Genomic DNA, 278,517 nt, shown 5'->3' on the forward strand with positions numbered 1-278,517 from the left:
AGTGACAGGGAAGGAATGGGACTGGGGAGATATCCCCAAGGATGTGATGCTGCAGCTGGAGAAGGAGCCTGAAGGGGTCCCAGGATCCAGGCTGGAACCCTCTCCAGGAAACCTCGTGGTTTATTGCTCCAGAGGGACGTGAGGGGATGTAGTGGCAGTGGCTCGGTCCCCTTTCCTGGGGTGGTTCCTGACTGCCTGTTCCCCAGTGCCCCAGTGAGGGACAGGGACCAACACCCTGCCTGGTGTCACAGGCTTGTCACACCTTCCTTGGTGACACCACACTGCCCCTGGTGACACCCCACTGTGCTGATTCTTTGCCCTGAGAGCAGGACACTTGTCACTCCCTGGGAATGCTGGGCTGAGGGACCCACTGTGGCCATCACACCTGGGAAACCCCAGTCCCCTGCTGCCACAGGAGAGCAGGACCCCAGGAGACCCTCAGCCCTGCAGTAGGAACCCCCAAACCCATGGGACCCCCCCCAGCCCCTCACCCAGCAGGGTGCAGGGATGCCTGGTGGTGCCAGGGACACCACAACCACTGGGACACTTGCTGGTGGCCCTTGGGGCAAGAGCCAGCAGCTGGCCACAACACCAAGTGGCCACTCAGTCACCCCTGTGATCAGCAACTCATCCCAGACCACGCCACCAGCTGGGACACCCCCTGGCACCCCCAGACACCCCCACAGAGGTGGCTCTGGCACTGCAGTGGCCCCATGCTGTCACTCGAGAGTCCCTTCCAGAGGTGTGCAGCACCCTGTGCCCAAATCCAGCCCTGGTCCAGCCTGACCCAGTGCCTGTGGGAGGGACTCATCCCATCACCAGCACCTGGCTGTCCCCTCCAGCCATCCCTTCCCAGGAGGGACAAGGCCACCCAGACCACGTCACAGGCCACCAAGAGCTGCCACTGCATGCACTGTCTCCTCCCAGGTCCTGCTCTGTGCCCTCCCGGGGATGTCTCTGGTAGGGTCCTGCCCATGTCTGACCCCAGTTTGGAATGGTGGCATGTGGGGAGCCAGGTGTCCCCACCAAGGGGGTGGCCAAAGGCACCAGTGGCTCTGGAAGGGCACAACTGAGAGATCCAGACATGAAGTGTCAGCTGTGGGTTTGTCACCTGCCTCGTGGGGAAGTTTGGGACTCCAGGGGAAAGGAGGAAGGGCAGGTTCTCCCAGAATCCTGGCAGGGTGGGCACTGGTGCTGCTGGGACCCTCCTGGGGGACATCTTGTGACAGGGGTAATGGGCAGAGGCTCCTCATGAGGCTTGAGATGTGCAAGGAGAAGAGGTGCTGGGGACCAGCCAGGACACCCAGCTGCACAGGGATGTGTGGAGATGGAAAAGGATTCCTGGGATCCCACCAGGGCACCTGGCTGCACAGGGATGTGTGGAGCTGGAGGAGGGTCATAGGGGTCTGGCTGGGGTGTCCAGCTCCATGGGGACATGAGGTCTGGTCCCCATCCCTGGCCACAGCAAGACTCGCCCCCACATGAGGATTTTCCAGTGGTGAGCAGGCAATGGCTTTGGGATCCTCTGGAGCCCTTTCCACCTCACCAAGAGGCTGGACTAGAGACATCCTGGGGTCATTCCTGTCCTCCACCCCTGTGATCTCCCATCCTGCATCTGGCACGTGGCTCTGCAGGGTGTTTGTCATGCTTGATCCTGTCCCCAGAGCCGCCTCTGTCCCCTGGGTACAGGATCCCTCCCCTGGCTCAGGAACGAGGGCTTTGTGTGGCTCTGGAGCAGCCTCAGCCCTCCCCCCATAACTGGGTGTCACTGTCACACCTCCCCTCTGCAGCCTGGACTGGGACAGGGGCCACGTTCACACATGTCAGCAGGAACTGGTGACTCCATGAGGAGCATCAGACACCCAAAGCCCTGGTGGAGCTCCAAGCCCAGTGGTGGGGTGTCAGGACCTGTCTGCCTCAATTTCCCCCGTAGCTGGAGTGAGCTGTGGGATATGGGGATGGGAAGAAGGGCTGTCACTGCAGCTCCTGTCCCCCCTCCAGTGTCCTCTGCTCCCTAACAGGTGGGGCTGGCCAAATCTAGGCAAGAAAATCCCATGGGAAGCAGTTCCCACCTCATTTGCCAGCAGTTTTTGTAAGGTCTGTATAAACATGGCATTTATGAACACAGCCCTGGCAATGCAGTTCTGCCATCCTGCCCCTCTCTGCCAGCTGGGGGCATGTGGGGCCCACCCCTGACCCAGCTGCTGGTCCTGTGGGGACACAGGCACCTGGGAGGGGACAGCTGGGGGTACCTGGAAGCCTCAGCTGCTTCTGATGGGGAAAATGGCTTCTCACTCCCACTGCTGTTCCCCCCAGCTCCAGCACAGCCCCTTCGCAGTGGGGCTCCAGAGGGGAGGGAAGTGATGGGTGCTCCTGGATTCCCCAGTGCCACCAGGTCCCCAGGCAGGAGCAGGGGACGGGCAGCATCGACTGATGTGTCCTTTGGGAGGGATCTGGGAGTTGGTGACACGTGATGAGCTGTGGGAAGGTTCAGTCCAAGGAGGGAGCGGGGCCTTTTGAGGGCAGGGCTTGGGTGGGACCACATGGGCTCGTGGGTTTGGGTGGCTGAGATACCTTCCCCACTGCTGTGACACCATCCTTTAGAGCACGTCCCATGTCCAAACCCCTCCAAGGGGCTGGCACTACCCAGACTTGGGGCATGTGGGCCCTTAGAACCCCCAGGCCCCCCTACTCTGAGCAGGAGCTCCCTGCAAGACAGCCCAAAGATGGGGAGACCCTGATATGTGGGTCTGGGGAGCTGGAAGACCCTGGCATGTGGGGTTTGGGTTTGGGGGACCCCAGACCATGGGTTTGGGGGCTATTGGCTGCCATAGACTATATTAATATATATAATATATGCCCTATATTGGCTCCTCAAGCACAGGGAACAGCCCAGGCACGGGCAGCCCTTCTGGGCTCACACCATGGAGAAGAGGCCAAAAGGCAGGAGTTACATCCCAGGCTTTCAGGGTCCACCCTGAGCACAGACCCCCCCTCATCCCTGTGGTGGAGCAGATCTTGGGGAGCACCATAGGGTGCCTGATGTGGTTCATCCTTTCCACAGTGGAAAAATGAGTTTATTCCCAGCTTGGAGTCTGTTTGGCTGCTTCGGAGAGGGGAGAGCAGAACTTCTGCCTGTGCTCGGTGGCTGTGGGGACGGACCCTTAGGGCTTTGTCCCCCGGGATGTGTCACTGCAGTGAGGTGCTCTGCTCCCTGCACACGGTATTACTCAGCCCAGCCACCGCACTGGGAAGGCCCCCAGATGGGACAAGAGAGAGCTAAAAATAGAGATTCTCACGGCAGATGCAGGGAAGCATCCCAACATGTGGCCTCTGGACCTGCCGGCAGACCAGGATGGGACTGACCCCCGCCCCATCCCGTGCTTGGCTGTGGTCTCCATGACCCCAGATCTTCCCCCCTGACCCTGCTCCGAGCCCCCCAGGGCAGCCCCAGCCCCAGGCAGTGCTGGGCGATGCCGGGGCGGGCGGGGGGAGCCGGCAGCGAGGAGGTTAAACTCCCCACGCCCGCCGGATGCAGCATCCTGGGCTGGGCTCTTTCCATCTTGTTTTGGTTTGGAGGAATAAAAGCTTTGGCAGCAGCAAAGCCGCTTCCCAAAATAACTCGGCCTCCCATGGTAATTATAGAGCTCCGGGCCCCGGTAGCGAGCGGAGACTTCTCAGCCGGGCCGGGACCCAGCATTGCTGCTGCTGCCGGCCCGAGGGACCCCGGGGTGCCTCGGGGACCTTGGGGACCTCTCCAGCTGTGCCACCCTGCCTGGGCATCACCATCGCTCCCCTTGGCGTCGTCTCCCAGGCAGGAACATGCAGCGCCTGTGTCCCCTCCCGCTCTGTAGCTGATCCTTTCAGCTTTTAATGCTCCCGGTAAAGCCCAGGTTGCCGCTCCCCGGCCTCGATGGGCACTGGGCTACCGGAGCAAAGCGGGTGGTTGCTCCGGGCTGTGCCAGCTGGCCAGGTCGAGGGCACCGAGCTCGTCCCACAGTGCCGGGATGGGAGCGCCCGGCTCACCCCGGCAGTGCCCTCCCACCCCCGCGGGGCTCAGCTCTGCTCCTTGAAGGGCAGGGAGAGCCCAGGCTGAGCTCCTGGAGCCCCCGAGCCCCTAATCCCCGGTAATCCTGGAGGAAAGCGCTGGCTGTGGGGATTAGGGATGTAAACAGCCATCCTCACCTGCCTGCCCCTGCCTGCCCCTGCTTGGACCCCCGAATACAGGGTCGAGGTGGCCACCGGTGCTCTCTGAGGCTGTGTTGAGCCTGTGGTGGTTATTTATGGGAATAAAGGGAATGTAGAGCCAATCTGGACACGGCCTGGGTCTATAACGTCCGAGGGAAAGAGATTCCAGGCAGTGATAAGGTTGGGGACAAGGCTGAGATAGTCCCTGTGGAGTCACAAAGCTTCAATCAGAGCCTGACTGGGGCCGGATCTATCTTTTCCTCCTGGGGAATTACCACTGGCTTTTTTCATTGGCAGGGAAACTGAGGCAAGTGAGGAGAAGCTCATGAGAGGGATGTGCTGGGAATGCATGTGACCTCGCCAGCCCCCTGGCTTGGAGTGAATTTGAGGTGGGACAAGGACAGTGCTGAGGAGCAGCTGGGCCGGGAGACTGAAATTTGGGGGAGGGCTGAGCTCTGCCAGCTGCTCGCCACGGGGAGCAGCCGCCGCGGCCAAGGCTCCCCCGGCCCCTTTCATGCCGGAACACGAGCGCTCGCTCCGGGCAACCCCGCCCGCGGTGCCAGCATCCTCCCTGCCCTCAGGGACACGGGGACACAGCCGCGTGCCACTGCCACTCACATGGGCTCGGGGCCGGGGGCATCCCGGGGAGATGCTGCCATCCTTGAGGTGGGATGGGGGTGGGGATGGGGAGAGGGGCACGGCCAGCCTGGGTGCCTGGGTCCCTTTGCCAGCCCACCAGGCAGGGGCAGGATGGCTCAGCAGCCCCGGGAAGGGCTTCGGGAGGGGGAGGCAGGCTGGGATTTTGCAGCGGGAACTCTGGGAGACTGGGACTTGGTGACCCCGGCTCAGTGCAGTCACCAGTCCCTGGTCCCCAGCAGGTGATGTGGGACGTGTGGTGCTGGGGTGTTTTCCCAGTACCTAACACCCCCTAAGTGGTGCCCAGTGTTCCCAAGAGCCAGTGGCTGGTGTGGAGCCTCCTGCGCAGTACCTGCAGTGCAATGCCTGGTGCTGGTGACACTGCCAGGAGGTCACTCACTGTCACGGGGACCATTCCCTCTCACCTGCGCCACTAACTGGTGCTGGGGCCTCGTACCCACTGCCTGCACTGGGCCCTGCCAATGCCCGGCACCCAGTACTGGCGCCCTGTCCCTGGTACTGGTGCCCTGTCCCTGCTGCAGTGTTTTGTTCCTGGCGCTGGTGCCCCAGGGCTGCTGCTGGAGCCCTGTGCCTGGTGCTGCTGCCCTGTGCCACTACCTGGTGCCACAGTGCAGTTCCCGGTGCCCAGTGAGTGCTGCCAGAGCCGTGCACGGTGCCCGGCCCCAGTGCCAAAGCGAGTGCCCGGTGCCGGTGCCAGGTATTGATGCCCGAGCCGAATGCCAGGGCTGGATGCTGATGCCCAGTGCCCGGTGTCGGTACCCAGTGCGTGGTGCCGGTGCCCGGTGTGCGGTGTCTGGTCCCGGTGCCCGGTGCACATTGCTCGGTGCCGGTGCCGACGCCGAGCGCTGCTGCTGCCTGTACCCGTGAGCAGTGCGCGGCGCCGGGCGCTGCTGCCGGTGCCGGTGCCGGGGCCGGTGCCGGTGCCGGTGCCCGGTGCCGGTGCCGGTGATGCCGAGCGGCCGCCCCGCCCGCCCCCCCGCCCGCCCCGCCCCGGGGCCGCCCCCGCCCCCGCCGCTGCTATTTCTGCTAATCCGCCGGGGCCCGGCCGTGCCCATCGGCAGCCGCCGCTCCCGGACGGCGCCCGGCGCCGCAGCCATGGTAAGGCCGGGCGGACGTGGAGCGGCCCGGGCCGGGCTGCCCCGCACCGCCCCGCTCCCGCAGCCCGCTGCCCTCCGTGAAGGTGACGGTGAGCGGGGGCGGAGCGGACCGGGGCCGCCGGTGCCGCAGCGGAGCGCGGGGGGGACGCGGGCGGCGGGGCAGCACCTGCCCGGTGCGGAGAGCGGCAGCCCCGGGGGAGGCGGGGTCCCTTACCGGGGCAGCGCTCGGGAGCGTCACCTGCGTGTCACCCCGTCCTGCGCTCCCCCCACGCGTGTCCGTGCGCGGACAGCGGGAGCCGCTCTGGTGCGGTTCCGCGCCGAGCATCGGTTCCCAGCTCTTGGCAGGTCCCCGGGCTGCGGCGCTGCTGGCACTGCCGGCCTGGCCGGGCCCTCGGCCGGGACCGTCACACGCAGGGAGCCGGCCCGGTACTCACCGGCAAGGTCCGGAGCCGCCGCTGCCATTCCCACCCGCGGGAGCTTGTTCTGCATCTCCCGTCCTGCCTCGCTCCTCCGCGGTGGTGGCAGGTTCCCAGGAGCCGCCCGGCCGGGCCACGTCTCCGCGGGGACCTGGGGCTGTGTCCGGGCTCGGGATGAGGACGGAGGGCTGCGTGGCACCGGCTGGTGGCCGCTGGGCAGGCGGCCTCGGTGGGGAGCGCTGCGGCCGCGCTGCCCCGGCAGCCGCCGTGGGAACCAGCCCGGCACATTCCTCCGGAGCTGGATGCAGGGAAAGCAGGGAGGAGGGCGGCTGGCGGAGCGTGTCGCAGCCGAGCGCCTTCCCGACAGGCTCCAGACTGTGGCTGTGGGATGCACACAGCAGCCTCCGGAACATCGCGGGGGACAGCGGTCACAGCTGGGGACTTCCTCACCCACGCACGTGGGGAGAGTTGGGGCTGGAGGTGCTCCAGAAGGACCCACAGAGGCAGAGCCGCTGCCCCTGCCACCAGTGCCACATCCCTCTGTCCCCAGGGCAGTTCCCAGCTGGCCCGGAGGAGCAGCATCAGCACTGGTCCCCCCTCCCGGGCCTCTGCTCCCGGCTCGGAGTGGGTCAGACCTTGCCCGGCCCCACGCGCTGAGGTGTCACCTGGTTTTCAGCCTGGACAGGCCTCGCTGTCATGCCCTGGCTCACAGGGAGCCATGGTCCCATCCTGGGGTCCCCACTCAGGTGCTCACAGGCCCTTAAAGCTGGAGGATTCCCTGCGGGAGAGGGACTGCAGCTGCTGCACCCAGGGCTGTGGCTCCCATCCCCAGTGCTCGCCTGCCCGGTGCTGACCCCCTGCCCAGAGCCTGCCCCCATCCTTGGGGTGCCCAGCACCCTGCTCCTCTCGGAGCTGCCGGGAGACTCAATTTCCCGTCTGGAATGCTGCTGATGGGTGGGATGGCAGAGCTGGGGGTCCCCTGATTCTGCAGCGGGAGCATCCCGTGTATCCAGAGGCGGGGCCGAGCAGGCAGAGCCCAGATCCCGTCTCCCTGGTCCTGGCAGCGCTGAGCTTTTGCTGGGGGCTTGTCCTGCGCAGGGCTCGTGTTTTTGGGAGAGCTTTTGTGCCTGGAATAGTCAGTCGTGGTGACACCGTGGCTGTGCCGCGGGTGGCATTCTGGGTGTCACCTTTAGAGGGCTTGGGAAGGCCTCTGTCGGCCTGGCGGTAGGGACAGCACCTCGCCGGGATGTTCCCTTCCTTTCCCTGCAGACGCGGAGGCGGAAAACACCTCCCGTGGGAATGTGGTACCTGTGGAACGATGCTCAGGGGCAGCCGGTGGCTTTGTGAGGTCAGGCTGCCCCCGTGTCCCCCCTCGGGCTGTCACCGCGCGGGGACGGTGTGATGCGGGGTGACAGGGGGGACGAGGCTGCGTGTGCGGGTATCGCTGGGGCTGCGGGGCCGCTGTGAGGCCGGCTCACACTCAGCCGCGTGTGTAATCTTCTTACGGGGGCACCGGCACTGCCCCGGGCTCTCGCTGCCGTAAATCCCCGCTCCTGCCGGGAGTGCGGGCTGGGAAAGTGGCCGAGAGAGCCTGGATCGCGCCTGAGCTGCTCTGATGCATCTCGACACGCATCAAGGTGAATCACCATCCCTGCTGACCCCGAAGTGACAGCTGGGGAATCCTGACTGCCACCCACGGCTCCTCCTGGGGCACTGTTAACCCTTCCCCTCCCAGGGATGAGCCGGCAAAGTCGAGGCAGGAATGTCGGAGCTTTTGCCTGAGATCCCCGTGGTGGGCAGCGTAGCTGCTTCTCCCAGGCCAGGGCTGGTCCTTCCTAGCCAGGCCCAGTTCGAGCAAGAGCTTGAAGCCACTTGGGGGAGCTTTAAGTGTCAGGTGCAAAAGTGTGGGAAAACTGGGTTTCTGACCTCAAAGAGGCTGTGGAGCCCTGCTGGGGGATGCTCCAGATGGGCAGTGGGAGTGGACGTGGTGTGCACTGGGATGGAGAGGAATTTTATCCTGGGACAGAGGGAGTTTTGTCCCAGGATGGAGCGGGTTAGGGTTAGGGTTAGGGTTTTGTCCTGGGACAGAGGCATTCCCGACGATTGAGCATCCTCCTGGGCTGTAGCCAATCTGTGTGTTCAGCCCAGGGTGCTGGTGGTCCTGCAGCCCACCCAGGACCTCCCTTGGCTGATGACAGCTGGTCCTTGAAACCTTCACGGCCGGGCAGGAGCTGGCTGTGGCTCTGCCAGGGGTCCCTCTCCCCCGCCGTGCCCCTCGCAGGGGCCGTGCCTGGCTCCTGGGTGCCCGGCGGGACCTGCCCAGGGTGGAGTTATGCTAATGCTGCTCCCCAGCCCTCGCCGCGGCCGGTGCCACTCGGCATCTTCTGCTGGCCACGGGCGACGCTGGCTGTGCCATGGCCACCTGCCCCGAGCTGCAGCCTGGGCAAGAGGTACGGGGGCAGCGCCGGTCCCCGGCGGGGCGAGAGAGGGGGTGGGGGGCACGGAGCACCCCGGTTCTGCGGGAAGGTGCCGCAGCTGATCCTCCGTCCCTGGGACAGCCCTGCCAGGGGCCGCGCTTGCTGCAGGACCCCCAGGGATGCAGCGCGAACCTCGGTGCCGCGGCACTGCCGAAGTCATCGGCTTCGCCGGGGGTGGGAGATGAGGGCGAGCCCCAAAGGGCTGCAGCCCCGAGGGATGGAGCGGCAGGCTGGAGGCGCTCGCCGCCGCTGGTGGCATCACCTCCCATCCCCGAGTGTCCCCGGCCGGGCTGCGCTGGGGCTGGCGCTGAGACCCCCAGGTCAAGGGCGGGGAGGAAGAGGATGCTGCGGTCACACAGACCCACCGAGCACTCGGGACCCGCTGGGGCAGCGGGGAGCACGGGGGTCCCACCTGTGCCCCCCAGCCTGGCGCCGTGGTCCCCGCGCTGTGGCCGCGGGGCAGCGGGAGCGGGGCCGGGCGTGCGGGCGCCGAGGCCGGGCAGCGCCGTGACCTTGTTTCCAGCCCGCTGATTCCGAGCATCTCCCCTCGCCGCCGGCACCGCCAGCGAGCGGGGACACGGCGCAGGGGAGGACACTTGTCCCCATGGAGGGACCTCGCCTCGACGCCCCGCTCTGGGGGGGCACTCCCCCAGCTGGGAGCCCGCAGGGTCACGGCTCCCCCGGCCGCTGCGTGCCTCTTGTTTGGGGCTGGGGTCGCCTGGCAGCTGCCTTGGGGCCTTGGGGACGTTGGTGCCTGCTGGCAGCAGGGCTTGGTCCCACGGGAGCCGCTGCCGGACGCGCCCTTGGGAACGCATCTCCTCCCGCCAGCGCTTGTAAACAGGATGTGGAGCCATCGTCCCTCGTCCCAGCCCCGCCGCCCCACGGGCAGCTCTGCCCGTCCCCCCAGCCCCCCGGGAAGAGCCAGGGGTAGGGGATGGCGGGGTCCTGGTCATGTCCCCTGCCCTGGTTTTCTCCCGGGACTGCGGGGACGGGGGCCCCTGTGGTGACACCCCGCAGTGGGCGGGGGGCATGGGCACCAGGGGACCCCTGCCCCCCATCTGCCTTCCCCCGGCTGCAGCCCCGCTCAGGCCACCCTCCAACCGCTCTTCATCTCTTCTTGGTGTCTCTGCCTCCTTCCGGCCCCCTCCCGGCCCTCCTGGCAGGCCATGGGGCGCGGGGCGGTCCTGGCTGCCCCAGAAGACCCCGAGGAGCGGCGGGGTGCCCAGGGGGAAGGTGCCTACCCCTGTCCCCAGGAGTGCCAGGAGCTGGCTGCCATCCCCACGGCACAAGTCGTAAGAGCCCGAGGTGCACGGGACCACGGCTGTCCCCGCTGCCATCCCCATGGCTGTACCCACGGCTGTCCCCAGGGTGGTGGCTGCTCCCGTGGGGTGGCCGTGTCCCGTCTCTCCTCCCATCCCCGCCACCTTTAGGGTGCATGTGTCCGGCTGCTGCGGCTTGGGGGGTCGTGAGGCTGAGCTGGGTGGTGCCACGTCGGGCTGGCACTGCCACCACCAGTGTCACCTCCTCCCTTGGTCCCCAGATAAAACGTTTCCTGAAGGAGGACTCGGACGAGGCTGAGCTGAGCCAGTTCCTGCGGGATTGCCCACCAGCTGACAGCTCCAGGAAGGTGGAGGCCCCGGAGAGCCGGCGGGAGCCTGGCCAGCCCCTGGGCAGCGTGGCCAGGGTCCCCCCAGACGAAGCCAGTGACGAGAGGGACTCCAGGATTTTCTCCCGCTCCCGGCCCTCGGATTTCCAGCAGCACATTGCCGCCCCCCCGCCCCCCAGCCCCAACCGCCCGCGGAGCCCCTGGGGACAGCTGGACCCCTACGACTCCTCCGAGGTGCAGGATGTGTCCCTGGGGAGGGGGGACACACACGTGGCGTGAGGGGCTGCGGGACGGAGGGTGTTGCCATCTTGTGAACACAAATGGGCAGGCATGGCCGCATCCCCTGGAACTGCAACCCTGGAAATCCCTTGGCGGGTAGGGGGAAGCGAAGCGGGGGCTTTTCAGCATAGGAAGTGGGCTGGTGGTGTCCCTGTCCCATGTCCCCTGTGCCCTCTGCAGGATGACAAGGAGTACGTGGGCTTTGCCACGCTGCCCAACCAGGTGCATCGCAAGTCTGTGAAGAAGGGCTTTGACTTCACCCTCATGGTGGCAGGTACGGGGCTCCAGCCGGCCTGGGGGTGCTGGCCCCCCTTTGCATCCCAAACACCCTGCACTGGGGAGGGGGATCCTGGCTGCTCCCTCATCTTTGTCCTGCTTTCTCAGGGGAATCGGGGCTGGGCAAGTCCACCCTGGTCAACAGCCTCTTCCTGACGGACATGTACAGGGACCGCAAGCTGCTCAACGCTGAAGGTCAGGGGGACAGTCACGCTCCACAGGGGTGTCCTGGGTGACCAGGGCGGTGGCAGAGCCCTGGGATGCTCCTGGGGGCTGCAGCCCCTCTCCCTGGCCAGGCAGGCTCCCCTGAAATGACATGTGCTGTTTTGCCAGCTGCCCACTGGCACTAGGGATCGCTCTGAGGCAGTGGGGAGCCCCCTGCACAGGATGGGGACCTCCCACAGGGACTTTATTTCCACAGGGAAAACAAGCCCTGGCTTGCTGGGGATTGGCTGGAGCTGCAGCATTTCTGGGAGGCTGGGGACAGTCAGGGCGTGGGGCAGAGTGCCAGTTCAGCTGCAGCCAATTTTTGAATTAAAATGGCCCAAACTTGCCCAAATCCCCAGGAGTTCGAGGGGTTTGTTTGATTTGTTTCCGTTGCTTGGAGTGAAAGCCAAAACACACAATGCAGCATCCTTGGGGATGCAGGGACATGGAGGGTCCTGGGGTGAAGGGGCACGTGCAGCCTGGAGCTGTGGGGTCACCTGAAATGCTCCTGCAGCAAGGCCCAGCCCCAGCAGACCCCTGTGCTGCCTGAGCTGGGGTCCTGGGCTGGCAGTGGCACCACCACCAAGGCATGAGTGCCCATCCATGGGCATGTGGAGACTATGGAGCATCCTCTCCCGGGCTGGAGCATGCCGTGTGTCAGGGCTGATCCAGCCAGGTCACACAGGGTGGGGGATGACACTTGGTGTCTCCCCTGGTGACATGTGTCCCTCCCTGCAGAGCGCATCACGCAGACGGTGGAGATCACCAAGCACGTGGTGGACATCGAGGAGAAGGGGGTCAAGCTGCGCTTGACCATCGTGGACACACCAGGCTTCGGGGACGCCGTCAACAACACCGAGTGGTGAGTGCTACAGGGTGGGGACCGTCCCAGGGTGGGTGGGATGCTGAGTGCCACAGGGTGGGGGGTCTCCCCAGGGTGGACACCTCGTGGTGGGTGGGATGCCCATGGTTCGCTGGGCTTAGGTGCTGAGCCATGGAGATACTGAGCCGGGGGTCCACAGAGAGCAGGGGGATCTCACAGAGGACTCGGTGTCACCTCGCTGTCCCTGCAGCTGGAAGCCAGTGGCCGACTACATTGACCAGCAGTTCGAGCAGTATTTCCGTGACGAAAGTGGCCTCAACCGGAAAAACATCCAGGACAACCGAGTGCACTGCTGCATCTACTTCATCTCGCCCTTCGGCCACGGGTACGGGCGGCCCTGCCGTGCAGCCAGGGCACCGGGGCTCGGTGGGACAGGGCTCACCAGGCTCCCCCCGCAGGCTCCGGCCCCTGGACGTGGAGTTCATGAGAGCTCTGCACCAGCGCGTGAACATCGTGCCCGTGCTGGCCAAGGCTGACACCCTGACCCCTGCTGAGGTGGAGCGCATGAAGAACAAGGTGAGGGGAGGTGGGCCAGCTGGGAGCTGTCCCAGCAGGTCCCTGGGCATGGAGTTGCCCTGGGGTCTCCATCCATTTCCTGTCTGGAATTTGCTCTGGAGCATTTCCTAAGCTCGAAGCACTGTAGAGGACCATGTTGCCCCCATGGCCACCAAGGACACATCTGCCCAGGGGTCAGCTGGGGGTTGGAAGGACTGGGGGGTGCCCGTGACATCTGGTCTGGTGGGACCAGGCTTTTGGGTGCCATTGGCCCTGTGTGGCATCGCCCACACCCTTCCTGAGGCTGGAGCCCTGCCCTCAGGGGGCTGTTTGCCTCCAGATCCGGGAGGAGATCGACCACTACGGCATCCGCATCTACCAATTCCCTGAGTGCGACTCGGACGAGGATGAGGAGTTCAAGTTGCAAGACCAGGCACTGAAGGTGGGTCTGGCTCCTCCAGCTCTGTCACTGGAGGGGCAGAGCCCTGTGGCCAGGAGGACACGTCACCCTGGGGTACCTGCAGGACTCTTTGGGGCCACACAAGCTCCCCAGCATGGAGGGGCTGGCACATATCTCACTAGCCAGACATGTCACCAAGATCCCACAGGTGAATTTACAGCTTGGTGGAGTGGGGGTTGGGTGGGGAAAACCCATGCCATGACCTCTGCTGTCCCACTGGGGCTCTCCACAGCCGGGCCTTTGGAATAACTTGGCTGACACGGCTGAGGAGGACACGTGGAGGACTGCGGGTCCTGGCAGATGGGGGTCATGGCAGGGCCCGCTGATCCCCCCCGCTCTTGCAGGAGAGCATCCCCTTCGCCGTCATCGGCAGCAACACGGTGGTGGAGGCCAAGGGCCGGCGCGTCCGCGGGCGCCTCTACCCCTGGGGCATCGTGGAAGGTAACGCTGGGCTGTCCCCGGCGCCCTCCGGCCTTTGGGGACGGGGACACCCCGGGGCTGGGACGGGCTGTGGCCCCCTGACCCCGCGTCCCCCGCAGTGGAGAACCCGTCCCACTGCGACTTCGTGAAGCTGCGGACGATGCTGGTGAGGACGCACATGCAGGACCTGAAGGACGTGACGCGGGAGACGCACTACGAGAACTACCGCACGCAGTGCATCCAGAGCATGACCCGCATGGTGGTCAAGGAGCGGAACCGCAAGTACGGGCCGGGCTGGGCCGGGGGGTTCCTGTCCCCGGGGTGTCACGGGTCAGGGCTGAGCCCGGTGTGGTGCAGGGCTCCTCCTGTGTCCTTGGGCTGGGAGCGCCTGCAGGGATGCTCCTGCAGCCCCCGAGGCTGGGTCTGTCTTACCTGAGACACCCCAGCAGTGAGGGGCAGCATGTGGCCCCGGGGTGCCTGGGGCAATGCTCTGGTAGCAACGGGGACCCTGCACCTCCCCAGAGCTGGGGCTGGTTTGAGGGGCATGTGCCAGCAGTGTCTCCAGGGCTGGGGCTGGGGCCAGGGGTGTGCTCTGGCAGCAAGGGGGACTGTGTGTCCCCTCTGGGCTGGGTGTGTCTTGGGGGATGCTTCAACACCTTCCCAGTTCCCATCCCTATTCTCATCCACATTTCCAGTTTTCCATTCCCAGTTTCACATTCCTTGTCCCCATTCCCAGTTTCCCATTCCCATTTCCCATTCCCATTTCCCATTTCCCATTCCCAGTTTCCCATTCCCAGTTTCCCATTCCCATTCTTTTTCCTAGTTCCCATCCCCATTCTCATCCCCATTCCCAATTCCCATTCCCAGTTCCTAGTTCCCATCCCCTTTCTGTTTTGATCCTGCATCCCCCTGGGGCTGGCTGTGGGGGGATGCTCGAACAGGGAGGGGGCCCTTGCATCCTCGCAGGCTCCGGCACCAGAGCAAGAGCACAACAAAAGCCAGTGCTGGGGCTCTGCTCGTGGGTCAGCCGAATTCACAGCACCCACATCCGCTTTAGCCACCTCGAGGTGCTGAGGGAGCCCCCACAGGCAGGGTCCCCGGTGGGACCCTCCAGCCAGGGGTCAGAGCAGTGTGGGAGCGAGTGGAGGCTCTGTGGGTCTGAAGCTGTGCTGTGGGGGCTGGCAGTGGCTGCAGGCACCTCTAAGTGTCTCTCCCTGTGTGCCCCGGGGCAGGAGCCATCCCTCGGTGCTGAGGCTGTGCTGCGGGGACTGCTCCACTGACTGAGCCGGGAGCGGTGCGCTGGCCCTCGCCCTGCTCCCCCTGCCACCCCCTGGCCCCTCTATAAAAGTGCTTGTGGTACCCAACGCTGTCTTGGTCCTTCTGTGCCTGTGCAAGGCCCAGGCAGCTGCCCTCGGGGCGAGCTGGCCCTGTGGCCACCCACTCGTGTCCCACACAAGCTGCCCTCGGAGTGCCAAAGGACGTTATGTGCCAGTGGTGTCACCCCGGCTCACTCAGGTTTGGGAATGTGTCACTGTTTGGTGGCACTGAGGGCTGCCCAAGGGACAGGTGCCCCCGTCGTGCTGCCCTCCCAGGGATGCGATTTTGGGGTGCCGAGAGCCGCTCACCCCATTGCTGGTGCCTGGCTCCAGCGTCGTGGTGCTGGCAGGAGCTGCACGCGCTCCCCACGACTCCCACGGCCAAAGCCGAGACAAGGGCAGCGCCTTCCAGAGCGGCTCCCGGGGCGGCCAAACCCCGTCCCTGGTCCCTGGCGCTGGCCCAGCCCCCGGCACAGCACAGCGGGACCCGAGGGCAGGGATGGATTGTCCTGCCCGTGCCCCACCCGTGTCCATCACCCCTTTGCCCGGAGGGGCCGTGCAGGCGGTGGCACGTGGCGGTGGCATGTGGCAGCACGCGTGACCCTGCCAGCCGCTGTTGGTGTCCCGGCCTTGTCACCCGCTGGAGTGGCTCGTGGCATCCACAGGGGACGGGTGGGAGAGCCGATCCCTGCCAGTGCCAGGGGCATGGCAGGAGCCATCGACTGGCCTGGGTCCTGCGTGGCGGCGTGGCCTCGGGGGGATGCTCGCGGCTCTCTCCAGCTGGAATGGGCCTGAATTGGGGCAGAGGCTTGGGAAAAGGGTGTGGGGCATCCCTGGGGCTGGCAGGGCGGTGGAGTGCCTAGAGAGCCCATCCTGAGGCCAAGGGACAGAGGGGAGATGCCGAGGTTTTGATGTTTTAAAGCAGCAGGGAAAACACTCTCCCAGGAGAGCCCAGCTGCTGTGGGATTCTCCCCAGAATGGGGTGTGGAGGAAGTCCCTGGGTCCCCCCCTTGGTTGATGCATGGCCTTTTTGGGGTCTGGGGCCGCTCACATCTCCCTTGCCTGGAAAAAGCCACTCTGATGATGGCCATGGGGCCCAGGGGCTGTGTGGGAGAGCTGGGGACCTGCAGGGGTTGGGGCATCCTCAGAGGAATGTCCCTGGGGGGCTGGGGCAGCACCCTCACCTCCTCTCTCTGCCCACAGCAAGCTGACCCGGGAGAGTGGCACAGACTTCCCCATCCCCGTGATCCCGCCGGTGCCGGACGTGGAGACGGAGAAGCTCATCCGGGAGAAGGATGAGGAGGTGAGTGTGGGGCAGGCTGAGCACCCAAACCTCCGTCCCCATTCCCTCCAGCCCACAGCCATCAGGAGCCACCCTTCCTGCAGCAAGCCGGCGGCTGCTGCTCCAGCCAGCAGCGTCTGGAGGTGCATCCGAGGGTTCCTCCCTGGCTGCTGGCGATCCCAGTTTGTCTGGGATGCTCAACACGAGCCTCATCTGCACGGGAGCGTGGCTGGGGCTTGGCACCATCCACGATCCTGGCTCTGCTCCCTTCCAGCTGCGGCGGATGCAGGAGATGCTCCAGAAGATCCAGAAGCAGATGAAGGACTCGCACTAGCCCATTCCTCCTCCTCCTCCTCCTCCTCCTCCTCCTGGCCCCGATCAGAAATGTTTACATCACGCTCCACCGCCCGGCCCTGCTGCCAGACTCGGTACCAACACCCACCCACAACCTTAAGCTGCGGCATCGCCTTATCCAACCTCCCAGCGCCCGAGGGGACAGCGTGGGGACACGAGGGGACAGCTCACCGTCACTCACTGGGCACAGCTTGGTCCCCCAAGCTTTGGTATCCCGTTTCTCCACAGCTCTGGCCAGCCTGGTCCCCACAGCATGATCCTTGTCCCCGTGTCACCCTGGGCTCCCTGCTTACAGCCTTTATGCTCACCTGGCTTAAGGGAAGAGGAAAGGGGGACACTGGTGCCAGCCCCCCAAAGGCCCCAGCTGCTGTGGGGAACCGGGCTGTTCCCCTGGCCTTGGCTGGCATGGAGGGACAGCAACTCCTGGGGACCACGGGGGACAGAGGGGATGGAGGGACAGCCACCATCCTGCTCCGTGCCAGCACCAGTGCAGGGGGACTGAAGCTTGTCAGTGTCCAGCCCTGTGTCCTCACCTTGTCCCCACTGATGACAGCAGGGCACAAGGAGCACTGGGGAATCAACGTCCCCAGGGAAAATCCCTTGAACCCCAAATCAGAGGCTGGGCACCCCCAGCCTGCCGTGATGTTGGCCCTGTAAAGCAATAATGAGTGTCCTGTGCCCATGGCACCTCTCACCCCATGGCAACAGCACCGACCCTGGCTGGAATTTCAGCCCCTGCTGCCACTTGTTTGTCTGTGGTGTCCTGTGTGCCCAGGATGTCCTTGTCCCTGCTGCTTCTTGGCACAGCAGCCCTGTGCATTCTCCAAGGATTTCCCTGTCTGTGCTGCTTCCCAGCGAAGCGCTGCTGCGTGTCCCCATGTCCCCCATGGTGTCCCCATGTTCCCCACCATGTCCTGGTTGGTATTGCTGCCCTACTCAGACTTTCCCCATCTGTGTTGCTTTCCCACAGAACTATGTTGCATTCCTGTGTCCCCTGGGATGTTCCCAGCCATGTCACCACCCTGCAGGGCTCTGTGTAGTGTCCCTGTGTCCCCAAGGATGTCCCCAGCTTCCTGCAAAGCCCCACTGTGTGTCCCCAGGGTGAGCTCTGCTGTGTCTCGCAGCATCCCTGGGGAGATGGATCCAAGCCCCTCCTGGGTGTGGGAAAGCCCACAGGGGATGGTGAGGATGCAGGCAGGACTGGGAGTGGTGGGATCAGTGGGATCAGTGGGAGCTCTCTGGCGTGGGGATGTCCCCATCAGTGCCCCTGAGCCGGGGTCCCCCAGGTGGGGCGTGCCTGGTGGGTCTGTGCCCGGCCGGGGGTCAGGGATTGGGGCTGCAGGGTGCCAGGGCAGCACCCGGCCTGTGTCCCCCGTGTCCCCGTGCCAGCAGGGGTCCCGTGGGCAGGGCCCCTCCAGGCAGGGCCCTGCAGGGAATCTTTAGCGCTTTCCTTTTTTTAATCTCGCTATTTTCTTACAGAAGCCCCTCCCTTGGCATGATGGTCCTAGAGGCGTTTATTAATGGATCAGAGAGTATAGGTTTATAAATTCTTATAGAGTAGTGGAAATATTTTTATCCCTCCACAACCGTTCTCAATAAATACAGCTGACCTGGCTTGTCTGCAACCCCTTGTGGCATCCCCTGGCCCTGGGCATCCCCTGGCCCTGGGCACCCACTTTCTGAGGCTGGTGGTGGCCCACCCTGTGGGCTTTTGATCCCAATTCCTGTTCCTTTGGAAAAGGCTCAGAATGGACACTGAGGGGTTTGTGCTGCACTCACAGGGACACCCAGCTTAGGGTGTGGCGGGAGAGCCCCTTGGGATCCAGCTCTGGGATAAGGGCCACAAGGAGGGCTGTCCCCCTCTCATGTGCCTTGGGGTGCTGGGTGCTGCTGGTGTGGGGCTGGGATGGGAGCAGGGGATGGAATTGCCCTTCACATGCTGTCCCTGGGTGTCCCCCCACCGGTGGGGAGCCCTGCCAGGAGACACCTCCAGTACCTGTGCCCAGTCACCCCCATTTGGGTCCCCCAGGACCTGCTGGGTGGAGGAGCAGGAGGGGTGGGCAGAGCAGCACAGAGATGGATGGGCTGCATCTCCAGCTGCCTCCCAGAGGGCATCATCCACCTGCATCCCATTATCCCACCCTGCTCCCCGGTATCCCAAACCCTGCCCCTCCCTCTCCTCCCCACAGAGCCCTCAGGCTGATCCAGCCCAGCTGAGTGCAGGGGCAGGGACCTGGGGCAGAGCCACTCCCAGGGACAACAGAGGCTGGGGAGGGATGGATGATGAATGGATGATGGATGATGGATGTATAGATGGATGATGGATGGATGATGGATGGATGATGGATGGATGGATGAGAACTGGGGGTTCTGCTGGGTGACAAATGGGACATTGTGGGAAGATTATGTCATCTGCAACAGGACATGACCTGGCCGTGGGTGCTGGCAGCCCAGGAAGCCAAGTGTGTCCTGGACTTATCCCATGAGGGTGGGCAGCAGGGGAGGGAGGGGATGCTCCCCTCTGCTCTGCTCTCCTGAGACCTCTCTGGAGCTGCCTCCAGCTCATCCCAGCACAGATATGGAGCTGGTAGAGCAGGCCCAGAGGAGGCTACCAAAATGGTCTGAAGTGGTCCATGGTCTCTGCTGTGGAGGAAAGCTGCCTTGTGGGACCTGCCAGCCCCACCCACTGCTCTGCTGCCAACCACTTCTCCCCTTGCTGAGGGTCAGAGCACAGATCCCACCTCCTTGGGGTCCTTCCCTCCTTTACCAGCACTGCCTCAGCCCCACCTTGCTTGGCCCAGGGTGCTGAGCCCCACTGTGGCTGAGGTGCCAATTCCTGCTGTTCACCAGGCAAACCCCCCCATCCTCCCCTATTAACCCTCTTATCAACATGGGAATGGAAAATGTTTGTGCTTCCTCGGCTAGAAGCAGCTCTCTCCCCAGAGACTGGGATACACAAACCTCCCAAATCCCACCATTGCAGCTCCAATAAGGATCCCCTGGCTGCCTCTTCCTCCCCAGAACAGCCAGCAGAGCCTCTGCCTTTGGTCCTAGACTGGCTGATTTACCCAGTTCCTCTTCCCAGAGGATAAAACCCAGCACTGATGCTCCAGTGCCATCCCCAGCTGTGCCCACCCTTCCCTGCACTCCATTCCATGTGATTTTCATCACACCTTTAAAAATAAAAAGCCCCAAACCCACTCAAACCCAGCCTTCCCAAGGCAGAGACTGATATTTCCACATGGCAAATGCTTCCATGCAATTCCCCAGTGTCCTATTTTTGGTTTCTCACCAGTCCTGGCACTGGTTGCAGCATCCGTGCTGGAGCTCCAGCCGAGCTTGGAGGAAGGGAATAAAGGTTTCTTAGGGCAGAAAAGGAAACCTCCCATCTCCTTCCATGGGCTGTGCCTGACACCTAATGCGACCTCAGGTGACATCAGTCCTGTTGTTTCCTTTCCCCCTTCCTTTCCATTTCCATTTTCCCCTTCCCTATTTATTTATTTATTCCTTATAGAATTAATTATATTTTCCCCTATGGGAGAGCCCCATCAGCCCCACCTCCTCCCATCTTTTCAAATCCAGAAACCAAGGCACTGCCTCCAGCTCTTTCCCCCCATCTCTAGTACCTCTTCTCCACTTGTCACATCCATTCCTGGTACCATCTCTCCTGGATCCAGGGGAGCCAGGAGCAGTCATTCCCATTGCTCCCATTCCTGTTTCTCCTGGATCCAGGGGAGCCAGGAGCAGTCATTCCAATTATTCCCATTCCTGTTTTTCCTGGATCCAGGGGAGCCAGGAGCAGTCATTCCCATTATTGCTCCCATTCCTGTCATTCCGATTGTGCCCAGCTCCATCTGTGTGCCTGGGAGCTGCTGGCTGGAGGTGACAGCCCTTCCCCTCTTCTGGCAGCTGTGATGAGGGTTTGAGATGCTGTGTCTGAACACATCCAGAGGATGCTCCTGATGGAGCAGGTAGCCCTTGGATCTCCTGTTCAGGGCAGGAGGAGCTCAGAGAAGTGAAACCCCACTGCTGCTGCTCTGCCCCTCCTGTAAAGGCAGCTAAACCATCCCTGAATTACCTTCCAGCCAGAAAATAGGACACAGGGTGGAGCCTCCAGCCAGCTCCAGCTCTTCCATACCTTTTCCCACTTCCCTGTTCCCCACAGCCAGTGTGGAAAGACCAGACCAAGAGCTTGACAGGTTTCTCATGCTGGGAGAGCTGGGGGTGCTCACCTGCAGAGGAGAAGGCTCCAGGGAGAGCTCAGAGCCACTTCCAGAGCCTAAAGGGGCTCCAGGAGAGCTGGAGAGGGACTGGGAACAAGGGATGGAGGGACAGGATGCAGGGAATGGCTTCCCCTGCCAGAGAGCAGGGATGGATGGGATATTGGGAAAAAACTTTTCCCTGTAACGGTGGTGAGGCTGTGGTGGGCACATGAGAACACGACATGAACAGATGGATATGCAATTGCAGCCTCGTCTTTACTTGCAGAAGAAGCCACCTGTGGCTGTGGATTCTGGGAAGCTCCAGGAGATGCCTTTACTGACACGTGATGTTATTTCTGGAGCTTCCCTGAAAAACCCCAAGAGTTGCTGTATTTTGTGAAGATAATGCCCATTTCCACGAGACCCAGCAGGAACAATGCTGAGAGGCTTGGGAGCAGCAGCCGTTCCTCCCCTTGGTGCTGATGGCATTGAAGATGCCAACATGAAGCGCAGGGGCCGAGCAGAACAGGCAGGGAAAGGCTCCCTCCGTGTGGAAGGGGACAAGGTGCCCCTGTCCTGGCTCTGCCCAGGAGCACAGGCAGAGCCCCTCGGTTCTGGCTGTTTTTGGAGAAACAGCACCATCTATTTGCAGCACCAGAGGAGAGGGGACACGGTGGGTGCCCCTCAGCAGGATTAGGGATCCCACCCTGGAGCAGCAGCCTCTAGGACATTCCTGACCCCCAGAGCCTCCTGCAGCCCTGGGGACACCTGGGGCTTGCTCCAGGCCCAGGGCAGGAGTTGCAGGACACATGTGCAGGAGCAGGGAGGGGAGAGTCTCCAGGCTGGGGGCTCAGCTCAGCTTTGGGTCTCTTCTTCCCAGGCAGACTCTGCCCTTCCTCTCCATGCACGGAAACGAGGACTCCCACCCTCGGGGCCCCACAGGACTCAGGGACCACATTTCTCCACATTTCTTCATCACTGGCTCAAAGAGGCTCCAGCCCCTGAGGCATCAGAGGTCTTGGGAAGGTGTTGGCCCCACAGCACCAAGGAGGAGATTGCCAGGCCAGCCCCAGCTTTGCTCCAGGGGCTGAAGCTGTCCCTAACCCAGCCCATCCCCACTTCCACACCCACCTCAGAACCCCTCAGAATGGACCCCAACGTGTTGTGAGTGACAGAAGTGACCTAGGATCACCTGTTCCAGCCTCACCATGGAACTGGGAGCAATGAAGAAGATCTGATTTATTAAACCTGCTGGGAAAAGGGTACAAGGGGTGGCCTGGGGCCTTCAGAGCTCACGTGGAGAAACGGCTACTTCTTCTTGCGACGTCTGGTGTTCATTCGGATCAGCTGCAGCCCCTGCTTCTTGATGTCCTCCCGGCTGGGGATGTATTCATGGTCTTCCTCATCAAAATCCAAGGTGTCTGGAGGGGAGAGTGGGGAGGAGGGGCTGAGGAGGGTCTGGAGGCCACCTCTGCTGTGCCCATGTCCCTGGGTAACCTGGCACATTTTGTTGGGCTCATGGGATTCCAGGAGAGTCCTTGTGGGCCTTTCCACCCCAGCATCCCAGGGTGACCTGTGGGACCTGGCGGTGCCACCACTGTGGCCCATCTCCAACGCTGCTGGGGCTTCCCATAAGGGTCTGGAGCTGCCGTGTGGTGGGCACAGCTCCTGCTTTGCTAAAGAAAGGTGGTGAGCTGCCAAAAGCTCTTTGCCTCTTCCAGGAACACCCACAGGCATAACCAAGCACTGATTATTCTTCAGAACCAGGTGATTTGGAGATTAGAGTGTCCTCTCTTGCCCCACAACATCTCTCCTTGTTCCGGCAGTGGCTTGGTGCTCATCATGCCACCAGCTGCCTTCGTTCTCCTCCACCCCTGCCTAAACCACCACTCACATCTGAAGCTGTGGAAACAGCCAAGGTTGGCCTCAAGATCTGGGGGCAATTTGTGGGTTGCAGGGCCAGTGGGAAACAGACAAGGACTCCCAAAAATCCCAGGGGGCAGGGGCTGGGACAGTCAGTGGGATATGTCCCACTGTGCTCTCCTACCATCTTCCATAGCCCCTTCATCCTCAAAGGAAATCTTCAGGTTCCGTGCTTCACCTGCAGTTTTTTCCTCCAGAAGGTTCCTGACCTTGGCAAAAGTCTGTGGAAGACAGCCTGGGTCAAGTGCTGGGGGACAGGTGGGTGTTCCAACCCAAGGGTGCCACACTTGAGGTACCCCACGGGTGCCCGGTGCCAGCCATCCGGGGCTTATCGGAATCTGAGGTATTGATGATTCTGAGATTGTAAAAAGTCTCTGTCTCTCAGCCCTGCTGCCAAAGAAGTCATAATTTGTCTATGCTGGTTTCCAGGTTGTTTATTCTGTTTATCTCTCACATGTTCTGCTGCCCTGCCCAGCTCTGTCCTGCAGGGCAGCGTGTGGGGCTCTGCCCTCAGTGGGATGTGACAAACATTAAATACCAGAAACTCCCTGGGCTGGATTGACAAGAACGTGCCAATATCTGTCACCTACGTTGGACAGTGTGTCCCCAGCCTGAACCAACAGAAAAATGCCAACAGCACAGTGAAACATGGAGGGCATGAAGAAGGAGGAAAAGGACAAGGCACACCCAATTTCCTCCATCTTGTCCCCTTTGGACCCCTCATCAAGAACCCTAAAATTTTACTTTTGCACCCATGCCACACTTAATTATTACTTATCTCAAACACTCAGAGCTTGCAATTCATCCTGTAAGATTGAAAACTCTTTTCCATGGACAGAGATCACAGCCAGTGTCTCTGGGGGCTCTGTCCAGGGGGTTCCTGACTCCTGCCAGGATCCCAGAGCTTCCAGGGCAGCCAGAGGGAAGCTCTGGATTCCCACAGGGCTGAGCTGCTCCATGGCCTTACTGAGGAAGGATGATGTGGGTGGCCATCTGTGAAGGCCCTGTGTGTGTCCCCAGGGCCACCAAGGGCCAGAGCCCCCGTACCTCGCTGCGTTCATCAGTGCTGTCCTCGGGCCGAGCGGCAAACTTCTCCTTCAGGAACTGCAGCTTCTGCTCACAGTACTGCAGCTTCTCCTCCAGCCCCACCACCGCACCTGAATCCTCCTGGGGGAGACAGAGCCACCTTGCTGGGGACAGCCAGGCCCTGGTGGCAGTGGTGGCTGTGCCAGCTGTCCCCGTGCTGCCCTATCTGCATGGCCCTGCTCCCCGGAGCCCGTGGTACCTTGCCAGGGATGGGGATGCCCTGCAGGTGGAGGAACATGTTGTCAATGATGTTCTCAAACTCAACCAGGCGCCTCTGGCTCTTCAACATCTGGGCTCGCATCTGATCCCGCCGGTCCTCTTCCCGCTTCAGCTTCTCCCTCAGCTCCTTCTCCCGCAGCCTGGAGCCAGCCACACTCACATCACACAGCTGCAGAGAGGTGCAGGGGCACCCCAGACTGCTCCTAAAACTGTTCAGGTTGCCCCACCCCCAAGTGCAGGCCAGCTCTATGCTGCTGGCAGCAATTCCCATGCCCAGCAAGGAGACAGGAGCTCCTGGACCCCAGTGGGAGCTTTGGGTGCTCTGCCAGCAGCAGAACTGGGAGCTCAGGAACCCTCCCAGTGCGGGAGGAGTGTGTGGCTGCAGTGGGGTGGAGGTCAGGGTGCCTGCTGGGACACGTCCCCCCCAGAGGTGGTGGCCTGGTTGGCACAGCTGTGCAAGGCCAGCAGCACCTGTTGGTGCTGTCAGGCTGGTTAAACTTCAGTTCAGCGAGCTTCGACTCCATCTCTTTCAGTGTCTCCTCCAGCACTTCCCCCTCCTCATTGCACTCATCAATGTACTGCTGCAGGTTCTCCAGGGATTTCCTCTGCGCCTGGATGCTGCTGGGGATGTCCTAGGCAGGGGAGACACAAGGACTCAGCCCAAGATGCTCCTGCTGGGACCTCAGGGGGCTTATAGCACCATGGAGCTCTGTAGTTTCTGCTCATGGGGAAGAAATGCAGCTCCATGCCTGCCTGCAAAGAGGGGCTTTGTGGGGCTCCAGGAGAGAAGAGCACATAACTCCGCAGGAAATGGGGGGAGCAGAGAGCTCACAGCTCCCCAGTGTGCCAGCAGCCCCAGGTTTGAGCAGGGATGGGTTTTCCATTACCCAGAGGCAGGAGCACTGCAGGGCAGCCTTTGCCTTCTCCATCTTGTCGGTCACAAAGGCCTCGCGCTGCATCTTGGCCATGGCGCCCTCCAGGTCAGCACCTGGGGAGGCAGGGAAGGAGCAGGGCAGGATGCCCGTGGCCATGCCCACATCCCCCCGCCCTGCCCCAGCCAGGCACTCACCCACCACTGTTTCTGAGGAGCTCAGCTCCTGCTCTGCAGAGAGCATGGACACAGCTTGCTGCAAGGACAGTCACTGTCAGCCCTGGGGGTTCAGCACTGCAGGCTGCCCCACATCCCAGCTCACCTGGCCCACATCCCAGCTCACCTGGCCCACATCCCAGCTCACCTGGCCCCAGCCCTGCCTGCCCCCCAGCCCTGCCTGCCCCCCAGGCCCAGCTCACCTGCCCCCAGCCCTTCCTGCCCCCAGCCCCAGCTCACCTACCCCCAGCTCACCTGGCCCCAGCCCTGCCTGCCCCACATCCCAGCTCACCTGGCCCACATCCCAGCTCACCTGCCCCCAGCCCTTCCTGCCCCCCAGCCCTGCCTGCCCCCCAGGCCCAGCTCACCTGCCCCCAGCCCTTCCTGCCCCCAGCCCCAGCTCACCTGCCTCTGCTGTCTTTTGCTCTCCTCCTCGTGCCGGAGGCTCTCGATGTGCTTCCTTTGCTCTGCCAGGGACTGGTCCCTGAGCTGCTTCTCCACACAGACCTGGGGTCCTGCCTCAGCCATGAGTTTCTGGAGTACAACAGAGAAGGGAAGAGTTGCTGCCAAAGTCAGTTGGATCTTTCTACAGGTTGGTTATTAGGTTCAGGTATTGGTTTAGATTGAGATGTGGGAAGAAATTCATCCCTGTGAGGGTGATGACACCCTGGGACAGAGTGCCCAGAGCAGCTGTGGCTGCCCCTGGATCCCTGGAAGTTCCAAGGTCAGATTGGACAGGGTTGGAACAACCTGGGAGAGTGGAAGGTGTCCCTGCCCATGGCAGGGGGCTGGAATGACATGAGATTTAAGGTCCCTGCCAACCCAAACCATTCTGTCAATCTGTGATTTGAGTGACTGGATGAGCTCCTGGGATGCCCAATGTCAAAAGTGACCCCAGTGTGTGGAAATAGGCTGTGAAAGAAACTTAGCAAGGTGGGCTGGTTCTGGGACATACTGCCTTTGCCATGGCTGGTACTTCAGTCTGACCCCAGCCCCAGGAGAGAAGAGGGAGACCTGGCAGAACCTATGGTGGCCTCTGGGTGCTGTGGGCAACCACAGCTCCATCTCTTTTGCCCCTTGCTCTCAGGCCCAGGTACATGGTGCTGTCTGTGGGCACTGGAGGGTGGGAAAGGGCCCCAGTTATCTCACCTTGATGACATTGTTGGCTTGGAGGCTAGTCTGGCCTGTGAGCTCCTCGTGGTACGTCACAGTCATCCCAGACAGGAGGTCTAGGCATCGAGGCAGGTACACCAGCTCCTGGCACACAGGGAGCCACAGCACATCACCCACTAGGGTCCCCTGTGCTGTGACAGGCCGTGGAGGGGACCAGCCGGGTGTCCCCTGGGACACAGCCCCTTGGGCCCCCTGTGCCTTTGCAGGGAGAGCAGGTGAAACATCAGCACAGTGAGGAGCAGCTCACCCTCTTCAGGACCTCCTGCAGCCTCAGGTACCGTTTGGTCATAATCTCTCCACTGTGAATTTTCATCAGCATCTTCTCGATCTCATTGCCCAGCTGGCGAATGGTCTGGGGCAGACACAGGGGGAGGACACAAAGTGACTATGTGTGCCAAGCCCAGTGCCCAGCTGGGGGTGCAGGGCCTGGATTAAAGCCCCTCATGAGTATTGGCACACCAGGAAGGGCTCCTGGGTACCTGCAACTGTGGCTCTTGCCACTTAGGATCCGTCTCAGCACCCTGCAGATCCTGCAGGTGCCTCTGGCGCTCGTCCCTGGCTTGGCTCCACTGCTTCAGCTGGTGCAGCAGCATGTCACACACCTTCACCTGGTCATGGACTTGGGCCTCGATCTTCTTTATGGCCACCTGGATGGGCATGAGACCATTTTCCAGGCTGGATGCTGCAGGAGAACGGGGTGCTTCCCAGAAAACTCCCCCCAAACTAGAGCTGGGGACACCGAGACACTGCTCCAGGATGTTGTCACTGCTTTGACAGGATAGGGTCTGGGTGAGTTTTGCTCTGGGGGCTGGCTGGGATAAGGCAGAGGTGGGCAACTGCTGGTGGCAGGGCTGGGCTGGGCTTAGGGACTCTGCATACCATGGAGCAGGGCTGGGGATCAATAAAATCGATCAGGGCCCAGATGGGGATGTTGTCAGAGAGCAGCAGCACCACTGTCACTGCACGAGGCCTCTGGGCAAAGGCAGCTCTGCAGGCACAGCGCCTCGATCTCCACGGGTTTGTAACCAGGGCACAACCTTGGGACAGGCAGGGAAGGGCAGGGGCAGCAGCTCTCTGCCAGGGATGCAACTGCACCCTGTATGAACACAGGCAGTGCCAGGGACACGTGGGGTGGGACAGCCAGGAGGGCTGCTGGGACAAAGGGGCTGCATGGATAGGCCCCATTGGACCAGACATGAACACCCCGTGTCTCCACAGCAGCCCCGTAGGGCTGTCCTGGTGCTGGCACCATGTCCCTCTGCCATGCAGTGTTCTCAGTGTCCCCAGAGCCCCAGCCCCTATGAGAAACCCCAGCCCTGCCATTACCTCCAGGTTCTCAGTGGCTGGAACGAGCTCATGGCCCTCTCCAAAAGCATCCTTAATGGGGAATTTGTTGTACTGTGGGCAGGGGAGAAACAAAGGGATGGCCATTGTCAGCCTGGGAATGACATTTTTTGCTGGCCTGTGCTGCCAGCTCCTGGAGGGGCTGGGGATGCAGGCCCAGCACCAGGCAGGGGTGCAGCAGGAAGGACCTGCTGGTACCTTCAGGACAAAGTCCAGGATATTGGAGTCCTCCTGCAAGGCCGTCCGCAGGCTGGGGAGCAGCTCCCTGTTCTGCCGGAGCTTTTCCTCGCAGGACTGAGCGAAAATCTTCCTGCCTTGCTCTGGGGGGACATCAGGCAGCCAATGGTAGTGTGTGGGACAAGGGGGCTGCGACCCCTGTCCCCGAGCAGCCCGAGGCAGCACCTTGCAGGTCCACGAGGACACGCATCTCCTGGCTGCGCTGGCTCAGGCTGGCCTTGGGGCCCCGCGTGCCGCCGGGGGCCTCCATCCCTCAGCCCACCATTCACAGTCCCCGTGGGACAGACGCCGAGGCCCGGCTGCCCCAGGAGGTATCTCAGCGCTGGGAGCGCAGGGTTCCACCGTTGAACTGTCACCGTGGCTCTGCCAACTGCCACCGGCCACGGCCCAGCCCCCGCCTCACCACTTCTGCAGCGAACAGGTTAATTAACAACTGATTAATGAGCTCCTGGAGTGTCGGAACTCAAAATGTCCCTCAGACATTTTTGGAGGTTCTGGGTCCAGGTCAGAAGCATTTGAGACCCTGGCAGGCAGCTGGAAACAGCTGTGATTTTGGGTTTGAGCCATGGAATGATTTACTAACCTTGCAGGAAGAACAAGAAGTCACAAAAGTTTATATATTATGGCAGAAGTCACAAAGTAGAGGGAAGAATTTTTGAGTGCTGTACAGGGGGATTTTAGGTCTTGTACATGGGGGTCAGAAGTTTTAAGATGGACTTGGGATTTGGGCCTGCCCTGTCCTCCCTCTTTCTCCTTCCTTACCTCCATGTTCTTGGTGATGTTGACACTCACAGATTGGTTTAGAGTAGAAAGGCACCATTTAATATAGGTAATAGGCATTGGGGAAAAGCTGCAAACATGTAACACGTAATGTACCATATAAAAGATAGAAAAGCACCATTTAATATAGGTAATAGGCATTGGGGAAAGGCTGCAAACATGTAACACGTAATGTACCATATAAAAGAGAGCAGCAGCCCTGGGCAGGGAGAGAAGAAGCAGTCGGGGTCAGAGAGGATGTCAGGGTGTGTGTGTGCCTCTGCCTGAGCTGTGAGCAAACCACAGCAGCCCGAGGAGAAAATCTTTTAGATAACTTGCAATAAACTGCCTTGAGACCCAACAACAGAGACTGCTGAGCCTTTCTTTGGAAGCTCGGGTTGGAGGAGAGACTTTTCCACCACACGGAGCCACCCCCGACCCAGGGTGAGCTCTGGCACTGGAGGAGGGGGCAGAGCATTCCAGCTTTGTCTTCCATTGTTGTGGCAGCTGTCAGGGACCATTCTGAGCCCCACAGGAACAGGACAATTTCAGGGCAAACATATGTGCCTGTGTACCCAAACACACCAGCAGTGCTCTCCCAGAGGCTGCCAGCTTATTTAAATGCCCACCTATTTAAAAATTTCAGTTAATTAGCCAGGAAATGGTTGTGCAGGGAGTTATGCTCTTGTTGGAATGGGCAAAGACAAATCCTGAGCTTTATTCTGATGCTCACCATACGTTCTTGCTGAACTACAAACATAACAAGAAATGCCAGCATGTATCTTTATTTGTCCATAAATAAACTCAAGCTCCCTCAACCAGAGAAATTCCTTAATGTTTGGATTTACAGAAAAAGACTTTATAAAGAAATTGCCTTCCTAGCACCAAGCTCATGAATCTGCTTAGATTCAGGTTCTGGAACTCCAGATCTGCTGCCATCCTGTTATGCTCAAGGTGTTAGACACAGCAAACCAAGAAATTAAAGAATTGTGAAACAGGTATTACTGACACAATATCCTCTGAAGCTCTTGCTCGGTATCTCATTTGCACATTTATGAATTGCATGTTAGTGCTAATTGCCAGTGACAAGCTAAATATCAACATGATCATCTTCAGGGAGTGTGCTTGGAGAGAGGGGCCCATGAAGACAGCAGCCCAGGGTGGGACACAGGGAGCTGCCTGTGCACACAGAGCTGTCCACACTGAGCCCTGTCCACGGCATATCCAGTCACTACACCCCTGCATTGCCTAGGCAGCATTTAAAACCCTGGGAGCAAACAAAAGCATTTTAAAATGGATGAAGTAGTTGAGGAATCTGTTTCACCTGCACTCAGCAAAATTCAAGCTCTAGAGAGGCAGGACCTCCCAAAATACTGCTGAAGGAATTGATCCTGGCCTTGCATGAGTGTGCACAAATTGGCTGCTGCAGAAATCCACTCCCAAGGGGCAGCTGTGGACTGAGGCTACAGCCCTGCAGCCACCTCACATGCCAAACCTCCCCCCCTCCAGCTGATTCCCACTCTCCCAGATGGAATTCACAATGAGTTAAGGTGCAGAGGAAAGGCCAGCAGCACAAACCCAGCTCTGTTTAACTCTCCCACAAGGGGGGAGGCTCTGGAAGGCAACACCAACCAAAGAACACCACGCCCACCTGGGAGAGATCTCTCTGGCTGGCCCACAGCTCCCCACCTGCTGCCTGCTACTGCATGGAAACATGAATGTCATATTAAAGGCTCCTCAAATTCCTGCTGATTTAGCTTTTAATCACTGAACCATATCTGCTTTGCCTGGTGGTTTGTATTTTTAGTATCTCCTTCCCCCGTTGTTGTCCTCTCTTCCCCTTTTCAACTTCAAATCATTTGTTTAACACAGCTGCAGCAAGATTTAACAGAATTAGCAAGAACTATATCCCATGCCTCAGGAGCTGCCTGGTAATTCCATGCATGGATTAGAGAGTAGCAAAAAAAAAAAAAGACAGAGGATAAAGGACAGCTGCCAGAATTGTTCTGTTGCACTAAAAAGCAAAGGGGCACACACAAACAATTCCTGCTGGGAATTACTGTCCAACAAAAGCCTGTCTGGCTCCATGGCCAGAGGCCACCACTGCCTGTTTGAGATTAATTTTATCATGTGAAAGCAGCAGCTCCCAAGCACAGGCTACTCCCTCAGCCTACAAAAGCATTGCCACAGCTGGGGAAATCTCCTCTACTATTAACAAAAATAATTATCTTATTTCTTTCTGTATCTATAATATATAAATAGATGATCATTTGTTTTTATTAATGTAGCTAAATATATTCTATAAATAAATTATTTGGAGAACATCATCTCTCTACGTCAGCAAGTGCTACTACAGCCAGTGAAGGAATTCTTTATGAGTGGTCCTTTGAAATACTTTAATGACCAAGTAGCCAATTATGGAAGCCTAAGTCCGTTTTCACACTGCCAAGAGACTGATTTTTAGACATAATCCACACTGCACCTGTTTAGAAGCGAAAATGCAGCTCTCTTTTTTTCTTTTTTTGTTCAGGTCCCTCTCCTCACATACAAAGCCACTTCTCAGCGCAATCTTCCACTCAACACTGACAACTTGAAGGTACAAACAATTGGCACCAAATCACTCAAACACTCTTCAACAGCAATCCTGAAACTAAAGCAAAGCCAGAGTAACCTCCTACCACACCCTCACTCAGTCCTCATTAGTGCAACTCTGACACAAAATCTTCTTTCAGGCAAAGACATCTGTAAACCAAGAAAGTGTAAAATGATAAAAAAAAAAAACCCACCCACACTGCATGGAAAAATCCCAAAGGATTAGTGTCAGAAAATATTTGGCAGCAAGAGATTGGAAAAACCATGAAGGCCTAACAGAAGAGTGGCTACACCAGTCACTGCGGGGAGGTTGTTGAAGCAGATCTGCTGCAGAAGATTTTGTTATTCAAGCTTTTCATCTCCTTCCTCCACATCCTTCAGACTGAGCACTTCCAGGGATCCTTTCCCTTTTGTCTCACTGCGGATCAGCTCGTCGATCTCCCTGAAGCAGCCTGGGTCAATAAGGCACACCTGGAATGTTCCACATTTCATCAGTCAGCCAAGAATGTTTGGATTTCATCAGCCCCTTCCCAACACCTAACATTCATTAAAACAATCCTAGCTAGTTACTGAGGAGGACACTGAAGAGTTGACAAGCTCTCTCTGGCAGCAATCTTTCCACAGAACTCTACATTTCCAGTTCCCCATGCTGGACATGGCTTTTGCCAGTTGGGATTGCTGCGTTCTAATCTACTTGGATGAAGATTTTAATACAAATTGTGCTTTACCACACACCAACTTAAAAAAAAAAATAATTAGCCACCCTTAAAATCTAGACAGAAGGCACCAAATAAGTAACAGTAACATTCCACATGTGACAGAGATTTATCAGTGTTGCAGGATCATCTCTGCTAAGAGGAATTGCACCGTGCAGTCAGCTTGGAGCAGCAACCTCTGGATACCAAAGGCTGCTTCCATGCCTATACCACTAGGATTCTGTGAAATTAAAACTTCCCAACTGCAGCTCTGATTCAGGATCTCTGTTAAGCCTTCAGTTTATGTAAACAACTTCCACTAAACAACTTCTATGAATTCATCTCCTAGTAAAATACACATGTGTAGTTCAAATCAAACCTGAACCCCAGGGACTGTTTTTACTTACCATTTCCAGGTGTTCCTGGAAGTCTTCACTCTCAGTAACTTTAATCAGTGGCTTGAGCTTCTCTTTCAGCTTCTTGCCTTCCTTTGCTGGCAGGATAAACCTCAGCCTCATGTGAGCACGTTCAATCTGCATGGTCTCCTTCAGCTGCCTGATCACTTCCAGGGCCTGTTGGACAAGAAAAAGAGCACTTGCACATCTGCTTAAAACCCAGATCCAAATCTCAAACCTTTTCCCCCGCTTCAGAGCTATCTCTCAGTGCTGGGCACAGCTGCTCTGCTGCAGGGAGGTTGCTGTCATGCTCTTTTGACAGATGAACAAGAAAAGGCAGACTTCCTGTTGTTTGTGATCACTTTGAACACTTAAAAGCTATCTGAAAAAAAATTAAATTGCTATACTGCACAACACCACAAACCCACATGTCTCAGACGCAAACCTGATATGCCACCTCAATTAGCATAAATCATAAACCTTTTATTTTGGTTCTAAGTGTACCACTGTTGGTTTTTTCCCTTTCTTTCTCCCTTTGCTGAATTCTTAGCAAACCAATTGCCTGAGTTTCAGAAGCTGCTTCTCTCCAGCACTCAGTTGCCAGATAGCTGAGTAATTGCCAGAGCTCACACCTAGGTTGGAGGTGGTTCCACATGGTGGAAAAGTCTCTCCTCCAACCCGAGCTTCCAAAGAAAGGCTCAATATTCTTCTGTTGTTCGGTCTCAAGGTAGTTTATTGCAAGTTTTTTATAAGATTTTCTCCTGGAGCTGCCGTGGTTTGCTCACAGCTCAGGCAGAGGCACACACACACCCTGACATCCTCTCTGACTCCGACTGCTTCTTCTCTCCCTGCCCAGGGCTGCTGCTCTCTTTTATATGGTACATTACGTGTTACATGTTTGCAGCTTTTCCCCAATTCCTATTACCTATATTAAATGGTGCTTTTCTATCTTTTATATGGTACATTACGTGTTACATGTTTGCAGCTTTTCCCCAATTCCTATTACCTATATTAAATGGTGCTTTTCTATCTTTTATATGGTACATTACGTGTTACATGTTTGCAGCTTTTCCCAATTCCTATTACCTATATTAAATGGTGCCTTTCTACTCCAAACCAATCTGTGAGTGTCAACGTCACCAAGAACATGGAGGTAAGGAAGGAGAAAGAGGGAGGACAGGGCAGGCCCAGATCCCTCCATCTTAAAACTTCTGACCCCCATGTACAAAACAGAAACCCCCCTGTACAGGACTTAAACCCCCCCTGTACAGCACTCAAAAATTCTTCCCTTTACTTTGTGACTACTTCTACTATAATATCTAAACTTCTGTGACTTGTTCTTCCTGCAAGGTTGGTAAATCATTCCATGGCTCAAACCCAAAATCACAGCTGTTCCCAGCTGCCTGCCAGGGTCTCAAATGCTTCTGACCTGGATCCGGAACATCAGAAATGTCTGAGGGACGTTTTGAGTTCTGACAAGTAATTTCTGTGCAGGCCTCAGATCCTGGTACTCTGCTGATCCCTCTTTGGCTGAGACCTGAGGAATTCCCCTGGATGGCAGCACCTTGCATACTGCAGGAAACTCACCTGCTGCTTTGTGCTCTTGTTGGGTTTGACAGAGTAGTGGATGTCCTTCATGGCCCTCTCGATAAGGATCACCGTGTAGGGCCGCTTGGTCTCGGGGTTCACACACTTGTCAGCCACGATGGTGGCGATGTCTCGGAACATCTGCTCCAGCTGCGTGTGCCGCTCCTTGTCCGACACCTGCAGCTCCCCTTTGGATAAAATCTGTTTTAGCCACAGAAATGGGTTAATGAACAGCGTGGATATGAAGAGTGACAAGTTAAATTTGACAGCTTTGAGTAATTTTGTTAAATTTGACAGCTGCTTGAAAGGTTGAGTGAGATTTGAAGTGCAGCAAACAATAACCAAATTAATAATGTGAACCATTACAACAGACAGCACTGGAAAGGCTTCAGACAAAAAAACTCACCACAGAAATCCTAAACTGCAGTGAGAGAAGCACAGATTTCACAGAATATATTGAGTTGGAAGAGAGCCCCCAGGGATCATCCAGTCCTTGCCCTGCACAGACACCCCAACAATCCCACCCTGGGCATCCCTGGCAGTGGTGTCCAAAGGCTCCTGGAGCTCTGGCAGCCTCAGGGCCATGCCCATTCCCTGGGCAGCGCCCAGCACTCTCTGGGGGAAGAACCTTTCCCTAAAATCCAACCTACACCTGCCCCGGCACAGCCATTCCCTGGGCCCTGGCCCTGTCACACAGAGCAGAGATCAGAGCTGTCGACCCTGATGAGGTCTGACCTCAGTCTCTCAGGCTGAACAGACCAAGTGCCCTCAACTGCTCTTTGCGTGATCCCTCCAGGCCCTTCACCCTCTTTGCAGCTTTCTTTGGACTCTGACAGCTTCAGATCTTTCTTATATTGTGGCACCCAAAACTGCCTCAGCCCAGAGCAGAGCAGGACAATCCCCTCCCTGGCCCAGCTGTTGATACTGGGCCTGGTGACCCCAGGAGAAGGATGTCCTTCCTGGCTTCCAGGTCAATGCTCAAGAGAGTTACTGAAATCTTTTCAACCAGAACAAGTCCACAGTTCATATCCCACCAGTAAGGACTAAGGAATTAGATCTGTTACTAAACACTTAAGGGAGCTCTCCCAAGTAAGCAACTTGTCCCCTTCTTTTCCCTGCATTCTTAATAACTTATCTTATGTGAGGAACTCTTCAGTGCTGGCTGTGTCCAGACACATTGATGCATGCAAGGTGTGTGTTAGACAGAATTCCTTCCAGCCACACGCACATGCCAAATTTAAAACCGCAAAATAGAGCTACAACTCCTTTTTATCAATTTCTTAACAAACAACCCTTTCACCTATAGCAGTATTCTACAAACACCCTTCAGTACCAACCACCTAACTGAGTGACTAAATCTCACATTTTTTATAAAGCAAAGTGTGTGAAACCTACCATCTTACAGATTTCTGTCTGGTCATCTGTCCCAAATGCTTTAACCAGATCTTCCTTCTTTGCCACCTGGCCTTTGGAGACATTGACAAACACTGTGTGTGTCTGCAGGACCTCGTCGAGATCTTTCTCCCTAGAGATTAAGACAAATGTAGAAAACTCAGAATAATCCTAGAATGGTGCCAGTTCCACTCCTGCCATGGGTAGAGATACCTTCCACTGTCCCAGGCTGCTCCAAACCGCATCCATCCTGGCCTTGGGCACTGCCAAGGATCCAGGGGCAGCCACAGCATCCCTGGGCACCTGTGCCAGGGCCTGCCTACCCTCGCAGTGAACAATTCCTTCCCAATGCCCCATCTATCCATCCCTCTGTCAGTTTGAAAGCACTGCCCCTTGCCGTGGCACTGCACACCTTGCTCAAAGCCCCTCTCCAGCACAGCAGCAATGCCAGGAGCCCAGCTGCGTTCAGCTCGGAGAAGGAGCTCCTGACTCAGCACAGGCTGACCCAGCACAGCCGGAACCTTCCAGCACGGAGATGTCGCTGCCCAGGCGCGGGCACGGTGCTCCCGGGCTCAGACCCACAGCCGGGCCCGCACGGTCACTGCCGACGCCCCACGGGCTCCACTGCCCGATGTGGGCCGTGGGGAAGACAAGCACGATCGGTACCATTGATAAGCAAGCTCCTTTTGTTCAAAAATCCTGTCAGTTCATATAGGGTTTGCTACAAGTAAAGTCAGCAGCAGCTCTCGTTGGTCAGTTTACAAAGGTCTTTGTAATGTTTAGCCTACGTGCATTTACAACTACAGCCAGGTTTCTTAAGCCAAGTTTCTCATCTCTAGTCACGTCGTCATGGTACATCCCATCTTCTCTGGGCACATCTTGTCACACAGCCTATTCTTGTACAAGCATATCTCCAAGGATATGCTCATCCTTATTATCTCATTCCGACCTTGTTCTATTTCCCAGGCCTAGACAGACCTTGTACAGTTTCCCAGGCCTAGACACAGAGCCGGTTTCCCAAGCTCTGTTCCCAGGCCAGACACAGCCTGATTCTGATTCTGGCGTCTTAGAGCTATCAATGAATAACTGTTCCATTGATCCACGACCCCTCTCCTGCAACCATTCTCCAGCAGCTGCCGAGTCCCCGCACAGGGTGCCCGCTACGACGCCCTCACGCCGGCTCCGCACACGGGCCGGGCCCCAGCCGCCTCCCCGCGGGCTCCCCGGGCACTCACGCTCCGCTGCGCCAGCCCATGACCTTGTTGCGGTAACAGGCGATCTCGAAGCGCTTGCCGGCGCGCCGTGCCCGCACCACGGCCACGTTGGTGAGGCGGATCTGGTTGGTGGGGGTGAAGATGGACATGGCGGCCGCCGCTCCGCCCCCGGCCCGGCAGTGAACGGCGGCACGGGCGGAAGGGGCGGGAGCGGCGACGGCGGCTGAGGGAGCGGGCGGGGAGCGGCTCGGAGCCGGCCGGGGCCGGGGCGGCGGCTGTGTGCGTGAGGGAGAGAGGGCTGTGATGGGCGGGACGGAATAGCCGCGGCTGGGGGCGATAGCTGTGTCCGGGGGTGATAGCCGTGAGGGGGGAGTCTAGTAACCGTGTTTGTGGGGTAATAGCCGCGTGTGTGGGCTACTAACCGAGTTTGTGGGGTAATAATGTGTGTATGGGTTGATAACCGTGTTTGTGGGGTAATAACCGCGTGTGTGGGCTACTAACCGAGTTTGTGGGGTAATAATGTGTGTATGGGTTGATAACCGTGTTTGTGGGGTAATAACCGCGTGTGTGGGCTACTAACCGAGTTTGTGGGGTAATAATGTGTGTATGGGTTGATAACCGTGTTTGTGGGGTAATAACCGCGTGTGTGGGCTACTAACCGAGTTTGTGGGATGATGATGTGTCTATGGGCTAATAACCGAGTTTGTGGGGTAATAACCGCGTGTGTGGGCTACTAACCGAGTTTGTGGGATAATAATGTGTGTATGGGTTGATAACCGTGTTTGTGGGGTAATAACCGCGTGTGTGGGCTACTAACCGAGTTTGTGGGATAATAATGTGTGTATGGGTTGATAACCGTGTTTGTGGGGTAATAACCGCGTGTGTGGGCTACTAACCGAGTTTGTGGGATGATGATGTGTCTATGGGCTAATAACCGAGTTTGCGGGATGATAAAGTGTGCATGGCTAATAACGGTGAGGGGATGTAATAACCGCGTCTGTGAGCGGATATAGCTGTGAGAGGGTGAGGGTAATGACCGTGGGGGGATTTATTAACCATAAGTGGTAGCTCTGAGGTGGGGGTGTTTAATGATTGTGAGGGTGGTGGGGTGATAACCGTGAGGGGTATTTGGGGGAGAGAGGGGCATTAACCGTGTAAGGAGGAATAACCACGAGGGTGAAGGGCTGGGGTGTGTGTTTGTGGGGTGATAACCATAAGGGGGTTGTGTAGTTGTGTAGGGGATAATAGTGAGCACGTGTGTGTGTGCCTGTTCTGGAGCTAAAATTCTCTTGAATATGTGTAGCATGTGTTGCATTTGAGGAAGTTATATAGAGGTTAAGGGAATCCCTATAGCTGGTTTGGGTAAGACTGGGAACACTGAGCAAGTGCTCTTGATCCTTCACTTTTGTGAGTCTTAGTGTTGCTGCTTAAGGCCCTCTTCTTATCTTTATGGTCTGGTAACCTGAGTACCAGCCAGTATGAGTTTCCAGCCTCTTGGAATACTTGGATTTTGTGCTCTCAACTGATATCTGCAAAAACAAGATCCAAGCTGCAGATCACAGTAGAAGGGTGTCAGCTGTGTTCCTCAGTCAATAAGTATCACAATCCAACCTTGTTGGAGTGCCTGAATATTCCATATGAAACAGATATTCGCAGATATCATGCAGGTGCTTTCCTGGCTGTACCCTGGCTTACTGTGCCCTGAATGTTCTGAACCAACCTAAAACATCTCAGTGGTTCCAAATCAAGCTTCACTTGCATAATAGAATTCTGTGAAAGTGTTTCCAATTGAATCCATTATTCAGTCTGCTCTTGAAGCTCTGTTTGTAATCAGAGTGACATCAAATGTGTGTAAGCAAGGGTTGTGTTCAGCAGAAAGTTCTTCTGTGTGGGTGATTTCCCCCTTGCACTGGAGCTTTCTCATTCCAGAGAACTGCATTTGTTTGGATTGTGTAAAACTAAAGCCAGTATGACCCACTGGATGTTTCATAAGATCTTTTTCCTTTCAGGCACTTGGACAGCACAAGTATTTTCTGCTTTTCCTTGTAACAGTGCTGCCCTATAAGGAAAAACCCAGAGTTTCCCTCTGACAGTATGGAGTCCTAGCTTGGAGCTCATCTGACACACCTGAGGAGGTGAATGCTTCTTGATTCAATTTTAGTGCCTTGTCTTTAGCCAGAAGCTGTTTTCTGCAAAGCCTGGGCAATAGCTGATGGTGTGAGGCTGTGGGTACTTTGTGATTATTTTGTGTATGCTCATTCCATATTCACTCTGTAGGAATCTGTGATATTTTAGATTTAGATGTCTCAATGGATATGTGGAGCTACTTCTATACTTGCCTGGTGTCCGTATGGCTGCACAGATTTTACGTCTATTCTGCTGTTGCTTTTGGGATCAGCCTTTGGATTGTCATTCAGTTCACCACCACCAGAACCAAAAGGAAGGTAATGGAGCCTGTCAGCACTTCTCTCTGAAAATACCCCAAAAACCTAGGTGGAAGTGAGTAGTGACTGGTTAAAGGCACCTGCTGTGGGCCTGCTGAGGGTGTTGCAAATCCCAAATGCAGTTTGGTTATCTGGTTATGATCCTCGGCCTGGCTTATTTGTGTCTGTGGGTCACTAATACTCTTGTTGCTCTGATGTTGGGGCAGAGCTCAGCGGGACACTCCTCACACTGTTCCTGGGGGAATGTGTTCCCCTGGATTGCTCTGTTGCTCTAGGTAAACCCCTCTGCTTGTGCCCAGTGTTTGCACCTTCATGTTTTCATGATGCTAATGACAGGGTTGGGCTGTTTTGGGGATGGGAGGGAATTAGGCCATTCAGGAGTTGAAAACCTCCTCCTGCAGGTGGGTAAAGATCTGCTGCAGGACTTGGGAGGTTCAGCTGTATCAATACCCGGACAAGTGGGTATTTGTAGCGTGCCTTAGGTCAGGAAAGCAGGTCCTGGTCTGTTTGGGTGTCAGAGGAACCAAAATGCTTTGTCTGTTACTGAGAGTGGTCCCGTGATTTGAATGTTAAATGCTCTTGGTTTGACAGCCCTTGAAGAAGGGATTGCATGTGACACAGCTCTTGTTTCATAGGGTGAGAAATCCCATAGGAATCCATCTTCCCCTGAGGGAACATCAGACAAACTGGGAAATGGATGTGCCCCCCATCAGGCACAGGAGGTCCATGTTGCTGGAGTGAAGATCTTCTATGGCTCTCAGACTGGCACAGCAAAGGTATCTGTACTTTTATTGCGCATCTGTGAAATTGCTTTGAAATATTGTTGGGATCTGAGAAAGTTGCTTGCCTTAAAACACTACCTTGGGTACAGATCTGGGAGTTCATCAGCACATTGATTAGCTTGTTACAATCATTGCCCAATGTGCAAGATAAATGAAAAATTAAATAAAAGTAACAATTTTCCTCCTTCCTTTAAGCAAGGTGTGCAGGAGAGGTTGATTATAAAGCTAAAAGTTCACTCTTGCACTATAATTTTAATTTTATAGCAAGGCTTTGTAGAGAGAAATTCTGGGTTTGATGCTTTCTTGTGAAGAAATGTAATTTGTATGTGTAGCTGTGAAGTGATTAGTCATTATAATGTTGTAACTCTCAGCCAGTGTACTCCATTTTTGTTTTAATGTGAGGAATTGCAGTACCAGTTGTCCAGGCCACCTGTGTCATTATTCTTCCTGTGCTGGGAGAAGTCTTGTGGCTGAGCACAGCAGGGCTTGTGTGGCTTGAAGTAATTGATAACTTCCAATATTTCTTTATTCAGAGATTTGCCAAAGTTCTGGCTGAAGCTGTTACTTCCCTTAATTTGCATGTGGAAGTCATTAACATGGGAGACTATGATCCAGAAGATGGTTTAGCAGAGGAGGTGGGTATGGCATAAACACCAGTAACAAGTACAAGTTTTTCCTGGGGTTGTCAAAGCTATTTCCTTCTTGTATTCGTCTCCTATTGTTCTGGAAATCCCCCAAGCTTTGTGTTGAATTGCCTCTCTACTTATGCAAATGTAGCCCATCAGTCCTCAGCAGAAAATACCTACATTTTGAGAATTTTGAACCACTAGTTGGACATTTTGTTGTGACAGTGACTCTGTATGAGCTAGTTCTGTAACTCAGGGATGAGCTGGGTGAGAGAGGTTACTCCAGGTGCCCTGTACACCTGGACAGGTTTCAGAACCAGAGCAGGAAGGTGGCAATGCCTCTGCAGCCTTTAGAGGCTTTTAAGATAGAAACTCCTTGTGAGGTGTATTTATGTGGAGTAATCCTTAATGGGTTTTTCTTCCGTCAGTATTGATAGTTGCTACTTTAGAGTTCTAATTAATCCTAACAAAAAGTTTTGGTGGGAACTACATGCTGGGAATTCCTTCAGGTATCAGTATGAATTGCCAGCATTTGATACTGCCCCTAACACACCTGTAAATGTGAAATTGAGAAGTTTGCAGTATTTATCCATGGCGTACTTCCCTGATGAAGGAGTTGGGTCAGGAAGCTGCTGATGAGGCTGGACGTCCAGTTTTGCTCTGTCACTGTGTCCCTGTTCAGCTTGACCTCTCTCTGTTAATTTAAGGTACTGTGCAAATTGTTCAGCACCCTTGGGATTGTCACCTGCACCATCCCACCCCAGCAGGAGACAGCCTTATCTTTTGATTTCTCCCAGGTGTCTGGGTGTTGTGACTCTTTGCTTTCAAACAAGGTTCTGGAAAATGCAGTAATTTTTTTTTTTTTTCTCCTGTCCTGTTTGTATGACCAGACAAGCAGCAGGAACATCTGTGTGTTCCTGGTGGCCACCTACACAGAGGGGCAGCCCCCGGAGAGCGCAGCCTGGTTCTGCAAGTGGCTGGAAGAGGCAGCCAATGATTTCCGTGTTGGGAAAAGCTTCCTGCAGGGCCTGAGATAGGCCGAGTTCCCCAGCCCGAACACGGCGTATGTGGATCACTACAACACAGTGAGTGTCCCTCCAGCTCCCTGCTTGCCTTCTGCTCCTCAAGAGCCTCAGCTGCATGAAGTGCATCAAACCCAAATGAGGCTGGTGGTCTGTGTGGGAATTGCAGCTGTTGTGCTGACTGGGTGAGGCACTGGGTTTAGGGCTTGGGCAGAATATCAGAGCCATTGAGATTGGAAAAAGCCTCTAAGATCACTGAACCCACCTTGTCCCCAGCCCAGAGTGCTGAATGCCATATCCAGCCCTTCCCTTGGCACTTCCAGGGATGGGGACTCCAAACCTCTTGGGGCAGCCCCTTCCAATGCCTGAGCACCCTTTCCATGGTGAAATTCCTGCTGGTGTCCACCCTGAGCCTCCCCTGGCCGAGCCTGAGGCTGTTCCCTCTCCTCCTGTCCCTGTTCCCTGGAGCAGAGCCCGACCCCCCCGGCTGTCCCCTCCTGTCAGGAGCTGTGCAGAGCCACAAGGTCCCCCTGAGCCTCCTTTTCTCCAGGCTGAGCCCCTTCCCAGCTGCCTCAGCCTCTCCTGGGTCTCAGCTCCTTCCCAACTCTGTTCCCATCCCTGGACACACTTCAGCCCCTCAAGGTTTTTCTTGGGGTGAGGGGCCCAAAAGTACCCCCAGCACTGGAGGTGCTTCAGCAGTGCTGCTGCAGAGGGACAGTCACTGCTCTCCCTGGTCCTGCTCCCACACCATTGCTGGTACAAGCCAGTGCCATTTGCCTTCTTGGCCACCTGGGCAATTCAGCTTTGAAGCAGTTGGATTTCAGATGGGAAATGAGTCCCACAGGCACTGGGAGGTGTGGTAACACATTTGGTAAATCCTTACGGAGATCGTTTCCCAACTTCAAAAGCTTTCTGCAGTCACCTGAGGGCACAGCACTGTAAGCTGCTGCCTTCTAAACGTGGCTCTTTTTTATGATGTGGGTTTTAGCTTTTTATTCTCTGATGTGAACTGTGGCAGTACCTCTGCCTGATCATTGGTCTTACCTCACACAGAAAAATGGCATCACTTGTCACAGGTTATGTTCAGAGCTGGGGCAGTGTGTCACACATGTGGCCATTCTGACCAACAAGCACCACACAGAGCAGTCTGTTCCCAGAGCCCATCCCTTCACCCCATGGATGGCAGAGGGATTTTCCAGTGGAGTCTGAGGGGGTGTGGTGCTGGTTAGGCTGCCCTGTGTCTGTGCTGAGCCAGCACCTGCGAGGGACTCCCCAGGTCCTTACCCTGCAGTGCCATGCAGCTCACTGGCTCTTCCCAGGGCTGATCCTTGCTTTTCTGGTTGGCTGCTTGTACTTGGTCCTGGTTTAATTTCCTTTCCAACCCTTCCTCCTGCCCTAGGTTGGAAGGAGGATGGACAGGTGGCTGTGGATGCTGAGTGCCAGCAGGATCATGACTCGGGCTGAGGGGGACAGCAATGTGGCCCAGAGCAAGCATGGTAGCATTGAGGCTGACTTTGAGGCCTGGAAAGCCAAATTCCTGACTCGGCTCCAGGCACTCTGCAGAGGGGAAAAGAAGCCCTGCAGTGGGAAGTGCAAGAAGGGGAAGTGCAAATCTTCAGGGAAGCAGAGCAAGGAAAGCTCAGACCATGAACATGGGACGTCGGAGCAGGAGAACACTGAGGTACAGCCAAAATCCTTGAGGCCTTATTTTATTTGGAGCACTGTTTGACTTCTCCACTTCTTCCTGCAGTCCAGAGGGCTGCTGTGGGAGCCTGAGACTTGTTCTGGAGCAGGGGGAGAAGAGAGCTGAGATCCCATGGCAAAAACAAGTAGAATGAGCCATCCGAAAGAAGGACCAAAGGATTAGTGATGGACCCAGGCTCAATGGCATTTGTGTGATGAGGGAGTCTTGCTCCTGGCTGGGTGTAGGAACGCAGGACATCCCTCTGGCTACCCTGGCTGGCTTGAGACCCTGGCACAAAGTCAAAAACACCTGTGGCTTTGATTTCAGCCCAGCTTTGTATGAGGAATTACAAGCCACAAGGGTTTGAGTAGTGTGGTAGTTGAATTAACCCAGGGTGAAAAAGTAGAATTTTAGGGTTTTAAAATAAGGGGTTCAAGGGGACGAGAGAGAGAGATTTGGGCGTGTCCTGACCTTCTTCTCCTCCTTGCCCTCCATGTCTTGCTGTGATGGTGACACTTTTATGTGGGTTTAAGGTAGAGACACACTGTCCAACATAAATGATAGATATTGGCACGTTATTGTAAACATAGTACACATAGTTTTTAGCATAAAATGGTAACATCACCCCAAGGGTGTGGGAGTCTGTCACAGACTGACCTGCTGGACAGACTGCAGCTCCTTGAGAAAGCATGTTAGAGATAGGAGAAAATAAACAACCTTGAGAAGCCGACCCTACTCATTCCAACTTCTTTGGCTGTGCAGGCTGGGAGAAAAAGACTTTTTATGATCTTGGGGTTATCTCGACCCCCAGACCCCCGAGAGCTGGGACATATGCTCCAGGGAACCAGGCTGGGTTCTCAGCAGAGCCTTTGCCATGTCCCAAGCCCAAGGGGACCCTTCAGTTCCCTATGAGTCACTAACCTGCTTCCACTTCAACCTGGTGAAGCTCAGCTGCTCTGCCTGCATCCCAGGGTTTTCCAAAGGCAGCTGGAGTGTGTTACCTGAGCAAGTCCTGTTTCTTCTTTGTGTGTGTCTGCCTGTAATCATTTCTCTTTTCTGGAGTGTTTATTGATTGCAGATTTGGACTAAGAAATCCTTTCTATTGCTCTCCAGTCCGAGACCCAGAGCTGCTATGGCACGTTAATCCTCCCTCGAGCCATATACTGTGGGTTGGAAGTTATTGCTGGGTTGAATTTTATAGGAAAGTAAGTGGTTCTTCTGGCTGGGTTTGGGAGTGCTGGCTGCTGCAGAACAGGAGGAATAAATCTTGCTATCAGCAAGGCACTTGGGTTTAAAGGGGTTCAGGGTTCTATTTCTGTCCTACAGGTTTTGGTAGGCTATTACTTGAGTGGTCTTCACTGATGAGGAAAGCTCATTGCACTGGTTAGCTTAGTCTTATATTTACCAGTGAGATAAATGCTTAATGTTTTTTTCTCTGCTCTCTCCCATAGGCAGAGGAATTCTTTGAAACCAGTAGTGAGGAGGAAGCTGGAGGCACAGATTCTGTAGTTGATGTTGAAGATCTTGGCAATGTCATGGGCTACATGAAGAAAGCAAAGGTACTGCTGTTAGAGGGGGTGTGGAATGGTCAGGTCTTGTAAACTGGGCATCTTGATTGATTAAAATGGAACTGATTGGATTTGAATTTGTAGGGTTTGGTTAAAGGGAGAGTAAAATACGAGCTGTTGAAGCACACCTGTTGCCAAAAAGAACATCTTTGGAGATGTGTTTGGTGTAGTCACAGACTGACTCTGTGGCTTGCTTACCAAGCAAATGCTGCAGCGGTAACCTGTGACTTCCAGTCTAAAGGAAGATCTACTTGCAGAGCTATCACTGGATCTGACTGCACTTGAGATTCCCAGTGCAGTGGCTGAACACAAGTCCTGTTCCTGTACTGCCTGTGGGTTGTCACTGAAATGCAGGTGTGAGGACAGGGGCAGAGCTGCAGATGCAGCAGGAGCACCCAGCTGCCAGAGCACCTTTCCTTGATACTGCTGCCCTGGGGTGAAGTCTGTGTTTCAGACACTGGGCATGTCACCCAGCCCCAGTTCCTGCTCCATCCCAGGCTTTTGCTGGGTCCTGTTCCCAGTGGTTCTGTTGGTGTCCCTTTCCTGTGCTCAGTCTGAACAGGGATGTGTCACACTCGCCTCGCTCATACCAAGCAATAGGGAGAGGAACAGCTGCAGGGCCTTGCTGTGCTCCCCAGCCTTTGCTGGCTGAGCAGTTGTTGGTCAGGGTGGTGGCCTGTGATGTGCTCTGAGCCCATCTGCTGACCCCCTTTGCTCTCAGGGACCTTTGCATGGTGCTGTCCATGCCCTTCTCACCAAACCGACCTCTCTGTAATCACACCTTCCCTACCTTGGGTGTGTCTGCACTGTGGGGCTTTTCACAGCTGTTTCCCAAAATCAGGCCCTGGCATGGGGTGCCCTGAGCAGCTGTGGCTGCCCCTGGATCCCTGGCAGTGCCCAAGGCCAGGCTGGATGGGGTTTGGAGCAGCCTGGGACGGTGGGAGGTGTCCCTGCCTGTGGAAGTGATGTGGAATGAGATGGTCTCAGGTCCCTGCCAATCCAAGCTGCTCTGTGACTCTGTGAAAATACAGCAATGTCATCGGTGGTCTGAGCTGAGGTGGCACTGCTGGGCTACCTGAAGCCAGGCTGTGGCTCACAGGAGTGTGTGTGCTTGGAGGGCAGGAGCTTGCAAGGGGAGCACGGGATCTCTGTTCCTCCCCTTAGGGAGGGGAAGGAGGTAAATCAAACGCTGCTGTTTGTAGCCAGCTCTGTGAGGAGAGGAGCCCCAGTGATGGGGCAAGGCTGGCTGCTGCGAGAGGGCTCTGCCCCGGAGCCGGGATCGGCCTGTGCACCGCAGCCCGTGAGGGAAGGCTGGGGAACCTTCTGGCTCCCTTTCAGAGCGAGAAAGGACCGCGGTTCCTCGTGGAGAACATGAACGTTGTTCCTGTCTCCTCTCTCCTGTGCTCGCCACTAGAGGTCAGCGGCCAAAAGGGAGCGGGATGCTGCGGCAGCTCCTGGGCGGTGCTCCAGCTCTGCCGGGCAGTGGTGACAGCCAGCGGTCGTGTGAAGAATTGGGCATTGAGCTTTCCCTGACAGACAGAATATAGCAACGTCACGCTCGAGGAGCAGCATAACCCAGGAAAACCACCTGTCATAGGCCAGTTTACAAATAAAACATGAGCATAGCAATAAAATACTTTCTGCTGTTCACTGGAAGAAGTCAGTGCTGAGGTCAGTGTGGTGTGGGTTTGTACAGGCAGAGAAAGTTCACTGCTGTCTGTGCCTTGGCTGAGGCAGGATCCAAACTGCTTTCTCCTCAGCCTTCGTGGTGCTCTGCTGGAGCCAGGAGAGGTCTGGGTGTTGGATGTAATCCTGTTCTGCAGTAGCTGTGACTCTGCAGATCAGGTTGTTGTGGCTGTGTCCCAAGTGCCACCCTGATCAGAGGGGCAGCTGCTGCCTAAACACAGACACTCACCTGGAGCTGGAAGCTGCAGGTGTTGATCCTTTGAGCCTTTTCCTTGGAGGAGCTGTCAGAGCTGTTCTGCTGTGAGAGCTGAACACTGCTCCTGCAGAAGATCAAATCCTGAGGGGGAAAGTGTTGGTGTGGGCCTGAGAGCTCACTCTGAGTGTGCATAAGGGCACCTCTGTTTAAGTCCTGTCCCCTTTCTAGGCTCCGAGTCTACACTGAGAGTTTTCCTGTACCAGGTGAGTCATTCTGCCTTTGGCCATTTTACCCATTTTCCCTCTCATGGAATGCTGAACTGTGTAAAATGGGTGTGACACTGTTGTTTTCCCTGACCTAACCTGTTCTCCAGAACTCCTTGTCCACGCAGCCAAGCGCTCTGGGCTTTGAGATCTGAACTGCTCACACACAGGTGAGCAAGTCTTGAGAGGAACTTGGATATCTTTAGGGTTATGTCACAGACAGTTTTTCTTCCTCAGAGTTCCTTGGGTCAGGAATGTGCCTGATGCTCTCCAGCAGGAGTTCTATGGGTGTCATTGTTGGGTATTCACCCCTCTGCCTATGGGATGTGGAACAGCAGGTTCTGCCTTGTGCACTGTAGTTAATTTGGAATGGTTTTGTGTCCAGCTTTCATCTCTTCTGCATGGATTGGCTCTTGTGAGACTTACTAGTAGGTAAGGCAGCTGTGCTGGCACAGATAGTTGGAATTCCTTATTGTCCTGCCTTTTCTGGGATGGCAGAGTGAGGCTGTGGAGAAATCTAATAAATCCTTGCTCACATCTCTGCTGGTCATCTTAATTTCATTTTACATCTGCCTTTTGTTGTTTGCCTTGATGGAAGTCAAGGCTGAGATTGTCTTACAGCTTTCCCCCCCATATTCTGCAGGTTTGTAAAGTATTGTCAAAGGGCTTGAAGCAGGTACTGGATTCCTGCAGCCATGTGGACCAGGCAGATGCATTCAGGAGTTCCAGGGGAATGCCAGAACCTCTCTGCCAGGTTGAATTATAGCTATTACAAACTGAGTTAGGGAAAAGATGGATTTTTGAAGAGCTGCTGAGTGTGAAGTTACACAGCTCATGGTGATGGTGCCTTCGGCACACTGAGTCTGAGCCCAAACTGACACAAGGTTGGGTAGATATTGGTAATATATTCAAGTATGTTATCTGGTAGCTGATCCAACAGCAAATTCCACATGAGTTTACCAAATCTCATTATATGTGCTGATGGCTTTTAATGCATTTAAGAACGAGGTAGACTTTGGAGTTTTGTGGTTGTGGCACACTTTGCCTTTCCTCTAGAGTTCCTCCTTTGATGTGGGTTTGTCAGGGAAAATGAACTTTGATGGTGTTTGTGGCCTGCAAGGTGCCATTAATAACAGGGACACCAGTTCTTAGTGTGGATTATCTCCCCCAGCTGGGAGATCAGCTGAAAGGACAGATCCATCTACACTCATTCCCAGGGAACAGAATGACTTTATTAACCTTCACATTTCTAAACTTCAGGCATGAGTAATAGCAATAATAATGTCCTGATTCTTTGTTTGATGGGTTTGGAAGCAGTCAAATGGGCATATTTGTTGATGCAATTTTGAGATTAATGCTCATGTTTTCTACAATAAGGAGTGTAATGATGCTGACAGGCTATTTGCAATGGAAAGAGAGAGGGATTGATAGGAGCACACTGAGAGTTTCCAGGAGCCAAACCCTGCCCCAGTGTGTTTGGTTTGTGTCCCTCTGTGTCCCTGGGCCCCTTTGGTCCCTGAAAAGTCCCCCTGGGTTAGCCATTGTAAATCCCACCCCTTCCAGCATTTCCCGGGAGCTCTTGGTGCCTGGGGCTGCTGTGGAAGCCCAAACCTTGCAGGCCTTGGGTGAAAGAACTCTTAAGGAAGCTGGGTTTGGTTGGAGTGGGGCAGTGGGCAGTGAGGCATTTAATGCCTTAGGTTTACAGACCAAGGATCGTGTGCAACTTTCTGCTACAGCTAGGAACTTTTTAAAGGAGGAAAGACTAGTCAATGATATGTTAACCAAATGGAACAAAATTTGAGTATGTAACTTGCAGTTAAAACTGACGTGGACAGCTCCAAAAGCTTTGGCTTTTAATGGGTGAAGGATTTCTTTATGAAAAATGTGCCCTTATCTGCAGTAGCTGCTCTGGGCCAGATTCTGACCTGTGCTACTGTGGCTCAGAATACAATGTGAGTCTACATTTTAAAATGAGCCTTAAGAAATTAAATTACTTCTTGGGGACTACTTCTGTCATTAACAGCAGGATTTGCCATAGGGACACTTTGCCCTTCTCCTTTCCTGGGTTCAAATCTTTTTTCTCTAAACCTTGGCTAAGGGAAAGGATTACAATTGCTAAACAAAATTATAAGAGATCTTGAGGCATTTTCTGAGTGAGGCTTGTGAGAGATAAAAGGCAAAGAAACCCCCCCCCCCAAAATAACTTTATTGTAACCTGTGTCTGGATGTGCAGTCTGCAGTCTCTAACATGTGGCGTGGCAGTGACTTCCTTGGTAAAAGTATTTGAGAGCTCTGAGTATTGATTTGCAGCCTTTTCCTGACCACGTCCTTTGGTGGAGATGGTCAGGACTGACCCTGCAGCAGCCCAGCTCTCCTGTTCACCATTTCTCACCAACTTTGTGCTCCATTTCTCAGGTGGTTTTCTTTTTGCTGTGCATTTTTTAAGTCTCCTACTTTTCTAATGACAGATTTGAGCAGACTTCCTGAAATTTTGCAAATCAGTGCAGCACAGCCTCTCTGCTCTGGAGCCAGGCTGGCAGAGCTGGGAGTGCTCACCTGGAGAGGAGAAGCTCCAGGCAGAGCCCAGAGCTCTTCCAGAGCCTAAAGAGGCTCCAGGAGAGCTGGAGAGGGACTGGGGACAAGGGATGGAGGAACAGGACAAGGGAATGGCTCCCACTGCCAGAGGGCAGGGATGGATGGGATATTGGGCAGGAATTGTTCCTGGGAGGGTGGGCAGGCCCTGGCACAGGTGCCCAGAGCAGCTGTGGCTGCCCCTGGATCCCTGGCAGTGCCCAAGGCCAGGCTGGGCAGGGCTGGGAGCAGCCTGGGACAGTGGGAGGGGTCCCTGCCCATGGCAGGGGTGGCACTGGATGGACTTTAAAGTCCCTTCTAACCCAAACCATTCCAGGATTCTGTGGTTTTTTTTGACCACTTGAAAAATTGCTGTTGAAATTAAATATTAAATTTCCTTTTAGTCCTGAACTCATGGAGAGGAAAGGAGTGGAGAAGTCTTTACAGATCTGTTTAAAAAAGAAACTGCAGAAGATGGCAAGAGTGTGGAAGGTTGTGTGCTGCCTGTTCTGTGTGAGAGAGCGGAAGAGACTGAATGGAAAATCTTACTGGTTTGAATTTGGGCATTTGGGACACTTGTGAAACTGTGTTAACTGGGCTTCAGTTGGCATTTTCGTAGCACAAAAGAAAGAAAACGTGAAAATATGGCTCAGTTTTCAAGTATAAGCAGTGCCTTTTGGTTGGACACAGACACATTGTTAGTTTTGACTCCTTTGGTGCCTTTCAAAATCAATCTTCTTCCTGGCTTGTCCAAGGAAGTCTCCCAAATCAAACAAACTCTGGCAGGGGCCCTCAGCAGTGTGTGAGTTGAAGCTGTGCTTCAGCAGCACCTTGTAAAAGCTGTCCTACAGCAGAGTAGTGCTGCTGGAGCTCAGTGCAGCACTCTGAACCCCCTGTGCAGCCCTCCAGATACATTGGAAAGTTGTGACCTGGGAGGTTTCTTGTCCTTCAGGACTTGAGCTGATGTTGAATCTGTGAGAAAGTGACTTTGGTGGGATCATTTTTGCCTCTGCATTTCAAGGAAGATGCTCAGTGCCCTTTCAGGCTGATGCACTTGGATGGCAGCATAAGCTCCTGTCACTGCTTGTGTGCAGGAGTTTGGGATTTAAATGCTGTAAATGTCCAGAAATCTCAGCACTGACTTTTCAGACAAAAGGAAATGGAAAATTCCCTCCATGAGGATGAAGCAGCAGGTCTGTTTTCCTTTGTTTAGCTGGGAGCTGCTGCCTCAGGACAACACCAGGGACCTTCTGTATCCTACAGCATAGGGAGGGAGATGGGGATTCCACCTCCTTGTTTAAAATTCACAGGGGTTTCTACTTTGAGAGAAAAGTCCTGTTTCTGAATTTGGGTTTTTTTTGGTATCAGACAGAACTTCTCAGGGGCCTTCCCAATTTTGAAGGGAGCCTACAAGGAGGATGGAGTGCCAGGACATGGGGAATGGCTCCCCACTGCCAGAGGCAGGGATGGATGGGGTATTGTTCCTGGGAGGGTGGTCAGGCCCTGGCACAGGTGCCCAGAGCAGCTGTGGCTGCCCCTGGATCCCTGGCAATGCCCAAGGCCAGGCTGGACAGGGCGTGGAGCAGCCTGGGGCAGTGGGAGGTGTCCCTGCCATACAGGGTGAGCTTTGGGGTCCTTCTTGATCCATTCCACGATTCTGTGACTTTAGGGCCCTTTTTGAGAGCACCTGCCCCAATTTTCCCTTGTGCCCCAGGCAGCTGATGTTTCAGTCATGGCCAGGTGCTTCATTGCCCTGTTCCCCTCTCACTGCTTGTGCTGCTCTCAGCCTTTGTGCTCCACTGGGCAGTGCTGGGGTGGGTGTATAGCCTGTGATTATGTAGGCTCTGGCAGCTGTTTTTAATAAGATTTGCTGTCTATTGGGCTGTTAGCTGGTTCACAGCTCGCTCACTCAGAGTTCTCAGCTCTCCTCTGCTGCAGGAGCTCCAGGCTGTCTCTGCTGGTGACTGACAGCAGCGAGGGCCAGGGTGCTGTGGGATTGACGGGGTGTTCATCCCTGGGCTCAGCAGATTGCAGCTCTGTCTCTGCCTGTCACAGCTGAATTGTGACAGCCACAGCTGTGTTCCTGCAGGAGGGTGGTCCCCAGAGTGCACCCTCTGCTCCTGTGCTCGTGTTCAGAGGCGTCTTTGTGGAGTGGGCTCCCTATCTCTGTTTTCCCATGTATTTCGGCCCTCCAGGAAGGTTGTTTTGTAAGGAAAGGAGTGCCATTCCTACGGTCAGCCTGGGGTCCCACTAGCTCCCCAGATCCCCATGTGGGTCCTGTCTCTGGTGCCCCTGCCAGAGGAGGCTGAGGAGGGGAGGAACTGCCAGCATTGCTGACTGTCCTGCTGCCCCTGGGGCATTGCTTCCAGAGCTCTGCTCTGTGAAGTTTAACTCTCGTTCATGCAATTCATGAACTTTAATAGTTCATTCCTCAGCTCCTGGGCAAGTGTTGCTAATCCTTCTTGCCAGGCAGCTTTTTCTGACAACCTGGCCAGCGTTCCCTCAGTGCTGTTCTGTTAGTGCTGGCTCCAGCCCTGGTATGTTCCTCTTTGCTTTAATGCTTTTCATTTGGGAAAAGATCCTGGAGCTTGTAGGTGGATGAGGCTGTAAATCATGGCAAGGCCAGGGCTTCCCTGGCTGCTGGCGATCCCAGTTTGTCTGGGATGCTCAACACGAGCCTCATCTGCACGGGAGCGTGGCTGGGGCTTGGCACCATCCACGATCCTGGCTCTGCTCCCTTCCAGCTGCGGCGGATGCAGGAGATGCTCCAGAAGATCCAGAAGCAGATGAAGGACTCGCACTAGCCCATTCCTCCTCCTCGTCCTCCTCCTCCTCCTGGCCCCGATCAGAAATGTTTACATCACGCTCCACCGCCCGGCCCTGCTGCCAGACTCGGTACCAACACCCACCCACAACCTTAAGCTGCGGCATCGCCTTATCCAACCTCCCAGCGCCCGAGGGGACAGCGTGGGGACACGAGGGGACAGCTCACCGTCACTCACTGGGCACAGCTTGGTCCCCCAAGCTTTGGTATCCCGTTTCTCCACAGCTCTGGCCAGCCTGGTCCCCACAGCATGATCCTTGTCCCCGTGTCACCCTGGGCTCCCTGCTTACAGCCTTTATGCTCACCTGGCTTAAGGGAAGAGGAAAGGGGGACACTGGTGCCAGCCCCCCAAAGGCCCCAGCTGCTGTGGGGAACCGGGCTGTTCCCCTGGCCTTGGCTGGCATGGAGGGACAGCAACTCCTGGGGACCACGGGGGACAGAGGGGATGGAGGGACAGCCACCATCCTGCTCCGTGCCAGCACCAGTGCAGGGGGACTGAAGCTTGTCAGTGTCCAGCCCTGTGTCCTCACCTTGTCCCCACTGATGACAGCAGGGCACAAGGAGCACTGGGGAATCAACGTCCCCAGGGAAAATCCCTTGAACCCCAAATCAGAGGCTGGGCACCCCCAGCCTGCCGTGATGTTGGCCCTGTAAAGCAATAATGAGTGTCCTGTGCCCATGGCACCTCTCACCCCATGGCAACAGCACCGACCCTGGCTGGAATTTCAGCCCCTGCTGCCACTTGTTTGTCTGTGGTGTCCTGTGTGCCCAGGATGTCCTTGTCCCTGCTGCTTCTTGGCACAGCAGCCCTGTGCATTCTCCAAGGATTTCCCTGTCTGTGCTGCTTCCCAGCGAAGCGCTGCTGCGTGTCCCCATGTCCCCCATGGTGTCCCCATGTTCCCCACCATGTCCTGGTTGGTATTGCTGCCCTACTCAGACTTTCCCCATCTGTGTTGCTTTCCCACAGAACTATGTTGCATTCCTGTGTCCCCTGGGATGTTCCCAGCCATGTCACCACCCTGCAGGGCTCTGTGTAGTGTCCCTGTGTCCCCAAGGATGTCCCCAGCTTCCTGCAAAGCCCCACTGTGTGTCCCCAGGGTGAGCTCTGCTGTGTCTCGCAGCATCCCTGGGGAGATGGATCCAAGCCCCTCCTGGGTGTGGGAAAGCCCACAGGGGATGGTGAGGATGCAGGCAGGACTGGGAGTGGTGGGATCAGTGGGATCAGTGGGAGCTCTCTGGCGTGGGGATGTCCCCATCAGTGCCCCTGAGCCGGGGTCCCCCAGGTGGGGCGTGCCTGGTGGGTCTGTGCCCGGCCGGGGGTCAGGGATTGGGGCTGCAGGGTGCCAGGGCAGCACCCGGCCTGTGTCCCCCGTGTCCCCGTGCCAGCAGGGGTCCCGTGGGCAGGGCCCCTCCAGGCAGGGCCCTGCAGGGAATCTTTAGCGCTTTCCTTTTTTTAATCTCGCTATTTTCTTACAGAAGCCCCTCCCTTGGCATGATGGTCCTAGAGGCGTTTATTAATGGATCAGAGAGTATAGGTTTATAAATTCTTATAGAGTAGTGGAAATATTTTTATCCCTCCACAACCGTTCTCAATAAATACAGCTGACCTGGCTTGTCTGCAACCCCTTGTGGCATCCCCTGGCCCTGGGCATCCCCTGGCCCTGGGCACCCACTTTCTGAGGCTGGTGGTGGCCCACCCTGTGGGCTTTTGATCCCAATTCCTGTTCCTTTGGAAAAGGCTCAGAATGGACACTGAGGGGTTTGTGCTGCACTCACAGGGACACCCAGCTTAGGGTGTGGCGGGAGAGCCCCTTGGGATCCAGCTCTGGGATAAGGGCCACAAGGAGGGCTGTCCCCCTCTCATGTGCCTTGGGGTGCTGGGTGCTGCTGGTGTGGGGCTGGGATGGGAGCAGGGGATGGAATTGCCCTTCACATGCTGTCCCTGGGTGTCCCCCCACCGGTGGGGAGCCCTGCCAGGAGACACCTCCAGTACCTGTGCCCAGTCACCCCCATTTGGGTCCCCCAGGACCTGCTGGGTGGAGGAGCAGGAGGGGTGGGCAGAGCAGCACAGAGATGGATGGGCTGCATCTCCAGCTGCCTCCCAGAGGGCATCATCCACCTGCATCCCATTATCCCACCCTGCTCCCCGGTATCCCAAACCCTGCCCCTCCCTCTCCTCCCCACAGAGCCCTCAGGCTGATCCAGCCCAGCTGAGTGCAGGGGCAGGGACCTGGGGCAGAGCCACTCCCAGGGACAACAGAGGCTGGGGAGGGATGGATGATGAATGGATGATGGATGTATAGATGGATGATGGATGGATGATGGATGGATGGATGAGAACTGGGGGTTCTGCTGGGTGACAAATGGGACATTGTGGGAAGATTATGTCATCTGCAACAGGACATGACCTGGCCGTGGGTGCTGGCAGCCCAGGAAGCCAAGTGTGTCCTGGACTTATCCCATGAGGGTGGGCAGCAGGGGAGGGAGGGGATGCTCCCCTCTGCTCTGCTCTCCTGAGACCTCTCTGGAGCTGCCTCCAGCTCATCCCAGCACAGATATGGAGCTGGTAGAGCAGGCCCAGAGGAGGCTACCAAAATGGTCTGAAGTGGTCCATGGTCTCTGCTGTGGAGGAAAGCTGCCTTGTGGGACCTGCCAGCCCCACCCACTGCTCTGCTGCCAACCACTTCTCCCCTTGCTGAGGGTCAGAGCACAGATCCCACCTCCTTGGGGTCCTTCCCTCCTTTACCAGCACTGCCTCAGCCCCACCTTGCTTGGCCCAGGGTGCTGAGCCCCACTGTGGCTGAGGTGCCAATTCCTGCTGTTCACCAGGCAAACCCCCCCATCCTCCCCTATTAACCCTCTTATCAACATGGGAATGGAAAATGTTTGTGCTTCCTCGGCTAGAAGCAGCTCTCTCCCCAGAGACTGGGATACACAAACCTCCCAAATCCCACCATTGCAGCTCCAATAAGGATCCCCTGGCTGCCTCTTCCTCCCCAGAACAGCCAGCAGAGCCTCTGCCTTTGGTCCTAGACTGGCTGATTTACCCAGTTCCTCTTCCCAGAGGATAAAACCCAGCACTGATGCTCCAGTGCCATCCCCAGCTGTGCCCACCCTTCCCTGCACTCCATTCCATGTGATTTTCATCACACCTTTAAAAATAAAAAGCCCCAAACCCACTCAAACCCAGCCTTCCCAAGGCAGAGACTGATATTTCCACATGGCAAATGCTTCCATGCAATTCCCCAGTGTCCTATTTTTGGTTTCTCACCAGTCCTGGCACTGGTTGCAGCATCCGTGCTGGAGCTCCAGCCGAGCTTGGAGGAAGGGAATAAAGGTTTCTTAGGGCAGAAAAGGAAACCTCCCATCTCCTTCCATGGGCTGTGCCTGACACCTAATGCGACCTCAGGTGACATCAGTCCTGTTGTTTCCTTTCCCCCTTCCTTTCCATTTCCATTTTCCCCTTCCCTATTTATTTATTTATTCCTTATAGAATTAATTATATTTTCCCCTATGGGAGAGCCCCATCAGCCCCACCTCCTCCCATCTTTTCAAATCCAGAAACCAAGGCACTGCCTCCAGCTCTTTCCCCCCATCTCTAGTACCTCTTCTCCACTTGTCACATCCATTCCTGGTACCATCTCTCCTGGATCCAGGGGAGCCAGGAGCAGTCATTCCCATTGCTCCCATTCCTGTTTCTCCTGGATCCAGGGGAGCCAGGAGCAGTCATTCCCATTGCTCCCATTCCTGTTTCTCCTGGATCCAGGGGAGCCAGGAGCAGTCATTCCAATTATTCCCATTCCTGTTTTTCCTGGATCCAGGGGAGCCAGGAGCAGTCATTCCCATTGCTCCCATTCCTGTCATTCCGATTGTGCCCAGCTCCATCTGTGTGCCTGGGAGCTGCTGGCTGGAGGTGACAGCCCTTCCCCTCTTCTGGCAGCTGTGATGAGGGTTTGAGATGCTGTGTCTGAACACATCCAGAGGATGCTCCTGATGGAGCAGGTAGCCCTTGGATCTCCTGTTCAGGGCAGGAGGAGCTCAGAGAAGTGAAACCCCACTGCTGCTGCTCTGCCCCTCCTGTAAAGGCAGCTAAACCATCCCTGAATTACCTTCCAGCCAGAAAATAGGACACAGGGTGGAGCCTCCAGCCAGCTCCAGCTCTTCCATACCTTTTCCCACTTCCCTGTTCCCCACAGCCAGTGTGGAAAGACCAGACCAAGAGCTTGACAGGTTTCTCATGCTGGGAGAGCTGGGGGTGCTCACCTGCAGAGGAGAAGGCTCCAGGGAGAGCTCAGAGCCACTTCCAGAGCCTAAAGGGGCTCCAGGAGAGCTGGAGAGGGACTGGGAACAAGGGATGGAGGGACAGGATGCAGGGAATGGCTTCCCCTGCCAGAGAGCAGGGATGGATGGGATATTGGGAAAAAACTTTTCCCTGTAACGGTGGTGAGGCTGTGGTGGGCACATGAGAACACGACATGAACAGATGGATATGCAATTGCAGCCTCGTCTTTACTTGCAGAAGAAGCCACCTGTGGCTGTGGATTCTGGGAAGCTCCAGGAGATGCCTTTACTGACACGTGATGTTATTTCTGGAGCTTCCCTGAAAAACCCCAAGAGTTGCTGTATTTTGTGAAGATAATGCCCATTTCCACGAGACCCAGCAGGAACAGTGCTGAGAGGCTTGGGAGCAGCAGCCGTTCCTCCCCTTGGTGCTGATGGCATTGAAGATGCCAACATGAAGCACAGGGGCCGAGCAGAACAGGCAGGGAAAGGCTCCCTCCGTGTGGAAGGGGACAAGGTGCCCCTGTCCTGGCTCTGCCCAGGAGCACAGGCAGAGCCCCTCGGTTCTGGCTGTTTTTGGAGAAACAGCACCATCTATTTGCAGCACCAGAGGAGAGGGGACACGGTGGGTGCCCCTCAGCAGGATTAGGGATCCCACCCTGGAGCAGCAGCCTCTAGGACATTCCTGACCCCCAGAGCCTCCTGCAGCCCTGGGGACACCTGGGGCTTGCTCCAGGCCCAGGGCAGGAGTTGCAGGACACATGTGCAGGAGCAGGGAGGGGAGAGTCTCCAGGCTGGGGGCTCAGCTCAGCTTTGGGTCTCTTCTTCCCAGGCAGACTCTGCCCTTCCTCTCCATGCACGGAAACGAGGACTCCCACCCTGGGGGCCCCACAGGACTCAGGGACCACATTTCTCCACATTTCTTCATCACTGGCTCAAAGAGGCTCCAGCCCCTGAGGCATCAGAGGTCTTGGGAAGGTGTTGGCCCCACAGCACCAAGGAGGAGATTGCCAGGCCAGCCCCAGCTTTGCTCCAGGGGCTGAAGCTGTCCCTAACCCAGCCCATCCCCACTTCCACACCCACCTCAGAACCCCTCAGAATGGACCCCAACGTGTTGTGAGTGACAGAAGTGACCTAGGATCACCTGTTCCAGCCTCACCATGGAACTGGGAGCAATGAAGAAGATCTGATTTATTAAACCTGCTGGGAAAAGGGTACAAGGGGTGGCCTGGGGCCTTCAGAGCTCACGTGGAGAAACGGCTACTTCTTCTTGCGACGTCTGGTGTTCATTTGGATCAGCTGCAGCCCCTGCTTCTTGATGTCCTCCCGGCTGGGGATGTATTCATGGTCTTCCTCATCAAAATCCAAGGTGTCTGGAGGGGAGAGTGGGGAGGAGGGGCTGAGGAGGGTCTGGAGGCCACCTCTGCTGTGCCCATGTCCCTGGGTAACCTGGCACATTTTGTTGGGCTCATGGGATTCCAGGAGAGTCCTTGTGGGCCTTTCCACCCCAGCATCCCAGGGTGACCTGTGGGACCTGGCGGTGCCACCACTGTGGCCCATCTCCAACGCTGCTGGGGCTTCCCATAAGGGTCTGGAGCTGCCGTGTGGTGGGCACAGCTCCTGCTTTGCTAAAGAAAGGTGGTGAGCTGCCAAAAGCTCTTTGCCTCTTCCAGGAACACCCACAGGCATAACCAAGCACTGATTATTCTTCAGAACCAGGTGATTTGGAGATTAGAGTGTCCTCTCTTGCCCCACAACATCTCTCCTTGTTCCGGCAGTGGCTTGGTGCTCATCATGCCACCAGCTGCCTTCGTTCTCCTCCACCCCTGCCTAAACCACCACTCACATCTGAAGCTGTGGAAACAGCCAAGGTTGGCCTCAAGATCTGGGGGCAATTTGTGGGTTGCAGGGCCAGTGGGAAACAGACAAGGACTCCCAAAAATCCCAGGGGGCAGGGGCTGGGACAGTCAGTGGGATATGTCCCACTGTGCTCTCCTACCATCTTCCATAGCCCCTTCATCCTCAAAGGAAATCTTCAGGTTCCGTGCTTCACCTGCAGTTTTTTCCTCCAGAAGGTTCCTGACCTTGGCAAAAGTCTGTGGAAGACAGCCTGGGTCAAGTGCTGGGGGACAGGTGGGTGTTCCAACCCAAGGGTGCCACACTTGAGGTACCCCACGGGTGCCCGGTGCCAGCCATCCGGGGCTTATCGGAATCTGAGGTATTGATGATTCTGAGATTGTAAAAAGTCTCTGTCTCTCAGCCCTGCTGCCAAAGAAGTCATAATTTGTCTATGCTGGTTTCCAGGTTGTTTATTCTGTTTATCTCTCACATGTTCTGCTGCCCTGCCCAGCTCTGTCCTGCAGGGCAGCATGTGGGGCTCTGCCCTCAGTGGGATGTGACAAACATTAAATACCAGAAACTCCCTGGGCTGGATTGACAAGAACGTGCCAATATCTGTCACCTACGTTGGACAGTGTGTCCCCAGCCTGAACCAACAGAAAAATGCCAACAGCACAGTGAAACATGGAGGGCATGAAGAAAGAGGAAAAGGACAAGGCACACCCAATTTCCTCCATCTTGTCCCCTTTGGACCCCTCATCAAGAACCCTAAAATTTTACTTTTGCACCCATGCCACACTTAATTATTACTTATCTCAAACACTCAGAGCTTGCAATTCATCCTGTAAGATTGAAAACTCTTTTCCATGGACAGAGATCACAGCCAGTGTCTCTGGGGGCTCTGTCCAGGGGGTTCCTGACTCCTGCCAGGATCCCAGAGCTTCCAGGGCAGCCAGAGGGAAGCTCTGGATTCCCACAGGGCTGAGCTGCTCCATGGCCTTACTGAGGAAGGATGATGTGGGTGGCCATCTGTGAAGGCCCTGTGTGTGTCCCCAGGGCCACCAAGGGCCAGAGCCCCCGTACCTCGCTGCGTTCATCAGTGCTGTCCTCGGGCCGAGCGGCAAACTTCTCCTTCAGGAACTGCAGCTTCTGCTCACAGTACTGCAGCTTCTCCTCCAGCCCCACCACCGCACCTGAATCCTCCTGGGGGAGACAGAGCCACCTTGCTGGGGACAGCCAGGCCCTGGTGGCAGTGGTGGCTGTGCCAGCTGTCCCCGTGCTGCCCTATCTGCATGGCCCTGCTCCCCGGAGCCCGTGGTACCTTGCCAGGGATGGGGATGCCCTGCAGGTGGAGGAACATGTTGTCAATGATGTTCTCAAACTCAACCAGGCGCCTCTGGCTCTTCAACATCTGGGCTCGCATCTGATCCCGCCGGTCCTCTTCCCGCTTCAGCTTCTCCCTCAGCTCCTTCTCCCGCAGCCTGGAGCCAGCCACACTCACATCACACAGCTGCAGAGAGGTGCAGGGGCACCCCAGACTGCTCCTAAAGCTGTTCAGGTTGCCCCACCCCCAAGTGCAGGCCAGCTCTATGCTGCTGGCAGCAATTCCCATGCCCAGCAAGGAGACAGGAGCTCCTGGACCCCAGTGGGAGCTTTGGGTGCTCTGCCAGCAGCAGAACTGGGAGCTCAGGAACCCTCCCAGTGCGGGAGGAGTGTGTGGCTGCAGTGGGGTGGAGGTCAGGGTGCCTGCTGGGACACGTCCCCCCCAGAGGTGGTGGCCTGGTTGGCACAGCTGTGCAAGGCCAGCAGCACCTGTTGGTGCTGTCAGGCTGGTTAAACTTCAGTTCAGCGAGCTTCAACTCCATCTCTTTCAGTGTCTCCTCCAGCACTTCCCCCTCCTCATGGCACTCATCAATGTACTGCTGCAGGTTCTCCAGGGATTTCCTCTGCGCCTGGATGCTGCTGGGGATGTCCTAGGCAGGGGAGACACAAGGACTCAGCCCAAGATGCTCCTGCTGGGACCTCAGGGGGCTTATAGCACCATGGAGCTCTGTAGTTTCTGCTCATGGGGAAGAAATGCAGCTCCATGCCTGCCTGCAAAGAGGGGCTTTGTGGGGCTCCAGGAGAGAAGAGCACATAACTCCGCAGGAAATGGGGGGAGCAGAGAGCTCACAGCTCCCCAGTGTGCCAGCAGCCCCAGGTTTGAGCAGGGATGGGTTTTCCATTACCCAGAGGCAGGAGCACTGCAGGGCAGCCTTTGCCTTCTCCATCTTGTCGGTCACAAAGGCCTCGCGCTGCATCTTGGCCATGGCGCCCTCCAGGTCAGCACCTGGGGAGGCAGGGAAGGAGCAGGGCAGGATGCCCGTGGCCATGCCCACATCCCCCCGCCCTGCCCCAGCCAGGCACTCACCCACCACTGTTTCTGAGGAGCTCAGCTCCTGCTCTGCAGAGAGCATGGACACAGCTTGCTGCAAGGACAGTCACTGTCAGCCCTGGGGGTTCAGCACTGCAGGCTGCCCCACATCCCAGCTCACCTGGCCCACATCCCAGCTCACCTGGCCCACATCCCAGCTCACCTGGCCCCAGCCCTGCCTGCCCCCCAGCCCTGCCTGCCCCCCAGGCCCAGCTCACCTGCCCCCAGCCCTTCCTGCCCCCAGCCCCAGCTCACCTACCCCCAGCTCACCTGGCCCCAGCCCTGCCTGCCCCACATCCCAGCTCACCTGGCCCACATCCCAGCTCACCTGCCCCCAGCCCTTCCTGCCCCCCAGCCCTGCCTGCCCCCCAGGCCCAGCTCACCTGCCCCCAGCCCTTCCTGCCCCCAGCCCCAGCTCACCTGCCTCTGCTGTCTTTTGCTCTCCTCCTCGTGCCGGAGGCTCTCGATGTGCTTCCTTTGCTCTGCCAGGGACTGGTCCCTGAGCTGCTTCTCCACACAGACCTGGGGTCCTGCCTCAGCCATGAGTTTCTGGAGTACAACAGAGAAGGGAAGAGTTGCTGCCAAAGTCAGTTGGATCTTTCTACAGGTTGGTTATTAGGTTCAGGTATTGGTTTAGATTGAGATGTGGGAAGAAATTCATCCCTGTGAGGGTGATGACACCCTGGGACAGAGTGCCCAGAGCAGCTGTGGCTGCCCCTGGATCCCTGGAAGTTCCAAGGTCAGATTGGACAGGGTTGGAACAACCTGGGAGAGTGGAAGGTGTCCCTGCCCATGGCAGGGGGCTGGAATGACATGAGATTTAAGGTCCCTGCCAACCCAAACCATTCTGTGAATCTGATTTGAGTGACTGGATGAGCTCCTGGGATGCCCAATGTCAAAAGTGACCCCAGTGTGTGGAAATAGGCTGTGAAAGAAACTTAGCAAGGTGGGCTGGTTCTGGGACACACTGCCTTTGCCATGGCTGGTACTTCAGTCTGACCCCAGCCCCAGGAGAGAAGAGGGAGACCTGGCAGAACCTATGGTGGCCTCTGGGTGCTGTGGGCAACCACAGCTCCATCTCTTTTGCCCCTTGCTCTCAGGCCCAGGTACATGGTGCTGTCTGTGGGCACTGGAGGGTGGGAAAGGGCCCCAGTTATCTCACCTTGATGACATTGTTGGCTTGGAGGCTAGTCTGGCCTGTGAGCTCCTCGTGGTACGTCACAGTCATCCCAGACAGGAGGTCTAGGCATCGAGGCAGGTACACCAGCTCCTGGCACACAGGGAGCCACAGCACATCACCCACTAGGGTCCCCTGTGCTGTGACAGGCCATGGAGGGGACCAGCCGGGTGTCCCCTGGGACACAGCCCCTTGGGCCCCCTGTGCCTTTGCAGGGAGAGCAGGTGAAACATCAGCACAGTGAGGAGCAGCTCACCCTCTTCAGGACCTCCTGCAGCCTCAGGTACCGTTTGGTCATAATCTCTCCACTGTGAATTTTCATCAGCATCTTCTCGATCTCATTGCCCAGCTGGCGAATGGTCTGGGGCAGACACAGGGGGAGGACACAAAGTGACTACGTGTGCCAAGCCCAGTGCCCAGCTGGGGGTGCAGGGCCTGGATTAAAGCCCCTCATGAGTATTGGCACACCAGGAAGGGCTCCTGGGTACCTGCAACTGTGGCTCTTGCCACTTAGGATCCGTCTCAGCACCCTGCAGATCCTGCAGGTGCCTCTGGCGCTCGTCCCTGGCTTGGCTCCACTGCTTCAGCTGGTGCTGCAGCATGTCACACACCTTCACCTGGTCATGGACTTGGGCCTCGATCTTCTTTATGGCCACCTGGATGGGCATGAGACCATTTTCCAGGCTGGATGCTGCAGGAGAACAGGGTGCTTCCCAGAAAACTCCCCCCAAACTAGAGCTGGGGACACCGAGACACTGCTCCATGATGTTGTCACTGCTTTGACAGGATAGGGTCTGGGTGAGTTTTGCTCTGGGGGCTGGCTGGGATAAGGCAGAGGTGGGCAACTGCTGGTGGCAGGGCTGGGCTGGGCTTAGGGACTCTGCATACCATGGAGCAGGGCTGGGGATCAATAAAATCGATCAGGGCCCAGATGGGGATGTTGTCAGAGAGCAGCAGCACCACTGTCACTGCACGAGGCCTCTGGGCAAAGGCAGCTCTGCAGGCACAGCGCCTCGATCTCCACGGGTTTGTAACCAGGGCACAACCTTGGGACAGGCAGTGAAGGGCAGGGGCAGCAGCTCTCTGCCAGGGATGCAACTGCACCCTGTATGAACACAGGCAGTGCCAGGGACACGTGGGGTGGGACAGCCAGGAGGGCTGCTGGGACAAAGGGGCTGCATGGATAGGCCCCATTGGACCAGACATGAACACCCCGTGTCTCCACAGCAGCCCCGTAGGGCTGTCCTGGTGCTGGCACCATGTCCCTCTGCCATGCAGTGTTCTCAGTGTCCCCAGAGCCCCAGCCCCTATGAGAAACCCCAGCCCTGCCATTACCTCCAGGTTCTCAGTGGCTGGAACGAGCTCATGGCCCTCTCCAAAAGCATCCTTAATGGGGAGTTTGTTGTACTGTGGGCAGGGGAGAAACAAAGGGATGGCCATTGTCAGCCTGGGAATGACATTTTTTGCTGGCCTGTGCTGCCAGCTCCTGGAGGGGCTGGGGATGCAGGCCCAGCACCAGGCAGGGGTGCAGCAGGAAGGACCTGCTGGTACCTTCAGGACAAAGTCCAGGATATTGGAGTCCTCCTGCAAGGCCGTCCGCAGGCTGGGGAGCAGCTCCCTGTTCTGCCGGAGCTTTTCCTCGCAGGACTGAGCGAAAATCTTCCTGCCTTGCTCTGGGGGGACATCAGGCAGCCAATGGTAGTGTGTGGGACAAGGGGGCTGCGACCCCTGTCCCCGAGCAGCCCGAGGCAGCACCTTGCAGGTCCACGAGGACACGCATCTCCTGGCTGCGCTGGCTCAGGCTGGCCTTGGGGCCCCGCGTGCCGCCGGGGGCCTCCATCCCTCAGCCCACCATTCACAGTCCCCGTGGGACAGACGCCGAGGCCCGGCTGCCCCAGGAGGTATCTCAGCGCTGGGAGCGCAGGGTTCCACCGTTGAACTGTCACCGTGGCTCTGCCAACTGCCACCGGCCACGGCCCAGCCCCCGCCTCACCACTTCTGCAGCGAACAGGTTAATTAACAACTGATTAATGAGCTCCTGGAGTGTCGGAACTCAAAATGTCCCTCAGACATTTTTGGAGGTTCTGGGTCCAGGTCAGAAGCATTTGAGACCCTGGCAGGCAGCTGGAAACAGCTGTGATTTTGGGTTTGAGCCATGGAATGATTTACTAACCTTGCAGGAAGAACAAGAAGTCACAAAAGTTTATATATTATGGCAGAAGTCACAAAGTAGAGGGAAGAATTTTTGAGTGCTGTACAGGGGGATTTTAGGTCTTGTACATGGGGGTCAGAAGTTTTAAGATGGACTTGGGATTTGGGCCTGCCCTGTCCTCCCTCTTTCTCCTTCCTTACCTCCATGTTCTTGGTGATGTTGGCACTCACAGATTGGTTTAGAGTAGAAAAGCACCATTTAATATAGGTAATAGGCATTGGGGAAAGGCTGCAAACATGTAACACGTAATGTACCATATAAAAGAGAGCAGCAGCCCTGGGCAGGGAGAGAAGCAGTCGGGGTCAGAGAGGATGTCAGGGTGTGTGTGTGCCTCTGCCTGAGCTGTGAGCAAACCACAGCAGCCCGAGGAGAAAATCTTTTAGATAACTTGCAATAAACTGCCTTGAGACCCAACAACAGAGACTGCTGAGCCTTTCTTTGGAAGCTCGGGTTGGAGGAGAGACTTTTCCACCACACGGAGCCACCCCCGACCCAGGGTGAGCTCTGGCACTGGAGGAGGGGGCAGAGCATTCCAGCTTTGTCTTCCATTGTTGTGGCAGCTGTCAGGGACCATTCTGAGCCCCACAGGAACAGGACAATTTCAGGGCAAACATATGTGCCTGTGTACCCAAACACACCAGCAGTGCTCTCCCAGAGGCTGCCAGCTTATTTAAATGCCCACCTATTTAAAAATTTCAGTTAATTAGCCAGGAAATGGTTGTGCAGGGAGTTATGCTCTTGTTGGAATGGGCAAAGACAAATCCTGAGCTTTATTCTGATGCTCACCATACGTTCTTGCTGAACTACAAACATAACAAGAAATGCCAGCATGTATCTTTATTTGTCCATAAATAAACTCAAGTTCCCTCAACCAGGGAAATTCCTTAATGTTTGGATTTACAGAAAAAGACTTTATAAAGAAATTGCCTTCCTAGCACCAAGCTCATGAATCTGCTTAGATTCAGGTTCTGGAACTCCAGATCTGCTGCCATCCTGTTATGCTCAAGGTGTTAGACACAGCAAACCAAGAAATTAAAGAATTGTGAAACAGGTATTACTGACACAATATCCTCTGAAGCTCTTGCTCAGTATCTCATTTGCACATTTATGAATTGCATGTTAGTGCTAATTGCCAGTGACAAGCTAAATATCAACATGATCATCTTCAGGGAGTGTGCTTGGAGAGAGGGGCCCATGAAGACAGCAGCCCAGGGTGGGACACAGGGAGCTGCCTGTGCACACAGAGCTGTCCACACTGAGCCCTGTCCACGGCATATCCAGTCACTACACCCCTGCATTTCCTAGGCAGCATTTAAAACCCTGGGAGCAAACAAAAGCATTTTAAAATGGATGAAGTAGTTGAGGAATCTGTTTCACCTGCACTCAGCAAAATTCAAGCTCTAGAGAGGCAGGACCTCCCAAAATACTGCTGAAGGAATTGATCCTGGCCTTGCATGAGTGTGCACAAATTGGCTGCTGCAGAAATCCACTCCCAAGGGGCAGCTGTGGACTGAGGCTACAGCCCTGCAGCCACCTCACATGCCAAACCTCCCCCCCTCCAGCTGATTCCCACTCTCCCAGATGGAATTCACAATGAGTTAAGGTGCAGAGGAAAGGCCAGCAGCACAAACCCAGCTCTGTTTAACTCTCCCACAAGGGGGGAGGCTCTGGAAGGCAACACCAACCAAAGAACACCACGCCCACCTGGGAGAGATCTCTCTGGCTGGCCCACAGCTCCCCACCTGCTGCCTGCTACTGCATGGAAACATGAATGTCATATTAAAGGCTCCTCAAATTCCTGCTGATTTAGCTTTTAATCACTGAACCATATCTGCTTTGCCTGGTGGTTTGTATTTTTAGTATCTCCTTCCCCCGTTGTTGTCCTCTCTTCCCCTTTTCAACTTCAAATCATTTGTTTAACACAGCTGCAGCAAGATTTAACAGAATTAGCAAGAACTATATCCCATGCCTCAGGAGCTGCCTGGTAATTCCATGCATGGATTAGAGAGTAGCAAAAAAAAAAAAGACAGAGGATAAAGGACAGCTGCCAGAATTGTTCTGTTGCACTAAAAAGCAAAGGGGCACACACAAACAATTCCTGCTGGGAATTACTGTCCAACAAAAGCCTGTCTGGCTCCATGGCCAGAGGCCACCACTGCCTGTTTGAGATTAATTTTATCATGTGAAAGCAGCAGCTCCCAAGCACAGGCTACTCCCTCAGCCTACAAAAGCATTGCCACAGCTGGGGAAATCTCCTCTACTATTAACAAAAATAATTATCTTATTTCTTTCTGTATCTATAATATATAAATAGATGATCATTTGTTTTTATTAATGTAGCTAAATATATTCTATAAATAAATTATTTGGAGAACATCATCTCTCTACGTCAGCAAGTGCTACTACAGCCAGTGAAGGAATTCTTTATGAGTGGTCCTTTGAAATACTTTAATGACCAAGTAGCCAATTATGGAAGCCTAAGTCCGTTTTCACACTGCCAAGAGACTGATTTTTAGACATAATCCACACTGCACCTGTTTAGAAGCGAAAGTGCAGCTCTCTTTTTTTCTTTTTTTGTTCAGGTCCCTCTCCTCACATACAAAGCCACTTCTCAGTGCAATCTTCCACTCAACACTGACAACTTGAAGGTACAAACAATTGGCACCAAATCACTCAAACACTCTTCAACAGCAATCCTGAAACTACAGCAAAGCCAGAGTAACCTCCTACCACACCCTCACTCAGTCCTCATTAGTGCAACTCTGACACAAAATCTTCTTTCAGGCAAAGACATCTGTAAACCAAGAAAGTGTAAAATGATAAAAAAAAAAAACCCACCCACACTGCATGGAAAAATCCCAAAGGATTAGTGTCAGAAAATATTTGGCAGCAAGAGATTGGAAAAACCATGAAGGCCTAACAGAAGAGTGGCTACACCAGTCACTGCGGGGAGGTTGTTGAAGCAGATCTGCTGCAGAAGATTTTGTTATTCAAGCTTTTCATCTCCTTCCTCCACATCCTTCAGACTGAGCACTTCCAGGGATCCTTTCCCTTTTGTCTCACTGCGGATCAGCTCGTCGATCTCCCTGAAGCAGCCTGGGTCAATAAGGCACACCTGGAATGTTCCACATTTCATCAGTCAGCCAAGAATGTTTGGATTTCATCAGCCCCTTCCCAACACCTAACATTCATTAAAACAATCCTAGCTAGTTACTGAGGAGGACACTGAAGAGTTGACAAGCTCTCTCTGGCAGCAATCTTTCCACAGAACTCTACATTTCCAGTTCCCCATGCTGGACATGGCTTTTGCCAGTTGGGATTGCTGCGTTCTAATCTGCTTGGATGAAGATTTTAATACAAATTGTGCTTTACCACACACCAACTTAAAAAAAAAAATAATTAGCCACCCTTAAAATCTAGACAGAAGGCACCAAATAAGTAACAGTAACATTCCACATGTGACAGAGATTTATCAGTGTTGCAGGATCATCTCTGCTAAGAGGAATTGCACCGTGCAGTCAGCTTGGAGCAGCAACCTCTGGATACCAAAGGCTGCTTCCATGCCTATACCACTAGGATTCTGTGAAATTAAAACTTCCCAACTGCAGCTCTGATTCAGGATCTCTGTTAAGCCTTCAGTTTATGTAAACAACTTCCACTAAACAACTTCTATGAATTCATCTCCTAGTAAAATACACATGTGTAGTTCAAATCAAACCTGAACCCCAGGGACTGTTTTTACTTACCATTTCCAGGTGTTCCTGGAAGTCTTCACTCTCAGTAACTTTAATCAGTGGCTTGAGCTTCTCTTTCAGCTTCTTGCCTTCCTTTGCTGGCAGGATAAACCTCAGCCTCATGTGAGCACGTTCAATCTGCATGGTCTCCTTCAGCTGCCTGATCACTTCCAGGGCCTGTTGGACAAGAAAAAGAGCACTTGCACATCTGCTTAAAACCCAGATCCAAATCTCAAACCTTTTCCCCCGCTTCAGAGCTATCTCTCAGTGCTGGGCACAGCTGCTCTGCTGCAGGGAGGTTGCTGTCATGCTCTTTTGACAGATGAACAAGAAAAGGCAGACTTCCTGTTGTTTGTGATCACTTTGAACACTTAAAAGCTATCTGAAAAAAAATTAAATTGCTATACTGCACAACACCACAAACCCACATGTCTCAGATGCAAACCTGATATGCCACCTCAATTAGCATAAATCATAAACCTTTTATTTTGGTTCTAAGTGTACCACTGTTGGTTTTTTCCCTTTCTTTCTCCCTTTGCTGAATTCTTAGCAAACCAATTGCCTGAGTTTCAGAAGCTGCTTCTCTCCAGCACTCAGTTGCCAGATAGCTGAGTAATTGCCAGAGCTCACGCCTAGGTTGGAGGTGGTTCCACATGGTGGAAAAGTCTCTCCTCCAACCCGAGCTTCCAAAGAAAGGCTCAATATTCTTCTGTTGTTCGGTCTCAAGGTAGTTTATTGCAAGTTTTTTATAAGATTTTCTCCTGGAGCTGCCGTGGTTTGCTCACAGCTCAGGCAGAGGCACACACACACCCTGACATCCTCTCTGACTCCGACTGCTTCTTCTCTCCCTGCCCAGGGCTGCTGCTCTCTTTTATATGGTACATTACGTGTTACATGTTTGCAGCTTTTCCCCAATTCCTATTACCTATATTAAATGGTGCTTTTCTATCTTTTATATGGTACATTACGTGTTACATGTTTGCAGCTTTTCCCCAATTCCTATTACCTATATTAAATGGTGCCTTTCTACTCCAAACCAATCTGTGAGTGTCAACGTCACCAAGAACATGGAGGTAAGGAAGGAGAAAGAGGGAGGACAGGGCAGGCCCAGATCCCTCCATCTTAAAACTTCTGACCCCCATGTACAAAACAGAAACCCCCCTGTACAGGACTTAAACCCCCCCTGTACAGCACTCAAAAATTCTTCCCTTTACTTTGTGACTACTTCTACTATAATATCTAAACTTCTGTGACTTGTTCTTCCTGCAAGGTTGGTAAATCATTCCATGGCTCAAACCCAAAATCACAGCTGTTCCCAGCTGCCTGCCAGGGTCTCAAATGCTTCTGACCTGGATCCGGAACATCAGAAATGTCTGAGGGACGTTTTGAGTTCTGACAAGTAATTTCTGTGCAGGCCTCAGATCCTGGTACTCTGCTGATCCCTCTTTGGCTGAGACCTGAGGAATTCCCCTGGATGGCAGCACCTTGCATACTGCAGGAAACTCAGCTGCTGCTTTGTGCTCTTGTTGGGTTTGACAGAGTAGTGGATGTCCTTCATGGCCCTCTCGATAAGGATCACCGTGTAGGGCCGCTTGGTCTCGGGGTTCACACACTTGTCAGCCACGATGGTGGCGATGTCTCGGAACATCTGCTCCAGCTGCGTGTGCCGCTCCTTGTCCGACACCTGCAGCTCCCCTTTGGATAAAATCTGTTTTAGCCACAGAAATGGGTTAATGAACAGCGTGGATATGAAGAGTGACAAGTTAAATTTGACAGCTTTGAGTAATTTTGTTAAATTTGACAGCTGCTTGAAAGGTTGAGTGAGATTTGAAGTGCAGCAAACAATAACCAAATTAATAATGTGAACCATTACAACAGACAGCACTGGAAAGGCTTCAGACAAAAAAACTCACCACAGAAATCCTAAACTGCAGTGAGAGAAGCACAGATTTCACAGAATATATTGAGTTGGAAGAGAGCCCCCAGGGATCATCCAGTCCTTGCCCTGCACAGACACCCCAACAATCCCACCCTGGGCATCCCTGGCAGTGGTGTCCAAAGGCTCCTGGAGCTCTGGCAGCCTCAGGGCCGTGCCCATTCCCTGGGCAGCGCCCAGCACTCTCTGGGGGAAGAACCTTTCCCTAAAATCCAACCTACACCTGCCCCGGCACAGCCATTCCCTGGGCCCTGGCCCTGTCACACAGAGCAGAGATCAGAGCTGTCGACCCTGATGAGGTCTGACCTCAGTCTCTCAGGCTGAACAGACCAAGTGCCCTCAACTGCTCTTTGCGTGATCCCTCCAGGCCCTTCACCCTCTTTGCAGCTTTCTTTGGACTCTGACAGCTTCAGATCTTTCTTATATTGTGGCACCCAAAACTGCCTCAGCCCAGAGCAGAGCAGGACAATCCCCTCCCTGGCCCAGCTGTTGATACTGGGCCTGGTGACCCCAGGAGAAGGATGTCCTTCCTGGCTTCCAGGTCAATGCTCAAGAGAGTTACTGAAATCTTTTCAACCAGAACAAGTCCACAGTTCATATCCCACCAGTAAGGACTAAGGAATTAGATCTGTTACTAAACACTTAAGGGAGCTCTCCCAAGTAAGCAACTTGTCCCCTTCTTTTCCCTGCATTCTTAATAACTTATCTTATGTGAGGAACTCTTCAGTGCTGGCTGTGTCCAGACACATTGATGCATGCAAGGTGTGTGTTAGACAGAATTCCTTCCAGCCACACGCACATGCCAAATTTAAAACCGCAAAATAGAGCTACAACTCCTTTTTATCAATTTCTTAACAAACAACCCTTTCACCTATAGCAGTATTCTACAAACACCCTTCAGTACAAACCACCTAACTGAGTGACTAAATCTCACATTTTTTATAAAGCAAAGTGTGTGAAACCTACCATCTTACAGATTTCTGTCTGGTCATCTGTCCCAAATGCTTTAACCAGATCTTCCTTCTTTGCCACCTGGCCTTTGGAGACATTGACAAACACTGTGTGTGTCTGCAGGACCTCGTCGAGATCTTTCTCCCTAGAGATTAAGACAAATGTAGAAAACTCAGAATAATCCTAGAATGGTGCCAGTTCCACTCCTGCCATGGGTAGAGATACCTTCCACTGTCCCAGGCTGCTCCAAACCGCATCCATCCTGGCCTTGGGCACTGCCAAGGATCCAGGGGCAGCCACAGCATCCCTGGGCACCTGTGCCAGGGCCTGCCTACCCTCGCAGTGAACAATTCCTTCCCAATGCCCCATCTATCCATCCCTCTGTCAGTTTGAAAGCACTGCCCCTTGCCGTGGCACTGCACACCTTGCTCAAAGCCCCTCTCCAGCACAGCAGCAATGCCAGGAGCCCAGCTGCGTTCAGCTCGGAGAAGGAGCTCCTGACTCAGCACAGGCTGACCCAGCACAGCCGGAACCTTCCAGCACGGAGATGTCGCTGCCCAGGCGCGGGCACGGTGCTCCCGGGCTCAGACCCACAGCCGGGCCCGCACGGTCACTGCCGACGCCCCACGGGCTCCACTGCCCGATGTGGGCCGTGGGGAAGACAAGCACGATCGGTACCATTGATAAGCAAGCTCCTTTTGTTCAAAAATCCTGTCAGTTCATATAGGGTTTGCTACAAGTAAAGTCAGCAGCAGCTCTCGTTGGTCAGTTTACAAAGGTCTTTGTAATGTTTAGCCTACGTGCATTTACAACTACAGCCAGGTTTCTTAAGCCAAGTTTCTCATCTCTAGTCACGTCGTCATGGTACATCCCATCTTCTCTGGGCACATCTTGTCACACAGCCTATTCTTGTACAAGCATATCTCCAAGGATATGCTCATCCTTATTATCTCATTCCGACCTTGTTCTATTTCCCAGGCCTAGACAGACCTTGTACAGTTTCCCAGGCCTAGACACAGAGCCGGTTTCCCAAGCTCTGTTCCCAGGCCAGACACAGCCTGATTCTGATTCTGGCGTCTTAGAGCTATCAATGAATAACTGTTCCATTGATCCACGACCCCTCTCCTGCAACCATTCTCCAGCAGCTGCCGAGTCCCCGCACAGGGTGCCCGCTACGACGCCCTCACGCCGGCTCCGCACACGGGCCGGGCCCCAGCCGCCTCCCCGCGGGCTCCCCGGGCACTCACGCTCCGCTGCGCCAGCCCATGACCTTGTTGCGGTAACAGGCGATCTCGAAGCGCTTGCCGGCGCGCCGTGCCCGCACCACGGCCACGTTGGTGAGGCGGATCTGGTTGGTGGGGGTGAAGATGGACATGGCGGCCGCCGCTCCGCCCCCGGCCCGGCAGTGAACGGCGGCACGGGCGGAAGGGGCGGGAGCGGCGACGGCGGCTGAGGGAGCGGGCGGGGAGCGGCTCGGAGCCGGCCGGGGCCGGGGCGGCGGCTGTGTGCGTGAGGGAGAGAGGGCTGTGATGGGCGGGACGGAATAGCCGCGGCTGGGGGCGATAGCTGTGTCCGGGGGTGATAGCCGTGAGGGGGGAGTCTAGTAACCGTGTTTGTGGGGTAATAGCCGCGTGTGTGGGCTACTAACCGAGTTTGTGGGGTAATAATGTGTGTATGGGTTGATAACCGTGTTTGTGGGGTAATAACCGCGTGTGTGGGCTACTAACCGAGTTTGTGGGATAATAATGTGTGTATGGGTTGATAACCGTGTTTGTGGGGTAATAACCGCGTGTGTGGGCTACTAACCGAGTTTGTGGGATGATGATGTGTCTATGGGCTAATAACCGAGTTTGCGGGATGATAAAGTGTGCATGGCTAATAACGGTGAGGGGATGTAATAACCGCGTCTGTGAGCGGATATAGCTGTGAGAGGGTGAGGGTAATGACCGTGGGGGGATTTATTAACCATAAGTGGTAGCTCTGAGGTGGGGGTGTTTAATGATTGTGAGGGTGGTGGGGTGATAACCGTGAGGGGTATTTGGGGGAGAGAGGGGCATTAACCGTGTAAGGAGGAATAACCACGAGGGTGAAGGGCTGGGGTGTGTGTTTGTGGGGTGATAACCATAAGGGGGTTGTGTAGTTGTGTAGGGGATAATAGTGAGCACGTGTGTGTGTGCCTGTTCTGGAGCTAAAATTCTCTTGAATATGTGTAGCATGTGTTGCATTTGAGGAAGTTATATAGAGGTTAAGGGAATCCCTATAGCTGGTTTGGGTAAGACTGGGAACACTGAGCAAGTGCTCTTGATCCTTCACTTTTGTGAGTCTTAGTGTTGCTGCTTAAGGCCCTCTTCTTATCCTTATGGTCTGGTAACCTGAGTACCAGCCAGTATGAGTTTCCAGCCTCTTGGAATACTTGGATTTTGTGCTCTCAACTGATATCTGCAAAAACAAGATCCAAGCTGCAGATCACAGTAGAAGGGTGTCAGCTGTGTTCCTCAGTCAATAAGTATCACAATCCAGCCTTGTTGGAGTGCCTGAATATTCCATATGAAACAGATATTCGCAGATATCATGCAGGTGCTTTCCTGGCTGTACCCTGGCTTACTGTGCCCTGAATGTTCTGAACCAACCTAAAACATCTCAGTGGTTCCAAATCAAGCTTCACTTGCATAATAGAATTCTGTGAAAGTGTTTCCAATTGAATCCATTATTCAGTCTGCTCTTGAAGCTCTGTTTGTAATCAGAGTGACATCAAATGTGTGTAAGCAAGGGTTGTGTTCAGCAGAAAGTTCTTCTGTGTGGGTGATTTCCCCCTTGCACTGGAGCTTTCTCATTCCAGAGAACTGCATTTGTTTGGATTGTGTAAAACTAAAGCCAGTATGACCCACTGGATGTTTCATAAGATCTTTTTCCTTTCAGGCACTTGGACAGCACAAGTATTTTCTGCTTTTCCTTGTAACAGTGCTGCCCTATAAGGAAAAACCCAGAGTTTCCCTCTGACAGTATGGAGTCCTAGCTTGGAGCTCATCTGACACACCTGAGGAGGTGAATGCTTCTTGATTCAATTTTAGTGCCTTGTCTTTAGCCAGAAGCTGTTTTCTGCAAAGCCTGGGCAATAGCTGATGGTGTGAGGCTGTGGGTACTTTGTGATTATTTTGTGTATGCTCATTCCATATTCACTCTGTAGGAATCTGTGATATTTTAGATTTAGATGTCTCAATGGATATGTGGAGCTACTTCTATACTTGCCTGGTGTCCGTATGGCTGCACAGATTTTACGTCTATTCTGCTGTTGCTTTTGGGATCAGCCTTTGGATTGTCATTCAGTTCACCACCACCAGAACCAAAAGGAAGGTAATGGAGCCTGTCAGCACTTCTCTCTGAAAATACCCCAAAAACCTAGGTGGAAGTGAGTAGTGACTGGTTAAAGGCACCTGCTGTGGGCCTGCTGAGGGTGTTGCAAATCCCAAATGCAGTTTGGTTATCTGGTTATGATCCTCGGCCTGGCTTATTTGTGTCTGTGGGTCACTAATACTCTTGTTGCTCTGATGTTGGGGCAGAGCTCAGCGGGACACTCCTCACACTGTTCCTGGGGGAATGTGTTCCCCTGGATTGCTCTGTCACTCCAGGTAAACCCCTCTGCTTGTGCCCAGTGTTTGCACCTTCATGTTTTCACGATGCTAATGACAGGGTTGGGCTGTTTTGGGGATGGGAGGGAATTAGGCCATTCAGGAGTTGAAAACCTCCTCCTGCAGGTGGGTAAAGATCTGCTGCAGGACTTGGGAGGTTCAGCTGTATCAATACCCGGACAAGTGGGTATTTGTAGCGTGCCTTAGGTCAGGAAAGCAGGTCCTGGTCTGTTTGGGTGTCAGAGGAACCAAAATGCTTTGTCTGTTACTGAGAGTGGTCCCGTGATTTGAATGTTAAATGCTCTTGGTTTGACAGCCCTTGAAGAAGGGATTGCATGTGACACAGCTCTTGTTTCATAGGGTGAGAAATCCCATAGGAATCCATCTTCCCCTGAGGGAACATCAGACAAACTGGGAAATGGATGTGCCCCCCATCAGGCACAGGAGGTCCATGTTGCTGGAGTGAAGATCTTCTATGGCTCTCAGACTGGCACAGCAAAGGTATCTGTACTTTTATTGCGCATCTGTGAAATTGCTTTGAAATATTGTTGGGATCTGAGAAAGTTGCTTGCCTTAAAACACTACCTTGGGTACAGATCTGGGAGTTCATCAGCACATTGATTAGCTTGTTACAATCATTGCCCAATGTGCAAGATAAATGAAAAATTAAATAAAAGTAACAATTTTCCTCCTTCCTTTAAGCAAGGTGTGCAGGAGAGGTTGATTATAAAGCTAAAAGTTCACTCTTGCACTATAATTTTAATTTTATAGCAAGGCTTTGTAGAGAGAAATTCTGGGTTTGATGCTTTCTTGTGAAGAAATGTAATTTGTATGTGTAGCTGTGAAGTGATTAGTCATTATAATGTTGTAACTCTCAGCCAGTGTACTCCATTTTTGTTTTAATGTGAGGAATTGCAGTACCAGTTGTCCAGGCCACCTGTGTCATTATTCTTCCTGTGCTGGGAGAAGTCTTGTGGCTGAGCACAGCAGGGCTTGTGTGGCTTGAAGTAATTGATAACTTCCAATATTTCTTTATTCAGAGATTTGCCAAGGTTCTGGCTGAAGCTGTTACTTCCCTTAATTTGCATGTGGAAGTCATTAACATGGGAGACTATGATCCAGAAGATGGTTTAGCAGAGGAGGTGGGTATGGCATAAACACCAGTAACAAGTACAAGTTTTTCCTGGGGTTGTCAAAGCTATTTCCTTCTTGTATTCGTCTCCTATTGTTCTGGAAATCCCCCAAGCTTTGTGTTGAATTGCCTCTCTACCTATGCAAATGTAGCCCATCAGTCCTCAGCAGAAAATACCTACATTTTGAGAATTTTGAACCACTGGTTGGACATTTTGTTGTGACAGTGACTCTGTATGAGCTAGTTCTGTAACTCAGGGATGAGCTGGGTGAGAGAGGTTACTCCAGGTGCCCTGTACACCTGGACAGGTTTCAGAACCAGAGCAGGAAGGTGGCAATGCCTCTGCAGCCTTTAGAGGCTTTTAAGATAGAAACTCCTTGTGAGGTGTATTTATGTGGAGTAATCCTTAATGGGTTTTTCTTCCGTCAGTATTGATAGATGCTACTTTAGAGTTCTAATTAATCCTAACAAAAAGTTTTGGTGGGAACTACATGCTGGGAATTCCTTCAGGTATCAGTATGAATTGCCAGCATTTGATACTGCCCCTAACACACCTGTAAATGTGAAATTAAGAAGTTTGAAGTATTTATCCATGGCGTACTTCCCTGATGAAGGAGTTGGGTCAGGAAGCTGCTGATGAGGCTGGATGTCCAGTTTTGCTCTGTCACTGTGTCCCTGTTCAGCTTGACCTCTCTCTGTTAATTTAAGGTACTGTGCAAATTGTTCAGCACCCTTGGGATTGTCACCTGCACCATCCCACCCCAGCAGGAGACAGCCTTGTCTTTTGATTTCTCCCAGGTGTCTGGGTGTTGTGACTCTTTGCTTTCAAACAAGGTTCTGGAAAATGCAGTAATTTTTTTTTTTTTTTTCTCCTGTCCTGTTTGTATGACCAGACAAGCAGCAGGAACATCTGTGTGTTCCTGGTGGCCACCTACACAGAGGGGCAGCCCCCGGAGAGCGCAGCCTGGTTCTGCAAGTGGCTGGAAGAGGCAGCCAATGATTTCCGTGTTGGGAAAAGCTTCCTGCAGGGCCTGAGATATGCCGTGTTCGGGCTGGGGAACTCGGCCTATGTGGATCACTACAACACAGTGAGTGTCCCTCCAGCTCCCTGCTTGGCTTCTGCTCCTCAACAGCCTCAGCTGCATGAAGTGCATCAAACCCAAATGAGGCTGGTGGTCTGTGTGGGAATTGCAGCTGTTGTGCTGACTGGGTGAGGCACTGGGTTTAGGGCTTGGGCAGAATATCAGAGCCATTGAGATTGGAAAAAGCCTCTAAGATCACTGAACCCACTGTGTACTTGATCCCCACCTTGTCCCCAGCCCAGAGTGCTGAATGCCATATCCAGCCCTTCCCTTGGCACTTCCAGGGATGGGGACTCCAGACCTCTTGGGGCAGCCCCTTCCAATGCCTAAGCACCCTTTCCATGGTGAAATTCCTGCTGGTGTCCACCCTGAGCCTCCCCTGGCCGAGCCTGAGGCCGTTCCCTCTCCTCCTGTCCCTGTTCCCTGGAGCAGAGCCCGACCCCCCCGGCTGTCCCCTCCTGTCAGGAGCTGTGCAGAGCCACAAGGTCCCCCTGAGCCTCCTTTTCTCCAGGCTGAGCCCCTTCCCAGCTGCCTCAGCCTCTCCTGGGTCTCAGCTCCTTCCCAACTCTGTTCCCATCCCTGGACACACTTCAGCCCCTCAAGGTTTTTCTTGGGGTGAGGGGCCCAAAAGTACCCCCAGCACTGGAGGTGCTTCAGCAGTGCTGCTGCAGAGGGACAGTCACTGCTCTCCCTGGTCCTGCTCCCACACCATTGCTGGTACAAGCCAGTGCCATTTGCCTTCTTGGCCACCTGGGCAATTCAGCTTTGAAGCAGTTGGATTTCAGATGGGAAATGAGTCCCACAGGCACTGGGAGGTGTGGTAACACATTTGGTAAATCCTTACGGAGATCGTTTCCCAACTTCAAAAGCTTTCTGCAGTCACCTGAGGGCACAGCACTGTAAGCTGCTGCCTTCTAAACGTGGCTCTTTTTTATGATGTGGGTTTTAGCTTTTTATTCTCTGATGTGAACTGTGGCAGTACCTCTGCCTGATCATTGGTCTTACCTCACACAGAAAAATGGCATCACTTGTCACAGGTTATGTTCAGAGCTGGGGCAGTGTGTCACACATGTGGCCATTCTGACCAACAAGCACCACACAGAGCAGTCTGTTCCCAGAGCCCATCCCTTCACCCCATGGATGGCAGAGGGATTTTCCAGTGGAGTCTGAGGGGGTGTGGTGCTGGTTAGGCTGCCCTGTGTCTGTGCTGAGCCAGCACCTGCGAGGGACTCCCCAGGTCCTTACCCTGCAGTGCCATGCAGCTCACTGGCTCTTCCCAGGGCTGATCCTTGCTTTTCTGGTTGGCTGCTTGTACTTGGTCCTGGTTTAATTTCCTTTCCAACCCTTCCTCCTGCCCTAGGTTGGAAGGAGGATGGACAGGTGGCTGTGGATGCTGAGTGCCAGCAGGATCATGACTCGGGCTGAGGGGGACAGCAATGTGGCCCAGAGCAAGCATGGCAGCATTGAGGCTGACTTTGAGGCCTGGAAAGCCGAATTCCTGACTCGGCTCCAGGCACTCTGCAGAGGGGAAAAGAAGCCCTGCAGTGGGAAGTGCAAGAAGGGGAAGTGCAAATCTTCAGGGAAGCAGAGCAAGGAAAGCTCAGACCATGAACATGGGACGTCGGAGCAGGAGAACACTGAGGTACAGCCAAAATCCTTGAGGCCTTATTTTATTTGGAGCACTGTTTGACTTCTCCACTTCTTCCTGCAGTCCAGAGGGCTGCTGTGGGAGCCTGAGACTTGTTCTGGAGCAGGGGGAGAAGAGAGCTGAGATCCCATGGCAAAAACAAGTAGAATGAGCCATCCGAAAGAAGGACCAAAGGATTAGTGATGGACCCAGGCTCAATGGCATTTGTGTGATGAGGGAGTCTTGCTCCTGGCTGGGTGTAGGAACGCAGGACATCCCTCTGGCTACCCTGGCTGGCTTGAGACCCTGGCACAAAGTCAAAAACACCTGTGGCTTTGATTTCAGCCCAGCTTTGTATGAGGAATTACAAGCCACAAGGGTTTGAGTAGTGTGGTAGTTGAATTAACCCAGGGTGAAAAAGTAGAATTTTAGGGTTTTAAAATAAGGGGTTCAAGGGGACGAGAGAGAGAGATTTGGGCGTGTCCTGACCTTCTTCTCCTCCTTGCCCTCCATGTCTTGCTGTGATGGTGACACTTTTATGTTGGTTTAAGGTAGAGACACACTGTCCAACATAAATGATAGATATTGGCACGTTATTGTAAACATAGTACACATAGTTTTTAGCATAAAATGGTAACATCACCCCAAGGGTGTGGGAGTCTGTCACAGACTGACCTGCTGGACAGACTGCAGCTCCTTGAGAAAGCATGTTAGAGATAGGAGAAAATAAACAACCTTGAGAAGCCGACCCTGCTCATTCCAACTTCTTTGGCTGTGCAGGCTGGGAGAAAAAGACTTTTTATGATCTTGGGGTTATCTCGACCCCCAGACCCCCGAGAGCTGGGACATATGCTCCATGGAACCAGGCTGGGTTCTCAGCAGAGCCTTTGCCATGTCCCAAGCCCAAGGGGACCCTTCAGTTCCCTATGAGTCACTAACCTGCTTCCACTTCAACCTGGTGAAGCTCAGCTGCTCTGCCTGCATCCCAGGGTTTTCCAAAGGCAGCTGGAGTGTGTTACCTGAGCAAGTCCTGTTTCTTCTTTGTGTGTGTCTGCCTGTAATCATTTCTCTTTTCTGGAGTGTTTATTGATTGCAGATTTGGACTAAGAAATCCTTTCTATTGCTCTCCAGTCCGAGACCCAGAGCTGCTATGGCACGTTAATCCTCCCTCGAGCCATATACTGTGGGTTGGAAGTTATTGCTGGGTTGAATTTTATAGGAAAGTAAGTGGTTCTTCTGGCTGGGTTTGGGAGTGCTGGCTGCTGCAGAACAGGAGGAATAAATCTTGCTATCAGCAAGGCACTTGGGTTTAAAGGGGTTCAGGGTTCTATTTCTGTCCTACAGGTTTTGGTAGGCTATTACTTGAGTGGTCTTCACTGATGAGGAAAGCTCATTGCACTGGTTAGCTTAGTCTTATATTTACCAGTGAGATAAATGCTTAATGTTTTTTTCTCTGCTCTCTCCCATAGGCAGAGGAATTCTTTGAAACCAGTAGTGAGGAGGAAGCTGGAGGCACAGATTCTGTAGTTGATGTTGAAGATCTTGGCAATGTCATGGGCTACATGAAGAAAGCAAAGGTACTGCTGTTAGAGGGGGTGTGGAATGGTCAGGTCTTGTAAACTGGGCATCTTGATTGATTAAAATAGAACTGATTGGATTTGAATTTGTAGGGTTTGGTTAAAGGGAGAGTAAAATACGAGCTGTTGAAGCACACCTGTTGCCAAAAAGAACATCTTTGGAGATGTGTTTGGTGTAGTCACAGACTGACTCTGTGGCTTGCTTACCAAGCAAATGCTGCAGCGGTAACCTGTGACTTCCAGTCTAAAGGAAGATCTACTTGCAGAGCTATCACTGGATCTGACTGCACTTGAGATTCCCAGTGCAGTGGCTGAACACAAGTCCTGTTCCTGTACTGCCTGTGGGTTGTCACTGAAATGCAGGTGTGAGGACAGGGGCAGAGCTGCAGATGCAGCAGGAGCACCCAGCTGCCAGAGCACCTTTCCTTGATACTGCTGCCCTGGGGTGAAGTCTGTGTTTCAGACACTGGGCATGTCACCCAGCCCCAGTTCCTGCTCCATCCCAGGCTTTTGCTGGGTCCTGTTCCCAGTGGTTCTGTTGGTGTCCCTTTCCTGTGCTCAGTCTGAACAGGGATGTGTCACACTCGCCTCGCTCATACCAAGCAATAGGGAGAGGAACAGCTGCAGGGCCTTGCTGTGCTCCCCAGCCTTTGCTGGCTGAGCAGTTGTTGGTCAGGGTGGTGGCCTGTGATGTGCTCTGAGCCCATCTGCTGACCCCCTTTGCTCTCAGGGACCTTTGCATGGTGCTGTCCATGCCCTTCTCACCAAACCGACCTCTCTGTAATCACACCTTCCCTACCTTGGGTGTGTCTGCACTGTGGGGCTTTTCACAGCTGTTTCCCAAAATCAGGCCCTGGCATGGGGTGCCCAGAGCAGCTGTGGCTGCCCCTGGATCCCTGGCAGTGCCCAAGGCCAGGCTGGATGGGGTTTGGAGCAGCCTGGGACGGTGGGAGGTGTCCCTGCCTGTGGAAGTGATGTGGAATGAGATGGTCTCAGGTCCCTGCCAATCCAAGCTGCTCTGTGACTCTGTGAAAATACAGCAATGTCATCGGTGGTCTGAGCTGAGGTGGCACTGCTGGGCTACCTGAAGCCAGGCTGTGGCTCACAGGAGTGTGTGTGCTTGGAGGGCAGGAGCTTGCAAGGGGAGCACGGGATCTCTGTTCCTCCCCTTAGGGAGGGGAAGGAGGTAAATCAAACGCTGCTGTTTGTAGCCAGCTCTGTGAGGAGAGGAGCCCCAGTGATGGGGCAAGGCTGGCTGCTGTGAGAGGGCTCTGCCCCGGAGCCGGGATCGGCCTGTGCACCGCAGCCCGTGAGGGAAGGCTGGGGAACCTTCTGGCTCCCTTTCAGAGCGAGAAAGGACCGCGGTTCCTCGTGGAGAACATGAACGTTGTTCCTGTCTCCTCTCTCCTGTGCTCGCCACTAGAGGTCAGCGGCCAAAAGGGAGCGGGGTGTGCGGCAGCTCCTGGGCGGTGCTCCAGCTCTGCCGGGCAGTGGTGACAGCCAGCGGTCGTGTGAAGAATTGGGCATTGAGCTTTCCCTGACTGACAGAATATAGCAACGTCACGATCGAGGAGCAGCATAACCCAGGAAAACCACCTGTCATAGGCCAGTTTACAAATAAAACATGAGCATAGCAATAAAATACTTTCTGCTGTTCACTGGAAGAAGTCAGTGCTGAGGTCAGTGTGGTGTGGGTTTGTACAGGCAGAGAAAGTTCACTGCTGTCTGTGCCTTGGCTGAGGCAGGATCCAAACTGCTTTCTCCTCAGCCTTCCTGGTGCTCTGCTGGAGCCAGGAGAGGTCTGGGTGTTGGATGTAATCCTGTTCTGCAGTAGCTGTGACTCTGCAGATCAGGTTGTTGTGGCTGTGTCCCAAGTGCCACCCTGATCAGAGGGGCAGCTGCTGCCTAAACACAGACACTCACCTGGAGCTGGAACCTGCAGGTGTTGATCCTTTGAGCCTTTTCCTTGGAGGAGCTGTCAGAGCTGTTCTGCTGTGAGAGCTGAACACTGCTCCTGCAGAAGATCAAATCCTGAGGGGGAAAGTGTTGGTGTGGGCCTGAGAGCTCACTCTGAGTGTGCATAAGGGCACCTCTGTTTAAGTCCTGTCCCCTTTCTAGGCTCCGAGTCTACACTGAGAGTTTTCCTGTACCAGGTGAGTCATTCTGCCTTTGGCCATTTTACCCATTTTCCCTCTCATGGAATGCTGAACTGTGTAAAATGGGTGTGACACTGTTGTTTTCCCTGACCTAACCTGTTCTCCAGAACTCCTTGTCCACGCAGCCAAGCGCTCTGGGCTTTGAGATCTGAACTGCTCACACACAGGTGAGCAAGTCTTGAGAGGAACTTGGATATCTTTAGGGTTATGTCACAGACAGTTTTTCTTCCTCAGAGTTCCTTGGGTCAGGAATGTGCCTGATGCTCTCCAGCAGGAGTTCTATGGGTGTCATTGTTGGGTATTCACCCCTCTGCCTATGGGATGTGGAACAGCAGGTTCTGCCTTGTGCACTGTAGTTAATTTGGAATGGTTTTGTGTCCAGCTTTCATCTCTTCTGCATGGATTGGCTCTTGTGAGACTTACTAGTAGGTAAGGCAGCTGTGCTGGCACAGATAGTTGGAATTCCTTATTGTCCTGCCTTTTCTGGGATGGCAGAGTGAGGCTGTGGAGAAATCTAATAAATCCTTGCTCACATCTCTGCTGGTCATCTTAATTTCATTTTACATCTGCCTTTTGTTGTTTGCCTTGATGGAAGTCAAGGCTGAGATTGTCTTACAGCTTTCCCCCCCATATTCTGCAGGTTTGTAAAGTATTGTCAAAGGGCTTGAAGCAGGTACTGGATTCCTGCAGCCATGTGGACCAGGCAGATGGATTCAGGAGTTCCAGGGGAATGCCAGAACCTCTCTGCCAGGTTGAATTATAGCTATTACAAACTGAGTTAGGGAAAAGATGGATTTTTGAAGAGCTGCTGAGTGTGAAGTTACACAGCTCATGGTGATGGTGCCTTCGGCACACTGAGTCTGAGCCCAAACTGACACAAGGTTGGGTAGATATTGGTAATATATTCAAGTATGTTATCTGGTAGCTGATCCAACAGCAAATTCCACATGAGTTTACCAAATCTCATTATATGTGCTGATGGCTTTTAATGAATTTAAGAACGAGGTAGACTTTGGAGTTTTGTGGTTGTGGCACACTTTGCCTTTCCTCTAGAGTTCCTCCTTTGATGTGGGTTTGTCAGGGAAAATTAACTTTGATGGTGTTTGTGGCCTGCAAGGTGCCATTAATAACAGGGACACCAGTTCTTAGTGTGGATTATCTCCCCCAGCTGGGAGATCAGCTGAAAGGACAGATCCATCTACACTCATTCCCAGGGAACAGAATGACTTTATTAACCTTCACATTTCTAAACTTCAGGCATGAGTAATAGCAATAATAATGTCCTGATTCTTTGTTTGATGGGTTTGGAAGCAGTCAAATGGGCATATTTGTTGATGCAATTTTGAGATTAATGCTCATGTTTTCTACAATAAGGAGTGTAATGATGCTGACAGGCTATTTGCAATGGAAAGAGAGAGGGATTGATAGGAGCACACTGAGAGTTTCCAGGAGCCAAACCCTGCCCCAGTGTGTTTGGTTTGTGTCCCTCTGTGTCCCTGGGCCCCTTTGGTCCCTGAAAAGTCCCCCTGGGTTAGCCATTGTAAATCCCACCCCTTCCAGCATTTCCCGGGAGCTCTTGGTGCCTGGGGCTGCTGTGGAAGCCCAAACCTTGCAGGCCTTGGGTGAAAGAACTCTTAAGGAAGCTGGGTTTGGTTGGAGTGGGGCAGTGGGCAGTGAGGCATTTAATGCCTTAGGTTTACAGACCAAGGATCGTGTGCAACTTTCTGCTACAGCTAGGAACTTTTGAAAGGAGGAAAGACTAGTCAATGATATGTTAACCAAATGGAACAAAATTTGAGTATGTAACTTGCAGTTAAAACTGACGTGGACAGCTCCAAAAGCTTTGGCTTTTAATGGGTGAAGGATTTCTTTATGAAAAATGTGCCCTTATCTGCAGTAGCTGCTCTGGGCCAGATTCTGACCTGTGCTACTGTGGCTCAGAATACAATGTGAGTCTACATTTTAAAATGAGCCTTAAGAAATTAAATTACTTCTTGGGGACTACTTCTGTCATTAACAGCAGGATTTGCCATAGGGACACTTTGCCCTTCTCCTTTCCTGGGTTCAAATCTTTTTTCTCTAAACCTTGGCTAAGGGAAAGGATTACAATTGCTAAACAAAATTATAAGAGATCTTGAGGCATTTTCTGAGTGAGGCTTGTGAGAGATAAAAGGCAAAGAAACCCCCCCCCCCAAAAATAACTTTATTGTAACCTGTGTCTGGATGTGCAGTCTGCAGTCTCTAACATGTGGCGTGGCAGTGACTTCCTTGGTAAAAGTATTTGAGAGCTCTGAGTATTGATTTGCAGCCTTTTCCTGACCACGTCCTTTGGTGGAGATGGTCAGGACTGACCCTGCAGCAGCCCAGCTCTCCTGTTCACCATTTCTCACCAACTTTGTGCTCCATTTCTCAGGTGGTTTTCTTTTTGCTGTGCGTTTTTTAAGTCTCCTACTTTTCTAATGACAGATTTGAGCAGACTTCCTGAAATTTTGCAAATCAGTGCAGCACAGCCTCTCTGCTCTGGAGCCAGGCTGGCAGAGCTGGGAGTGCTCACCTGGAGAGGAGAAGCTCCAGGCAGAGCCCAGAGCTCTTCCAGAGCCTAAAGAGGCTCCAGGAGAGCTGGAGAGGGACTGGGGACAAGGGATGGAGGAACAGGACAAGGGAATGGCTCCCACTGCCAGAGGGCAGGCATGGATGGGATATTGGGCAGGAATTGTTCCCTGGCAGGGTGGGCAGGCCCTGGCACAGGTGCCCAGAGCAGCTGTGGCTGCCCCTGGATCCCTGGCAGTGCCCAAGGCCAGGCTGGACAGGACTGGGAGCAGCCTGGGACAGTGGGAGGGGTCCCTGCCCATGGCAGGGGTGGCACTGGATGGACTTTAAAGTCCCTTCTAACCCAAACCATTCCAGGATTCTGTGGTTTTTTTTGACCACTTGAAAAATTGCTGTTGAAATTAAATATTAAATTTCCTTTTAGTCCTGAACTCATGGAGAGGAAAGGAGTGGAGAAGTCTTTACAGATCTGTTTAAAAAAGAAACTGCAGAAGATGGCAAGAGTGTGGAAGGTTGTGTGCTGCCTGTTCTGTGTGAGAGAGCAGAAAAGACTGAATGGAAAATCTTACTGGTTTGAATTTGGGCATTTGGGACACTTGTGAAACTGTGTTAACTGGGCTTCAGTTGGCATTTTCGTAGCACAAAAGAAAGAAAACGTGAAAATATGGCTCAGTTTTCAAGTATAAGCAGTGCCTTTTGGTTGGACACAGACACATTGTTAGTTTTGACTCCTTTGGTGCCTTTCAAAATCAATCTTCTTCCTGGCTTGTCCAAGGAAGTCTCCCAAATCAAACAAACTCTGGCAGGGGCCGTCAGCAGTGTGTGAGTTGAAGCTGTGCTTCAGCAGCACCTTGTAAAAGCTGTCCTACAGCAGAGTAGTGCTGCTGGAGCTCAGTGCAGCACTCTGAACCCCCTGTGCAGCCCTCCAGATACATTGGAAAGTTGTGACCTGGGAGGTTTCTTGTCCTTCAGGACTTGAGCTGATGTTGAATCTGTGAGAAAGTGACTTTGGTGGGATCATTTTTGCCTCTGCATTTCAAGGAAGATGCTCAGTGCCCTTTCAGGCTGATGCACTTGGATGGCAGCATAAGCTCCTGTCACTGCTTGTGTGCAGGAGTTTGGGATTTAAATGCTGTAAATGTCCAGAAATCTCAGCACTGACTTTTCAGACAAAAGGAAATGGAAAATTCCCTCCATGAGGATGAAGCAGCAGGTCTGTTTTCCTTTGTTTAGCTGGGAGCTGCTGCCTCAGGACAACACCAGGGACCTTCTGTATCCTACAGCATAGGGAGGGAGATGGGGATTCCACCTCCTTGTTTAAAATTCACAGGGGTTTCTACTTTGAGAGAAAAGTCCTGTTTCTGAATTTGGGTTTTTTTTGGTATCAGACAGAACTTCTCAGGGGCCTTCCCGATTTTGAAGGGAGCCTACAAGGAGGATGGAGTGCCAGGACATGGGGAATGGCTCCCCACTGCCAGAGGCAGGGATGGATGGGGTATTGTTCCCTGGGAGGGTGGGCAGGCCCTGGCACAGGTGCCCAGAGCAGCTGTGGCTGCCCCTGGATCCCTGGCAATGCCCAAGGCCAGGCTGGACAGGACTGGGAGCAGCCTGGGACAGTGGGAGGTGTCCCTGCCATACAGGGTGAGCTTTGGGGTCCTTCTTGATCCATTCCACGATTCTGTGACTTTAGGGCCCTTTTTGAGAGCACCTGCCCCAATTTTCCCTTGTGCCCCAGGCAGCTGATGTTTCAGTCATGGCCAGGTGCTTCATTGCCCTGTTCCCCTCTCACTGCTTGTGCTGCTCTCAGCCTTTGTGCTCCACTGGGCAGTGCTGGGGTGGGTGTATAGCCTGTGATTATGTAGGCTCTGGCAGCTGTTTTTAATAAGATTTGCTGTCTATTGGGCTGTTAGCTGGTTCACAGCTCGCTCACTCAGAGTTCTCAGCTCTCCTCTGCTGCAGGAGCTCCAGGCTGTCTCTGCTGGTGACTGACAGCAGCGAGGGCCAGGGTGCTGTGGGATTGACGGGGTGTTCATCCCTGGGCTCAGCAGATTGCAGCTCTGTCTCTGCCTGTCACAGCTGAATTGTGACAGCCACAGCTGTGTTCCTGCAGGAGGGTGGTCCCCAGAGTGCACCCTCTGCTCCTGTGCTCGTGTTCAGAGGCGTCTTTGTGGAGTGGGCTCCCTATCTCTGTTTTCCCATGTATTTCGGCCCTCCAGGAAGGTTGTTTTGTAAGGAAAGGAGTGCCATTCCTACGGTCAGCCTGGGGTCCCACTAGCTCCCCAGATCCCCATGTGGGTCCTGTCTCTGGTGCCCCTGCCAGAGGAGGCTGAGGAGGGGAGGAACTGCCAGCATTGCTGACTGTCCTGCTGCCCCTGGGGCATTGCTTCCAGAGCTCTGCTCTGTGAAGTTTAACTCTCGTTCATGCAATTCATGAACTTTAATAGTTCATTCCTCAGCTCCTGGGCAAGTGTTGCTAATCCTTCTTGCCAGGCAGCTTTTTCTGACAACCTGGCCAGCGTTCCCTCAGTGCTGTTCTGTTAGTGCTGGCTCCAGCCCTGGTATGTTCCTCTTTGCTTTAATGCTTTTCATTTGGGAAAAGATCCTGGAGCTTGTAGGTGGATGAGGCTGTAAATCATGGCAAGGCCAGGGCTTCCCTTTGTCTGACCACTGAGAGGTTAGGCAGGAAAGAAGTTGAGTCATAATTGGGTGTAAATTTTTTTCTGAGAATAAAATCTTTTAGGGGAGGTTTTTTTTTTTTTCCCTGCCATGGCACATCAGTAAATAGAGCCATGAGGCTAAAAGTGCTAAATGCAGTTAATTTAGAGAATCATAGAATGGTTTGGGTTTGAAGGGACCTTAAAGCTCATCTTGTTCCATGGACAGGGACACCTTCCACTATCCCAGGCTGCTCCAAGCCCTGTCCAGCCTGGCCTTGGACATTTCCAGGGATCCAGGGACAGCCAGAGCTGCTCTGAGCACCCCATGCCAGGGCCTGCCCATCCTCACAGGAAATAATGTCTCCTTATATTGAACTGCAGCTTTCCCTCTGTCAGATTGAACCTGTTATTCCTTGTTTTGTCACTCCAGTTCCTGATGCAGGCTCCTGTAGCCCCTCCAGACCTTGGCAGGTGCTCTGAGGTCTCCACACAACCTCCTCTTCCTGAGTCTGACCAGCCACAACCTTCTCTGCCTCTGTGTGGAGTTTCAGTGTCTTTTTTTATTCTTTCCCCCCTGCATTGATCACTTTGAAGAGTGCTTGATGGATAAAGTGGGAAACAGGGAGGTGTCAGGCACCTGGCCATCCTGGAGAGGGCACTGCAGGAAGGACAAACGGCAGTAGCACATCCTGGTGGCCACCTTTGGGGGTGGCTGGGGCTAAGTTTGGAAGATTTGGAGGAAACCCTTTGAAACACTGGCACTGGGATTTGTCCTGGGGCAGGGAATCTTGGTGCATGGAAATTGTGTTTTCCTTGCCTTGGGAATGTGCTGCCTCTGCCTGTTGTGCTGCTTGTGTGAGAGGGAAAGGGAAGGGTGCTGCAGAGGTTCAGCTGGCTTTATCCACAACCAAACCCCTCCAGCCTGCTGAGCCTTCCAAGGAATTGGGGTGTATCCAGAGGTTCTCCTCATCTCTGAGCCCACTTCTTTGTGAGCTGCACCTCCAGTTTTTGGCAGTGAAGTATTACATGGGCCTAAAAAGCTGGCTCTTGTCACTGCTTGCTTGATTTGTTATGGAAAGACAATGATTTGCCTTGGATTTACTGCAGGGCTTTCTACTAAATCACCACAACTGGAGAAGTTTCCTCTGGGCAAAGTTAACTTTTTTCCCCTCCTCTCCAACCCTCAATAACAGATCTGAAAGGTTTATTAAGCAAAGAAGTGAAAATGCCTGTGCAGTGAATTCCATTTCCTACCAGGAGTACGTGCAGCCAGTGCCCTGCCAAAGTGAACAAATCAAGTATTGCAGGACAGGGAAAAACAAAGCATGGTTTTGTTTACAGGCTCTCACATCGGGGTCTGGGCAGGGAGAATTGTGATCCTCCCTGTGAGGGAAAAATCATAATTGAACTGTATTTCTGCCCTGTCACGTAGGAATTGGATGTTGTTCTATTGAAGTGCTTTTCTCAGGTGCTGCAGTGACGGGCAGGTAGAAATGCAAATGTTTTACATGCAGAAGGACTTTGTTTAGAGGCTTTCTTGGATGGGATCTCTAATTTGTAGTTAATTCAATGACTGCGTTTTTAATATTAGGATGTGCTCCATAGTGGAGATTTAGCTCTTCTGGGAGGATTGGCCTGGCCTGAGATGGTAAAGCACAGACCAGGAGGTTTAAATCCTGCTCAGGACTCTGAGGGGTTCCCAAATCACAGGATCAGGGAGTGATTTGGGTGGAAAGGGACCCTAAAGCTCCTCCAGTTCCCCTTGCCTGCCATGGGCAGGGCTTCCTTCCTCTAGCCCAGGTCTCAGTCTGTGCTAAGGTAGGGCCTTGCCTGTGGCCTAGGTTAAGTGATGCCTTGTGGCAGGACAAGCTCTTTATTTAGCACTTGGAAGATGAAGTTTTTTATCTATTATCTCCGTCCTTCCTTATGCATGAAGCTTTCCCAGCAATATTAATATTTTACTGTTGAAGAGTCTTGCTGATAAATTAAGATCAAGGCTCAATAAATGAGCTTTAAAACCCACTAAATGGCAATTAATTATTAGATGTAGGCTTCCAGGAGAGTTTTGATGTGTTAGAGAAACCAATGAAGTCCTGCCTAAAGGCTCAGGAAGCTGAATGGAAGGAAGTAGAGGGTGGATACAGCTTTCTCCTTCAGAAAGGACCATGTTGTGGCACTGGTTGTTGAAAAATACATTTCTGAACAACATCCCTGAGGCTGTGGGCAGTTTTATCCAAAATGAGTAGGGAAGGTAATAATCTCTGTCACTAAATGTTTTACTCTCCTATTTCCTTCTCAAGTGTTTATTAGGAGCTCTGTTTTGTCCTTGAACTTCTGTGTGTGGGGGTTTTAATATTCAAATTTATTTTTCTTTGGAGGCACCTTTTATTTTCTGAGCTGTTGCTCAGGTACAGAAGCAGTCTGTTTATGTGCAGGAGCAGCCAGACTCCTCTCCCTGTTTATGAAGAGCAGTTTGGCAAGTCAGGAGCACTGGTTTCCTTAGTGATGCTGACAGTTGGTGAGGAGACTCAAACTGAAAGCATTTCCATTAACTTTTCCATGGCTTTGGCACAAAAGAGGCTTGGATGCAAAATAGCCTCAATGTTGTCAAGACAAAATGTCCTCTGCTGGTTTTTGTTGTTTATCTATAACTCCTTCAATGAAAGCCATAAAGGACTGACAGATTACAAGTTGCATGAAATATCCAAGTAATTATTTCCACTTTGATGCTTCTTTGTGCAGACATGAAACAATGAATACCCATAAAGTCTCAGCAGTGACACTCACACAGCAGGGGAGTCACCACTTGTTACGTGCCAGGGTTTGCTTCTCCTCCTATGACTTTATCTCAATATCTGCAACTCCTGCTCAGGGCTTAGCTGTGTGTGGAAGCAGCTGGAAGCCAGACCTTCATGGGTTGCTGTGGGCAGCACAGGGGGAGCAGCATTTTCCTGCAGGCCTTTGCTGTGGCTGAATTTTGGTGGTGCAGGTGGCTGCTGCTCCAGCAGCTGCTCTGTGAACTCCTGGTTGTGCTCCCTGAGCTCTCCCAAGCAGTGGCACTCCAGGCACACACTGGTTTGGTTATTGTGCACTCATGAAACATTGGGGCTTAAAACCTGGAGTTGCTCTTGGATGAGATTTCACTCCCTGGTTGTTAAAATATCCTTGGGAATTTTATTGCTGTGTCAGTGGGACAAAACTGGTGTTCTGGGGGGTATTTCTTTTCCAGTTTACTGCCCTAAGTCACTGCTGGGAAGAAGGATGAGATGCAGGATGAGAGGAATTGCTGTGTGGCACTTGGCTTGAGTCAATCCAGCAGGTGTGCCCCAGTGTTGGAGGTGAGGCCTGGCTCTAACTGGCTGTAATTCCCTGTAATTCTTCCAACAGAGAGAGCAGGAGCTGCAGGAAGGAGCTGCTGGAGCTGAGAGGAGAGAGATGATCACCCCAGCCCTGAGGGAGGCTCTCACTAAACAAGGTGAGGCTTTGCCAGAGCAGCTGGGGCACAGCTTGGAGCCTTGGAGCTGGCTTTGAGCAGAGCAGTGGGAGAGGGGTTCTGTGTGGCTGAGGGGCTGCCCTGGGCTCTCATGGCAGGCCTGACCCACAGACAGGACAGGACACACGGAATGGCTGGGGCTGGAAGAGCCTCTGGAGATCACCCAGTCCCACAGCACCAAGGCAGGTGGCACAGGAATGTGTCCCAGGGGGTTTGGGATGTGGCCATAGAGGGAGACTCCAGCCTACTCTGGGCAGCTGTTCCAGAGCTCTGCACTCTGTGGGAAGAAGTTTTTCCTCAGGTGAAGATGGAATTTGTTGTGGTTTAGTTCATGGCTCTTGCTCCTCATCCTGTCACTGGCACCACTGAACGGAGCCTGGTACAACCCTCTGATACCCCTGGGGATATTTTATGGATTGATGGGATTCCTCTCAGCCTTCCCTTCTCCAGACTGACCAGGCCCAGCTCCCACAGTCTCTCCTGACCCCAGATCATCCTTCTGGCCTCCACTGGACCCTCTCCAGGAGCTGCTGGTCTTTCTTGAGCTGTGGAGCCCAGAATTGGGCACAGCCCTGCAGCAGTGGTGCCTCACCAGGCCTGAGCAGAGGGGCAGGATCACTCCCTGACTTGCTGGGAATGCTCTTCCTGATGATCCCAGTGGCCCTCCTGGCCCCCAGGACACTCTGCTGCAGCTCCTCATGCAGTGCCTGGAGCTCCCATGGTTGAATGTATCTGCTGGGGCAGCTTGAGAGATGTGCCCATGGTCCCACACTGCTGCTCCCGCAGTGTAGGTTTGTCAGGGAGTGTTTAATGATCAACTTTGCATCTGTTTTGCAACTTTGTCCCTTGCTTTTATCTCCGTTTCAAACTCTGATTTGTTGCTGAAACACTGTTTCCAGAAAAGGAATTAGTTCAAACTAATTTTAACCATCCAGTAGATGTTTAGATCAGCAGCTCTCCAATGAGAGCAGTTAGAGTGAATTTCATGTCTTTCTTTAAAGCAAAGGACCAGCCTGAGGGGAGCCAGACTGAGCCCTGCAGTTCAGGAGCCTCAGCTGGGAGTGGCAGAGCCAGGAGGAGGCTGATGTGAGCTTCCCATTGCTGCTTACATGGAGACTAAAGGGGAGTTTGGTCTGGTTTCTTTTCTCTCTTGGGGTGGAGTGTTTGCTGCTAAATCAGCGTAATAATGGCATTGTTAAGGTTGCAAAAGGTCTTTAAGATCAAGTTCAACCACCAATGCAACATCACGCCCATGTTGAACACTAAGCCGTGACCTCAAGAGCCACATCACAATTATTCAGCACTTCTAGGGATGGGGCTGCCCTGGAAGCTCCTGAGAATGCCCCTGCATCACTGAGGGCTGGGCCAGTCCAGCTGTGCAGCCCAGCCCTGCTGGCCCCAGGGCTCAGCTGCCCTTTGGCCTGAGCTTTGCAGTGCCCAGTGTTCTGCCCAGCCTATGGCTGCCAGCTTTGGTCACTGGGTTGGCATCAGCCTTGGCACAGCTGGGAAGCAAAGTGTGAGGAATGACCCAAGGGCTCAACAAGGAGTGGCAGAGACTTTGCCTTCTCCTCATGGCCCTCAGGGAGCTGCTGCTGGCTGGGGCCAGTGCAGTCCTTGGACCAGTCCATCTTTTCAGTCTCATCCCTGAAGGTATGGTGTGGTGGCAGTTACTTTGGGTTTGTTTGTCATGTATTTGACTGCATTGTATTTATATTTTACTTGATTTTGTGTTTAAGGTAGTAGCCTTCTGTTTTTATGTATTCATGTTATAAGTTGAGGCGAATAATTTGATTCAGCCTTTTAAGATCAATTAATAATTTTATTAATTACAGCAAGCGATAGCAAGCAAAACAGCGCTGGGTTCAGCTGGGAGCCTGGCTCCACCAAAAGCTGACACCCTTTCCTTCTCTTCAGTCCCTTTTTATCTTGCATGAGTGGGGGTGGTGAGTCTCGTTCCACCGTGGTTATCAGTCCCAAAAACAATGGATTTCACAAGTGGGGTGGTGTGTCTCCTTCCACTGTGGTTTATCAGTTTTCAGCAACAATGGGTTTCCACTGCGGTTATCAGTTCCAGCCAGTCCTGCAAAATCTTTCACAATCTTTGTTTGTGGTTACCAGTCCAGCCTGCAAATTCCATGTCCCGACTTCCCCCCCTTTTATCCTAATTTCATACTTTTGATGAACAAACAAGTCAATGCAGTTTCTCACATTCATATATTTAGTTATTACTAAAGAAAGCAGGGGATGGGGGCAGTGCTCTGTGCTGGCCCTGCCCTGTGTTCTGTGTGGTGGTTGGAGCATTTCCCTTTGGTTTGGTCTCACCAGTTGCTGGAACTCAAAATGTCCCTCAGACATTTCTGGAGGTTCCAGGCCCAGGTCAGAAGCATTTGAGATCCTGGCAGGCAGCTGGAAACAGCTGTGATTTTGAGTTTGAGCCATGGAATAATTTACTAACTTTACAAGAAAAACAAGAAGTCACAAAAGTTAGATATTACAGTAAAAATAATTACAAAATAGAAAGAAAAATTTTTTAGTATTATACAAGAAAATTTTGACACCTATACAGGGGGGTTTTTACTTTATATGTAAAAGTCAAAAGTTTTAAAATAAAAGAATGTAAGCCAGTCCTGTTCCTCCTCTTTCTTCTTCCTTACCTCCATGTTCTTAATAATGTTAACACTCACAGATTAGTTTAAAATAAAAAACCACCATTTAATATAAGTAATAGATATTAAAAAAAAACTATAAACATTTATCACATAATATACCGTATAAAAAATAGCAACAGCCCAAAATTGGGGGGAGGGAAGAAAAAGACAGCAGTCAGAGAGGGTATAAAGAGTATGTGTGCCTCTGCCTAAGCTGCTAACCAAACCACAATAGCCAAAAAAGACACTCTTTTAAATAGCTTACAATAAACTACCTTGAGACCAAACAACAAGAAACTGCTAAGTTTTCTTTAAAAGCACATGTTAGAAGAAAGACTTTACCACTAGACAGAACCCCTAAACCAAACCTAAGTTCCAACAACCAGTCCCTCCTCATTTGAGTTTGGGTGTGAATGGAACTGTGCTCTTGTACAAAGTGGCCATTTGGAAAGTCTTTCTGCCATAATTCTTTTGACTCTAAGAAGGCTCCCCACAGAGCTCTGATTTCCTTGTGACACTCCAAGGACAGGAATTTGTTATCCAGACAAGCGGGTCCACATTTTCCCTTCCTGCAGTGCTCATGGTAGTGCCAGTATTGGAGCCACTGGTAGGATCTGCTTACATAAATCTGCATTTTCAAAGACTCTAAACTGTTGTGTCCTCACATCCCAGCTGCCTCTCCCAGCTCTCCCTCCTCTGCTCTCACCAAATTCTTCAGTGGTCACTCAACTGTAAGAAAGAGAAACTGCATTGTGGGTTTTTTTTTTATGTCATATAACATTTTTCCCTGTAAATAACACACCAGAAAGGCTTTTGTGGCTACAGAAATAAAACAATTCCCTTCTTCCCTCAGCATCATTCTCCCTAAAATAACAAGTGCAGTGTAGTCAAAAGATTATCTCATTTATTTTCCACCAACTGGTTTATTTGGGTGTAGGCTCAGTGTCTTTTCAAGAGTATCCCTGAGGGCATAATTAGCCCAAGAGAAGGAAAATGAGTATTAGTGGTTCAGGGAGAGCTGTTCTTTGATACTGCAGTTGCATAACAAGAGGTTTTCCTTGGAGCAGCATCTCCTCAGACTATGGATTCACTGTGGATTCACCTTCAAAGCAATTTACCTTCCTCGAGGTAAAGGGAGCAGTGCTTAAGCAAAGGTTTTTATTTTAGCCCTGGCATTGGCTAAATTGGCTAAATTTAGCCTCCCCATTGGGCTGCAGAGGTATGAACCCTTGAAGCTGCCTGCTTGCAGGTACCTTGATAACAGCAAGATACCTTGATAGCAGGTTCTCAGCAAGAGCTGCTTTTGAAAGTCCCAGGCAGAGGCAAGACAATTCCAATTCCATTTCCATCAGTGCCCAGCTCCACCTGAAACAGCAGCACAGCTCTGAGGCTTTGGTGAGTGCCAATGCACTGTGGAGAGGCTGGCAGTCGTTGTTAGTTGGGTTTGCAGAGCTCCTGGTAGTGCTTCAGTCATTCTGTGTAGCCAAAAAGAAATGAAATAAACTGAAAGTAGAAACAAGCTTTCCATGTTCACATTTCCTGTGGTGCTTGGTGAATACAGCCCAATTCCACATTTGCTTTTTGGGGTTGCTTGTAAATTTTTGACACAATCCCTTTTGGGCTGAAAGTTGCTTTTGCTTGGCCTGGGTGCCAGAAGGATTTAATATAGGGTGAAGGACTCATGAGCCTTTCCAGTGTTCCTGATTTCTCAGGAAGTACATTTAAATCCTTGGTGAGGGAGTCTGGAGCTGCTGTTTCAATAGGAAAGATGAAAGTAGAAAAACACAGTAGGGTTTTCTTTTTCTGTAAAACAAACAAAAAATCCAAAACATCCTTCAGTGTGTCATGAGAGGGTCAGGTTGGATTTTAGGGAAAGGTTCTTCCCCCAGAGGGTGCTGGGCACTGCCCAGGCTCCCCAGGGAATGGGCACGGCCCCGAGGCTGCCAGAGCTCCAGGAATGCACAAGTGGGGTTGTTGGGGTGTCTGTGCAGGGCCAGGGCTGCACTGGATGATCCCTGTGCTCCCTTCCAGTCAGGCTGTTCATGACTCAGGGGCTGACCAGGACTTTGTGCTCTGCTGGGGTTGGTGGCATCATCAGTCACAGCTGCTCCTGGATTTGCCAAATGTTTTATTGACGCTGATGGTCTGACTGAAGCCAGCCACATCCTGCTGGATGCTGGCAGCTGGGAGAGGAATTGTTCACTGCCTGCCTGAGCTATTTGGGGATCAGACATGATGAGTCTCAGTGCCAGACACCTCCATCAGCCCTGGCATGTCACAGGGGTTGTTCAGCAGCCCCAGGTCAGCTCTGATGCGCTTCCTTTAATGGGGCAGGAATGGAACAGGAGCAGTGAGCCCAAAGCCCTGAGAGCTGAATGTTTGCTGAGGAGGCTCCCCACTGCCAGAGGACAGGGTAGATGGGATATTGGGAATTAGGAATTGTTCCCTGGGAGGCTGGGCAGGCCCTGGCACAGGTGCCCAGAGCAGCTGTGGCTGCCCCTGGATCCCTGGCAGTGCCCAAGGCCAGGCTGGACAGGGCTGGGAGCAGCCTGGGACAGTGGGAGGGGTCCCTGCCCATGGCAGGGGGTGGCACTGCATGGGTTTTAGGTTCCTTCAGGTCAGACCATTCCTGGATTTCTTAAGCTGCTCACACTGTGTTTCTGCCATGCTCTTTGTTTTGCTCTCTCCTGCTGTAAGAGGGCCAAACAAATCCCTGCTCTTCCTGTCTGGCAGCACTCTGGGAATGGGTTAATGATGCCAAAGGCTGACCCTGCTGACATTGGATAAATTATTCTGTCCCACAAGGATAGTTTTGCTGCAGTCCAGTTGGTTCTGTCCTTACTGGTTAAGGAAGGCTACAATTTAGCCCCAGGGTGCCCAGGACACCTCTATTTTACTTGTCTGCAAAGACAAGTGGTGCATTAAGAAATAGTCTGGGCTTCAGCAGCCAGTTAAACTGTCGTGCTCTGACTTTGTGCTAAATCTGTGGTTTGGCCTGTGTTTTTTAGTGGGGAAAGGCAGGCAAGAGGCTGACTGAAGACTGGGCTTTTCAAGTGCTTACCAGCCTGGAGTTCAGGTTTCTAAAAGCTTTGGTGGCTTTTGCTGGCCCTTCTTGGGCTGAGGTTCCCAGTTCCTGCAGCTCTTGTGCCCAGCTCAGCTTGGCTCTTTGTGCTGAGCCTCTGAAATGTCCTGTGCTGCTGGCTGGGTGCTTTGCAGGCTCTGTGCTCCAGAGTTTGGGATCTGGCAGGCTTTGGGAGGAGCTGTTTAACTCCAGGTGGCACTAGCAGCCCACAGCTGGCTCTGGGATTGGTGATACTGGTGCAGTCCCCAGAATGTGCTACAGAAATCAAATACCGGCTGTGGGCAGATTAAAAATTACTTTGCTAGCTAACAAATTACTTGTGGTGAGCAGAATAAATATAGTGACCATGCCCAGGCACAGAGATCAATTCTTTAGGAAATGTCAGTAAATGAAGGGCAAACACAGAGGTAAAAGGAAGGGATTCAGGCAGCAGAAGATGCTTAAGCCCCACTGTGTGAGAGCTGCCAGGAGCTGGTGGAGAGCTGACTGCAATTCTGATGTGCTGCCACAGCTGCAGCACCTGAGCAGGAGCAGAGGAGATCGATAAATCACATTTAGGGGTCTGGTTCTTCTCTCATGTGTTACCAGAGCTGGTAGAATGTATGACAAAGAGGAAAATAAAAATAAACACATTTATATTTGAAGTGCATCCTTTTTTGATTTGTTTTAGGTTTTGGCAGGGCTTTGGGGAGTATTGGGCTTTGAAATTAAGTCTAAGCTGGAACAAAGTACAGGATATGTTCAGGCAAGGATAAAATTTGCTGTCCTTTCTTTGTAATGTGACACTTGCCCCACACAAGGGGACAGTTCAGGCAAATGGAAATGTGGAGAAGTGAATGTGCCATGAATGACTGAAAAGTGTCTCAGGAAAACAGAACAGAAAAGAGATGCAGCTCATAGCAGTCAGCAGTTCTGTGTGTTACCTTTGGTGTGTTCTGGGTGCTTCAGGAGGAGACTTGTGCAGGTGGAACCTCCCATTCCAGACTTCAGCCAAAGCTGACACTGAGGAACAGCTCTTAAAAACACCAAGTGCTTGCAGATTTCTTGAGTTTTTCTGTGAATAAAGAATTGCAGAGTCCCAGACTGGTTTTGGTTGGAAAGGACCTTAAAGCTCATCTCATCTCACCCCCTGCCCTGGCCAGAGACATCTTCCACTGTCCCAGAGTGCCCCAAGCTGCAATGTCTCCAGCCTGGCCTTGGGCACTGCCAGGGATCCAGGAGCAGCCACTGCTGCTCTGGGCACCCTGTGCCACCCTCACAGGGAACAATTCCTAATTCCCAATATCCCATCCATCCCTGCTCTCTGGCAGTGGGGAGCATTCCCATGGGAATGGTTGAATCACCAGTTGGATTGATTGATCTTTGATCTTCCAACCCAAACCAGTCCACGGATCCCTTTGTGGGAATGCTCTGCCTTGGTGGTGCTTTTGGACAAAGGGGCCAGGTACAGAAGGCTCTGCTGCCTTTCTCTGGTGTTGGTACAGGTGGGAGTGGCAGTGCTCTCTGAGGCTGTTTCTGGCAAATGTTTCCATCACTGGACAGGAAATGGTGCCTTTGGCTGTGGGAGTTTTTATAGTCCTGTGCTTCAGAGGGAAAGGTGCTCTTGGATTAAAAGACACATCTGAGTCAAAGGGAAACGCCAGGTTTTGAGAATCCTGGAGGTGTCTTATGATCAGCTGTGGAGGCTGGAATTTGTGGTAGCTCCTGGCATTCCCACCCCTGAACTGTGCCAGTCTCATTTCCCTGGCTCTAGGTTGGCTTTGGGTTGTCTGTGCAGCAGCTCAATCCCTTTCACTGCCCCCAGGGGGCTTTTACTGTGTCTTGAAAGCGTTCAAGATGTTTGTGTTGTGTACAGTGACAGGGATCTGAGGCAGCTGGGAGGCCAAACCTCCCATCCCTTTGTGCTAACAAGGGACAGTCCAGTGATCCCTGCTTCTGTCCCACTCCTGCTTTCAGCTCATGGGAGCAATGCTTCCCAAATCATGAGCCTTTTATACTTTTTAAGAACATTTTTTCAAACAAAGAGACGATCTAAAATAGGTCTTGGTGGACCTGGTAAGAATTTCTTCAATGTTGAGCAGTTCTAGAAATGAACCTGGAGGTATCTCTTGTCATGCTTCAGCAATCTGAAGAATTCCACTTCCCAGTGTCCCCTTTTTTCTAGATTTGTATAAAATACTGATATAATCTAAACAGGTTCCTTCTTTTCCTCCTTCTTTTCCTCCTTCTTTTCTTTTCCTCCTTCTCCTCCTCCTTCTCCTCCTCCTTCTCCTCCTCCTTCTCCCTTCTTGTTATTATTAATTTTCGAGTATTCTTTGTCTGGGTGGTGACTCAAGCGCAGCAGTTGTGTTTCAATGTGGAAAATGGTCCTTACAGGTGGTGGGGATGGATCCTGCTGTCACCGACCTTCAGCTCTGGCCCTGTTAAACTGCACTCTTTCAGAACCGCAGGAAATTGGGAATTTTTTCCCTGTAAAACTTCTGCTAGTGTGAGAGTGCCCTGAGCTGCAGCTGTAGCAGATAATCCCAGCCTCAAAGCAGTGGTTTTATTGCAGGAGAGTGCTGGATAGCTCCATGCAGCAGTGGCAGCTGGATTTGCTGCTCTCAGGGCAGTCCTGTGACAGCTAGCAGAGTTTGGAGGCACAGCGAGGCCTCAGAGTGGCTTTCCCAGCTCCCAGAGTGTTTTGGTTTGGAAAGACAGGTGTCTGCTAGGGAAGGCAGGAGCCTCCCCTGAAATGGAAAAAAAAAAAAAAGTAGATTCCTACCTCCAAATTGTTATAAATTTGAAATTAAGGGGGGCTCTCAGGCAAAAATATGGGAGCAGGAATAACAATTCTTTATTAGGGAAGAAAATAAAAAGATAAAATAAACAATGCAGTGAAACAAAACAACACTGACAGAGTCAGAATACAACCTGAGCCCCTGTTGGACAGGGTGTTGGCAGCAGTGCAATTGAGAATTAAGGCTGCAGTCCTCCTGGAGTGCCAGCTGTGGTTCTGTGAGAGCAGTGATCCTATAGAAAAGGGTTTAGATTTCCTCTGAAGATACAGTGGAAGAGGCAGCTGTTCCTCTGGGAAATCCAGTGCAGAAAAAGCCATGCTGGTGTTCCAGAAACTCAAGATTATATCCAGGTAGGAATGCTTGGCTCCTCCCTCTGGGCAGAGCATCTCCCAATGGGATACTGCAACTTTTATCAGTCACCAGTGACATTCAATAGCCTGTTATCAGCAGATGTCTCCCCTGAGAGAGGACTGGTTGTGGAAGAGATAAGGAAAACTGCCCAATTAAGAGAAGATAACTGCCATACCTCTAACAGATGGCAATTGAATACCTCTTGTCTTGCAATCTAGACACAGAGCCTGCACTCCTGGAGAAGGATAGCTTGGTCTTTTCCTTGTGGTTTTTGGAGATTTTTCAACCACATATTTTTCTTCTTTCTTTCAGTATTGAATCTTTTGCTTTGGGATTTTAGGTCAAAGTAAACTTCTGGTGATGCAGAGATCTGAACTGGATGGTGACAACCAAGCAGGGATTGTCCCCTGTGCTGGCACTGCTGGGGCATCTCCAGTGCTGGGGGCAGCCCTGGGCCCCTGAGGGCAATGCAGACCATGAAGGAGAGTGTCCAGGGCAGGGAACAGAGCTGGGAAGGGGCTGTGCTGGAACTCACCCTGGGTTGGGGGTAGCTCCATGTGGTGGAAAAGTCTCTCCTCCAGCCTGTGCTTCCAAAGAAAGGCTCAGCAGTCTCTGTTGTCCAGTCTCAAGGCAGTTTATTGCAAGTTATCTAAAAGATTTTTCTCCTGGAGCTGCTGTGGTTTGCTCACAGCTCAGGCAGAGGCACACACACACCCTGACATCCTCTCTGACCCCGACTGCTTCTTCTCTCCCCGCCAGGGCTGCTGCTCTCTTTTATATGGTACATTACGTGTTACATGTTTGCAGCCTTTCCCCAATGCCTATTACCTATATTAAATGGTGCTTTTCTATCTTTTATATGGTACATTACATGTTACATGTTTACAGCTTTTCCCCAATTCCTATTACCTATATTAAATGGTGCCTTTCTACTCTAAACCAATCTGTGAGTGCCAACATCACCAAGAACATGGAGGTAAGGAAGGAGAAAGAGGGAGGACAGGGCAGGCCCAAATCCCAAATCCATCTTAAAACTTCTGACCCCCATGTACAAAACAGAAACCCCCCTGTACAGGACTCAAAAATTCTTCCTTCTACTTTGTGACTACTTCTACTATAACGTCTAAACTTTTGTGTCTTCTTGTTCTTCCTGCAAGGTTAATAAATCATTCCATGGTTCAAACCCAAAATCACAGCTGTTTCCAGCTGCCTGCCAGGGTCTCAAATGCTTCTGACCTGGGCCCAGAACATCAAAAAATGTCTGAGGGACATTTTGAGTTCCGACAGAGCTGGAACCCCAGGAGCAGCTGAGGGAGCTGGGGTGGCTCAGCCTGGAGAAAAGGAGGCTCAGGGGGACCTTGTGGCTCTGCACAGCTCCTGACAGGAGGGGACAGCCGGGGGGTCGGGCTCTGCTCCAGGAACAGGGACAGGAGGAGAGGGAACAGCCTCAGGCTGGACCAGGGCAGGCTCAGGGTAGACACCAGCAGGAATTTCCCCATGGAAAGGGTGCTCAGGCACTGGAAGTTCCCATCCCAGGAGGGGTTTGGAGTCCCCATCCCTGGAGGTGCCCAGGGAAGGGCTGGAGGTGGCACTCAGTGCTCTGGGCTGGGGACAAGGTGGAGATTGGGCCCAGCTTGGAATGAATGGTCTTGGAGGTTTTTTCTAACCTCAGGGATTCTGTGTCAGTGAGTTTTGTTCTGGACATTTTGTCACCTGGGGATGGTCTGCAGTCCCTGAAGGCCGCTCAGCACAGCTCTCAGGGTTGTTCAGAGCCTGCAGGGGGTGTGACATGGCTCCTGATAGGGACACTTGTGCTTGTAGAAATTCAGCTGACCTGCTCTGCTCTTAAAAATAACAGTTTTGCTCCATTGTGGACATAATTCATCCATGTCCAGGAGCTTGGAAAGACTGGATGTGTGTCTGGCACTGGTAAAGTGGCAAACCACATCCAGAGCACCTGAATACTGGAATGTGCCCTAGGAATACAGACAGCAGTGTCCTGGCTCAGTGCTGAGAGCTCAGCTGGATCCCTCCAGGAGTTCTTTGAATTTCAGATAAAGGACTTTTAAACTCTTATTTCCAGGATGGTGTGGAAATGCTGTAATGTGGTTCCAAAGAGCTGAGCACAATCCTGCCCCAGCCTCTGGAGCAATCAGGAGCTGTGACTTTGGCCATCTCTCTAGTCCCTCTGTGCTCTATTAAACTCCAGTTGGCCTGTCAGGGTGAGCAATCACCACATGTTCCTCAGCCTGGTGTTACTGCCTGATAACACTCATTTCACCCCAAAGGTTGTTTAAAAGCTTAATTCATGTCTATAAAAGTGACACTTAATTTCAGTGAAGTTTGGCAAGCTTCTAGATTATCTAAAATTTATCATCTAGAGCAGGATCAGCTCATACCCAACCTTCAGATGAGATGTTCTTGTCCTTTAGTTGGGAGCTGAGCTGACTACTGTGAGCCTGCTCATAATTGAAGGGATCCTTTGCATCTTAGACTGTGGAAATAATAAGTGAATTGGTTTGTTCAGCTGTAATGTCTGAAGGAACACAGGGGTGGGGAACAGCAGGTCCATCAAACATTGGATTGTTTGGAAGGTGCTGTATCCAAATATCCACTTAGAGTTATTGGTCACGAGTCACAGCCCTTCAGAGCAAGGGGGGAATGTGTTCACAGGGAGTCCTGGCACCCACAGCTCCAGACTTGGGGCCATCAGGAGGATGGATTCAAACACTGTTGGCCTTGGCAGAGCCACAGGGACATTGTGGCAGAGCTGCTGGAAGAGTGGAGCTGGCCTGAGCTTCCAGAAGGGAGGCTCAGCAGGAGCTGCAGTGTGGGAGCAGGGCTAGAGACACTCAGGTGGGCTTTGATGACAGTTTTGACATATTTAATTTGAAGATTTGCAGTAAGGATGTGCTGTCCCCATGTGCTGGCACTGCTGAGGTCACACCCCAGTCCTGGGGTCAGATTTGGGCCCTCGCTGCAGAGAGGACATTGAAGGACTGGGGTGTGTCCAGGGCAGGAAACAGAGCTGGAAAAGGGCTGGAGACCCAGAGGAGGCTGAGGGAGCTGGGAAGGGGCTCAGCCTGGAGAAAAGGAGGCTCAGGGGGACCTTGTGGCTCTGCACAGCTCCTGACAGGAGGGGACAGCCGGGGGGTCAGGCTCTGCTCCAGGGAACAGGGACAGGAGGAGAGGGAACGGCCTCAGGCTGGGCCAGGGCAGGCTCAGGGTGGATTTTGGGAAATTTGTCACTGAAAGGGATGCCCAGGGCAGGGGTGGAGTTCCCACCCCTGGAGGGGTTTAACAGCCCTGTGTGTGTGGCACCTGGGGACAAGGCTGAGTGGGGGGAACGGCTGGACTCAATGATCTCAGGGGGTTTTCTCAGCCAGAACAGTTCTGTGATTTTAGGACACTCCCAGTTTCTTGCTTGACCTTTTGTCCTCTCTTTTGGCCCAGACTGCTCTGCTGCCTCCTTCCCAGCAGTGCAGCCAGTGCTGAAGAATGGCTTTGCAGTGTTGTAGAGTCTCTGCTCACTGGCAGCAGGGGTGGAACAAATGTCTCTCACCTTGGCCTCTGGTATTTTCTCTCATTCCCAAGTGTCAGAAGCTTGGCATGGCCAGCACCTAGTGCTGGGTGACCACACCTTCTCCCAGTTCCCCACATGGTGCAGGACCCCAGTTCTGTGTCTTTAGGGTTGTGCACATCTCTGCTGCTCCCTCCTGTCACCACAGCTGGGACTCCTGGCAGTGACAGAGATGAGTAACCCCCCTGTCATCCCCGGAGCTGGCTGGCGTGTGTAAGACTGTTTGGATGTTGAACATGTACAATTTTCTTGGCCTTTAAAGGAAGCTGTGGGTGCTCCACATGTGGAAGTCGATTTAAGGAACCTAAGAGAAAATGCTGGAGCTCTGGAGCTTGGCACCTTGCTTCCTCTCTTCCCTCAAACAGTTCAGGAGCAGATCTGGGTGGGCATGTCCTATTTCCAATGTAATTTTGCTGCAAAACCCATTTGAAAGCAGCGATGTTTCTGTTACTGACAAGTGATCTGTGAGAGAATAATCTTATATGACTGATGGTGCTGAATTTGGAGAAATGGGAAAAATAAGGCTTGGACTGTGCTGGGTGACAGCAGCAGAGTGTGCCTTGGACAGCTGTATTAGAGGGAGGAGGAATGCAGCACCTTTCAGCTGCTCATCCACAAAGGACACACATTTTAGCAGAGAGGTCTCAGCTGAGATTAGACCTTGCTGGACAAGCTGTTTGCAGAGAAAAGCTGCAGAAAGAGGCAGGACAGAGCCAGGGCAGGGAAGTGTTGGGTTCCAGCCACGTGCAGCTCTGTGTGTGTGGCTGTGTCCCTGGAACCTGCACCAGCTTCCTCTGAGTCTGAGTCAGTCTGAGGGAAAGGTGGCTCCAGGACTGCACATGGCTTTGGGGACTGTCTTAGCAGGGCTGTCACAGAATCCCAGAACAGTTTGGGCTGGAGGGGACTTTAAGGGAACAAGGCAGGGACAGCTCCCACTGTCCCAGGCTGCTCCAAGCCCTGTCCAGCCTGGCCTTGGGCACTGCCAGGGATCCAGGAGCAGCCACAGCTGCTCTGGGCACCTGTGCCAGGGCCTGCCCACCCTCCCAGGAGCAATTCTTAATTCCCAGTATCCCATCCATCCCTGCCCTCTGGCAGTGGGAGCCATTCCCTGTGTCCTGTCCCTCCATCCCTTGTACCAAGTCCCTGTCCCACCTTCTGCCTGTATATTCCAGTGTGAGGAGATGGATCAAACACCATCAAGTGGAATGGGCAGAGGAGCCTGGGTAGGTCCCTGCTGGGTTGGAGTGGCAGGAGCAGAGCATTGTTTGGCTGCCTGTTAGCCCTGTCTGTGTGCACTCAGTTTAATTTCTGCCTGCTGCAGCTGGTGTGGCAGCTGCTGCTCCTGCACTTCCTGGCTGGCTCTGTGTCCTTGCAGGTGTGGTGGACTTTGGGATGCAGTTGCTCTCTCCTTGCTTGGGGACCTTGCTGTGCCAGAGCAGCTCAGGGACAGACGAGCAGGGCAGGGCAGTTGTGCTGCTGCTGTGGAGGAGCTGAAGGCCAGTTTGCTGAGGTGAAGGCTTTTTCCCTGTTAAGTTTGTGCTGGTTGGCAGGAAGGAGACTTATTTTTTCCTTGTCTTGAAAGTGTTAAAAAGAGCAGCAGAAAGGTGCAGGAGGCAGCTGAGAGGTGCTGAGTTTGGGGACAGCCAGGCCAGTGATGTGTGAATGTCGCTGTGAGGAACACAGTGAGGTGTCTCAAATCCCTCTTATTTTTATGCTGATTTTGGAGGGATTTTTAATCCTTCAGACATATTGGCCTCTAAGCACTTTTCTCAAAGAGGAATATAGCCCCACTCGGGCAGTTTGGGTAATAATAGCGCTTAGTGCTTAACGAACATTGTGCAATTAATCCTCCAGGACCCATTGGAATAGAATTGTGTTGATCTTGGCTGGGGACTGAGGAGCTGATCTGAGCTCAGCTTTCCTTTGGGTGTGGAGGAGCAGCTCCCTCCGTGGAACTGGTGAAGCTGAGGTGGGGTTCAGGCTGAGCCCTGGTTGTGTTCCACTCCTGTGCCCTCCCTCCTGCAGGCTGGGACAGCGATCCTGGGTGCTGGGTGGGAGCTGTTGTGGGGTCAGGGGCCAGGGACACGCTCCTCGTTCCCTGTCCTGCTCTGGATCTGTGAGCTGTCCCTGGGCTAGCCAGGCTCTGCCATCCTGTCCATGCAGGAGTCCCCTGGGCACCTGATTCAAACCAGACTCAGCAATATCAATGCATGTCCCATAAAAGAAACCATTTGCAGTTGGCTGAGGTCCCTGGACACTGCCATTGCTGGTGGTGTCACCTTGGGGCCAGTGGGGAAGAGCAACATTGAGTCCATGGTGTCAGTCACTCTAGATAGCACTTGGTATGTTTTGGGTGTCAATTCTTGCAGGCTGAACTCAATTGTTTGATGATTTGTGCTTTGTTTTCAGGTTATAAACTCATTGGGAGCCATTCTGGGGTGAAGCTCTGCCGATGGACAAAGGTACATTCTGTTCCCTTCTCTCATTTCATACATAAAAACAATGCTAGAGACTTGCTCAGGTATTCCAATTTCCTGGTGAATTATCATTTTAAAACGTGCTATTATTTGCACAAACCCAAATTCCATCTTTCAAGCTATAACCTTGCATTTCCAGTTATTAAAACCCCTTTGCAAAGAGTGAGAACAGAGTTGTGACATAGAGCTGGGAACATCCTTTTCTGGCTTTTCCTGTTGTTCTGCTGTCTACTAAAACATCTTCTGCCCACTGCAATCCACGTGAGGGAAGAGTGGGAAGTTTGTATCCCTGGTGTGAGGTTGTGGAACAGGGGTACCACAGCCATTGCCACACCTGAGGCTGTTTGAACCCCCTGTGCTGGGGATGGGTTGTGACAGTCAGGGTTCCTCTGGTTCTCAGCATTTATCAGATCAGATTTGCAGGGGAGGTGTTAATGATTCCACTGTTGCTAATGATTTCCCTGCTCTGTGGGGCGAGTGTGGATGTGGCTGTGTACAACACCTGTGGGTATGAGTGCACCTGTGTGACACAGCCTCCTCCCAGCCCTGCATGTGGATCCTGGAGGAGCTGGAACTTCAAGCAGTTTCCAGACTTAAAAATATTCCCAGCAGAGGCACAGAGCCCTCGATAATAAACTGCAGCCCCTTCAGGGTAGGTGCGGTTTCAGCTATCCTTGGCATGGCCCTCTGGAGCTCACAAGTCTCTAATGTTGTATATTTGGGGAGCAGTATTGATCAGAGAATCATTAAGGATGGAAAAGCCCTCAGATCATCGAGTCCAACCACTCCCCCAGCGCTGCCAAGGCCACCACTGCCCCATGTCCCCAAGTGCCACAGGGCTGTTAAACCCCTCCAGGGGTGGGGACTCCACCACTGCCCTGGGCAGCTGTGCCAGGGCTGGACAATGAATTCCAGGAAGGAATTTCCCCAAAATCCACCCTGAGCCTGCCCTGGCCCAGCCTGAGGCCGTTCCCTCTCCTCCTGTCCCTGTTCCCTGGAGCAGAGCCCGACCCCCCGGCTGTCCCCTCCTGTCAGGAGCTGTGCAGAGCCACAAGGTCCCCCTGAGCCTCCTTTTCTCCAGGCTGAGCCCCTTCCCAGCTCCCTCAGCTGCTCCTGGGGCTCAGCCCTTCACCCACCATGTTGCAACATCCTGCACCCTTGAGCATCCCTGGATGGGAACCTCTGGAATCAGCACCTTGTTAAGATGCCAGCACATCTGTAATTCCTGTGCTGTGGCAGTGATCAGTCCTGGCTGGCTGAGCTCTCCTTTGCTGCATGATTAACTTTGTTTATTTTTGAAAGAGCCCTTAGGATGCCATCCCAGGGTGGCTGCAGAGAGTTTTCATTGCAGTGCCTGGTGTCAATGAAGTGTTTCAAGAGCCTTATTCTCCTGAGCAGCATAGAGAGCCCACCCTGGGCTGTCAGGAGTGTGTGGGATGCACTGATCCCACTGCTGGTCACTCTTACACCCATTTCCCTCTTCTCTGGTTGTTAGTGGCAGACATGATCACAAAACATTTAAAGAAAAACTTGCCAAACTTCCATGTTTTGACTGAGAAAGGCAGGGAACCTATTTTTATGAACGACCCAGACTTTAATGCAGCACTGTAAAGCCATTTCACAAAATAAATAGCAGCTCTGTGTGCTTAGATGGGCTCACACTATTTTTAGCTTAAGCAGGAATTGAATGTAAAGTCTTCTAATAAAACGGAGCTGAAATTGGTTCCAGGCAGTGGCTTTGCCTCAAGTTCACACCAGTGTGTGAGAGCCTTCAGGAGCCTTTGTGGAGATTTATATCAGAGGAAAGCAGGAGCAGGGCTGGCAGGATAACTATCAAGTGGAGTTTCATAGAGGTATCTCAGATGGAAAAGATTTGGTTCTGTCAAATTCCAGAAAAAACAGAAACCCTGTATGTTTTAGGAAGAGTCTGTTTGCCTTAGGAAAAGTCAAATATAACTTGCTCTCCTGAATTTGTGAATCTCCTGAAGTCTCTCTCATTTGAAGAATGGGTAGAATCAACAGCACTTTCCATGTCATTTAATATTCCACCTGTACAGCCAGTTAGGTTTAGCTGTAGATTTTTCCCTGCTGCTCCTTTCTGTTGGATCACCAGGACTCTCCAGGAAGAGGAAGACAGATTGAAAGCTGCTGTGTTTTATTTCAGATTTTCCCTTGAGAGTAGTAAAGTTTCTTTCTAATTTATTATTATTTAACTGAGCTAATGAAAGACAGCCTTTTCTGCAAGCAGCCTGCATGATAAATAGGAGTTGAATCCTGTTGGGAAAGCTGCTGTGGCTGTGCAGGGAAGGGAAGTGCAGCCTCCTGCTGGAGCCACTGCCGGCTCTGAATGAGGGTTTATAAGGTCAGGGCATTTATTTAATTTAGTGCTGCAAGAAATACTCTGCCAGATAAATGAAAAGAATGGAGTGTTCAGCAGGACAGGCTTGAAATGGATCCTTGTTGCTTCTGAGTGGGCTTTTCCAGGAACACTTCCTGCAGCTCAAGAGGCTTCACCTGCTCTTCATGGGCTGAGGCTGAAAAGCTGCAGGAGAGCACATTGATGTGCTGGGGTTTGCCAGAGAAGGGACTGAGCAGCTTAAGGGTCTTTCTCCTCTAACACAGGGATGAGTTTGACCTCCTAAATGCAGTCTGGCTGCAAGGGTGCATGTAGTGAGTCACATTTTTTAGGGAGCTGGGAATTTTTTGGGGCAGGTGGCACTGGTGTCCCTCAGCCCTGCTCAGGGCATTGCTGGACTTGGAGCTGAAGTCAGAGGAGGCTGAAGGGAGCAGATCCACAGCCACCCTCAGTTTGGCTCCACATGGGGAATTTTAACTCTTCTGGTGTGTGTGTGTGTGTGTGTGTGTGTGTGTGTGTGTGTATGTGTATGGGGAATTTTAACTCTCCTGTTGTGTGTGTGTATGTGTGGGGAATTTTAACTCTCCTGTTGTTTGTTTGTGTGTGTGTGTATATGGGGAATTTTAACTCTCCTGTTGTGTGTTTGTGTGTGTGTATGGGAAATTTTAACTCTTCTGTTGTGTGTGTGTGTGTGTACATGGGAAATTTTAACTCACCTGTTGTGTGTTTGTTTGTTTGTGTGTGTGCCTCCAGTTTGGTTCCAGCTGGGTTTTTAGCTCTCCTGGTGTGTGTGTGTGTTCTCCTGCCCTCAGTTTGGTCCTATAAGGGTTTTTAGCTCTCCTCTGTGTGTGTGTGTGTGTGTGCCCTCAGTTTGGTCCTATAAGGGTTTTTAGCTCTCCTATGTGTCTGTGTGTGTGTGTGTCTGTGCCCTCAGTTTGGTTCCAGCTGGGTTTTTAGCTCTCCTGGTGGTGTGTGTGTTCCCCTGCCCTCAGTTTGGCCCCAGGCAGGTTTTTAACACTCGCTGTGTGTTTCCCTGCCCTCAGTCGATGCTGCGGGGCCGCGGGGGCTGCTACAAGCACACCTTCTATGGCATTGAGAGCCACCGCTGCATGGAGGCCACCCCCAGCCTGGCCTGTGCCAACAAGTGTGTCTTCTGCTGGAGGTAAGGCACCCGTGGGCTCTGGCCAGGGTGGGACACTGCCAGCTGTCCCTGAGCCAGCTGTGCTCTGGGAGTCTGGGCTGGGTGTGCTGTGTGGACCCCCGAGGTGCTGAGCAAATCTGTGTCTTTGGAAACGGGACCAATGTCCATATTTCATGTACCTTCACCCCCACCAATTCCACTGCTCTAAACAAGTGAAAAGTGATCATTCGGTGACTGTTGCCTTCTTAAAACAGCAGCTGATAAATCCCAGAAACACTGGGGTAGGAAGAGCCATCCAGGATCACCCAGTCCAAACTGTGCCCCAGCCCCACCTTGTCACAGCCCAGAGTGCTGAGTGCCACATCCAGCCCTTCCTTGGGCACCTGCAGGAATGTGGACTCCAAATCTCCCTGGGCAGCCCCTGCCAAGGCCTGAGCACCTTTCCATGGGGAAATTCCTGCTGATGTCCACCCTGATCCTCCCCTGGCCCAGCCTGAGGCCATTCCCTCTCCTCTGTCCCTGTTCCCTGGAGCAGAGCCCGACCCCCCGGCTGTCCCCTCCTGTCAGGAGCTGTGCAGAGCCACAAGGTCCCCCCTGAGCCTCCTTCTTTCCAGGCAGGACAACCTATCTTCAACTCAGTAACTTCCTAATGGTAAGGAAAGTCTCCCCTTTCCTCAGAGAACTGACTTTGTGGTGAAATCCTGAAGGAAAGGAGCTGTGCTGGATCAGAGCTTCTCTAGCACTACTCACTCACTCCTGCCTGAGCTTCCAAGGGAGGTGTGTGCCAGGCTGGGGGAGTGCAGGGTGGGATTGGGAAAAGAGGCTGAGGTTCAGCAGAAATGCCAGCAGTGACGTGAGAGCGTCTGCAGTGGGAGGAGAGGGAGGTTGTGCTTTGAGCTCTTTTGTTTTCCACCCTGCTAAGTCATCCCATGGGAGCTGTATTTCCTCTGGGACTCAAACCTTACCTCAGGCTGCCAATAACACCCATTCCATCCCCCAGCTTGGGGGATGGTGGTCCAGCATCCCAGTGAGTATTCTCTGAGCACCTGAACCTGTGGAAGGTGTCCCTGCCATGGCAGGGGTGGAATGACATGGGCCTGAAGGTTCCTTCCCATCCAAACCATTCTGGGATTGTTGATAATATTTCCATGCAGAGCCATCCAAATTCCTCTGAGTGCCCCTTTCTGTCTTCCATAGTTCTCAGGTTTTAATAATGCAGGTATTTCATGGGGTCATTTAAAGGACTTCCCTAACCTGGTGGGTGCTAGGAAGCTGTCTCCCATGTTAAATGTGAGCACTGGACACAGGGCATCCTCTGCAGCTTGCATTTGGGAGTCTGTTCCAAAGGGTTTCTTGGTGCTCTGGATGGGCTTTCCTCATCCTGGGCTTTCCTGGCTGGGAAGGAGACAGCAAATGGCACCTTTAATGTGCAGCTTCTGCTTTGCTTCAGAGCAGGGCAGTGCCTGGCCAGGAAAACCTTCTGCTTGTGTCTGTTTTCCACGTGGTGTTCATGGAGTCCTGCAGTGGGACTGTGCTGCGAGGGACACTGCCCTGCCTGTGCTTATCCCTCTGTCCCCACACACAAGGCACATCCCAAACAGCAAACAAGAAGTGGTCAGGATGAGGGGCTTTGTTCCCAGCATTGCTCCACAGAGCATTTCCCAGTTTCTCTTCCAAATGCCCTCATTCAGGAATTTTTGGTAGCAGCCTGGATGTGGAATAGGCTGAATCAGGGCAATCCAGCAGGTGTGAACTGGAGAGTGCAGAAACTGATAGATGAGATAGTACAGATTTATCAATAATTGATAAATCAGTCCATTAGTGTAGAGACCTGGAGAAGGTGGCACTGTTCCCTGTTTCTCTAACTCATCATCCTGTCACTGTCACTTGTCACTTCAGAGGGATCTGGCAGCAGCAGCAGCCTGATGACAATGAGTGCTGATTTTCCTGCTGGCTCCAACCTGAGTACAAGGAAACGGCTTCCCAGGGCACTGAGCTCAGAGGTTTCAGCATTGATTCATTTATTTCCCTGCTCTGGGTGAGGTGGGTGGCAGGTGTTGGACTCTCCCATATGGAATGCAGCTGGCTATCTTCATCCTTCCCTGGAAACTGGATGGTTTAAGTTGGAAGATGTAAGGCTCAGTTTGAGGCTCATCTCAGGACATTAAGCTTGACTTAAACCAGAGCTGCTGCTGAAATAAGGTTTCTTTTTGGTGATTTTTTCCAGCTCCTATGCCTGGGCTGCTGCAGCCTTCCAGGGCTGTGAGAGGGATCTTCCCTCCCTCCTTGCCACACCCAATTCCCACTGATCCTATGCCACCCCAGCTCCCAAACCTTGTAGTCAGGCCTATCTGTGCTTCTTGTTTTATCCCCCACACCTTGTGTGTGAGACTGAAGTGGAACTGCAGGCCCTGATGGCTGGGCAGGATAAACAAGGCAGCTCCTGAGCAGCAGGTGCCATCTGTGCTGCTGCAGACATGTGAAATCCCAGTTTTGATCTGCTTCTGGCAGTATGTTGTTCATAGAGGTTTTGTGCTGGGCTCCTTGTGCGGCTCTGCATGCTGCCTTGCAGATAAGGCTGCTGGGATTCTTTCTTCTTGATCTCTTCTTTCAGGATTTTAACAATTTCAGGATTCTGCCAGTGTTTCCAACAACCACCGAGCTCTCCCCGGGTAGCTGAAGGAAAGGCCAAGAAGCCTGTTTATTTTCTCTTCCTCACTTTGGCAAGAATGCTGCAGTTCAGCTGCTCTCCCTGGGAATTGGATATCACTGGAGTTGGCTGGTCTTGACTGACACATTTTGGCCCCAAACCAGTACTCATGGAATCACAGACTGGTTTGGGTTGGGGCCTTAAAGGGCATCAGCTCCAGCTGCTGTGGGCAGAACACCTCCACTAGAGCTCCTGGGTGGAGCCAGTATCCAAACATCCTCAGAAAATGAGGGGATTTTGTCAGAGGTGTGGCTTCACACGGCACTGGATGCTCTTCTTGTCCCCCTTGCCCCGGGAGCTGTCACAGCTGCCAGGGCCCCCTCCCTGCCTGTCCCCTTCAGAGAGCTTGGTGATGTGGGGTTATGGGGCAGCTTTCTGTGGGGACAGGAAAAGCAGACTGGAAGTTGGGCCAGGGCAGGGTTAGCTTGGATTTCAGGGCAAGGTTCTTCCTTCAGAGGGTGCTGGCACTGCCCAGGGAATGGGCACGGCCCCGAGGCTGCCAGAGCTTCAGGAGCTCCAGGGATGCCCAGGCTGGGATTGCTGGGGTGTCTGTGATGGGAAAGAAGCTGGATTGCATGATCCTTAGGAGTCCCTTCCAGCTCAGGACATTCCATGATTCTCCAAGGTGGATTGTTTGATGTCCCCCAATGCTATTCCATCAAAAGCACTGAGGAGGACACCCCACACCTGAATTACTGCAACATCCCCAGTCATAATCCTGTCCTCCAAGAGAGTCTATCCCTTTCCATCCCTGCTCCCAGCTGCTCTCACTGAGGCTGTGTCTCTTTGGCTTAATTGCCTAAATGGAAATGTACAAGTGACCAAATCTTTTAATCAATTAGAGCAAGTGTGGGTTCAGAGCTCTGTGACACCTCCCTGCAGCACAGGCACCAGGCAGACCTGATTTGATGAGGATTTTTGGCTCAGTGTCCAAAGCCCAATCAATTATTGTGGAGAGATGGAACAGCTAAATAAGATTTAAATTAATATGGTTTATTACTTTTGCATCTGAGGAGGCAGCAAACCAGACAGAGTGAAATATCCTATGAAGAAATTGGCTCATATTTCTTTTGCTGTAACTTTCATGCTTTTACATGTGCTTGGAGGTTTCAGGTTATGCTTGTAGACAGCAACTGAAGTTGTGTTCAGACATTAAATCAGTGGGTGGCCCAAAGCCAGGCATCACAGTAAGCCCTGCAAAATACAGAGATTAAAAATTAATAATCTGTCATAAGAGAAGTACTTAAGGTCTTTAAAAAATTAAGAAGAAACTGAAAACAGATGAAAACAAAAGCTTCTCCTCAATATCTAACTTGATTCCAGAGGGTAAATTCCTCGGGGAAATGGGGAGTATTGATATCAAAGGAGTGAACACTGCGGGTTTGGAACACCTGGAAGCTGAGCCTGAAAGCTCAGAGTCTCTGAGCACATCCAGCCCCCAGGCCCTGGTTCTGCCCAGCTGCTGCTCTTTTCTCCCAGGGTTTCAGTTTGGTTATGGTTTTGTATCCAGAATGGATTGGTTGTGACCAAGGTTCATCCCTCACATTGGATTTTTCATTGGTTTGTTGAATTTTGGGCCTGTCTGCCAGGAGCTCCTGAAATGACTAAATAATTGGGGTGAGGGACAGCACATTAGTGTGCCCAGTACATGCCCCTGGTAAAAAAAGTGGTAAAAAAAAGTCTCAGTGCCTTCATGTGCTGCTCTACCAGCTTTGACATCTGAGGTGTTTTTAGGAGAAAATGTTTATGTGTGGGTTGAAATATCTGATTTTCATTTTATAGCACTTTGCGACCTCTTGGACTTGGGCTTCTTGAAGGTCCTGGGACTTGTTACAATCAGCTCCCAAATTTATGGCCTCAGTAGTGAATATAAACAGATTATGGGCTGTGAAATGTCCACGGTGGGCCTTGGGTGTCCCTGCAGGGGATGGTGCCAGGTCCAGCAGTCACTCATGCAGGCGGTGACTGGGGGCTTTTAAAGGGAATTTACACATTTTGACATCCAGGTGAGTTTTGGAATGGTCTGGGAAGCTGTGCTGAGCAAGGTTCAGGTATGGGATGAGTGGGTGGATACAAGCACAGGACACTGAACATCACCTGCCTTTCAGGAGATCCTGCTCTTTAGAAAGGGAGCATCTCAGAGTTGGGATGGAGCTGAAATGCTGAAAATCATCTTTAAGGTTTCAATTGGAAGGGAATCACAGAATTCTTTTGGTTGGAAAAGCCCTCTCAAGATCTTTGAGTCCAGTTGCTCCCCCGGCACTGCCAAGGCCACCAGACCTGTCCTCAAGTGCTACATCCATGGGACTTTTAAACCTCTCCACCTCACTGCCCTGTGACAACCCTTTCCTTGAAGAAATTTCCCTTAATATCCAGTCTAAGCCACCCCTGGCACCCTCTGGTCCTGTCAGCCAATTTATCCAGCCTGCTCCAGGGTGACTTTAACCATCCTAGGGAAAACTTTGAATTCAGATTCTGTATCTTAGTCCTGATCTCTGCTCAGCCCAGGCTGGGCTCCTCCTGTTGCTCTCAGGAGGTGCAGAAGAAAAGGTACAGCCAGGTTTATTTTTGTACCAGCAGGAACATTAAACTTGGTTGGCTTGTGCATTAGTCAATCTTTTTTTGTGGTCTCCCTCTTTCTCCTCCCATCATTCCGGGGAAAGTCCTTAGGATATCTTTTGTGTGTCCTTTCCTGGTCATGGCTGATGTTTTGCCTTCCCCTTTCTGCTGATGCCCCTGTGTTTTTGTGCTCCTTCTTTTGTTTGCAGCTGGAGACTCATGAGGCTGCAGAAGAGCAGATTGATTTTTGTTGTTTTGTCTTTGCTTTTTATTGCTGCAGTTTGCACTTCTGCCTTAATAGGGCTTCTAAAACTGCCAATTCTCCTGAAGTTCTTTTCCCTTAAGCTCTTCTCCTCTGGGATCTCCCTGCTGGCTCTTAGGGTTCACTGATACTTCTTCTTGACCTCTTCTTATTTTTATTCTGCTCCTGCCCTCCCTGGGAGTGATGTGCTCTGTCCTCTCATGTCACTGCCACCAGCACTTCCTCACCTTCCTGTTCCCCACCAGGTATCACCCTGACTCAGTCAATGCCTGCAGTAAATGATATTTTATGCCTGAGCTGTCTCTGCCTTCAGAGCTTCTTAATAACCAGTTGCAGAATGTATAAAGCAAAAGCTGACTCATTAAAATAGCCCCCAAGCAACTGGGGAGGCAAATCACAGCCCTGGGAAGCTGCACCTTCACAGGGGTCCCAGAACCTGCCAGGGACACTGGGAATGCTGTCCCAGGCTCCTGGTGGATCAGAAATGTGCTGAGACTGCAGGGGAAGTTGGATGGGAGCAGGCTGGGTGGCTGGGGAGATTCCAGGGCAGCCAGCAGGAGCTTCCCATCATGTTCCCTGCAGCTGTGGGGCTGTGGCACTGAGGTGTCTCTGAAGGAGTACACCAAACCTGTTTCACACCTGGAATCTCTGCTAAAATCAGGGTTTTCTGCTGTGTGTGGGTTTGGGTGAGATTTCATTTTACTTGTGTTACTTTGGGAAGGAAGGAAGGAATCCCTGACACAAATTCCTGCTCAGTGCTGGTGTAGCCAGAGGTGGGTGATGGGAGCTCACAGAGCCTGGGGGCAGTGGGAAGGTGGCTCTGATACCTCCTGAGCCCAAGGCATTACTGCTTTATCCTCCTCTTGGCAGGGAACCTCCTTTTTGCCAAATAAGCAGCTCTGTAGACCTGACCTGGTGTGTTTATTAAACAGTAGGATGTGTTAAAAATGCAGGGCCTGTTGGACACTAATAGGTGTCCAGGGTGCACCCAGAGCCTATTGATTTCCTGCCAGCTGGCCCTATTAAATATACAAGGTACAAGTTTTGCAGTTAAACATGGAAAAGTTTTATAAATGCCTTTTAGAGCTGACATTCAGAAAACTTTCCATGTTGCCAGATGGGGAAATAAACGGGAAATTCAAAAAGCTGTTTTGGCTTAAAGTATCCTTGAGGTGGTGAAGTTTGAGAACAGTGTTTGAATCTTTGCTCTTGAAGTGGATGAAGAAATGTTTGGGCCAAAGGCCTGATTTTATTGAACCTGGGTTTGGAATTTGTTTTAGGACTATCAGACAGTGCAGGTGTTTCTCACTCGGAGAGTTTCAGAATCCCAGACTGGTTTGGGTTGGAAGGGACCTCAAAACCCATCCAGTGCCACCCCTGCCATGGCAGGGACACCTCCCATGTCCCAGGCTGCTCCAGCCCTGTCCAGCCTGGCCTTGGGCACTGCCAGGGATCCAGGGGCAGCCACAGCTGCTCTGGGCACCTGTGCCAGGGCTGCCCACCCTCACATTGTTATAGTGACAATGTTAGTAATGGTGCCTTATGGACTTTACTGGGCATGACAAATGATGAACAAGGCCATCAAAGAAGGTTTTCCAGTTGAGAGAGGGGAAAATGTGGGAAATGGATTTGTAGAGCATTCTCAAAGCTTGATAGAAGGCTCCCATAGTGTGCAGGTGTATGTAAACTTTGAGATAAGAAATGCTGACTTAGAAATGCCATGGAATAGGTCAGATACTGTTGAGAGATAAATGGAGCTAGAAACAAGAAGTGGAGCTAGAAACAAGTTTCAAAGGATGGCCTTGCGAATAAGACTTTGGAGAAACAGAACTATGAAAGATGCACTGGAGTAGGACCCATGAGGGGTAATTTTAGATAATTGGCTTTAAGGCATCTACAGCATGGTGTGGCAAAAACTGATAGGCCAAGAAATGCTTATAATGTGTTGTAATTAGGAAATAGTTCTGATTGTGATGGAGTGAAATAACGTCTGTATGGTCTCAGCCTTCTCATGAGACTGAAAATGGAATAAAAGTTTTTAATGTGCCTCTTAGTTGCCCCATCTCTGGGTCAGAACAAGGCATAATCCAACATCCAGGGATGGTGGAGAAGGGTGCAGGAAGCAGAGGTCACCTGGCTGGAAAACAGAGTGTCAGGAGTGTATTTTTGGTTGGCCTTGTTTTCCTGTCCAGAGGTGGGTCAGTCCAGGAGGTTTTTGAAAGACCCTGCACGATGTTCTGCTTTTAATGAACTCTGTGGGCTGCCAGGGGAGTGGTAGGGAAAATCTGAAGGGACTTTTGGAGCATATTTTGGGATGAAGCAGGAAATGATGGAGAGAGAGCAAGGAGGTGAAAACACAGAATTCCATTGACTTCCTTAAGATGATATTTAAGGGCTGGATGATCCTGTCATGCTAATAAAGTAAGAAATGAGGAGGAGCTCCGTGGGTATTCCAGATGCTTGGGTCCCTTTACCTGGGCTGGCTTTGCTGTTTTCCAAGAAAACAAAATATGGGGACAGTGATCCTTTCCAGGCAAGGTTGGCTTCCCACCCCAGTGTGGCCCAGCTGTTCTTCAGATGGAAGATCTGGGATTTTTCCAGTGCAATCTGCTTGGGTCAGGGGATTAAAATCTGGGAGATGACCCAGATCCCCCAGGAATGGATCCCTGGTACAGGGCAGGCTTCCTGCTCTCTTCAGGGGGATTTGGAGGAGCCTGCCCTCATCTTTCCTGGTACCAGAGCACCACACAAAGATTGGGGTACAGACAAATCCTGTCCTCAGGGTGGTGCTTGGTACCTTTGAAATGGAACGAAAAATGGTCTGGGACCTCCTTTCTCCAGAGCTTGGTGCAGCTGTGGGCAGAACAGGAGGCAGAGCCAGTTTCCCTTTCTTTACAGAGGTTTTTGCAGATATTATTTTAGATTAGAAACCTTTCACCTGTGCTTCAAAATATCTGTATAAAGTGTAATATTATCCACAAGGACCATTCCTTCCTCTGGGATACCAGAAGGAGAGGGGTATAAGAGTTGTGTTCAGAGGTGACACCCAAAGGCTGGGGCAGCAGCAGGAGTTGCTGAGGGTCTTTTGTTGCTTTGAATGTTGTTGATGCCAAAGTCCCCAGGTGGCAGGTGAGTTGTGCAGGTGTGTTCCAGGTGGCAGTGAGTGACTGTCCCCTCTTCCCTCAGACACCACACGAACCCCGTGGGCACCGAGTGGCGGTGGAAGATGGACCAGCCTGAGCTGATCCTGCAGGAGGCCCTCGAGAAGCACCAGAACATGATCAGGCAGTTCAAAGGTAACTCCTCTGTCCCCACCCCTGGTGCTGTTAGAGGAGAATCTCCAGAACAGGTGAGAACATTCTGTTCCTCTGGGAAGGAGGCCTGAGGTTCAGGGTATCAAGAGATGGGGGAGAAGAAACTGCTGTGGCATGTTTAATGTCTTCTGGAATGAGGCTCAGCCACTGAGTGTGTGCTGTTTGGAGGGAGTAGAGTGGAGTTGTCTCTGGTGCATCCTGGTAGTTGTCAAATCCTTTCCCTTGGTGTGCACAGAGCCTTCCACAGTGGTTAAAGCCAGCCTGGATGACTGGGGATCCTGGCTCCTCTGGAGGAGTGAGGGCAGGTAGGAAGCAAAAGCAATCAGCCTCTTACGTGACAGGAAATACACTGCCAGCCTTAACACCCAGCTTTGTGTTAGCCCTGGAACTTCTGGGTTGTGTTTGTCTCATGAATAATGAAACAGCAGCAAGCAGGGGATTTTTATATTCAGGAATTATTCAGTACATGTGGTTGTGACTGAAGCTGCAGTTCCACCTCTGGAAAGCACTGCAGCTTGCTTCCCACAGAAATTCCCTGCAAGTTTGGTATTCTGTGTCTATAACTGTAGAGAGGGCTGGGGGTTTTATTTCCCAAATGTGATGATCTGGTTGCTGTGCCAAGGTCAGCTGTGTGTGCTGGCAGGGCTGGCCACCTTGGCGGGACAGCTCCAGGGTTCTGCTCTCCCCAGCTGCCTTGAGCAGCACAAATGGAGTGGAACAGCCATAAAATGTGTAAGATGAGCCCTGGCCTTGGCTGTCATTTTGGGAACCCGGTTGTTTAGGTTGTCTGTGCTCAAAGAGAATCCAATGGATCCAGCATGAGACAGGCACAAAGCCCTTCTGTCAGCAGAGCAGAGCTGCTCTGTCTCAATCTCTGCAGTTGGATAATGGGTGGAAAAATAGCTCAGGTTAGGGCCCCATGGGCTTCATTCTCCTCACGTGGCAGGTTTGGAGAAGCAGCTCCAGTGAAGCCTCACTCCTGAGCCTGGGGTTTCTTTGGCACTGTGTCAAACATCCCCTGCCCTAGGGGATGGTGGTACTGAAACAGCCTCAGCAGATCTGCAGGGAAATTTGGGGGGCGGCGGGTAAGAGGCACACTCATGGCAGGGCTTTACCCCAGGGGCACCTGGAGAAGCAGCATGGTCAAGCCAATGGATGCATGGAAGGGGCTGAGCCCCAGGAGCAGCTGAGGGAGCTGGGAAGGGGCTCAGCCTGGAGAAAAGGAGGCTCAGGGGGGACCTTGTGGCTCTGCACAGCTCCTGACAGGAGGGGACAGCCACGGGGTTCGGGCTCTGCTCCAGGGAACAGGGACAGGAGGAGAGGGAACAGCCTCAGGCTGGGCCAGGGCAGGCTCAGGGTGGATTTTGGGGAAATTCCTTCCTGGAATTCATTGTCCAGCCCTGGCACAGCTGCCCAGGGCAGTGGTGGAGTCCCCACCCCTGGAGGGGTTTAACAGCCCTGTGGCACTTGGGGACATGGGGCAGTGGTGGCCTTGGCAGTGCTGGGGGAGGGTTGGGACTCGATGATCCTGGAGGTTTTTCCCAGCCTGAGTTATTCCTTGGTTCTGAGCACTGGGAGGTTCTGAAGGAGATCAGATCTGTCCATGCTGGAGTCCCATCCGACTGTTGTCCCTGTCCCCAGAGCAAGGGACAACAGACTTGGTTTCTGTTCGGGAGGGTGAAGTTACACATCAAAACGAGTTTGTTCAGCCAGGGTGAGGCCTGGTGCAGTGGGGACCCTCCAGCCCTGGAGGCTTTCAAGTCTCCAGAGAAGAGCCATTATCACCCTGCACTGAGGAATAACCTTCTGACCCTGCTGTCTTCCCAAAATGGGCTGAGGAGAGGGGATGATTATGGATAGACTTTTCAGCATCTGAAATACTGCTGAAGTGTCAGGGGCCTGTCAGGACATCCCACTTCTCTCTTTTTGGAGCCTATTTTTTTGTTAAACAAATTCATAAATATTACTCAGAATGTGCCTGTGCATCTGAGCACAGTTACCCTTGATCTGGAACTGGGAAAGGAGACAACAGAAAAGCTCTGGACTAGAACTGTGCTGTAAAGTGGGAAAATAAAGGCTGGTTTATTTTTCTAGTGCTAGATGGCAACATTCCTGTCCTAGCTGCTGTGAGTCAAAGGTTTATTAAGGAGAAGAAAAATTGGTAAGAAAAGCCCAGGAGCTCCTGCTCCATGTAGTGAATTTTACATCATTCTTCCCTCAGGTGTGTGGGGAAGTGTTGTTAGAGTGGAAGCAGCAAAAGCCAAATTGAGCAGGAGCAGAGTGAGTGAACTGAGCTGGGGACAGGCAAAGGTTCAGCTCTGGCAAGAGCAGAGTCCCCCTGTCCAGTGCCAGGGTTGGAGGAAGGAGCCTGGCTTCTCCAGCCAGCCCAGCAGCTCTGCACAGGCACCAGGAGCCTTTACTGGGATTGATGTTTGAGGAAAACACCAGCAAAAGCACAGGAACCACCTGCTGGAGCAGTGAGGTGGTCCCCAAGTGGCTGTGGGGAGGGGAGGAGGGGTTGTGGCTGGGCTCTGTCCCCTGTGCTGGCACTGCTGGGGCACCTCCAGTCCTGGGCACCTCCAAGAAAGACAGCAAGGAGCTGGGGTGTGTCCAGGGCAGGGAACGGAGCTGGGAAGGGGCTGAGCCCCAGGAGAGGCTGAGGGAGCTGGGAAGGGGCTCAGCCTGGAGAAAAGGAGGCTCAGGGGGGACCTTGTGGCTCTGCACAGCTCCTGACAGGAGGGGACAGCCGGGGGGTCAGGCTCTGCTCCAGGGAACAGGGACAGGAGGAGAGGGAACAGCCTCAGGCTCGGCCAGGGCAGGGTCAGGGTGGATTTTGGGGAAATTCCTTCCTGGAATTCATTGTCCAGCCCTGGCACAGCTGTCAGGGAGGTGGAGTGCCCATCTCTGGAGGGATTTATAAACTGTGTGGAATGGCACCTGGGGACATGGGTTGATGGTGACCTTGCAGGGCTGGGGGAATGGTTGGATTCCATCTCCATTTCCCAACGTTAATGTGTCTGATCCCGCAGCACTGGCTGGGAGCCCAGAGGGACTCCAGAGGTGTCCCAGCAGGGCTGAGGTGTTGGACCCTGGCCTTTGACATAGACTGTTTGGGTTTCTGAGGAATCAAAACACAGGAAGTGTCTTAGCTAGGGAGTCCTCAGGGCTGGAGTGTCTGGGGATGCTGCTCAGGTACCTCCCTGAGCCTTTTGAATAAATTGGTGCTGCTCTTTGCAGTCCCAGTCCCACAGCTTTGCAGGCAGATCCATGCACACACCCTTCCGTGGGCCAGAGAAACAGGTGAGCTCATCTGGTGCTTTATTCATTTGACCCATTGCAGTAAAAATGAGATTTCCTTAGAAGGAACAGAATTCTTGTGTCCCTTTATCCTTTAGGATACCCTACAGGATAGTCCTCTATACTCTGGGAGCCTGTGGGTGATGATAAATCATCTTCTGCTTTAGTGTTGCCACAGTTTGTGCTGGGTTTGGAGAGCACAGCCATTAAAGCCCCATAATTCTCTCTTGGATTAAATGATGGAGAGACACCTCACTGATAGGGAGCGAGGCTGCAAAGTTTATTTGATGGATACATTTTTCTGAGGAGTGACTTGTAAATCTCTGTGCCCTTGCAAAGGGCACACACAGGAGGGAAACATAACTCAGGAATGGGAGAGTGGGAGTCTGATAATGAAGGGAAAAAACCAAAGAGAAATGTATGACCTGTGCCAGGAGATCCTCGGAGTACCCATGGATCAGCGTGGATAGAGCAGGGCTCTCATCCCTCTGGCTCCCAGGCTCTTGTAGTGCTGCTCAGGTCCTCACAGGGGTACCAGAGTCAGCCCCCAGCCTCCCCAGAGCGCTGTGCCAGGGGATGCTGTCTTTTCCCAAGTTAGTGGAGCAGCTGGAATCAGATTTTCCAGGGAGATGTGCTCTGCTGGGAGCTGATGGCAGGAGCAGAGCCATAGGGATTCAGGAGAGTCCCTGCCCTCTTGGAATACACCAATCCTGGACAGTTTATGCCTGCTGGGCTGGTGGTTTGTGCACTCAAATGGTACAAACCCACTCCCTCCCCTGGGTGGATGTACTAGGTTTGGTGTAAAGTGTTTTGGGAAAGTTCCACTCAAACTTTAGGGGATGTTGGGATTTTGTTCTTTTGCTTATAAAGCTGGCAGGGTAATTATCAGAGTCCAGATGCAAAATGCTGAGAGAGAGAAATTAATTAATTCCAAAATTGACTTGCAGTAGTTTTAGGAATGTGAAACTTAGTCCTTAATCTCAGCGTGTGCTGGAGATGCTGCTTTCTTCTCCAATAAAGCTCTCATTTAGTGCTGTCAGGTTTCAATGAAATAACCATTAGTCCTGTCACTTCCTCAGGACTGAGCCTGCCTGCTTAAAAATGCACTGAGCCCTGCTCTGATTCCAAACCAGCTTTGCTATGTGAGGCTGGAGCAATATCCACAAACACCTCTTTTATCTGGGCTTTGCAGCAGAGCTGTAATTTTCTGTACTGCAGCGTCAAGGCAACGAGAAGGGAGCTGAGGACCTGGATTCACACTCCAGGCTTTGTTTTTTATCTTTAAAACAGACCAGCCCCCAGTCCAAAGCCTCAGATAGGATTTGAGTACATCAAGGCACGTCAGAGAAATGTGAAGTGACAGATTTGGAACAAAAGCTTGTTTGGAGGCAGCTGATTTCATCCAGGGTCCTGAGCACCTGGTCAGGTGTGGGTGGGCTGAGCAGCATCCAGCTCCCCCTCCCTCCCGTGGGCATCAGGAGTGGGACTCAGGTGGTGTTTTCACATGGATGCTACATTTGAGCTCCCTGTGTTTTCCTTCTGAAAGCTCACTGGCTGTTCATGACCGTGCCATGTGCTGGGTTTTCTTTTGATCACATCCTCTGTGGAGCTGTTCTGTGTTTGCAGTCGAGTTCAGTCCCTTGCTGTGTTTGGGGAGCTGTGCTCAGCTGTCCTTCCTGGAGGCACAGCCATGACCCAGGCTGCTTTCTGCACACACCTGCTGGGAGAGGCACTGAGCTGCCCTGTGTGTGTGGCTGTGTCTCAGCACTCAGCAGCACCCCGAGGTCTCAGCAGTGGAGAGCTTGGCTCAGTGTTTATTTTTGGCTCAAGTGTTACCAGCACATTGCTCTCAGCAGTGCCCAGGGCACACCCAGCCCCAGGCAGTGGGTGCTGCAGAGCCCTGGCTCTGACCTGGTCTCCCCTCTGCTTTGGGATGGCTCCAGCTGCTCTTCTCAGCCCTTCTGTGCCAGGGTGTGTTTTGGATACAGATGTTTGGGAAGGGGATTTGTTACAGAGCCACAGAAGGGTTTGGGTTGGAAGGGACCTTAAAAATCACCTTGTTTCAACCCTGCCATGGGCAGGGCCACCTTCCCTCAGACCAGGTTGCTCAGGACCCCATGCACTGTTCATTTAAGAGTGTTCTCGCCTTTCCAGGTGTGTCAGGAGTGAAGGCAGCTCGGCTGGAGGAAGCTCTGGCAGTGAAGCACTGTGCCCTGTCCCTGGTGGGGGAACCCATCATGTACCCACACATCAACAGCTTTGTGAGGCTTCTGCACCAGCATGGCATCTCCACCTTCCTGGTCACCAACGCTCAGTTCCCCGAGGAGATCAGGTAAGAGCTGCAGGAAATTCCTGCTAAACTTGCTTCTGAAACATTGGAGTGCTGACCTGTGTCCTAATCCTGTTTAGTGGCTGCTCAGAGTCAGCTCCACATGAGCACTGGCAATAAAAAATCCCCCTCAGCATCTGATTTTAACCTCAGTCTCCTCATGCTCCTTCTCATCCCTTTCTCCCCGTCGGTTTGATTCTTTTCTGTACCTCCTAAACAAATGGTGATTGCTGACAGAAGTGGAGAGGATGGCATGTGGCATCTCTGAAGGCATGGCAGGAGGGGAGCAGTGAGTGAGCTGTGGTTTGTGTCTGGGGCAGGAATAACTTCTGTCCTTCTGGCAGCCAGAGCAGGGCACTGAGCTCAGAGATTGCCTTTTGGGGCTGGTCTTTGTTCTGACCCCAGAGGAGCAGCTGTAAAGGCTCAGCCCAAAGCTCTGTCCAGCCCAGCATCCCCAGCAGGATCAGCAGGGGTGACAAGCACGTGTTCATCAGCAAAGTGGGATCCACTTAATCTCCCTCAGGGGCACTTGAGTGGAATCTTCCAAACACTTTAATGAACTCTTTCAGAGTCTTTCCAAAGGTAAAAAATCGCTTTTTGTGATGCTTTGGAGCACCCAGGCTGCTGTTACCAAAGTGTAGAAAGGAGGTGCAGCACGTGGGGAAATGCAGGCTCCAGGGAGGCTGGGGCTGCTCAGAGTCCCAGCAGTTGAGAACAGCAGCAAATCCAGCCCGGGAGCTGTGGGCAGAGTGGCCTTGGTGTGTCATCCAGCTCATTCCAGCTCCTCCTCTGTGCTCTTGGGACAGCTTCCTTTGCACTCCTCGTGGTCTGGATCTGGCTCTGAGGGGGGGCTGCAGGCAGTTTGGGAGTGAGTAATTATACACTACAAAGGCATTCCAAATGATTGAATAATTGTGTAATCAAGTTACTTAAAGTAATGTATTATGTGCCTGGTAGATAGAAATTGCTCTTTCCTAAATATAGCAGTTTAAAAAGAGAGCACACACTATTTTGAAGCTGCACTTTTCAGATCTGCTGAATCTTTTTAAAAAGAAACAAAAAAAGAAAGGGATAAAATGCTAGTCTTGCTGTCTTAAAAATTGCAACTGATCTTTGGCTCATCAAAGCAGATGATTTACTTAATATGGGAACTGAAGTAGGCACCCAACTCACTTCTGTGCTGTCAGCAGAGGAGCTGTAGTCAAAAAGTTCATCCTGCAATAGGCAGGGTGACCTCTGGTGCAAGAGAGCTGAGAGGGACTGGGGGCAAGGGATGGAGGACAGGACACAGGGAATGGCTCCCACTGCCAGAGGGCAGGGATGGATGGGATATTGGGAATTAGGAATTGTTCCCTGGGAGGGTGGGCAGGCCCTGGCACAGGTGCCCAGAGCAGCTGTGGCTGCCCTGGATCCCTGGCAGTGCCCAAGGCCAGGCTGGACAAGGCTGGGAGCAGCCTGGGACAGTGGGAGGTGTCCCTGCCCAGGGCAGGATGAACTTTAAGGTCCCTCCCAGCCCCTTCTGGGAGAGAGCAGTGTGGTCTGGGGTGTTGCTGGATTCAGGACAGGGGCTTCTGTGGGTGCCCCTTGTGCCTTCCTCTTCTCCTCCTCCTCCTCCTCTCCTCGGGCTGCAGCTTCACCTGCTGCAAGCTCACAATAACCTGAGGGAGGTTTTACACCAGGTGATCTCCTGTTGAACCTGTACCTGGCTCCTGTCTCTGATCCATGGCTGTGAACAACCCTCGTGTGTTGGGTTTGCCTTTATGATCAATAATAATGCCAATAATGAGCAGATGATTATAAATGCCCACCAGCAAACGGTCATTTTTGATGTTGCTGTTCCTGGTCCTTGTGGGCTCTGTCCTGCCTGCCTGGTGAAGCCACCTCAGGGCTGGAGGCCTGAAGTGGATTTATTTGATGGCACAGGTCAGCTGAAGATTTCAGCTTGGGATTTCTGCTTACATCCATGTGTAAATGCCATGGATTTGGTCTCCTGGATTTCACCTCAGGTGTCTGAGCTAGCAAATCCCTCCTGGTACCATACAGCTGGATTTGCTGTTATTCTACACTGGAGCTGTCCCAGGGACACCAGTGTGTGTCCTTATTCTCTCTGCACCTGTGGCTACCCTCTCTCCTTGTTCCCCCTTGTTCCCCTTGGCAGAATGTGCCCAGCTCACCCAGGCTCTGATCCCAGCCATGCAGAGCCCTGTAGGCCATTCCTGTTGAGGCTGAAATCCCTCCCTTGGATCAGTTCAAATTCCTCATTTCCCCCATGCCGACTGTGTCTGGCTCCTGCCTGTCCCTAGGTTTGAGAAGGGATGATTTTTCTTAGGCCCTCTTTTGAAAAGCACCTGCTCTATCTTCACTAAGGCCTCTTTTAATTAAGCAAAGGCAGCACTGAGTAAAGAAAGAGTTTGGCTCAGTGTTCCTGGAAACTGAACACTTCACTTAGGCCCAGAATATTTGGTCATTTTGGAGTCTGTGGCTTGGGTTGCCAGTCCAGAGAAACTTGTTTACAAAACTCAGATTTTAACCTGAAATGTTCAGTTTGTTCTGGGTTGTTTCATTTTGCTGTCTAAATACACACACAGAGAATGAGTTCCAATGGTTGGTTGAGTGTCCACATTAAGTGGATTTTTCTGGACACAAAGAGCTCTGATCAGTCTCACTCTGGCCAGTTCTTGTCCCTGTCACCTTTGGGTGACAGTGTATTTTTAGGTGGCACTGTTTGGCAGCTGAACAATAGCTTTTGATTTCTCCTCATCTTCTCTAGAGAACCAAATGAAGCTGGGACTGGTGCCTGCTCATTACAGACTTCACACAAAACACTCCCAAAATGCTGCCCCCAAATGCTGGGAGCTCTGTGGTACACTGGGATGTGATTGCTGATGCTGCAGCCCCCGGGTTGGGGGGTGCCATGAGGGGTGGGTGTGTTACACTCCCTGCCTTGGTCACTTCTCTCAGTGGAAAGGCTCTGTCTCCAACCTGAGGTGTGTCCCCATTCCTGGCGCTGCCCAAGGAAGGCCTGGATGTGGCACTCAGTGCCTTGGGCTGGTGGTAAGGTGGGCATTGGGCACAGGCTAGGCTTGGTGACATTGAAGGGCTTTTCCAGCCTCAGTGATCCTGGGATTCTGAGGGAGCTCCTTTCTAGGTTGTTCTTAATCCCTTTGATCCTTTTGCAGATGGACTGTGGTGCTGCTGCTTCTCCTTTATTCCCTTGGCATTTATGGAGGGGATTGTTGGAGTCCAGCACATCCCTCTGGCTGCCCTGGCTGGCTCCAGACCCTGGCAGGGGGCTTGGAGACCCTGGCATGAAGTCAAAAACACCTGTGGCTTCCATTTTAACCCGTGGAAAAAACTACCAACTCTGTATGAGGAATTACAAGCCACAAGGGTTTGAGTAGTGTGGTAGTTGAGTTAACGCAGGGTGAAAATGTAGAATTTTGGGATTTTTTAGACTAGGATTCACGGGGTCAAGATGGAGGGATTTGGGCATGTCCTGGCCTTCTCCTTCTTGTCCTCCATGACTTGGTGTGATGGTGACAGGGATCAGCTTCTACCCAGGCTCATCCCATGGCAAAGGAGGTTTAGTTCCTCCAGGAGTTCCTGGTGTTTGGCTCCCAGGTGCTGGGACCAGCACTTGTGACCAGAAAGGCTCTGCTCCAGGATTTCTGTGGAATGAGAACCTTGGCAATGGAAGGAGAACACAGCTGTGATTTGTGTGTGGATTTATTTTCTAAACAGCTTTGATATCCCTGCAAAAATGTCACTGGTGATCCTACTGCAGGTCAAGGGAGTTTGGCATGTCCAGCAGTAGGAACTGGCTGAATTAGGGCTAAATTCAGAGTCACAGGATCCCTAAGGCTGGAAAATCCCTCCAGGATCATTGAGTTCCATCTGTGCCCCATCCCTGCCTTGTCCCCAGCCCAGAGCAACGAGTGCCACATTCAACCCTTCCTCTGACACCTCCAGGGATGGGCAGTCCAAACCTCCCTGGGCAGCCCCTGCCAGTGCCTGACCACCTTTTCCATGGAGAAATTCCTCCTGCTGTCCATTTCTTTTGAATGGGATTATTTTGCCATGGGCCAAATAGATTTTGGAGAAAGGGCACAGCTTTGTGAATTGCAGAACCTCCCCGTGCCTCACCTGAACCCTTTCCTTTGGGAAGCCTTTCCCAGTGTGTCACAGCTCCACTGGAGTGAAATCTGCCCTGGTGCAGGGAGGAAGTGCCAAAGACATTGTCAGCCGAGGGCTGTGTGTGTGAGTTCTCAGCCTTGGGGCTGTTTGGTGTGGTTATGACACTTGGCAAAGATGAACTTTCCCTGGAAATATTGTCCAATTCCTCTTCCTGCTTTTGTAGGAGAGCACAAACTCAAGCTGCAGATTTGTGAAAGCAGCAGTTCCCTTTTCCCTTTGCAGGAGGCTGGAGCCTGTGACCCAGCTCTACGTCAGTGTGGATGCCAGCACCAAGGAGAGCCTGAGGAGGATTGACCGACCCCTCTTCAAGGACTTCTGGCAGAGGTTTCTAGACAGCTTAAAGGCCTTAGCTGAAAAGGTACCCACTTAAGAATGGATTTTTAAATGGCTTTTTTCTTCCTTCTACACTTTGCTGACTCACCACCTCTTTTTCTTCCTTCTCACCTTACCTGCTTCTACTTTCTGCAGAACTAGAAGACTTGAGAGGTTTTAAGATGGACCATGGAGTGGGTTCTGGGTGTATTGGGAGTATATTTCCATGGTTGGGGTGTTCAGGTGTATGAAGTACAGCAGGTTTGAGTGGGTTTCCAGGGCAGAATGTGTGTGTCAAATGGGGCAGTAAATGCTGTGAATAACAAGTGCTGTGAGGGATGAAGAGATTATCAAATAATAGATTTCTTAACAAAGGAGTTACACTAAAAACAGGCTGCTGAAGGAAAGCTGGAAATACAGGGAAGAGTTGTAAAGCCCCTGTGTTCCTTTGCTCTGGCTCTCAGGGGCTCCTTTGAAATGGCAGCATATGAGGGACATTAAAATGTGTGTGCTGGATTTCAGTAGCTCTGTCACCTTCCTGCTCCTGAGAAATCTGCTTTTTTTTTGTGGAAGGTAGAGCCAGCCCATGGGTTCTGAGCACAGCAGCAGGGGAGGCTTTGCCCTGTGCGTGTTGGACTCAGCTGAGCAGTGGTCTGGGGCCTCGGGGTGGTGTCAGCTCAGGCTCTGTGTGACAGGTGAGCTTTGGAGTAATTAATGAAGCACTTCTGGCCCCAGCAGCACATGAGTGGATAAGAAGAGTGCCTCACAAGCATGTCTGCCTCTCTTGTTCCTGCTCCTGGGCTCTGGTGGAAGCCAGGGCTGTGTTTTCTGATCTGGCAGCTGTTGACATGTTACCTGCTGGGATGAACAGCCAAGAGAGACTGTTGCTTTTGAATAATGAGGTTTTGTAGGAATAATGAGTTTTCCAGCCTTCTCAGATGACAGTGTTTGGACCATTCTCTGCCAAATGAATTTAGATTAGTGGATCTGTGGGACTCAGAGGAATTGAGTGGCACTTTCTGCTGCAAAGGCATGTGGGCAGCATGGTCAGGTGCTTTGTGTGTGATGGTGCAGCTCTCCTATGCAAAACCTCAGGCCAAACACTAAGGACATTGAAATGAAGTGGAAACTAAATTCTCTGTGAGCAGGGAAATCTGTGGGAAGAAGTAGAGCTAAAATACTGAAGGCATAAAGTACTGAAAAAACCTTTTGGGAAGTTGCTTTTGCCCATGGTTTCTTTCCTGCTGCCTCTCTTGACCCTGAGTGTTCATTACTGGGAGAAGTTTCCTTGCAAACAATTGAAGGTGAAAGTATTGGCAAGTCTGTCCATACAGCTAAAAATACTCTGGTCAAGGTGAAGAGGAGAGGAGAAAAGTAGCTCCACTAGCAGGTGCATTTTCTTCTCCAAGCAACTACACTTTGAAGGGTCCTTGAAACACTGATAACACGAGAGCCAATTAATGGTTGCTCCAGTTGAAACCCTGCTCTGCCAGCCCTGCTCAGCTGCACGAGGCAGCATCTCACGTGGGGGCAGCAGGAACTCTTGGGGAAGCTGCTGTTTGTTGGTTTTCTCTTAATCCCAAAATCAGGGAGGTTGGAAAAGCTGTCCCAGCCCATCCAGTCCAAGCTGTGCCCAGAGCACTGAATGCCATGTCTGGCTCTTCCTTGTGCGCCTCCAGGAGTGGGGACTCCAACCCTCCCTGGGCAGCCCCTGCCAAGGCCTGACCACCCTTTCCATGGGGAATTTTCCCTGATATCCAGCCTAAATCTCCCCTGGCACAGCCTGAGGCCATTTCTCTTTATCACCTATTCCCTGGAGCAGAGCCCGACCCCCCGGCTGTCCCCTCCTGGCAGGAGCTGTGCAGAGCCACAAGGTCCCCCTGAGCCTCCTTTTCTCCAGGCTGAGCCCCTTCCCAGCTCCCTCAGCTGCTCCTGGGGCTCAGCCCCTTCCCAGCTCCGTTCCCTGCCCTGGATACACCCCAGCCCCTCAGGGTCTGTCTTGTTGGGGGGCAGAAAACTGACTTTGGGTTGGAGTCTGCCTCAGCAGTGCCAGCACAGGGGACAATCCCTGCACTGATCAAACACAGGATTTTGGTTCCCAAAACCTCCAGGTGTTCCTGGGCAGCAGCAGCTCTCTGTTCCCCTCCCAGTTGCCCTGCCCAGAGCTGTTCTGTGGGATTGTGAATCTGGGAGGTGGTGGCAGCTAAAGCACCTGCAAATTCCTGGGAAATGCAGACCCTTCTCCAGGCTGGGTGTGGAATGCTGCTGCACTGTGTTGGGAAGGTGATGTTAATTTATCTGAAAACAAATACAAATCCCAGTTTTTCCCAGTGCCTGACAACCCTTCCAGGCTGATTCAGTCATTCCAAGGTGGAGAGGAGCTGGTACTGCAGCTCATCTGAGTCACTGCTGAGCAGTCATGGGCAGCTTTGAGCTGAGCACACTGAAAAATAAAAGTGGGCAAAGGGAGTTTATAGGAACATGAGTTGTACCTGCTGTGATCACCCTTGTGGGATTTGGGAGGTGCTGGTCCTGCTCTCTCCCTGCTCCCTGCCTGAGGCTGCAGGGGTGGGTGGTAACAAAAAAATCCTCTGGTTTGGTAATCCAGACTGAGAAGTGGGAGAAAGGAAGAGGGAAAGAAATGGTTTTAAGTGAGAAAGGAGAGAGGATGCTTGTGTTGGCTGTTCTCTTTCCTCCAGCCAAAGCCCAGGTCTTGTTAAATACGGGAGGGCCTAGGGAAAGATGGGCTTCTTGTCCCAGTGAGGTGGTTATAGAACTTCAGAATCCTGGAATGGTTTGGGTTGGAAGAGACCTTAAACTCACCTCATTTTAACCTCTTCTTCCAGCCCAGCCTGCTCCAGGCCCCATCCAGCCTGGCCTTGGCACAGTTATGCTGATAATGGATTTCATGCTTTTAATTGAACTTCTGCACAAAGTTCTTGAGCCTCAGTAAAAGGATGAATTTAATAACAAATTGTTCCAGGATGATCTGACAAGCCTCATCCAACATGTCAGGGATTAGTTGATTAGTTGCTACATCCATTTTCAAAGGAAGCCCAGGAAGAAAAGATAAAAACCTTTTGTGCTATTTCTCTCTGCAGCAAACAACATGAACCCCCCCCACACACACACACACACTTTGTCCACTGCTACTTGGAGCAAGTTTGATCCTTTCTAGAGCTGCTGTCATTGAAATGATCTCCATGCTAATTTTTCTGTGCTGAGAAGCACTTTTTGAGAGAGGAATTTATGTTAAACAGCAGGTAGACTCCCAAAGGCTCCTTTGTTTCTTGTCCTGAGTCCTCTGGCCCTGAAATTAAATGGAGAGAGAAAGGAAAGACGTGAGCAGGTGCAATTTAGGCTGTGCCCTTCCCAAACACCACATTTGAGTTTTGGAACCTCACCCTCTGACAGCCTTGAGTTTGTAAGAGTGATTGAGAGATGACTTGGCTTGATAGACAAGTTCTTGGAGCAGGCCCTGAGGATGTGAATCCTTGTCTCATCATCAGGATGAGAAATCTCTGCTAAAAGATGTTTCTTCCAGCCATTGCTGCTTCCTAATCCCTGTGCAATGAGGAATGAATTGCAAACCAATGATGAGGGTCCAGCTCAGGAGGGAAGGGGGAGATTTTCCATCCCTGGAGGTTTTAATACTAACTTGAGGTTTTTTTTCCAAAATACCTTTAACTAGATATGCTGAGCAAGAAAACAACCCATTGTGTGTGAGCTCTCATTACCCCCCCAGTCAGATTTGGGATCCTCGGGTTTTTGGTTTGGGCTCTGTTTCCCTCAGGTTGACTGGATCCAGTTCTGCAGGCTGAGGAACTTTGGGAATTTGTCTTGGCTGTTGTCCATAAAGCGAGTGTTTTCCCAAGCAGTAGGGGCATTAGCTGGGACAAATGGGAATCCTCTGCTGAGAACTGGAATGGGGATGCAGCCCACTCCACCTCCCTGCCGAGGCAGGGCCATCCCAGAGCCCAGGGCACAGCATTGTGTGCAGAGGCTGGGCAGGATCCCCGCTGAGGGAGACTCCAGCCCCTCCCTGGGCAGCCTGGGCAGGGCTGGCACTGCCCAGGGCAGAAGTTGTGCCTCCTGTGCAGGGGCAGCTCCTGGGCTCAGCCCTGCCCGTGGCTCTGGTGCCACTGCTGGGCCCCGGAGCAGAGCCTGGGCCCTGCTCTGCCCTCCCTGCACACAGGGACAGCCAGGCCTGAGGGCCCCTCTCAGCTGGGGCTCCTCTCCAGCCCGAGCAGCCCCGGCTCCCTCAGCCTTTCCTGGCACAGAGATGCTCCAGGCCCTCCTCATCCTCACACCTGAGCTGGCCCCGCTCCAGGAGCTGCTGTCCCTGAGGATGCAGGGCTGGACACAGCACCCCAGAGCTGCCTCCAGGGCTGGGCAGAGGGGCAGGATCCCTCCCTGACCTGCTGGGAATGCTCCTCCTGACCTGGGGTGAGCAAAACAGCTCTTGAATAAGTGGTTGCTGGTCCATGGGTGTCCATGGGCCTGCTGTGCTCTAGGCTGAAGGTCCCTCCTGTCACTTGTGCTCTGAGGAACGTCTTCCAGCCCTGGTGTGGTGTCACCTGCTCTGTCTTGTACCCCTTGAGTTCCTCATGATGAATCCTGTGCCATGCATGGGCTGGCCTGGCAGGACTTGCTGAGCTGCAGGGACCAGCAGGGGCCAGGTGCCAGTGTTCTCTCAGACAGCCTGGAGCCATGCACAGAGCAGGAATGAGCCCTGCAGGTTAATGGGATGGTATGGCACTGTGGGAACTGATGATGGGGCAGAACCTTGTCCTTCCTGTCCTTCCAGGAGGGTCACAAAGCAAAGGAAGCAGCTCACTGGCACTGCCAGGAGCTCAGGCTGTGCCTTTGGACATCACACACAGCACTGCTCCAGATCTGGGATCTAACCTTGCCCTCAAGCTCTTTCTGCTTCAAGGGGATTAGGATTTCCTGGAGAACCAGGGTCAGGGCTCGCTGGGAGAGGTGGAGCAGACACCTGGGTTTTTCCTTTATTAAAAAAAGATCAAGAAGGGAAATGGTTCCCTCTGCCTGTGCTAGGATATCACACACAGGCAGTGCCTGGGTTTGGTGGTTGGATGTTCCTTGCTGGCACGTGCTAGGAATGGTTTATGCAGGGGAAGGCACGAGATACAAAACCATCTCCCACTGCTGTCTCCAGGTCTGCATTTTCACACTGTTCACAGGTAGCTCTTGTTGCAGCCCTGGGTGTTGAAGAGACCAGTTTGATATTTAAATATTCCCAGCCTTGCATTTGCTGCTATTTACTTGACTCTTTTTGTTTTTCCCAACATTATCCTGTCTCCCATGTTACCCTTGTCTTTGTGTAATTACAAACAGCATAAATACATTGAGTTATATCCTCAGCAGGTTTTAGTGCTGATTATTTTGTAATAAATGACAGGAACAATTGTTTTTATGAAAAGACAGATTCGATTTGCAGGGAGATGATTTATGTGGCTCCTGGGGGAGGGGAGCCATGTCTGATGTTTCTGAGCAGAGGGATTTTTTAAGGAGAATTTAAATGTAAAATCTGCAACAGATGTTAGAATCAGTAATCAATTTTGCCACTATAAATTTAGAAGAATTTGACTCTTCTGCACAGTAAATGCTCCCACCAGCTGTGTTCTTGTTTTAATAGGATTGCTAATGAGACTTGTGGTGAAAGCCTTGGGCAATACAGCCTGAGGAGTGTGACACAGGTATGATGTTAATATGGAGTTATTGCTTCTGAAATCCACCCTGTCCTTTCAGTGTCCTCACAGCAATCCAAACCAGGCTTCAGCAAGATGCTTGGCTGCTGAGGGAGCAAAATCTCATTTCTCTGGCTGTGCCAGTCCCTCCTGGTTTGCTTGCAGGCAAGGAAGGGGGGAGATGTTCATAGCACAGCTCCAGTCAAAGGGATGTGCTATTCCAGCTGCTGTCCTGTGTGTGTTGGGGAGGCAGGGAGTGAGGCTGGGGGAAGGGACGGTTCTGTGGCTACCCCAGGCACAGGCAGTGGGTGGAATCCTTGTTCTTCCCATCCATCATCCCAGGTGAAGCCCCTCCTCTCATTCCTGCCTGGCAGAGGGTGCCCAGTGCCACCTCAGGGTTGGGACAGGGCAGCCCTGCCCCATCCCATGGTCTTGGGAAGTGGCAGTAACTGGGCCCTCCTCCTCCTCCTCCCCATCCAGCTGCACTCATCCCTTCCCTCCTCAGGCAGCAGACACTCTCCAGCTTGCCCAGCTTTTCTGCTGCAGAAATGTAGGGAGCATTTGCAATTCTTACCCTCTGTTCAAGAGCATCTCTCCTTTGCCTGGAGCTCTTCTAGAAGCTGCCTGAGAGATGCCAGCCTTGGCTTTTAGGGAGCTTGGTTCAAACCAGTCTCTGTTCCCTTTCCAGGTTATTAATTACCCAACCACCAGCCACGGGCTATTCCCTTCCCTGGACTTGGCTCTGGGAACTCCCAGCTCCCCCAGCAGCCTCTGTGGCCTTGGGGACATTTGGGCACATTTTTGTTCTCTGGTTGTGAACTGGAGCAGTTTTCACGGAGCGGCCTCCTGAGGAGACTGATCCCATGTGTGTTTTTAAGGGAACTCTCCAGAAGGAAAAGAGCAGCCCTAAAATTCTCCTTGTGGCAACAAGGGAAACTTGGGGCTTCACTTTGCTTCCAGCCAAGGTTTCATTTCAGCCCATTAAGCTGAGCTGACGGGGCTGAATGGCTCAGGTTGGGCCTGTGCAGGGCAGTGCACCACACTGAAGTTCCTAAATGCATTAACTCTGGATTTCTCTCCTCCCTGAGCCATCACAGCAGCTCTCACACGAGGAGTCAGGTGAGAGGCATTGGTTGGGTTCATTGAATCCATTCCTCTGGATCCTTGCATTTGGCATTTCAGGAAAGACAAGCTGACAAAACACCTGCAGGAGCGATGTGTTTGCTCATCTGCAATGGGCAGTGCCTAACAGACAGAAACACTGCAAGCTAGGAAAGGGATTTTCTGGGAATGTGGTGATGGTAGGAACACCCTCCTGGGCTTGGGAAAGGCAGAATCAGCAGGACATTGCTTTGGAGGGGGAGAAATCCGTTCCTGAAGGGTGCTTGTGATGGGCTGAGTGCAGGGGTGCTTGGGGGACAGGGCTGGAGTGCTGGAGCTAGGCTTGCACTGACACACAGACACGGGGACACACAGACACAGGGACACACAGACATAGGGACACAGACACATGGGACACACAGACGCATGGGACACAGACACAGGGACACAGACACATGGAACACAGACACAGGGACACACAGACACGGGGACACGCAGACACATGGGGCACACAGACGCAGGGACACACAGACACATGGGACACACAGACATAGGGACACAGACACATGGGACACACAGACGCAGGGACACACAGACACAGGGACACACAGACACATGGGACACAGACACAGGGACACAGACACATGGAACAGACACAGGGACACACAGACACATGGGACACACACACAGACACAGGGACACACAGACACATGGGGCACACAGACGCAGGGACACACAGGGACATGGGACACACACAGACACATGGGACACACAGACACAGGGACACATGGACACATGGGCACAGGGACATACAGGGACACATGGGCACAGGGGCATACAGACATATGGGCACACAGACACACGTGGACACAGGGACACACAGGGACATGTAGACACGGGGACACACACAGACACATGGACACAAAGACACACGGACATGGGCACACAGACAGTTGGACACATGGACAGGGTGCCCAGGGCTGTTGAGTGCCATGTGCCCTCTTGGTGGCCCTGGGGAGGTTCTCCTGCCCTGGGGTGAGACCCAGGTGCTTGGCTTCAAGGGGACTGGACCTGGTTTAGTTTGTTGGGACCTTCAGGGCAGGATCCTTCAGCAGAGCTCAGGGAATGGCTGTACCTTCAGTCTTGCTGTCTGATCAGCTCCCTCAGCTCCCAGTTCAGCTCCTGTGGGTCACAGAGACCCCAGACTGCCTTGGTCAGGGTGACTTTGGGCAGTAAACAGGCTCATGCCACGGAGTGCTGCTTCCCTGGTGCCGTGGGTGTGTGGGTGCCTTGGCTCTGTTCCTGTCCACCCCCAGCAGGACATGGGGAGCTGGGGGTGGCAGCTGGGTGCTGCTGGCTCTAAGAGCTGGCTGTGACCTCACAGACCATCCATGGTTTCCATGGCTGCTCCAGTGACTCCTCTGGAGGCTGTTGACTTGCAGGTTGTGTAGTTGGGGGCCCAGCCCTGTGTGTTCTCCTTGGATGAAGCTGCTGTTGGATTTGGCAATGGCAGAAATGCAGGAACTGCAGCACAAGGATGTAGTAAAAAAATGTGGGCAAACCCCAACTCAGGGAAGAAATGCTGATGTCTGGCTCTAGATCAGAAGGCTGAAGGATCTTCTTTATTAAAACTATACTATATTACATTAATATACTATTTAAAGAGATACTATACTATTTTACATACTTACTTCTTACTTACCTATCTATCAACTAACTGGCAAACTCGTGACTTCCTGCTGAGAGCCTGAGCCACAGCTGGATCCAACTGGTCACTGAACCCAAACAACCTTCACCAGAACCCAATCCAGCAATCACTTCAGGTAATTAATCTCCACACCAAATTCCACATGGGGAAAACAAAGGAGCAGAGATAAAGGTTATTTTCTCTTCTTCTCTCTGTGTTTCTCCTGAGAGACAGAATTATGTCTCTTTGTCCAGAGACTGTGAATGCCACTCAAGGATTCAGAGTCCCCTCTGAAGCTGCAAAGCAGCTGGGGCATCTTTCATTGAATTCCCAGAAATTCATATAATTCTGGTTATAATGTGGTAATTCATAGAATTCACCAGGGAAGATGTGAACTGTGGGTCCAGGGCAGGCCATGGAGATGCTCCAGGGGCTGGAGCCAGGCTGGGAGAGCTGGGGGTGTTCACTTGGAAAAGGTAAGGCTCCAGAGAGAGTTTAGAGCCCCTTCCAGAGCCTAAAGAGGGCTTTGAAAAGGAGGGAGAGGGACTTTTACACAGGCACAGAGTGATGGGACAAGGGGAACAAAATCCGTTTGGTGCAAGAACCAAATGAGATGCAGTGCAAATGATCTTTGTAAGTGCTTAGTGCTAAACCCAGCAGATCTGGAGTGTTGGGGGTGATGAGCCCTGAAACTGGAGAGTTGATGATCCATAATAAATACATGTAATAGAAAACAACTGTTTACAGAGCTGTACAAGTGTGTGTGTGTTTGCATCATTGCTTTTATGTCCTTCTAGCTCAGAGTTGGAATTTGCTTAACAATCCTGGGGACTCTGATCTTCCTCTGGGCTCTCAGAGTCCAGCTTGCTGTGGGAGCAGCAGGATCTGAAGGCATTTCATGGACCCTGGGTCTCTAAAGGAGTGTTGTAATGTGAGGTGTTGAACTTTCAGGTATCCCCTCCTCAGGTGGAGCACACCTTGCACTGTTAATCCCCAGGCACCAGGACTTGAGTAAATTCTTTGCTGGGGTTTTTATCATTCCCCCACTCAGCTCCAGCACCTGCAGAAGTTCTCTCAGCCCCAGCTCAAGCTCACCTATTTACCAGAATGGGCACTTAAAATGTTTAAAGCCCATAATTGTTCTTCTTTTAGAGCCCAACTCTTGAATTAAGGCTTTACAAGAGCACTGAATTTGCAAGGATTGCTTAATCAATATGAGAAATTTATGTCAGATCCTTGTTTACGCTGCTCTTTGTGAAGTGAACTGGGCAGGATTTTCAGCAACCCTGGTGGGGTTTGCAGATCTATTTTAAATCATTTGGACAAAACCCAGAAGAAAAATATAAATCATTTGCTTCACAGCCTGCAAGAGTGTTTTTTAACAAGGTAATTATGTTTTTATGGCAGCTTAATCTCTGCTTTCATCACTGGAAGTTGCATTGCTGGTCTGTTATTTCCCAGGATAACAAGTGTCACTATTCCCATAAATACAGTCACCCCTTCCCAGGCTGTGGCTGAGCTCCTGTCTGTGCCAGCCTCACAGGAACAATCCCTTCCCAATATCCCATCTCACCCTGCCCTCTGGCAGTGGGAAGCCATTCCCCCTGTCCTGGCACTCCAGGCCCTTGTGCCAAGTCCCTCACCATCCTTCCTGTGGAATCCTTCAGGTGATGGGAGACGACAGATGCATCACCCCAAAACATTCCCTCCTCCAGGCTGATCCTGCAGTTACTCCCTCAACCCTTTGGTATTACAGGGTTATTTTAAATAGTTTTTTCTCCTTCCCTGTATGCCCTATGGCTGAGCAAAACAGTGATTTTGAATATTCCTTCAGGCCCATGGGAAATCTTAATGGGAAGTTGTTTTCCTGCCTGAGATTTCCAACTACAGAGATCTGTGAGGAAGCAGCCAAGTCTTTGGCTGGGTGTAGAAACAACTGGGATGGCTGAAAACTCCTGGGCAGCTGGCAGTGCTGGGGGGCAGCTGGGCTCCAGCCCTGGAGCTGGAGTGGCTTTGGGAATGTTCAGCTCCTGCCTCAGCCCCAGCCTTTGCCTGAATGGGGCTGGGTTTGAGCTGCTCTTTTTGAGCTGCTCTTCTCCCCCATTGTCTTTTTGCCCAAGCAAATGCCACTCTCAGGCTCTTTCTCAGCTTTCACCAGTCTGTGTTAAGATGCTGATGTGTTGTTGTTAGAGGCCAACTTCCTCCTGCCACACTGAGGCTGGAAAAGCCTCCAGGGTCCTGAGTCCAACCATTTCCACCACTGACCCTGTGCCCACATCACCTGGGGATGGGCACTCCACCACCTCCCTGGTAGATGTGCCAGGGCCTGACCTCCCAATCAATAAAGAAATTTCCCCAAAATCCTCCCTGATCCTCCCCTGGCCCAGCCTGAGGCTGTTCCCTCTCCTCCTGTCCCTGTTCCCTGGAGCAGAGCCCGACCCCCCGGCTGTCCCCTCCTGTCAGGAGCTGTGCAGAGCCACAAGGTCCCCCTGAGCCTCCTTTTCTCCAGGCTGAGCCCCTTCCCAGCTCCCTCAGCTGCTCCTGGGGCTCAGCCCCTTCCCAGCTCTGTTCCATTCCCAACCCCTTCTTTGGAACTCCCCTGTAGTTTATTATTTTATATTGTGTTTCTCCTGCCTTCCCTGCACTGCTGGGGTCTGACTGTGCCCTGAGGTGATAGGTTTGTCACTATGAGATGACAGCTTTGCCATGGTGACTCTCCAGGCCTGAGAGACCAGGTCATGGAACATCAGGATGTGCTTGTGGAGCTGTGTCTGGGACATTTTGGGGAATGTGACAGGAGAGGAGGCTGGACCAAGTCCCAGATTTTCCTTCAGCTCTCCCCCCTCTGAAGCCTCTTCTTTCCCACATCTGACCAGACACGAGCATGTATTGAGCAGCCCTGAGGATGTGGCACTTGGGGACATGGTCAGTGGTGGCCTTGGCAGTGCTGCGGAAGTTCAGTGAGTTCAGTGCTGCTGAACTGGACCTTGGAGGGCTTTTCCCCCCTGACCCCATTCAGTGTCTCCCATCCTGTGCCTTTGCCTGTCCTGGGCAGTAGAGGAGGAGCCATCCCTGTGGTCAGAGGGAAGGAGCTAGGGGTTCTCCAGAGCCAGCAGCTCTGGGGGAAGGGAGAGATGGGCTGGAGCCAAGGTCAGGGCTGGCTGAGCTCCTGTCATGAGGCAGAGCAGCAGCTGGGGCAGGACAAGGCCCTGTCCCCTGGGATGTGCCTGGCAGGTCCCTGCTGCTGCAGCAGCTGCTGCTCCAGCCCAGGGATGGAAAAGGTCCTGATCCCACCTGTCCTGGGAGCTTTCACAGCAGCATTTCCTGCCAGGCTGCTGCTGGGGTCCTGTGAAAGTCACAGGGACTGTTCAGGAGTTCACTGGAACTTTTCTGCTGCTGGAAGGGGTTTTTGTTCCACTCTCTGCCCGGCTGGAGCCTGGCAGTGCTGTGCTTGTGGCACCCCCAGGCTCCTGCTGATGCTTTTCCTGCCTCTGTGCAGTTAAACATCCACCCTTTCCTGGGAGAAGAACCAGCTCAGCCTGGTTAACAGCAAGCTTGAAGTGGGTTTTGCTGCTGATTTGATAGGATCTGTTTTCGTGCTGTTCTATTTTAAGTCCCTTTGCATTGGGCTTCTTTTTCCCTGGGTATAAATTTTACATGATTCCTTGAAACTGCACTGGAAATATGGAAAAGAAAGGAATAATCACTGGAATGTTGTTGGTGCTGATTTCCAAGGGCAAGTGTGTTAAAACCGAGTCCATGGAAAATGAATGAAGAACAGTCATGGTATGGATTAACTTAAGAACAACATTTTCAGCTCTCAAAACAAAGTTGTTGCTGTACTTTGTTTTATATCTAGAAATTTTTCAATAATCTGATTAATTTCTGCTGAAGTATGAAGCACTAAAGTAGATTACAAGCGAGTACAGGAGGAGTGAGTGTGGAGGGAGTGAAATTTGGTGTTTTATTCTCCTTGGTTGCCAGTCCTGATCCCTTATTCCTGTGCTTCATACATCAGCAGGGCTGTGCAGAGGCTGAGGGGCTTTTCTGGTGTAAAATTCCAGCTTGGGAATTAATGCTGTTGAGTTAATCTCACTGCAGAACTTTCTTGTTCTTTCCAGGCAGGATTTCAGAGGTGGGGGAGACACCAGGGCAGTTGTGTTGGGTGATAAAAAGCCTGATGCAGACCAAAAGTCCAACTTCGCTGTTTTCCTCATTATTATTCAGGACAGTTTTCATCTTATCTTCAAGGCGTTGGAAGAACAAGGAATTTCATATAGAGATTAGGCTTGGCTCTTCACAATAATTATACTTCAGAGAGACAATTTTGGATCTTACACATTTACATTAAAGCTGGAAGAATTAAAAACTGCTTTAAAGGGACTACCTCAGGCTCCAGGTTCAAGACAAGATGCAGGACCAGTCCTCATCATGTGGACATCACCTTGTAATTGTATTTTTCCTGATTCCCTAATTAGTTCTTTTGCCTGATTTCCTCACAAGGAGCAGGAATGGCTTTTGCATGGAAAAGTAGTGCCAGGTTTGTGTTTTGGTTTGGGTTTATGTTTGTTTTGTTTAAGTTTGGGGTTATTCTGTAGAAACATCCCAGTTGCTTTGGCATTAGCACTCAGATGACAGAATCATGGAATGGGCTGGGTTGGAAGGACTTTAAAGACCATCCCTTTCTACCTCCCAGCCAGGGGTAGAGGTGCTACACACTCCATCTGCTTTGAGGAAAGGTTTTAAATCTCAGATGAGAAAAGTTGAGCACCTAAAGAGATATTTTTGTGCTTAGACATACTAGAAAACACAGATCTTGGGTAAGTTCTGAGCCCTACTTTAAATACCCGTATTTGGCTTTTTTGTTATGCCCATGTAACAACAAATGATTTTCTGCTTGTTTTATGCAGTAATAAACTTGGTTTATCCAAATCCAAATAAAACCTCACTTTTGGAAGTGCAATGTGGCTGAAAACTCCAGGCTGCCTCTCAGAATTAGAAATGTCTCGATTCCAGTTAAGCTCAGAGTTTACAGTAACTTTTGGGTCACTGCAGGCAGGAAAACACAGGGCCCAGTGATCCATCTACAGCTTTTGAACCTTCAGAAACTCCAGAATCATGGAAAATCCACATCCCCAAGTACCTGAGTATCAATAATTTGGATTTGCTTTTCTCCACACCCAGACAGGAAGCAAAGAAGGTCCTTTAATACGAGGTGAAATGTTGTGCAGGGTCCAACAAAAGGGTGAGGGTGGCTTTGTCCCCATCCTGGGGATGACGTGGGGACAATCCAGGGTGAAGCTCAGGGATCTGGAGCTGAGCCTCAGGTGGAGCCTGGGTTCAGCACTGACTTCTGGAGCACTCAAAGCCCTGCTCTGAGCTTTGCTGGTGTCTCACAGCAGAGTTAATGTGTTAATTAGCCTATGCTAATGAGCACCAGTTTTAGCACTGGAGACAAAGGCTGCACTTGCTCTCACCTGGGTATTGATGGCATCAATGCTTCGTGGGTTTGTGGGTTCCTACGCAGCAGAGCCTGCTCAGGGTTTGCTTTAATGCTCATTTGCCTGAGGAAAGGAAGCTGAAAACTTCTGTGCTCTGTGCTGGGTTCAGCTCTGTGCAATGTGCTCAGCTGAGCCCTCCCTGGCCCTGCAGTGAGTGTCACAGGGGGTGACAGTCACTCCCCAGCACTCACAGCTCCTGGTTTCCAAAATAAGGGATTCATCTGTATCCTTCCAAGGGTATGAGCCTTCCCTGGTGGTGCTCTGGAGTGTGATGGGTCCTACAAAGAGTCCAGAGGAGGCCATAGAGCTTCTCCCAGGTCTGGGACACCTCTGGAGCCAGGCTGGGAGAGCTGGAGGTGCTCACTTGGAGAGGAGAAGGCTCCAGGGAGAGCCCAGAGCTCTTCCAGAGCCTAAAGGGGCTCCAGGAGAGCTGGAGAGGGACTGGGGATGGGGGATGGAGGGACAGGACACAGGGAATGGCTCCCACTGCCAGAGGCAGGGATGGATGGGATATGGGGCAGGAATTGTTCCTGGGAGGGTGGGCAGGCCCTGGCACAGGTGCCCAGAGCAGCTGTGGCTGCCCCTGGATCCCTGGCAGTGCCCAAGGCCAGGCTGGACAGGACTGGGAGCAGCCTGGGACAGTGGGGGTTGTCCCTGCCATGGCAGGGGTGGGATGAGATGCACTTTAACATCCCCCCAACCCAAATCATTCCAGGATTGTGTGACCTGCAGAGCTCCTGGGAGCTCCTTGAGAGCTGGATTTGGGAGAGGCAGGAGTGACCTCCCGTCCTTTCAGAGGGGCTCTGTCTCTGGCTGAACTGCAGGGCTTTGGAAACCTTTGGAATCTGGTTGGGATCTGAGATTTCCTCGGGCTGTGTTTTGGATCTTCCCTCCCTGCTAAGGTTTCTGCATAAAGCAGTTCCTTATCGGCTGTGGGGAAGAGATTTGGCTGCAGGGGCTTTTCTTCCCGATCCACATCCCTGTGACAAGTCATTTCCAAGTGTGAAAAGCGCTTTGCTATCTGTATTCAGCGCTGGCTGCTTGCATAACCCGGGCAGGGACGGGCTGAGCCTGCGGGGCTGGGGCTGCACCCACCCGCCCGTGCCACCGTCAGAGCAGCCCCTGCCAGCTCAAAAACTCGGAGATTGTGCCATGAAAGGAGTTTTTGCAAGTGGAGCCTTTCCTTGAAGAGAGGAAGAAAATCCTGAGCTGCCTTTGAAGTGGTTCCTGCTCCTCATCCAGTGCTGAAAGGGCTGTGAAGTTGTGTGAAACAAAGGGTAGGTTCTGTTTAGCGTTTGCACCGTCATTTTCTCTCCCCCTGAGAGTGCTTTTTTCATCCAGCTGTACTGTGTTTCTGTTGAGAATGTTGAGATTTGTTAGCTGCAAAAATAGGGATTTCTGTGGAGGAGTCTGTAGATGAAATGGCAATAAAATAATTTTATCAGTACCTAAGGAATGCGAGTGTTCAGGATACCTGAACCTAAGCCAGCAGCTGAAACAAAAATCTCGGTGCAGTTCTGTTTGCTTCCAAACAGGGGGACATTGATACTCTGCCTGAACAAAAGAGTTCAAGTGACAGGATCCAAGGTGAGGGCGTGGAGATGCTTTCTGCCCCACCTGGAGAAGTGAGCTGCTCTCTGCCCCAGCCAAGCCCGTGTCCCTCCAGGGACACAGAGCCTGTGTCCTGCTCTTTGCAGGTGATGTGTTCCCTTTTCCTCCTGGGATTAGACCTGCTGTTTCATGAAGAATAATTACATTGGATCTAGGAAAAGATGAACAATGAGGAGGAGAGAATTAAAAAGAAATTATAAAAAAGAAGCAGCCCAAATCCCTCGTGGAAGGGAGCACTTTGCCAGAGTGACACTGAGTCCTCTGGTGAGGTATCCTGGGCTGGGGCTGAGGCTTGGCCAGATCTGTGCCTTAGAGATAGGGCCAGCAGCAAAGCCTGCACAGGCAGCAGGGATCCATTGGTACATGAAACAGGCTGGAGGATGTGAGGATGGCTTCCAGGGATAATGGCCTGCCTTGGGAGCAGGCTCAGAGTCAGCACTGCCCCTCTGCTCTGGGCTGGCCCATGGCAGCTGTCCCATTGCTCTCCAAGATGCACCAGGGAGCTTCCCAGTGTGTTTCAGGAGCTGCTGGAGTGGGGCAGGGGTGCAGCACCCTGGGGGCTCAGCTAAGCCTTCAGCTCACGGGAAGGAGCCCTGTCTGTGTCAGGGTAATCCCATTCCTGTCTGTGTCAGGATAATCCCAGCCCTGTCTGTGTCAGGGTAATCCCAGTCCTGACTGTGTCAGGGTAATCCCAGTCCTGACTCTGAGCTCTGGCCATGGGGCACTGCTGGTGTGGGACTGGGCATGAGACACCCTGGGACAGAAGGTTTGGTCTTTTTCATGGAATCACAGAATGTCCTGAGCTGGAAGGACCCCCAGGGATCATCCAGTCCAACCCCTGTCCCTGCACAGACACCCCAGCAATCCCAGCCTGGGCATCCCTGGAGCTCCTGGAGCTCTGGCAGCCTCGGGGCCGTGCCCATTCCCTGGGCAGTGCCAGCACCCTCTGAAGGAAGAACCTTGCCCTGAAATCCAAGCTAACCCTGCCCTGGCCCAGCTTCCAGTCTGCTTTTCCTGTCCCCACAGAAAGCTGCCCCATAACCCCACATCACCAAGCTCTCTGAAGGGGACAGGCAGGGAGGCATGAGCCAGGGAGGGGGCCCTGGCAGCTGTGACAGTGCCCGGGGCAAGGGGGACAAGAAGAGCATCCAGTACTGTGTGAAGCCACACCTCTGACAAAATCCCCTCATTTTCTGAGGATGTTTGGATACTGGCTCCACCCAGGAGCTCTAGTGGAGGTGTTCTGCCCACAGCAGCTGGAGCTGATGCCCTTTAAGGCCCCAACCCAAACCAGTCTGTGATTCCATGAGTAGTGGTTTGGGGCCAAAATGTGTCGGTCAGTGTATGCTGAGACCAAGATCTCAGATCCACCTAGTGGAAGGATTCTTTATCCTCAGGATCCTCCCTGGTGCCCTGTCCTGACACTGAAGGGCTGCAGTGCTTCCTGGGGTAGCCTGGAAGGATTTTAGCAGGAATTGCCCAAAGGGAAAAGGTTGGAGCTTCCCTGGCTCGTTCTGCCCTCCTTCACCCTCAGGAGTTTCAGGTGGCTGTTCCCAACTTGCATTTTTGGGACCCTGGGAGCTGCCCCTCCGTTCCAGGCTGGTCTGTGCACAAAGATAAAGCAGCCCCACAGCCTTCACTGCCACCCATCTGGAGGGTTTTTCTCACTGACTCCTCTTCCTCTGTGTTCTCCTCATGACTGGAGTGGAGTAACAGCTGCTTTTTGTGACAACACCGAGTGTGGAGCATCCTGGGCTGCTTTTATATCCTGATGCTTTAGATCGTTAAATTCTCACGGCTTAAGCTCTTTATTTCTTGTTTTGCTGTGCTTATGAGAGGATCTCCTGGGGCCCTATTGTACAACAAATACAAATAATCCATGAATAAAACAGCCTGACTGTTTGTACTGCAGGCAGTCTGCAAGGATTGCTCCCAGATAACGTTTTGGGATATTACTCATTTTGATCTGTGCCTTCTACCAGTGTTTCTCTGCTCAACAGCACTGCAGAGATGTTGCCCTCTGGAAAGAGGCTTCTCCAGATTAATTTCTGATTTTTCTACCTGGTTGCTCTCTGCCTTTGGCAGAGTTTCAGTTTCCTTCTGTGCTCTCCCTGCCCAGCTGTGGTGAGTTCTGCAGGTTATGGGGTAGCTCAGGTGTTGCAGTGGTGCACACAGAGGCTGCAGTTGTTTCTCGGCAGGGCTGCCCCGGGGGGGAGAAGCCCTTTAAATTCTCTGATAGCACGTTTAGTTTTATGAAGTCCTTGACCTTAAACTTCTCAATGAGCTGGGATGTGAATTGGAGAGCAGTAAAATGAGATTTAAACGGGAGAAAGCCCCACTTCCCTGCCTGGGAGGATGTGCTGCTCTCACTGGGGCTGCTGTGAAACAGGACCAGTTATGTTAAATACAAACTGGTATTTACTGGTGCCTTGAAGCTGCTGCACTTGTTCCCCACTGGGAGCTGCCCTTTGGGGAGCCAGTTCTCGTTAATTGGTATCCAATCATTGCACAGGATTGACGGGTGTGTGCACTGCAGATTTTCCTTCTCAGATCTTTTCCCTCTACTTTCTTCTTCCCCTGTATGTGCAAACACCGTGTTTATTTTTCTGTATTAGCTCCTCTACTGTTCTCTCTTCAGTAATTAACAGTTGATTTCCTGCTTGTCTCTTGACCTTTCTTTTGCCAATCCATTCAAATCACAAGAATTTCTTGTTCTTTAAATATCTGCTTAAATGCCATGTGTAGAGGTCAGCTGGTTTAGTTCTTGACATATTTGGAAGAAGATGTTCCTGGTGTTCATTTGTTTCTCTTCTAGTTATTGCTTAGTAAATAACCTAGAAGGTTTGCATAGCAAATTGGTGTAAAATTACTTTTCCCCCTGTGGAACACACAGAAATGGGGGGTAGGTGAGTGATACCTTGATTTTTATACAGAGGACAGAATTCACTGACGTGGCAGTCAGTTTCTGAAGGACTAAAATGTTCCTTCTCTGGGCACCGTGTGCCAGGGCCTCCCCTCCCTCACAGGGAGGAATTTCTTCCTCCTGGTCCTGTCCCTCCATCCCCTGTCCCAAGTCTCTCTCCATCTTTCCTGTAGCTCATTCAGGTTCTGCAAGACCACAGTTAGGTGACCCCAAATCTCCTCCTCTCCAGGTGAACATTCCCAGCTCTCCCAGCCTTTCCTCCCAGCAGAGCTGCTCCATCCTTGCTCATCCTGGAGCCTCCTCTGGGCTCCTCCAGCAGCTCCAGCTCCTCCTGTGCTGGGCCCAGGGCTGGGGCACTCTGCAGGTGGGGTCTCACCTGGGCACAGGGGCAGAATCCCAATCTCTCCCCTGATGCCCACACTGGGATCAGTATTTACATTTTCCAGTCCACAGTATGCAGGAACAGCAAAGGAGTTAATCCAAACTGCAGATTTGTCAGAAAATTGCTCTATAAATAACAATAAATTCCAAAAATAAGTGAAATAGAACATCAGTAGAAGATGAAGGAAACAAGTGGCTGTGAGGAGTGAGGAGTGGATTTGTTCCATGGTCAAGTGCTTGTGTTGAGAGGCCTTTTGTCACCAGTGACTCCTTTGGAGAGCAGCCCTTGGAGTGAAAATCAGAATAACTCCAAGCAGAGAAGTTCTGGGAACTGCTCCCAGGGAACAGGGACAGGAGGAGAGGGAATGGCCTTAGGCTGGGCCAGGGCAGGCTCAGGGTGGATTTTGGGGAAATTTCTTCACTGAAAGGTTGTCAAACACAGAACCAGGCTGTGCAGGGAGGTGGTGGAGGGGTTTAACAGCCCTGTGGATGTGGCACTTGGGGACATGAGGCAGTGGTGGCCTTGGCAGTGCTGGGTCAAGGTTGGACTCGATGTTTTGAGGGCTTTTCGAACATAAATCATTCCATGTTTCTGTGAGAGTCCCCAGTGCTGATCCAGCTGGAGGCACTAAAACATCTGTAAATGATAGGGAGGTTTTGTGCCTGGGGAAGCAAATCTGAGAGACATTTCCTGCTTATTTTGCCATTGAGTTAAACCCCTGTTTAACAAAACAAAGTGCCTGGGATGTGAGGTCTGCAGAGGGAGGATTTGTGTGGCACCAGGTGGCTCAGCCCAGGTGAACGGAGCAGATTTCCTCAAGGAACAGGTTTGCTTCGGTCTCTGAGTTCTTAGAATAAAATAATTATTTCATTTCTTTTTCCTGTTTGAATCTGTATGCAAGACTGGAACATCTTCCCTGGATCAGAATGGGATGTCAATGGGATTTTTCCTTTGTTCCTGGGTCAGCATGGAATGTCAGTGGAATTTTTCCCTTGTTCCTTGGTCAGCATGGGATATTAATGGGATTTTTCCTTTGTTCCTGGGTCAGAATGAGATGTCAATGGAATTTTTCCCTGTTCCTGGGTCAGCATGGGATATTAATGGGATTTTTCCTTTATTCCAGCAACAACGCACTGTTTATAGGCTGACCCTGGTGAAAGCTTGGAATGTGGATGAACTCAAAGCTTATGCTGACCTGATATCCCTTGGGAAACCAGACTTCATTGAGGTCAAGGTGAGCTACATGGAGCTGTTTAAGTTTTTCCAGCAGTATTTTCCATTGTTTTGTCCCCATTTTCCCCTTGCCTTTAGTCTAAACTTTCTGAGTGAGTCAAATTCTTCTGAAGTGATGCATAAGAAACTCCTCTCTTGCTTTTAATATTAGTGAATGTGTAGTGTTTTCTAGTATCCTGTGTGTGCCTTTGGAGCAGGTTTGCCTGTGCCACAAACCAAACTTTAGACCAGCCAGCCTCGATTTCTGCCCAACAGACTCATCACTCTCTGGCCTTTCTTTGTATTTCTGTGAAAACAAAGGTAACAGAATAATCAGAGACAAAGATAAATAGATATTCTTTCTTTATACCAACTATCAGTTAAAACAAAATATTCCAGGTTCAGCTGGTAGTTTGGGGTAGGATTCTTCCCATCCTGGTCTTGAGGTTTGCCAGGGAAAAGGTGGAAAGTTCAGTGATGTGTTTGTGTTTGGCTGGATTTGAGGGCTGCCAGCAGATGTGAGATACAACAGGGCAGGAGGGGCTTTATCGTGGGCTTAATCAATTCAATAAATAGAGACTGTAAAAAAACCTTACAAACTTATAAAAAAGGCACTTCCCACATGCTCTGAGCATTTTCACCCAGCAGCTCCTGCAGAGAGCACAGCAGTTTATGCAACTCTGTTACTCCTGGACTGTCCTTTTTCTTTTCTCTTTTCCTTCTCTTGAATATATTTTTTAACTTTCTTTCATTTTTTAACCTTTTCTTTTATATTTTTTAACCTTTTTATACTACTGCTATGAAAAAAAAGCCTGGATTTTGCTGTGAAGGTTTGATACCTTCTGTCAGCATGGAGAGTTTTTCTCTCTAGGCATGCTGCTAAAGTTGGGAGCTTCACCCTTGCTCGGCTTTGGAGTTTGGTTTGGAGAAAACCCCTCGGTTTTCCACCTTCCTGGGTGTTTCCCTGGCTGTGCAGGATCGTGCCAGGGAGGGGAGGGCAGGGATGGAGCAGAGGCTGTGGGGCTGGTTCTGCCTGGGGCATTAATGTTAATTAGTGAGATCAGGCGGTGCCAATGGATGTTCCAGCACTGATTCCCCCAGGAACTCTCCAGGGCAAACATCTGTCTCCCTGCTCTTCCCTGTGCCTCCCAGTGCCACAGTCCTGGCACAGTCCAGCTCTACCCTGGAAAAAGCCTGCCTTGCTCTGCCAAGGAAATAGAGGGTCACAGGTGAGGGCTCACAGGTGTACTCCTGGTGCTCCTCCAGCTGGGACAGGGAAATTCATGGATTTTGAACCCTGTCTGTGGGAGCTGGGACAGGGAAATTCATGGATTTTGAACCCTGTCTGTGGAGCTGGACAGGGATATTCATAGATCTCTGAACCCTGTCTGTAGGAGGTGAAACAGGGGTTTATCTGGATTTCTGAATCCTGTCTGTGGGAGATGGGACATGGAAATTCATGGATTTTTGAACCCTGTCTGTGGGAGCTGGGACAGGGAAATTCATGGATTTCTGAACCCTATTCTGGGAGCTCTGAACACAGCTCTCCTGTGAGGTGGGACAGGGAGGGGCTGGCTAACATTCCCAGAATCCAGCAGTGGGATGGTGGCACTGGAGGTCCAGCCTCAAACTGTGCTGCTCACACAACATTTGAGACTTGGCATTTTTCCCCAAAACACTTGGTATTTTTGACTGTAAGTAATTTTTTGTGTTCCTTTGGGAATAAAGCATACTTGGGATGTGCATAGGCCTCAGCATTCCTTTCTCCAGCCCCTCAGTGTGCCAGGGTAAAAAGCCAAGGACCAGGTGGTGCTCAGAGCCAGCCAGCAAAGAGTGATGAGGAGATTGTGCAAAGCTCTGCCTGACAATGGGGCTGAGCTTGGGGATTTTCTGGTTGAAGACTTGGGATAAATGATGTCCATTTCAGATGAAGGAGCTAATCCAGTGTTGCTCCAGAGAGGCTCAGGGGGTGGATGGAGAGAGATTTAGATTCTTGCAGGGCTTAATGCTTGTTCTCATTTCCATGAGTGCTCACAGTGCTGTAACTCTGTGGGACCCCATTCTCCCACTTAAGCCAACAGTAAAGGGAGACTCAGTCATTAAAAATGCATCAAATTGATTTATTGCCTTAATCTGTTCTAATGCCAGTGTGTCACTGTCACACTTGTAGAGAGCTGATGGTTGTATTTAAGGTTTGGAACAAGCCAGAACTCCTTTCATTCCCATGCTGCCATCTTTGGGTTCTGAAAGCCAGAGGTTTGTTTGATGTACAGCATTTTTGTGTCCAGGGCAGGGAACGGAGCTGGGAAGGGGCTGAGCCCCAGGAGCAGCTGAGGGAGCTGGGAAGGGGCTCAGCCTGGAGAAAAGGAGGCTCAGGGGGACCTTGTGGCTCTGCACAGCTCCTGCCAGGAGGGGACAGCCGGGGGGTCGGGCTCTGCTCCAGGGAACAGGGACAGGAGGAGAGGGAATGGCCTCAGGCTGGGCCAGGGGAGGCTCAGGGAGGATTTTGGGGAAATTTCTTCACTGAAAGGAAGGCCAGGCCCTGGCACAGGCTGTGCAGGGCAGGGGTGGAGCCCCCATCCCTGGAGGGATGTGAAAGATGACTGGACATGGCACTTGGGGACATGGGTTAGGGTGAGCTCAGCAGTGCTAGGTCAGTGACTGGGCTCAGCCTGAGGGGTCTGTCCTTGCTGAATTCTAGAATCATGGAATGGTTTGGGTTGAAAGGGACATTAAAGCCCATTCAGTGCCACTCCTGCTGTGCTCCAAGCCCCATCCAGCCTGGCCTCAGACACTGCCAGGGATCCAGGGGCAGCTACAGCTGCTCTGGGCAGAGTGAAGCTTTGGCACTCAGCTCACAGCATTGGTGTGAGCTCCAGCCTGAGCAGAGCCTTCCTGCTTCCCCCTATCCCTCAGAATTTAAGGAAGAAACCCAAGGCTGCCAGGCTGGCCCTTTATCCCAAGCCTGTCCATGCCATGGTGTCTGAGGGCAGGACTTGGGCACAGCAGGGATCCAAGTCATGGCAGAGAATCTTCCAAGCCTTTGTGAAGGTTTTCAGTCACTAGGAAGCTCTTTCCCTGCTTGCTGATTTTGTTCATGTAGTTGGATAATCTCAGTGTCCAGCCCAGCTCCTGCAGATCCTCCAGTACCAGAGGCTTGGCTGCAGAACTGAAGTGACCCAAGTACATGTGTGCAAGGAAGGGCCAGAGGGAGGTGTCTGTCCCAGTCTGCTCACTCTTGTCAAATTAAACAGTAAAGATTATTTAATTGCTTAAAATAATGAGGAAAATGAGCTGTGCCTTAATGAGTTTTTAATTGCATGCAGTAAGAGGTGATTGCCCCCACCTGTCAAACATCCATTCAGAATCCTGTTGCCATCCCAGCTGAAATTTAGATGAAGAGGTGAAGCTGAATCACCCATTTTGGTGCCTGCTGTGAATAAACCTAAGCAATGTATGATTTTCACACCTGAAAAAAGACCAGCATTGGCCACTTGCTGCTAGAGAATCACAGAGTCATTTGGGCTGGGAGGGACCTGCAGGACTGAATCCAACCACTCCCAGCACTGCCAATGTCCCCAGGTGCCACATCCATACATCTGTTAAATCCCTCCAGGAATGGGGACTGCACCACCCTTTCCATGAAGAATTTTTCCCTGATGTCCACCCTGAGCCTCCCCTGGCCCAGCCTGAGGCCGTTCCCTCTCCTCCTGTCCCTGTTCCCTGGAGCAGAGCCCGACCCCCCGGCTGTCCCCTCCTGTCAGGAGCTGTGCAGAGCCACAAGGCCCCCCTGAGCCTCCTTTTCTCCAGGCTGATGGGTGGAAACCATCTCCAGTCCTCCCTGCAGACTGAAGTGACACAAAGGATTGATGGCCTTTGTTAAATCAGCTTGAAAGTGATGATTAAAAGCAGCCAAGGAGTCAAATCCTGGCTGAATCCACTGCAGCAGGAGCCTTGTGAGGCCTTGTGGCTGTAATTTGGGGAGTGCTGCTACTCAGCTCAGGAATGTTTTCATTGCAGAGATGGCAATCAGTGTGGCATTGAGGCTTTTGATATTTGTCTGGGGTCATGGCTGGCCCAGATTTTAAACAGTGTCTCTGTCACTCAGCAGCTTGGCCTACACTTCGTTCTCTGTTAATTTGCACGAGCCTCAATTAAATTTATAATTTGTGGGCCCAGAGTGAAGAGAATTGTTTTGTTCAGTAATTCAATTGGGAAGTCTGGAGTGCGAGTGGAGAAACAAAGCACTGTCAGCTGTAGTTGTTTCCTTCAGAGCCCTGCTGGTTGAAAGGAGTGCTGGCTGTCTGCATCCCGGGGCAGGAGCCAGGTCCTGGGGGCAGGAATGTGCTTCCCTTGCTTCCCACAGCATCAGCAGCCACCCTGGCACAGGTTCTGAGCAATCCACTTGTGCTCAATCAGCTCCCTTAGAGCCGAAAATCAGCCCTGGGCCCAGCACAGGAGGAGCTGGAGCTGCTGGAGGAGCCCAGAGGAGGCTCCAGGATGAGCAAGGATGGAGCAGCTCTGCTGGGAGGAAAGGATGGGAGGGCTGGGAACATTTGGGGTGACCTCAGTGTGACCTTCCAGGACTTGAAGGGAGCTTGCAGGAAAGATGGAGAGAGACTTTGGACAAGGGCCTGGAGGGACATGACAGGGAATGGCTGTGTCCAGAGGGAAGGGATGGATGGGATACTGGGAATTAGGAATTGCTCCTGGCAGGGTGGGCAGGCTCTGGCACAGGTGCCCAGAGCAGCTGTGGCTGCCCCTGGATCCCTGGCAGTGCCCAAGGCCAGGCTGGACAGGGCTGGGAGCAGCCTGGGACAGTGGGAGGGGTCCCTGCCATGGCAGGGGTGGCACTGGATGGGATTTAAGGTCCTTTCCAATCCAACCCATTCCATGATTCTGTGAACTCCATAGAGTGCCCAGCACAATTGCTCTGGATTCATCCTGGCAGAACCAGAAGAGCTGTGATGCTTTTCAAAGGCTTCTGCTTTTCAAGGTACTTGGCCAGAGCTCTGTGGATTAGGCTGCTCAAAGCATCCTTATTAAGCAGGTAATTAAGAGGCAGAATCGTTGCTGTTCCTGCCACAGGGAGGTTGGGGAGAGAGCTCCGGGTGAACAATGGGATCCTTTCCTTTTTAATTCTTGATGTCTTAATAACTGTCTTCATGTACTCCTGCAAAGCGGAACGTGACCGCCCTCATCAACTCCACATGGGTTTTAAGTGCTATCAGCTGTTAATTAAATCCAGTTTGAAGAAGTTGGGGAAGTTGAAAGCTGCTTTCCTTCGGTGTGCTGGAAGCTGATTCCCATTGATTTGTGCTGGGAATTAATCAGCCAGCCAAGCGCTCAGTTATTCCATTTGCCTCTGTGCTTCCTTTGCTTGTAAACGATACCTTTGTAGTTTGCTGAGAGCATGAATCATGTTGGGGCTTCTGAAGAATCTCCCCCCTCTATACTCATACATTTCTCATGCTGCTCAAATCATAATCTGGATAATGAGTGCAGAGAGAATATTGCTGTGTGTCTCCAGCTTAACTTTGGGGAACCAATGAGGATATGGTAAGAGAGGAGTATAAGGTGAGGCAAATAGCTTATGAGTCTATCAGGGAAAAAGGAGGGGGGAATAATATAAATAACAAATGGGGTGTCAAGGGCAACAAGACAGACACAGAACTCTCTGGAGAAAGGGGCAGGGATAGGGAGGATTGACAACTTGGAAGGGAGGAGGTTAGGGAAGGGCTTGGGAAAACTGGCAACTGGGAAAGGGAGGGGATTAGGCAGGAGAACAGGGGCAAACATGGATTCAAAGCAAAACACAGCACAACAGGGATCCAAACCCCTGATTTGAGTGGCTGGCTGCTCTGATATAACACTGACTAATCAAGAACAAACATGTTTAAACTCTGGGTTCAGACTTACAGAGCTAAAAAAGCCTGCTCCTGTTGAGCACTCCCTGGCTTGTGGCCTGTCAGTCTTCCTTCAGGCTGGCTCTGAGTTATGGTGCCTAGGCAGATTAATGGGGGGAGTCCCTCATAAATTTATGGGTGAGAAAGTAATTGCTTCCAAAACTTGTAGAGTTCCCAAGTAGCAGCAGGCTGTTGCTCCTGCAGCCTGTGTGTGCACTGTGCTCTGTTTGAAAATGTTGGCAAAGATTTGTCTGCACGTTCCATGTCCAAGGAAGTGCAGGTAAATCAGGAATTAGGAGCATGGTGGCAAGCTGGAGCAGGTGCCACACATGAACCTGGATGCAAATTCCATTTAAAGAGGTCAAAGTGTTCTTCCCAGGGGGAAAACCACAAGCAGGCCAGACATAACATCCATGAAAGTGTAAGGAGGGAGGGAGGAAAGGAGGAAGTGACATCATGGCTGAGACTAAATCAGTAATTTGGGAGGTTCAGGTGATCACATCTCCAAATTAGGAGTAGCTGGTCCCTGAGTGGTGAGGCAGGATAAGGCAGGGCTGGACATGGCACTCAGTGCTCTCAGCTGGGTGACACAGTGGAGACTGGTCACAGGCTGGACTCAGTGATCCTGGAGGATTTTTCCAGCCTCAGGAATTCTGGATTCAGAAGCTGAATGGGGTGGATGGGCTGGGGAAGAGCTGGAGCTGTTGCACTCCCTGAGCAGTCCCCCAGAGCAGCAGTGCTCATGTCCTGGCTCTGTGTGGGGACAGAGGGACACGAGTCTTGCTCTGGGCTCTCTGTCCATGTGAGCTGGGGGGGTTGGGGAGGGAGCTGGAGCAGGAGCCCTGTTTCCCTGGCACCCCAGGATCTGCAGGGGAGGTGTCCTTGAATGATGTCACCTCTCAGGGTCAGTTCTGGGGGGGCCTCCAGAACATGACCCAGAAGCTGCTTCCCAAAGCTCCAGTGGTCCCACCAGGGAGGGACTGAGCTTTGTGTCAGTCTCTCCTGTGCCAGGGATGCTCCCAGTGCCCATCACCTCCATGGGCACGGGGTGGCTACGGCCCACCCAAGGACCTGCTGGGTTTGGGTACAGGTACAGGAGGGTAGGGCAGAAATCACAGCCTGGGCTTGGAAGGAAGAGGCCCAGAGCTCGTTCCCTCTGTGGCACATGGACAGGATGTCTGGGACTGTCTCACTGACAGGGCATTGGTTGCCCATGGGACTCTTCAGACTTGTCATGTTTCCAACCCCTTGGTCACTTGAGAGCATCCTGCTTTTTCCTGTTCAAGCAGTGTTGCAGGATCAAGGCCAGCCTGTGTGTCACTGCTGGGGACACCTGGCACGGTGCTTTGGGGGTGTGTCACTGCAGGAGGGACCCATTTTGGTGCCATCTCCAGATCTGTGACCTTGCCGTGGGGTTGGGTGTGAGGGGGCAGAGCCGCAGCTGCAGGTTCTGCTGTGGCTGGCACTGCCAGGGCTGGGGGGCTGAGCTGAGCTGACTGTCCCATTTCCCTGTGTCCCCAGGGTGTGACCTACTGCGGGGAGAGCTCTGCCAGCAGCCTGACCATGGCCAACGTGCCGTGGCACGGGGAGGTGGTGAGCTTCGTGCGGGAGCTGGCGCGGCTGCTCCCGGACTACGGCATCGCCTGCGAGCACGAGCACTCCAACTGCCTGCTGCTGGCCCACAGCAAGGTGAGCCTGCCTGGGGAGGGCACTGCTGCCTTCTCTGCTTCTAACAGCCTTCTTCTCCTAGGCTGGAAGAGCCCTCTGGGGTCTTTGTGTGCAGCCCAGCAGTGCCAAGGCCACCCCTGCCCCATGTGCCCAAGTGCCACATGCACACCTGTGTTAAACCCCTCCAGGGATGGGGCTCCACCCCTGCCCTGCGCAGCCCATTTTCACTGCAGCTGGCCCCCAGACAGATAATAATTAGCATTCCATGATTCACAGAAGGCTGATCAATTGCTTTATTGTATTAAACCCATTGCTTTTTTATACAGTTACAATACAGCTGGACTTGATTGGTCCTTCAGTCAAAACCCATCACCATTGGCAAATTAAGAAACCATCCTTTGGTAAACAAATCTCCGCAACACATTCCACATGTTCCCAACAACAGGTGCAGCAGGTTGAGATAAGAATGGCTTCTCATTCTTTTGTCTGATCTTCTCACAGACTTTTCCCAGAGAGGCCTGGAAAAGTTGTGTTTCTCTCTGTGGCCAGAGAGCTGCTGCCACAGTCCATTCCAAAGCTTCCCACTAGCCAGGAGAATCCATGGTGTGCCCAGGATTCCAGCCCTTCACACCCCCGGATGCCACTCGGAGCCAAGGGATGCTCTGTTATTTTCCTGTTGCTCTGAGCCACCTCTCCAGAGGCAGAATCACCACATTTGAATCACAGAACCACAGAATCATTTGGGCTGGAAAAGCCCAACCACTCCCCCAGCGCTGCCAAGGCCACCACTGCCCCATGTCCCCAAGTGCCACAGGGCTGTTAAACCCCTCCAGGGGTGGGGACTCCACCACTGCCCTGGGCAGCTGTGCCAGGGCTGGACAGCAAATTCCAGGAAGGAATTTCCCCAAAATCCACCCTGAGCCTCCCCTGGCCCAGCCTGAGGCTGTTCCCTCTCCTCCTGTCCCTGTTCCCTGGAGCAGAGCCCGACCCCCCGGCTGTCCCCTCCTGTCAGGAGCTGTGCAGAGCCACAAGGTCCCCCTGAGCCTCCTTTTCTCCAGGCTGAGCCCCTTCCCAGCTGCCTCAGCCTCTCCTGGGGCTCAGCCCTTTCCCAGCTCTGTACCCTCTTCTGGACATGCTCCAGCCCCTCAGGGTCTGCATTGTCATGACAGCTTCTCTGAGCAGCCTCTGCCAGGGCCTCACCACCCTCATGGTAAAACAATATTATATCCAATGGAAATTGACCCTGCTGCTATTTAAACCCATCAGCCCTTGCATTAGGTCCTGCTGGAAATGTTCATCACTATCTCCCCTTCAAGTACTGGAAAGGAAATCAAATACAAGTGAAATGCCAAAAAATATGTTTAAAGGATGCAGGAAATTAAAAATAATGAGTACATATTTGCTTTCTGAGCTTCAGAAAAGATTAATAGAACGATAGCAGAAAAAGATAATAGTATGCCTGCTGAGCACCTGGTCAAATTGTAGATTTCTGGAATGCTTTGGAAGGACCCTAAAGGGTTGGAAGGACCTTAAAGCCCATCCCATTCCATGGGCAGGGACACCTCCCACTGTCCCAGGCTGCTCCCAGCCCTGTCCAGCCTGGCCTTGGGCACTGCCAGGGATCCAGGGGCAGCCACAGCTGCTCTGGGCACCTGTACCAAGGGCTGCCCACCCAGGGAGGAACTTCTCCTGAATATCCAATCTAAATCTACTTTGGAATCTGCAAAGAAAGCAGGTGGGAAGGAGCAGAGAAAACCAGGACACCTGGCACTGGTTGTGTTTGATCTCACCTTAAATTGGTTTTATTTACAGCCTCACTCCTGGCTGTTGCCACTGGCAACTGTTCCTGAGAAAGCAAAACCTCCTTTTGCATTGTAAAGTCCAGGAAAGCAAACAAACAGATTGCAGAAACCTTCTTGAGGCAGAATTTAAGTAACACCATTAGCAAAGAGAATAAATTGGTACCTGTCCAGGAGGAATTCAACAGCTGCTTCTACTTCCACAGCCATTAGCAGAGGGTGTCTGTGGGAAACAATCTGTCCTCAGTGCTAAAATAGCTAATAAAAAATAAATTTATTTCCATTAGGGTTTAATTTTTGAGTTTCAGGCTCTAGTGGAGAATATAATCTGTCAGTGCCTATTATTTGCAGGAAAACCTGTGCTCTGGGATTGATTAAACTGGAGTGAGTAATTGCAAAATCAAAGGAGTGTTTAAAAAATTAAGGAGTTGCAGGAGAAGTGTAATAAAAACCATTAAGAAATGTGATTTATTTAACTGTGTTTTCCTAGGTCTGAGTTTGGAGGTGTTCAAACAATGCTCCTGATAAAGTTGAATGCTGCCATTGAACACCAGCCTGTAGGAAAGAGTCTGGGAGTGTCAGGAATAATTCATCCTGCAGCTGCTGCCTGGGATGGATGGCACTCGTTGATTGGCACCTGCTTGTGATGAGTGACAGTTCAGGACTTGAGCTCTGAAGTCTGGCAGGGGCAGGGATTTAGGGAGAAAGGGGATTTTAAGGGTCCCATTTGAACCTCAGAGAGCTTTGGATCCCTGGGGAGCTCAAAAAAGTCCTAAAAACTGAATCCTCACAGCAAGGTGTTGGATTTGCACTTACCCTTCCCACAGCCCTAAAGTTCACCCCAGAGAACAACCCCTGTGCTCTGCTCCCCAGTAGTGTTGGAAACAGAAAAAGGTTTAATAAAAGGCAAAATAACAAAGCTCTTACAGAGAAAAACTGAGTTAGGGACAAGAGGCTCTTGCTCTTGCTAAAACACTCCACAAAAGTGATTATTTCCTTTGTTCTCTTCTTTTTCTAGTGAATTACCTTTTGTCATCTGTCCAATTGGCAGCCCCAGGTTTGAGGTGAAGTCTCAAAGGTCCTATGAGGTGTCTTTTTAGCAAATTGAGGAGGGAAACTTCTGGGCTTTTTTTCCTTTTTAAGCAGACAGGATAATTTGGTCACTCCATCAACAGGGGGCACATTCCTACACAACAGTGCTGAATTCTTGAGTGATTCTCTTTGCTTTTGAGTAAATCCCATAAACCATGGTCACAAAAATGGGATTTATGGCATCACTTTGAACTAATGGGATGAGATACTGACACAGCAGCAACTTTCTAATGGAACAGCTAATTCCAGGGACCTTTTCCAGAGAGAGGCCTGAGGCTGCTGCTGTTCCTGGCTGGGACAGTCAGTGCACCCGCAGGAGGACCAAAAGAGCTCCTGAGAGTGCTGCAGCTGCCTCGCAGGGAGGATTTCTCTGAAGGAAATTCAATATCTTGGTCATTTCTGGACTAAGTCCCTGTGCCCTATGGCGCTGGATTTGCTTTCCATGCGTGTTCCACCCTTGTGTCCTTGTCCTGAAGCACTTCCAGCCCGTTTTCTTCATTAACCCTTTCCCCCCTGGAGCAGGTGGTTGTTTTCCAGCTCCCTGGGGCTTTATAACACCTGATTCAGTGGGTGCTGAGGCACTGGGATCCCAGAGCTCTGGGGCAGGACAGGAGGGTTCCATGTCCCAGCATCCCTGTGACCCCAGGGCTGATTTCTGTCTCACTGGGGGATGCACAGCTCAGGGAATGCTCCCAAAATTCCAGTGCCTGCTCTGTCTGGAGGTCTCAGCTCACAGGGTGGCATGAGTAGTGTGGGCTCAGCACCCTGCTGCCATCAGCCCTTTATGCTTTAATTAATCTGATAGGTCTGGGATTGGTTGGAAAAGCCCTCCAAGATCAAGTCCAACTGTCCACCCAGCAGCACCACCATGTCCCCACATGCCACATCCATTTGCCTTTGGGACACTTCCAGGCATGGGGACTCCAGCCCTGCCCTGGGCAGCTGTGCCAGGCTCTTACCACCCTTTCAGTGAGGAAATTTTCCCTGATATCTAACCTGAACCTCCCCTGGCACAATTTGTGACTGTTTTCTCTTGTCCTGTCCCTTGTTCCTGGGAGAAGGGACCAACAGCCCCCAGAAAGACTGCACAAGCAGTGTCCATCCCTGGATCCAGACACTCCCTCGTGCTCCAGCCCTTCCTTGCCTCACCAGCTGGATTCTCTCCCTGTTGGATGTGGTCTGGGATAGCCTTGTGTTCTCCAGCATAGCAGGGTCATCCACAAAGGGACAGGTTTTTGGGGACATCCCTTCAATAAGTTCATTTCCCATACCCAAACACCCTTGTGAGGGTGGGCAGGCCCTGGCACAGGTGCCCAGAGCAGCTGTGGCTGCCCCTGGATCCCTGGCAGTGCCCAAGGCCAGGCTGGACAGGGCTGGGAGCAGCCTGGGATCATGGAAGGTGACATGGCAGGGGTGGGATGGGCTTTAAGGTCCCTTCCCACCCAAGCCAATCCAGGATTCTGTGTGGCTGTAGTGTTGGGGGTATCACAGCACCTCCAGGGCAGGTGTTGGGGACAGGGAACGGCCTGGCCAGAGGTGCCCATCCCTGTCCTTCAGCCACAAAACCATCCCAGCCAGGAGGCATTTGGCCTTTTCCTGCTGGGGTGGGCCTGGGCAGCTCCAGAGCTCGGGGACAGGCACTGAAATGTTCCATGCTGAGCATCCCACGCTGAGCATCCCAGCTATATTTAGGGAGGAAAAGGAAGCACTTCACTCCCAGCTGCACATCCCCTGACAAGGGGTGCATCAGGGACAAAGAGTCCATCACGTTCAGTTCCTTCCTGCCTCTGTCCTTCAGAGAGTGGCAGCTGTCCTTGTGATCCAGATCCAGGGACAGCATCACGGGGAGACTTGGAGGCAGAGGGTCACAAAGAGATGAACATCCCGGGATCTGTAGCAGAGCAGGGGATGGTGTGGAGCCCAGGTGTGGACAGGGTGACCCCAGGTGTGGACAGGGTGACCCCAGGTGTGACCAAAGTGTCTCAGCAGCCGAGCAGCCTCCTTAGAGCAGCTGTGAATGGTGGAATTCCCGAAGGTTTTCTCCCTTTCCCGTGTCTCCTGGCAGCAGGAAGGTGGCTCTGCTGGGCTGGCTGTCAGTGATGAGAAGCAGTTCTCCGTTGTGCTGAAGTTACCTGGCTTCCATCCCTGGGAGTGGGAGCTGCCCAGGTGAAGACCTGGCTCCCTGGGCAGCTGGGCAGGGATTAAAAACCCCAAATCTGACATAAGGAACCTTCCCTTGGAACAACACCCCGGGGTCAGGGGGATCAGCACAGGGACTGTGGCACTGCTGGGCTCACTTCAGGGCAGTTCAGGCTGTCCCACTCTTTGGGGATCCAGAACAGTGAATGAATTCAATCTGCAGAGCAGTGAATTCCATCTCCAAGCATTCCATGTGCTGCCTCTGGAGGTGTTCCCTGTGCCCTGACACCTCCAATGGCTGCTGAGCACAGGCTGAAGTCCCTGAGGGTGAACTGCAGGGCTGCTCCTTGTTCCCAGCTAAAACTGATGGGCATTGTGGTGCTGGCAGCTGCTCCCAGATCCTCTCTGCAGAGCTGCTGAGGCATTTAAGGCTTGGATATTCCCAGGTCTGTGTCCCTGGGCTAGTTTTCCTTCAGCCCCATGGACTGGGCTGTGGAGAGGCTGTGTGCCTGGCATCCCACTGCTTATGGGATCAGAGTCAGGGGATGGTTTGGGTGGGAAGAGACCTAAACCCCATCCAATACCACCCCCTCCATGGCCGGGACACCTCCCACTGTCCCAGGCTGCTCCAAGCCCTGTCCAGCCTGGCCTTGGGCACTGCCAGGGATCCAGGGGCAGCCCCAGCTCTCCTCTCCAGCCCGAGCAGCCCCGGCTCCCTCAGCCTTTCCTGGCACAGAGATGCTCCAGGCCCTCCTCATCCTCACACCTGAGCTGGCCCCGCTCCAGGAGCTGCTGTCCCTGAGGATGCAGGGCTGGACACAGCACCCAGAGCTGCCCCAGGGCTGGGATCCCTCCCTGACCTGCTGGGTCAGGACAATGAATTAATTACCAGTTCATTAACCTCCCTCTGCTTCCTGCTCAGGAGTGCAGGGATTGGGATCTTTGCAGGCTGGGAATGCCAAAAAATGAATGCCAAAAAATTCCCAAAAGTCTCTGTGCACCAAGTGCTTCATTGCTGGCTTTGGGTTTTTGTTTGGTTGGGTTGTTTTTTGGTTTTGTTTTTTGTGTGGCATTTGGGTTTGGTTTGGGATTTCTTGTGGGGGTTCTTTTGCATTTGTCTGTTTTGTTTTGGGGTTTGGTTTACTTTGGGAGGAGTCATAGGCTGCTTTGGTTTTTGTTTTTTGTTTGGTTTTGGTGAGCTTGGGTTGGGTTGGGGATTGGCTTGGAGGGCTCTTTTTGTTTGATTTGGGTTTGTTTTTTTTTTGCTTGCTTTTGGGTTTTTTTGGGTTTATTATATTAGGGGGAGGGATTTGGAGTTTTTTTCTGGCATTTCATTTGGGTTTGGGGTTTTGTTCCTGTTTTAGGATGTTTGGTTTTGGGAGTTTGGATTTTTGGGGGGAATTGTATTGTTTTCTTTTATTTTTGTTTATTGTGATTTTGGGGGTTCATCTTTTGGGGTGAGGTTTGTGGGGTTTTATCTATGGTTATTTTTGTTTTGTTTGGAAGGGGCAGGTTTTGGTTGTTCTGGGTTGGGGTTTTTGTTTGTTTGTGGGGTTTTTGTGGGGCTGACTCCTTGGTGTATGGTCTTTAAAACTTCGTGAAAATTTCCGGATTAAACCATTAAATCCTGTGCATCCCTCAGGGAAAATCCATCTGTTGGATTTGAGGGCTTTGTATCCTTGAATCCTCAACAGGACAAGAGGGAACAGCCTCAGGCTGGGCCAGGGGAGGCTCAGGAGGAGCCTCCTTGTGCCAGCATGGAGAAAAGACAACATTACCCTTGGTAGGACAAAATAATTGGTTTTAGCTGCCTTCCATTCCTCAGCATTCCCTGTGTCACATCCCAGCCTCTCTCCCATATTTTATCCTGTCAGATGCACCTGGGATTATTTCTCAGCAGTGCTCATGTCTGGGGGAATGTAGTGCATGGTCCTCCTGGATTGGCATTAATCTGTGCACATGTTCCCACCCCCCAAACTGCCTCTACTAATATGTTGATAAGAAAAGAAATCTGGAGCGTGGCTCTTCTTCAGGAATGTCGATGGATTTTGGGAGCAGGAGCTGCTCCTGCTGCAGTGAGAGCAGCTGTGAATCTGCTGCCTAAGAGGAGTATAGAATTGTCCTGGTCAGAGCCACTCCTGGACTTCAGGAGCAAAGGGAGGGCTCAGCCAGGCTCTGCAGATGCTTCCAGGGAACCTGGCTCTCCATTTAATCCCAGTTTCTGATTGGATATGTGGCTATATCCCAGTCTGGATGTATGGATCTGTCTTAGTTTGGATACATATCTCAGTTTGGGTCTATCCCAGTTTGGATCTATGGATCTATCTCAGTCTGGATGTTTGGATCTGTCCCAGCTTGGATACATGGATATATCCATGTCAGTTTGGATATATCCCAGTTCTGATACATGGCTATATCCCAGTCTGGATGTATGGATCTGTCCCAGTTTAGATACATGGATATATCCCAGTTTGGATATATGGATCTATCTCAGTTTGGATATGTCCCAGTTTGGATCTATGGATCTATCCCAGTTTGGATATGTGGATCTGCCTCAGTTTGGATATATCCCAGTTTGGATCTGTGGATGTATCTCAGTTTGGATATATCCCAGTTTGGATATATGGATCTATCCCAGTTTGGCTGTATGGATCTCTCCCAGTTTGCATATATGGATCCATGGATCTCTCCCAGTTTGGCTGGGGGCTCTGTGAGGGACAGGCCCTGTGGCCAGTGGTGTCCTGAGGTTAATGAATTGGTAATTAATTCATTGTCCTGACCCAGCAGGTCAGGGAGGGATCCCAGCCCTGGGGCAGCTCTGGGTGCTGTGTCCAGCCCTGCATCCTCAGGGACAGCAGCTCCTGGAGCGGGGCCAGCTCAGGTGTGAGGATGAGGAGGGCCTGGAGCATCTCTGTGCCAGGAAAGGCTGAGGGAGCCGGGGCTGCTCGGGCTGGAGAGGAGCCCCAGCTGAGAGGGGCCCTCAGGCCTGGCTGTCCCTGTGTGCAGGGAGGGCAGAGCAGGGCCCAGGCTCTGCTCCGGGGCCCAGCAGTGGCACCAGAGCCACGGGCAGGGCTGAGCCCAGGAGCTGCCCCTGCACAGGAGGCACAACTTCTGCCCTGGGCAGTGCCAGCCCTGCCCAGGCTGCCCAGGGAGGGGCTGGAGTCTCCCTCAGCGGGGATCCTGCCCAGCCTCTGCACACAATGCTGTGCCCTGGGCTCTGGGATGGCCCTGCCTCGGCAGGGAGGTGGCACAGGCACCTCTGGGCTCCCTCCCTGCCTGGGATTTAAAGTTTCCCCTCATTTCTGTGCCTCTTGTATCCCATCAGTAATGCCTGCCTGGAGCAGTGCTCCTTGCCCTGGAGGATCTGCAGAATTCCATCAGGGTTTTCCTGGCTGTGCACCCGTGCCACGTCTGTGTGGAGCAGTGGGTGCTGGGACCCTGGGGACTGGAGCTCAGGGGCTCCTGGAACCCCAAGGGAAACTCCTGAGTCACCCCAGGGCTGGGCAGAGCCCTCAGGGAGGGAGAGTTTCCCTCTGCAGCCCAGCCCAGGCCCAGCTGAAGGAGCTGTCACACTCTGTGGTTCCAGCTTAGGGAAGAACCAGGGGAGGGCTCCCAGCCATTTACCTTGTGTCCATATATTTATCACCCTGAAGGGCTCCACTGGCAGTGAACAGTTCTCTAAAACACCTGCCTGTGTTAGGCTGGGATCCCGGGGATGTTTAGGGTTGGCTCACCTGTTGTATGGATGCTGTGAAACTGCTTTGAGCTCTAAATCTTTGTTCCCCGTGGAACAATCACAACATTGTTAAATCCAAGCTGTAAATCCCAGTTGGGCAGTTGGGGCTGTTCTTCCCCACTCTGGGTTTGGGATTTATTCCTCAGCAGGAGCCATTTCTCCCCATGATACTCCTGCCCCTCTGGCACTGTGGTTCCTGGCTGTGCTGTCACTGCACTAGAAATGGTGGCTTTATATTGATTGATCTGCTCTGGAATGGATCCCAGCTTGGTTGTTCTGGTGGGAATGGGGTCACAAAATCACAGAGTGGCTCGGGGTGGGAAGGAAACTCAAAGCCCATCCAGTGCCACTCCTCACCCCTGGTGGGGAGCTCAGCTCTGCAGAGCCCCGATCCTCGTTGGGATCAGGATTTTTCCTTTACAGGTGACACGATATCTCCTCTGCCGCTGCTTTCCTGGTGGCCTCACACACGACCCCACCTTGGCACAAGAAAAATGAGCCTTGGGCACCTTGATTAATGCCAGGATTGGCTCCCAGTGCTGTGATTGTGCAGTGTCCCCTCCTGGCTCCAGCTCCAGCAGGGACGCGCTGTAATTCCATGGGCAGGGATGGAGGAGCATCAACCATGGCTGACTGCAGAATTTCAGGGGTGTCAGCAGTTTTCCCAACCAAAAAAGCTTTTAGCTCTTGGGCACAAAGTCAAGTGTCATTTGAAATGCACAGCCATCAAGTTTGGGGGGAAAAAAATCCACAATAACCAAGGAGCCGGTCTGTTTTCCCTCTTTTTTTGGATGAAATGCGTAATAAGCTCTTAGCTGAGATAAATCCTAATTAAAGCTTCAGCCAAGGCTGGGGCTAAATGGGCAGAGCATGTCTGGGAGACAAATGCAGCTCCAGCTTGTCAAAGTGAGCCATTCTTCAATGGAAAGAGGATTTGTGTCATTAAACCTCTTCATCTCCCCTGTTCCCAAACACAGCCCTCCTTCCCTGTCCACAGTCACTCAAATCCATCCCAAATCTGTCCCAATCCCTTGGCACGTCCCTCTGGTGCTGCCCTGGAGCCGCAGTCCCACGCTCAGGGTTGGGGTGACCTTGGCAAGGTCCCTCCTCGAGGGGTACCTGGGCGTGGCCCCAAACCCACCCCTGTCCTGCAGAGTTCTCCCAGCTCCCCACTCCCGTGGAAGTGTCAAGGGCAAGGTCAGAAGGCCTGGGAAGGTTTTGGGAGGCATTTTAGGATCCTGCCTCCTGAAAAGTGGAAGGGAAATTGGTACTTTGAAGGCTCCAGCAAAGCATCCAACAGTGCAGCCCTCATGGAGATCCTGGGACAGGTTGGAAGGGCCCTTAAAGCCCACCCAGTGCCACCCCTGCCATGGCAGGGACCCCTCCCACTGTCCCAGGCTGCTCCCAGTCCTGTCCAGCCTGGCCTTGGGCACTGCCAGGGATCCAGGGGCAGCCACAGCTGCTCTGGGAATTCCATCCCAGCCCCTCCCCACCCTCCCAGGGAACAATTCCTTCCCAATATCCCATCCATCCCTGCCCTCTGGCAGTGGGAGCCATTCCCTGTATCCTATCTCTCTAGCCCTTTTCCCTCTCCAGCTCTCCCAGAGCCCCTTCAGACCCTGAAAGGGCTCTGAGCTCTCCGTGGAGCCTTCTCCTCTTCAGGTGAGCACTCCCAGCCTGGCTCCAGAGCAGAGGGCTCCTCCTGGGAGCAGCTCCTGGGCCTCCTCTGGGCTCATTCCAACAGGATGAGGTTGTTCCAGTGCTGAGAATTCCAGAGCTGGAAGCAAATCTTTGGGGAGATCTCACAAGGGAGAGCAGAGGTGGAGAATTGGTTCTCTGCTGGCTTTGGGAGTTCCTCCCATTTTCCTGTTAAAGCTGGATCTTACAGGAGCCTCTGGCTGGCTTTAGCTGCACCTCCAGGTGATGCAGAATTAGTGAAACACCAGCTGGGGATCCTGGTTTGTCCCCAGCTCTGAGCACACGCTGCGTTTGGTGCTCCCTCACTGTCTCCTCTCTGCAGTTCCGGGTGGACGGCGAGTGGAGGACCTGGATTGACTACGGCCGCTTCCAGGAGCTGGTCAGGGAGCACCAGCGGAGCGGCGGCTCCAGGACCTTCACGGCGGCCGACTACACGGCCAGGACTCCTCCCTGGGCCCTCTTTGGCGCCAGGGAACGGGGCTTTGACCCCCTGGATGTGAGATTCCAGCGGAAGAACAAGGCACGGGACATCTCGGGGTGCTGAGGGCTGGGGCTGCCTCACCCTGGGCTTCCCCGGACTCCATTTCGGGCTGACACCATTTTGGACCAGCTGGATTATCCTGATGTTTGAGAAGAGGGTCAAGCCTGGATTTAACCCTTCCCTCCTGTTTTTAGGGCTTCCTGGATGAAAATATTGATAGCGTTCTTATCTCGAGATAAATCAGAACCGGTTCAGCAGCAGTGGGTGGGGGGCACTGCTGGGATCTCCCCAGTGGGGAATGGCTGGAGTGGGATGTGGGGCCAGAGGGTTCCTTGGACTCCTGTGTAAGGAGAGCCTGGCAGCAAAACATTCCACAGCCCTAAGGAAAAATGCCAGTGGATTTCAGCCCCACAAAGTTGGATCAGGGCCACAGCCAGACCCAGATCCAAAAGCTGATCCCTGCTGGGAGCATCATTTTAGGGACTTTGTTCAGATATTTTAAACACTGGTGACATTTCCTGTAAAAACCCCATTGCCAAGAAGCCAAACCTTGGGAATGGTGTAACAGCACCCCTATGGATACCAGCTGCAGCTTCTGATACCTCCCCAAGTGTCTTCGAACCTCATGGCTTTGGGAATGAGCTGTAGGAACAGTTTATCCCACTCCCAGCAGCCCTAAACACCAGGTCCAGTCCTTCAGGGCCCTGTCAGGCTCAGCTGGGTGTGCTCGGTGCTGTAGATGGAACATCCCTGGCATGGGGATTCCATTGCTTTTTAAAAGCAACCTCTTTTCTTAAGCTGTACAAAGAGTTTCTAAAGCAGAAGGAAAATAAAGGAGTTTTGCCTCTGGTGTGGCTGCTGAGCAGGGTCTGTCTGTCAGGGAGGGTGGGAGGTTGATTGGAAGGAGATGAGAAGCACAGATGTTGTATAAGAGCTTTCCTAACAGATGTGGGGTGGAAGGGAGAACACTGGGAGGGTCTGTGAGTGATGGATGGTGGGTGCCTTTCCTGAGGATGTTTTAAAAAAATCACAGAATCCCAGAATGGTTTGGGTTGAAGGAACCTTAAAGCCCATCCTGTTCTACCCCTGCCACAGCAGGGACACCTCCCACCGTCCCAGGCTGCTCCAAGCCCCATCCAGCCTGGCCTTGGGCACCTCCAGGGATGGGGACTCCAAACCTCCCTGGGCAGTTCCAGTGCCTGAGCACCTTTCCATGGGGAAATTCCTGCTGGTGTCCACCCTGATCCTCCCCTGGCCCAGCCTGAGGCTGTTCCCTCTCCTCCTGTCCCTGTTCCCTGGAGCAGAGCCCGACCCCCCGGCTGTCCCCTGCTGTCAGGAGCTGTGCAGAGCCACAAGGTCCCCCTGAGCCTCCTTTTCTCCAGGCTGAGCCCCTTCCCAGCTCCCTCAGCTGCTCCTGGGGTTCAGCCCTTCCCAGCTCTGTTCCCCACCCTGGACACAAGACTCCCATTAACCCTGGACCATCAGCTGGAATTTTGGGTGTGTTTGGTGTCCAGCAGGACCCACCCACATTCCCCTCGATGGATCCTGGCCCTTCAACACCTCTTCTCTTTCCTAAATTCCCTCCATCCCGTACCCACCTCCCTGGCAGAACCCTCCCAGTCCATCCCAGTTCCCTGCTGGCTGCTGCAGGAGCTGCTTTGGGAGAGGAGCCCCAGTGCTGGAGGATCCTGGGGCTGCCACAGGAATCAGCTCGTGGTGTGAGGTGCTCCATAACTCTGACGGTGCCTTCCCTCAAGAATCCAGGGGGGCTTCAAAGAAAAATTGTGTTTGCTCTGTCCTTAGCATTGGTGCCATTTCTTCTGCAGCCCTCCAGGACACCCAGTCCCTGTCAGGGTCCCAGCTCCACGGGGCTCAGCTGGAAGGACTTGCTGGAGCTGAGAGGCCTCTGATGTCCTCTGATGCTCCCTGTGCTCCCTCCATTCCTCTCCCTGGTGCTCCCCGTGTTCCCTCCAACCTTTTTGATCTTCCCTGTGCTCCCTCCCTCCATCTCCTGGTTTCCCCTTTGTCCTCACACTCCCTCCATCCTTCCTTATCCTCTCTGTGTCCCTGCGTTCCCTCCTTCCTCTCCCTGCTCCTCCCCGCTGGCGCTGGGCAGGGAGGGCACTGCAGGGGACAGCGTGGGTGACACGGGGTCAGTGCCACGGTGTTCCCATGGGAATTGGCACCTGCCATGGCCTAGAACGGGGCTTTCCCCTGCCCTGTTGGACAGCCAGGCAGGGTGGAACCAGCACACCCACCTGGGCCACAGCTGGAGCTGCTCCGGAGCAGCTGGGGCAGGATTTGCTCCTGCAGTGCCACAGGAATTGCCTCGTGCTCAGAGTGAATCTTCCAGTGCCCAAATCCCTCCAGGCTGTGCTCACACCCAGCACTTCCAGAGGGACCAGAGAACACAAGTCCCCAGAACAGAACCTTCGGGCTGTTTGGGGACACCTGGAACTGGGGACCTGGCTGGCACAGTTGGAGCTCTGGGACCCTGCTCTGGGACCCTGCTCTGGGGCCCTGCTCTGGGATCCTGCTCTGGGATTCTGCTCTGGGATCATGATCCAGGATCCTGCTCTGGGACCCTGCTCTGGGATCCTGCTCTGGGATTCTGGGACCCTGCTCTGGTTCTCTGCTCTGGGATCCTGCTCTGGGACCCTGCTCTAGGATCCTGCTCCAGGATTCTGCTCTGGGACCCTGCTGAATTGCTGCCCTCCAACAGCAGCACCTTGTGGGTCTCAGATTCAGTCAAAGAAAGAAACAGAGAGTTTCTATCCAGGCAGAAGCCTGGGAAAGAGCTGGAAAAGAATGTAAATAATTCTTTATATCTCTTGTTTTTCACATTTTTTATAGTTAAGTTCTGTCACTGTGTGTCAAGCACTCTGCACCAATGCTGTGGGTTGTTTTCACTTCAGAACCAATGGAGTTGGCCCTCACAGAGCTCTGTATAAAGAGTGTTGTATTTTGAATAAACTGGAGTTTTATTCTCACAGCCTTCTGAGTCAGTCTCTTCATTCCTGTCCTGCCTCAACAGCGACAGCACCTCCTGCCTCACCTGGAACTGCTCCTGGTGGAGCTAAAAGGGGCTGGGATTGCTCGGGGAGGCTTTCAGGGCCTGGGATGCACTCCGGGAAAAAGTGCCCGAGTTCAGGGAGGGTTTCTGTTCTGCCAAGGGCAGTGAAAGCTCCTGGCCAGGGAGAACCTCTCGGGTGTCACAGTCCAGGACCAGCCCTAAGTGTTCTTCACTCAATACCTGTAATCCCAGCCCCTTTTCCATGGGGTGTGATCTGGATCACAGCCCACGGTACTGCTGGGGTTCCCCATCCTCCCTCCTGCCCCCGAGGCTGCCCAGGACCCCCAGAGAGCTGCCCCCGCTCTGGTTCAGGGCTTTTGCCAAAGGCAAGGCTCAGAGCGTGTCCTGGCTGCCCCTTCCTGCAAAGGGGGGCCTGGTGCTTCCAAACCCAACCTGAAAGTTCCATCCGAGGGGCAAAATGGGCAAAAATCACTTCAACCTCTTAAAGCCAGGGAGGATTTGAGGAGCCCTGAGGACTCCTGGGCCTGGGCCAGTCCCCCTTCCCTGGCACAGCCTGGACCCCTCCTGGCTGCTCCAGGGGCTCTTCCCAGCTGTGCTCCCGCTGGATCCTGACTCAGGCCTGAGTCACCTGCAACGGGGGCTGTGTTTCAGTTTGGAATGAGGATAAATATATTTGTTTCCAAAAACCCTCCAGCAGGAAAACATTCCCCCAAGCACAGCATTGTCATCCATCAGCTTTGGCTTCATCTGGCTCCGCTCCTAAATAATTTATGATGTTGAAGTTGCTGCTGTGCCCTGAAGGGGAAGGAAGAAGAGATGGGAATTAATTGTAGGAAGGGCATCGTCCTCATTTTGTCACCTGCAGACTGAGACAGGAGGGAGGGACTCGACCCAGCCAGACTGGGGACAAGGGATGGAGGGACAGGACACGGGGAATGGCTCCCACTGCCAGAGGGCAGGGCTGGGTAGGAGATTGGGAATTGGGAATTGTTCCCTGGCAGGGTGGGCAGAGGCTGGGATGGAATTCCCAGAGCAGCTGTGGCTGCCCTGGATCCCTGGCAGTGCCCAAGGCCAGGCTGGACAGGGCTGGGAGCAGCCTGGGACAGTGGGAGGTGTCCCTGCCATGGGACTGGAGGGGCTTTAAGGTTCCTCCCAACCCAAACCATTCTGGGATTCCTTGGGGCCAGGTTCTGCCTCATGGATGTATTCCCACCTTCTCCCCATCCCATTTCAGGACAAACTCAAGGCCCTCTGGAGCTGCTGGGGTGGGTGGATGCCTCACCTGGACATGGGGACTCAGACCCTCAGGGCACAGTGACTGGGGGCATCTTCCATATAAAAAAATTTAAATCATAAAATCCTCATCACTTGAGGACAGACTGAAGTCAGTGAGAAGGTTTGCAAGGAATTACTCCAGAAAAAAATAAAAACAACCAACCAAGCCCAAAGAAACCTCTTGAAAAAATTCAGAAACCTGGTGGTAAAAAGGTGGTGAAATCCTGATAGCAGAAATCCTCCATCCTTTCCCTGTCTCTGCTATTCCCATCACCGCGATTTTTAGGGATGCTGATAACAACATAATCCTCCCCTCTGGGGCACCATTTGGGAAATCGAGCACTGCTAAACTCCCTCTCTGTGCCAGGGCTGGGCTCGGCTGGGCTGTTAAATCTTCTCAGTGCTGAACACGCCTTGGTTGGGAAGCGGGGAGAGCATCAAAGGCAGCAATAATCAGCTGCTAAACGAGCAGCTGGAGCCTCCTGTCAATCCATCCTCATCTCCGGAGCCTCATGGCTCTGAGGGAGGGTGGCACTGGTCCCCTCGGGGAGGTTGGTCCCACCAAATTGTGGAAACGGGACCTGGCTGGGAAGTTCTGCGGGGAAATGGGTTTGGTGCCGTCCTTGCTGTTGGTGCATCCTGGCATGGGGATCCTCGACTCTGGGATGTCCCTGGGAGGCTGGAGCGTGTCCAGGGCAGGGAACGGAGCTGGGAAGGGGCTGAGCCCCAGGAGAGGCTGAGGCAGCTGGGAAGGGGCTCAGCCTGGAGAAAAGGAGGCTCAGGGGGACCTTGTGGCTCTGCACAGCTCCTGACAGGAGGGGACAGCCTCAAACAGCTTCAGATCCTCTTCCCCTTTCCCTGCAGGGCACATCCAGGTGGCTGCTGGGATTCAGGGATTTGGGGGCTCCCATCCTCTCTCAGCCCCTCTGGACTGGGGCAGCTCCATCCCAGTCCCAGCCATCCCAGCTGAGAGCCAGAGCAGTGGAGATGCTTTTGTTCAAGTCTGGAGCTTTCACTTGGACTTTTATGTGCTGCTTTCCCAGCTCAGGCTGGGCAGGTAAAACTCCAGTTCCTTTTTTTGTCTTTCTGACTGACCCCCACACCTTCCTGTGAGGCAGCAAGGGCTGCTGGCAGCACTGGGTGATGGAACTTTGGACAGACTTGTCTTCCCCAGGGAAAAGTGTTGCAGTAAGGTAGAAATATTATAAAGAAAGGCCTCATAAAACCAGGCCTGCTCTGTTATTTCAGTGGCTGGCCTTGTCAGGCTTTGCAAGTTCCCGTGTTAAAGCAATCCTGGTGTGAGCAGTTCATTGACACAACAATCTGTTCCTGGGTAAAAACCAGGAACAGCACCTGTAGAAACTGGTTTTACACTGTCAGATAGGAAAATGAAAACTATCTCTCACAAACAACTTTTCCTACACATACACACTGGGGCTTGGAGTGACCAATCAATTCAGGGCAACAACTTGTTACTGACCAATAAAGTAATTAGTGAGAAAGCTCCTGACTAATTGGAGTCCCACTCGAGGTCTGTAAAACTGTATAAAAACCAGTTATGTGAATAAAGGAGGGGCTTTTCCCACCATGCACACTGAGACCCCAGACTTTAACCCAGGGAGGAGCAGTTCTGGAGGAATGTTGGCAGGAGCCTCCTGCCCCACATCTCTAACAGGTTTCCAGCCCATACTGGCTCCTTCCTTTGGGTATTAGTGCTGAAATCACTTTAACTATGAGCAGTGCTGAATAAACTCAGAAATATTCATAGCAAAATCAGCATGAGAGAGAAAATGAGTGTTCACATTGCTTAGAGATTCAATATTATTTTTTATCAATAGCATTCAGGACTTTCTAGGCTGTTTGCAGACTTCACTCCTCCTTTGATGACACAATGTGAGGTTTTGATGTTTCTTATCTCCCATCTAAAGCCTTCAAAGCTCGGTCAGTGAAGCCCCCAGGCTTTGTGCTCCTGTGCTCTGTTTTCCCTGTGCCTGGAGGCCCTGGAGATCCCAAACCTCCTGCACAGGGCAGTGGCAGCTCCTCCCTGGCAGGTGGGAGGTGCAGGGCAGGCTTCAGTCCCTGCAGGGTTTTATCACCTGGACCAGCCCTGGAGTGACCCCACTGCTGGCCCTGGGTGAGGAGCTTGGGCTGGAGCCTCCAGAGGTGCCTTCCATCCCAAAATATCTCCCGAAAGAGCTGAGCTTTGCCCTGGGCCATCCCAAATGTCCAGCTCCTGCTTGCCAGCTGTGCACTGGGGGATTTGGCTCCCTGTCCCATCACGGGACTCCTCAAATCCTCCAATGATTTGGTAAATCCAGCCAAGGCAAACCCACTCTGCTCTTTGCACCTCAAGGCCACCAGAGCAGGACCCTTTTCCCCCTTCCCATTGTCTCTTCCCGTGGTTTTAGGGTGGTTTGGGGGTATCTGGTTTTTTCCCCCCTCAAGATCTGTTATCCAAAATCCATCTTTCCCCAAGGCCTTCTGTGCCCAATCAGCCAATATCACTCAGTTTTGTGGGGATGAAGTCATTATGTCTCCCTCAGCAAAAAAAACTCCTTTTCCTTTTCCCCCAGGGGGAGGAGAGGCCTTCCCTCAAGATTATGGGATTAAGCAGAGGTTTAAAAGAGAGATCTTGCTTTGTTGCTTAAAGAGCTTAATCTGAAATCCCCTCCACAGCCAGTGGGGCTTTGCAAACGCTGAGTAAGGGATTGGAGCTGATCCCTGCCCCAGGCCTGGAGCTCCAGGTGGGATCAGCCCACCTTGGAGCACTCCTGGTGTCCTGCTTTTCTCCTGGGATGTGCTTTGGGCACAGCTGGATGGGCCCCCCTCCTCCCAGGATCCCAGCCTTGGATCCCAGCACGGCCTTGGGATCAGCCCCAACATCCCAGATCCGTGGGATTTGCCACTGGATATGGCTGAGCTGCCTTGAAGGCACCTCCCCTGTGCCTCAGCCCAGCCTGGGGAAGCTCCAGCACTCCCAGGAGGTCTCCAGGGCTGCTTTGGATATGGCTTTCCCTGTTGCAGCCCTTCCACAGCCCCTGGGGCACAGCAGCCAAGCATCCAACACCCCAAAAGGAAGATGGAAAACCTCGTGCCTGCCGCGTGCACCTGCTATATTTAGATTTAGAGTTATTTTTATTTTTATTTATGTGTGCATTTCTGGCCCAGTGGAGAAACTCTGGCCGTGTGCTTGTCCCACACTCCTGGGAATTACACCCAGAGCATCTCCTGATGGCGGGAGGTGGGGATGGCTCTGGCTCCTCCTTCCCCCTCCAGCCACAGCCCAAATCCCAGCTGGAGCTCTCCTGGCAGCCCTGGGCACAGGGGGGAATTCCTCAGCAGCTTTTACCTCCTACAGAGGCTCAGGAACAGAGCTGGGACATTCACAGGCCTCTGTCACCAACAGAAATTTGGGAGGTTCCACCAAGGGGCTGGAGAGCCCTTCCCAAGCTTTTCCTCCTGTTTGTGTTTTGTCTTTCAGTTCCTGCTCCCCAGGAACTGTCCTTTGTATCACCAAGAATGCACTTTGGGGGATCTGGGGGAGCTTTGTGCTGTGATGAGCTGTCACAGAGCATTTGGGGTTGGAAGGGACCCTAAAGCTCACCTCTTCCAGCCCCTGCCATGGGCACACACACTCTTGACACCCTCTCTGTCTGTTTTGTTTTTGTTTTGGTTTTTTTTTTTTTCTCTTTGCCCTTGGCTGCTGCTATTTTTTATATGATACATTACGTGATATATGTTTACAGCTTTTTCCCCAATATTTATTATTTATATTAAATGGTGCTTTTCTATTTTAAACTAATCTATAAGTGCTAATATCATTAAGAACATGGAGGTAAGGAAGAAGAAAGAGGGGAAACAGGACTGGCCTACATTCCTCTATCTTAAAACCTTTGACCCCCATGTACAAAGTAAAAACCCCCTGTACAGGTGTTTGTAAAATATTAAAAAATCCTTCCCTCTACTTTGTGACTACTTCTACTCTAATATCTAAACTTTTGTGACTTCTTGTTCTTCCTGCAAGGTTAGTAAATCATTCTATGGCTCAAACCCAAAATCACAGCTGTTCCCAGCTGCCTGCCAGGGTCTCAAATGCTTCTGACCCGGACCTAGAACCTCCAAAAAATATCTGAGGGACATTTTGAGTTCCAACAGACACCACTGTGATGGCAGCTGCAGGGACACCTCAGTGGCCTGAGGGTGCTTGATCCCAGTTAAAATTCCAGCTGGCAGTGCAGGGATGGGATCTGTAGCAGCTGTTCCCAAAGGAGTGCTGGGAGCAGGACCAGCATCCTCCCTGGGCACTCCCGAAGCCCAGGGGAACATTCCTGGCAGCTCCTGGATGATTCCACCTGGAGTTTTACCACGCTGGACACCACAGATTGACCCTGGCACTGTGTCAGTGCCAGAGCTGCCAGCCCAGCCCAGCCCAGCCCACGGCTGGGCTCTGCACATAAAAAGCTCATGGAAGTCTCCCAAGGTTTGCTGCAAGGTGTGTGGAGGCTGCTCTCCTCCTTCCTGCTCTGCCTCGGATGCAGCATTCCCAGGAAAACTCCAGGGAAAGTGTGTGTGAGTGCAGAGCAGGGCAAGGCAGGAGGAGAGGAGGAACTCAAGGAGATCTGCAGCTCCCTGAAGGCTGCCCTAAAAGAAGGCACTAAGCTGGGATGAATGATGCATGAGATAAAAGCTTGGGCACGGCAGGGAGGGGGATGGAAATGGGGAAATGGATGAGAGTGGAAGAGCCAGAAGAGCCAGGACAGCATTTAGCAGGAGCAGTTTCGTGTTTGCAAGGGTGGAGGGAATAAAGCCATGAAACCAAACCAAAAAACCTCGTGGCAAAAATTCCAGTGAGCCTCCAGGAGCATGGTGGAGGATGGGAGGGATTGGTGGCATGACCGGTGCTGTCACTTGGAGCTGTTTGCTGTGTTCCAGAGGGAGACACGGCTCCAGGAGCCCTGCAGGGCCAGCAGGGGCGGATCTCCCCTGAACGGGCTCCTTTGGGCTGTGGGACTGGGAAGGGAGAGGGAAACCAACGGGAGCCGAGAGCCCTCGGGCACTTGGAAATTGTTAAATTGAAAAGGTTTACTCCCATCACGGTTAACATGTGAATTTCTGGGAGCATGGGAATACATTTGAGTGCAGGGGCAGGGGGCAGGGAAGGGCTCCCAGAGCCCGGCAGGATGGGGATGGACACAGCAGAGGGCTTTGGGAGGCAGAGCAGGGATTTGGTGCCTCGGGGGCTGGCAATGAGGGAGAGGAGGGGACCAGAGGCTGCTGTGACCCCGGGCAGGTCCCTGCAGAGCCCCTGTGCTGCTGGGCTGGCTCAGCAGGGAGGGGACAACAGCTGAACCTGGGGAAGGTGAGGGAAGAACCAGGGCTGGGGGTTCTTTAAAGGGTCTCAGAGCCAGGGAAGGAGCTGCTGGGCCAGGAGGAGGAGGAGGAGAGGCAGTGCCTGTCCTCCCGAGGACAGGGAGCTGTGTCCTTGCAGGGCTGTGCTGTAAATCTGCTGTGCAGAGCAAGGACAGGCAGCTCCAGGATGTTGATCAGCTCCTTTTCCACGGGGCAGGAGCCCAGAAACGTCCCCACAAGCCCTGGTGGTGCTGTGGCTCCAGGTTCCCCGGGCTCTCACACACTTCCCCTGTGGACACAGCCCTGCTCCAGAGGGTTCCAGGTGCTCCTGGAGGATGGTCCCAGCTCCCTGAGCCCCAGCTCTGCCTGCTGGAGCCCCCTGCCCCTGCCCAGTGTGATTCAGCCAAGGAATGGACCCAAACAAAGCAATGCTGTGAGACTTTAACCCCTTGGCCTGGATTCACTCCTGTGCCCCCGGTGCTCCCTGGGATTCTGCTGGCCAGGGATTCGTTCTGCTGCTGTTAAACCTTGAACACCAAAGCCAGGCTTAGGGAGAAAGGCCTGGATTCCGTGGTGGGAGTGAGAAAGCAGCTGCCAGAGCTGGGTCAGCCTCTCCCGAGCACCCTGCTGGGCTTTTCCCAACCCCTCCTGGAGCCACATCTCCCAGGGATGCAGCAGAGCAGCCCCTCCACGGGCACAGCCTCTTGCGCCCATGGGTGCTGCAGGACCATCACCCCGGGGATGCTTGGGGGGCTGTTTACATCTCTGTTCCAGCTTTGTGGCACCAGGGCAGGGTCCCCAGCCCTGCCCTGCCTTCCCTCGGCTGTAAATATTAACGATAGGGGTCAAGTGGAGTTAAGTGGGATTATTTATTCATCAGTTCCCCAGGAAGGGACGGCGGTGGCACAGCAGGGTTTTACCTTTGTCTGGGGAGGGTTTGGGCAGCCCAGGGGCTCGGCTGGGCAGGGCTCGCTCGGGGCTCTGAGTTTGCTGTGCAGAGCAGCGGGTACAGCACATTCTGCACAAATAAACCATGGCAAAACTGAGCTCCCCTCCAGAGGCAGCTCCAAAGGCAGGAGGGCTGCTCGGCTGAGCTTCCCTTCAGTGAGAGCTTTGCTCCTCGATTAAAAATGCAAAGCCTTTAGTGCTGACACTCATCACCCTGACAGGGGTCTGTGGCAGCTGCGGGATGAAACTCCAGTTAAAGGCACAGGGAAGCCGCAGCTGCAGCAGTGCTGAGAGCACAGCAGCGACTTCTGGAAGAAGGGGTTGGGTCAGCCCCTGCCCCTCACCCTTCCCACTGCAGTTTGGCAATGCCAGCAGCTTTGGGAGATCTCTTTCTTCTGTCTTTGCTTGAACCGCGTTCTGACTTTGTCCTCTGCCTCAGTTCTGTGTGAGAACCCCGTTAAGGGCAGGTTTCCCAGGCTCCTGGTGCACGTTCTGCACGTGGAACACGCCTGGTGCTCCTTCCAGAGCCTGCTGCCTGTGGCCTCAGGTGCTGAGGCTGCTTTTGGTGCCCGGCCAAGGGACAAGACCTCCCTGGCCCAGCTGTGCCTGCTCTCATCCTCACTGAATTGAAGGGCAAACGTCCCCATCCCCTCCTAGCGCAGCCTCCTCTTTTTCTGGGAAATCCAGCTGTTCCAGAGGTGACCTGATTTCCTGGGAAATGAATGGAGCTGAGCCCTTAATCCACCCCAGCCTGGGTTTGGTGTGCTCAGGGCAGCAGCGACTGAACTGAAAGCAAAGCCCTGCCCAAGGTCCCAGGGCCAGGAACCCCCTCTGTGGAGTTCTCTGCCTCCCCTTGGATCAGCCAGCAGAGAAAGTCTGGAATGATAACCCCACCCTGACCTGGCCCTCAGCACCACATCAACGAGCTGAGGAAAGCTTTACTGATAACCTCGAACTGGCCCAGTCCTGAAATTCAACAAAACTCAGGAAAGAAGAAAAAACACTGATGGAGACTTGATTGAAAAATAGAAATAGTCTTGCTGGCACATGCAGAGAAGGGAGCAAGCCCCAGCCAGCAAAGGAGCTGCTGTGAACACCTCACCCTGGGCAGCTGGGGCTCCATGGCAGATGCATTTCAGAACTTGGATTTAGGGAATTCTTGATGTCAGCTTTGTGTCCTCCCAATCACATCCTCCTGGGCAGAGCACAAGGAACACTTCTGCAAAACCAAATGTCTTCCCTGCTTCAAAGGAGGTGTTTCATGTCTGCCTGAGCTCACTGGGAGCATGAGTGGTTTTGCTGTGAGCTCGGCAGGTTCAGGCCCACACTAAAACCCAGGGAGAGCAAGTGGGATAACCAGGAGAGCATAACCAAGGAGCCAAGAGAGGCCTAGGGCTGTTCAGGATAACCAAGAGAGTCCTGCTTGGTCAGCTCTTCCTTTCCTGTCCTTTTTTAGTCTCTTGCTCTACAGGCTCAGGTCTGGAACCACCGCAGGCTTCTGCTGCAGGAATAATGTCCCAGCCCTTTGGTTTTCCATCTCTTCTCCTTTCCTGATCCCTGGCATTGAGCAGTCAGGGCCCTGCTGAGGCCATGGGCTCCAGGACGGGTGAAAAGTTACACAAGGTGACCTGTGGTGGCCTTTGCTCTGTGTGGGTGTGACCCCTGCCTGTGCTGGCACCGCCAGCCCTAAAGCTGCTCAGTCCACAGGGATGAGTTGGATGGGTTTGATGGGTTTGATGGGTTGGATGAGTCAGATGGGTTTGAGGGGTTTGATGAGTTGGATGAGTTGGGTGGGTTGGATGAGTTGGATGAGTTGGATGGGTTGGATGGGTTGGATGAATTGGATGGGTTGGATGAGTTGGATGGGTTGGATGAGTTGGATGGGTTGGATGAGTTGGATGGGTTGGATGGGTTGGATGAATTGGATGACTCAGATGAGTTGGATGAATTGGATGGGTTTGAGGGGTTTGATGAGTTTACTGAGCTGGGCTGAGCTGCTGCTCCAGAGGACTCGATGGGAGAGGATCCCAGATGGACACCCAGGCAAATCTGGGTGTGTGGGAGGATCCCCATGGCCCCTGGAGCGAGCAGGAGCCCAGCAAGGCTGCAGGGATGCAGGGAAGGCAAGGAGGTGTTCCCACCTCTGCTCCTGACCCGAGGAGCCCCGGCCCGTCCCCTTGCAGGGACCCCCGGGAGCCCTGGGGCAGGAGGAGGCTGCGGGGGCAGCCTGGGGGCACGGCTGGCTGTGCCCTGGGGCTGAGCCCCCTCTGTCCACCCAGGCTCCAGCTCCAGCAGAGCCCCAGGGTGCCCAGAGGTGATCTCCCTGTCATCCCCCAGTCGTGGCATTCCCTCCACAATCCAGGACTGTTCTGTGCTGCCACCTTTAAACTTCAGTTCCAAACAGCTCCTTGGCTTTCCCAGGGAAGGCTCCCATTTTCACAGCAGTGGAAATGCCGGGTCACAATATTTCCTGGGGCATGGGGTGTTTGCATACCTCACTTCTATTCCTTCTCTGCACTTTGCTTCCATGTTTTATTCCAATGATTCTGCTGTGCCTCAGGAGCTTCTGAGTGCTAATAATAATTGTAGGGGTAATAAAATAAATCATCCTGGTGCTACCTGCATATGCCTGGTTTCTTTCCTTGCATTTCTAATAAGAGCTGGCCTGGATCAGTTGCAAGTTTGGACATTTTCCTTTGAGCTCTCAGTGTCTGTCACTCCCAAACCCATCACAGCCCAAAAAAATCAGCACGGCCTCGTGGCCACCAACTGCCATCAGCGCATGGCAAGTGGCTGAGGGTCCTTACTGGCTTTTTAATGGGTGAAATCCCAAGGGATTAAGGTCTGGCTGTTCAGAGAGCCCAGGCTGTGACAGTCACTGAGTGAAGGTGCTGAGTCAGCACTAACGAGCTTTGGACTATCAGGGTGGAAACACCCAGGAGCTGGGAACGGGCTGGAGAACTCCTGAGGCAGCTGGGAAGGGGCTCAGCCTGGAGAAAAGGAGGCTCAGGAGGGACCTTGTGGCTCTGCACAGCTCCTGACAGGAGGGGACAGCCGGGGGGTTGGGCTCTGCTCCAGGAACAGGGACAGGAGGAGAGGGAACCTCAGGGCAGGCTCAGGGTGGATTTTGGGGAAATTCCTTCCTGGAAAGGGTTGTCCAATCCTGGCACAGCTGCCCAGGGCAGGGGTGGAGTCCCTGTGGATGTGGCACTTGGGGACATGGAGCAGTGGTGGCTGTGGCAGTGCTGGGTGGTTGGACTTGATGATCTCAGAGGAGTTTTTTAACCACAGTGACTCTGTGATTTGTGCAAGAAAAGCCTTCAGGCTGTGTGACTTTTTCAACCATCTTTGGCCATGGCAGTTTCCAATTTCAGAACGGAAGAGCAACAAAAATTTAGGAGCAAATCGGACCCTTCAGAGCTGCCCTTGCAGGTGGCAGAGGGACACAGGAGGGGTTAATTCTTATCCAGTTCCACCAGGAGCGGTGGCTGAGTCATGAACACCATTCCCAGAGCAACAGTTTGGCACTGCAGCCACATCCTTCCTGCTGTGCTGGAAATGATGGATTGGAGGTGTTCTATCCTCACCTGGAGGCACAAAAATATGAAGTTTTAGGAGGCTGATGTGCTGGCTGATGAGCTCAGGATGGAGGGTTATCCATCACAGCCCTGGGACTCCGGGCTCTGTCACCAAGGGGCAGAGGAAGGTGGGTCCTGTGCCCATGGAGAGCCTGGCACAGCCAGCCCTCCCTCAGAGCCCCAGGTGCAGCAGGAATTCCCTGACCAAGCCCCACCTGCACAAGTGTGAAGACAAAACCTTCCAGAGTTGAGGGGATTTGCTCCATGTCCAGTTGAGGAAATGGCAGGAGAAGGAATATTCTTATTTTTTCTTTCCCTTCAGTGTCCCAAAGACAGGAGGAAGGAGGCATCAAGGCCTTATGGCTCCTGGGAAAGTGTTTTTTTAGGCTTAATAAGAATGGAAAAAGCCATCCATCAATCCCTTCCTGCAGCTTCCAAGCCCTCAGCCACACCAGGATTTATGAAGCAGCACATTTGTGACGTGTTCAAGTGCCTGAATCCTCCAGAGCTTCTCTGTTCATTCTGTATTTTTGGGATGGGGAAATAAAGCCCTGGCAGGAACTGGAGCAAGGGGGAGAACTGCACTGAGCCAGCTCCAAGCCAGAGCCAGCCAAAATCCTGGAGACCCTGAAGTGAGTCATATTTGATACTTCTCTGCTCTTTTTTTGCCCTCTGTGCCCCTCCTGGAGCTGCATAGCTGCTGCCCCTGGGGGATGGAGCCTCCTGAGGAAATCCAGGATCAGGGATGGGCTCCAGGTCCTGGTGACTGAGGGCTGTGTGCCCAAGGGAACTCCCAGCCCCACACACCCAGGGCAATGCTGGAGGGTCTTTAGGGGGCTTCTGGAGGGGTTTAAGAGCCCACCAGGATGTCCCATTGCAGAGGGGATGACTGAGGGAGCCAAGGGGTTCCCACGAGGAATTTGGTGTGGAGCTCCCTGCTGGGCTGAGCTGGCTGTGGAAGAAAACAGTGGAAAAGGATGGAAAAGGATGGGAAAGGATGGTCCCTGCTGGACAGCACTGGACAGCATCCCTGGGGACCCTGGGCTTTGGCCAGGGATGGGCAAGTTTCAGAATCTGTGCTATTGATGATCCCTGGATTGCAGAAAGTCTCTGTCAGCCCCGCTGCCAAAGCAGAAGCCATAACTCGTCTGTTCTGGTTTCCAGGTTGTTTATTCTGTTTATCTCTCACATGTTCTGCTGCCCTGCCCAGCTCTGTCCTGCAGGGCAGCGTGTGGGGCTCTGCCCTCAGTGGGATGTGACAAACATTAAATACCAGAAACTCCCTGGGCTGGATTTACAATAACGTGCCAATATCTGTCACCTACGTTGGACAGTGTGTCCCCAGCCTGAACCAACAGAAAAATGCCAACACCACAGTGAAACATGGAGGGCATGGAGAAGGAGAAAAAGGACAAGGCACACCCAATTTCCTCCATCTTGTCCCCTTTGGACCCCTAATCTAGAATCCTAAAATTTTATTTTTGCACAGGTGCCACACTTAATTATTACTGATATCAAACACTCAGAGCTGGTAATTCATGCTGTAAGACTGAAAACTCTTTTCCATGTACAGAGATCACAGCCAGTGTCTCTGGGGGCTCTGTCCAGGGCGTTCCTGACCCCTGCCAGGGTTCCAGGGCAGCCAGAGGGAAGCTCTGGATTCCCACAGGCCAGGGGGTTACTGGTCAGAGAAAATGCCTGGATGAATGGACATGGAAATGGGAGTGGAATGTAGAGGCTGCACTGCCCCCCCTGGGCTGGGTCATAAGGGGAGATCAAATGGCTCTGGAAAAGGTTCCTTGGCTGCAGGAATGGAAAGGAATGGGATGGAAAAGCCCTTTCCCTGGAGGGGTTTAGCCGCTCCTCCTTGCAGCATGACAGGGCTCTGGAGTGCCCTTCTCCAGCCCTGCCCCTCCCGTGCTCCCCAAACCCTCTGCCCTGGGCAGCCCCCACTGATTCTGCACCGTCCTGTGTGCTGCTGTGCCCTGGCACAGGGCTGGGCTGGATGGGATGGGATGGGATGGTATGGGATGGGATAATGGGATGGGATGGGCAGGGCCTGGGGGCTCCCTGCCACTGCTTTCTTCTCCTGTTGCATGTTTTCTATGTTTTATAAGTCCCTCCCACAGCCTGACCCTGTGAATCCCCTTGCATCCCAGCTGGCTGCTCCTGCCCTGCTCTCCAGGCCCCAGCCTGTGCTGGGCCTTGCTCAGGGTTTGTAGCCACTGGCTCCCGGTCCAGATGACTCCTTAACTGTTGGAACTCAAAATGTCTCTCAGACATTTTTAGAGGTTCCAGGCCTTGGTCAGAAGCATTTTAGACCCTGGCAGGCAGCTGGAAACAACTGGGATTTTGAGTTTGAGCCATGGAATGAGTTACCAACTTTGGAGGTGGAACAAGCAGTCACAAAAGGTTAGATGGGATAGTAAAAGAGGGGACATTTTTTAGTATTGTACAGGGGGATTTTAGCACTAGTACAGGGGGGGGTTTACTTTGTACATGGGGGTCAGAAGTTCTAAGATGGAGGAAAGTGGGCTGATCCTGTTCTTCCTCCTTCCTTTTCCTTTCCTCCATGTTCTTGGTGATGTTGGCACTCACAGATTAATTTAGAGTAGAAAAGCACTTTGTAATATAGGTAGTAGGTATTGGGGGAAAACTATAAACATGTAATACGTAATATATCATATAAAAGATAGCAGCAGCCCTGGGCGGGGGGAGAGACGAAGAAGACAGCAGACAGGGAGGATGTCAGGGTGTGTGTGTGCCTCTGCCCAGGCCGCTGATCAAACAGCCACAGCCCGAGAAGAAAATCTTTTAGATAACCAACAATAAAGTGCCTTGAGACCGGACAGCACGAGCCTGTGCAGTTTTTCTTTGGAAGCACGGGTTGGAGGAGAGATTTCACCACCACATGAGACCCCAGAGCAAGGCTGGGGTTCCCACACTTAACCAAACTCAGCCGTGTTCACTTGCAGAAATGGGATTTTGGGCAAAGCTTTCAGTCTGTTTCCAATCCCATTCCTGAAGTAGCTCAGGCTGCTGGGATGGATCTGCAGGAGCCTGGCCAGAGGCTTTGGAAGATGCTGGTCATGCTGAGGGACTTTTCAGAGTGAAAACCTTCCATCCTCCGAGCCTGAACGTGTTTGAGGTATTTGGATATCCTGAGGTCAGGCTCTCTGTAGCTCAGATCTCACTGGCAGCCCATGCAAATTAAAGTTCTGCATAAAAGGGAATTTAAGCTTCCTAAATGTCTTGAAAATGCCTTTACTTGCACCTTTATTGCTGTTTCCCTGGACTCTCCATGGCACATTTCCTTTTCTGCCTATCCTGGCATCTCCAGGCTCTGGTCCCCTCTCATTTGAGGTGTTCATTATTTTCCTCACAGCATGACCAGTAGCCTGGTCACTCTCTTTCCCACCTCCATCCATGCTGGGGCTCCAGAAATCAGGAAATGTTTCTGTAGCTGAGGCTAAAAATGCTGGGGGTTTTCCCCTGCTCCCCTGAGGCTTTTCCAGGAGAGGCTCTGCAGCCAGGTGTGGGTGTTGGGGATGTTTGGGGGTGCCTGGGGAGCATCAGGACACAATTCCTCACAATGCCTCTGCTTCTGGAGGGATTGGCAGCCCTGGCTGGCAAACCCTGGGTGTCTCTGGCAGCACTCCATCACTTTGATCTGGATTTTGACACCACGTCTCTCTCTCCAGTACTAACAGAATGGGAAAGGAAATTATGTGTATTTGAGCAAATCACAGCACTCTGACAGGAGCCACGAGCAGTTTTAATGAAGGATTTGTTCCGTGTCTTATCCCCCTGACTGGTAAATTTAACTTGACTTTGTCCCTTTAAATAACAGAAATCTGTGATGTCACACCTAATGCTCCATCAGCATCTATAATGCCATCAGTCACAGAGGCAATAATATGACACAGATATTTTTTTAATGATAAATGGCTTCTATCATTCTGGAAAAGATCCCACCTTAAATGGATTGAGGTCTGCAGAAAAAAATCATTTGGATTATTTGGGGTTTTGTTCAATTGAACTGAAGTGAGGGTTGGAGTGGGAGATGGGGAGGGAAGAGCCCGGCAGAGGGCAGGGCATGGTGCCCTGGGGAGCGCCGGGGGGCTCGGGGTTTGCATTCCCCGGAGAGGGGCAGGGCTCCATCCCCGGCTGTGCCCGCCGGCCTCGTCCCGCAGCCCGGGCATCCCTGCAGCTGGGCATCCCATCCCTGCAGCCCGGGCATCCCTGCAGCCCGGGCACCCCATCCCTGCAGCCCGGGCATCCCTGCAGCTGGGCACCCCATCCCTGCAGCTGGGCATCCCTGCAGCCCGGGCATCCCTGCAGCTGGGCATCCCATCCCTGCAGCCCGGGCACCCCATCCCTGCAGCCCGGGCATCCCATCCCTGCAGCCCGGGCATCCCTGCAGCCCGGGCATCCCTGCAGCTGGGCATCCCATCCCTGCAGCCCGGGCATCCCTGCAGCCCAGGCATCCCTGCAGCTGAGCATCCCATCCCTGCAGCTGAGCATCCCATCCCTGCAGCTGGGCATCCCTGCAGCCCGGGCACCCCATCCCTGTAGCCCGGGCTGCTGCCAGTCCCAGCTCACCGAGGGGAGGGCACACGGTGCCAGCAGCTCCTCACCAGCATCTCCCACCCCAGCCCCCGGGCTGTGCCATCCTGGGCCGTGGTAGCCAAACCCCTTGGGCTCCTGAGGTCCTCCCCAGCCCTCTTGTCCCATCACTCGGCCACTGGAGCAGCTGCCTCCAACAAAAGCTTTTGGAGAGAAGCATTCCTGCTCCAAAGGCAGGCAGCAGAGGCAGGGAGAGCTGCTGGGCAGGGCTGGGCAGGGGCTGCTGCGGGCTCGGGGTTCCCCTGCTGCTCTCTGCTCCCCGGGGCAGGGCCCAGGGAGCGGCTGGGGCTGGCCAGGGCTCGGGCTGGAGAGCAGGGAAAGCTTCTGGGTTCTGGGGGAAGCCAGAGGTGCTGGCACTGCCCAGGCTGCCCAGGGAATGGGCACAGCCCCAGGGCTGCCACAGCTCCGGGAGCTGCAGGGATGCCCAGGCTGGGATTGTTGGGGTGTCTGTGCAGGGCCAGGGGCTGGGCTGATGATCCCTGTGGTCCCTTCCAACCCCACAGAACCAATGTTCTGTGATTCCATGGCTGGGACTGTCCTCTGCACTCATTCCCTCAATCCATTTTCATTCAGTGCCTGCTCGTTCCTCAGGGCGTCCCTCACAGGAACAGCCCCAGCTTTGGGATTTGTTTTCCTTTCATTTCTTCCAAAGTGTTCTTCTTTTATTTATTAATTTTCTTTCACATCTGAACTCATGAGTGATGCTGCCGCCACTTTATTTCTTTGCCCCTAAACTGCAGAAACTGGTGCCCTCCACCTTTCCTGCTGTGACTGCCAGGGGAGGTGGGGACAGAGCAGAGGAGTGATCCCAGCTGGGAGTGAGAGGTGGTGGAAGCTGGACAGGATCGCTGCCCAGGAATTTCCCCTGTCAGTCCCACCTGGGAATGTGTTTTCCATGGATTAAGGGGTTCTGGCAGGCTGGTGCCAGACAGGGTTGCACTGCTCGGATGGCCCAGTGCAAGTTGCAGGTGCTGCCTCTTTTCCCTTGAATGTAAAGGTTCTTGCAATCCAAATAAACCCTGCAGGAGCAGGTCTGTGCTTTTAGCAGCCTCAGTCCTGCTCTGTGCAAAGCCAGGCTGCCTCAGGAGCTGCCAGGAATTACAAAGGAGTCATGGAGCTGGAACCTGCTCCTGCACCTGTTTTTCATTATTTGTGGCAAAATCCCGAGACCTTTTGTCACTCACTGAACAACCACAGGAAGAAAAACACTTCTGGGGAGGAGGTGTTTGTGAGGGCTGATGTCTCCTTGGATAATCCTTTGGAGAGGGGGCGGAGGGGAATCCCCCTCTCTGCTCCTGGAGCAGCCCAGGGGATCATTCCTGAGCACATGGAAAATGTGAAATGTGCTCATCCCTGGGGCTGCTCCTGCCTGGGCCTCTGGATCCTTCTGGAGAAAGCTCCCAAGCTCCTGCATGAGTGAGAGCCCTCAGGAGAGCCCAGGTGGGGTCTGGGCTCAGGCTGAGCTTTGGGAAGGGGCTGGGAAGGAGCAGCAGGGGTGACCATGGGAACAAACCCATCCCAGGGATTCCCTCTGATATAAATGGTTATAATTTGCACCTCTGAAATGTTGTTATATTAAATATGGTTCACTATATAAAATGCTTAGTTTAAAGTAAAAACACATGCTGATGCCTTTTGTAGCTGGCGAGATAGATTTTAATAATAAATAAAATTATATTTATTTAATTTTTAATTTGACTGGACAAATTTTCATTTATAACACCTCATTTCCCATTCCTGCTGATCCTGAGCCTCTCACCCCACTCACCTCCAGAACTCCTTTTCCCCTAGAAGTCCTTCCAGGTCTTTCTTCAGGGTCACACTCCCAGCTAAGGATGATCCCTCTGGAAGTCTGGCACCAGGCTGGAGGGACTTCATGGGGAAGGTTCCTTCTCTGAGCTCCTCTGCCCAGCTGCCCCTCCTGGCTCTCAGGGAGTCTCTCTCCATGTTTCCTGCCAGCTCCCTCAGGTCCTGGAAGGTCACAGTGAGGTCACCCCAAAGCTTCTCCTCTCCAGGCTGAACATTCCCAGCTGCTCCACCCTCTGATGCCCCTGGAGCCTCCTCTGGGCTCCTCCAGCAGCTTGAGCAGGAGTTTCCAGGGAGCTCCACGGGTGGAGGACCCCTCTGACCAGCAGCTCCATGACTCCACATGTGTCCAACAGCATTCACCAAAATTCCAAAGGCGTTTCTCTTGCAGGCTGGCCCCTCTTGCCCCCTCCCCTCCTGAGGAGATCCTGCCTGGCCACGGGTGAGCAAGCAGCCGAGCCAAGGGTGCCACTGGCACCGTCACCTGCCTGTCCTCTCCACTTCATTCCCATCCCTCTCTCCAGCTGACTCCCATCCTGCACCTCCCCTGCTCCCCCTCAGCACCTGCCAGGCTGTGGTATTCCCTCTCCAGCCCAAAGGGCTGCTCTCCTCCTGCTGCTCCTCCAGCACAGGGCACAGCCAGCAGAGAGCATTCCCAGGGTTAATCCATGTTCTCCAGCACCGAATGGGATGGATGTAATCCCATCTCTCCATGATGATCCTCGTTCTCACGTCCTTGTCCTTCAGTTATTTGATTCATTCACATTTAGGATAAAGACAGGATTAACCCAAAATGAGGTTTTAGGAGGGAGAAACTCTCACTCTTTAATTTTAATCTCAAATTCGTTCAAACAATTCCCCCTGGTGATTGAGGGGAGGTGATTCAGGCTGCACGGGGCAGCCTGGGGGTGGATGGGGCCAGGGACAACCACAGAGGTTTCCAATATCTGCTTCAAATAAACCCAGAACATCTTTCTCCTCTCCCTTCCAAGACCCCTTAATAAACTCTTCATCCCAAATTTGGGGGTTTAGCAGATTTTTCTATCTTTGTTTTTCCCTGGGGGCTGCAGTAGGGCTGGTGAGTGGGGACACCACATCTGCCTTCAGACCAAGAGCAAGGTGAAGAGCCACCATCCCATCCCATTATCCCAGTATCCCAGTATCCCAGTATCCCATTATCCCATCCCATCCCAGCTCCTTCCCCAGGAGCCCAGCTCTGGCACAGGCTGATGCAGGAGGGGCTCTGCAAGTGCTGCCAGGGAGGACTTGTGGGGCAGAAAGGAGCCCGAGGGCACAGCAGTCTCTGCCACGGCCCCAGCGATCCAAAATCCACCCAAAAACACGGCAGAGGGAAGCACAGAGGGGTTGGAATGGGATTAAAACCCTCAGGATGTCATGGAACCACAGAATCACAGAATGGTTTGGGTCTGCAGGTGTGGGAGCAGAGCAGGCTGCAGGGACAAAACCTTGGGGGTTTTCGTTCAAGGTTTTCCCAATTTGAGGCAATTTGGAATTTTCCAACTGTCTGACTCAGTTGAAGGCAAGAAAAAACAGCCAAACGACTCTGTGGGCAGCAGAGGCAACAGGACCTGCTTTCTCTGGAGTTGTGGCCTTCAAACCTCACCCAGCACTCTCAGCCCCTTCCCTCAGCCCCCACCAGCCTGGCAGGAAAACTTTCCTTGGGAAAAGGATTGTCCAGCCCTGGCACAGGGGTGAGTCCCCGTGCCCAGAAGGTTTGAAATCCCCCTGGCTGTGGCTTTTCCCAGCCTCGCTGGATCTGTGATTTTTTAGGGATTGAAGCCCCACATTTGGGCCGGGCAGTGATGTTTTCTCTGCACATGGCAGAGCTGAATTTGTCTCTTCCTCTCAGAGATTTTACTTTGGGCTTGTGCTGAAGCCTGTCAAAGAGCAGATCCCTGGGATGAAATGGAGTCTGAGTTGGGCAGGAGGGAGCAGGATGGGCAGCTCAGGACTGGGGCTCTGGCTCCTGACCTTGGCTGCTCCTGAGGCTGCAGCTGGGAGCAGCCAGGAGGAGCAGCAGTTGTTAAAGCTGTCAGCTCACAGCTCCTTAATTCTTTCACATTTGGAGAACCTAACCCAGCCCATCAATAAAGGCTCTTCTGTTCCCACTGTCAGTTAGAGGCTGATTTATGTCCTGAAATGGGATGCTTTGTCTCCTTCACATTTTCTTTCCAAGCTGCTTGCCAGTGGAAGTGGGGATTCCCATCATTTGTCCATGGAAAGTCCCCCAGCATCCAGCTCAGTGTGTCTTCCACAAAATATCACCCACCAACTGTGGAAACAAAAAAAAAAAAATCCTCTTTTTTCCATAGCTGGAACCCAGATACTGCTTTTTATTTGCCATTATCATATCCCCTTACAGCAGACCTGGTAGAGATTAATTTGATGCTGATTTCTGCCTTTCAAACACAGGTGAAGCTGGGTGGGGCTTTTTTTGCCAGATTTTCAGCTTTTGAAGGGGGTTCTCTCCTTAGAGGACAACCTGGCATTGAGCAGGGTCAAGATCACGTTGAAGCCTGTCCTGGGCCGGGCAGGATCAAGGAAGGCAGAAGCCTTTGATGGGGAAAAGTCACATCCATGCAGCAGGAATGCAGTTTAAGTCACAAATTTTAGGGAAAAAAATAATTTGTGATTATCAGCTTCCCTGTGTTTAACCAGTTTTTTGTTTGTTTCGAAGTTCTCCAAAACAATCCCCCTGTACAAGCCCACGTGGGTTTCAAAGTTTTGCCTTTGGATTCAGGAGACCAACCCCCTGCCCATAGGTTTGCAGTGTGTTCTATCCTCTCTCCTTTTTATCTTTATTAAAGGGCTGTAATTTGGGTGATTGGTTGTGAATTCAGCTGGCAATTTCCTTCGCCTGACACCGTTTTGCACTTGAAGAGGAAGAGGCCATTGTCTGCCCAGAGCAGCTCCCCGGGGTGCTGCTGCATGCAGCACAGCAGGGTTCTCAGAGAAACCCCCTGGGAATCAGGAATTCCTTTATTCACTCAGAGGGAGTGAACAAAACCAAATAAACCAAATCAAACCAATAAAACCAAAGCAAGTCAGGTGATGTAGCCTCCAAAAAAACCTGATGGAGTGAGACAAGATGCATCCTGACACATCAAAACCTGCAGGAGCAACAAAAGTTAACACTGCTGGGCTCAGGAATGGCAAAGTTAACACTGCTGGGCTCAGGAAGGACAAAGTTAACACTGCTGGGCTCGGGACTGGCAGACATTAACATTCTTGGGTTCAGGGAGGACAAAGTTAACACTTTTTGGCTCAAGAGTGGAAAATTCAGCTCTCCTGTGAGCCCAGCCATTCCTGGCTTTCCAAGCAGCCTGGCTGAGCTGGAAAAGGAATGGAGCAGGAACGTGATGTGGTGTTTGGACAAGATCCTGCCCAGCTCTGCCCCTGAGGGATGGGTTTGTGCTGTTCCACTGCCTGGTTTGGGGGTGATGTCCCTGGCCCAGGGCCCTTCCCACCCCTCCGAGGGCACCCTGGGGGAGGGTGGCTGAGCTGCTGTGAGCAAGAGGTGCCTCCTGCAGGACCAGCAGAGTCTGGGGGCTCTGGCAAGGCAGATGGAGCCAGGGGCTGATCCAGACTGCTCCAGCTCCTCTCAGCTGAAGTGCCTTTCTCTTTCCATCTCATCTGCACAAAGCTGATGTTTCCATGAGAAACAGTCCTTGAGCAGGCTCAGAGACAGTAAATTCAGTGGTGCCACTTCCATTAGGAAACCAAAAGCTACCAGGAGTGAAATGAGCTCCTGCAAGGCTGAGGGAGCGATGCTGACCCCAGCAAGCCCAGCTGGCACCTCGCTCCTGCAAACACCGGCTGCTGCTGGGGCTGAACATCTGCCCAGCTGCAAACCCTCCCAGAGACCTGGCCTGAGGAGACAGGCCCAGGTGGGGCCACCTGCAAGATTTAAGGTGGAGAACAAGTGTAAGATTTAGGATCTGTGGAAAAGAACACATGAAAAAACTTTCCATGACCCAAATTTCACATTAATGGTGTCCAATGAGCCAACACTGTGGCAAATGAGGGGTTTGAGCTCACTGCACAAGGAACATCTCCTCTGTTGTGGCCATGGGTCAGCTCATTCTAAAGAAAAGCGAAAAACCAAATGCATCAGTCAAAAGCCAAAAATTCCACGAGTCCATGGTGGCATCATGAAGCTCATTTGCCCCTCACCACAGACTCCCACGCTGACAAAAAGAGAAGGAATAAATGCAAGGTTCATTTCAGAAACACGAGGAGTCAGCTAAAAACACAAACAAGGCTGAGGCTCTTCCCAAAGTGGAACAGCTCAGACTCTCCAGCCTGGCCAACTGCAAGGCTGAGCCTGACTGTGTTTGATCTGGGAATCAGATTTAGCCCACACCATCCCAATGAAAAATATCACACGTGGTCTGCACTTCAGGCTATGTTCCAATATCTGAAGGAAGGGATCTTTTAATTGAAAACCTTAATGTTTCTCGTTATATTTAAAATTAGAGCAGAACGGCAATAAAATTGGTCATGGGATTGAAACAAGTTTTCAGGGAGGGAAAGAAATTTATTCTTCATTTTTTACATTGAGGCATTCGTTAAAGGCTTGGGCACATTTGATTACGTCAATGCAAGGATTAATAATTAAAGGAACAACAACCACATGCCTTGGAGAGACACACGAGCAGCTCAGGCTGGAGCCTCTGAGGACACCCTGGTTTTGCTGGAATCTCACTCCTGCCTGCTGCCCCTCAGTATTTAGAGAAGCACTTTTCCACCAGGCTCTGCCAGGTGATGCCTTTCCCAGGAATTTTCAGCTGGTGCCTGAACCCAGGGAATCGGTCCCCTCACTTGGTATCAGATTGATTTTGAAGACTGTGCTGTTCCCACAGTTTATGAGGGGTCCAAGGAGATGTGTTTGGGGTGACACCCTCCAGCTCCCAGCAGGGACCTGGAAGATGGTGATGCTTCAGAAACCCCCCAGCCCCGAGTCAACATCACCCGGGCTGATGGAGAAGGAGGCTCCAAGGCCGCCTCCTCTCCATCCCCAGAGGCAGATGGAAGTCCGCGGGCTGTGCCTGGGAGACGGAGCCGTTCTGCTCCCAGCGTGGCCCCCGGCCAAGCAGAACCCTTGGATTTTGCTCTGTGGATCCATCCAGCAGCCCCAGGGCTGTGAGCGACTTCCCTGGCGCTGAAGGCAGCTCAAAGCCTTGGATTGAGGGACAGAGTCTCTGACTCCAGTGTGATTTTCCCAACCAGGCCCAGTGATGCTTCCCCTCCCTCCCCATCCTTCCTCCCTCCATGGTGGGAATCTTCTCATTCATTAATAATCTGCTAATTATCCTAGCAGCTCGGAGCTGGGTTGCAGCATGGACAGAAAACCAGCTTTCCCTGCTGGCACCCACCCCTGGCTGTAATTAAAGAGGTGAGAGGGAGCCAGAACACCCGGGTCAGCCCGGAGAGCACAGCACGCGCCGGTCCGACAACCAAAGTGGGCTGTTCCGAGCTGGCCTCGGGGAGGGAGGGCAGCACTCTGGGCTCAAACCGGGCAAAAGGAGATGAAGTAGAAGAAGTAGAAGAAGTAGAAGAAGTAGAAGAAGTAGAAGAAGAAGAAGAAGAAGAAGAAGAAGAAGAAGAAGAAGAAGAAGAAGAAGAAGAAGAAGAAGAAGAAGAAGAAAGATGTGCTCCTTGTTTCCATTGTTTTCCCTTATTTGAGCTCAAAATCTGCACCAGGGAGGGCTCCATGGAAACCCTGCTCTTTGTCCCCTCTTTCCTTGTTTTTGGGAAAGCTGGATGGGAGGCTGGCACCATGTCTTGGCCATCCCTGACCTGCTGAGCAGCCTGAGGGCCACTGAGAGCCCAGCCTGTTGCAGATGAGTGTTTTCATGGAGGACTGGAGAGCAACTGGATCTGGAGCTGAAGGAGGGACCAGCGTCACTCGCACGCTGCCGGTGCCAGGCTGTCTCCCCACTGCCTTGGCACCAGCAAGTGGCCTCCAAATCCAAATGGAATTGCTTTCCTGCTCACAGGATGCAGGCAGGAGCCTGAGGACCCCATCTTGCAGAGATGGGCTGGGGTGACGCAGCCCTTCCCCTTCCCCACCACCCTGGGTGACGCAGCCCTTCCCAACAACCCCGCTCCACCCAGGTCTGGCACGGGGAGGGCATTTGGCCACTGGCACAGGGTGGTGGGACAGAGGGACACGATCCTCCTCCTCCCACTTCTCTGGAGCGCTGGTAGAACACGAACTTTGCTCCGCGCACCCTCAGGAGCGCTCGGGCTGCCCTCGCCCATCCCGGTGCCTGCGGGATCCCCTCTCGCCACCGCCGTGCCTGCTGGAGGGAGCGTTGATTTCCAGCTCGCTGCTGCTGCCGGCGCAGCTCCCGGTGCTGCCGGATCCGGCCCCGCGGGCTGCCAGGATGCCCCCGACGGGCGGCAGGAGGATGCTGGCGCTGGCAGGCCCGGGCGGCAGCGCGGCGCTCCGGGGGCAGCAGCAGTGCCAAATTGGGGTTCTAGCCCTTTAAATCCGATCCGGTACTGCGAAAAAAAGGACGAGCGAGCAGGAGAGAGCCTTCAGACTCTTTTAATTAAAGCTTGTACCATATTCTGTATTCCCAAGTCACGGCAGCCGCCCGCGCTTCCCCAGGACACCTCGGGCTCCGTCTCCGGCACGGCATGGACGGGCAGCGCGGCTCGCCGGGCACCGGCGGCTGGAGGTACGCGCGGAGGGACGGGGCTGCGGGCACGGCTTCTCCCCGCTCCCGGCTGCCGGCCGGGAGCATCCCCCTGCTTTTCCCATGTGTTTGCCTTTGCCGGGGAGAAACTCGAACGCGTGGCTGCGGCTGACGCGGGGCCGGTGGCAGGAGGAGCCCTCCCACCGCGCACCTGGGGCCCGGGGCTGCCTGTCCTGCCACCGCCGCTCCCTTCCCTCTCCCTTCCTTCCCTTTTAAATAATTGAGCGCATGACCCAGAGTTGTGGCGTTTTTCCCTGGCTGCTTAAACCCCGGAGCTGCCGTTCAGCAGAAGATAAGTTGGGATGCCTGGCCCATAAATGAGGGCAGAAGTTGGTCCCCGGCGCGCTGCCGCCGCTCGGCTCCTCTCCGTCCCCCCGTCCCTCCCAGGTTAGGGGAGTTTTGCCACATCCTTCCATGCGCATTGCACTCGCAATGCAGAGCAGTTCTGGAGAGCCTCGCGGAGCGAATCCCGGGTTATTGGGAACGACAGCGTCGTTTGCACGCCGGAGTCTCCTCTCCCCAGCACTGTCACTCACCCCAGCCTTAGCTGGGCTGATAAATCGCCCTTCAGCAGGAGCTCTGTGCCCAGAGAACATTTAACTGTGAACTGCCCCACTCAGTCAGTGATTTTCCTCTCCCCCTCTCCTCCTTAACAGAGTGATTATCTGTTTATTCTTCCACGCAACGTGGCTTTTTCCTTAAATTATGGATTGTCGTTCCTCCATCCCCGTTTCAGGTGGGTGCATCTTTAAGGTGCCCTGACTGTAATGAGAGCCTGTTGGAGTCTTTGCAGCCGGGTCCCAGGTGAGGCTGGGTCCCTGGGAGCATCTCTCCCTCCGCGATCCATGCAGGAGAGAGGCTGTGCCAGCAAACATTTATCCTGGTGCCTATTGGAGGTTAATAACACTTTTGACAAATAGCAGCCTCCTCGAGGCTTGAAATAGGATTGGAAAAGCAGCCACTAATCTCCTTGAGAAGTGCTCGATGGTGGCCACCTCTCAGGAAATCAGGAGAGGAGCTGTTTATGTTCTGTGTGTTGTGGCGTTAGCACAGCAAAAAAACCGCTTTTCTTAATCCACCGGGAAAAACTCTGCTTCGCCTTCATCTCCCAGGATGGAGGTCTTGGGGAGGGGATCCTCTGAGCTCAGCATGGCCCAAAGTCCACAGGACCGTGGGGCTGCACAGCTGGGTCAGGAAAATGGGGGTTTTCTCCTCACCTATGGTATTTGCCATCAACGAGGGAGAGACGGGACAGAGAACTTGGAAGTGAGCAGAGAGAGCAGAGCCGTGGGTCAGAGAATGAGCGTCTGAGCAGCAGCACCTGCAGGGATCAGGTGGTTTGTGGGCAGCAAAACATTTTGCCTTGGGCAGTGAAAGAGTGAGACTTGGAGAGGAGGGGGCACAGAGCCCGCAAGGAAAAGCAGAGGTGCCAGGACACAGGGAAATCCACGGCACAGCTCCGTGCTGAACTCATGGAGTGAGGGGCAGTGCAGGCAGAGGGATGCTGGGCACCCCAGGGCTTTGGGATTATTGGTTTTCCCTGCTTTCTCCAGCAGCTCCCACCCCTTGGTAGTGCTTTAGCCATCTGTGACTTTGGCGACATTAGGAAGGAGCTGTGACCGAGAGGTGGGATAATGGCTCCATTGTTCCCAGCTCCAAGGGAAGAAAATTGACCTGGCAAGGAAACCTGAAAGTGCCTGAAAGTTAAAAAGCCCCGTTCCCATGGTCTGAGCAGGATTGCAGGCAAGCTCTTCTCGGGTGAGGCCCCTGGAACCTGTTCCCTCCATCCTGCAGAACTGGAGAACACCGAGCACGGTTTGCAAGCCACCAAAAAACACAAGCAGCGTGTTGAAAGATGAACAAAATGTGCATCTTTTTTCAGCAAAGCAGCTCAAGCACACGGAGGGTGGGGAGTAATTATTTATAGTGCCATCAGCAGAAATAATAGAATGAATTGAAGGGCTGAAAAGTTTTGCTGACTCTCAGGGAATGCGTCCTGGCACGGACGGATCATTCCCGGGCCCAGCCCTTCGTATCTCCAGTGCTCCCAAGAGCAGCCTGGAGACACAGCAGAGCCTGGGATCCAGGGAGAGCTGCTGGGAGCTGATCCCAGTGGGAGGATGGAGCTTCGGTGGCAGCTCCCACCTCCCTGCCGAGCCTGCTGGGCTGCCCGAGCCCAGAGCCGCGTCCCGCTGGATGCCTGAGCACGGGAGGAGCGGCGCGCCGCGAGGGGAAGGGCTGGGTGCCCAGGTTTGGCTTTTCTATTTCATTCTGGGAGCACTGAGATTAAGAAGGGAGGTGAGGGGATGTTTTTTAGATTGGCAAAACTGTTTTGTGCTCTGCAGTGGAGCTCGGAGTGCAGGGTTTCAGTCACTCCTGAGCCCAGCGTTGGGAGGACTGGCAGGCATGGACAGGGAATGGCTCACCTGGAATCTATCACTCACCTTAAAGGTGATCTGCACCAGGGTTTCTTTTCTAAAGGGAGATAATTGAGTTTGAACTCCTCTTTGTGGGGATGAAAAGGCCTCATTGCATTTCCCCCCCTTTTCTTCACCCAGGAATGGTGAGGTGTGCCAAGCTTGTCCCTCCCCATCTGGGCTGATGTTGGAGGTGGCCACTGAGGCTGATGCAGGTGGGAAGGGTGAATTTGAATCCTGATTGAGCAGCAGGCTCTGAGCAAGTGGGGCAGAGTCACCAGTGTTCCCCAGGGACAGGCTGGACTCTGTGGGACAGGTTCTGAGCAGCCCCAGAACCCTTTCCCTTCCCCAGGCTGCTTGATAGCTCCACCAGGGACCATCCCCAGGTGGGCACAAAGGGCTGACTTTAAAGGTCCCATCAGGTCTTTTGCTCCGTCTTGCCCTGCCTGTCCATCTCCAACCAGCTGAGATTTTCCTGCTCCAAACTAGAGCTGATTTTCTGAGGAAAAGGCAGGAAAATAATTCTATTTTTATTGTCAGCAATAACCTTTCCTACCTCCTTGACTCTGTAGAGTGGAAAGAGCCCAGGCACAGAAGGCAGAGCTCACATTTCTGCTTTCCCTTTGCCAGTCACCTTTAAACAAAAGGAACCCAGCAGGATTTCTGGAGCAGGAAGAGACCAATATGGATCTGGTGGAGATAAAACCTAAATTTACTACTTCAAGCTGCTAGAATCTAATAGATTCTTCTATTTAGAGCAAGGGATGTTTGTCAAGCCCATTCTCCAACACTGGCAGGGTATTGCAGTTGGAATTAGTCTGATAAATTAAAAGCAGTCTGAAGAAGTCTGAAGTTGTAAAAACACAGCATATGAGTGAAATTGCATGGTTATTGAGGGAAATGCTTGTGGGAGAGACACCAGCACGGTGTGTCAGGCTGGGGATGGCAGGATCCAGACATGGACCTGCAGGGATGGGTCATCCTGATCGTGGGCATCTGTTGTGGTCATCCAGGTGTTTTTGCTGGGCTCGGGTGGCCTTTAGAGCAGGTTCATCCACATCACGCTCTGTTCTTGTCTTCTTTGATGTTTTTACACTTTTTTTTTCCCCTCCTTCAGGATATGTTTTAGCCTTTTGAGCTAAAAGCCACTCCCAGGGCATTATTTTAAGCCCCCACTTGAATGGAAGGAGGTGAGAGGCTGCCTAGACAATGCAAACCTTGTGTTCCACGGTCACCCAGAGACTGCCAGAAATCCATGTCTGCTGGAGGCTGGCCTTAACTAGAGTTAAATCATGTCGGGAGCCTTGGGGATCCTTGAGAACAGATTTTCAAGAAAGTAATGTATAGATGTTGCCCAGTTTGATGCAGGTTTCACCCTTTAAATCCTCTTGTGCCCAGAACTGACTGACTCTGGGTCGCTCCTGGCTCCAGCCAAAGCCTGGACTTCAGTCTGAGACCTGCCCAAGTGCTCTGGGAGCCTCAGGCACTGTTTCAAAGGGGATTAATAAACCCTCAGGAGCTGCTGATGCTTCACTGGGAGTTGGCAGGAGGCCCCTGCTGATTTTGGAAAGGTTTCTCCTGGAGGCTCCACTGCAGGAGCAAAGGGAGGAAGGGGCTGGCACCCCCAGAGCTGCAAATGAAACAAGAACCTATGCAGAGTGTTCTTTTATTTCTGCTGCCTCATAAATCCACGGTGGCAAAGCAGCCTAGAGAGCTGGGAAGGGATTAACTTGGGAAGAGAGAAGGTCCCCCAGGGGTTAAGCACAGAAAGCTGCTGGTTCTTCAGAGCAAGGAGCTGCCCTGAAGCTGCTGCTGATGAGGAGGAGTCACCCGGCCTGGCTGCCCCGGGGATGTTTGTGGCTTGTAATGATCTGCAACCCCCCTGACACCTCAGCTGGCTCCAGGCCTGGGGAGAATGTCACAGAATCCCAGAATGCCGGGCTGGGCCAGGCAGGGAGGGAGCCCAGAGGTGCCTGTGCCACCTCCCTGGGTGGCATCCCAGAGTCCAGGGCACAGCATTGTGTGCAGAGGCTGGGCAGGATCCCCGCTGAGGGAGACTCCAGCCCCTCCCTGGGCAGCCTGGGCAGGGCTGGCACTGCCCAGGGCAGAAGTTGTGCCTCCTGTGCAGGGGCAGCTCCTGGGCTCAGCCCTGCCCGTGGCTCTGGTGCCACTGCTGGGCCCCGGAGCAGAGCCTGGGCCCTGCTCTGCCCTCCCTGCACACAGGGACAGCCAGGCCTGAGGGCCCCTCTCAGCTGGGGCTCCTCTCCAGCCCGAGCAGCCCCGGCTCCCTCAGCCTTTCCTGGCACAGAGATGCTCCAGGCCCTCCTCATCCTCACACCTGAGCTGGCCCCGCTCCAGGAGCTGCTGTCCCTGAGGATGCAGGGCTGGACACAGCACCCAGAGCTGCCCCAGGGCTGGGATCCCTCCCTGACCCTTTGGCAAAGTGGCAGCATGGGCAGATGTCAGAATCTGAGCTATTGATGATCCTGACACTGTAAAAGTCTCTGTCTTTCAGCCCCGCTGCCAAAGCAGAAGTCATAATTGGTCTGTGCTGGTTCCAGGTTGTTTATTCTGTTTATCTCTAACATGTTCTGCTGCCCTGCCCAGCTCTGTCCTGCAGGGCAGCGTGTGGGGCTCTGCCCTCAGTGGGATGTGACAAACATTCAATACCAGAAACTCCCTGGGCTGGATTTACAAGAACGTGCCAATATCTGTCACCTACGTTGGACAGTGTGTCCCCAGCCTGAACCAACAGAAAAATGCCAACATCACAGTGAAACATGGAGGGCATGAAGAAGGAGAAAAAGGACAAGACACACCCAATTTCCTTCATCTTGTCCCCTTTGGACCCCTAATCTAGAATCCTAACATTTTACTTTTGCACCCGTGCCATGCTTAATTATTACTGATATCAAACACTCAGAGCTGGTAATTCATGCTGTAAGATTGAAAACTCTTTTCCATGGACAGAGATCACAGCCAGTGTCTCTGGGGGCTCTGTCCAGGGGGTTCCTGACCCCTGCCAGGGTCCCAGACCTGCCAGGGCAGCCAGAGGGAAGCCCTGGATTCCCACAGGCAGAGATCCACTGTCAGTGGTGGCTCCTGGGAAGGGCAAAATTCCTCTGTCCTGGTGATGGACAGGAGGGTGTTATGCTATGTGACTGTCACACGTGTTAACTGCTGTCACATGGAGCTGTGACAATGCGAAGCAGCCTATGTTGGGTGGCACTGTCCCTTGGCATCTCAGTCCATGTGGAGCTGGGTTGCTTTGGTAAGTTCCTCTCAATGAGTTCACATGCAAAATCCCATTTTCTGGAACAAAAGGTGCAGATCCCAGTGCTGTTGTAATGCAAATGACATCAGTGGGACTAATTAAAAAAAACCAAAAAAACAAAACAACAAAAAAAAAAGAAAAACCCAGAGAAAAGCCTGAAGGGGCAAGACCCCAGTCAGCTGCACCCCAGCACAGCAGGAGTCCCACTGTTCCCATCCCATGGTGCCCACAGCTGTTCCAAGCTCCTGATGAATTCACAGTGGAAATTTGATCCAGGCAGTTTGGATCATCCATAAAAACAAGCTGGAAGAGTGGGTGGATTCTTTTATCCATGAGGTTGTTTTATGGATTGAAATTGCAGTTTTGTCCCCTGATCTGATTGAAGCAATAGTGGGATATTTGGGATATTTGGTAAATATCCTGTTCCCTCCTGGAACAAAAGCTGTAAAAGAGGCTTTTTCTGGGATGCAGGAAAGAGATGGATCTGTGGAAAATGCTGTCCCTGCTGTTTCCAGCCGAGCTGGACTGTGTGGAAGGGTGGGTGATGAGGTGCTAAGGGCTTATTCCTGTTCTGGCACTAAAGGCAAGGGGGCTGCACCTGGGGTCTCATTTAATGCTTGAGAAAACCACTGCAGAGAGACTGGGAGCAGCCAGAGGCTCCAGGAAACCCTGGACAGCCCTTCTGGTCCCTTTAGGAGCACTGACCCTATTTTGGCTGTGTGCTCTGGATCCGAGCAGGACCCCCCAAACTGCTCCAGGGTCAGGTACCAAGAGTCAAAGCCACTGCTGGGGGCAGTGCAGGTGTCCCTGCCCGGGCAGGAGGGGAATGAGACAGGCTTCCCCAACCCAAACCAGCCTGGGATCCGTGAGAAGCCTCGGCAGTGCCGTGCTGCTTGTGTGGAGGTGCAGGCTGGATGAGAGGAGACGCTGTGTCCGTGTACATCCATGATTCCAGAGAAGCTTTGCAGTGGGGTTGGAAGGAAACACAAGGTTCCCCATGGCCTTTCCTTGTCCCCTCTAGGCACCCCCTTCATGTGTTCTCGTGTGCCTCTGGAGAGAAAACACCGAAATAAGGTTGGTTTATAAAAATGAAAGGCAGGGTGAGAGAGGCAGCTGTGAGGGGAGTCCAGAGCTGGCAGCCCCTGGTGCTGAGCTCTGTGTGGGATGGAGAACATCCTTTGCATGGGTGTTTGCACAGCACAGCAGGCTCTGGTCCAACATCAGAGCCCAGAACTCCCTCTGGGACCTGGAGAAACCTGCCAGGTGCCTTCCCTCCTCCCTCCCTGCCACCCCTCAGGCCACTACCCCAGGCAAGCTCATCAGAGTCCCTTAAAGCGATTTGGTTTTGGTGATGCCATGCCTGAGAGTCACCCTAAAGGGTTTGAAAGAACAGATTAGCTGAGTTTCAGAGTGTGAATTATGAAGAGAACCTCTTCTGTGCAAAGCACAGGATCACTAGTGATGATTCACTGGGCTTCTTCTTGACCATTAGTTAAACACTTTGTGTCCAAACTGTGATCCACATAAAATTGCTGGAACATGTCTTGCAGTTCTCAGTGTCCAGAAGCTCCAGGAGGAAGCATTTGCTTTTCTGGCAGTAGGAAAAAAGCCACAGTGACTCAGGGCATTGGTATTGGAGCTGCATCCTTGGGACTCTCTCTAGTGAGGACAAATTCCCCTCTCACCTCATCTCCTGAAGAAGGGCAAGTGCAGCGCATTCCTCCTCCAGCTTCCCAGCTCCTCTCAACCCCTGCTGAAAACTTCCTGAGCTGAAGGCTGTCTGTCACTCTCAATGCATTATTTTATCTCTTTTGAGCACTTGATGTCTTCCAGGAAAAATTCAACAACATAATTGGGCACAATTTGCAAAAACACTTCCTCTGCCTTTTTCTTTTTTTTTGAAATAATTTCTTGGTAATTTCCTTGTGTATCTCTTCTGTCTGGTGCTGTGAGAAACACGAAGTGTTTGTTCTCTATTGCCTTTGCTCCGTGATGTTGAGGACGTGATAAAACTCTGGTTTAAATAAGTGTTTCCATATCCTTTTCAAGCATCTCTTTGCCAGACTGAAGGGCCCTGACTTCTCAATCTGTTTCTGTGCAGAATTCACTCTCTGTCTCTGTCCAAGCTCCTTTCCCTCCTCTCATTCTTCCTCGTTCTGTTATCTCCCTTCCCGAGTGCTCCGAGCAGGGATTTGTTCATCCTGCAGGTGCACAGCAGAGCCAGGCAGCAGCACAGTTCCAGTTTGCTCTGTTTCTCTGACAGAAACCTCTCACACTGGATTTTCCTGTGGCTCTTTCCAAAGCAGCCTCCACATCCCCCCAGTGACCCTTCCTGGCCAGCAAGGCCAAGTGCAGGGGAGACCACGGGACCTTTTCTCCTGAGCAGCATCTGGCACTGAAATTCAGCTCTTTGGACCTCAGACGCTGGATTTTGTTCGATTTTTGTGCAGCTGTTGCAGCAGTTCATGGTTTGCTCATCCTGCTTGACTCTGTGCCATTAAGGAAAGTTGTCAGTGCACTCACACACACCTCCAGTCCCCAGGTAATTTCCCAGTCATTGAGTGGGTCTATTTTACAGGGCTCTCTGGGGCTGCAGTGGGAGGTTGTTTCCATTATGAAAACTGACTGTTCATCTTTGTTTCTGCCTCCTTTCCCATCTCCTCCGGAATGAAAAGGAATGCAAACAATTCCCCGGCCCTTTCAGCCTCTCCTGAGCTGTGCTGGGTGCTCACCCATCCTCCACACCCCCCTGCCAGAATTCCTTCTGCTCCTGCTTCTGACCAGGCTGTGGTTTCACCTTTTGCAAGTGATTCTTCAGACTCCTTTTTGGCCGACCCCGCTGCTCCGAGCAGTTTGTCACACCCAGGGATCTCTTTCCTCCGTGGATACACTTTGAGCAGTGCCTTTTAACTCCCCTGCTCTGCTGGGTTGCTGCACAACCTTTTTTCCTTTTCCCTCTGGTTGGTTTAGCAGTCTGTGATTATTCCAGGTTTGCAACAGAGAGTTTAAAGCAGTTATTTTAATCTTTTAACTTCTCCTTTTTTATTTCTATTTGAGCAGCTTCTCAATTTTTAAGGTTATATAATTTTTTAAAAATTATATAACAATCGGTATAGTGTGTGTTGTGTGTTTCTCCATTTATACCTTTTTATAGTTAATATAAAATGTATGTATTTACTACAATACATATATAAATTCAGGTGTATATATACATATACATAGTCAGGTGTGTGTATATATATATATATATATATATGTATGTATGTATGTATGTATGTATGTATGTATACATATATATATTTCTATTTGCAGTTACAGGAGCAATTCTGATACCTTGGATTGTTCATGGCCATCTCAGAGCCAAACAGAATTTGTTTTCTGCTTCCAGAGTCGATGTTTTCCTACTCAACAGTTCTTTATTGTCCCCCAGCTCTGGCAAGGCCAGAGGGGCCCAGGGCTGACCCCAGATTTGAATTTTGACCCCACCAATATTAAGTGAAGTCATAATTAACCATCTCCACTTGTCCATTGATGGCAATTTCAAATCCCTTTCATTTTGAAGTCACTCCTGCATTGCTGTGACAGTGGTCAAATGAGAGGTGGCAGGACTATTCAAGCAGGCCTAAATTAAGTAATAATTGAAATGTTTGAAGGAAAATGAGAAATGGTTGTCAGGGTCAGCCTTAAATATGTCTTGCTAGCAACTTGCAGAAGAATTCTGATGAAAATTGCAGTGCTGTATGAGCCACGATTGGCTTTTATTTCAAAGTAAATAAGTTGAACAGGAGAGAAAGGGGGAGGACACACAAGAGCACAGTTAATAAGATGTATAATCAAATTAAAACTTTTGCACAGTGATATTGCATGAGGTAAAGCTTCAGAGTTTCAATATAAAATAGATTTTGTTTACCAAAACCCCAGAATGTTTGAAAGCACATTGGACTAATTTATAGGTCCCATGCTTTATGGAGTATTTATTTAATTTGGGAAAATGAGGCCCCTTTTGATAAGCAATAGCTCAAAGTGCTGCTGGAGAACAACAGCAGCATAGAAAAAGTTATTTTAGAGATCTCAAGAGTTGCCAGCCAAGTCCTGATTTAGAAAAAAACATAAATTCAAGTGCAATGACTTCAGTCAATGGCACGGGGCACGCACTGAGGTGCAGAGACTGTGTCCCTTTTTCTTGCAAATCCTTACGCATGTTTCCCCAGCCAGGAAAAGGAGCTCCTGATTTCCTCAGGAGCACCAGGAGCTTTGTGCTGTGCCAGCCCTGGCTCACTGAAATCACCTGGCACCCGTGCTCTGGGCTGGGAACAAGGTGGGCTTTGGGCACAGCTCAGAGCTGGTGGGCTTGGAGTTGTGTCCAACCTCAGAGACTCCATCAATGTGGTTCTGTAGCACAGGGCCACTTTCAGAGGAGCACTCCGAGATGCCAGGACAGGTGACAATGTTTTAGGTATTCACATCTGGATCCCAGTGCTTCCCTTGTTTCACAGGCTGGGATCAAGCCTTGGTGCTGTCAGAGCCCTGGGGGCAGTGCTCCTGTCCTGGGGCCACCCAGGAGGGATTGTCCTGCTCTGCTCTGGGCTGGGCCAGCCTCATCCCGAATGTTGTGTGGAGTTTGGGGCACCACAATGTAGGAAAGGCATGAATCCATTAAGGAAAGCCATGAATCCATTAAGGAAAGCCATGAATCCATTAGGAAGCATCCAAAGGAGGCCATGAAGAAAGTGAATGGTCTTGAGGAGAAGAGGAGCAGCTGAGGGCACTGGAATGTTCAGCTGGAGGAGACTGAGGGGAGACTCATCATGGTTCCATCGTCCTCATGAGGGGCAGAGGAGGGGCAGACACTGATCTCTGCTCTGTGGGACAGGGACAGGAACAGCTGGAGCTGGGCCAGGGCAGGTCAGGCTGGATTTCAGGAAAGGTTCTTCCCCCAGAGGGTGCTGGCACTGCCCAGGCTGCCCAGGGAATGGGCATGGCCCCGAGGCTGCCACAGCTCCAGGGATGCCCAGGCTGGGATTGTTGGGGTGTCTGTGCAGGGCCAGGAGCTGGGCTGGGTGATCCCTGGGGATCCCACCCCACTCAGGATATTCTGTGATTCTGACACCCTCAGCATCCTCACCTGGCTCCCACCCACACCCTGCCCATGGAGCCCATTTCAGCCCAGCCTCCTGCAGGTACCTTTGTTCCCACTCTGTCTCCTGGCTGCACCTCCACTGCAGCTTTGTTTCCATCTGCTCCTGACCGAGCTTTTTGGGTAGAGCTCAGATGGAATTTCTCCCTTTTCCAGAGCGTCACCAGTGCTCAGCTCTGCTCATGGAGTTCAGAGCCTGCAGGACCCTTGGGGAGAGCTCTCCCTGCTCTGGGACCAGCCTTGGGCGCTGCTTTGGTCGTTCCCACCATGGAGCAGATCCCCCTGTGCCCTCCTGAGCCAGCATTCCCAGCTGGAATCTCCCTGCTGGGTCAGTGTCACCATGAAGAGCAGCAGCCTGGGTTGGGATGAGCTTGGCTTCCCTGCTGGAATTTCCAGCAGCTGATGCTGCAGCCAGGAGCAGGATGTGGAGGTGGGATGGAGGAGGCCTCCTTGGCTGGCTGAGCACATCCATGCCCTCACATCCATGCCCTCACACTGCTGCTGAAGCCCAGCTGCAGCCTGGGCATCTCTGAGAGCCCAAAGCCTGGTTTGCAGCTCCCCTGGCCCAGGGGCTGCAGCTCTGAGTCAGGGCAGCTCTGCCATTCCCCAGAGCAGCTCTGCCATTCCAGGACAGATCTCTGCCATTCCAGGACAGATCTCTGCCATTCCAGGACAGCTCTGTGCCATTCCCCAGAGCAGCTCTGCCATTCCCCAGAGCAGCTCTGCCATTCCAGGACAGATCTCTGCCATTCCAGGACAGCTCTCTGCCATTCCAGGACAGATCTCTGCCATTCCAGAGCAGCTCTGCCATTCCAGGACAGATCTCTGCCATTCCAGGACAGATCTCTGCCATTCCTGAGCATCTCTCTGCCATTCCACACTGATTTCCCTGCTCTCCAGCCTGGCCATGCTCACAAACCCCTGCTGCATTCTGGCTTATAGCCCAGCCTGCCAGGTTTGGACCTAAACCCCGTTCACCCTGTTCCTCTTTGGTCCTTCTGCTCGTGCTTCATTCCTGCCTGGGGCTTTGAGGACAGGAGCCTCTTGCTCTGCACAAACTTCCATCTTCCCAGCAGAAGCATTTCCAGGGAATTTGCTGCAGCACACGGCAATTATGTGACGGAAGTCGGGTGAAAGGGAGCAGGAATAATTTGCAAGTTCTGCCAACAAAATCTCATTCATTTGTGTTGTTTTTTTTTCTTCCCCGTACCTTGGCAAGACTCTTTCCTGTTTTTCTTTCATTCCATGGCAAATGCACAATAGGAACAGGAGGTCAATCACTGGGAATTGTCAATTTATAATTTTTCTGACGTTGCCAGTTGCTTTTTCTAAAGACCATGAGCAGTGTGTAAAGCTCTTGTTGGGTAACAGACATAATTGGATGATTTCTAAATTTCCAAGAGCTTTTAGGTAGTCAGCACACTCCTTCCCTAATATCCTGTGGCTCTGGTTTTGTGCTAATAAACTGAATTGTTTAAGTCAAATTGACCCCAGAACTGCCACCCTGCAGATTTTGGGAACAGGATAAATATGCAAAAAATAGCAGCTGGAATGGAAGATTCTGTGAAAGAATCCCAGGATGTCAAAAATAATATTTTTGTCTAAATCCTTCCAGCAAAGCTAAGAGGATCAGCCCAGGTACAGGAGAAGGAATAAGAAATGACTGCTACAGATCCAGGAGGTCAGATAAGCATGGCTTAGTGAACAGGGAAAATATGCCTGTAAAAGTAAAAATGTGTGAACTTTCAGCTGGGTGGGGTGGAAAAAGGTGGCTACAGGGAGGGAAAAAAGAAAGTTTGGGTCAAATTCTGCTGAAGTTGGCACCTCTTTTCCTCTGCCAAAATGATCCCTTCTGGTTTAGGTCAGGAAGAGGTTTGGGAGTAGCAGAAGCAGTTTGGATTTGGTGATTTCAGATTTAGAGGAATTGTTCACTTAATTATTTTTTTAGCAGATCATTTTAATTTGCATGGGAAGCCGTGCAGTGGGGAGAGTGCAGAGCTGAGCCCAGCCTGGGCTGGGAACATCCAAGGCAGCAGGGTCTGGAGACTGGATAAACCCAAATCCCAGCCCAGCTCCAGGCTCTGTCCATGCTCCCCTTCCGAGGTCTCCCAGGCACAGGCTGTGCTCCGTGGTTCTTGACCACACGGAAATTGCATTTTGCAGTCCCAAGGCTCAGCTTTGGTGCAGCAGGGAGGCAGGAGCTGGGATGTGGTGCCTGGAGGCAGCTCCCTGCTCCTTTTGAAGCCAAGGCTTTTCCCTGCAGTGCAGTCACCTCCCAGCATGTCTTTGCGGAGGGTTTGCCCTGTGTGCATCACTGAACGTGGAGAAACCCCAATTTCCTGCCTGGTTTTCCCTGTGGGATGAGATGTGGGAGCTCTGCTCTGCCCTAGGGCTGTTCCTGGGCTGGAGCTGGAGCAGCTCCTGAGCTCTGAGCGCTGCAGCTCTGGCCCTGCTCTCTGCTGTGCCCAGTCCTGGCTGCACCCAGAGCCACCCAGGGCCACCTCCTCGCCCTGCTGGCCTCTCCCCTTCTGGGCAGATCTTCCTGCCAGGAAATGAAGAGGTTCTCCCCAGCCCCCATCGTTTGTCAGGTTTGGGTTTTCCATGCTGGATTAAAGCCACAGAGAGGTTTGGGACTGAATCAAGATGATCTTTGGGTTCTGCTAGGACGATGAGAGAGTGAGATCATTTGTGTGATCCATTAATGTACCCCTGGATAGGCTGGAGGTGGCTGGGGAACTTTGCCTCTCCTGTACTTGATGTGAGTTGTGCCTGAGTGTCTCAAGAATATCCTGTGCATGCCTGTGTGTCCCAGCTTCAGCCTCACCTTTACCTGTTGCCCAGCCCGAGTCCCACCTGGAAACAGCAGGGAGCATCCAAGGCACCATTCTGGAGTGGAGTGCTCATGGACCTGCCCTCCATCCCCACAGGAACAGAGCCACAGGCAGCCTTCCTGCATTCTGCCAAGTGCCAAGGGCCTTCCCTCAGCCCGTGAGGGCAGCTCAGGCATTCAGGATTAAATCCTACCATGGAAGTGCCTGCAAGCCCTGTTGGACATCTTGGAAATGACTGAGAGACCTGCTAATGGAGGTGTTTTGGGATGAAGGTTACAATGATCCACTGTCTCCCTCCCCTCCTCTCTGCACTTCCCTAACCCTCTCTCTATCTGTGACCCTCTCCACCAGCCTCTGCCTTTCCTGGAAAGACAAATGAGATGTGAAAGGCAAGAGGCACTGGGGAATGTGGGAATGCAGCTGGCTCAGCATCAGTCCAAGCTGTGGCGTGAGGGAGCCCTGAGCCCCAGCCAGCCCTGCCCGGTACCTGCTCCCAGCCCTTCTCCAGAGGTGAAGTCTGGAGCAGCTGCTCATTTCCACTTAAGCTCTGGGGTTTGGGCTATTAATAAGCCTGGAAAATAACCACATGTTCCCTGAATTATGTAACAGATGTTAAATTCCCTGGGATGAAGAGGTGTCAGCCTGATGGAAGAAGTGATGTGAGGACCTTTCTTTTCCCTTGGAGCTGGGTTTCTCAGCTTCTGAGCAGAACCGATTATCAGAGAAAAGAAAGTCGTGTCACGCCCGGGTTGGATTAGCCCCATCCTTTGCTCCTGCCCGTGTTTGTGCTCCTCCTGCCTCTCCCCGGCAGCACATTTTTGGTGACAAAGTGTCACCCGAGAGCCGTGGGGATGTGCTGGGGTGAGCTCCGGGAGTCACCATCGGCGCTGGCTCCTTCCACCGGCACAGAGCGAGGAGGAGGAGAGGGAACCCAGGGCCAGCGAGGGGACTGGGCAGAAAATGCCTTCCCAATGAACCCTTTCAGGGACACAGCGGCCACCGAGGTGTTCACAGCCTCACTGGGGTGCTGTGAGATAGGCTGGAGTGAGGACACAGGAGGTGTCTTAGGGAGGGGGTTAAAAAGGGTCTCATTCTGTCTTCTCTTTGATAATTTTTATTTTTAGGGTTGTTGTTCCCAATTTTCCTCTCTCCCAGAATGAGCATGCCTGGGGAAAGGCCCTCAGCAGTTCAGGATGGTGTTTAACCACGCTGGAGCTCTTCCTAAGATCCCTGCTAGGGCACTTGGCATAAATATTGAGGCCACACCTCGAGGATGAGGCACCTCCAGTCCTATGTCCTGTTCTGGGCTGCTCCAAGGAAGACCCTGGAGGGCTGGAGCGTGTCCAGGGCAGGGAACGGAGCTGGGAAGGGGCTGAGCCCCAGGAGCAGCTGAGGCAGCTGGGAAGGGGCTCAGCCTGGAGAAAAGGAGGCTCAGGGGGACCTTGTGGCTCTGCACAGCTCCTGACAGGAGGGGACAGCCGGGGGGTCGGGCTCTGCTCCAGGGAACAGGGACAGAGGAGAGGGAACAGCCTCAGGCTGGGCCAGGGCAGGCTCAGGGTGGACACCAGCAGGAATTTCCCCATGGAAAGGTGCTCAGGCATTGGAACTGCCCAGGGAGGTTTGGAGTCCCCATCCCTGGAGGTGCCCAGGGAAGGGCTGGAGGTGGCACTGAGTGCTCTGGGCTGGGGACAAGGTGGGGCTGGGGCACAGCTGGGACTTCATCCTGGAGATCTTTTCCAAGCTCAGTGATTCTGGGGTTGGAAGATGAAGGGGAGCAGCTGAGCAGTGCCTTGGGAGAGCCGTGCCTGGCTGGGGATTGGAGACCTGGGCTCAGAGGTGCCACATTCTCCACGGGTGGAAATAACACAGCGAGACAGAAAGCAGAGACACCGAACAGCCACTCTCCAGGAGGAGCTGCTCAGGTTTCATTTCTGATCTGCTCCGGCATCTCCTGTTTCTCACCCGCTGGCAGGACAGCAGCAAACCCCTGCTCAGGCACAGCCAGGGACCAGGACAGGTCCTGAGCACGGGGACAGGTCCTGAGCATGGGGACAGGTCCTGAGCATGGGGACAGGTCCTGGGCTTGGGGACAGGTCCTGAACATGGGGACAGGTCCTGTGCTTGGGGACAGGTCCTGTGCACGGGGACAGGTCCTGAGGATAGGGACAGGTCCTGAGCTTGGGGACAGGTCCTGAGCACGGGGACAGGTCCTGAGCATGGGGACAGGTCCTAAGCACGGGGACAGGTCCTGAGCACGGGGACAGGTCCTGAGCATGGGGACAGGTCCTGAGCACGGGGACAGGTCCTGAGCACGGGGACAAGTCCTGAGCATGGGGACAGGTCCTGTGCTTGGGGACAGGTCCTGAGCTTGGGGACAGGTCTGTGCTTGGGGACAGGTCCTGAGCACGGGGACAGGTCCTGAGCACGGGGACAGGTCCTGTGCACGGGGACAGGTCCTGAGCATGGGGACAGGTCCTGAGCACGGGGACAGGTCCTGAGCACGGGGACAGGTCCTGCTGTGGCTGTGGCCGTGCTGTCACAGTTAATGACGCTGCAGGGAAGGGCTCTCCTGGATTCCTCCCTCTTTTTTCACATCCTGCACGAGGCAGGGACAGAAATGAAGGAAGTGCCTTCCAGCTAAGTGTGGAATTCAGCAGGATTTAGGATGTGCAGGGTGTCTGGACAGGCTGGCACAAGGCTGGATCCTCCAGGCAAAGAATTGATTGTTAGCCGCTCGACAGTAAAAAAAATATATATGTGGGGGGCAGGGGACTGGATTTTGGGTGGTTTCCCCATTTTTGCCCAGTTCCCATTCCCCCGTCCTTCAGGAGCATTTGAGAGCTGTGCTCTGGTGTTATTCACTGCTCACCACTGATTAATGGGCTGCTAATGGCATTACTCATTTCATTATCCAATCTGCAAGATCAGTCATTATCTAGGGAAAACGGAAGTCCATTTCCTACTGGCCTTAAGTGGTTGGCTGGCGGGGTAAAGTGCGAGGCTCACATTGAGGAAGAGGAGCAAGAAGAAAATTTCTTCTCAGGAAGAAAATTTGCACTGAAAGTCATCTCCAAGTTTGTATTAGTGAAGAGTGGAGCTAAGACATCAGAGGAGATGTTGCAAATCAGAGAGATAAAATAGGTAGCCCAAAATATAAGGACTGTATCAAGAAGATGCTCTCAGAGGGCTGGGATAACAGTAATAATAATAATGATGATGATGATAGTGGTGGTGGTGATGATGATGATGATAATAATAATAATAATAATAATAATAATAATAATAATAATAATAATAATAACCACAACAACAATAACAATAATGCAGCTTGGAGGGCTGGGTCAGAGCTCAGGTGCTTGAGGTGTTGTGTAATTGCGGGCAAAGAAATTATTGCTTTCAACTCACCTTCCACAAAACGGGAAAGAGAGGCCAGCTGGCGAGTGACAGATGGGCAGGGGACAGCAGGGAGGGGACAGCAGGGAGGGGACAGCAGGGAGGGGCCCGGCAGGACCGCGGCTGGCCCCGAGCCGGTGTCAGGAAGGATAACGAGGGGCATGTGTGGGGCACCGGGGGGCACCGGGGCCAGCAGTAAATAAATAAAAGTGTCTGTCAGAGCATAGTGAGAGCCTGGCTGGAGCATAGTGAGAGCCTGGCTGGAGGATCAGAGATTGATGGAATATCCTGAGTGGGGGAGGATCCTCAAGGACCCTGAAGTTCCAGCTCCTGGCCCTGCACAGGACAGTCCCCAAGCCACAGCAGGTGCCTGTGAGCATCGTTCAAACGCTCCCTGCCTCAGGGGTGATGTCCCCAAAGGAATGGGGACGGGGCCAGCCAGGTCCTGGCTGCAGAGAGGAAGGAGAGCCGTGCCCAGAGGAGCCCTGGCATGGCCACGCCGGGCCGGGGAAGGGGAGCTGTGGCCGTGGGCTGGGAGGGCCCTGTGGGGACGGGCAGGGGTCGGTGACACGGCAGAGGGGCTGGTCGGGTTGGTGTGTGACGGCTGGAGAGGTGACACTGGCTGAGGGGACACCCTGGGGGTGGCGGCTGGCAATGAAAGGTGCTCCTCTTGTCCCGGCACGTCCCGGTGCCACCTCCTGGCACAGAACCGGGGCCGCTGCAGGGACCCCGAGCGAGGCTGGCCCGGGTGCTCCTGGCCAGGGGGCTCATGGCAGCCCACGGGGATGTGTGGAGGATGTGCCGGCATGTGCCCGGCGCTTCCAAGGAACGTCTGTGACAGCTGCGGGTCTGAGCCCCCCCAGCCCCGGGCTGCAGCTGGAGCCAGCCCTGCCCCTTCCCTCTGCTCTGTGCCAGCCCTGCCCTGCCAGCACACGAGCCGGTGCCCGGAGGAGCGGGGCCGTGTCGCGGAGTTCTTCCCCACGTTCCTTCCCGTGGCACGGCGCGTTCCCCGCCAAGCGCCGCTTTTACCGGGAGCCCAACATCTGCTCCAGATGCGGCCGGCGCTGCCGCGCTCCTGCCGCTGTTGTCCCGCTCCCCGGCGTGAATGGTGGACGGCGGGGCTTTAAAGAAATGCGAAAAGCCTCGCCGTGCGTGCGCTGAAGTTCGTGTCGCTCCTCGCCCGCAGAGTCGCGCTCCGGGCTCGCCCGGCCCCATGATGAGCTCGCCCAGCGGCCGGGCCCGCCCGACTCGTCTGCCCGATGGGGCTGGTCCCGGAGCCGGCAGAGGCGCAGCCCGAGCATGACGGTGGCCGCGGGGATGAAGCTCCCGGCGAGAAGGAGGAGCCGCCGCAGCGGAGCAGGCAACCAGAGTTCCCCTCCTGGCAAGTGCTGTTCTCCTCTCCGGGCCCTTCGGAGGGAGGGAGGGAGGGAGGGAGGGAGGGATGCTCCTGCTCCCGGGTGGGCGTGGGGACACGGGGCTGCGGGGATGTCGCCACAGGGAGGACGCCCGGCTCTGCCCCTGGAGCAGAACCCCGCCCCAGGCGCTGCTGGGCGCGGACAAGCCCTGAGCATCTCCCCGGAGGGCAAAGGGACTCTGCTGGGTCCCAACCGAGCCAGCCCCTCCTTTCCTGCTGCCTCCGCCTGGGAAGTCCGAGTGGAATTTTGGAAGCCTGGTAGCCTTGGAAATTGATTTTTTTTTTTTTATTATTGTTATTACTTTTCTTTCTTCAGCATTTTGAAAAATGGCTTGACTCACAGTTGCATGAGGCTGTGGGGACTCACAGCCGACCATCTGTTTCAGCTGTTAACAGTCATTAATTTTTTTTGTAATTTTTGCTACTTTCAAGACACTTTGGGGAAAAAAAAAATGTTCTGGATGGCATTGGAGGAGTTCAAAGTCACTAACATCTTTTTTTCAGAGAAACAATGTGCCGTGAATGCAGTTATTCTAAAAGAAATACGTTTTTATCGGCTTTCTAAATGGGGAATTTGTCTCCTGGGGCCATGCAGGAGGACACGGTGTTTATCTCCTTTTCACCATGTATTTGGCTCATACCTGCAATCCACAGACTGAGCAGGGTTTTTCTGGGTTGAATCTACTGCAGAAAAGCTTTCATTTTAAAAAATACAGTGAGATTTTTCTCTTAAGCCGCTGCATTTCAGGGCCCAAGCACTCAGTGGATGTCTCCAGTCCTCCTCCTGGGACAGGGGCTCCAGCTGATGGCTGGGGGTGCTGGCTGCAGAGCTGGGGCACCTGGCCAGGTAAATAAAGGCACAAACCAATGCTATTGTCACTGTCCCCCCCAACCTGGGCACACCGACCCTCCTGCCTCATGTTCCCTGAGCCAGCTCCTCCAGAGGGGCTGTTCCTGATCCCCCAGGGCATCCAGCTCTCCTGGGCCTTCACCCAGGGCTCGAGGTTCACCCCAAAGCCCCTCTGGAAGTTTCCCTGTGCTTCATGGAAAGTTTTAGATGCAACAAAAAAAAACCATCCTTGAGCTTTGCATGGAGTGCCAGGATGAAGGGAATGGTTTCCACTGCCAGAGGGCAGGGATAGGTGGGATACTGGGAGGGAATTGTCCCCTGAGACAGCCCTGGCACAGGTGCCCAGAGCAGCTGGGGCTGTGGACAGGGCTGGGAGCATCTTGGGACAGTGGGAGGGGTCGCTGCCATGGCAGGGGTGGCACTGGGTGGGCTTTGAGGCCCCTTCTAACCCCACCCAACCCATTCTGGGATTCTCTGATGTAAAGATTTAAGGAAATGGAAAGAGAGGGTGCAGCACCTTGGGAACACGAGGTGGGGAGGTGGGGGCAGCTCCTCCAGGGAAGTCCTTTGTGCCACCACGAGGCCGTGGGGTGCAAACAGCAGAGCAGAGAGCTCTGGCTCAGCACCTTTGGGTCCTGTGTCTGTGTCAGGAGGTAAAACACGGCCAGGAGCCTCCAGAGCTGCTCTGGGGCTGCTGCTGGGCAGTGCAGAGCAGAAGGGTCCTTCCCTGCCAGTGACACCGGGGAGGGGACAGCCAGGGGCCAAGGAAGGGAACATCCAGGGGCCATGGAGTGCTTCCAGCCATCCATGAGCACTGCGGCTCTTTCCATGAGCCTGGAAAGGCTCCGGGGCTGCCCAGGAGCTCTGGCTGGGGGAGCAGCCCCTGGCACTGCCTCTGGGGCTGTGCGGAGCCCCAGCCTGCTTTGGGGCACTGAGGGACATGTGGGGACAGGGCATGGCACAGGATGGTGAAGCAATACATGGAATAAATTAATAGACTCCACAGCCAATACATGGAATAAATTAATAGACTCCACAGCCTGGGCTAGTTCTGAAGTGGGTATGTACTGTCAGTGCCCAGCACAAGTGAGGTATCTCCCCAAAAACTTGTGCCCCGAGCCTCAGTCTGACCCACACATTTATTCCCAAAGGTGTTCCATATATAATACACTGAACAACTTTTCTATGCATATTCAACCCCTGGCCCTGCTGCCCTTGCCTCTCATGCTGAACAGCTCCACGCCCTGCTGGGCACACCTGGTTTGCTGTGGTGTTCCTTCTGAGGCTGAAGATTTTGCTCTTCCTCATGATTGAACTTTTGAATTTTCCCTCTCTGCGCGTGTGCTTTCTGTCAGTCTTAATAGGCTTGGAGACAGGGGAGCCTCTTTACCTGGGTTCTTTGCATCCCTAGCCATTGTTCTTTGTGCAAGAAGCTTCAGAAATTTGCATTTTCTTATGCCCTTTTGTGCCACACAGAGGTTACTTAAGTAAAAGGTTAAAATTCAACACATAACTCTACAAACTAAAATATAAATGCTTTATTCATTTTGTTAACTTAAGTGAATTTTAAAAATCTCTGTTTCAGTGGCAAACCCCAAATAGCTCCATGAGGGAAAGCAGAGTCCATAGGATGTGCCCTGAGAGCTCAGCTCAGGTCTGGATGATCCCATATTCCAGGGATATTCCAGGGATGGACTGGAGCCCCCTCCTGACCTTTTCCAGGACATGCCTGGGTCTCTGCTCTCGTTCCTGAGCAGGGGCTGTGCTGGAGGCCAGCCAGGATGTGCTCGCCAGCAGAAGGTGCAGGAATTCACATCTGGAGCCTTGGAGACGTTTGGGGCCAGCATGGTTTTCATTTGAGGCCTTTCCGTTCTCTGTTGACTTAATTAAATAAAAAAAAAAAAAAGAAAAGAAAAAAAAGAAGCAGGCAGGATTGGGGTTCCCCCCCCCACCTTTTTTTTTTTTTTTTTTTTTTTTCTGAGCAGATGCCTGGCTCAGAGTGCTACAGAACCAATTTTAATTTTGAAATTTCCTTTCATTTTAAAGCTCCCCACAAGAATTTGGAGCTGCAAACCAAAATGAGGAGGTGTCAGACTTCACAAACCAACCCAACCCCAAACCTATTCATTAACTCAAAAAGCATCTTCTGTTCTGTCAATTTTCTAGGAAAAAAAAAAAAGGATTTATTTTTTTCAAATAAAAACATTACTTTAAAAAAACCCAACAACTGTATTAAGCAGAAATACTCCTCATTATTTGCTGCAGTGGAGGGAAATGGGGGTTGGCTGTTGGCTGAGGGCTGCTCTTCCCCTTTGCCCTTCTGCTGCCAACCTGTGCCATGGGACAGAGAATTTCTGAGCCATGGACAGAGATTTGCAGGTATGATAAGGATGATTTGAGATCCTGAGGCTCCCATTTATTCCTGATGCCCAAATAATTGTTGTTTTTCCCTGTATCCATCCTCGTCCTCCCTCCAGGAGCTCTGAGCTCAGCACACCCTCCAGGGCACAGCCTGGCAATCCCTGCCTGCTCCCAGCTCCCAGCACAGTGAGGGAAGGGAAGGAGATCTCTCCCCAGCAGGAAATTTGCCCATTAACACCCCAGACACCAAAGCCTCAATGGAGCTCTTCCCTCGGAACCAGCTCAGATGCCTCTCCCTGATGGGAAGTCTAAAAATAAGCACATTCTCCACAAACAGCTTAAAGATGTTGAAAATGAAAAGCAACAAAGGCTGGAGAATGGATGAGTCACTAAATTACAGGGCTATCTTTCGAAGAGCAAAACAAAAGCCCACAGAGCCCTCCCAGCTCTGGCTGCTGGAATTCCTCCTGGGTTTGGGGCTGGGCTGGGGCTCTGAAGGGTGAAATCTCACCCAGTTCTGCTCTGAAGGGTTAAACCTCACCCAGTTCTGCTCTGAAGGGTGAAACCTCAGCCAGTTCTGCTCCGAAGGGTGAAACCTCACCCAGTTCTGCTCTGAAGGGTTAAACCTCAGCCAGTTCTGCTCCAAAGGGTGAAACCTCACCCAGTTCTGCTCTGAAGGGTGAAACCTCAGCCAGTTCTGCTCCGAAGGGTGAAACCTCAACCCAGTTCTGCTCTGAAGGGTGAAACCTCAGCCAGTTCTGCTCTGAAGGGTTAAACCTCAGCCAGTTCTGCTCCAAAGGGTGAAACCTCACCCAGTTCTGCTCTGAAGGGTGAAATCTCACCCAGTTCTGCTCCAAAGGGTGAAACCTCACCCAGTTCTGCTCTGAAGGGTGAAATCTCACCCAGTTCTGCTCTGAAGGGTTAAACCTCACCCAGTTCTGCTCTGAAGGGTGAAACCTCAGCCAGTTCTGCTCCGAAGGGTGAAACCTCAACCCAGTTCTTCTCTGAAGGGTTAAACCTCAACCCAGTTCTGCTCTGAAGGGTGAAACCTCAGCCAGTTCTGCTCCAAAGGGTGAAACCTCACCCAGTTCTTCTCTGAAGGGTTAAACCTCAACCCAGTTCTGCTCTGAAGGGTTAAACCTCACCCAGTTCTGCTCCAAAGGGTGAAACCTCACCCAGTTCTGCTCTGAAGGGTGAAACCTCAGCCAGTTCTGCTCCACTCTGTGCCAGAGCTGCTCTGGGTGGAGAGAGAAAAGCCAGCTTGCCCAGCAGCACGAACAGGAGCTGCTGTTCTCTCCCACCTGGGAATTGCTGGGAGTTTTTGGGATAACCCCCCCCAACATGAGCTCCCAGGATAAGGAGCCTTCCTGCAAGGGGCTGTCAGCAAGAATTCCTGTCCACAGAGGGTTCCCTGGCCCCAAGGAAGCCACAAGTGTGTGGAGTCTCAGCTGGGAGACCTCTGTGGGTGTCACTGGCTGTGCCTTTAGCTGGCTGAGATAACACAACGAAAGCTCTGGGATCTTCCCCCTCCCTCAAGGTCTCCGTTCAGTGAGCTCCACCAGCGTGGACTCCGTTGCAAAGCTGCAGCTTTTTTAGCGTTTGCAGATGAGCTCGGATCCCAAATGCTGGCATTTGAGGCAGCGGGAAAGGGGCTGGCCTGGTGCCAAAGCTGTGCCTACATCTGATGTTTGCAGCCAGCCCCAGGCTCTGGGAGAGGCTGCAATGAACCCACGGATCCCACAGATGGTGGGGCTGGGGTACCTGTGTGCCAGCCCTGCTGCTGGGGTGTGGGGTATCCTCCTCGGGGTGCCCCTTCTGCCCAGGAGGGATCCCAGGGTGGTTGGGGTTGGAAGGGACTTCAAAGGGATCCAGGGCCACCCCTGCCATGGGGACACCTTCCTCTGTCCCAGGGTGCTCCAGCCTGGCCTTGGGCACTGCCAGGGCTGGGACAGCCCCAGCTGCTCTGTCAGGGCCTCACCACCCTCACATCACCCCCAGCACCCTCGTCTATCCTTTTTGTGGCTGCAGCAGGGGACCAAGGCCGTGTCCCCAGCCCGCTGCAGCACCGCTGGCTCGCTCCCGGCCCAAAGAACCCTTGGATCCATAAATCCATAAATGCCTGAGCTGGCAGCTCCAATAAAAGCTCTGCCCAAGGATCATCAATCCTGGAGCAGAGCTCGCCCAGCAGTGATTTAATCTCAATATTCCATTCTGAAATGTGCTAATTAAACTCCAGGAGAAAGCATCCAGTGCAGAAGCGAGGTGGAGGAAAAGGAAAAATAAAAGTTTCTCCTGGAATAATTAAGCACAATTAAAATATGAAAATCCTGGCTAGGGAGCAATTGTACTCCCTCCCCCAAAGTGTTTAATCAGAAATAATGGGGTGGAATTAAGCAATGCCAAAAATGTGGGTTGGGGGTTGGAAAACCTCTCCCACTTGGGAGCCACAAGGCTGGGAAAGGCTCCTGAGCCCTCCCCAGGGAGGGGGCAGTGGGTGCTGCCCAGGACATTCCAAACTGGAGTGGGCAGAGCCCCCTCTGAGCACTGTGGGGAAGGAAGGGTTGCAGAGCTTCCCCTCCAAGGGCCTGCCTGATGTTCTGGGCTTTTCTTTCCAGAGGGTCATCCCTAAGGGAGCAAAGCTCTTCAATCCCATCGAGGACTTTCTTCTCTGAGGGACCTCGAAGTTTGGCCCTGCAGGCCTCCCATTTGGCTAAAAGGGATCTTTGAAAGGCACGCAGCTCTCCTGGAGCCATAGCCTGGCTTGCCCTGCCTCCCCTTGGGCACCCAGTTTATTGCTGCTGGGTCCACGGTGCCCTCACCCCTCACTGGGCTGCGGAGCCCAAAGCAAGCCCCTGCCCTGCCCTGGAGGCTCTGCTGGGCAGCTGCCAGGGAAGGAGCCTGCCTGGGGTGAGCAGCTCCATGGGGAATCCCAGCAGGGGCTGGTCACTGCTCCTGGAGTGTCCCCAGGCAGTGACAACAGCCTGCCCTGCTGCCACCGCTCACTGCGTCACGTTAGGATTTTATCAGCTCTATCATTTCCAGGAGAGTGTTCCAAACATCCCGGGGCTGATTCTCAAGGAAGTTCCATCCTTCTGGAGAGCTCCATCCCAGCCCCCAGCCCCAGGAGAATTGAAAAGCAGAGGGTTTGGAGTGATCAGCTCTGTGCTGTAACAAAGAAAAAAAGGAAAAGAGCCACGGGCTGCTCCTATTGATGTGGACACAATCTGGAGATATTCTGAATCTATCTGGGGATTAAGGAGGACTCAGTCCTTTCAGAATTTTTAATAATAAATATATCAGCATAATAGATTTTTCAGCTCCTGCTTTCAGCCATGAAGGTTGGGGCCTTTTTGGTTCATGTTTTTCAGAGCTGAAGGAAAGGAAACTACCTAGAAAGGAAACTACCTAAAGGCAGGGAATAACTTTCCCAAATGTGGATGTTTGCCCCCATTTACTCACATAGGCAGCCCAGATGGAGATGAGGGAGCTTGCAGGTAAAAGTTTTCTCATGGATTAAGGGAAAAAAATAAGAATGAAAAGTAAAAGGATGAGATTCATCTGCATCTCATTCTGATGGAACAACATTTGGTACTACCACTCACCTTCCTCCACTGGTGCTGAGGGCCTTGCTCCTGGAGCAGGGATTATCTTCTCACCAAATGCCAATAACTTCATAAAAATGGTAAAACTCTGGAGTGTAGCCCAGCCCTGATGGTTTATAATTCCTGAATCTTCGTACAGGCAATGTCCAGGCAGTGAGAGAGGGGCAGTGGGATGCAGAAATGCCCCCCTGGGGCAGGACAGCTGAGCTGGAGCAAAACAAGTTGAATATCGGTGGAGATGGGAGTTTTATGGGGCTTATCTGCACAGGGAGTGGAGACCCAAAATCCCTCTGCCCCTGGGTGCTGAGCTGCAGATCATGTTCCTTCTGATCCCAATAAATCCCAGCATGGGGAACACGGTGACCCATGAGGCTGAAGGGGAGAGACAGGAAGGATTTTACATCAGAAAAGTACAAGGGAGACAAGATGTGAATTAAACACCTTTTGAGCCCTAAAATCGACACTCAGCAGGCTTTGTTTGATGTGCACACGGCTGTGGGAGTGTTGCTGGAGCTGACAGGTGTCTCTCCAGGCTGTTTTCCAGATCCAGTTGAGGCAGTTTGAGCTGTGTTGGGCTCCCATCAGAGCCTCTCCTGCAGTCAGCCGCTGTCCCTGCACAGCATCTCTGCTTGCTTTCAGCCCAAATTGCTTTCAGCCAAACTTCCCCTGCTGGAAGCGTCCTGGTCCAGCTGTCCCAGGGGTCAGGGGCTGTGCTGGTGGCAGGCAGTGATCCAAGGACTGTGCCTCAGGAGCATTCCAACAGGGGCTGGGGAGCCAAGCGAGCTCCACCGAGTGCTGGTACCAGCTGAAGGTGACTGCAGCAGGGAAAGGGGGGAGATTTGGCTGGCAGAGGGGCACTCCCGTGGCCCTTCCTCCTTCCCAGGGCAGAAACCCCGGCCCCTTGGATCGCTGGGGTGGGGCCAGGCAGGCTGGGGGCCTGCAGGGAGGAGCAGGGTGTGTGCACACAGAGCCCAGCACACACCTGCAGGTGTGGATTCTTCTCCTCCACTGCTGCTGGCCAAAAAGTCCAGGGTCATTCTGGCCAATATCAGCAATGGTGTGGCCAGCAGGACCAGGGCAGTGAGGGCAGTGATTGCCCCCTGTGCACCTCCAGTCCTGGGGGCAATTTTGGGCCTCTCACAAGACAGACCTGGAGGGGCTGGAGTGTGTCTAGTGCAAGGAATGGAACTGGAAAGGGGCTGAGCCCCAGGAGAGGCTGAGGGAGCTGGGAAGGGGCTCAGCCTGGAGAAAAGGAGGCTCAGGGGGACCTTGTGGCTCTGCACAGCTCCTGACAGGAGGGGACAGCCGGGGGGTCGGGCTCTGCTCCAGGGAACAGGGACAGGAGGAGAGGGAACGGCCTCAGGCTGGGCTGGGGGAGATTTGAGTGGATATTGGGGAAATTCCTCCATGGAAAGGGTGCTCAGGAACTGGAAGTTGCTGCCCAGGGAGGTTTGGAGTCCCCGTCCCTAGAGGGATGGATGTGGCACTTGGGGACAGGGGTCAGTGGTGGGCTTGGCAGTGCCAGGGCAATGGCTGGGCTTGACCCTGGAGGTGTTTTCCAAAAAAACCGATTCTGTGCTTCTAGAAAAGGAACCGGCGGCTTAACCCCGCTCCCAGCCAAAAGGAGACCTGGAGACGGAACTTCCCGAGGGGCTCGGCCCCACAGGAGCGGGACCCCCGGCGCTGCCTTTGTCGGGGCTCTGCCCTTGCCGCTCCCTGCGGGCAGCAGCCCCGGCCGGGCTGCAGGATGGGAGGAGGCCCGGCGAGGAAGGGGTTAGCGGGGCTGGCGGCGGAGGGTGGTCCCTGGCCGGGCCGGGGCAGCGCGGCGCGGCTCGGGCTGCGCTCGGGGCTGCGGGGCCATGGGGCGCTGAGCCGGGGCTGCCGCGCCGCGCCGCCCTCCCTCCTCCAGCATCGCCTCCTTGCAGTCCAGTTATTCGCTTCTTTCATTTGGTTTCATCCCTTCGCTTGGTTTTTATTTTAATATTATTTTTTGTCTCTCTCTCTCTCTCCGCCATCCCCACCGCCCAGATCTCTGTGTGCCTCCTCCCTCCATCCTCCTCTGAATAACTCGTCTCGGAGCGATCTGGAGGGGCGGGGGGGTGGGGGGGGGGGGCAGTGGAGCCGAGCAAACCTGTGGCGGAGGAGCCGGCTGGTGGAGAGGTGAGTGAGGAGGTGGCGGAGGATGGGGAGCTCGGGCTGCCCCCCGGCCGGGCGGGGACGGAGGGGAGGGCTCGGAGGGAGCCGGCTGCGCGAAGGCAGCGCCCTCCCCTCCCCGGCTCGGGGGCACCGCGGCTCCACCGGGAACCTGTTGGGGCTTCGGCCAACGCTGCCAGCCGGCTCAGACGGGCCGGCAGCCGAGCGATCCCCGCGGGGGCACCTCTGGAGGCCGAGGGGTGCGCAGGGGGGGATGCTCGGGATGCTCATCCCCTCCCCTCGGTACCCGGATCCGCGGCCGTGCCCCCTTGCCGGCGGTGTGCGCCTGTGGGCGCTCACACGCGTGTTTGTGGAGTTGCCATGGAGCGGCACAACAGCACTTTGGCTGCCCAGAAAACCTTTCTTGATTCGTTTTCTGGCCCCCTGCTCGTCCGTAGCGGGTGATGTAATGAGAGCTCGGTGCCTATGCGGTGTCCTGCTCTCGAGGAGTCGGACACGCGTGGAGATCCCAGATCCCGGCGCAGAGGGAGCATCCGCCATCTGTTTGAATGGACGGGTCCTTATGAATCTGTCAAACCCAACAAATGCACTCGACGGAGGAATTCGGCCCCAAACACCTCCTGATGCCGCTGTCGGCAGCCAAAATGCTCCCGAGCAGAGTCGCGCCCGACCCTCGCTGCCTGCTCGGAGCCGTGATGAGCCCAGCCCCGGCTGATTGCAGCCCATTCAGTCACCGGGTTCGGCACCTGATTTGCAGCGCTCGCCTCCTGCTTCCTTCGCCCCTGGGGCAGCCCCGGGCTGCAGCGGGGCGGGCTGAGCCGGCTCCCGGCCGAGCGGTTACTCAGCAGCTCCTCAAGCCTTTCCCACCCACCAAGTTTTGCTGTTTTCCATGGAGCAGCTGCCTCCCCCTTAGCGCCGGCGCCTGGCGAGCCGTGTCCCCTCCCGGTGGCTTTGGGATGTTGGAAGTCCTCGGGAGACGGATGGGCTGCGCCGGGAGATGAGAGCGGGACGGGCGCTGCGGTGGGGCTCCGGGTACCGGAGGAGAGGTGTGCGATCCTGGGTGGCTCCAAGGGCTCGCAGGACTACAGGAGGAGCTTCCCGCAGGCTGGGAAATGGAATTTGCCCCTTTGCCCAGCTGTAGAATAGCTGCACAAGGCCGGCACTAGCACAGGACTGGAGCCCAGGGTGCTAGCTAGCATCACGTAGGCAGCTGCCACCGAAATGACACACTTGATTGAAGGCCAAAAGAACCCAATACGTAACTGCTGTGATTAAGCTCCATATGATGCCTCAGAGCAAGTAAAAACCCCTCCTTCATCTCATCTTGCTTGTAACGAGACAGCCGTTGCAGGGATCTCATTTGGGTCATGTTGTGGCTTTTGGGGGATTTTGGGGGAGTTGTTTCGGGTCGTTTTTTTTTTGCTTCTGGCTGTACACACCCATGACCTGCAGCAATCCGCACCCCCGCGATGCCCCCTGAGAGCCTGGGGCAGTAGGTGTGCTGCTAGCTGGGAATACAAATTGGAGCAGGTAAGAGCTCCCGATGCCATGTCTTTAGCAGGGAATTTTCCAGCTGCCTTCCCCGCGGGTCTCTGCATGCTCCCTTTCCCCCGGAATGCATGTGTGGGACTGTATTCTCAGGAAGGGTTTGACGGGGAAGCTTCATCCTTGCAGCTTTGGGGAGCCTCGGTGGATGCTCCGCTGTTTGCTCCGAGGATGCTCTGGACCTGTAGCCAGATCCTCTCTGCACTGCACCTGTGGCTAAAGGCTCTGCCCGGAGGGGTCTGCGCGGCTGGGGCAGGATCCCACCGGGAATGAGGGAGCGCAGCCGGCTCCTGCTCGGGGGGAGGCTGCCGGGGTGGCAGGGCTCTCCCTGGGGAGGCTCTGTCCCGCAGGAGCTGCCTTTTGCTCCTCGATCCCTCGGGAGCGTGCAGAGCTCGCCTGGTTCTCCCAGCGCCTTCCCTTAAGTTCTCGGTGGGGCAGGGGTTTGGTCCTGGGGGCAGAGGGATTTCAGCAGGGAACAAAAGCGCTTCGGGAGCAGCTCTCTGCCATCGAGCCCCAGGGCAGAACCTGGCTTGCAAAGAGAAAAAAAAAACAAAACAACCAAACTGAAACAGATCATAAGGCACAAAGGGTAATTTAACCCAATTTTCCTGCCTGCCTGAGAGTGGGGAGAGGGGCTGAGCCTCCTTGTTCCCCCTCCCTGGCTCCATTTCCACGCAGGTTCTGTCCAATCACGGTGTGCTGGAGGGTTCTGCTGATGCAGCCCATCCCTTCCATACCACGGCAGCTCTGTAACTATAAATGGGTTTAGAAAGAGCGTTTTGGGGGCTGCTTGTCCGGGCTTCCCTGCCCCAGCCCGGACACATTTCCATGGCCGGTCCCGTGCGGCTCCCTCTGCCTCCTGCAGCGCTGCCCCTGTAAGTTCAAAGCAATGCAACTTTCTCGTCGTTATTTCTTTTGAAATGTCCGAATTTCCAAGCAAAATCATGGCTTGACCCGTGCAATGATGGTGCCGTGCATGTTTTGTCTTCCAAAGTTGTGGTAAACTGAGCAAAATGCGCATTGAGAAACTCCTTGGACTAGCAATACCCTCCACCATCATTTTAGATTTGTGCTCATAGAGCTTTTATTGATTTGGGATGAAATATGGCAGGCAATCTATGAGGAGATGCAAATTCCAACAGGCAGAGCCTTTTCAGAAAATTCTGGGAATGTCAGAAGGGTCTGAGAGCATTCATTGTATCCAGGTGCCTTCCTGAGGTGAGCTGAGAGGGTTTTTTAATGTTGTGTAAAAAGACCAAGACAGTTTTATTCAGTTCATACAGTCCCCAGCTAATGATGTACTGGGGATTGATCATATGGAGGAGCTTTGCCAGGCTGGGGAGGCTTTAATTGTGTTTTTAACCTGTGAATGTGGTTAGTGTTAAAAGTGTGAGGCAGAAACTCAAGTAAATCCTGGGTATTATGCAATAGTTCTTGGGCTATCATGAAAAGAGGGCAATAGAAACCAGCTGGTTTATAGGTCTGCTTTTAATTAACTGCAGCCTCCTTTGATAAAAGCACTAACATGTGAAAATGGTTCTCAGAATAAAGACATTAAGCAGTGGTAATAAAAGCCACAGTCTGAATTTAGTCTGTTGAACCTGGAGTCCATGGGCAGGACCTGGAAGATGCAAAGAAATTCAATGAGTGGTTCTAAAAGTGCCCTCTCATTCCCTGAACTTACCATCACCTTGTGGAGGCTTGCTGGACATCCTTGCCTTTGCATTTTTACAGCAGGAGAAAAGCAAACCTGGAACATCTGCACCAAATCCTGGCCTCAGGTCTGTCCCTCAGACACTGAATCCTGCAGTGTCCTCAGGTCTGTCTCAGCTGCTCTCCTGCCCTTGGGTCTGCCCTAGCTGGGGCTGCCAGGCTCCTTTTTGGACCTGGACCTTTCCTGGACCTCCCTTTGCCAGGCATTACCCAGCCATTTCTCCTGGCTGGAGGGCTTGGGTCTGTGTTGTTCTGTGCCTGGAGCTATTCCCTGTTGTGCTGGCATCTCTGCAGGTTTGGTGGCTGTCCCTGGCGTGGGGACACTGCCAGTGGGGTGACAGGGCCCGGTGGGTTCATCTCTGAACCCCAGCAGTGAGTGATGCCTGGTGGAGGAGCTGGTTTGGGGCTCTCTGGTCCATCCCTTTTCCTCACCCTGTGTTCCTTCCCTGCAGCAGGGCTCTGGATGCTCAGGAATGCAGGAAGGTTAAAATGTGAGCAGGGCCCAGGCAGTGGGGTTTGCCTGTGGTCCCTGGGTGTCCTGCAGGGTGGCTGGCACAGGTGACAGCACAGGTGACAGCAGGGAGGACATCTGTGTGCATCTCATCTCCCTGGGCTCTCTGTCTCCTGCCTGCTGGAATTAAACCAGGAGGTGAGGCAGCCCGAGGAGCTGCCATCGTTCAGGGGTGGGAAGGGCTCCGCTGGTGTCCTGCACAAATCCAGCTCAGCTTCCTCCACCCCAGCCCCCATTCCTGGGGTCTGCACCCTGTTCCTGCCCTGTTCCTGCTCCCACAGGGCTCAGGGGGCAGAGGCTCCCCGAGTTCAGGAGCTGCAGGTGCCTAATGGGGCTCTTCAGAGCCCTCCTGCCAAGCCTTGGGCAAAGAGAGGAGGCAAACCCAGGCCAGGGGAGCCCTGCTGGTACTCCCAGCCTGTCCCAGCACAGGGAGCTGCAGGTGCTCTGACCCCAGGGGCAGCGTCCCGTGGGCAGGGCTGGAATACCTGCACGTGTTCCTGCTGCTAATTAGCCAATGTCCCCAGGGGTTTGAGGACGTGTCCAGAAGCCACCAAAAATGTCACAATAAAGTGTTCCTTGGGGTCTATTTATTCATTCAGGTCACAGACTCTGCTCTGACCCCTTTTAAATGGCCTCTCTCCTTTTCTCCCTGGATATCCCTGAACTCTCCAGGGCAGTGATTTCTCCTCAGCACATCAACCCTTATGCAAACGAGATTCCGAAGAATTGATCAATCCTGCCAGGTATTAAGGTTGGAAGAGCCAGCCTGAGAGCAAATCCCAGAAAAAAACAAGAAAATGAAGTCTCTGTAACTGTTTTCAATTATCCAGTGCTGCTGGTTCTCCTGGCGTTTCAGGGAGAAACGCGGAAATCTCTGAGTCGAGCTTGTTTACAGAGTGCTTGTGGCTTTCAGGCCCAGCCAGAGTCAGATTTCTCTTGCACATTCCCTTCAAATAAAGGCTGAAATAAAAATAAAGATGCTGTAATTTGTGCCACCCCAAGAGCTCAGCAGGAAATGATCCCTGGGGTTCCTGGAACACTTTACTGAATCTTCCAGGGAGCAGGAGCTTTCAGGAAAGGGACCCAGCGGGACCCTGCTCTCCCTGATAGGAGCTGGTGTCCTGGAGTTAGGGATGGTGAGGGGCTCCAGCATGGGCGGAGCCAGGGAGTTCTGGGCATTTTCCAAAGGCCAAACCCCAGAGCTTTGCAGCCTCACAGCTCTGGGCTTTGGCCCTTGGAAAAGGCCCATTCCCAGTGACTGTGTGTGGGGTCACTGGGATCACTGCCACAAGCAGGGTGGGGTTGGATGGATGGATGATGGATGGATGATGGATGGATGATGGATTGATGATGGATGGATGATGGATGGATGATGGATTGATGGATGGATGATGGATGGATGATGGATGGATGATGGATTGATGGATGGATGATGGATGGATGATGGATGGATGATGGATTGATGGATGGATGATGGATTGATGATGGATTGATGGATGGATGATGGATGGATGATGGATTGATGGATTGATGGATGGATGATGGATGGATGGATAGATGGATGGTGGATGGATGGATGGATGATGGATGGATGATGGATGGATGATGGATGGATGATAGATTGATGATGGATTGATGGATGGATGATGGATGGATGATGGATTGATGATGGATTGATGGATGGATGATGGATGGATGATGGATGGATGATGGATGGATGATAGATTGATGATGGATTGATGGATGGATGATGGATGGATGATGGATGGATGATAGATTGATGATGGATTGATGGATGGATGATGGATGGATGATGGATGGATGATGGATGGATGATAGATTGATGATGGATTGATGGATGGATGATGGATTGATGATGGATTGATGGATGGATGATGGATGGATGATGGATGGATGGATGGATGGATAGATGGTGGATGGATGGATGATGGATTGATGGATGGATGATGGATGGATGGATGATGGATTGATGGATGGATGATGGATGGATGGATGGATGATGGATGGTGGATGGATGGTGGATGGTGGATGGATGATGGATGGATGATGGATGGATGATGGATGGATGATGGATGGATGGATGATGGATGGATGGATTGATGATGGATGGACGGATGGATGGATGGACGGACGGATGGGTGGATGGATGATGGGTGGATGGATGATGGGTGGATGGATGATGGATGGATGGATGATGGATGGATGGATGGATGATGGATGGATGATGGATGGATGGATGATGGATGGATGATGGATGGATGGATGGACAGACACAGACCACCTTTGCAGCAGTGCTGCAAGTCCTGTGTGTCCAGGGCAGCTGACATTGCCAGTGTCTGCAGGAGTGGCACAACAGTCCCTGCACCTTTTGTCACCACAGCCCATCCTGGGGTCAGTGACAGCCAGCCTGGTGGCTCTGGACACCTCTGGTTGGGACAGGTCTCCTTTGGCTCTGCTCACCCTCTCCCAGCAGCCTGGCATCCTCTTTGGATCCCCTTGAATCTGGGCCATTGTGTCTGAGGACACCTTTCCAAGGAAGCTGCTGGCCCTGGATGTTTGTAGGGGAAGTGCTGGGAGCGGATCTTGGTTGGAATCTTATGCCACAACCCACCCCAGTTTATATAAAATTATTCCAGTGTTGGGGTTGCCCTCATCTCTAATTCCTTCTGCTCATTTCTGTGTGTTGGTGGCTCCAGTTCTCCCAGCTCCCAGGGAATTTTCTGTAGGAACCATCAGCCATTGCTTTAAAAAATAACTCTCACCAGATGTCCCAAAACCTCCTTTAAAGACGAGGTCTGGCAGAAGTCAGATTTATTGGGAGCAATTAATTGTCCTGCTAAGAGCCCTCAATGTTTTGGCATTTCATTAATAAGATGTAATCAACCACCAGGCTATTTGGAGTGTTACTCTGTCAGATCCGCTGTTAATTGTCATTATTTGATAGATTTCATGTTTATAATTACTGGTGTGTGACGCAGGGTGTGCTCTGAATAATCCATTGTGTATTGTTTTGTGAACCAGGGTGCTGGGGGTGCCAGGAATCGCTGCTGCTCCTGTCGCCAGGCCTGATTTATGCCTGGCCAGGGGAGGGAACTGGACAGGAGGGAATGAACAGAAGCTCAGAAAAGTCCCCTCGGGCCAGGCTCAATGAGCAAACACTCAGCAGCTGTGAGTGGAGGAGAAAAGGGTTCAACAGAGCAGGGAAATGTGGTAGGGATGGGTTATGGGGGGTGGGGGTGACATTTCCTCCCTGCTTTGATGTGCTCCTCAGCTCAAAGCTCTGGGATATTTTTTTTTCTTGCTGTCAACAAGGACCTCATTCTGATAATTTAATTCTGAGTGATCTCGTGTTGTACTCAGGGAGAAAAAAAAAAAAAAAAGAAAAAGCTGAGTACTCCAGAGAAAGAGAATTGGGATATTTTTGTGTGTGAGCAGCCTGGACTGTGGGGTGGGGTCAGTGTTGGTGATGCCCCAAAGCCTCTCTGGCACTCCTGAGCTGCCCTGGGTACTCAGCTGAACCTGCTCCCCCTGGCTTTATCCATCCTGACTTCTGGGGAAGCTGATTTCTGGGAAGGGGGCCAGGAGGAGCCCCCTCCCCACACTGCAGGGATCCCTGCTGGGCACAGGTGCCCATGGCTCCCCTTACAGCACGAGCAGGATGGGCTGGGCAGGGATGGGGCTGCAGGGGCTGGAATGCTGCTCCAGCAGCTCCAGCAGCTCCAGCAGCTCCAGCAGCTCCAGCAGCCTCCCCCCCGACCGGCTTCTCCTGAGTTTTAGGGCCCAGAAGGAGCTCAGAGCCTCCAATGTGGGAAAGAATTTATCAACAGCCCCAAATTTTCACCCCTTAACTCCACCAGGGGCTTCCAGTGAGGCACCAGGGCCTGGGGACAGGCTGGACATGTCCCCCCGGTCACACAGACTGTGTCCCCCTGGTCACACAGACTGTGTCCCTCTTGGTCACACAGGCTGTGTCCCCCTGGTCACACAGGGCATGTCCCCCTGGTCACACAGGACATGTCCCCCTGGTCACACAGGCTGTGTCCCCCTGGTCACACAGGCCATGTCCCCCTGGTCACACAGACTGTGTCCCCCTGGTCACACAGGCCGTGTCCCTCTTGGTCACACAGGCCGTGTCCCTCTTGGTCACACAGGCTGTGTCCCCCTGGTCACACAGACTGTGTCCCCCTGGTCACACAGACTGTGTCCTCCTGGTCTCACAGGCCGTGTCCCCCTGGTCACACAGGACATGTCCCCCTGGTCACACAGGGCATGTCCTCCTGGTCACACAGGCTGTGTCCCTCTTGGTCACACAGGCTGTGTCCCTCCTGGGATGTCTGTTCCAGAGGCTGATCAACTTTACCATGTGTACTGGTTTTGGTTTGTAAATTTGAGATTTTTCTTAATTTTAAGATTTTTTTGGTTAATGTACTAATAAGCGTGGTGAGTTTAATGTTGGCTAATCACTAGTCTATTTACTTTTTAGGTAGGATTTTACTTTACTTTCTATTTTACTTTGTTAGGTTGGATTAGGATAAAGGTAAAGTAGGTTTAAAACTTCAAAAGGGTATAAGGAAAAATGTATTAGTAGTAACTAAAAGAATTAGAACAAAACATTTAGAACACTTCTTACATTTTTTTTATTGATAATGTAAAGAAATAAAACTTAAAATTTTAGTTAGTTTACTATTTTTTAGATCCGTCTTTCTTTAGTTTACGTAGGGAGAGAAGTCTGCCTGAATTCCCAATGTGCAGGTTCCTTCAGCTTCCCTTCTGCCTGGAGATTTGAGAGGGTTTTGTAGCATGTTTTGAAACCTGTGGCCTTGGTTTCCTCTCCTAAATCCTTGTCACCTGAAAAAGGCTTTTTTTTGGGGACCCCTCTGTGATGGACACCCTGGTGTTCTGTCCCACAGGAGGGAATGGGAGGCTGGGCCTCCCCAGGGATAAAACTTTCATTACCAAACTGATTTTTTTCATGTTTCCAGGTGAATTATTATAGGGGAGAAGAGATTAAAGATTTTTGTTGCATCGCTGGCTTGCTTTTTTTTTTTTCTTTTTACTTTATACCATCAACTCAGAGACTTTCCAAACTTGGAAGATGGAATTTCTTTTAACTAATCTTGGTTAAACACAACTGGGGGCAGCAGCAGTGACAGCAAGTGGACGAGGGCAGCAAAACTCTGGGGATTTCTGACTGCAGAGGGTGAGGATGAGTTTGGGAGCTGAGCAGAGCTTGGGTGAGGAGAACACTCAGCGCTGCTGGGTCTTTAATGGGGCACTTGAAGGCTGTTTGCAGTGGAAAGGGTCTTTTTATCCCCTTGGGAGTGCTGCTCTTGCCCTGGGGACACACACAGAGTTATCAGGTCCCCCCACGGTTCAAAAATAACAAACTGATTTCTCTCTGTGCTCTCACAGGGAGCTCCCAGCCAGAAATGCTGGATTTTATACCTGACCTGGCACCCTCAGCTCTCAGGTTCGAGGTGTGGTTGTCTTTTCAAGTGCCCTTCCTCTGCTTTTTCATTTCAAATTTACTGCAGAAGGTGGGAAAAAACCCCAGCACAAAACCTTCTGAAGTTGTGGCTCCTGGGGTGCCGTACATTACGTGAGGTTGTCACTCAGATCTCGTTTTCTGCCTTGCAGAGGATTATTTTTTTTCTTCCCAGTTACACCTTTGAATGCTGAGAATGATCTGTTTGTAAAGGTTTTTTTACCCCGTGGTCACCATGAGGTCCTTTGTTGTTGGTATCCCAAGCCAGCTGTGCCAGGTCTGCATTTCCTGCCTGAATTAGAGGAATATTTTCTTAGGCTTATGCCAAGAAATGATCAGATAGAGCCCAAATGCAATGAAGATGTGCTGAGGGCAGGTGGGGATGTGATGGGCCAGGACTGGGAATGGTCCCTGGAGGTCAGTTTGGATTTCTCCTGGATCCCCAGCAGCAGATGTTCAGTGAATCTTGCACGTGTGGGTTCAAATCTCGTGTTTGCAGTCCATAAATCCATAAATCCTTGTGAAAGGTGGAATTTGTCTGGATTCACTTGCTGAAAATACGTGTGGAAAAGCCAGGTCTAACCTCTGATAACCACCCAGGAAAGGGGGAGCCCTCCTGTGTCCCAGAAATGCTCTGAGGGAACTTTAGGGCTCACTGCCCTCTCAGCCCAGCCTGAGCAACTCTGGCTGCCCAACCCTGCCCAGAACTCCCTCTGCTCTCGCTGCTGTTTATAAATATCCCAAATGTGCCTTCCTGGGGGTTTGAGATCAATAAAGACTGGGATCAGTAGTCAGCAAGCACAGACTTCCTGCAGGGCTGGCCTCCCTGGGAGCATCTATGATCTATTTTAGAGCTTTCTTTTAAAAGAACCAGACTTTATTCTCGCCCATCCCAAGGGTCCTTCCAAGGCCACTTCTCTTGGTTTGTGGTCCAGAAGGAGCCTGAGCCTGCTCTCAGCCCTGGCTCTCTTCACACCCCGAGCTGAGCCTGATTAAAGCAGAGCTGGTTGATATCTGCAGCTTCCCCTTCACACCTTGCTGAGCTCTGCATCCTCCCGAGCCAAGAGGAGCCCTTGGAGCCCTGCAGGCTCTGCTGGGCTCAGATTGCACTCGAGGTGCCAAGTTTGTGCACAAAGTAAATTAAAAAAAAAGAAAAAAAACACCCAAACATCTTTAAAGCTATTGTTAGCAGCAAGGAGTGCAGGTGACAAGGGACAAAGTGACTCTTCCCAGCACATGGATTTTGTCTTCCCTGAACTGGGCTGGCTTCAAAGCAACTGTGGGGATTTAGTCCAGCTCAGCCTCTCCCATGCCAGAGGTTAAGCCAGGCCTAACCATGACCCTCAGCTGTCCCAGCCTCCTTAGAGAGAGAGGGAAGCATGGACAGCACCATGGAAAAGGAGCAGAAATAGCAGTGGAGCCTCTCTGGGAGGCTGGGGTGTCCCCTGGCTGGTGCCTGATGGAGGCTCAGCTGTCCCAGGAGTTTCCCAGGTGACACCAGGGCTCTGTTTGCTCTGCTGTCCTTTGGATCCAGCTGGATCACACAGCCTCCCTGCGAGGACGATGGCAGTGCCTCAGTCCTGGGGAAAAGGGGATCATTTCCTCCAAAGTCCCTGCTCTGCTCTGCTTTCGATGTTCAAACATTGCTGTGCCCAGGGAGAAGCATCTTTAACACCGTCACTTCATTTGATGAATTTTTAAAGGGTTTAAAAGTGACCTCAGGGACTTCCCAGCTCCTGTTCCAGTTTCCTGACTGCTCCCTGGATTTTCAGTATATTCCTGGATTCCTTTCAGCCCTGAGAAAGGACTAAGAGAACAAAGCTTGTGCTGGTGCTCCACTGCTGTCCTTGGCCATCCATGGAGGGGTGCTTCCCATTCTTCCAGCTCAGACTCCCTCAGTCCAGCCTGTGGCAGAGCTGGAAATCTCCATTTTATCCTCATCCCACTTTTCCTCATTTGTGCCTGTTTTAAACCACAGGGCTCAACATCTAGCTCGGGATCCTGCCATGGTGCTCCCAGCCCCGGGATGCAGCCCCTGAATTCCAGCTCCATGGGGAAGGCAAACACAGAGGCTCCAAGGAGGTTGTGTGTTCCATGCCTGAGGCTGGAAAACCAGGCTGGACTCCCCAGGGTGGATTCCCAGGCATCCTTTGGGCTGCACGTGGGAGAGAGGGAAACAAGGAACCTCTTCCGAAGCGGTGGCCACCCAGGGAGATCCGGGATCAGCAGAAATTGATCCCAGTTCCATCTCAGAGCTGGATCCTGGAACCTCGTGTTTAATGGTCATGTGGGTTTTGTGGGCTCTGAGCCTTTTTGGGAAGAGCAGCCCAGGGGCTGGTGAGGAATGGGAGCCACAGACATGTGAGCAGTGTGGAGATGGCTTTTTTTATCCTGATGGGATATTGCTTATGAAAATCTAAATTCCACAAACGTGGCTGTGCTGAGAGGCAGGAGCAGAGCTGGCAGGGCATGATGGGGGCAGGACCTGCTGGGAGCCTGGCACAGGCACTGGAACCTGCCAGGGGACCCTGGGGACAGTCCACAGAGCTGCTGAGGGGCTCTTTGAGTGCCTCAGTTGGAACAGACAGGTGTGTGCTGAGGAAGGCAGGAGCCTCCCTTGAAATGGAGAATGCAAACCCCCTCCTTCTGAATTATTACAATTCTGAAATTAAGGGGCTCTCAGGAAGAGATATGGGAATAGGAATAGCAGTTATTTACCAGGAAAATTGAAAATACAAATGCAATAGTACAAAAAAACCCAAACCACTGCCAGAGTGAGAACATGCCCTGACCCCCTGTGTGTCAGGGAGGTGACACAGCCCCATCCCAGGGTGGCTCAGCCCTCCTGCAGTGCCAGCTGTGCTTCTGCTGGAGCAGGATCCTGCACAAGGGGGGAGTTTTCCTCTGGAGCTCCAGGGCTGGGGGAGATGGGCCTGGGCTCCTCTGGGAATGCAGTGGGGAGAAAGCTGCTCCTCTGGGAATGCAGGGGGAAGAAAGCTGCTCCTCTGGGAATGCAGGGGGAAGAAAGCTGCTCCTCTGGGAATGCAGGGGGCAAAGGCTGCTGTGCTGTGCCCAGGTCAGATTGGATCCAGGTAGGAATGCTTGGCTCCTCCCCTGGGTGGAGCATCTCCCCATGGATGATGGAATTTTCTCAGCCATGCAGGGACACTCAGTGGCCATGAACAGCAGAGATCTCCTGGAGGGAGGATTGGTTATGGGAGAGATAAAGAAAACTGCCCATGGACAGCAGAGAACTGCCCCAGCTCTGACAGATGGTGACAGAACACATATTGAGGTACCATGGGGAAATCTCCACACACTTGGTCAGGGTTTCTTTGAGGGATTTGTGGTTTAATGTCAATGTTTTCATGGTATTTTCATGATGTTGTTCAAGGGGATTCCACTGCTCCCAAATCCCCCCACTGTGTTTGGTTTGCAAGTTGCCCGGTGTGTGTGGTGGAGAGCCAAGCCCCAGCCCAGCTCCCTGCTCAGGGGCTGGTGGACAGCTCTGCAGAAGGGGCAGGAGCCCCGGTGGCACCCCGAGGAGGGGGCACAGTGCTCAGATGGAACATTTGGAGAGGTAAAACCCTGTCAGTGCCCTGGCCCCAGCGCCAGCCCCTGCTGCTGATGGGGTCAGCACGGGGATGGAGCCAGCAGCACGCTCCACTCATGCTCTGAGTGTCCCAGGGGCTTGCTGGACACCCATCAGCAGCCCCAGGGAAGCTGGAGGAGGTTTTTGTGTTTCTGACATGGACACTTCGGCTGCATTCAAAGTGAGCCTGTCCTGTGGCAAGCACATTTCTCTCCCTCTCAGGATTTTTCATAAAGGTGCACAGAGAGAAATGAAAGAGAAAACAATTTCTATTTCTGCTCCTTGTTTTTTCTATGTGGAATGTGTTTGAAGAATTGTTTACCTGGGGTGATGGCTTGGTTGGATTCTGGTGAGGATTGTTTGAGCCTGGCGGCCAATCCAACCCACCTGGGGCTGGATTCTCAGAGTTGTGTTAGAGACAGAGTCAGAGAAAGTAGTATGTAGTTTTAGTATCCTCCTTTTATATAGTACATTGATGTATTTTAGCATAGTTATAATAAAGAAATAATTCAGCCTTCTGAATTTTGTCAGACATCAGAATTTCTTCCCAGGGTTTGCCTGCATTTACAATACTGTCCCACAATGGCCTGGGTGGGAAGGACCCATCCAGTGCCACCCCTGCCATGGGCAGGGACATCTCTCCCTGTCCCAGGCTGCTCTAACCTGGCCCTGAACACATCCAGGGATAGGAATTCCAGCCTGGACCAGCCTGCCTGTGCCAGGACAGACCTTTTACCCCAGACAGGCACCTGCACATTCCCATGAAGATTTTATGGATTCCACCCTCAAGGGCTTTCCCATCCCAGTGCTTCAGAGCTCTCCCCCCTGCCCCTCCTGGGCCCCTTTTTGCTGTTTTCTCCCCCTTTGAGCCTTGGGTTTAGTTTTAAGTTCCTGTCTGAGGGTGCTGAGGGTTCCTGAGGCACAGCTACACATCCGTGGGGAACTCTGGCACGGGAGCTGGGCTCCTTTGGGGCATCCCTTGTTAGAGCTGAGATGTGCTGGGTTCCAGAGGCTCTGCAGGGTTTCTGCTGAATATTACAGCTTTAAAAAGCCTCATATATCTGGGCAGCAGAACTGAATCCAGGATTTCTCACTCCAGGGTATCATGGCTCTCCTCCAGCACTAAAACACACCACAGGATCCAGGTAGGAGCTCTTTTCAGCTCTTCAGCCCTCAGGGGAAAGGCATTGTCATTTTTTTTTTTAATGGTTGTAGAAGCCAAAGCTTTGAAAGTGTTTTCAGGAATGTTTTAAATCCATGGTTTGCTGCTATTCCATCTGTGGCTGAGCTCAGGGGGTGCAGGGCTGGAGTTTCCTTCGCCCAGGGGCTGTGGTGCCCCATGGGGTCACCAAACACTGAGCCTGCACTGCAAGCCCAGCCCAGGGGCAGACCTAAACTCTCAGGTGATTTGAAAACTCACTGTAATTGCTTTTGGTGATTCTTGGGGCTGTCCAAGAGTTGGACTCGATGACCCTTGTGGATCCCTCCCAGCTCTGTGCTTACCCTGGGATGGTGATTGTCCAGAGAAAACAGGAATTGGTCGCTGCCTGAACGCTTTGTGGTGGGCCTGGAAACAAATGAAGGGGGTGCAAAGGGCTGGAAGTGTCTGTCCAGTGATAGCAGAGCTGGAATTGCCTCTGAGTGTCTCTTGGCCAGGTAAAATTCCCATTTTAGTGCCGAGCAGGTGTCAGAGGGAGCAACGTCTCAGAGTGAAACCCACAAACTGGCAAGGGCTGGGAAATTACAGATGTGCTTAATGAAACAGAACCCCTTGTTTACGTTTCTAATGTGCTGCTGGAGCAAACTGGCTCCCAAATAAAAATACTTAAAATTACGATTAGGATTTATTTACATAATTGCTGCCAGAGAAATTCCTGGAGCGTGCTGAGCAGTGCAAGAGGAGCCTCCTGGCTCTCCCTCTGTGCTTGCCCGTGTCTCCAGGTTGGTTTGCTCCTGGGGTGCTGGAATCCGTGGTATTGATAATTCCAAGATTGTAGAAAGTCTCTGTCAGCCCTGCTGCCAAAGCAGAAGTCATAACTGGTCTGTGCTGGTTTCCAGGTTGTTTATTCTGTTTATCTCTCACATGTTCTGCTGCCCTGCCCAGCTCTGTCCTGCAGGGCAGCGTGTGGGGCTCTGCCCTCAGTGGGATGTGACAAACATTAAATACCAGAAACTCCCTGGGCTGGATTTACAAGAACGTGCCAATATCTGTCACCTACGTTGGACAGTGTGTCCCCAGCCTGAACCAACAGAAAAATGCCAACACCACAGTGAGACATGGAGGGCATGAAGAAGGAGGAAAAGGACAAGGCACACCCAATTTCCTCCAGCTTGTCCCCTTTGAACCCCTAATCTAGAACCCTAAAACTTTACTTTTGCACCCGTGTCACACTTAATTATTACTGATATCAAACACTCAGAGCTTGCAATTCATCCTGTAAGATTGAAAACTCTTTTGCATGGCCAGAGATCACAGCCAGTGTCTCTGGGGGCTCTGTCCAGGGGGTTCCTGACCCCTGCCAGGGTCCCAGACCCGCCAGAGGGATGTCCTGGATTCCCCCACTGGAGGGTTTTGTCAAAGCTGTTCCTAGCCCAGGCAGCAGGAAGGCTTTGGTTCCTATGGGATCCATCTGTGTTGTCTGTATATTGGCTCACTGGCTGAGGCACAGCCAGGTCACCCTGGTGCTGCTGGCTGGAGCAGCATTCCAGAGGTGGCACCTCCTGCTGGGGCACAGAACGTGCCAGCACCCAGGGCGGGCTCTGAGCAGCCCCTGCCCCGTGCACTGGGGGCTCTGGTGGCTTCCAGAGGCTCTCCCAGCCTGTCCTGGCCACCTCCAGCCCCAGGGAGTCCCTGGCCAGCTCGGGGTGGCTCTGGGGACTCTGCTGATTTATTGCTGCTGGATATGTGCAGCACAATAGGTCTGGGATGAGCTTGTGCTGATTGAATGCAGCCCCGGGCATGACAAATCTTCCTCTTAATATTTCAATTGACTTTGGCAAACTTCTAAATCACAGAGTGAGTGCTGCTGACAGTAATTCTCACTCCTACCCTTCCCTGGGGCTGGGACCTGTGGGGTTTGCAAACACTGCTCCAGCCTCCCATGGAGAGGGATTTCTCCTCAGCTGTCAGATTTGGGAAATGGGAATGTTCTTTGTGGGGCCCTGCTCCAGTGTGGATGTCCTGCTCTCAGTGGGGTGTGGAGCTGGGGCCCTGGAGTGACAAACACCTTGCTCAGGGTGGTTGGCTGGACCCTCTGAGGGGGCTGCATGATCCAGGTGGGGTCTCAGGGCTGTCCAAACCCTTCCCTGCCTTTGGAAGCTGCTGGGCAGCACTTGGGGCTGCCCCTGGATCCCCGGCAGTGCCCAAGGCCAGGCTGGATGGGGCTTGGAGCAGCCTGGGATTGTGGAAAGTGTCCCTGCCCATGCAGGGGTGCTTCAGGATGGGCTTTAAGGTCCTCTCCAACCCAAACACTCGAGGATGCTGTGACCTGTTACCTGCAGGTCCGTGCAGAGCCCTGTGCTCTCTGTAAAACAAGAGGACACATTCTCAAGCTATGTCAGGGAAGGTTTAGGTTGGATATTAGGAAAAAAATTTTCACTGAAAGAATAATAAAATACTGTAATTGTCTTCCTAGGGAGGTGGTGGAATCACCATCTCTGGATGTGTTTAAAAAAAGACTGGACTTGGCACTTGGTGCTATGGTCTAGTTGTGGTGTTAGGGCATAGGTCAGACTTGATGATTTTAGAGGTCTCCCAACCTCGTTATTCTGTGATTCTGTGATTTTGTAATTATTTCCAAGGCTGAAATTTGCAGGACTGAGTGTTGGAAATCCTGTTTCCCTAAGGCTCCACTGCTCTGGCTCCCCTCACTCCTCTCCAGCACCCAGAGGCAGCAGCTGCTTTGCTGTTTGTTCCTTCAGACCCCGGCTCCGAGCTCAGCCCACCTCTCACACACCCACCTGCAGCCTGGGGTGCTGCTCCAGCCCTCCTCCAGGCCAGGCTTTGCTGCATTGCCACGAAACAAAGGCAGATAACAACAATGACCCTCTCTTTTCCCCGTTTTGGTGGCAGGGAGAAGATGCCATTCCACCATGTGACAGCTGGCTTGTTGTACAAGGGCAATTACCTGAACCGCTCGCTCTCGGCCGGCAGCGACAGCGAGCAGCTGGCCAACATCTCGGTGGAGGAGCTGGATGGTGAGTTGGATGGAGAGCTGGATGGGGCTCTGGGGGGGGACAAGGCTCCCCTGCACCTTCTCCGTGGTGGAAAAGGGCAGGTGGGACGTGGGGTGGCTCAGCAGATCAGGTTCACAGAGAACGCCCCTGAGCAAAATTGCGTTGGGAGCTATGGAGTGATTTTAGTCTTAGCTTTTTTGTCCCTCTGCAGCTTTTTGATATATTAAGCCTGCATTTTGTGGGCAAAATGAGAAAATTTAGGGTCATGCTGCCCCAAAGATATCTTTATCTTTCCCTGGGACTCTGCAGAGTTGAGTCTGCTCTTCCCACCAAGTCTCATTTGCTTTGAAACCTTCCCAAAGGGAGGCTCCTCTCCACGTCTCAGGGTAAGAAGTTGCATGGAGGTGGCTTGTGGCTTAAGAAGATGGAAAGAGCTTTAAAATTCCATTTTCCAGATCAGTGGTAGGGAGCACAGAGCAGCCTTAGTCTGGCACAGGCCATCAGGAAGGCTGCCTGGAGGATCCCATCATTTTCCCCCTGGAAGCTGCTGTTGTTAATCCTCTCTGCCCTGGCCCTGGATGTGTGGCCAGGCAGAGGTTCAGGTCCCCATCGGGTCCAGGGGAGAAGGTCTCTTTTGTAGAGGATTTGTGGTTCACCAGGAGAATTTCTGAGGTGAATAATTAGAGTTAATGTCGTTGAGTGTTGTGGAATGAATTGGAGCTCTTGGTTTGCTCTCCAGTGGACACTTGGTACAAGCCATGGTCAGAATCAGGGGCCTCCATGGAGAACTTTTTGAGGGAAGGATCAAGGGAAGGGTGTAAAGTGGAACTGGTCCTTCTAGGACAGCCTGGAGGCATTTTGGAGAAACAGGAGGCCAACATTTCTGACTACCCTGGCCCTTTTCTTTCGTGCTTTGGTAAATCAAACCTTCATTTCCCAGCCTTTCCAACTCAGAGCCTTTGGATTTGGGTTTGTGAGCTTGACATGAATTTAGCTCAGGTACCAACAGTGTTTTCCTCTTCCCAATGAGGGTGTGAGGACACAGCTTAGATGAGAGACAACCTGAGAAACTACTTCACTGCAGCTCAGCTCAGACCTAGAATCCCCAGCACTGCCAAAGTCACATTCTGGGCTCTTCTCCTGGAGCTTGGCTTGAAGGTTTGAGTTCAGCTGAACTGAGCTGGCCCAAGTTCTCCTCACCCCAAAGATGCCAATGGCACGGCCAAGGCACAGCTTTGCCCTGTCCCTGTGTGGGTTGTTGGGGCTGCTGAGCTCACACGAGGTGGGAGGAGGTCCTGCACTCACTCTGAGCACAAACAAGGATTGTCTCTTAGCCCTGTTCCCATTCCAGGCTGCTGGAATTGCCTGTGAGATTGCAGAGATGTGTCAGGAGCTGCTCCAAGTGGCCACGGGGCTGGAAGCCCCGGCAGGGCCAGGCAGGGCATGGGGGATGCTCATCCCTGCTCTGCATCCCCTGTGTGCATGGAAACCGGCCTGGGTCAGGGAACCGGGCTGGGCTGTGTCACAGAACCGGGCTGGGCTGGGTCAGGGAACCGGGCTGGGCTGGGTCAGGGAACCGGGCTGGGCTGTGTCACAGAACCGGGCTGGGCTGTGTCACAGAACCGGGCTGGGCTGGGTCAGGGAACCGGGCTGGGCTGGGTCACGGAACCGGGCTGGGCTGTGTCACGGAACCGGGCTGTGCTGGGTCAGGGAACCGAGCTGGGCTGGGTCACAGAACCGGGCTGGGCTGGGTCACAGAACCGGGCTGTGCTGGGTCAGGGAACCAAATCCAGCCCCAGTCCCCCTTCCCCTGCTGTCCCGATCCCGATCCAGGAGCCTCGGGCACGGCTCTGTCCGCGGGAGCTGCGGGAGGAGCTGGAGCCCAGCCCTGGAAGAATCCAGAACCATGGATCGCTGCTCTTAATGAAGGGAAATGAGGGAAATGAGGGTGGAGGAGCCGCCTCGGGAGAAGGAGCAGCCCAGTGCTGTTGGCTGCAGTCCCACTGAGGTGGGATCCCACTGAGGATCGTTCTCTCCTCTTGCTCCGGGAGGCTGGGCACAGCTCTTCACCTCAGCATCCATTTATTCCCTGCTTTTCCCGTGCTCTCCACTCCTCTTTGTGCCTTTGGCGTGAGGATGTCCCCAGCTCTGGGACAGCGCACCTCAGGTCATCTTCTTCCACCTGCAAACACAGCAGTGGCACCAAAGGGATGAGTGTCTGAAAAGCCAGGGCAGCAGAAGAAGCTGGAGATGCTTTTCCATGTGCCAGCAATATTCAGCCTCTGGAATTTGTATTTAAAATGAAGTCAGCAGTCTCCATCTCCTTGTGTTTTGTCTCTAATACCAGATCAGTGCCTGACTCTGCTGGTAATTGGGGAAGGTTCACTGCCCAAACCCCAAACAGAATTAGTCTTTCTGCCTTTAAGCATAAACTGTCTGAGGATGAGTAACAAAATGTTCTTCCTTGAGAAGTTAATGTCAGGCTATTGGAGCTCTGTGGATGGATCAAGCTGTGAGAGCTCGATGCCAATAACAGATTTGCATTTCATCTCCCAGGCTGGGGAAGAGATGCCAAAATTCTCCTTGGTTTCTTTTTCAATGAGATTTTGGTCCTGAGGGAGTTCCAGCCTATTGAGAAATTCCAGTCACACAGATGAAATTATGATAGGTTTGGAGCTGGAGGAGTCACTGGGAATTTTCTGTAACGTTCCTCTGCACTCAAGGCTCCAACAAGTGCCTGATCTGTTGGGTTCTTTCCAGCAGATTTCTTTTTTTTCTGTGTCTGGCACTGTGTATGTCAGCACTGTTCACTTGGGAAGGGTTTCTGGGATGCTGCAGGGGGACAGTGCTGCAGCCTGACCCCCTCCCAGCTCATCCTGAGGGAATTCCCAGGAGTTCTCCCTGTTGCAGCTGCAGGTGGGGGCTGGAGGAGAATAGGGAGATCAGGAGATAGAAAAGAGCTCTGATTTCAAGTCCTGTAAGGGGGAAGAGCCCAGGGCTTGGGGTGAACACCCAAAGTACTGCTCAGCTTCTTCTCTGAGAGGTTATTTTCCAAATGAATATTCAGAATCCCAGAATCCCAGAATGGTTTGGATTGGAATGGACCTCAAAGCCCACCCAGTGCCACCCCTGCCATGGCAGGAACACCTCCCACTGTCCCAGGCTGCTCCCAGCCCTGTCCAGCCTGGCCTTGGGCACTGCCAGGGATCCAGGGGCAGCCACAGCTGCTCTGGGCACCTGTGCCACCCTCCCAGGGAACAATTCCTAATTCCCAATATCCCATCCATCCCTGCCCTCCAGCAGCCATTCCAGCCTCTGAAAGCCAGCCCAGGTCTGGAAGTGGCACCATGATCGGGCTCTGAGGGACTGGGGAGCATGGAGGGGTCTGGGGTGGATGTTACTGCCACGTGCTTGGAGGTTTCTATGCATGAAATGATGAATGCAGGCTGGGAGGGGCTGTTTTACATGGATTTTTCTGGCTCTTGTTGGTTGACATAAAATCATGGCACAGTTTGTGCAGACTCTGAGCTTTCCACGTCCCTTTCAAGGCAGCTCCTGTCCTCACGTTCTGAACCATCAGGAGTATTTTTAATAAAAAATGCTGGATGGAAATAATCATGTCAAGCTTGAGTCATCCACCTCCACAGGCACTATCTAAAGGGTATTGTCAGGAGGGAAAAACATTTCCAGAGTGGGAATGTGACAAATCTCACCTGAAGGGAGGCACATGCATGATAAGCAGGCTTGGGGGAGATGCAAGCAGGGCCTTGCAGAGAAACCCAGATGTGAACCATGGCATTTGTCCTGGCAGACATCCCAATAAATCCTTACCTGAGCCAGGTGCCTTTGGAATCAGCAGGAGGAAATGTTGCAGGGCAGTGCTGGCATCTGGTGGAATGGAACTCCTGCCTCCAGGAGTGGGGCTGGGGTGTCTGTAGGGTTTTTTTCTAGACTGGGGGAGATTTTTGGGTTTCATACAGAAATCACTGGGTTGGAAGAGACCTTCAAGATCATCGAGTCCAACCCAGCCCTGACACCTCAATTCACCCCTGGCACCCAGTGCCACATCCAGGCTTTGTTAAACACACCCAGGGATGGGGACTCCACCATCTCCCCGGGCAGCCATTCCAGAACTTTATCACCTTTCTGTAAAAAACTTCTTCCTAATATCCAACCTGAGTTTCCTTTGGTGCAGCTTGAGACTGTGTGCTCTAGTTCTGTCAGTTCCTGGAGAAAGAGCCCAACCCCACTGAGCACAGGCTCCTTTCAGGGAGTGTAGAGAGTGCTGAGGTCACAGTACAGCCCCCAAGGTCGAGCTCCAGGGTGGCACTGCAGGGTTGTGCCTGGCTGAAGTGCAGGTGTGAGCAGAGCAGGACAAGGAGAAGGGGCTGCAGGAGCCTGGGATGCAGGGGAACACAGGACAGGGACGTGGGGACTTCCCTCGCCAGGAGCCTTTCCCATCCTTGTGGGTTACAAACCACAGCGGGTGCCTGAGTTCTGCTTTTCTTCCCAGCACCTCCCCTCTGCCAGCAGCTCTCAGCTGGTCTCTCTTTCCTGGGTGGAGAAGACAACCCTGAGGGAATTTAAGGGAATTTAAGGGAATTTAAGGGTCCTGGCTAAGTGCTGCTCCACACAGAGTGGGATGAGCAGCTGTCTCCTGCTGGCCAGCAATGCAGGCAGGGCCAGGGGCTCACGGGCTGGTGGGGCTGCAGCCCCAGGAGCAGGGGACACTCTGGGACACTCTGGGGACACTCTGGGGTCACACAGCCCAGATAAAACGGCCCGACATCACAAACACAGCTTGCCATCCTAACCCTGCCTCTGGAAGCCAGCCCAGGTCAGGCTCTGGTGACACGTCTGGTGACAATCCTGGGGTGTTGAGAGGCCTGGCAAGGAGGGGCTGTGTCCTGCAGGACCCTGTCACCAGCCAGGCTCTTTTGGGGCTGTAATTTAACAAACCCTGTGAACCAGGAGCCTGGGGCTGGTCCAGAGGGACAGGGACAGGGACAGGGACAGGGACAGTCCCTCCAGCCTCCCCAGCTGGGATTATCTGATTGTCTTTGGTGTTCCAGGTGGGATCCAGGGAGCAGGAGCAGGAGGGAGACCCAGGGGAGACAGGAATTAGTCAGGGCTGAGTCATGGAGCAGCAACAGGCTGAGGCTGCTGGGCTCCAGGGAGAGGGAAAACACCTGGGAAAGAAGGAAAAGGAGAAAAGGAAAAGAGGAAAGGAGAAGGAGAGGAGGAGAGGAGAGGAGAGGAGAGGAGAGGAGAGGAGAGGAGAGGAGAGGAGAGGAGAGGAGAGGAGAGGAGAGGAGAGGAGAGGAGAGGAGAGGAGAGGAGAGGAGAGGAGAGGAGAGGAGAGGAGAGGAGAGGAGAGGAGAGGAGAGGAGAGGAGAGGAGAGGAGATGCTCTGGACATGGATCCCTGCACAGCTCCCCAAGTCCACGCTCAGTGCAAGCCCTGCAAGCATTAATTCAGTGCCTGGGTCTGGGTAAAGCTCATTTGCTGTTTCCCAGAGCTCTTCCAAGGGATGTCTCTCCTCAGTGTTGCTGCCGTGAGGGCCATGGCTGGAAATGGAATTATTTCTGTCTGCTGTTGAGCTGTGATGGGGTTTCATGTCCCCGAATATCAAACTGTGCCAGCACCGTGCCCAGGCTGCTGGGGACAAGAGCAGCTCTGTCTGTCCTTTCTGCTGAGCTCCTTCTGCCAATTTTCCAGCTACAGCTCGGAATTCCAGAGTGGATTTCCTTGAGACTTGGGAGTTCCAGGTATGGAGCAGCCTCCCTAAAGAAATGATAAAAATCTGATGCAGTGTTAATGTTCTGAGGATCACAGAATCCTAGAAAGGTCTGGAGGAAAAGGAAAGGAGTGGAAGGGATTTTAAAGCCCCTCCAGTGCCACCCCTGCCATGGCAGGGACACCTCCCACTGTCCCAGGCTGCTCCCAGTCCTGTCCAGCCTGGCCTTGGGCACTGCCAGGGATACAGGGGCAGCCACAGCTGCTCTGGGCACCTGTGCCAGGGCCTCAGTGCCCTCGCAGAGAATTCTGCAGGAATTCTTGGGTTGCAGGTTTCCATTTGCTCCAGAGAGTTCTTGGATGGGGATGGGGTGTGTCCCTGTCCCTGGAGCTGTGGCAGCTCAGCCCTGAGGAGGCTGCAGGGATCCCCCAAGGCAGAGGTTTGTGTCATTCCCTGAGCTCTGTCCCACCAGGAGTGGTGCCAGAATTCCTGGGAGCACTGGCTGAGGGGAGCCCTGCCCAGCTGAGCTCCCTTTGAGAGTCCTTCCCTGTGGCAGCAGGGTCCCGTGTGCCACACACCCTTCAGCCTCCAGGAAAGCTCCTTTTGCCTGGAATTGGCCTCACTTCCCTCCCCAGACAGGCAGGGCAGCGTGAGCATCCCCAAAGGGTGGGAGCACGGGAGGTCTGCAGAGGAATCCCAGGTTCTGATCTGCTGCCTTGCCAAGGGGAGCTGGGGGATGAACTCCGAGATCCTCCAGCACTGGAGCTTCTCAGCAGGAGGGTGGCAGAAAGCTTTGGATGGGGGGAAGCTCCAGAAAAAAGAAGTATTTCCATTCTGTTTTACATCCCAAGCCCTGCACAAGGAGCCTGGACTTTGGCAGGTTGATTTTCCAGGAGGACAAACCCAGCCTGTCCCACACCCCCTGCCAAGGGGGAAGGTGTCTCCTGGACTCCCTGCCCCCCAAAATGCAGGAACAGGCACCAGCAGCATCTCCAAGGAAAAAGTCCTTGCAGCAAGAGAGCACAAATAAAATGGGACTGGCTGCCAACAAATTAAAATGACAGGGACACCATCTGGACAACAATTAAAGGGATGGTTTGAGCTCCAGCTATGCTGACACAGTTTGGGAACAGGCTGGTGAGACAGGGAGTTACTGGGGGGGATATTCAGATCTCCTTGGGCAGGGCTGGAGGACTTCTGGACTCTTGTAGTGGAGATGGAGCCAGTTTGAACTGGAAAAAGATGGATTTGGGGAGAGGTATCCAAACCGTGCCTGGGTGCAGCTCCTTTTGGATCTTTCACCAGAGGTGCTGCTGAGGCTTTGGTGCTCCCTGGCATTCCATGGATCCTGCCAGGCTGATGCTCCTGTGGCTGGGAATTTGCTGCCTGTGTCCCCTCCGGCCACAGGAATGCAGCAAATCCATACCAGGAGCTAAACTTGCCATAAAATGCATTCCAATCTGGCTGTGACACGTTTATCCGATTTTTAATAGGGCTTTTTAATTTTTGATGCAAACTCCTAGGCTGGATCATTAATTTTACAAGTCCTTCGATCCCTGGTGTTAAACCTGGGTTTAGCAAGTCCCTGCTATTCCAGGAAGTGTTCCTGGATGCACTGGGTGATGAGGATGAAGTGAGGGGTCTCATCCTCACCTGCTGCCTTACTGCTCTGCTGAGCACTGCGTGGGACAGGGTTCCTGCAGCCCAGAGCTCTGAGATTCCCTGGAGATTGCCTGGCCATTCCCTGGAGATTGTCTGGCCATTCCCTGGAGGCTGAATGCCTCTGTGTCCCCCATTTTCCAGGAGGGGAAGAGCTGTGGATTCAGGGAGGTGTTGCTGTGCTGTGCACACCCAGCCAGGTCCCAAGCACATCATTCCCTGCTGGCCCAGCTCCCAGGCATCCTTTGGGATGAGGTCAGTCTCTCCAGAGCATCTTTCCCTGGCAAAGGGAGGAATCAGGTCCTGCCTGAGGCTTTTTGGGCTGGCAGTGCCACAGGAACAGACTTTGGCCATCCCTCCCACCCCATAAAGGGCCTCTCCTTGGGATCAGGTGGGAATTGTCCCAACCATCCAGCTCCTTCCCCAGCCACAGGAGTGAGGCCCTGGAGACACCTCAGTGCTGCAGAAGCCACAGCAGCTCTGGGGACTTAAGCAGTTGGTTCCCCAGCTGAAAATCCCTCTGAAAAGCCATTTCTTCCCATTTAAGTGCACAGGCAGAGGCACAAACCTGGCCTTTTCCCTGGATTTCAGCTGCCTTCGGCAACCCTTGGTGGCACTGAGTGCTGAGCTGAAGGTTCACTCTTTGTTGCAGTTCCTGGGGCCTCTCAGTGCTGGGCTCAGGAGCTCAGGGTGGCTGGGACAAGGGCTGGCCACGCTGCCAGTGGAGGAGCTGGCACGGGGGCGGCTCTGGTGGATCCCAGCAGGGCAGCCCTGGGTGCAGAGGATGGACACGAGGAGCCCGTGGGGCTGCCACGGCTCTGCCCACTCACACAGGGTGCTGGAGCTGGCCTTTGAGAGCCACCTTTCAATTAGCCTGAATTCAGAATCCTGCAGGCTCTGGAGATGGTCCTGGGGCTCTGCTTGCTGGGCAGTGCAGTGCCAGGTGTCCCCGGGGCTGTGGGGACAGGGGTTTCAGGCAGGAGGTGACATTCCCTTCAGCACAGCAGCTGTAACCAAGCCCAGCCCAGCAGAATCGATGTCTCCTCTCCAAGGCACAGAGCCCTGCAAAACCCCACCGAGTCTGCACAGGGGAGCGTTCAGAAATAGGATTTCCCCCTAAATAAGGGGGTTTTAGGGGTTAGGTGTACAATGGAGAAGCAGAAGGACAGATCTCTTTCACAGTCCTTCCCTGGGATGTTTTGGCTGTCGCTGAGGTCTGTGCCTCAGTTTACCGGGATTTGGGAAGGGGGAGAAGGTGCCACAGCCTCGGGAGCTGCCAGAGCCTCCCCTGTGGCTCCTGCTCCCCACGAGCAGTGGCTTTGCCTGGACTCCCCGGGGCCCGTGTCCCTGTGGTCCCTGCTGGTGACACGGGGGGTGGCACAAGGTCCTGGCAGTGGCTGAGAGGGTCTCACCTGCTGCCTTTCCAGGGCTTTTTCCAGATGCCATCCAGCCGAGCCTTTGGAATCCTCACCAGCTGTCCTGCTCAGTGCTCCTGCTTTGGGGTGGGGACACAGCCCGTGGCACTGCCAGGATCCCAGCCCTGCTGCTCCAGGGAACATCCATCACCCCCAGGGCTCTGCTGGGGGACACTGTCCCCATGTCCTTGTGGGCCACAAAGTGCCTTTCCTGTGCTGAGGCCAGGGTGTGCAGCCAGCAGAGGGATGTCAGCAGTACCGGGAATGAAACCTGGCTGTCCTCTCCCTCTGGCTGGAATTCTGGCTTTGCCACTTCCCCTTGCCCAGACGTGGCTCCTGAGATGTCACAGCCTCAGCTCAGAGGAGGAGAGGTGCCAAGGCTGGGTTCATTAACTGGAATGTGCAAGGATGCTCCCCCAGTGCTGGAACTCAAAATGCCCCTCAGACATTTTTGGATGTTCCGGGTGCAGGTCAGAAGCATTTGAGACCCTGGCAGGCAGCTGGAAACAGCTGTGATTTTGGGTTTGAGCCATGGAATGAGTTACCAACCTTGCAGGAAGAACAAGAAGCCACAAAAGTTTAGATATTATAGTAGAAGTAGTCACAAAGTAAAGGAAATAATTTTTTAGTGCTGTACAGGGGGGTTTTAACACCTGTACAGGGGGGGTTTTACTTTATACATAAGGGTCAGAAGTTTTAAAATAAAAGAATGTCAGCCAGTCCTGTTCCTCCTCTTTCTTCTTCCTTACCTCCATGTTCTTAATAATATTAGCACTCATAGATTAGTTTAAAATAGAAGAGCACCATTTAATATAAGTAATAAGTATTAGAAAAAAACTGTAAACATTTATCACGTAATATACCACATAAAAAGTAACAGCAGCCCAAGGGTTGAGGGAGAGGAAAAAAAGGCAGCAGCCAAAAAGGGTGTTAAGGGTGTGTGTGCCTCTGCCTCAGCTACTAACCAAACCACAATAGCCAAAAAAGACAATCTTTTAAATAGCTTACAATAAACTGCCTTAAAACCAAACAACAAGAAACTGCTAAGTTTCTTTAAAAGCACAATTTAGAAAAAAGACTTTACCACCAGACAGAACCCCTAAACCAGGCCTAGATTCCAACACCCCAGGATCTGCACTGCATCTTCCCAAAAGGTCAGAGCTGGGGGAAGCAGGAGAGGAGGGGAGGAACAGGGGGGCTGTGCCCCACTGGGATGGGGCAGGGGGAGTGGGAGGGAGCAGAGGACAGAGGCTTTGGAGCTGGGGAGGAGCTGAGAGGAGCAGCTGCCTCCAGCCTTGGATTTGCTGGACCCCACAGGTCCAGGGCACCAGGGGATGGGGCAGGAGCCCAGCAGGTTCCAGCTGTGCCTTTGGGGACATCAAAGTGGATCTGCAAGAGCCCTTGGAAGTCCAGCCTTGGACACCCATCCCTGGGGTGCCCCTGTGCCAGGGACTGTGGGGCTGCCAGGGCTGTGCAGGGCTGCAGGGACCCTCAGCCAGGGCTGGGAGGGACAAGGATGCTCTGGGAACAGCGGGGATGAACAGGAGAGCTCAGCCCCCTTTGCTTCCTGATCCAGTCCAGGGGCACAGGGAATGCCCAAGGGCACAGGGAGTGTCCAGGAGCACAGGGAATGCCCAGGGGCACAGGGAGTGCCCAGGAGCACAGGGAATATCTGGGAGCACAGGGAGTGCCTGGGGGCACAGGGAGTGCCTGGGGGCACAGGGAATGTCCAGGGGCACAGGGAATATCTGGGAGCACAGGGAATGTCCAGGGGCACAGGGAGTTCCTGGGGGCACAGGGAATGTCCAGGGCACAGGGAATATCTGGGAGCGCAGGGAGAGCAGCAGAGCTCCTGGGGCCAGGCAGGAGCTGCACTTTTGGAATGCTCTGGGAGCCCTCAGTGGCAGCACAGCCACTGCAGGGTGAGAGCACTGCAGCTCCTAGGGCTGGTGCCAGCATGGCTCAGGTTGTTCACTCTCCAAATGGAATTGAGTTAAAGCTGAGCTGTGGTTTTGGCAGGCTGAGCTCAGCCCAAGGTCCTGGCTGGGTGATGCTGGGCAGGGAGGGCTCAGCCAGAGCCTCTCTGGGGCACCCTGGGCATTGCTCCAGGTGGGGTTTGGGGCATGAGCCGAGCCAGGACCTCTCTGTGTGCCTTGCCCTCCTGCTCACCCCTCTCTGAAAGGCTCCTGGGGCCTGGACCCAGCTGAGAGGGACAAAAGGGAGGCACAGTGGCAGTGCTGGGGCAGCAGCAGGACCCACATGAGCATCACATGAAGCAACACTCAGAATGACAGGACAGGAGATCCTGGAGCTCAGTGCACAGCTCTGCAGTCGTGGCACATCCACCAGTGGGAAAAGCAGGTGGGATCCAAATCTGGCTGGAATTGGGATGGGCTGGACAAGCAGGGAGCTGCTCAAGGGTCACAGACAGCAAGAGCCAAGTAAGAGCAAGAAAAAGAACTCCCAGAAATGTTGACATTTGGAATTTTCACTCTTTTGTAGTGCAGAAAAGCACAAAGGCTTTCTGAAAATGTCTCCTTTATTTTGATAACAAATCAGGGAAAAAAAAAACAAAACAAAAAACCAAAAGAAAGAAAACCCCCAAGCTTTGGTAGTGGATTATATTTGTGTCTCATGGTCCTGAATGCACATCATTAAGATGTCATTTAGGAAAAGTCTCTCTAAATAAGCCATTAGAACACAAGTCTATTAGAAATATCTGGGATGAGGCAGTATTTTGTATTGTAGGATCATTCTTTTGGGCAATTTCTTTTTAATTTGTGAGGAAACACAAATCTCATTATTTTCCTTTCAACAAAATGTAAGCCGGGGTGTGAGATTGTGTGAGCAGCTCTGGGCAGGGAGGAGCAGGGACGGGCTCTGGGACTGATGGGAATTGCTGCCACTTCCCAGAGGTACAAAAGGCGTGGGGCAGTTTTGTGCTCAGCAATTCCTCACGTTTGCACACGAGGAGGGGATGGTGCTGTGTGGGGACCCAGCAATTTCTGCCTTGGAAACGTGTCTGGGGGATGCCATGTCCAGCAGCAGCACTCAGTGGAGCTTGTCACTGCTTTGTGCATTTGATTTTTGCAGGAGGGAAAATGAGAAAATACAGAGAGTTGGATGTTCTGTCCTGCTTTGCTCCTGGGGGAAGTGGGACAGGCTGAGGTTCCCTCTCTGAAGCACAGGGTAAACAACATTTGATTGTACAAATCTGCTTCTCAGAGACTGCAGGGAGAGTTAACAGCCCCAGGACAGGCACTGCCTCCCAGTGCAGCTCTGCAAATAGGGGATTCTGCAGTTTACTGGAGTTTAAAAATAAATAGATGCCCCTACTTTTTTTTTTTTTTTTTTTAATCTGAGCCAAATCAGCACATTTGAATTTTTGCATTTTTCTGCCATGAATCGGAAGCTATGAAAGAAAAAAAAGAATCCTTATTCTGTTCCAAAACAGAGTGTTTCATTTTGAGCCTGAGTTTTTTCACTCTGTTGTGCCCTGGAGGTGTGGCAAACGTGCAGATTTTGGCTGGCCAGGTCCCAGCTTCCACAGAAAGAGCAAATCCAAGCAGGGCTGGGAGCTGATGAGGTGTCTGGAGGGGCCGGGGCTGCTTTGGGGGAAGCTCTGCAGGACACGCATGGACTCGGGATGGTTCTTTTCCAGCCAAGCCAAGGCACAGGAGCAGGGCCAGGGATGAGCAGGGATCCCTCCCATCCTGGCAGAGGAGCTCCAGCAGTGGGGTCACACCCCAGGCACCCCTGTGCCCTCAGGCTCCTGCCCAAGTGTCGGAATCTGAGGTATTGATGATTCTGAGATTGTAGAAAGTCTCTGTCTGTCAGCCCCGCTGCCAAAGAAGAAGCCATAATTGGTCTGTGCTGGTTTCCAGGTTGTTTATTCTGTTTATCTCTAACATGTTCTGCTGCCCTGCCCAGCTCTGTCCTGCAGGGCAGCGTGTGGGGCTCTGCCCTCAGTGGGATGTTACAAACATTCAATACCAGAAACTCCCTGGGCTGCATTTACAATAACGTGCCAATATCTGTCACCTACGTTGGACAGTGTGTCCCCAGCCTGAACCAACAGAAAAATGCCAACAGCACAGTGAAACATGGAGGGCATGGAGAAGGAGGAAAAGGACAAGGCACACCCAATTTCCTTCATCTTGTCCCCTTTTGAACCCCTATTCTAGAATCCTAAAATTTTACTTTTGCACCCGTGCCACGCTTAATTATTCCTTATACCAAACACTCAGAGCTGGTAATTCATGCTGTAAGATTGAAAACTCTTTTCCATGGACAGAGATCACAGCCAGTGTCTCTGGGGGCTCTGTCCAGGGGGTTCCTGACCCCTGCCAGGGTCCCAGGGCAGCCAGAGGGAAGCTCTGGATTCCCACACCCAGGTGCTTTCAGTGCTCCCTGAGGAGCTCCCAGGAGCCCAGCCCGGGTCTGGCCAAGCCCAGGAATGGCCATTGCAGCCCAGCAGTGGAAACACCCTGCCTTTGTGTGGCTGGGGTGCAGGAGGGACCCTTCCCACCCCTTCTGAGGGAGCTGATGGCTTCTTCAGGGTTCATTCCAGCTCCTTTCTCCACAACCTTCCTTTGCTGGATTCCCCGTCCTCCCTTTTGTCTGGCTCTCATTTTTCACAAGAAGGGGCTGGAATGTATGAGCTGAGGAAATGGCAGCAAAGCAAATCAAGAGTCTGGTAAAATCCAGGGCTCTGGAGGGGGAGTCTGGCCGCTCCTCAGGTTCCCTGCTGTCCTGCACTGGGTCTGGATTTCCAATCTGCTTTTTTTCCTCCTTGGCTAAGGAGATGTGCTTTGATTTCTGCAGCTCCCATCAGCAAGAGTAAGGCTGAGGTGTCCCCCCAGGCCTGGCAGAAGTAGATGGGGTCAGACAGCAGCTCGCACTTCAGGAGCTGCTGCTCAGCAGCTCTTGGGGGTTTGGAGAAGAGTTTTTAAATGATTGAAGGGTTCAGTTTGTTTCCCCTGTACGAGAGCAGCAGGCCAGGGCTCTTGGCTGGGTGGCACCTGAGTGTCACCTGGTGCCACCCAAGCCTGCAGGACACCTCGTGTGCCTCGGTGTGGGGTTTGCTGTGGGGAAGAGCTGACTCCTTGTGCTCTGGGGATGTCTCTGCTGAGGTCTGTCTGCAGTAACACAGAGCTGAAGCTGCTGCTTTCAGGTATTTAGGGTGATTATTTCACCTTCTCACCCACAAATTGGGGCTGGAATCACGGTGTGATGCCTGGCAGATAAAAGCTCTCCTGATGAAAGCAACTGTTTGTCCATCCCAGCAATGTTTGAAACCAAACACGGCACATAGGGTGTTGAGGGCAAAAAGACAGACACAGAACTCTCTGGAGAAAGGGGCAGGGATAGGGAGGATTGACAGCTTGGAAGGGAGGAGGTTAGGGAAGGGCTTGGGAAAACTGGCAACTGGGAGAGGGAGGGGATTAGGCAGGAGAACAGGGGGCAAACATGGATTCAAAGCAAACACACCACAACAGTGCAGAATGTCACAAATGTGAAATCCTGATCACAGTGATGGAGGCAGGAAAATTCCCATCCATGGGCTGTCACTGAAGGAATCAGACAACTGGTGATGTCCTCCGAGTCTATTTCTCATTCTCATAGAAACCTTTTAGGGACCAGCTCCTAGAGAAAGTTTCACCCTCCTGAGTTTCAGTTCCTGAGTGCTGGAAGATTGGATGTCACATCCCATCCTGGGGCTTTCTGGGATGCAGCTGCTCATGAGCACAGCTCATTCTGCCATCCTTCCTCTTCTGGCTGAGCAGGTCTCAGCTCCTGGTGGCACAGGCATGGTGCCATCCCAGTTGGTCATGCACCACAGCTGGGCTGGGAGAGGGGGCTGGCCCCGGGCTGGGCTGGGTGTTTGGGCTGGGAATCAGTGCTAGAACAGAGACAGGCTCTTTTGAACCTCAGTCCTTTGGGTAATTACCAGTATGGTAATTGATGTACTTCATTAACAATCAACTCTCTGCATTCCCTTACCCCTCCCAGCTCCTGCTCCTGAGGCCTCTGAAGCTTTGATGGGATGAAAGCAGCACAAATTAAGAGAATGGGCTGAAAAGGGAGGCTCGGAGGCAGGAGGGCCACGAACCCATCTGGGCTGGTGTGGGAGCCCAGGGCATCCCTCTGGCGGGTCTGGGACCCTGGCAGGGGTCAGGAACCCCCTGGACAGAGCCCCCAGAGACACTGTCTGTGATCTCTGTCCATGGAAAAGAGTTTTCAGTCTTACAGCATGAATTACAAACTCTGAGTGTTTGATATCAGTAACAATTAAGTGTGGCACGGGTGCAAAAGTAAAATTTTAGGATTCTAGATTAGGGGTTCAAAGGGGACAAGATGGAGGAAATTGGGTGTGCCCTGTCCTTTTTCTCCTTCTTCATGCCCTCCATGTTTCACTGTGGTGTTGGCATTTTTCTGTTGGTTCAGGCTGGGGACACACTGTCCAACGTAGGTGACAGATATTGGCACGTTCTTGTAAATCCAGCCCAGGGAGTTTCTGGTATTGAATGTTTGTCACATCCCACTGAGGGCAGAGCCCCACACGCTGCCCTGCAGGACAGAGCTGGGCAGGGCAGCAGAACATGTTAGAGATAAACAGAATAAACAGCCTGGAAACCAGAACAGACGAGTTATGACTTCTTCTTTGGCAGCGGGGCAGAAAGACAGAGAGTTTTACAATCTCGGGATCATTTAAATAACATAGATTCCGACAGGTTTTCTCCAAAACAGATCAAACAAAGGGGTTTGGTGCTGCTTGGGCATTTCCCTCTCACCCTTTCAGGGAGGCACCTCCTCCCCCTCCATCAGCTCTGGAGCAGCTGGGATAATCCTGTCCCCAGGGAGGGGACAAACCTTGTTGTGGCACTGGCTCGAGTTCCTCACCCAGAGTGCTCATTGAGACTTCCCTAACTTTATATAAGAGCCTGAGACAGAGCTGTGGGACTCCAGGTGGCTCTTCAGAATTGCAGTTTATTGTCTCCAAGATGTCACAGCAGGCCAGGGTCGTGTGGGACACAGCCTGCACCTACAGCTGTCAGCTCCAGCTGCAGACAAACCTGAAGACCCTTTAATGTTGGTCACAATGCATTATATAATTTTATTTGCTGAGCATCTTAATATATCTATGCCTTTGCTTCTACCTGTAGCCTATAATAACTACTGTCATCACCATATTCATGTTATTATTGTGCAATCACTAAAAGTACATTTCAGTTCAAGCTAGAAGTTGTTTTTCAGTTTTCTTGCAGTGGAAAATTGTGAAAACCTTTTTGAAAACCTGAAAAACATTTTTCTACTTGCAACAACAACAGCCTTGTTTGCCTGTGGAATCTTTTTTCTTGGTAAAAACACCTTCTGTTTGAGGTGGATTTATCCTTTCATCTAGGCATAAAACCTCTTTCCAACTAACATACCCTTTGCCTTCTTAATTCTCCAGTGAGACTGGCTCAGCAATTCTTTTCTTCTATATCAAAACTTGCTTCCATCTCCGTTCATTCTCAGGTTCTACATTCAGAGAGCTTTCTGCCAAGCACATATCTGTGAAAATTTCTTGTCAGACTTCCATCCTTCCCAGCACTTAACCCCTGATTGCTGCTGCCCAGGGGATCCCAAAGGATGACACTGGGGACAAGCAGTGCTGAGCAGCTTTTCCCAGCAGCTCTGAGGAGCCCGGGCTCCAGCTGGGGGCTGGAGTTCCGTGGGATAGCCCTGGCTAACTCTGGACAGCTGAGAGGAGCTTTCGGGATGGCAGCTCAGGGATGTGTGTAGGAATCTTCGAGCCATAAATACTTGGTGAGGGTTGCAGTGACTTTTTTAATTTGAGTGGGGAGAGCAGAATGTGGCAGCCAGAAAAAAAAAAACCATGGTACAAAAATAGTAATGGCCCTTTAGGGAAGAGGAAATAATATTCCACTAAAAACAGCAATCCCAATTAAATGGGAGCATTTAAAGCAGGGAATTACTAATTACCTAGATATAGATGAGACAAACATGGCAAACAGATTTACTGGGGAACTTTGAGCTCTGTACATATGTCCACGATGATTTATTTTCTTGCCACGAGCTCAGAATTGTCTGGGCTGTGTAAATATTGTGGTTGATGGCTGTAAAGATTTCCAGTGGATCAGGCTGGGAAGAGTCATTTGGTCAACCACCATTACCAGAGCTGGGGAGTTTCATTAATGGGGACTTGGAGCCATGGCCAGGCCCATCCTCACCCTTGTTTCAATTAACCCTTATTTTAATTAACCTTTGTTTTAAATAACGTGTTTTAAAGCATGTGAAGGGAACCCCTGCCAACCCCTCCTTGGGTGTGGTGACCTCGTGTGACTCTGGTGGAACAAAACACTTTTCCAGGCAGGTTTGTTTGTTAGAATGGTGCAAGGAGGGCAAGATGTAATTTTTTTTTTTTTTTTTTAATATGAAAATACTGATTTTCCAGCTGGAATGTGTGGAGGGTGATGGGGATGTCCCTGTGCTCACCCTGCACAGGGTGGGCACAGACCATGGTGTCCTTCCTTGCTGTCTCCTCTCCAAACATGGATTTCCAACACTTTTCTACACCTTCACATCTCTTCTGTTTTGACACTAATAACAATAGCAGAGTTCAGAGAAAGTAGTTTTGGCATCTACTGTATTTAATTTGCTCCAACTTTCATGTGGAGTTTAATTTAGACTGATGAGAGAGGCAGGTTTATGAGTATAAAACTCCATTAATTACGGATCCTGTCTTAATTATAAATGGCTCTGTTTTAAAGGAAGTTTTATAACCAAAATTAAGACTTGGAGCAGTTCAATCAATACAAACAGCAATTAGACCTGACTTTGTACTCCAATTAATTTATAAAGCTTCCCAATGAAGTGTGAGAAGCGTGGTGCTTTGTGCTCCTGGCTCTGCCCTGCCCAGGCACCAGGAGGTCCCTGTGGTTCCCTTGGAGCCTCCTCAGCTCAGCGTGGCTGGAATAACAACCTCCCCACGGGGCTGGATGTGCCCAAAAACCAGCAGAGCTCACGGCTATAATGGCCCAGCCTAGCACAAAGGGGAGCCAGATTTGTTCCCTTGGCTGTGGCCCAGCAAAGGCTGGGATTGCCAGGTGGAAAACCATCCCTGAGGAGCTCTGGGACACCCCAGGGTGGCACTTGTCACAAAGATCACACAATTCCAGCATGGCTTGGGTTGGAAGGACTTTAGAACTCACCCAGTGCCATGGCAGGGACACCTCCCACTGTCCCAGGCTGCTCCAAACCTCAGTGTTCAGCCTGGCCCCGGGCACTGCCAGGGATCCAGGGGCAGCCCCAGCTTCCCAAAAACGCTCCCCCAAGTGTGGATGGGCAAGAGCTTGGGAAGAGTTCAACCTCCAGTGCAGGGTCTGGGAGGCCCAGAAGTCTGGGTGGGCTCTAAACTGGTCCCAGTTGCTTTCTCCTCCCATCACTCCTCAGGCAGAGACTCTGTGCCCATCCAGCTGCTCCCGGTGGGAGCCCAGCCCAGGAAAAGCCAGGAAATCCAACAGGAAACAAAGCTGAGCGTGCAGGAGGTCCTGGAGGAGGTGGGAAAGGGATGGAGGGAGGTGTTAGCCCAATTTATTTCAGATTTTGGTGGAACCGGGGTTTTAGTGCAGCCAAGCTCAGGGCTCTGGAGCCATTTGAAGTTGGGAAAAGGGCAGGAAAACCAAGCCAGGCCATGCTCTGAATTCCCAGCAGATGTTTGAAACCCTTGCAGCAGATCTGTTTGGGCCAGAGCTAATTCTCCCCAGATATTTTTAGACCATAGGAGCAGTAAAATATTACCCCAGAGCAAGATGCTTACAGAGAGCTGCCCTGGTTGGTGCTGGGATATGCTGAAATCTGGGAATGAGGGATTTCCAAAGGGATACAGCTGCTGGGAATCAGGAAATGAGAGATTTCCAGAGGGATTACCTGCCAGGAATCTGGGAATGAGGGATTTCCAGAGGGATAGAACTGCCAGAAATCAGGGAATGAGTGATTTCCAAAGAGATTACCTGCCAGGAATCTGGGAATGAGGGATTTCCAGAGGGATTACCTGCCAGGAATCAGGGAATGAGGGATTTCCAGAGGGATAGAACTGCCAGGCATCTGGGAATGAGGGATTTCCAAAGGGATACAACTGCTGGGAATCAGGGAATGAGGGATTTCCAGAGGGATAGAACTGCCAGGAATCTGGGAATGAGGGATTTCCAGAGGGATACAGCTAATAGGAGTCAGGGAGTAAGGCCTTTCCAAAAGGATAGAAGTGACAGGATTCAGGGAATTCCAGAGGGACAGAGCTGCCCTGGCCCTGCAGCTAGCCCCATGTGCACGGTTCCTGTGATTAAGTGGGAATGTTGCTGCAGCTTTTCCATGAGAACAGGGAGAGTGAGGAGGGAAAGAGGCAGATCCTCTCTCTGTTTCTGGGATGGGGCCCTTCAGGGCATGGCCAGCCCAGCCCTCACCAGGCAGACCCATCTGGGAGCTGGGGGTGCCCAAGGCAGAGGCTGTGGGAGCAGCTCCTGCAGGAGGTGGCCGTGCTGGAGGCTGCTGACCTGGGCTGGTTTGGGACTCCAGGAGGTGCCCTCGTCCCACCCTGGGCCTTGGCTGGCCGTGGAGGGGAGGTCAGAGCCTGCCCATCCCCTGGGATCAGTGAGCACTGCAGCAGGGGGAGGCTGGCATGATGAGGTCACTGGAGACTGATGTTGGCTCCCAGGGAATGGAGATCCTGGCCTGTCCCACCAAAAGGCTGCACATGGGGATGTGACCCAGCTCCTGGCCTGTGGTGATCCAGGGCAGCTCTGCTGAAGTCTGCAGCGTGGGATTTCTGCCTCAGATGTTCCAGGGATTGGGGTGGGTACCGGGAGGTTTCTTTATTTTCTTTTCCCTGCCAATGGCTCAGCAGCAGGGAGAGGTTCTTGCGAGGGTCTGGTGGCAGCTCTGTGTTTCTGGTGGCTGGAAGGGCCACGTTGGAGGGACAGGTGACAAGAAGCTGTGACAGCTCAACAAAGGCTGAGCAGAGCCCAGGATGTGGTGAATCCAGGCTGCAGAGTGGGAGAAGGGTGTGGAGAAGAACAGGGAGCAGTTGTTGGCTGGCTGCTCCAAAGCAGAGCTGCAAATGTCAGATGGAGCTGGAGGAGGTGTTTGGGAGAGGAGAGAGTGGAGCAGGACTGCTGGCGTGGGTAATCCATGGGACTCCTTCCTGCGGGGTAAACTGAAGCAAATGTGATCCTGAAAGGCAATGGCAGCGTTTGTGGGGGACCTTGGGGCTGTGTGAGGGTGGACCAGACCTGCCCTGACCTGGTGTTGTGTGGGAATCCAGAGCTTCCCTCTGGCTGCCCTGGGACCCTGGCAGGGGTCAGGAACCCCCTGGACAGAGCCCCCAGAGACACTGGCTGTGATCTCTGTCCATGGAAAAGAGTTTTCAATCTTACAGGATGAATTGCAAGCTCTGAGTGTTTGATATCAGTAATAATTAAGTGTGGCACGGGTGCAAAAGTAAAATTTTAGGATTCTAGATTAGGGGGTCCAAAGGGGACAAGATGGAGGAAATTGGGTGTGCCTTGTCCTCTTTCTCCTTCTTCATGCCCTCCATGTCTCACTGTGGTGTTGGCATTTTTCTGTTGGTTCAGGCTGGGGACACACTGTCCAACGTAGGTGACAGATATTGGCACGTTCTTGTAAATCCAGCCCAGGGAGTTTCTGGTATTTAATGTTTGTAACATCCCACTGAGGGCAGAGCCCCACACGCTGCCCTGCAGGACAGAGCTGGGCAGGGCAGCAGAACATGTGAGAGATAAACAGAATAAACAACCTGGAAACCAGCACAGACCAATTATGGCTTCTGCTTTGGCAATGGGGCTGAAACACAGAGACTTTCTACAATCTCAGAATCATCAATAGCACAGATTCCAGCAGTGTTGCCCTTCCCAGGAGCCAGAACTGCTCTGGAGCTGCAGACCTGCAGCTGTCCCTGGGTCAGCCTGAGCATTCCAGGTCCCCTCAGTGTCCTTTCTTGGGAAGGGATGAGCCCAGCTGGACTTCCTACTGTCAGAGGACAGGGATGGATGGGATATTGGGAATTAGGAATTGTTCCCTGGCAGGGTGGGCAGGCCCTGGCACAGGTGCCCAGAGCAGTTGTGGCTGCCCCTGGATCCCTGGCAGTGCCCAAGGCCAGGCTGGACAGGGCTGGCAGCAGCCTGGGACAGTGGGAGGTGTCCCTGCCATGGCAGGGGTGGCACTGGATGATCCCTGATTCCATGGACACTGTCCTGGTGAGCTTCATCCAGGGGATGTGTGACCTTTGAGAGCACTCCCAGTCCCTTTCTGGGACCTGGGATAGAGTGGATGGGAAGGGATGGATGATGTGCTGCAGCAATAAACTCCTGCTGGATTCCTGGGGCTGTCCTGTGCAGGGCTGGGAGCTGGACTTGGATGATCTTTGTGGGTTCCTTCCCTGTTTCCATGAAACTGCCAGAGCTCTTTGGGATTTTTCCTCCTGTTTTGCTCTTCTGTGCTGTTACTAAAATATTCTTGGAGAGAATATCAGATGGAGACAAGGAGCAAGGAGCTGCTTTTATCCTTGCCCCACATCCTGGATGGCCTGGGGAGGTCCTGGAGCAGATCCTCCGTGTCCAGGATCCCTCCTGGATCTGCAGCCCCTCTCCACAGGCAGCTGGCACAGGGATATGGCCCGTGGAAGGAGCACAGCTGGGATTTCCCTGCTCCTCATTACTCCTTGGCCACTGCTGAATCCCCTGGAGCTCTTGGCAAGCTGCAGAGCTCACAGCAGCTTTTCCTGAGCGCTCTGGGGGTGTTGTTGTTTCAGTGTCTCCAGGATAACAGGCAGGTTCTGTCCCACACACAGCTGCAGAGGGATGAGGGAGCCTCTGGAAGCAGAAGCTGCTTCCCAGCTTGGGACCTGCCAGCAGCAGCTTCTGCTTTGAGGGAGAAGCCGCATCCATGGAGAGGGGCGGGAAGGCAACAGAAACTTTGGGTTTTCCCCCTGAACTGACTGAGGAACTTTTGTCCCTTCTCACTGCTGCCTTAGGGAGACAATTCCCCCTCTCTCCTGAGATGTTTTCATAGCAAACTTCTGAATTCAGGTGTTGGAGCAGGATCCTCCTCCCAGGGAGGGCATTTCTGCACCCCTGGAAGAGCCCCAGCAGGCACCAGTTTGTGTGAGAAAGGGATTGCTGCTGGATTCTTGCCCTGCCTGCAGTTGCCTCCTTTGTGCTGGAAATGCAGACCAGGCCTGGGTTTCCTTGGAATTGAATTATGTTTTTAATGGCCAAGCTGCCAAGAGCAGTCATGTGGCCTTGATTCTTGATTCTATTTCCTATCAATCCAAATCGATTCATATTTGCAAGAAATACTTCCAGAGTCACTTTATCAACCAACTTCATTATTGCCTGAGGAAATTCAATGGAATTTTAAGGTGGGACAAGTTCAACTTTGTATTCCAGGCAGACCAGGAGCTTTAGGGTGCTGCGTCTGTGCTCATACTGTGCATGGATATTGTGGGGATGTATTGATATATTGAATATCTGCATTGAGGCTATAGTGACACTGCTGCTGCAACGCTGCAGTGTGTCCCTGGCAGTGCCACAGCTCCTGTCACACTGCAGTGTGTCCCTGGCAGTGCCACAGCTCCTGTCACACTGACTGCTCCCAGTGCCTCTGCAATCAGGTGCTGCACCCTCAGCTCAAGATCATTTCCCCAGCATTTGTCCATTTTGCCCAGGAGACAAAACCAGCGTGAATAATCCAGCTGGTGAAAAGGGCACTAAAGGCACTCAGCCTCTCTTCCCCATGCCCTTGAGGGCAGACCAATCCCCATGTCACAACAATAATGGAATTATTCCTGGGATGCTTTGGAGAGCGCTCTGAAAAGAGGGTCAGCAGTACGTGGAGAGCCAGGATCAGAGTTGGAGCAGAGGAGAGGTGGAATTGATTTCCTTTTCTTTTCGTCTTATCAGTTGGGAGATAAGGAACAGAGAGATCCCAAAGCTCTGGGAGCTGTGGCTGTTTGCTCGGTCAGGAATGCCTGGTGCCCGCTCCAGGGCTGCTTCCCAGGATCCTGCTCCCATCCAAGGCTGTGTGGTGCCCCAGGAGGTTCACCTGGAGGTCTGGCTCACCTGTGACAGTCACACCTGCGAGCTCTGGGATGTGGTTTTGGCCACCCCTGCCCTGGGCTGGGGCTGGGGGTGGCTGCAGGGAGGCAGGAAGGGCATGGCCAGCTCAGAGCTGCTCCCGCTCCTGTCAGTGCAGAGGTCCAATTCCAGTGGCTCCAGGACCAGGAAATGTCTCCTTGCCTTTACTCTTGGCCAGCTGCCACCACCAGGGTCGGTGTGATCCATGTGCAGGCTGGGGGAGGCAGCCATGAGCAGAGGATTGGTGCCTAAAATCCCCAAGTGCTGATCCCTGTGTTCTGATCCTCACATGCAGAGCTGGCCCTGGCCCTGCTCCCACTGCTCAGCAGGGTGGGACAGCCCAGACAAACCTCCAGGCTGCTCCTGGGCACAGGATGCAAGGAGAGAAGGAGCCATCTTTAGAGAATAAGGACCCATCTTTAGGCCATCTGTACTGAAATAGTGACTCAGGAGTCGTGCTTCCATTTTTTTTCCTAGAGTTTTTGTTACATTGGTGAATGGAAAAGGCCAGAATTGCTGAGCAGGCAGCACAGGAGCTCCACAGGGACAGGACAGAGAAATGGCTTTGTGTCCCCCCTTCTCCATCCAAAACGGTGTCACTCCCTCTCCAGCAGCGTTCTGGAGGTGTTACCCAAGGGAAGCAGTCAGAGCTTTGTGCTGGGCTGGGAGAAGCAGATGTGGATGTGGGAGGCAAAAGCCCTTTCCAGAACTCTGGAAGGCTTGGAGAAAGGCATCAAACAGCTCCAAACAGCAGAGCAGGCAAGGAAAGGGAGCTTTGCTTTTCTCTCACCCCTTCCCACCACCCAAAGGCCACCAAGTTGAACCAGACCCAGCTGGAAGGAGTTCTTCCCATGATTTTATGTTGTTTTTCTTATCAGCTCTTGCTGCACCTTTTTTTCCCCCCTACATTCTCATTTTTTTTCCAGTCCCTCGCATGAATAAGAGATGCCACATCCTTCCCTGACATGTCTCCCTGCTATAAATATCCCTCTGAGCAGAGAGAACACGGACCTGGTGTGTTTAGATGTATCCTGGATCCTAAGTGATGTTTCTCCAATATTGTGTCTTTAATGGGAATTCACTGATTAGGTGCAGAAAAGGCTCCAGGAGACGCCTGGGCTCACTTTAATACAAAGAGTACTACGGTTGCTAAGAGACTGATACTTCAACTTTGGAAATCTTCATCTCCACTCGATAGATTATCTTGGCAAATTGGACTTTCTGAGTTGGCAGCAAATGGGAAAGAGTAACTTTTAAAAATAGAGATAATTTAGGTGACGTCAAAGGCATCTGGTGTCCTTTTCCAGCAACGTGAGACTGATCTATTTTGCTTTGTGTATAAATCACTCTGCATCCAGCGTGAGGCTCTGCTTACGCCTGTGCTCGGGGCTGATTTATTAATACCCCCCTTTGTGTTTGGGACATTTGGCCAGGTTTGGGAGCAACTCAGCTCTGTGCTCTGAGCAGAGCATCTCCTGTGCCCGGAGACCCCCGGTCCCAAAAATTGGCTCCTCATCCCCGCAGGGACCCTGCCGGGCTCCATCCCCCCCTCGCAACGGGCTGGGTCCTCAGCCTGGCTCCCGGCCGGGATCGGGGCAGCAGGGCAGGGGAGGCGTGCCTGGGCTTCCTCAGCCCTCAGCATCCCTGCGGCTCTGGGGGAGCCTCCGCAAGGCACAGGAGGCTCTGCATGCCAGCCGGGAATAGGCAGGGATTCTTGGGTTTGGAATCAGGCAGGGACTGGGGAATGAGGCAGGGATTGGGGCTGGGAATCAGGCAGGGATTGGAGCTGGGAATCAGGCAGGGATTGGGGAATGAGGCAGGGATTGGGGCTGGGAATCAGGCAGGGATTGGAGCTGGGAATCAGGCAGGGATTTGGGATTCCAGCAGGGATTGGGGCTGGGAATCCATCAGGGATTGGGGCTGGGAATCAGGCAGGGATTTCTAGTGTTTGGAATCAGGCAGGGATTCAGGCTGTGCATGAGATGAAGCAGAGAAGGAAGGAGAGAATTGGAAAAGAAGATGGAAGGGGCAGCACGAGGCTGGTGTGAGAGAAAGGGAATAAATCAGGAATGACTCAAATCTGGGATGTGGGAGAAGATGGCCCCAGGTCCTCGGGGGAGAAGGATCTCACTGTGTGGTGGGGCAGGAGAGGAGAGAATGATGGAACCCTTGGAGAAAAGGCACTCCAGGAGTGCATCTGTTGGGAGGATGAGCTGGTAGAGGCTCAAACACCTGCTGGAGGATTTTCCAGCCATCACCTGTATCCTGGCAGCACCTTTCCCAGGGATTTTCCATGCTTCAGCACCTGAAGTCACACAGAAAAGCTGTGGCTGCCTCTGTCACCTCAGCACTCTGGGGAAGGCTGTCCCAACTCAGGTGTGGCTCTGCCTCCCAGACAGAGATGGATGGTCCAGCATAAATTATCTTCTCCAAAGCAGAGCTTAAGGTAGACTTCTCCAGAGTTCAGATAGCACACTGGAATTTTAATGTCAGCTCTGAAATGCAGTTGCAGCCTCTGTGCTTGGTTGTGTGCTCAGGTTCTGAGATTTCCTGGTATTTTTAGAAACACTCATTTGTTCCAAGGACCAGCAGATACAGAAGTGGCCACTGAAACGTGACCATGGGATGTATTTTGGAGGTATCAAGTGAACAGGAGTGAGATGATGATAAAGGCAAGGGTTACACGGCTTTTTCCAGCTCAGACAATGCCCTGTAATTGTGTGTCAGGAGTCCTTCAGCTTTGAGATCACACCAGTTAATTAAAGCAGCCCTCTGAAGAGCCTGACTGCTGGCAGCTTTGCTGCCTCCTTCTCAAGCACAAAACAGCCTCCGAAGGCAGCTCTGGTGTTCAGTGCATCCATCTGGATGGGAAACAGCACTTGGGAAATGGGAGAGGTGGTGGAATCCACCTCTGGTTTTACTGGGATAAACCAGGTTGGTTTCCACCCCAGGGGCTGGAAGGAGGAGCAGCCTTTGTGCTGTGCTTCTGAGCCTTCCCTGCCACTCACTTTTGGTGGCCTTATGTCCATTCCAAAGTCTGTGATCTGTGACACAATGACATGGGAATCCTGCTGTAGTTCTTGTTTCCCCTGGAAGGGAGGGATCCCTGGGAGGGAGCCCAGAGGTGCCTGTGCCACCTCCCTGCCGAGGCAGGGCCATCCCAGAGCCCAGGGCACAGCATTGTGTGCAGAGGCTGGGCAGGATCCCCGCTGAGGGAGACTCCAGCCCCTCCCTGGGCAGCCTGGGCAGGGCTGGCACTGCCCAGGGCAGAAGTTGTGCCTCCTGTGCAGGGGCAGCTCCTGGGCTCAGCCCTGCCCGTGGCTCTGGTGCCACTGCTGGGCCCCGGAGCAGAGCCTGGGCCCTGCTCTGCCCTCCCTGCACACAGGGACAGCCAGGCCTGAGGGCCCCTCTCAGCTGGGGCTCCTCTCCAGCCCGAGCAGCCCCGGCTCCCTCAGCCTTTCCTGGCACAGAGATGCTCCAGGCCCTCCTCATCCTCACACCTGAGCTGGCCCCGCTCCAGGAGCTGCTGTCCCTGAGGATGCAGGGCTGACCCTCCCCTGGCCCAGCCTGAGGCTGTTCCCTCTCCTCCTGTCCCTGTTCCCTGGAGCACAGCCCGACCCCCCGGCTGTCCCCTCCTGTCAGGAGCTGTGCAGAGCCACAAGGTCCCCCTGAGCCTCCTTTTCTCCAGGCTGAGCCCCTTCCCAGCTCCCTCAGCCTCTCCTGGGGCTCAGCCCCTTCCCAGCTCCGTTCCCTTCCCAGCTCCAGCCCCTCCAGGGCTCTCTCATCCAGGGGGCTCAGGACTGGACACAGCCCTCGAGGACCAGGGCCAGCACAGGGGACAAAGGGAACAATCCCTGCCCTGGCCATGCCTGCCCACGATGCTTTTGGCCACCCGGGCCCCTGCCGGGGTTATCCTGAGCCAGAGCCAGAAAGGTTCAGGTTCCCCTTCTCTGATATTTGATGCACACAGAGGGGCTTTTGGGCTGCTCCCAGGATCTGGAAATGTAACCTGGGGAGGGTTTAAAATTCATCTACTCCACAGTGGCTTCAGAGGCTGTTCAACCTTGGAGAAGCACCCCAAGGGGATTCTGCCAACTGCTGCCTCACCCAGATGGATTTGATCATCTGCAGAGAGTAAAATAATGAGGCTGTTTTTTGGTGTCCCAGTCCGGGTAGTCAGTGCCAGTAAAGAGCCCAAATCTCATTTCTCTTCCCCATTCCAGCAATGTTTGTTTTCATTCCACCAGGAGAAGAGCTGCCAAACTCCTGCTTTTGGGATAGGGCAAAACAAAAAAAAAAAAAAAAGGTGGGGGGGGAAAGAAAAATATGTTACCAAAAGGTAGGAAATGAAAAGAAATGAGTTCTTCAGTATTTCTTAAAGTGTCATTAAAGCTTGCAAGGAAGGCAATCCCTTCCAAGCTGGATGGTCTATGCTTGCCTCTAACACATTTTTCCAATGGAATTCTCAAGGACTGCTTTCAGGTACACAGCACAGAGAGAGAGAACAGGGATTTATTCTCAGGAAAGCTTTATTCTTATGGGTCTTTGATGTGCAGAAATTGCAGTTTCATTCAAACTACCAAACAGGAGAGAAATGCAAATATTTCAATCACTCTCCTGGAATACTTGGAGGATTCAAGGCTTATAGAACAACATTTTTTCCTGTTTTCTGCAAAAGTTAAACAGAGGAAAAAGAAACCCAGGAAAGCTTCTCCTACACCTGCTATTAAATACTTTGGAAATAGAAACTCCCTCTGGATTTGCAGAACTGGGAGGGTCCTTGCAGGTCTCTTCATATCCCTGGGACCCGGCAGGTTCCACGGAGTCTCCTTCAGGAATGAAGTCCCCAAATCACAAGGCTGAATTTGTTCCCATCAGTGAGCAGCTTCCAATTATCCCTTTACATTTCCAATGATCCCTTTACATTTCCAATGATCCCTTTGCATTTCCAGAAGTGGATGTTTGAAACTGCCTTTACAACTCCTCTTCCTGATTTCTTTGGTTGGAAATCAGGCTGGGCTTGTTTTTTGTACTGTTGGGGACAGCAAATACAGAACAGACCCTGTCCCACATGCCAGGACCTGCCTGGAGATCAAATCCAGGGGAATTCCATTCCCCTCTTTGATGCAGGCCCAGCATCACTTCTGGTGCTATGGATGGACCTTCAGCCAGAGTGAATGAGCACTCACAGTGCAGCTCCAGGGTGAAATTCAGATTTTTTAAGGGATTTACAATGAGTTTTCTGCTCTCTGCACAAGGCAATACTTGGGAATTGCTGACAAAGCTGTGGGAGCCGTGTCAGTTTTTCCAGAGGGGCTGAAGTGTTGCTGTGGGACTTTTTGGGGCTCCCTGTCCCTTAAGGGAAACACTCCAGTGATGCTTTGGGAAAAGCTTTCCCAAATTGCTTTAGACTTTACCAAGCTGCTTGGACTTCTTCCATGGAAACCTTTTCCACCCGCAAAATGCAATTTTGATTCCATTCCCTGTTGAAAATGGCCCTTTCAGCCAGAAATAATGGAAGGACTTTGTTTTGGGAATGCTGCAGTATTTCCTTTGGAATTGATGATTTCAGTGTTTAAAATATTAAATAACGGGGCTGTGAAATACTGGGACTCCAGTGGGCTGAAGCCTTTTCTGGAAACCATTCCCAGCAGGAATGATGGATGAGCTTTGGTTCTGCTCCACTGCAAAGCCACGGCAAGGAAAGCAAACCAAACCAAGGAGTGGACTAGTTCCCAATTTTCCTCACCTTTCTTTTGGCCAAAATATTTCTAGCCTTTTGCTCCGTTGTGACCTCATCCCAGCTGCCAGAATGCTGAAGAAGAGGCAACCAGGCTGCCCAAAAGCTCCTTTTCCTTCTTTTTATTGTTCCTTTTTGTTTTCATTTTCCTTTTTGCCTTCTCTCCCTTTCCTTTTTCCTTTCTTTTTGGTGTTTCTTTCCCTTTGTTTTAATTGTTTTTCTTTTTCCTTCTCCATTTTCCTTTCTCTTTTTTTTTCTATTTTTTCTTTTTCTTTTTCTTTTTTTTCTTCTTTTTCATTTTCTTTTTCTTTTTTTTTCTTTTTCATTTTCTCCTTTTCCTTTTTTGTTTTAATTTTCCTTTTTCTTTCCCTTTCATTTTTTCTTTTAAAATTTTAAATTTTTTTTTTTTACCTTTTTCTCTTTCTCTTGTTTTGTTTTTTTTTCTTTTTATTTTTCCCTTTTTCCCCTCTTTATCTTTTTTTTTTTTTAATTATTATTTCTCTTCTTTTCTGAGTATTCCTCACCTTTCTTTGGGCCAGAATATTTGGAATTAACCCATTTACTTCAACCCAGCTGCCAGGAGGCTGAGGAAGAAGCAGCCAGGCTGCCCAAAAGCCAATGGAATGTGGAATTGTGATTTCTGTCTCCAGCTCTGGGCAGTTCCCAGCCCATCCCTCTGCTCCAGCTGGGATTGCTCCCACATCCATCTGCCCTCGGTGCTACCTGAGGCAATCCTGAGTTTGTTTGGGATTTCCAGGGGCACTGGAAATTGGGGGCTGGGGGGTTCAGGTGCTGAGGACTGAGGTCCCAGCCCCTCACCTGCCGGGCTCTTCCTGTTCCTCAGGGATTTGGGGATGGACAAAGATCCCTTGTAAGGTCAAAGTGCTGGGTGGAGCTTGGAGATTGCAGAGATTGGCAGCCCCAAAATGAGAAGGTGCCAAATTTGGGGAAAAGGAAAACAATGGGGAAAACTGCCCCAAAGCAAGGGCAAAAATCTGAGTTTAATTCTGCATTCAAGTTTGCGGTTCTGTGCACAAAGAACAGAGTTTGTGTTCGAGGCTTGAACCAGGAGGGGAATTTGGGCATGGCTGAGTCCTTCCCAGGAAGTTTCCTTTGAACAGAGCTGCTGCTGCCTCTTTCCTCCTCTGGAGCCAGGACTGTGGCTCCTTTCCTGAGCTCCCAGCAGGGAGGAGACAGAGACAGAGAGGATGTGTCAGGTGGGCTTTGCTCACTGGGCTCCTGATCACCAGCTGTGCTCTCAGGGAAGCATTTCTGTGGTAGAACCGCTCAGGGCTTTTGGAGAAAAGCTTTTTCCAGGATAGAAAAGATTCTGGGACTTGGGGAGCAGAAAATGCACAGGAATAGGGAATTTTGGGTGAAAAGCATGAAATCAGAGGCATGCTGATTTTTTTCTTTCCCAGGGGCAGTTGCTCACCTTGGATGGGGATATTGGAGAAACAAGGAGTGGGAATTAATCCAAAGGACGCAGAAGGTGGCAGTGCCCAAGGCCAGGATGGACATTGGGGCTTGGAGCAGCCTGGGACAGTGGGAGGTGTCCCTGCCATGGCAGGGGTGGCACTGGGTGGGCTTTGAGGTCCCTTCCATCCAAGCCATTCCAGGATGCTGTCAAATCTGCTGAGAGGAAAGGGATGAGAAGGATGCTGGAGGTGCTGCTCCCGTGCCACCTGGAGGATTTGGGGGAGTAAAAAGGAATGTGAGCTCAACTCCTAAGTCCTGAGCAGACTCAGCAGGGTCCAAGGTCCTCTGGTCCTGAGTAAAACCAGAGTAAGGCCTTATTAACCTGGACTTAATGTGAAGTTAATTAAAGACAGAGGGGTTAGAAGAGCAATGGAACTCCAGGAAAACCTGCTGCAGGCACTGCCTGTCCTTCTGAAGGGTGAGTGTGGGATGGGGAGGAGGATCCCAACCCATCACCTTTGTCAGAGTCAGGTCTCAGGGTTTGCTTGATCCCTATGGGCTGTTCCAAGGATGTGATTCCAAATGGTGCAGGAACACTGGGCAGGAAATTCCCAACAGACAGTGCCCAAAGTCCAGCCAAGGCTCAGGGAGGGCCGGGGAAGGGGCTGCACACGAAGGGAGAGCTTCTGCTTCCTGCTGGGCACGGACTGAGGGCTTCGGGTTGGAGACCTATGGAGCTCGTTCCAGCAGAAAAGTGGGGCAGGATGCAAATCCCTGCCATGGAGCAGAGGAGACAATCCCAATCCCAGGTGGCTGCTGGGAGAGCGGGGATGTGAGGGATTGAGGGATGGGAGGGGATGGGAGGAATTGAAAGATTGAGGGATGTGAGGGATTGAGGGATGTGAGGGGATGGGAGGAATTGAAAGATTGAGGGATGTGAGGGATGTGAGGAATTGAGAGATTGAGGGATGTGAGGAATTGAGAGATTGAGGGATGTTGGGGATGTGAGGGATGTGAGGGACGAGCGGGATGTGAGGGATGAGCGGGATGAGCGGGATGTGAGGGATGTTGGGGATGTGAGGGATGAGCGGGATGTGAGGGATGTTGGGGATGTGAGGGATGAGCGGGATGTGAGGGATGTGAGGGATGTGAGGGATGTGAGGGATGTGAGGGATGTGCGGGATGAGCGGGATGTGAGGGATGTGAGGGATGTGAGGGATGTGAGGGATGTTGGGGATGTGCGGGAGCTGCAGCAGGCGAGGCTCAGGGAGTGGAGCTCTCCGCTCCGTGCTGCTCTGCAGGAGGAGGAGGAGGAGGGAGGAGAAGGCTGTTTGCTGATAGAGAGAGCTGTGAAAGGGAGATGGAGCTTTCTTTGGGAAACACTGGAAATTTATTCCCTTCTCATTCAGCCTTTTAGCAGCGGGTTCTGGAGTTGTAAACAAAAGTCGTAGCATGAATCTGGAATTTATCTGCCTTGTAGTGCTCATCTTTCAGTGCAGGGTGTTGTTTGTTTTTTTCTTCTTCTTCCTTATTTCTTCTTATTTTTCCTTATTTCTTATTTTCCTTTCTTCTTATTATTTTTCTTATTTTTCTTCTCCGTCTCCCTTCTTTTTTCTTTTCCTTTCTTCTTTTTCTTCTTCTTCTTTCTTTTTCTTTTCCCTTCTTTTTCTTCTTCTTCCCCTTTTGCTTTCTTTTCTTTTTTTCTTCTCATTTGTTTTCTTTCTCTTTTCATCTCTTTTTCGAAAACTTTCTTTTTCTATCTCATTTTCTTGTTTTCTTTTTCCATCCATGCTGGGTAACACATTTTTCCCTTGTCTTGCCCATCCTGGGTGATGGAACTTGCAAGAAGCCCCACAGAATTCCTGGCTCGGCCACCCAGCTCGGGACCAGCCCCACCCTGGGGAGGACCCCGAGCCCACCTGGGGCAGGGGAGCTCTTGGGCTGTTCCCAGGGCATTTCCATGGTCAATAATCCATGGCAGAGAAGCTCAGGAGGAGCCTGTGCCAGTGCTGTGAAGTTCCCTGGATTTGTCTGGGTGTTTGGAGCCCCTCTCCTTTCTCTCGGAGGTTTTGTGTTGCACAAGTCAAAGGAAGGGTCTCTGTGGTGGCACCTCAGCCAGTGTCCCCGAGGGTCACCAAAACCCCCTCTGGAATGGGCCGAGGTGCTGTCCCCACACCCATCTCTGCAGGGGGACAGGGATTTGCAGTGGATGTGGCACAAAAAGCTGATTTTTATCCAGGGAGCAGAACTGGCTTGGTCAGAGCCCCCGTCCTGGTGCTGCTGTTCAGAATATCCAGAAAAATATTCTGGATTTTTCTGGGTGCCCAAAAAACCCTTGGGAGTGTCCTGGTGGAGATCCATGGAGCCAGGGAGGCAGCAGGAGGGGAGGGCAGAGATCTGAGGAAAGGTTTCCAGCAGTGACTGACAGATGACAAAGCTCAGAACATGAGCCCTCACGTAGGAATTCACATGGAATAATCTGTAGGAACAGGAAATTATTTGTAAGAATTAACACTGGAATCATCTGTAAGAATTAACGTGGACTCACCTGTAAAAACAGGAAATTATCTGTAAGAATTAACATAGAATCATTTGTAGGAATTAACATGATATCAACTGTAAGAACATGAAATAACCTGTAGGAATTACCCTGAAATCATCTGTAGGAATTACCATGGAATCACCTGTAGGAATTACCATGAAATAACCTGTAGGAATTACCCTGGAATCATCTGTAGGAATTACCCTGGAATCACCTGTAGGAATTACTATGAAATCCCTGTGTGTTTATGCCGCAGTGTGCACTGAAATGTTTGATAAGGGATATCAAGACTGAAATATTTGGAATAAAACTGTTCTCAAGCAGGCTGAAAGAGGTCCCTGGAGGCTGAGGTGACTTGGTCACCAAAGCTGCCCAGAACAGACAGAGCCCAATTTCCCAATGCTGCTGCAGCCACTCCTCACCCCTGGAAGTTCCTCCTCATTGAGGGTAAATTCCCTTATCTCAGTGGTGCTCCTCACCTGAAATGGCTTTTCCCTGTCCCTGGAATGTCCCCTCACAGGTGGAAATCAAAGCTCTTCCCTGGCAGGGTGGGCAGCTCTGGCACAGGTGCCCAGAGCAGCTGGGGCTGCCCCAGGGTCCCTGGCAGTGCCCAAGGCCAGGCTGGACAGGGCTTGGAGCAGCCTGGGACAGTGGGAGGTGTCCCTGCCATGGCAGGGGTGGCACTGGATGGGCTTTGAGGTCCATTCCAATCCAAACCATTCCAGGATTCCATGAGCTGAGTCCTGCCTTCCTCTCCATCACCCTCATCACTTCGCTCCAAGCTCATCCCAGGCACTGGGAGAGAGGATGTGGTGGTTCCTCCTGATGATTCCCCAGGCACCAACAACTCGGTTTTCACTCCTGATTTATGGGTGGGGTCAGAGCACGGCCCCTCCCTGCCTCTGGTGTTGAGGGTGAGCCCTGCTGGTGTCCTGCAGGGATTTGCAGGGCAGGGAGATTGATACACACGGTACAGACATCCAGAATGGAAGCTGCTGGTTTTCCAACTCCTTCCGACACCTGCAGCATCACAGCCTGCCCCCAAGGGTTCCCAATACTTGCAAAGCTTCCCTTTGAAGGTGGATCCGGGAGCAGCAGCCCTCCTTCTGTCCTGCATTTCCACAGGAATGGGGGCTCCCAAAGGTTACCTGGAAATATTCCATGTGCTTGGGAGCAGAAGCACCAAAAACATCTTTTCCACAATTCTTTTTTGTTTTTCCTGGGGAAGGGAGAGATAAATAAAAACCTGCCAAAAGCTGTGACAAACAGAGCAGCCCCAGCCATGAGCTCTGAGAGCTTTGCCAGCTGTGCCAGGTGAGGAGCACTGGCTTGTTTGTGCCATCCCCGTGTCTCTCCCAGCTGCTGGACCCTGTCAGTCCTGCTGGTTATTCCCCATTTCTGCAGCCTGCTCCTGCCTGCTTTGAAACTGCCTTTACAACTCCTCTCCATGATTTCTTTGGTTGGAAATCAGGCTGGGCCTGTTTTTTGTACTGTTGAGGACAGCAAATACAGAACAGACCCTGTCCCACGTGCCAGGACCTGCCTGGAGATCAAATCCAAAGACAGAGGAGCCAGAGGCTGCAGCAGCTCAGGGGGACACAGGGGACCACAGAGCCCCATCCTGGGCTGCTTCACTGAGATCCCAAAACCCAGGGGAAATATTTTGACACTTCCCATTGGAATTTGTTGGGGGGGGGGGGGCATTGCCATTAGATAAAAACAGGATTATTTTGACAATTCGTTGCAATTTGCGGCAGGGGGAAAAAAAAACCCACCCCAAAAAAACCAAGAGTGAGAACAGCAGATGGAGGGCTGGAAATTTCCAATTTTTTTAGCTGTAGTAGTGCCAAGCTTCACTCCCTGGTTCACTCAAGGACGAGCTGTTTGCAGCTTGCAGATCGTTCCCTTGGTACACTTTGGGGGCCCAAAGGTGCAATTAAGGACTGTGATGAGTGGGGACATTTGGGGCGGTGTTATCTCGGCTCTTACCTCCCTGATGTCAGCGAGCCTGGCGGGGTAATTACACTTTTAGGGTGGGATTTACATCCCAAACCACAGCCAGGGCATGTGATGGAATTCATTCTCCTGGGAATCATTATTCCTCCTCCAGGAGACACAACAAAATGATGATGGTTGGGCAGGGAAATGAGTGGAAATAAACCCGGCCAGATGAATGGAAAGGTCGGGCAGGGGCAGGGAGAGGGCTGGGGAGGGACAGGCAGCAGCAGGGGAGGATGAGGATGGATTTTGGGGAGTTAGGCACTTGCCGGGCAGGGTGTCAAGCCCTTCAGAAAGGTAAGGAACCTCCTTTTCCTGGATTTCAGTCCAGGGGGATTGACTGGACGTGTGCTCGGTAATGGGGCAGCTGTAAAGTGCACCTCAACAGGAGCAGAGAGAGGGAAAGAATGAAAAGCAAACCCATCTCCCTCCACCCCTTCCCCTCCACAGCTCTGGAATGCTCAAATAACTCCGGGAAGGGAGTGCTGTGCTCTGGGCTCCAGGGGAACAGCAATCTTCACACCCAGGGAGGAGCAGCAGGATAAACTCTCCTGGGAAACCCTCTGCTCCTGCTGCCCAGCCCCTTCTGCCCCCAAACCCTGACTGATTTCTTCCTTTCTCCTTGCTGGACTTTCACCCTTCCAGTTCTTCCCAGCCTTGGATCATTTGGGGTAGTTAATTCGTGTTGTGGCTGCTGCCTCTTTGAGGTAATTAACGAAGGTGTTAATCAGGATGATTGGGTGCCCAGGGCTGGCTGGGGCTTGGAGCAGCCTGGGAGAGTGGAACAAGATGAGCCTTGGACCCTCCCAACCCCAATCACTGCAGGACTCTGTGATTCCATGGGGCAGGATGAGCTTCCTGTTCTCTGATTTTTCCTGGGATCTCTTCTTTTTCCCCTTTTGTCCTCTAATACAGTTCTGTGTCAGCTAGCCACACCTGAGAGTAAATGAAGACATTGCTTAGGGAAAGAGGAATAAATACTGGGATTTCTGACCCCCCAGGAGAGGGGAAATCCATGTGCTTGGTTTTCTCCGCTGCCACCCAGGCTGGCACCTCAACACCCTCCTCCCGTGATCCTTAAAGACAGAACAGGGCTCTGCTTTTTTTGTTTTGGATCAGGGCAAAGCATCCCTGTGGAGATGCTGGAATAGGAAAGATCCCAAAGCTTCTCCCAAGCCCCAGCACTGTCTGTGGAGAGATCAACTCCATGGACCACATCCCCTCGCAGCTCTGAGCCGGGAGCATCTGTTGCCATGGTGACTTGGTGGGGAAAGTCATCTGGGGAAAGGGATGCTGTATTTTTAGCTTTGGGTAATGAAATGTAACAGCTGGAGAGGAAGGTGAGGGGCAGGCAGGGGCCACAGGGCCCTGGAGCGGGGTTTCGGAGCAGGGCTGGGCTGGGGGAGGGTGCTCAGGATGGGCAGGACCTGCAGGAGCCTGGGAATAAACCCCGGGAAGAGAAGGGCATGAGGAGGAGCTGTTCCATGGCAAGATAAGGAGGAGGCTCTGCCTGAGGTCACACTGCTCCCTGCACAGTGTGTTCAGCCTATAAATAGCTCAAATCTACCTCTGCACAAGTGGTATTTATAGAGTGGGGAGGGGAAAGGCTCCCTTTGGTGACAGGACTTGATCTGGGCAGGATGTGCCAGGCTTGGTCTAAAGTTCAGGTCTTTGAGAGGAGCAGAAAACCCCAAATGAGGAGGGAGAGGGTTTTGCTCTGCTCAAGGCTCAAAGGTTGAGTGCTGTTAATGCAGCTTTTGGGATGGGCCCTCAGCTGGAGCTGCTGTGTGGATATTCCACAGCACAGCCCTGGACAGGTGTGCTTTATCCCTGGAATTTACCCCTGGCACTTGGATCAGTCTCAGTCACATGTAAGCTTTTCCAGATCCGTGTTTTACTTCCTAAAATCCTCTCCCAGCCCCCTGCAATGAATCCTATTCTTCTGCCTTCAGCTGTCACAAGTTTGTTTTCCCATTAATTGATCTGGGTGTAATATTTATTGCACTGAGCTCTCAGGGCCACACACGAAAGGAGATTTCCCTGCAGCTGGCAGAGTCTGATGGGATCAGGGATTCATTCCTACTCCAAAGGCTCCTGGAATTATGAGCTGAAGCTTTGAGAAGCCTCCCCACCTTTCCATCCCAGCAGGGTGGGATGGCAGGGAGATGGAAATGGGAACAGGATCCTGCCAAGGAAATGGGAACAGGATCCTGTCATGGAAATGGGAACAGGGTCCTGATATGGAAATGGGAACAGGATCCTGCCAAGGAAATGGGAACAGGATCCTGCCAAGGAAATGGGAACAGGATCCTGTCATGGAAATGGGAACAGCATCCTGATATGGAAATGGGAACAGGATCCTGCCCTGGAAATGGGAACAGGATCCTGCCAAGGAAATGGGAACAGGATCCTGCCATGGAAGTGGGAGAAGCCTGGTGGGGGCAGGGGAGGGGCTGAACCTGGACGAGGTGGTTTAGAAGCAGATTTTGAATTGTAAAGCCTTAAATAAAGCTTAGCAAAGACCACCAGAACCATTCCTTGGTGGGCTCTGATGCTCCTGCCTTTCTCCCAGGCACATCCAAAGGTTTTCTGTGGCCCCTCTGCAGAGTCTGGCAGCCCCTGACTCCTGGGGACAGGAGGTGGGGGGACTCTGGCAGCCCATGGAGGACCAGGAATATTTCCCTTAAAGCCTGAACTATTCCAGGCAGGCCAAACATTTACCATCCACAATTCCTGATGGGGAATGGAGGCATTTTTAACTAGTTTGGGGTTCTTTTCCCAAAACAAAAAAAAAACAAACTGCTGAGTTTTTCCTCCTGCTTCTCTATTGAAATGCTTTAAATGAAGGTGAAACTCCTCTGAGTTGAAGAGGCCCCTGGGTGTTCCCTACATCCCCATTCACAGAGGGAGAGGATGGAGCATCCCCTGATTCCCTCTCCAAGCACAGGGCAAAGACTGCTTCACCAAAACCGAGCACTGGAGGTGAGCATTTTCCCTCTCACCTCCCACCTTTCCAGTGAAACAGGCTCCCAGCTGCTGGAAAGTTAAAACTTCTCTGGCATTTGCAACAGGCAGATCTGGGGAGTTTGGGGCTGGGTGCTGAGAGGTCTGTGAGCAGAGACATTGAGGTGGTGGATTGTGGAATCGTGGAATATCCTGCCTGGAAGGGACCACAGGGATCATCAATCCAGCCCTGGCCCTGCACAGACACCCCAACAATCCCAGCCTGGGCATCCCTGGAGCTGTGGCAGCCTCGGGGCCGTGCCCATTCCCTGGGCAGCCTGGGCAGTGCCAGCACCCTCTGGGGGAAGAACCTTTCCTGAAATCCAGCCTGACCTGCCCTGGCCCAGCTCCAGCTGTCCCTGTCCCACTGAGCAGAGATCAGAGCTGCCCCTCAGTGTCTCCCCTCACACAAGTGGAGAGGAGCTGCCATGGGCTGGAGCAGTTTGAAGCTAAAAAACAAACCAAAGTCAGATATCAGGAGCTGAGCCAGGCAAAGGACAATTGATGGAAGTGGTTCCTTATGTTCCATCAGTATTTGTATTGATCTGATGCTGTTTAGTGCTTTAAAAACTTTATAAATTAGAGAAAAGCTGTACGAAGGATATGGAGAAGGAAATCACCCAGGGTGACAGCAAGAGAATGAGAGGAAACAGCTTCAGGTTGTGCCAGCAGAGGTTCAGGCTGGATATTGGGAATTATCTTCACTGAAAGGGTGGCACAGGGTGGAGTCCCTGGAGGGGTTAACAGCCCTGGGGATGTGGCAGCTGGGGACATGGCTCAGTGCTGGGTTAAGTGGTTGGACTCAATCTTAGAGGGCTTCTCCAGTTCTGTGTCTCTGATCCCGGGATATCCTGTGTGGGAGTGCACGGAGGTTTATGGGTGTGCATCAACATATCCTGATCATCCTGCCCCGGGGTGATCAAATATTCACAATAAACATCGAAAAAGGCAACAGCTGCAGCTTCTGTGCTCAGCATCCACCGAGTCCTCCACCATAACAGCTCCTTCTTTCTCCCTTCCCTCGGCAGAGATCCGGGAGGCTTTCCGAGTGCTGGACCGGGACGGGAATGGCTTCATCTCCAAGCAGGAGCTGGGCATGGCCATGCGCTCCCTGGGCTACATGCCCAGTGAGGTGGAGCTGGCCATCATCATGCAGCGCCTGGACATGGATGGTGAGTCGAGCTCTGCTCTCTCCTGGGGGATCCTCGGGGTTTCCCGGTGCTTGGCAGCCCTTGGATCCCCGTCCAACAATTCCTGCTCACCAAGGGAAGGGTGGAGGGCAGCTGGGGAACTTTGCTTTCACCACACAAAAGGAAAGGGCAAAGTGAGAAGTGAACCTGCTGTGGGGATCAGGCAGTCCATGGAAGGGGGATGGATCATCCCTTGTGGTGGGTGAACACAGAACAGCTCTCACAAAGTTCAGAAATCCCAACACTCCCACCCTGGGCATCCCCAGGAGCTCTTCTGGAGTGAAATGCTTTAAATGAAGGTGAAGCTCCTCTGAGCAGATGCAGGGGCCCCTGGGGTTTCCCTACATCCCCATTCACAGAGGGAGAGGATGGAGCATCCCCTGATTCCCTCTCCAAGCACAGGGCAAAGACTGCTTCACCAAAACCGAGCACTGGAGGTGAGCATTTTCCCTCTCACCTCCCACCTTTCCAGTGAAACAGGCTCCCAGCTGCTGGAAAGTTAAAACTTCTCTGGCATTTGCAACAGGCAGATCTGGGGAGTTTGGGGCTGGGAGCTGAGAGGTCTGTGAGCAGAGACACTGAGGTGGTGGATTGTGGAATCGTGGAATATCCTGCCTGGAAGGGACCACAGGGATCATCAATCCAGCCCTGGCCCTGCACAGACACCCCAACAATCCCAGCCTGGGAGCTCCTGGAGCTGTGGCAGCCTCAGGGCCGTGCCCATTCCCTGGGCAGCCTGGGCAGTGCCAGCACCCTCTGGGGGAAGAACCTTTCCTGAAATCCAGCCTGACCTGCCCTGGCCCAGCTCCAGCCCTTGCTGTCCCTGTCCCACAGGGCAGAGGTGGAGCTGTCCCTCGGGAGGAGCTGAGTCTCCCCTCACAGAGTGGTGAGGGGCTGGCCCAGCCTGGAGGGGGACATTCCCCAGCTGAAAACCAAACCAAAGTCAGATGGGCAGAAGCTGAGCCAGGCTGAAGGTGATGGGAGCAATTCCTTTGATGCCATCACCATCATGGAATATCCTGAGTTGGAAGGGAACCTCAGGATCATGCAGCCTAGCTCCTGGACTGGTCCAGACACCCCAGAAATCCTACACTGCAGAGATAATATTTCCCAGGACTTTGAACTTTTTAATCTTTGAACTATTCCCTCTGCATTCCCGGGCAGCCCTGGCCGGTGGCATTCCCGGGAGAGGAGCAGGATTCCCACCGAGTCCTGAGCTGCTCTAATGAGATGTTGGTTGCTCTGCGAGGAGAAGTTTGGAGGGGTGGAATCATCCCGAGCCAAGTCCTGCTGGGAGAGCTCATCAAACAATTGCTGAGGAAATAGAAGCAACAGAACCCCCAGGAGATGCGGGATCGGGATGTTGGAGCCA

At 52.8% G+C, this 278,517-nt stretch overlaps 8 protein-coding genes across 14 annotated transcripts in view; 4 read left to right on the plus strand and 4 right to left on the minus strand.

Moving 5' to 3' along the window:
* The first annotated feature begins 5,836 nt into the window (after positions 1 to 5,836).
* Positions 5,837 to 18,038, plus strand: SEPTIN4 (septin 4). Of its 2 annotated transcripts, none has more exons than XM_021540393.2 (12): positions 5,837 to 5,943; positions 10,376 to 10,675; positions 10,901 to 10,994; positions 11,105 to 11,191; positions 11,942 to 12,065; positions 12,277 to 12,411; positions 12,485 to 12,602; positions 12,922 to 13,023; positions 13,386 to 13,482; positions 13,581 to 13,743; positions 15,981 to 16,080; positions 16,334 to 18,038. In XM_021540393.2, exons 1-12 carry the CDS (start codon positions 5,941 to 5,943, stop codon positions 16,391 to 16,393), a joined length of 1,383 nt encoding a protein of 460 aa, XP_021396068.2. In that variant the 5' UTR covers positions 5,837 to 5,940; the 3' UTR covers positions 16,394 to 18,038. The 2 variants fall into 2 exon arrangements, with proteins under 2 accessions (XP_021396068.2, XP_021396067.2); XM_021540392.2 differs by lacking the exon at positions 5,837 to 5,943 and adding an exon at positions 8,713 to 8,808.
* A 3,885-nt stretch (positions 18,039 to 21,923) lies between these two features.
* LOC110471812 (coiled-coil domain-containing protein 183-like) lies at positions 21,924 to 28,011 on the minus strand. The gene is made up of 13 exons (XM_077787635.1): positions 27,850 to 28,011; positions 27,430 to 27,767; positions 27,055 to 27,199; positions 26,583 to 26,785; positions 26,351 to 26,488; positions 26,115 to 26,187; positions 24,731 to 24,945; positions 24,081 to 24,475; positions 23,824 to 24,046; positions 23,586 to 23,705; positions 22,663 to 22,759; positions 22,510 to 22,517; positions 21,924 to 22,112 (listed from the first exon to the last, which is right to left on the minus strand). The coding sequence occupies exons 1-13, from the start codon at positions 27,932 to 27,934 to the stop codon at positions 21,924 to 21,926; spliced, it is 2,229 nt and encodes a 742-aa protein (XP_077643761.1). The 5' UTR covers positions 27,935 to 28,011.
* A 1,201-nt stretch (positions 28,012 to 29,212) lies between these two features.
* Positions 29,213 to 36,506, minus strand: LOC144247245 (ribosome maturation protein SBDS). The gene is made up of 5 exons (XM_077787469.1): positions 36,340 to 36,506; positions 35,108 to 35,237; positions 33,713 to 33,913; positions 32,138 to 32,302; positions 29,213 to 31,506 (listed from the first exon to the last, which is right to left on the minus strand). The coding sequence occupies exons 1-5, from the start codon at positions 36,465 to 36,467 to the stop codon at positions 31,378 to 31,380; spliced, it is 753 nt and encodes a 250-aa protein (XP_077643595.1). The 5' UTR covers positions 36,468 to 36,506; the 3' UTR covers positions 29,213 to 31,377.
* Positions 36,507 to 51,964, plus strand: LOC144247262 (S-adenosyl-L-methionine-dependent tRNA 4-demethylwyosine synthase TYW1-like). The gene is given in 12 exon segments (XM_077787636.1): positions 36,507 to 36,597; positions 38,328 to 38,453; positions 38,614 to 38,762; positions 39,398 to 39,538; positions 40,078 to 40,179; positions 41,061 to 41,255; positions 42,592 to 42,873; positions 44,328 to 44,435; positions 45,859 to 45,929; positions 46,538 to 46,589; positions 47,233 to 47,265; positions 51,905 to 51,964. Coding segments are annotated over 10 exon segments (1,179 nt in total). The 5' UTR covers positions 36,507 to 36,597; positions 38,328 to 38,453; positions 38,614 to 38,627.
* A 9,742-nt stretch (positions 51,965 to 61,706) lies between these two features.
* On the minus strand, positions 61,707 to 63,611 carry LOC144247263 (coiled-coil domain-containing protein 183-like; the record flags this gene model as incomplete). Its single annotated transcript, XM_077787637.1, has 4 exons — positions 63,030 to 63,611; positions 62,183 to 62,350; positions 61,951 to 62,055; positions 61,707 to 61,787 (listed from the first exon to the last, which is right to left on the minus strand). Coding segments are annotated over exons 1-4 (459 nt in total), but the record flags the coding sequence as incomplete, so codon positions are not given.
* Positions 63,612 to 64,728: 1,117 nt separating this feature from the next.
* On the minus strand, positions 64,729 to 71,942 carry SBDS (SBDS ribosome maturation factor). Its single transcript, XM_077787470.1, has 5 exons — positions 71,775 to 71,942; positions 70,543 to 70,672; positions 69,154 to 69,348; positions 67,653 to 67,823; positions 64,729 to 67,021 (listed from the first exon to the last, which is right to left on the minus strand). Exons 1-5 carry the CDS (start codon positions 71,900 to 71,902, stop codon positions 66,893 to 66,895), a joined length of 753 nt encoding a protein of 250 aa, XP_077643596.1. The 5' UTR covers positions 71,903 to 71,942; the 3' UTR covers positions 64,729 to 66,892.
* Positions 71,942 to 167,319, plus strand: LOC110472027 (S-adenosyl-L-methionine-dependent tRNA 4-demethylwyosine synthase TYW1). 3 transcript variants are annotated; one of them, XM_077787468.1, is made up of 17 exons: positions 71,942 to 72,032; positions 73,447 to 73,572; positions 73,733 to 73,881; positions 74,517 to 74,657; positions 75,197 to 75,298; positions 76,182 to 76,376; positions 77,731 to 78,012; positions 79,467 to 79,574; positions 90,325 to 90,412; positions 105,281 to 105,333; positions 108,748 to 108,866; positions 117,563 to 117,672; positions 123,142 to 123,319; positions 127,733 to 127,868; positions 147,862 to 147,972; positions 155,378 to 155,545; positions 166,311 to 167,319. In XM_077787468.1, the coding sequence occupies exons 3-17, from the start codon at positions 73,747 to 73,749 to the stop codon at positions 166,530 to 166,532; spliced, it is 2,148 nt and encodes a 715-aa protein (XP_077643594.1). In that variant the 5' UTR covers positions 71,942 to 72,032; positions 73,447 to 73,572; positions 73,733 to 73,746; the 3' UTR covers positions 166,533 to 167,319. The 3 variants fall into 3 exon arrangements, with proteins under 3 accessions (XP_077643594.1, XP_077643593.1, XP_077643592.1); XM_077787467.1 differs by lacking the exon at positions 166,311 to 167,319 and having other exon boundaries at positions 73,715 to 73,881; positions 155,378 to 157,096; XM_077787466.1 differs by lacking the exon at positions 166,311 to 167,319 and having other exon boundaries at positions 155,378 to 157,096.
* A 26,180-nt stretch (positions 167,320 to 193,499) lies between these two features.
* CALN1 (calneuron 1) overlaps positions 193,500 to 278,517 on the plus strand; it is a 150,776-nt gene continuing 65,758 nt past the window's right edge. Inside the window, exons 1-4 of one of the 4 annotated variants that reach the window (XM_077787472.1) lie at positions 193,500 to 193,792; positions 212,049 to 212,247; positions 238,187 to 238,307; positions 276,984 to 277,127. In XM_077787472.1, the coding sequence (XP_077643598.1) occupies positions 212,122 to 212,247; positions 238,187 to 238,307; positions 276,984 to 277,127 (391 nt within the window). In that variant the 5' untranslated portion in view covers positions 193,500 to 193,792; positions 212,049 to 212,121. Of the gene's footprint in view, positions 193,793 to 195,864; positions 196,061 to 212,048; positions 212,248 to 221,208; positions 221,250 to 222,203; positions 222,774 to 238,182; positions 238,308 to 276,983; positions 277,128 to 278,517 lie in introns of those variants that run through there. The other 3 variants (XM_077787471.1, XM_021533213.3, XM_021533212.3) reach the window with 3 other exon arrangements.

The sequence above is a fragment of the Lonchura striata genome, chromosome 20 (assembly GCF_046129695.1).
Source record: "Lonchura striata isolate bLonStr1 chromosome 20, bLonStr1.mat, whole genome shotgun sequence".
Classification (NCBI taxonomy): Eukaryota; Metazoa; Chordata; class Aves; order Passeriformes; family Estrildidae; genus Lonchura; species Lonchura striata.

Excerpts from the sequence above, each read along its gene's own strand:
- SEPTIN4 (XM_021540392.2), top strand. The coding sequence starts at position 8,773 with ATGGCCACCTGCCCCGAGCTGCAGCCTGGGCAAGAG. Across the intron at positions 13,483-13,580 it reads CCCCTGGGGCATCGTGGAAG|TGGAGAACCCGTCCCACTGC; the intron begins GTAACGCTGGGC and ends CGTCCCCCGCAG. Across the intron at positions 13,744-15,980 it reads GTCAAGGAGCGGAACCGCAA|CAAGCTGACCCGGGAGAGTG; the intron begins GTACGGGCCGGG and ends CTCTGCCCACAG.
- LOC144247245 (XM_077787469.1), bottom strand. The coding sequence starts at position 36,467 with ATGTCCATCTTCACCCCCACCAACCAGATCCGCCTCACCAACGTGGCC. Across the intron at positions 35,238-36,339 it reads ATGGGCTGGCGCAGCGGAGC|GGAGAAAGATCTCGACGAGG; the intron begins GTGAGTGCCCGG and ends CTTAATCTCTAG. Across the intron at positions 32,303-33,712 it reads ACAAGAGCACAAAGCAGCAG|GCCCTGGAAGTGATCAGGCA; the intron begins GTGAGTTTCCTG and ends CTTGTCCAACAG.
- LOC110471812 (XM_077787635.1), bottom strand. The coding sequence starts at position 27,934 with ATGGAGGCCCCCGGCGGCACGCGGGGCCCCAAGGCCAGCCTGAGCCAG. Across the intron at positions 27,768-27,849 it reads TGTCCTCGTGGACCTGCAAG|AGCAAGGCAGGAAGATTTTC; the intron begins GTGCTGCCTCGG and ends ATGTCCCCCCAG. Across the intron at positions 26,489-26,582 it reads GGCAAGAGCCACAGTTGCAG|TCACTTTGTGTCCTCCCCCT; the intron begins GTACCCAGGAGC and ends TGGCACACATAG.
- SBDS (XM_077787470.1), bottom strand. The coding sequence starts at position 71,902 with ATGTCCATCTTCACCCCCACCAACCAGATCCGCCTCACCAACGTGGCC. Across the intron at positions 70,673-71,774 it reads ATGGGCTGGCGCAGCGGAGC|GGAGAAAGATCTCGACGAGG; the intron begins GTGAGTGCCCGG and ends CTTAATCTCTAG. Across the intron at positions 69,349-70,542 it reads AGACAGAAATCTGTAAGATG|ATTTTATCCAAAGGGGAGCT; the intron begins GTAGGTTTCACA and ends TGGCTAAAACAG.
- LOC110472027 (XM_077787467.1), top strand. The coding sequence starts at position 73,747 with ATGGATATGTGGAGCTACTTCTATACTTGCCTGGTGTCCGTATGGCTG. Across the intron at positions 73,882-74,516 it reads CCACCAGAACCAAAAGGAAG|GGTGAGAAATCCCATAGGAA; the intron begins GTAATGGAGCCT and ends CTTGTTTCATAG. Across the intron at positions 76,377-77,730 it reads ATGTGGATCACTACAACACA|GTTGGAAGGAGGATGGACAG; the intron begins GTGAGTGTCCCT and ends CTCCTGCCCTAG.